General features: G+C 48.3%; 13 protein-coding genes, 2 long non-coding RNA genes and 2 other non-coding genes across 59 annotated transcripts; 11 read left to right on the forward strand and 6 right to left on the reverse strand.

Moving 5' to 3' along the window:
• The first annotated feature begins 1,406 nt into the window (after window positions 1-1,406).
• On the forward strand, window positions 1,407-6,104 carry MLF2 (myeloid leukemia factor 2). 2 transcript variants are annotated; one of them, XM_004766671.3, is made up of 9 exons: window positions 1,409-1,618; window positions 2,179-2,256; window positions 2,511-2,637; window positions 2,894-2,929; window positions 3,556-3,609; window positions 4,006-4,134; window positions 4,303-4,462; window positions 5,081-5,293; window positions 5,547-6,104. In XM_004766671.3, exons 2-8 carry the CDS (start codon window positions 2,207-2,209, stop codon window positions 5,266-5,268), a joined length of 744 nt encoding a protein of 247 aa, XP_004766728.1. In that variant the 5' UTR covers window positions 1,409-1,618; window positions 2,179-2,206; the 3' UTR covers window positions 5,269-5,293; window positions 5,547-6,104. The 2 variants fall into 2 exon arrangements, with proteins under 2 accessions (XP_044927763.1, XP_004766728.1); XM_045071828.1 differs by lacking the exon at window positions 3,556-3,609 and having other exon boundaries at window positions 1,407-1,618.
• COPS7A (COP9 signalosome subunit 7A) lies at window positions 5,698-32,565 on the reverse strand. 5 transcript variants are annotated; one of them, XM_045071826.1, is made up of 9 exons: window positions 32,415-32,565; window positions 31,731-31,935; window positions 29,943-30,018; window positions 29,623-29,711; window positions 27,308-27,510; window positions 26,534-26,639; window positions 26,211-26,362; window positions 17,517-17,598; window positions 5,698-9,981 (listed from the first exon to the last, which is right to left on the reverse strand). In XM_045071826.1, exons 2-9 carry the CDS (start codon window positions 31,890-31,892, stop codon window positions 9,946-9,948), a joined length of 906 nt encoding a protein of 301 aa, XP_044927761.1. In that variant the 5' UTR covers window positions 31,893-31,935; window positions 32,415-32,565; the 3' UTR covers window positions 5,698-9,945. The 5 variants fall into 5 exon arrangements, with proteins under 5 accessions (XP_044927761.1, XP_044927760.1, XP_044927759.1 ...); XM_045071825.1 differs by having other exon boundaries at window positions 32,302-32,560; XM_045071824.1 differs by having other exon boundaries at window positions 32,388-32,559.
• Window positions 32,566-54,944: 22,379 nt separating this feature from the next.
• LOC101688141 (PILR alpha associated neural protein) lies at window positions 54,945-61,499 on the forward strand. 2 transcript variants are annotated; one of them, XM_045071718.1, is made up of 6 exons: window positions 54,945-55,019; window positions 57,217-57,276; window positions 57,539-58,050; window positions 58,793-58,874; window positions 59,642-59,863; window positions 60,200-61,499. In XM_045071718.1, exons 2-6 carry the CDS (start codon window positions 57,260-57,262, stop codon window positions 60,219-60,221), a joined length of 855 nt encoding a protein of 284 aa, XP_044927653.1. In that variant the 5' UTR covers window positions 54,945-55,019; window positions 57,217-57,259; the 3' UTR covers window positions 60,222-61,499. The 2 variants fall into 2 exon arrangements, with proteins under 2 accessions (XP_044927653.1, XP_012919020.1); XM_013063566.2 differs by lacking the exon at window positions 54,945-55,019 and adding an exon at window positions 55,140-55,501.
• A 4,211-nt stretch (window positions 61,500-65,710) lies between these two features.
• On the forward strand, window positions 65,711-85,833 carry ZNF384 (zinc finger protein 384). Of its 10 annotated transcripts, XM_013063560.2 has the most exons (13): window positions 65,711-65,913; window positions 66,117-66,178; window positions 67,050-67,109; window positions 73,579-73,649; window positions 74,165-74,402; window positions 74,638-74,685; window positions 74,882-75,215; window positions 76,088-76,180; window positions 79,844-80,068; window positions 80,773-80,955; window positions 82,479-82,557; window positions 83,703-83,861; window positions 84,460-85,833. In XM_013063560.2, the coding sequence occupies exons 4-13, from the start codon at window positions 73,584-73,586 to the stop codon at window positions 84,859-84,861; spliced, it is 1,827 nt and encodes a 608-aa protein (XP_012919014.1). In that variant the 5' UTR covers window positions 65,711-65,913; window positions 66,117-66,178; window positions 67,050-67,109; window positions 73,579-73,583; the 3' UTR covers window positions 84,862-85,833. The 10 variants fall into 10 exon arrangements, with proteins under 10 accessions (XP_012919014.1, XP_012919013.1, XP_044927808.1 ...); XM_013063559.2 differs by lacking the exon at window positions 66,117-66,178; XM_045071869.1 differs by lacking the exons at window positions 65,711-65,913; window positions 66,117-66,178 and adding an exon at window positions 66,314-66,573.
• A 2,418-nt stretch (window positions 85,834-88,251) lies between these two features.
• On the forward strand, window positions 88,252-94,995 carry ING4 (inhibitor of growth family member 4). Of its 6 annotated transcripts, none has more exons than XM_004766683.3 (8): window positions 88,252-88,357; window positions 91,049-91,120; window positions 92,791-92,957; window positions 93,136-93,250; window positions 93,413-93,521; window positions 93,766-93,913; window positions 94,175-94,236; window positions 94,349-94,995. In XM_004766683.3, the coding sequence occupies exons 1-8, from the start codon at window positions 88,321-88,323 to the stop codon at window positions 94,386-94,388; spliced, it is 750 nt and encodes a 249-aa protein (XP_004766740.1). In that variant the 5' UTR covers window positions 88,252-88,320; the 3' UTR covers window positions 94,389-94,995. The 6 variants fall into 6 exon arrangements, with proteins under 6 accessions (XP_004766740.1, XP_004766741.1, XP_004766742.1 ...); XM_004766684.3 differs by having other exon boundaries at window positions 93,416-93,521; XM_004766685.3 differs by having other exon boundaries at window positions 93,136-93,241.
• On the reverse strand, window positions 88,789-95,843 carry LOC123389658. The gene is made up of 4 exons (XR_006604295.1): window positions 95,633-95,843; window positions 92,347-92,481; window positions 91,129-91,351; window positions 88,789-88,876 (listed from the first exon to the last, which is right to left on the reverse strand). It is a non-coding gene; the product is annotated as an uncharacterized LOC123389658 (long non-coding RNA).
• A 16-nt stretch (window positions 95,844-95,859) lies between these two features.
• Window positions 95,860-104,499, forward strand: LOC101689465 (acrosin binding protein). The gene is made up of 10 exons (XM_004766682.3): window positions 95,860-96,005; window positions 96,338-96,556; window positions 96,757-96,851; window positions 97,346-97,463; window positions 98,130-98,598; window positions 99,096-99,228; window positions 101,831-102,010; window positions 102,133-102,300; window positions 103,449-103,532; window positions 104,155-104,499. Exons 1-10 carry the CDS (start codon window positions 95,963-95,965, stop codon window positions 104,275-104,277), a joined length of 1,632 nt encoding a protein of 543 aa, XP_004766739.1. The 5' UTR covers window positions 95,860-95,962; the 3' UTR covers window positions 104,278-104,499.
• A 1,003-nt stretch (window positions 104,500-105,502) lies between these two features.
• On the forward strand, window positions 105,503-118,933 carry LPAR5 (lysophosphatidic acid receptor 5). 2 transcript variants are annotated; one of them, XM_013063616.2, is made up of 2 exons: window positions 105,503-105,744; window positions 115,392-118,933. In XM_013063616.2, exon 2 carries the CDS (start codon window positions 115,598-115,600, stop codon window positions 116,699-116,701), a length of 1,104 nt encoding a protein of 367 aa, XP_012919070.1. In that variant the 5' UTR covers window positions 105,503-105,744; window positions 115,392-115,597; the 3' UTR covers window positions 116,702-118,933. The 2 variants fall into 2 exon arrangements, with proteins under 2 accessions (XP_012919070.1, XP_004766746.1); XM_004766689.3 differs by lacking the exon at window positions 105,503-105,744 and adding an exon at window positions 105,793-106,093.
• Window positions 118,934-125,374: 6,441 nt separating this feature from the next.
• On the reverse strand, window positions 125,375-128,213 carry LOC123389626. Its single transcript, XR_006604248.1, has 2 exons — window positions 127,837-128,213; window positions 125,375-125,713 (listed from the first exon to the last, which is right to left on the reverse strand). It is a non-coding gene; the product is annotated as an uncharacterized LOC123389626 (long non-coding RNA).
• Window positions 128,214-128,256: 43 nt separating this feature from the next.
• Window positions 128,257-157,693, forward strand: CHD4 (chromodomain helicase DNA binding protein 4). Of its 8 annotated transcripts, none has more exons than XM_013063551.2 (39): window positions 128,257-128,390; window positions 131,950-132,071; window positions 132,271-132,486; window positions 132,705-132,823; window positions 132,946-133,187; window positions 133,656-133,783; window positions 134,034-134,169; window positions 134,323-134,501; window positions 134,690-134,929; window positions 136,203-136,406; window positions 136,527-136,732; window positions 137,093-137,224; window positions 137,305-137,401; window positions 138,465-138,656; window positions 139,147-139,347; window positions 139,538-139,675; window positions 140,158-140,279; window positions 140,373-140,546; window positions 141,085-141,226; window positions 141,316-141,447; window positions 141,557-141,674; window positions 143,381-143,505; window positions 143,839-144,076; window positions 144,239-144,414; window positions 148,295-148,475; window positions 148,560-148,646; window positions 148,733-148,821; window positions 148,926-149,059; window positions 149,584-149,728; window positions 149,841-150,006; window positions 150,257-150,354; window positions 150,463-150,592; window positions 151,199-151,270; window positions 151,586-151,723; window positions 152,211-152,319; window positions 152,431-152,563; window positions 155,883-156,081; window positions 156,802-156,965; window positions 157,138-157,693. In XM_013063551.2, the coding sequence occupies exons 1-39, from the start codon at window positions 128,291-128,293 to the stop codon at window positions 157,153-157,155; spliced, it is 5,742 nt and encodes a 1,913-aa protein (XP_012919005.1). In that variant the 5' UTR covers window positions 128,257-128,290; the 3' UTR covers window positions 157,156-157,693. The 8 variants fall into 8 exon arrangements, 7 of the variants coding, with proteins under 7 accessions (XP_012919005.1, XP_004766748.1, XP_012919006.1 ...); XM_004766691.3 differs by having other exon boundaries at window positions 155,883-156,078; XM_013063552.2 differs by having other exon boundaries at window positions 148,298-148,475.
• Window positions 150,032-150,171, forward strand: LOC123389681. Its single transcript, XR_006604311.1, has one exon.
• Window positions 157,694-158,597: 904 nt separating the features above from the next.
• Window positions 158,598-172,497, forward strand: NOP2 (NOP2 nucleolar protein). 2 transcript variants are annotated; one of them, XM_004766694.3, is made up of 16 exons: window positions 158,598-158,745; window positions 159,026-159,135; window positions 162,194-162,239; window positions 162,404-162,492; window positions 162,744-162,919; window positions 165,807-165,862; window positions 165,978-166,141; window positions 166,241-166,440; window positions 166,597-166,686; window positions 167,748-167,835; window positions 167,912-168,052; window positions 168,530-168,669; window positions 168,794-168,883; window positions 169,063-169,185; window positions 169,306-169,534; window positions 171,676-172,497. In XM_004766694.3, the coding sequence occupies exons 2-16, from the start codon at window positions 159,030-159,032 to the stop codon at window positions 172,341-172,343; spliced, it is 2,406 nt and encodes an 801-aa protein (XP_004766751.1). In that variant the 5' UTR covers window positions 158,598-158,745; window positions 159,026-159,029; the 3' UTR covers window positions 172,344-172,497. The 2 variants fall into 2 exon arrangements, with proteins under 2 accessions (XP_004766751.1, XP_004766750.1); XM_004766693.3 differs by having other exon boundaries at window positions 158,601-158,745; window positions 162,675-162,919.
• Window positions 172,498-172,985: 488 nt separating this feature from the next.
• On the forward strand, window positions 172,986-185,460 carry IFFO1 (intermediate filament family orphan 1). Of its 12 annotated transcripts, none has more exons than XM_045071562.1 (10): window positions 172,986-173,824; window positions 177,779-177,839; window positions 177,985-178,080; window positions 178,750-178,890; window positions 179,200-179,208; window positions 179,831-180,012; window positions 180,170-180,290; window positions 180,570-180,665; window positions 183,344-183,474; window positions 184,280-184,399. In XM_045071562.1, exons 1-10 carry the CDS (start codon window positions 173,052-173,054, stop codon window positions 184,308-184,310), a joined length of 1,641 nt encoding a protein of 546 aa, XP_044927497.1. In that variant the 5' UTR covers window positions 172,986-173,051; the 3' UTR covers window positions 184,311-184,399. The 12 variants fall into 12 exon arrangements, with proteins under 12 accessions (XP_044927497.1, XP_004766752.1, XP_012919011.1 ...); XM_004766695.3 differs by having other exon boundaries at window positions 172,988-173,824; window positions 184,391-185,460; XM_013063557.2 differs by having other exon boundaries at window positions 172,988-173,824; window positions 180,573-180,665; window positions 184,391-185,460.
• Window positions 185,461-186,337: 877 nt separating this feature from the next.
• On the reverse strand, window positions 186,338-190,812 carry GAPDH (glyceraldehyde-3-phosphate dehydrogenase). The gene is made up of 11 exons (XM_004766704.3): window positions 190,700-190,812; window positions 190,382-190,422; window positions 188,560-188,659; window positions 188,362-188,468; window positions 188,157-188,247; window positions 187,909-188,024; window positions 187,728-187,809; window positions 187,198-187,349; window positions 187,017-187,095; window positions 186,733-186,914; window positions 186,338-186,615 (listed from the first exon to the last, which is right to left on the reverse strand). Exons 2-11 carry the CDS (start codon window positions 190,402-190,404, stop codon window positions 186,546-186,548), a joined length of 1,002 nt encoding a protein of 333 aa, XP_004766761.1. The 5' UTR covers window positions 190,405-190,422; window positions 190,700-190,812; the 3' UTR covers window positions 186,338-186,545.
• Window positions 190,813-193,327: 2,515 nt separating this feature from the next.
• Window positions 193,328-223,025, reverse strand: NCAPD2 (non-SMC condensin I complex subunit D2). Of its 3 annotated transcripts, none has more exons than XM_004766707.3 (32): window positions 222,378-223,025; window positions 221,356-221,505; window positions 212,517-212,592; window positions 212,179-212,237; window positions 211,522-211,700; window positions 211,094-211,236; window positions 208,852-208,979; window positions 208,655-208,778; window positions 208,340-208,487; window positions 207,193-207,390; window positions 206,734-206,868; window positions 206,549-206,636; window positions 206,277-206,454; window positions 204,303-204,427; window positions 203,709-203,945; window positions 203,221-203,395; window positions 202,857-202,941; window positions 199,924-200,057; window positions 199,417-199,549; window positions 199,243-199,327; window positions 198,999-199,166; window positions 198,585-198,754; window positions 197,441-197,552; window positions 197,246-197,369; window positions 197,009-197,164; window positions 195,963-196,140; window positions 195,783-195,877; window positions 195,250-195,330; window positions 194,965-195,148; window positions 194,147-194,273; window positions 193,900-194,061; window positions 193,328-193,658 (listed from the first exon to the last, which is right to left on the reverse strand). In XM_004766707.3, the coding sequence occupies exons 2-32, from the start codon at window positions 221,480-221,482 to the stop codon at window positions 193,573-193,575; spliced, it is 4,200 nt and encodes a 1,399-aa protein (XP_004766764.1). In that variant the 5' UTR covers window positions 221,483-221,505; window positions 222,378-223,025; the 3' UTR covers window positions 193,328-193,572. The 3 variants fall into 3 exon arrangements, with proteins under 3 accessions (XP_004766764.1, XP_004766763.1, XP_012919009.1); XM_004766706.3 differs by having other exon boundaries at window positions 222,299-223,025; XM_013063555.2 differs by lacking the exons at window positions 211,094-211,236; window positions 211,522-211,700; window positions 212,179-212,237; ... (1 more) ...; window positions 221,356-221,505; window positions 222,378-223,025 and adding an exon at window positions 210,550-210,680.
• On the reverse strand, window positions 211,773-212,101 carry LOC123389683. Its single transcript, XR_006604313.1, has one exon. It is a non-coding gene; the product is annotated as a small nucleolar RNA U85 (small nucleolar RNA).
• Window positions 223,026-223,114: 89 nt separating the features above from the next.
• On the forward strand, window positions 223,115-224,532 carry MRPL51 (mitochondrial ribosomal protein L51). The gene is made up of 3 exons (XM_004766705.3): window positions 223,115-223,348; window positions 223,433-223,543; window positions 224,216-224,532. The coding sequence occupies exons 1-3, from the start codon at window positions 223,270-223,272 to the stop codon at window positions 224,410-224,412; spliced, it is 387 nt and encodes a 128-aa protein (XP_004766762.1). The 5' UTR covers window positions 223,115-223,269; the 3' UTR covers window positions 224,413-224,532.
• Window positions 224,533-238,861: the final 14,329 nt, after the last annotated feature.

Below are 238,861 nucleotides of genomic sequence, written 5' to 3' on the forward strand. Positions count from 1 at the left end.
CAGTTGCAGGGTGGGATGTCCAGAGATAGAGGATCTGGAGAATAAATTGAAAAGCTTTTACTAAGTCTGTTTTCCAGAAATATCAATGAAAAGCAAATTTGCTTTTATTCTGTCTTTATCTTTGTTTGGTTTTGCCAGTCTGACAGCTTCTAAATTATCTTTCCCCCTCTGTCTCCACTATTGTTTTTCCCTCTTTAATAATGATCAAGTCCAAAGAAACCTGAGAAGCCCTGCTCCCAGTATCTTTTCCTGAGTCACCAGGGACCCCCTCCTTCTTCACCCCTAGGGAAGTATTGGGAACAAGTCTTTGGCATTGTCAGCTTCCACATAGCACTAATATGGCTAGCAGCCAGAGTAAAGAACAGGGAGAGTTAGAGTTTGGATGAGTCTGGTTTAAAGTCCATCGTAGACAGTCCAAATTCCCTTGACACCCTGGGGGAGGGCCCTTCTCTCCAGTTGGGCCAGATTTTATGCAAGACATTTAGTATGTCAAAGTTTCAATCTTTGGCCTTGGAGACGGGTCTTCTGGGTCTGATTTCAGCTCCGCCCCGGGTGATCCTGGTTAATGGACCTTTCCACCCCTTTCTTTTCCCCAATTTTAGACCCTTGACCTACCTACCTGACTAGAGGCAAGAATGATCGGTGCGGGACTGGGAGCTCTTAATGACACAGCAAATAGAGAAAAGAAAGGGGAGAGACTGGCACTAAACTAAACAATTTCAGAACAACAACATTTGCCCAGACCGACCCTTCACACAGGCTAACTGAAGGGTCCAGGAACCTCGCCAACGCCGGTCCCAGCCTGGCCGAAGAGCGCCACCTGGCGGCCTGCCCTCCCAACCTGGATTCTCTTTGGCCCCGCCGGAGTTCTCGAAGGCAGAGCTAGACAGGGACAGAACTGTCACCTCCCCCTCTACGTCATTCCGAGGACCCCGCCCCTGCTTGGAACGCGCCTCCTCCCGAAGGGACTGGCCCTTAGCACCTCCCCCGCAGAACGGCCACCCAGCTTCCCTCACGGCCTGCAAGCCGCTCGGGTAGAAAATCTGCTTAATGTTCCCCCCAGGATCCGCCCCACCTCGTCGCCCACAGGGAGCCCGCCCCTCCCCTCATGGGAATCTGCCCCCCCCCCGTCCTCTTCCTTCCCCTAATGGAATGTGCCGCACCGCCCTCCCTCACCCCGTCCCTGCGGAGGAAGGGGCGCCCCTGCTCTTGCTCCGCACCCTCACAGGGAGCCCCTTCCTGTCCAGAGCCTAAATCCGGGTTGGTGATGAGGCCTCCCCTCCCCTGGTCCCTGGAGGACCCCGCAGAATCACACTCCACCGCCCCGGGACCGGGCCCCACCTCTCTCCCCTTGTCCGCCAGTGGGCGGAGCTCTGCGGGTCCAGCCCCGGGGCGGGCGGTCCCATCGTGACGTCACTTCCGTCCGGGCCTGGCCGCGGTTCGGGCTCCGTGGGCCGAGGGGGGGGTACGGAGGTGGCAGCCGTGGGAGGAGGCGGCGCGGGAGGCCGAGAAGAGCAAGCCCGGACCAATCCCGCGTCTCGGGCCGCAACCCCCGATCCTGCAGCGCACCGAGAGGCTAGACCGGCCGGATGGGCCGCTGAGCCCGAATCGGGGACCGGTGAGGCTCGAGCAGAGCGGGCGGCCGGGGCCGGGGCGGGAGCGGGCCCGCGGGACTGCGGGGTCTAGGAACCTGCGATGCGGGGAGGGGAGAAGGCCAGGCCCGTCGCTTCTGCTCGCCCCGCGGGGAGGCGGGGGCCGGGGGATCGGCGGACTGGGGCGATGGGGATAGTGAGGCCAGCCCCGGGGGAGGCCAGGCGGGTGGCCGGGGAAGAAGGGGGCGAGGGCCAGCCCTTGGGATTCGCATCCGGAACCGTGGCGTTGGGGGAGGTGGGGGGGGGGCATGCTTCTGGCCAGGGCTTTGGGGAGAGGATGGCTGTGAGCGAGGGGAGAGAGAAAACTGCGAGGCTTGGAAAAATTTTCCACGGCCCTCCTTGAGAGGTTTGAAGAGCTCTTCTCTCCCTTGAGGGTGGTGTCGAACACCACCTGGAGAGGGTCTCACTGGAGTTTGCGCGGCTCGCTTACAGCATTTGGAAGGGACAGTATTCTGAGAGTCTCTACACGGAGCCGGCTATGCAAAAGCCCGGCTCCGTCCGTAGCTGAGCCTCTGCATCTTTACAGTGTGGAGCCCCCTGGAGCTAAAGTCAGGATGTTCCGCTTCATGAGGGACGTGGAGCCCGAGGATCCCATGTTCCTGATGTGAGTATTCCCTCCCCCTCCTGTTCTAGAGCACTCATCCTACTCCACTTCAGGGCTCTAAGTAGTTCAGACAGACATCTGGGTTCCCATGGCTAGCATTGGCTGGAACCAGCTGGATACTCGGCTCCAGCACAGACTCAGAGAGGAAATAGGCATCTGTGCCACTGTTTCCTTAGGACTTTTCCATTTTGTGGGGGAGGAAGGTTTTGACTGCTTGGCCCCTCCACCATCCACACGGTATACTCACTCCACAGGGACCCCTTTGCTATTCACCGTCAGCATATGAACCGAATGTTGTCAGGTGGCTTTGGATATAGCCCCTTCCTCAGCATCACAGATGGCAACATGCCTGGAACCAGACCTGCCAGCCGTAGGATGCAGGTAATGGTGCTGTGACTTGCCTGAGACCCAAGGAAATGCTGGGGGTGATTAATAAGGTCCTTGATTTTTCTTGCACTTCAGCCAACTTAGCAAGTGCAGTGATCTTTTTTAGGAGTGGAGGAGGGGGTCTGGCAGAAGGGCTGTGAACCCATTTTGAGAGGAGGATGGAAAAAAAGCTGAGGCCATGGGCTCCGTTTGGGATTGTAGGGAGAGAGGAGGACGTGGTCTCTAATTTGTTCTTTATCTTTTCTTGTAGACTGGGGCTGTCTCCCCCTTTGGGATGCTGGGAATGGTGAGTCCTGATGTCCTCGTTTCCTTCCGTTCTCAGACATGCTGTATACACTTAGATGTTATTTCCAAATGTGGCTCCCTGGAATAGTAACCCTAGAATCTTTTTAGAGTGTTTGCAAAGCTCTGGGCCTGTTGTGTGCTGGGAGTCCTGTGGGTTAGAGATTCTAACTTATTGATACCTGCATTCTAGGAGCCATCCCTGTTAGGAGAATGTAATTGCCTTGCAAAGTTTGTCTTTCTGAGGATGGAGATGCAGTTGAAGGGCCAACAAAGATGGCTTTTGTTGTTGTTGTCTTTAGTTTTATGGCCAATCCTTTTATAGGTTGGAGTCCATTTACTTGGGTGTGCTTCCTAAAGATAGGAGGAAGTAGGACAGTCGGGAGAAAGAAAATTGGATCAGTGCAGCCATAGAGACTGAAGAGGAAGCCAGCAGTAATACAGGAAGGGAAACACAAAGAGAACGTTCTATATTCTGGTCATGCTAATGAAGAGACAGAGCAGTTGCTCCGTGTGGAGGAAGAAGAGACAGGGAAAGTGTAGCTGTGTGTCTGTCTAGCTGGTACCTAAAGAGACCATCTGAGCACTGACTATGCTTTCTTGACTCTGTTTTCCATCTCTTTGCTGCAGTCGGGTGGCTTCATGGACATGTTTGGGATGATGAACGACATGATTGGGAACATGGTGAGGCTCTGGCCCCATACGTTTTTGCAGTCTTGTTCTCAGTAATGACTGGCAGCACCCGTAAGTCTTCGGAGGCAGGGGCAGGGAAAAGTATGGTGACAGGCCCAAGCAGGCTGAAGACACTGAACCCGGAGGCCACTGGATTCCCTTACCTGCCCTCACGCCTGAGTAGGAAGCAGCAACAGCAGTCTTTTAAGTGTGCAATTAGGGCTCCATGTCTTCAGGTCCCTCTTGTTTATTGTTGGACTCCGAAGAATTTGGGAGGTGCTGATGAGCCCTGAGGTTTTCTCTGTTCCCAAGTATCATGAGAAAGTGGGGGACAAGAACAGGCAGCTGAAGTGTGGGATCCCTTCCTCAGAGGGGCCATTCAGTCCTGTAGTACCTTTTCCTCCTCAGGAACACATGACAGCTGGAGGCAATTGCCAGACCTTTTCATCCTCCACTGTCATCTCCTACTCCAATACGGGGGATGGGGCCCCGAAAGTCTACCAGGAGACATCAGAGATGCGCTCGGCTCCAGGCGGGGTGAGTTGGAGGGCCTCTCCTTTCCCAGAGCGGGCAGAATGGAATAACACACAGAAAGCCTGGCTTCCTTTTTCAGGATTGGGTTGTGGGTGGTTTGTCTGTCCTGGCTTGGTGTAGCCAGGGCTTTGGAAGGGGTGGCTCAGTGTGCCGTGTTCTGCCTCATCCCAGATCCGGGAGACTCGGAGGACTGTACGGGACTCAGACAGTGGGCTAGAGCAGATGTCCATTGGGCACCACATCCGAGACCGGGCTCACATCCTCCAGCGCTCCCGAAACCACCGCACGGGAGACCAGGAGGAGCGGCAGGATTATATCAACCTGGATGAGAGTGAGCCTTCCTCCCCGCTCCATCACCCTTCTTTTTTTTTTTTTTTTTTTTTTTTTTTTTGTTCCATCACCCTTCTGACTCCTGGCCCAGTAGCCCCTGTTCTGGTTCCTAGGAGCTAGAAGATAGAAACGTTCTCTCTCTACTTCTGTAGATCTTTCTTGGCAAAGTTAGGGGTGGGCCCCTGGTCTTACCTCACTTGAGCCTTGTCAGCTTCGGGGGCTAAGTCAGGTGCTGGCATTGTCCTCAGTAGGAGGGGCCATCTGTCAGGCTCTTCCCCCCCCACCACCTTTTTTTTTCAAGTCAACAGATATTTATTAAATACTTACTGTGTGCTTGGGATGATGCTCCTTAGCTTAATAACTGTGCCTTTCCTAATTTTTTTCTTCAGTAGTCACACTTCTGGTGGCTTACATATTGCAATCACTGTTGGCTGTTAGCTAGTGGAACCAGATACTAAGAAAAGAAATTGCTGCTCTTCCTCAACACATCCCCATCCATAATACTTTCCAGGCTTTGCCCTGTTTCTTCATCTTAGAAGGCTGTGGCTCACTCTTGCATCTGCTTCCAGAAGCCAGCCTATATACTTAAGTGGTCACCTCTGGTCTCTGTGCTCTTCAGGTGAGGCCGCAGCATTTGATGATGAATGGCGGAGGGAGACGTCCCGGTTCCGGCAGCAGCGCCCCCTGGAATTCCGGCGGCATGAGGCTTCAGGGGGTGGGGGACGAAGGGCTGAGGGGCCTCCCCGCCTGGCTATACAGGGACCTGATGACTCCCCCTCCCGACAGTCCCGCCGCTATGACTGGTGAAGGCCCTATGCCCTCAGCCTCTCTTGTAAGTCCTGAGGGGGAGGAGTAGGTGAGGTGTGGAGCACGGAGGGGGGGGTTGAGGAGTAGACCTGTGCCCAGGCCTCTGCCACGAGGAGGCAGTAGTCCATGTGCCCAGCAGATGCTGCCTTTTGGTGGTATAAGTTTTCTTTGGTTTGGAAAGAAAAGAATGCTGTCCCTGGAAGAGGGGATTAAACGCAACTCCCCACTTTTATATTTGTCTGTCTTTTGACCTGTGCTCTTTTCTCTTCCCCTTCCAGGTACAGGCTGAGAGGCTGAGAAATCCTCCCCTGGAATAACATTTTCCTCTCCAACTCCCACTCCCAATTTAATATTAAATTAACAGGCAAGCTGGCCCCCACCTCTCCCTGGAGGTCTCAGGGAGAACCTTTCACTGCCCCCCTTTACCTACTTTTTCCTTCTTTAATCCCCTACCATGATGACTCCACTTCTCCTCTATCTGCTAACTTGATTTTTCATTTTGCTGCTCCATCTTTGAATCTCTTCACCTTCCCCATTCTACCCTTGTCATGCATTGAAGGGGCTTTTGGGGTGAGCTCTGGGTTTAGGGGCTTCCTCCATCCCTCAGCTACCTTGGGTCTTTTGCCACCTCCTCCTCAGATCCCCCCTGCAGGGGCCATAACCTGCATTTGGGGCTGTGTGTGGAGGGAGAGGACTGGCTCCCAACCCTTCCCCTTTTCTCCCCCAGCACATCACAGAAATCTTCCCTACACCTTTCTCTACCTTTATTTTTTGATTTGTGCAACTTGGAACTAGGTGTTTATGGAATAAAGGAGAATGGAAAAAAAAAAAAAAAAGACCAAGTAGAATTCTGGCTGTACTTTTTGATCTTGTCCCGGTTCAGTTTCAACCCTCCTGTCTCCCAGTTCCCTCTTGCCTTCCCTCTGTCTCCACATGTGGCCTTCTTGAGTTCAAGCCCAGTACCTCAGTGGTAATGACCGTGGCCCTGGCAGAGCCTGGCAGATAGGAACCAGCTGTGGAAGTCAGCTGGCCTAGGGCGGGTGGGTGAAGACACTAGCAGTGGCCTTGCTGGCTGTCTCCCTTGCTTTTGCTGTCTCTTCACATGTCCAGGGGAGCATAGGGCCAGTCTCTTAGGTGCCTGAGGGTTTTGCTGCCTCTTGACTCTTCGGGCCGAGTTTGGCCCCTGGGCCGTGGGTGGGAACGCTTGTGGTAAGGAGCAGGAAGGCACAGGCCTTCAGTGGGGAGGCATCTAGGAGTCAGCAATGTTCTCCCACTCTCAGTTGTTGAGAATTTGAGCCCAGGGAGGGAGACCAGAGAAGAAAACTAATCTGGAACCTGAGCGGTGCTGAAAGGGCATGAGGTGCTCAAATTTCTCAAGATGTTCACTCTCGCTTGACCTGGCGTGGCCAAATGGGTCATTCTGTTCTTGGGAACTTACTTAAGGATGGTCAATGCTCATAAAGGGCTGATGATGGTTTCTTTTTTATAAAAATCTTCAGTTCTTTTCAGTCTATGGTAAAGTGGGAAAAAAAAGGGGGGGGGGACAATAGGGGTGCCTGGCTGGCTTAGTAGAGCACGCAACTCTCAATCTCTGGGTCATGAGTTCAGGCCCCACGCTGGCTGAAGAGCTTACATAGAAAACAAACACACACACACTCAACACACAACTCAAGACTCTGGCTCTTCTCAAGGAAGGGAGGATCTTTCCATGTCCTCTGTGAAGAAACAGACTCCAGAGACCTGTCTGGTTGCTGACTACAGAGGGATGAAGCTGAGTGTGACAACCAAGCACTGACTTGGTATCTCAGGGCAGGTACCAAAATCTCATTAAATGGGGCTGGTGAAGAGGCATGAGCAGGGTTAAGGGAACCAATCCTACAGCTAAGAGAACCCAGCAATCTCAGAAGTCAAACAGGTACAGGTACCCCACCCCCCACTATCCAAAAGCAGAATGTTCCTGTGAAACCTTTCGTAAGGTGAAATGGAACAAAGCGAACAGATTACCATTACCTGACATGGAAAAGCTCGAGCATTGCCAGACCCGAAATAACAACCTCTTGAATTTTGCTGAAACCATCTCGCTAAGGGACGCACAAAATAGAGCTCCCAGGCAGTTCAAAGCTAGGCCACAGGCGGGGAGCTGAGCAGAACTCCGGGGGCAGGAGCTCAGTGGGACCTAAATTGCTGCAGAAGAAACGCTGAGAGCTGTTTCCACTTTGTCTCATAAAAGCAAAAATCCATATTTCTTTGTGTTAGCCAAAACTAGTATTAATGCTGGTCTTTTTTAAAAGTGAAGTGGTGTGGTGTGAACTTTGGAAAAGTGTGTGTGTGTCGGGGGGTGGGTGCCTGTAGAGAGAATTCATCTTCACCTGGGTTGCTGAATTATAGATGTTGGCTGGGACTCAATGAGCACAGCCCTCAGTCTGAGGGGGTCCCCTGGGCTCTGTCTGAATAGACAGATTTACTTCTGGGAGTGGGAACACTCTCCTCAGTCTCCTGAGGGGCCCACCATTGAAAGAGTGTGAGCCCTGTAAAGGATGCCAAGAGACTGGGTCCTTACCTGCACCGCCAACCCAGCCGAGTGGTCTTGGGCAGGTCCTCCACTTCCCTGGGCCTCCGCTCGGAAGTTCCCTACTACCTAGAAAACCTCAGGCTATAGTTCATGCCCGGCCTGCCAACCTGGATTTCAGTCACAGTGCCCACACTCACGGGCATGGTTCTCAGTGGGGGCTGAAGCAGGGCAAGGGTTGCCCTGATCTCAATCTAGGTGAGTCAACCCAAGTGTTTCCCAAGCTCTGCCGAGTAGGTCCTGGCTTTTAGACACATGAACTCGTTTTCACCTCTACTCCCTGCTCTTGGGTGAGGACCACCCTTCAGCCCAGCACTCATTCCTAGGGCCTGTGACTAGTGAGTAGGGAGGGATAGGTTGTGGGGAATCAGTTAGCAGCAGCCACCAAGTGAGGGGCTCAAGAACCAGCCCCCTGGCACTTCCTGACCTGTCTGCCATTGTGGGGTGAGGCCCAGGGGACAGAGAGGGAAGGAACTCTCGGGAAGGAAGCTGACATTTTATTTCTGGTCAGCTCTCCAACTGGGCCCTGGCCTCATTCACAACAGCCATCCGTTCATCCAGGGGATATGGTCAGACTCATTATTTTCCTGTATGGCTTGGGGGAATGAATTATCTAGAGGAGTGAAATGATGAATACCCCCTGGCATGAGCAAGACCTGGCTCTACCACTTAGCTCTGACGGGAGAGATTCTTAATCTCTCAACATCAGTTTCCCACTTTGTAAAATGGGCCTTTCTAGGTGCTGATGGCGCTGGGGACATGGGTCCATACTGCAGAAGAGTGAGAAATCTGTGAATTAGTACAGAGAAAGCATTTGACACAGTATATGGGATATAAATGACTGATTTCTCCCAGATTATTCTGTCTTGATCCTTTTTTTTCTTTCTTTCAAGGTTTTATTTATTCATTTGACAGAAAGAGAGAGCACAGGAAGGGGGAGCGGCAAGCAGAGAGAGCAGGGAGCCTGATGAGGACTCCATCCCAGAACCCCGGGATCAAGACCTGAGCAGAAGGCAGATGCTTAATGACTGAGCCACCCACGGGTCCCATCGTGCCTCAACTTTACAGACTAACAAGTAGAAACAAAGGTTTGGCGACTCTGACCCAGCCCTGCTTGCAGTTTGGGTTGTTTTCTGTCCTTGACTAACAAAGAACCTTGGGTCCTCCTCCCCCTCTACCTCATGCCCCCTTCCTCTGTCCTGCAATCCAAAGCCCAAGTCACAAACCAGTTACCCAGAGAACCAGGAGCTGATCCACAAGAAAAACGCAGTATTTCAGTCTTCCAGCCCACGTAGTCCAATTCCACTTAAATACTCCATGCACCTGCCCCGCCCTGATGCTCCCCAACCTGGGCCTGAGTCCTCTCAAGGGCTGAGAGAGCCGCAAGGGCCAAGCTCTCCTTCTCCCAGGCCATTCCAGTTGGGATAGGGCTAAGAAAAAAGTAGCCTTTACTTCTCTCCCTCTTAGACGTCACTGGGGTCTTCAGATAGGAGAGGTGGGATCTAGGTGAGGCTGCTAGAAGCTGGGGAGGTGAAGAACTGGGGGCACAGGGAGGGAAGTTGGGTACCTGGTTCTCCTAAGCAGTGTCCCAACTAGCCTCTGTCCCTGGGGAGAGACTGTAGGACCACAGCTGGCATGGCGGGAGAGGAGTGCACTTGAGAGGCCCGGGATGCCAAAGGCCAGCAGAGCTGCTATGGAAGGTAGGCAGAGAGGGCTGACGCTCTGGGCCTTCCCATCCTCAATGTCCACCCTGAAATGGTAACTCTAGGGAGACCAGGACAGGCATGTAATACTTCTCCCTCTGGGCTCAGTACTACTCCTCCCCCTGCTTCCCCACCATCCCCACTCTGGACTATCCCTGGGATTGAGATGAAATAAGTTAGTACTCAGAGTTCCTTGCCCTTTCTCTGCCTTTTATGATTCTTTTCTTCTCTGAGATCCTTATCTTTTGCATAGGAATAAGATGCTACCCACCCCCGCCCCCGCTCCCCACAGCCCTTAACCTCAGCATCCATCCCATCCTCTTCATGTGCTGTCACCTGCCACCTGGGGATCTTGCAGGTTCTGGACAATTCTCTCCAAGAGGTCAGTGTTCTCCAGCCAAGAGGTCAACCCAGTGTCTGAGCCGTCTGAGACACATGAAGCTGGAGCATAGGAGAGGGGGCATGGGAAAGGGTCATGGAGGTGACATTGAGTCTCTAAAAGGGGGAGCAGAAATACCTTAGGCAAAGTCAAGGTCACACTGAGGTGAGAAATGGTTTGATGGAAAGGTTCTTAGAAATCTACGGGTGAATTTAGTCGAGATATCCCAGATTTGTGTGTGTTGGAGGGTGGGTGGAGTTCCCAATATACTGGGAACATGGCAGGGAAGGACAGAGGCTGATTCCCAATTCAAATCTTAATTAATTAATTATAAAAGATTATTTATTTATTTATTTGACAGAGAGGTCACAAGTAGGCAGAGAGGCAGGCGGGAGTGGGGGGAAGTGGGCTCCCCGTTAAGCAGAGAGCCCGATGTGGGGCTCTATCCCAGGACCCTGAGATCACGACCCGAGCCAAAGGCAGAGACTTAACCCCACTGAGCCACCCACGCGCTCCCAAATCTTAATTTAAACAAACCCAGTATATGATATAAATAAATAATACATTTAGAATTAGAGACCTTACAGGTGACCTTCTCACCCCAGACATACTAAAGCAGAATGTCCAGGTTGGAGAGGATTCCAATGCAGCTTAGCAACAGTTACAGAGATCCTCCAAACCCCCGCTCCTATGTCACTGCTTAAGAAACAGAGGTGACTTGCTTGCACGCCATGCAGCTAGCTACCTAGCAGCGCTCCAAAAGCCAGGACTCAAAATCCAGATTGACACAAACTATACCAACATGCTATAAAGAATGCTTCACCATGAGGGGGAGGGTTCCTTCAAACTGTTCCTTGGTGATTTGTAAAAACTTTTAATTTACATTAAAATTTACTCAAGTAACAACACCATATTTCAAATGATGAATGCCAGTAGCCCAGTATGTCGTTTTTTAAATCTTGCATTTTTTAAAAGCATTTAATAAAATTGCTATGTGTGTGGGGAGCCTGGGTGGCTCAGTTGTTAGGTGTCTGCGTTCGGCTCAGGTCATGATCCCAGGGTCCTGGAATCAAGCCCCGCATTGGGCTCCCTGCTCAGCGGGAAGCAAGCTTCTCCCTCTCTCACTCCCCCTGCTTGTGTTCACTCTCTTGCTTTCTTTGCCAAATAAAAAAAAAAATCTTAAAAAATTGTTCTATGTGTGTGTGTGTGTGTGTACTTTTGGGTGAGTTTTAACACATGCAGATTTGTGTAAGCACCCCCATAGTCAGGATCCAAACAGTTTCATCACCCTGAACACCTTCCTGCCGCTTCTCTGTAGTCACACCCTTCCGCAAATCTTAACCTTGACAACCACCGATATGTTCTCTGTTGCTATAATTCTGCCATTTCCAGAATGTCATAGAATGAAATCATAAATGAGAGTAGCTCCTTGACTCAGCATAATGCCTTTGAGATTCAGTCATGTTGTGGCTGAATCTCAAATAGTTTACTCCTTTTTATTGTTGAGTAGTATTCTGTGTGTTTATAATCTGTATCCATTCACCTGTTTGAGGATACTCTAGTTTCCAGTTTGGGGGCATAGGAACAGAGCTGCTATAAACACTTGTGCACATGTTTTTGAGTGTATGTATCTTAATTTTTTAAGGAATGCAATGGAGTGGGATTGCTAGGTCATATGGTAAGTGCGTATTTATAAGAAAATGCCAAGGGGTGCCTGGGTGGCTCAGTGGGTTAAAGCCTCTGCCTTCGGCTCAGGTCATGATCTCAGGGTCCTGGGATCGAACCCCACATGGGGCTCTCTGCTCAGCAGGGAGCCTGCTTCCCCCTCTCTCTCTCTGCCTGCCTCTCTGCCTACTTGTGATCTCTCCCTCTCTGTCAAATAAGTAAATAAAATCTTTTTAAAAAGAAAAGAAAGAAAGAAAGAAAGGAAAAGAAAAGAAAAAAACAAAAAAGAGAAGAAAAGAAAATGCCAAGCTTTTCCGGGGTGGCTGCACCATTTTGCATTCCCACTGACAAGGTAAGAGAGTCCTGGTTGCTTTGCATCCTTGCCAGCGGTTAGTATGTCAGTTTTTATTTTATTTACCCATTCCATTAAGTGCGTAGGTGTTCTTCTATTTATTCTAATAGGTATCTTGTCATGGCTTTAATTTGTATTTCCCTAGTGACTAATGATGTTGAGCGTTTCGTCATTGCTTATTTGCCATCATTACAACCTCTCTGATGAAGTGTCTGCTTAAGTCTTCCTGCCATTTTTTAAAATTGGATTGTTTATTTCCTTCCTGTTGAGTTTTGAGAGTTCTTTATATATTCTGGTAAGAAGTCCTTTGTTAAATGGCATTTGTAAACAATTCTTTCCCATTCTGTAGTCTTTTCCTCCTCTCCACATCATCTTTTTCTTTTCTCCTTCTTTCTTTCTTTTTTTAAAAAAAGATTTTATTTATTTATTTGACAGACAAAGATCACAAGCAGGCAGAGAGGCAGGCAGAGAGAGAGAAAGGGAAGCAGTCTCCCTGCTGAACAGAGAGCCCAATGCAGGGCTCCATCCCAGGACCCCGGGATCATGACCTGAGCCGAAGGCAGAGGCTTTAACCCACTGAGCCACCCAGGCGCCTCTCTCTCTCTCTCTCTCTCTTTTTTTTTTCCCTTGACATCTTTTTCAAAGCAAAAGTTGTAATTAAGATGAAGTCCAACGCTATTTTCTCCTATATCATATTTTGGGTGTCATATCTAAGAACACTTTGCCTAACTGGATAACTGAGATTTTCTCCTATGTTATCTCCTAAAACCTTTATAGTTGTGCATTTGATATTTAGATCTTTCTTTTTCCTTGGGTGAGTTTTGGTAGCATGTGGCTTTCATGAAGTTGGTCCATTTCATCTAAAATTATTGAATTTAGGGGTGCCTGGGTGGCTCAGTCGGTTAAGTGGCTGCCTTAGGCTCAGCTCATGATCCTGGGATTGAGTCCCATGTTGGGCTCCCTGCTCAGTGGAGAGCCTGCTTCTCCCTCTCCCTCTGTCTGCCACTCTGCCTACTTGTGCTCTCTTTCTGTCAAATAAATAAATAAAATCTTTAAAAAAAAATTGTTGAGGGGCGCCTGGGTGGCTCAGTGGGTTAAGCCTCTCTCTGCCTTTGGCTCAGGTCATGATCTCAAGGTCCTGGAATGGAGTCCCGCATTGGGCTCTCTGCTCTGCGGGGAGGCTGCTTCCCCCCCCTCTCTCTGCCTGCCTCTCTGCGTACTTGTGATCTCTCTCTCTCTCTCTCTGTCAAATAAATAAATAAAATATTTAAATAAATAAAAAATAAATAAATTGTTGAATTTGTGTGTGTATGACTATTTGTAGTATTTCCTTACTAACCTTTTAATGTCTGCAGGGGAGTATAGTGATATTCCTTGTTTTATTCCCAATATTGGTATTTCGTGTTGTCTCTCTTTTTAAAAATTTTTTTAAAGATTTTATTCTTAAGTAATCTCTATACCCAAAACTAGACTTGAACTCACAACCCAAGGTCAAGGGTTGCATGCTTTAAAAAAAAAAAAAAAAGAAAGAAAGAAAGGAAGGAAGGAAGGAAGGATGGATCTCATACTCTACCAAATGAACCAGTTAGGTACTCCTCTCTTTTTTTTTAATTAAAAAAAATTTTTTTTGGTCAGTAGAGCTAGAGGTTTGTCAATTGTTTTTTTAAGATTCTATTTATTTATTTATTTGACATAGAGAGATCACAAGTAGGCAGAAAGGCAGGCAGAGGAGGAAGGGAAAGCAGGCTCCCTGCTGAACAGAGAGCCCAATGTGGGGCTCGGATCCTAGGACCCTGAGATCATGACTGGCACTGAAGGCAGAGGCTTAACCTACTGAGCCACCCAGGCACCCTGAGGTTTGTCAATTTTATTGATCATTTCAATTAACTTTTGGTTTCATTGATTCTTTTTTCTATTTTTCTGTTTTTAATTTCATTAATTTCTTTTTTTAAAGCATATTTTTTAAAGATTTAATTATTTATTTGACAGAGAGAGAGCACAAGTAGGCAGAGAGGCAGGCAGAGAGAGGGGGGAAGCAGGCTTCCCGGTAAGCAGAGAGCCCGATGTAGGACGGTCCCAGGACCCTGAGATCATGACCTGAGCTGAAGGCAGAGGCTTAACCCACTGAGCCACCCAGGCACCCCTAAAATATTTTTTATTTTAAGTAATTTCTATACCTAACATGTGGCTCAATATCACCCTGAGATCAAGAGTTCCATGGCCTACAGACTGAGCCAGCAAGGCACCTCTAAGTTTCATTGTTCTGCTCTTATTATGTTTTCCTTCTTCTTGCTTTGTGTTTATTTTTGCTGTTCATGTACCTTCTTAAGGTAGAAGTATAGATTATTGACTGGAGACCTTTCTTCTTTCCTAATATAAGCATTTGATGCTATAATTTTTCCTTAAATCACTGCTTTATCTGCATCTCACATATTTTATTTTTTCCTTTTTTTAAAAAATGATTTTATTTACTTATTAGAGAGAGAGAGAGAGAAAGCACAAACAGGGGAAATGGCAGGGAGAGGGAGAAGCAGGCTCCCCACTGAGCAAGAGGCCCGATGTGGGCCTTGTATCCCAGGACCCTTGGATCATGACCTGAGCTGAAGGCAGAAGCCCAACCAACTGAGCCACCCAGGTGTCCCTCTTTTCTTTTCTTTTTTTAAAAAATATTTTATTTATTCATTTGAGAGAGAAGCAGAGGGAGCATGAGCAGAGGGGAGGGGCAGAGGGAGAGGGACAGCAGACTCCCCACTGAGTGCAGTGCTCAACACAGGGCTGGATCAGGACACCGGGATCATGACCTGAGCCAAAGTCAGACACTTAACCAACTGAGCTGCCCAGGTGCCTCTGTATTTTCCTTTTTGTTAAGTTTGCAATACTGTCTAATTTCTCTTGGCACTTCCTTTTTGATGATTTGGCTATTTAAAAGTATGTTGTTTAGTTTCCATGTGTTTGGAGATTTCCCTGTTATCTTTCTCTTATTGATTTCTGGTTCTAATTGCATTATGGCCAGAAAGCATACTTTGTATGACTTCAATCCTTTTAAATTTGTTGAGGTTTGTTTTATGACTCAGGACATGACCTATCTTGGTAAGTGTGTCGTGTGTATTTATTTATTTAAGGATTTTATTTATTCATTTGACACACACAGAGAGAAATCACAAGTAGGCAGAGAGGCAGGCAGGGGTGGGGGGAAGCAGGCTCCCCACTGAGCAAAGAACCCGATGCAGGACTCAATCCCAGGACCCTGAGACCATGACCCAAGCCAAAGGCAGAGACTCAACCCGCTAAGCCACCCAGGCACCCTGCCATGTGTATTTTTTTTTTTAAAGATTTTATTTATTTATTTGACAGAGATCACAAGTAGGCAGAGAGGCAGGCAGAGAGACAGGAAGGGAAGCAGGCTCCCTGCTGAGCAGAGAGCCCGATGTGGTACTCCATCCCAGGACCCTGAGATCATGACCTGAGCTGAAGGCAGAGGTTTTAACCCACTGAGCCATGCAGGCGCCCCTGCCATGCGTATTTAAAAAGAAATTGTGATTCTTTTGTGTTGAGGAAGTGTTCTATGAATTTCAGTTAGATCCTATTGGTTGATGACAATTTTCAGTTCTACATACTTCTATACATCTAATTTTGTTTAATTGTTCTATTGGTTACTGCTGAGTTTTGACATTTTCAACTACAATTGTGGATCTGTCCCTTTTTTTCTTTTTAATATCTGTGAGTTTTTCCTTTTTGTATTTTGAACCTCTGTAGTTAGATGCAGAGACATTTAGAATTGTGTCTTCTGGGAAAAACCGAACTTTTTTATTATTATGTACTGTTCTTCTTTACCCCTGGTAATTTTCTTTGCTCTGAAGTTAATTTGCCTTACTATAGCCAGTACAGCTTTCTTCTGATTAGTGTTTTCATGTATATGTCTTTCTATTCTTTTACTTTTAATCCACCTATTTTATACTTAAAATGGGTTTTTTGAAGACAGCATATAGTTGGATCTTTTGTGGTTTTTAAAGTGCATGTCGATAGTCTGCCTTTTAATTGGTGTATTTATGCTACTTACATTTAATATTAAGTGTTAATATGGTTCAATTTACTTCTATTATTTTATTATTCTGTTTGGTCCCATTTATAATTCAGCTACCTCCACTTTCAAGCCATTTTTTTTTATCGTTGTTCCTTATTTGGATTTTATTTATTTGTTTGTTTGTTTACTTAAGAGACAAAGCATGCTTGCACAAGCAGGGAGGAGGGGCCGAGGGAGAGGGAGAAGTAGACTCCCCACACAGGGCTTGATCCCAGAACCCTGAGATCACGACCTGAGCTGAAGGCAGACACTTAACCAAGAAGCTAGTCAGGTGCCCCTATTTGAGTATTATTAGATAGAAAGTGTTCTACCTTTTTTTTTCTCACTAAATTTTTTTTTTTTTTACTTTTTAAAAAAAGATTGTATTTATTTATTTGACAGAGAAAGACACAGCAAGAAAAGTAACAGAGGCAGTGGGACTGGGAGAGAAATCAGGCTTCCCACCAAGTATGCAGCCTATGTTGGGATGGATCCCAGAGTACTGGGATCATGACCTGAGCCACCCAGGCACCCCATCTCATCTTTTTTTTTTTTTTTTTCTTTTTAAGTGATAGCCCTGGGGCAGGAATGGCAAGCTTTTTCTATAAAGGGCCAGATAATATGTTAGGCTTTCCAAGTCATACAATGTCTGTTGCAATACTCAATTGGTGATGTAAACTGGTGCCGCCACTGTGGAAAACAGTATGCAGGTTCCTCAAACAGTTAAAAATAGAGCTACCCTATGACCCAGTAATCACACTACTGGGTATTTACCCAAGAAAACAAAAACACTAATTCAAAGGGATACATGCACCCATATATTGATAACAGCATTATTTATAGTAGCTGAACTATGGAATCCGTGCACATGTCCATCGATAGATGAATGGATAAGAAGATGTGGTACGGATACACAATGGAATATTATTCAGCCATAAAAAAGAATTAAATCTGGCCATTTGCAATGACAAGGATGGAGCTAGACAGTATTATACTAGATGTGCCAATAAAATTTTATTTACAAAAACAGGTAGTGCTGGTTCTGGCCTGTGGAGTGTGGCTTACTAACCTTCCTCCAGGGATTATAAAATCCACACTTAGGGCGCCTGGGTGGCTCAGTGGGTTAAAGCCTCTGCCTTCGGCTCAGGTCATGATCCCAGGGTCCTGAGATCGAGCCCCACATTGGGCTCTCTGCTCCGCGGGGAGCCTGCTTCCTCCTCTCTCTCACTCTCTGCCTGCCTCTCTGCCTACTTGTGATCTCTGTCTGTCAAATAAATAAATAAAATCTTAAAAAAAAAGATCCACACTTACCATAGTCCACTTAGAATCTGTACTTCACTATGTCAGGTTAAATGCAGATTTTACCACCACTTTAGGCCCCTTTATTGTCTCTCCTTTGTGTTGTAGTTGTCATAGGTATTAAGTCTGCAAACGCTGAAAACCCCATCAGAGTTTTATCACTTTTACTTTCAATTGTTAGAGACATTTTAAAGAACAAGAGAACAATCTATACTTACCAGATCTGTTTCTCTTCCTTCTTGATGTCCTGTTTCCTCAGTCACCATTTTTCTTCTGTCTGACGAACTTTCTTTAGCATTTCTTTTATTTAAAAAAAAAAAAAAGATTGATTTATTTGAGAGAGAGCGAGCAAGCAAAGAGAGGGACAGAGGGAGATGGACAGAGAATCCTGAAGCAGACTCCCTGCTGAGCCTGGAGCCCAACATACAGGCCCATCGCTTGACCCTGAGATCTTGACCTGAGCCAAAATCAAGAGTTGGGCACTTACAAATATTGTGAAAATGTCTATGCTACCTAAAGCAATCTACACATTTAATTCAATCCCTATCAAAATCCCATCCACTATTTTCAAAGAAATGAAACAAATAATCCTAAAATTTATATGGAACCAGAAAAGACCTCAAATAGCCAAAGGAATATTGAAAAAGAAAGCCAAAGTTGGTGGCATCACAATTCTGGACTTTAAGCTCTATTACAAAGCTGTCATCATCAAGACAGTATGGTACTGGCACAAAAACAGACACATAGATCAATGGGACAGAATAGAGAGCCCAGAAATAGACCTTCAACTCTGGTCAACTAATCTTTGCCAAAGCAGGAAAGAATGTCCAATGGAGAAAAGACAGCCTCTTCAACAAATGATGTTGGTAAAATTGGACAGCCACATGCAGAAAAATGAAATTGGACCATTTCCTTACACCATGCATGAAAATAGACTCAAAATGGATAAAGGACCTCAGTGCGAGAAAGGAACCCATCAAAATCCTTGAGGAGAACACAGGCAGCAACCTATTCGACCTCAGCCGCAGCAACTTTTTCCTAGGAACATCACCAAAGGCAAGGGAAACAAAGGCAAAAATGAACTATTGGGACTTCATCACGATCAAAAGCTTTTGCACAGCAAAGGAAACAGTTAACAAAACCAAACAACTGATAGAATGGGAGAAGGTATTTGCAAAAGACATATCAGATAAAGGGCTAGTATCCAAAATCTATAAAGAGCTTAGCAAACTCAACACCCAGAGAATAATCCAATCAAGAAATGGGCAGAGGACATGAACAGACATTTCTGCAAAGAAGACATCCAGATGGCTAACAGACACATGAAAAAGTGCTCCACATCACTCGACATCAGGGAAATACAAATCAAAACCACAATGAGATACCACCTCACACCAGTCAGAATGGCTAAAATTAACAAGTCAGGAAATGACAGATGCTGGCGAGGATGCGGAGAAAGGGGAACCCTCCTACACTCTTGGTGGGAATGCAAGGTGGTGCAACCACTCTGGAAAACAGCATGGATGTTCCTCAAAAAGTTGAAAATAGAGCTACCTTACGACCCAGCAATTGCACTACTGGGTATTTACCCTAAAGATACGAACATAGTGATCCGAAAGGGCACGTATACCCAAATGTTCATAACAGCAATGTCCACAATAGCCAAACTATGGAAAGAACCTAGATGTACATCAACAGATGAATGGATAAAGAAGAGGAGGTGTATATATACAATGGAATACTATGCAGCCATCAAAAGAAATGAAATCATGTCTTTTGCGACCATGCGGATGGAACTAGAGGGTATTATGCTTAGCGAAATAAGTCAATCGGAGAAAGACAACTATCATATGATCTCCCTGATATAAAGAAGTGGAGATGCAACGTGGGGGGTTTGGAGGGTAGGAAAAGAATAAATGAAACAAGATCAGATCGGGAGGGAGACAAACCATAAGAGATTCTTAATGTCACAAAACAAACTGAGGGTGGCCAGAGGAGGTGGGTGGGGAGAGGGTGGTAGGGTTATGGACATTGGGGAGGGTATGTGCTATGCTGAGTGCTGTGAAGTGTGTAAACCTAGCGATTCACAGACCTGTACCCCTGGGGCTAATAATACATTATATGTTCATAAACAAAGAAAAAAATTTTAAAAATAATAATAAATAAATATTCAATATTTTTTTAAAAAAGAGTTGGTCACTTATCCAACTGAGCCACCCAGGCATCCCTGTAACCTTTCATTTAGAGTGGTCCTGCTACTGACAAATTGTTATACTTTCCTTCACAGAAGAATGTCTTTATTTTACATTAACTTCTGAGTGACATTTTCACTGGACATAGAATTTTTTTTTTAAGATTTTATTTACTTGAGAGAAGATCTCACACAAGTAGGGGGAGGGGCAGCTCCCTGCTGGGCAGGGAGCTTGACGCGGGGCTCGATCCTAGGACTCCAAGATCATGACCTAAGTTGAAGGCAGATGCTCTACTGGCTGAACCATGCAGGCGTCCCCATTGGGTACAGAATTTTGAATTGACACCTTTCTTCCAACACTTTGTTATTATTTTTTAAGATTTTATTTATTCATTTAACAGAGAGGGAGAGTACAAGCAGGTAGAGCAGCAGGCAGTGTGGGAGGAAGAAGCAGACTCCCTGCTGAGCCAGGAGCCGGATATGGGGCTTGATCCCAGAACTCTGAGATCAGGACCTGAGCCAAAGGCAGCCATTTAAAAAACTGAGCCACCCAGGTGTCTCCCTCTCTCAGCACTTTAAGTGTGATTCTAGTTCCTGCAGTTTCCTAGTTTTGATGAGGAATCTGCAGTAATCTGAGTCATTGTTCTCTTATGTGAAATCGGTTGTTCTTCTCTAGATGTTCTGTGGATATTTTTCTATGTTCTTTATTTTCAGCAACTTGATTATGATGTCTAGTTACAGACTTGAGTATATTCTGTTTTCTCTTCACCAGGCTTCTTGAATCTGTGTATGTCTTTCGCCAAACTTGGGACCATTTTAATCATGATTACTTCCAGTAATTTTTCTATTTCATACTTTTTCTCCTCACCTTCTGGGACTCTGTTGACACAAATGTTAGATCTTTTGGTCTTGTTCCACAGGTTCCTGAGATCCTGTTTTCTTTTGTCTTTTTTATTTGTTTAGATTGCATAATTAATATTGACTATCTTCAAAGTCACTCCTCTGTCGTCTCCAGTCTGCTATCCAGTGAATATTTTATTTTACTCCTACTTTTCAGTTCTAAAATTTCCATTTGACTATTCCTTAGGTCTTCTATTTCTTTGCTTATACTTTCTACCTTACCATTTGTTTTGAAAGCATTCTCCCTTTCTTCTTCCAGTATGTTTATACTAACTGCTTTGAAGTCTTTGCTTTAAATTCCAACATTTGTCATGTTGGGGGTGCTTGTCTTTTCCCTAGAAAGTTTTTTTTGTATCAGCTGGGTAATTTTAGATTGTATCCTGGATATTTTGAATATCGGTGGAGACTCTGGATCTTATTAAAATGCTAACGGGAATGTTTGTTTTAGCAGGTGATTGATGAGGTTTTGTTCCTGCAGCAACCTGTCTTCTTTGCATTGTGGTTCCAAGGTCAGTTTAATTTTCAGTTTGTGGGGCTATCCACATCAGTCCCGGATGTGTGCCACCCAGTGGTCAGTGAGACCCGGACAGTGATCCACCCTGTAGCTTAATTCGTAAAGCTTTGGTAAAATGTTTAAGGTCGGGTCCGTGCTTGTGCAGATTTGAGGTGAGCCCAAGAATTTACACACAACTCTATGGGATTCTCGATTTCTCTCCTCTCTCTAATCTCCCTGATACTTTGATTCTCCGGGTCTTCCTTTCCTGATCCTCTGGCCAAAAAAGGGGGGGAGTGGCTTTAGTTTCTCTACTCTGCTGTGCATTTTCCACTTTGTGTCTGGGCTAAGCATCCAGAAAAGAAAGAAAAAAGCAGAGCGATTTACCTCAACGCTCTCGAGACCACAGCGCCTGTGCTAGAGGAATTCCCCTCCCTCAGCTTTCAGTGCCTGCCCAGCCACTGTGTCCCATTATGCAGCTATAGCTACACTACCATGGTGCTGCCCGGGGCTAGAAGTGGGAGAGAAGGAAAAAAAACTGGAGATTCCCCTACTCTCTGACCCTTAGGAGTCCCTTTCTGGCTTCTCAGACCTGCAATAAGTAGATGGCTCCAAGAGGAACTCTTTTAGTTCAGACCTGATGTACATTGCTGGGTTTGGGCCACCTCTGAATCCACTCTGGGCAGTAATGGGGTGGGCGGGGGCGGGGGGTGTTGGCAAACTCATCACTGGTTTCACAGAACTTCAAATTCCGGTTTCTTCCTCCCTGCTACCATCTACTTCTCTGCTATCTCAGAGAGTTGTCGCATGCAGTCCGTCTGGGAGCACTGGGAGTGATGGAGGAGGTGTGTGCCTACTCCAGTTGTGCCTACTCCATTTATCATCTGTGTGGTCCTGAGCAAGTTACATAACCTCCCTGTACCTCTTCTGTCATCTTTAGAGGAGGATAATAGTGGTATCAACTTCACAAGGCTGCTGCTTGGATTAAATGAGTTTATATATGCAAAGCACTTAGCATCATGTTTGGCTGCAGGAAGCACGTAATATTAGTCTTAAACAATCATAAAAAGATTGGAAAACAGAAACAGGCACAAAGACAAAAATCACCCAGAACTCCAATGCCAAGAGGTAGAACACACACTGGGGTTATATTGCGTTGCCAGGTGTTCCTCAACACTGTTCTTCCCACCCAGAATGCTCATCCTCCTTTCCTCAGTCAGGCCAACTGCCACTCGGGCTTCTACTTTCACTGGAAAGTAAAAGGCTCAAAGAAGGCATTCCTGACCCCAAGTAAGATGTAGATCCTAATGCTAAATGCTTTCATGTCACCCTATACTTCTCAGCACTTATCACACTTTTAATTACTTAACCATATATTTAAGAACCTCAAAGGACAAATTCTCTCTTGTCCTGTACTCAAAGTGTCACCTTTGCACATCCTTCTCTTCCAGATGGTGACCCTGCGTCTCCATACCTGTCCAAGGCCCCTACAATAGAAGCCTGATCTCAGCTGATCCAATTTGGCACTAATCTGGGCAAGTCTGCTTATATAAATGGGACTTCTCAGCTCAGAGCTGAGTCAATGAGGACAGTGAAAGCATATTTCTGATCCACATCCTGGAGATTCTAACTCAGTAGGAACTGGGGTGCAAGCAGGATCCAGGAATATACATTTTCAAAAGCTCCCCTGATGTTTCTGATGCTGGTGGCCCACAGAAATAGTGTCTGTAGTAGGCAACTTCCAATATGGCTTCCAATGATCCCTGCCTTCTGGCAGTCACTACGCTGGACCTGGTGCCTCGTTAAGAGTGATGAGATACCTCTTCCACAATTAGGTTACAAGACTGATTCTGCTTTCCGGATGTGGTGTCTCTGGTTCTCGCTCTGATAGAGAGGGCTACCTGGGCTGCCTCTGACCAACAGCCAGCCCAGAAACAAGTTCCTCAGTCCAGCCACCTATGAGTTAGTGAATCCTGCTGACACACTGGGTGTGGATGGAAGATCCTTCCCCTTGGAACCTTGAGATGACATGGCTCCAGCTAACTCTTTGATTGCAGCCTTGTGAGAGACCCTGAGGCAGAAAACAGTGTGCCCACATTCCTGAACCACAGAAAATGAGATAGTAAATGTGTGTTATTTTTTTATAAATTATTTTTAAAGACTTTATTTATTTATTTGACAGAAATTACAAGTAGGCAGAGAGTCAGGCAAAGACTGAGGAGGAAGCAGGCTCCCTGCTGGGCAGAGAACCCGATGCGGGGCTCGATCTCAGGACCCTGAGATCATGACCTGAGTGGAAGGCCTGAACAACCCAGGCACCCCAAATGTGTATTTTTAAGCCACTAAATTTTAGGGTAATTTGTTATACCATATTGGATAACTAATACATTGCCTGGACTGCCCAAAGCTCCCTTCTATTCATTCTTGTTGGAAAACGCATCTAAACAGAGAATTCCCAAAATCTCTTCAATGGGATTTCATGAATACTGACTGTAGACATTGTCTTTGCTCTTGTTGTGCATGAAGACTTACACCAGTCCAGTCATTGATTTTAGCTTCAAACACTTTGGCATAGTCTTTTAAGTGTCACCAGTTTCATGAGCATGAAATCTGAATTCTCATAAAGGAAAGTCTTCTTCCTCTTCCTCTTCCCACATTGATCCAGCCATAAGACCACTTAAGACTGCTGTACCCTAGGGGATCAGTGTGTGAGAGTGTGCCCATGGTGGTTAAGATTCTTGGTTGGAAATATTCTGGCGCCCTGAGCTTGGTTGTACATGGAATCTCTAAATCCTGAACCAAGTTTCATGGTCAAAAAAAATTGAGCCCCAAAATAATCTGCTCCCCCTTCTTCATGCCTTGGTAGCCAAGACCCCGTCCCTCTAAGTCAAAGACAGTCTGACTTTGCATGTCCTTGGGGCCATGTGAACGGTCCCCCTCCTGCTTTGGGTGTTAGGCCAGGCAGTCCCAGCTCAGCCCACACTTAGACTCTGGAGCCATCCACTGAAAGCAGGAACTAGAGAGCTGAGAGAAGTTACGGAGCCACTCGCTGGAACTAGCTTCCAAGAAAACAAGATACTAAATTCAAGTGAAAAGTTGGGGAAGGAAGTGGGGGGGACAGGTTCAAAGTGCCAGGAATTAGCAACTTCTACACATTAAAAGGTATAGGAGGAAGAAGGATTATTGCAGAGGTAGAGACTGAGAACCAAGACAAAGCAGGCTCAACAAGTTCGTCGAGGGCAAAGCCAAACCAAGAAGCCAGAAGTGTCAACTCCCAGTTGGCCCAGCAAGCCTGCACAGCCCCCTCCAAACAAGACACTCGCCCAGCCCACTTTTAATCAAAACCTCAGGATCCCACCCCACTTTCTAGATCTGTGACTGAAACCTTTAGCGCCCACAGAGTGGTCTGTGCTAGATGTCCACCTAGAGAAAAACACAATCTCTGGAGAGCAGCTCAGTCAACATTGGGACCCTCAGGAGGCAACTGCTTCATGTGCATGTGGGGGTCGGGGGGCGGCCAACTGTCCCTCACATTAGAGCTTCACAATTCTTTTTTTTCCCCTCACAAATTTTTGCTCTTTATTTATTTATTTGACACACAGAGAGAGATCACAAGTAGGCAGAGAGGCAGGCAGAGAGAGAGAGAGAGAGAGAGGGAAGCAGGCTCCCTGCTGAGCAGAGAGCCCGATGAGGGACTCGATCCCAGGACCCTGAGATCATGACCTGAGCCGAAGGCAGAGGCTTAACCCACTGAACCACCCAGGCGCCCCGAGCTTCACAATTCTAAAAAGAGTGCACAGCAGTGCACTAAACCAAGGAGACCAATAGTCCCAGGACAGGAAGCTCTGCCTTGGACGGTAGACGGGAGCCTGCTGCTGCTTCCTGCAGATCTGAGTCCTGTGTGGTTCTGATGCAAAACCTGAAGGTTATTATCAACTCTTCTCCCTTATAATTCTGCAGGAAGGAAGGTAACAGGCTGCAGCCCAGCTCCGAGAGGAGGGCCAGCGATGGCCATTTTGCACGTCTAGTGCCTTGCACGTGTTGGTGCCAGCAAGCATCCGCTGCTTCTGAGTGAGTGATGGAATACTGAGCAATCTGTCCCAAGTCACACGACTCAAGATTTAGGTCTCCTGGCTCCTAGGCCAGGACCCGGCACCTAGTACCTGGTTCTCTTCTCTTTCCAGCACTTTGCTTTAGAGTGGATGGACAATGAGCCTTCTTCCCATCTGCACATATCAAAGACAGAAGATACCCATTTCCGGGCATGTTTGTAGATAGATTTCTCATAGATTTATTTCTGTTCCATGTTATATATAGATATATGTATATATATACTTTTTTTTTTTTAAATACAATCTATATCCCCTTCCCTTTCCCACCAAACCACAAAAGGAAGTATAAATCTTCCAGGATTGCCATCAGGCTTTCCAAGATAGCCAGGGCTAAGAAAGAGCCATCTCTCAACATTTCAAGAGATGGGTGCCCTTCTTTGGCTCTGGGGTCATTGAAGCAGCAGCATTCCCAGGACCCAAGGGGAGAAGAGAGGAAAGGAAACAACTATAGTGTGACAGGATTCTAGGATGAAAGTGTCCAGTGACTCCGAGAATGGCAGACTGGCTCCCAGGATTCCCCGGGTGGGAATAAAGGCAGAAGCCCTATGGCTCTTCAGATGCTGCCCAGACAGGCGGGGGGGCGGTAAGGAGTACAAACCGGGGATTAGGCATGCGAGGATGGGGCGGTGCAAGAAGAAACACGTGTGGGTTATGCTGGAGAAGTAGCAGCCCCACCTACTCCATGACAGATAACAAACAGGGATAGATGCTGCCCCCCGACCCCTATTTTAAAGAAACAGGGAGAGAGCATGGCAGGGAGGGGGAGGGAGACAATGGGACACATAATAAAGTCACATAAAGCAAAAGTACCAATAAAAACACGACTTGTACTTGCCTCCTCCCTAGAGAAGGTGTGATCTATGCTTGGGGGTCAGGGAGAGAAGAGGGAGGTTAAGGGTCATGAACCTAGGATTATCAGCTGGCCAGGAGCACAGGGAGGCCGAGGACTCCTAAAGGACAGGCAGGCAGCTAGGACCCCGCATCCCCAGAGAAGAAACGACAGTTCCTTCAGTTCGACTTGGACCAAATCTTGGCGCTCCCTCGGAGTCTGGCAAGGGGAAGAGAGAGAGAGAGGCTGCAGGGAATTCCCCTCACCCCTGCGGCCTCCCCCCACGTCTACTCCCATGCAAATGACTAAAGGGGGTGAGGACACCCGGGTCTCTGATGTAAAAGCAGGACACCCCGGAAGCAAGCAGTTCCTGCCACATTGGCTCACCCCTTGCCCTTTGAGGCTTTCTTGCTGGGCTGGCGCTGGTTGGTGCCAGGGGCGGGTTCCCTCAGCTCAGTCAGGTGCTGCTCAGGGTCCTGAGATGTAGCTGCGGCAGCTGCTGCTGTTGTAACTTTAATGGTTTTTTTAAGGTTGGCCACCTACCCGGATGAAAGAAATGGGGGACAATAAGGGAAGTCCCAGAATCCGACAGGCCCTGTCGACCTTGTCTGTTTGCTACAGCCACGGTCCTGACCCCTCCACATGGGACAACTGGCCCCAGCTGCGTGAGCTTGGAAGCTCGGGTCCGTCCTGATGCCTCGCCCACTCACCTCACTCTCGATCTGCTGCTTCAGGCCCAGCTGCTGCTCCTTGTGCTGGTTGGCACGGCTCACCTGCTCCTCGATGCCTGACAGCACGACCTCACAGCCCACACACCTGCGAGGATCAGGAGCGGAGATGCGTCAGCAGAAGGCTGGGATCGCACACTCACGACAGACAGATTCAGAACACCCTGCATGCAAACACCTTGTCTGAGTTAGGGACCTTCACCAGGGCACCTGGAAACCATGTGCAACAATAGTCCCAAGAGCCACAAAGATACCTGGGGGGTGCGGGGGGGGGCACCCTAAGACAGGTATGGGAAGTGCCTGGAATAATGCACATGTGAGGGGAGGAACGGAAAACAACACTGGGTAGATGCTGGAGAGAAGGAAAAAAAAGGTGTATTGAAGTTAGACAAGAAGACAAAGAGAAACACGGAAGCGGAAGAGACCCAGGGCCTAAGACATGCTGCTTACAGACCGATGGGATGAATCTAGCTTAAGACAAGTGAGGATCCAACACCCCACTGAGGAGCCCCTCAAGAGTACTGCTCCCTGCTCCCCACAATGACTATGCCAAGGACACTGCTTCCAGCCTCTTGCCCCGCAGGCCCTCCTCTGCTCCCTTCTGCCCTCAGAAGCTTCTGTAGGAATGAGCACCTCTCCCTTCATCCTCTGGGACTCTACCTTTGCAGCCCAGCCCAGCCCTCCCCACCCCCGCAAAGCACCTCCCCCTTTCCCGGAGGGAGATGAGAAGGAACAGGGCCAGGACAGGGGTCTCACCACTCCTGTAGGGTTCGAGCAATGGCACTAAGATCCTGGCGCTGGATGTCCCGCCCAATGCTGTAGTCAACCTCCAGTCGCTGGTTGCGCTGGTCCAGGGAGCCGCGGAGCACGTCGGCATACACTGCCTCGATGACAAGGTCTTCCAGCTGCCGCACGTTACGCAGGGCGAGGGCCTCCAGCAACACTGCATATGGGATACACTGGGGCGCAGGGAGGTTGGGCTGGGATTTGTGAGGCTCTCCAGCAGAGAAGGGCTTCCAAGAGTCTTCCCTCCATCCCCCCCACCCCCACCCCAGCTCCCCTGCCTACGCTCCATTCCTATTCCTTTTTTTTTCTTTTAAACATTTTATTTAGGGGCGCCTGGGTGGCCCAGTGGGTTGGACCTCTGCCTTCAGGTCAGGTCATGATCTCAGGGTCCTGGGATCAAGCCCCACATCAGGCTGTCTGCTTGGTGGGGAGCCTGTTTCCCCTCTCTCTCTGCCTGCCACTCTGCCTACTTGTGATCTCTCTCTGTCAAATAAATAATAAAATCTTTTAAAAAATAAAATAAAGATTTTATTTATTTGACACAGAGAGAGAGAGAGACACAGCAAGAGAGAGTACATAAGCAGGGGAGTGGGAGAGGGAGAAGTAGGCTTCCCACCGTGCCCGGAACCCGATTGTGGGGCCTGATCCCAGGACCCTGGGATCATGACCTGAGCCAAAGGCAGGAGCTTAAGGACTGAACCACCCGGGCACCCTCCACTCCTACTCCTAAAGGATTTCCTCTAGGGGCACCTGCGTGACTCACTCATTAAGCTTCTGCCTTGGGCTCAGGTCATGATCCCAGAGTCCTGGGATCAGGCCTCACCATCCGGTTCCCAGCATGGTGGGAAGCCTGCTTCTCCCTCTCCCACTCCCCCTGCTTATGTTCCCTCTCTCACTGTATTTCTCTCTGTCAAATAAATCAATAAAATCTTAAAAAATAGTATTAATTTTTTAAAAAAATTCCTCTAAAAGGCTCGCCTAAGGCAAATTAAGTTAAAGTACCATCCCCTGAGAAATAACCTCCTGAGAAGCACGACGTTTAAGATTTACGTTCCCCTCGGGGCACCTGGGTGGCTCAGTGGGTTAACCCGCTGCCTTTAGCTCAGGTCATGATCTCAGGGTCTTGAGATCGAGTCCCGCACCAGGCTCTCTGCTCAGCAGGGAGCCTGCTTCCTCCTCTCTCTCTCTGCCTGCCTCTCTGCCTACTTGTGATCTCTCTCTGTCAAATAAATAAATAAAATCTTTAAAAAAAAAAAAAAGATTTACGTTCCCCTACCACCCTTCACCTCCCACCCTACAGAGGAAGAAAGTGACATCTGCCTGGGCATCAGTTCTCTGGCCACAGCTCAGGACAGCACAGACCCTGGTCCAGATAAGCCTGATGTAACAAGAGCACGGGGTGGGGGTGGGGTCTGAGTTACTTAACCGTTCATACCCCACTTCCTTCCACAGAGGCACCTCAGGCCAATGAGCCTGGTTTAGGTCAAATCATGGGGACCACAGGAAAGTCAAGGAACAGCTGAGAATATGTAGGTGGGTGGGAGAGGGATATTTAATAAGAAAGTGAACCCAACTGAAACTAGAGAGATATGTCTGGGTTATGCACTTCTGACTGGCAAACAGAAGCCTGGCACTTCACCAGAAGAGAGAGCCTTGTCCCCACATCTGAAAGCTGAGGCCGTTTGTGTGGAACTTTCTTTGTTTTTATTTTTGTTTTTTGGTTTTTGCCTTTTTGAGATTTCTATCTATTTAATTGAGAGAGAGAGAGAGCGCCTGCACACGCTACTGTGAGTGAGCACAGCTCAGGGGGCGGTGTGGAGAGGGAGAGGGAGAAGCAGACTCCACACTGAGCAGGGAGCCCCGATTGGGGCTTGATCCCAGGACCACGACCTAAGCCGAAGGCAGACGTTTAACTGACTGAGCCACTCGGGCACTCCTGTGTGGGACTTCCTATAGTGAGAAGGAAGGTGATCGCATTAACAAGCGAATGGCACTCTGGTTGCTATTTTGACCCAAAATGCAAAAAATGTTGAATGAAAAACAAAAACAAAACAGAAAGCAAAGAAAATACTATTCAGCCCAAAAGGCTGCTGCAGGAAGTGGAGCTCAGATACAGACCTTGGAGGGACGTGGGGTTTAGGGAAGGCAGAAGAGCGACAGTGTGGGCAAAGGCTGTCTGAGAGCAAATTCCCTTCAGACAGGCCCTTCGAAGGGACATTCCGCTTCGGTTCAGAACCCGGTTGGCTTGGGGTGGGGGTGGTATATGGAGAGAGACAGTCACTCACCTTGACTTTGGCAGCCAGGGTGACAACTGATAGGTGCCGAAGCTTATTCTTCTGAGCCTCTGTGAGCGGGGGAAGATTCCGGGCTTCAGCTAGGAAGAAAAGACAAGTATAGGAAATCCTGATTACACTTTTGTGGGAAGCCCTAGCCTCCTTCCCTTGCTTCTTCATCTTTTTTTTTCCCCCAGTTTTCCATGCCAATTCAAGTCTTAACTCTGACCCTGTGTACCGTAGAAAGGTTTCCCAGGAATTCCTTCTAGTCCTTCCAAAAATTGCCCTTCTCCCACCTCCACTACTCCAGAGCTCCAGCCCTCTTAGGTTACCTAAGTAATCAGCATATGTCCCGTAAGCAAACACTGTGAGCAGCCGGAATGTGGAAGCGAAGTCACTCTCAGCCAGCTGCAGGAACATGAAGGAAGAGGTGACAGGATGGGCCTCTCTCCAGTTTCCCAGCCTCACTTCTTTTGAATTCCACTTTCTGGCCCTATCTTTCCCCTCTCCCACGGGCTCTTCCAGCTCACCAAAAGGACTTCTCTGCCTCTCTGATCACTCTTGCCATTGGAAGGCCTCATTTCCACCTCTAGGCCCTTATTTGCACTACCCCACCCCCCTTCCCCCAGAAATCCACCATACCCTCTTCCTCCATATGTCTTCATTCTTACCCTAAATTCAGAATTGAACACATTCAGAGTGTTCAGTAGTGTGTGTGGGCACGTGCACACCCAGACATTGCAAATTGTATTTTGGTCCTTTGAGTGTGTTTAGGATTTCTGAATCTGCATATCATCAGGCAGTCTGCTGTTCTTGCCAAGTCACCAAAGACTCCTGTGTTAGCCTCATTCATCTCTGACAGCTGCGCGGCCTCAGCAGGCGCTGGAATTTGTGGCCTCTGTGTCAGACTTCTAGCACCCAAGCGGCTTCATCATCCAGGCCAGCTCACTCACTCACCTCCTATCACTGATCACTCATTCTGGCATTTAATCGATCAAACCCTGAGGTTATTACCCAAGAATATCTTTTTTTCCAATAAGATGACAGACCCAGGCCCTGGTATCCCACCCACCTATGTCTAGCAGAACTAGGCATATATTCAGCTCTCAATAAATACTTACTAAATAAGTAATTTAACATGTCCATATCCATTCATCTTATCTCTGCAACTGGAATATAAGTTTTAGAAGGGTAATAGGCACTGTGTCTTGTACTTTTTTGGAATTCCCAGGTGACTAGCAGAGAGATAAACAAGCACCCAATAAATGCTTCTTTTTGTTCACCTTAATGGACCCTCTTTAGTTCCACTGCAGAGGAAATCAGGGAAAGAAGGCAGCTAGAGTATTCTCCATATACCCCAGAGTGATCCCCAAAGGCAAAATCCATCAACTCAGTCAATCATTGGCCCTCAAAAACCTAATATAGTCTGCCTACATACCAATGCCCTAGCATCTCAGGACATGGGGTGAGGTCATACATCTTGGTGACCCACCCACTCTAAATGTTAAATTGTTTACTCTGCCACTTCTATGTGAACAGTTCTCTCTGCTGTGTTCCTAGCATCTTGCCACATGTCTTCCAGGGAAAAGACCTTCTAATACTTCTAGACCCATTTCTAACTTAAGGGAATTAACAAAGGGTACAAAGTGGGAAAGGAGAGTATGCCAATTTCATGTTTATTGCCTTTCATTTGTACTGGACTTTAAACTTCCCATAATCTGTCCTGATTTCTGTAACTGACAGTGAAGGGCAGTATCAGCTCCAATGTTAAAGGGAAAACAGAGAAACAGAGGTCCTAAAGGAAAAATGACCTGATCAAGGGGACATGGTCTTATTGAGAGCTACTAAGTGGGCGGAGACAGGCTGGAATCAGGTTTCCTTTTCTGAATCACGTGCTCTTTTGCTTAAAAATGAAAAATAGTGGGTTTTACAGATTCATCATCATCAAAGGAAAGTAAGAGGTTTACTTGCCTACTTATTTTTGCCAGCTGCTAATTAATCATCATCATATTCTTGTTCAACTGAATGGTTATGGAGTTGCAAATGAGCCCTGCCCACCCATTCTCAAGTTCAATCTTAGCCCCAAGCTTCCCTGTGGGCTTTCCAGGCCAGGAACCCACCTCTCTAACATTAGGCATATCCAGCAGTTCCCCAAACACGTAGACACCAGGAGCCTCCAGCACCTGGTGGATGAGTGTGGCCAGCGCTGCCCCCTTGGCCGACTTGGCCAGGAGCAGAAATTGTTCCTGGTTCTGCCCTGTCACCTTCACCTCGGCACTCATGGCTGCACTGAGCTGGGGGGACCTGGGCTCAGGATATCTGGAGCTGCAAGGAAAGAGAATGTGAAGTTGGAGGCCCCTGAACACTGGGAGGGCTGGAAGCACAGTAGCCGGGGCTGGACTGCAGAGACACTGAGTCACTTCTGCAAATGAGGGATGAGAGATGGAGCAGTCTAAAACTTGGATCTAAAAATCCTAAAATCGGCCACTTTGATGGAAGCCTGGCTGAGACAGGGTTGCCACGCCCCCTCCCCCAAACTCGGGCCTGATCCCAAGTCCCACCACGTGCACCCCATTGAACCCCAAGGCACAGGATGTGGTGGGGTAAGGGGTATCACATGGTGTCCACCCCGACAACGCTCCCTCAAATTTCCACGGTGCCCCGCAAGTGCCCTCAATCACGTGACCTCACCCGCAAGCTCCTTCCACGTGGCTCCGCCCCCTCCCTTAAAGAGGCCGCCCAGGGACCGTGGGCTCACGGCTACTGCCCCGTCGTACCCTGGGTCAGACTCTGCGGGCCGCTACCTAGAAGCTTCGTCTTCCAGCACACCGGGCGGGGCCGGAGCTCCGTCACCTCCGGCAGCAGTTCCGAGCCTTTCCTGCCACCTCCCTGCAGAGTCGCTCTGGCCACTAAACTCTATGGCTGGCTTCCGCGTCGTACTTCCGCTCTTACGAGGCCGGTTTCGGGCGGGCCATGTCCCTCCCCCCCGACCTCCGCACCGCAGAAGCTCCTGCAAGCGCCAGTCATTCTACTCTCTGATTGGTTGTTGAGGAAGAATGACGGGCGCCTCCCCCCCGCCCCCATTCTGTTTCAATAAAACTTTATTGTCAGATGAGCGCTGGACGGTAAATGCAGATGGGCGTCCCCGGTCTCCGCAGGTACCGGCTGGTTATGTGTCGGCTCATAGCTGCCAGGAATCTGGAGATCTGGGCTGCACAGGGAACATGGGGCGACAGGAAAATTGTAATGGGAAAGAGAGGGAGGAGGGGAAAAGGGAGGGAGGGAAATGAGAGGAAGGAGACAACTAGCAATAATAGAAGTTTAGCAACAGGGGTCCCCTGCCTAGTTTTTTTTTTTTTTTTTTTTGAGGAGCAAGAGGAAAGAAGTGGAAAAAGTAAAGGAAGTCATATAGGTAACATGTGTTGAGTGCTTCCTATTGTATCCTGTTGAATCCTCCTAACTATTCAGATCCCCACTGTGACTTCAGAACACGGTTTATGATGATGGCCTGTACTTGTAGAGTGAGGCTTTCCTGTGCATTGAGTCTTTTAATTCTTGGGAGACGAAAAAACCCTAGGTATAAGGAAGGCATCTGTTATTTTTACTTTACTGACGAGGAAATTGATGCTCATAAAAATTTAGAGATTTGCCTGGAGCTCAGGTCTCTTCAAGCCCAAAGCCATCTTTCAACGTTACCATGATACCTTTGGGAAAATAATAAACTAACATTTCTAGAATGTTGGGCTCTGAAGGAAGAGATTTATTTAATTCTTTCATGCTTATAACAGTCTATTGTTTCTGTTTTCCACATGGAAAAACTGAGGTCCAGGGAGGTTAAGTAATTCAAAAAACAATGGAAAGAGGAGAAAGAAAAAAAAAAGAACATAAATGAGGAGAATATTTTAGAGGACTGATACACTGCTGGAGTGGAAGGGACTTTAAACTCAAAGTTTGTGGTACACATGGCTTGGTTTACGGTAGCAAATGAGAAGCAGAAACAGAGAAAGGAGATGGGTGGGGGAGAAGAAGAAAAAGGAGTGGAAGAGGCAGAGGAAAAAGTAAAGAAGAATGGAAGAGATGACACAAACGTGAAGAGAAGGAATCAAAAGCATACACCTGAAGTTTGAAAGAACCAAAGAATCAATGAGTACAATATCAATTTAAAGAGGGAAGGGAAAAGAAAATAATGAGGAAAGAACAAGAGCCTTTGTATGTTCTATTATGTGATATGTCTTTATCTGTTCAACTTTAAGACTATTTTTTAAAGATAAGTTTTAGATTTATAGTATTGTTTACAATATTGGTCTATAATATTGGCAGCAAGGTACAAATATTTCTCATAATACTTCCTGCTCCTACACATATACAACCTCCCCATCAACATCATCACTTACCAGAATGGTACTTTTTTTTTTTTTTAACCAAAGTTGAACCTGTATTGACGATATCATAATCACCTGAAGTCCATAGTTTATCTAAGGGTTCAGTGTTGGTGGTGTACATTCAGTGGGCTTGGATAATGTATAATGACATATATCCATCAGTGTAATGTCATACAGAATATTTTCACTGCCCCCCAAATTCTCTGTGCCCTACCTGCTCATCTCTCCCCATCTGATCTTTTTTCCATTGTCTCCACAGTTTTGCCTTTTCCAGAATGTCATGGAGTGGAAATCATACTGTATGTGGCCTTTTTATATTGATTCTCTGCACTTTAAGACTCCTTCACGTCTTTTCGTGGCTTAATAGCTCATTTCTTTTTGGCACCATTAGTCTTCCATTGTCTGGATATACCTCAGTTTATTTATTTATTTACTTACTGAAGGACATCTTGGTTACTTCCAAATTTTGGCAATTATGGATAAAGGTGCTATAAACATTCACGTGCAGGGTTTTAGGTAGACAAAATTTTCTACTCCATTGGGTAAACATCAAGGAGTATGGTTGCTGGATCATATGGTAAGAATATGTTTCATTTTTAAAAAAATATTATCAGAGAGATTGAGGGAGAGAGCACAAGCAAGAGGGAGAAGCAGGGTCCCCACTTAGCAAGGAGCCAGATGCGGAGCTCGATCCCAAGACCCTGGGATCATAACCTGAGCCAAAGGCAGATGCTTGACCTACTGAGCCACCCAGACACCCCAGAGTATGTTTCATTTTGTAAGAACCCACCAAACTGTCTTCTAAAGTGGCTGTACTCATCCGCAATGTATGAATGTTTCTTTTTGTTTGTTCGCTTTTTTCTTTGTTAGAGAGGAAGAGAGCATGTGCAGGGAGGGCAGGGGGAGAGGGAGAGAGAGAATCCCAAGTAGGTTCCACGTTCAGTGTGGAGAAAGACTCTTCCAGATCCCACGACCCTCAGATCACCACCTGAGCAGAAATTAAGAGTTGAATACTTAACTGACTGAGCCTCCCCAAGTGCCCGTGAAAGTTTCTATTCCTCCACTTCCTGGCCAGCTTTTGTTCTTGTCGTGTTCCAGATTTTGACCATTCTACTAGGTGTGTTGTGGTATCTCACTGTTGTTCAATTTGCATTTCCCTGATGACATATAATGTGAAACATCTTTTATGCTTACTTGCCATCTGTGGGTCTTCGGTAGGGTATCTGTTAAGGTCTTTGGCCCATTTTTTAAGTGGGTTGTTTGTTTTCTTATTTGTTGAGTTTTAAGACTTCTTTGTGTATTTTGGATAATAGTCCTTTTTCAGATGTATCTTTTGCAAATATTATCTACCAGTCTGTGGATGGTCTTCTAATTCTCTTCTAATTGTTCTATTGTAGAGCAGAAGATTTTTTATATTCATTAAGTCCAGGTTATTAATTATTTTTCTCTCTCTCTTTTTAAAGATTTTATTTATTTGACACAGAGAGAGACAGCGAGAGCAGGAACTCAAGCAGGGGGTGTGGGAGAGGGAGAAGCAGGCTTCCTCCTGAGCAGGGAGCCTAATGTGGGGCTCAATCCCAGGACCCTGGGATCATCACCTGACTGAAGGCAGATGCTTAATGACTGAGCCACCCAGGTGCCCCTCAATTATTTCTTTAATAGATTGTGTCTTTGGTGTGATATCTAAGAAAGACATTACTATGCTCAGGGTCATCTAGGTTTTCTCTCTGCTATCTCCCAGGAGTTTTATAGTTTTCCATTTTACATTTAGGTCTGTGATCCATTTGTGTTAATTTTTGTGAAGGGTATAAACGCTGTGTCTACATTCATTCATTCATTCATTCTCTTTTTTCTTTCTTCCTGTGAATGTACAGTTGTTCTAGCATCGTTTGTTGAAGAGATTGTCTTTTGGGGAAGTGTGTGGAGGATCAAACCATTTTACTGAGGGGCTTCAGAGAAAGGTCGAAGAGCTAGGAGGGCAGTGAGATCCAACATCCTAGGCCAGGCCAGGATCTCCCCAGCTTCACAGTCACTGAAAGTGAAGAGACTATCCTTGATCAATCTTTTTGCTTTTGCTCTTTTGTCGAAAGTTCCTTGACTGTATATATGGGTGTCTGTTTCTGGGCTCTCTATTCTGGTTCACTGATCTGTTTGTCTGTTTTCACCAATACTCCACTGCCTTGATTACTTGATTAGCTTTATAGTAAGTCTTGAAATCAGATAGCATCAGGCTTTCAACTTTGTTTTCCCTCTCGGTACTGTCTGAGCTATTCTGGTCCTTTTGCCTTTCCATATACAATTTAGAATTAGTTTGTTAATATCCATAAACTAACTTGCTGGAATTGGGATTGCATTTATCTATAGGTAAGGTTGGGAAGAAGAAGGTTGGGAAGAACTGATATCTTGATAATATTGAGTCTTCCTAGCTATACATGTGGATTATTACTTCATTTATGTAATTCTCCTTTGATTTTGTTCATCAGATTTTATAGTTTTTCTCATATAGATCATATAGATCTGATGTGTATTTTGTTAGATTTATACCTAACTATTTCATGTTGAGGCATGCTAATGTAAATGTTATGTTTTAAATTTCAAATTCTACTTGTTCATTGTTGGTACATAGGAAAGCAACTGACTTTTTTTTTTTTTTTTCTGTTTTAAGATCTTATTTTTAAGCAATCACTATACCCAACTTGGGGCTCGAACTTACAAACCCCAAGATCAAGAACTTGCTTACTACACCCCATGAGCCACCCAGGAGGCCCAAACCTTGCTATGCTTATTAATTACAGGAGGTTTTTTAGTTTTGGGTTTTTGTCAGTTCTTTCAGATGCCCTACATAAATGATCATGTCAACTGGAAACAAAGACAGTTTGATGGCTTTGTTCCCAATCTGTACATGTTTTATTCCCTTTTTAAAAATTCTATTTTGGGCACCTGGGTGGCTCAGTGGGTTAGACCGCTGCCTTCGGCTCAGGTCATGATCCCGGGCTCCTGGGATTGAGTCCCGCATCGGGCTCTCTGCTCATCGGGGAGCCTGCTCCCCGCCCCCCGCCTGCTTGTGATCTCTCTCTCTGTCAAATAAATAAATAAAATCTTAAAAAAAAAAGAATTAAAAATTCTATTTTATTTGGGGTGCCTGGGTAGCTCAGTGGGTTAAAGTCTCTGCCTTCAGCTCAGGTCATGATCTCCGGGTCCTGAGATTGATCCCCACATCAGGCTCTCTGCTCAGTAGAGAGCCTGATTCCTCCTCTCTCTCTGCCTCCCTCTCTGCCTACTTGTGATCTCTCTCTCTGTCAAATAAATAAATGAAAATTTTTTTTAAAAAATTCTATTTTATTTAAATTTAATTAATTAACATATGTGTTATTAGTTTCAGAGATAGAGGTCATTGATTCATCAGTTGTGTATAACAGTTAGTGCTCATTATATTACTTGCCATTCTTACTGTCCATCACCCAGTTACCCCCTCCCCTCCAGCAACCTTCAGTTTCTTTCCTTCTTTTTTTTCAAGACTCTTTTTATTGAGAGGTAGAGAGAGTGTGCTAGCAGGGGGTGGGGCAGGCAGAGGGGGAAAGAGAAGGAGGCTCCCTGCTGAGCAGGGAGCTTGATGTGGGGCTCCATCCCAGCACCCCGGGATCTTAACCTGAGCTGAAGGCAGACACTTAACCAACTGAGCCACCAAGGCTCTCCCTTCAGTTTGTTTCCTCTGTTTAAGTGTGTCTCATGATTTGTCTTCCTCTCTGATTTCATCGTTTTGTTTTTCCATCCCTTCCCCTGTGGTCCTCTGTTTTGTTTCTGTGAAATAATATGCTAATTGTCTTTCTCTGGTGGACTTAATTCATGCAGCATAATACCCTCTAGTTCCATCCACGTTGTTGCAAATGGCAAGATTTCATTTGTTTTTGATGGCTGGGTAATATTCCATTGTATATATCCATACCACATCTTCTTTATACATTCATCTGCTGATGGACATCTGGGCTCTTTCCAGAGTTTGGCTATTGTGGACATTGCTGCAATAAACAGTGGGGTGCATGTGCCCCTTCGGATCAATACATTTGTATCTTTGAAGTAAATACCTAGTAGTGCAATTGCTGAGTTGTAGGGTAGTCCCTTTTTTTTAACCTTTTCTTTTTTCTTTTTTAATGGAGAAGCAGGCACCCCACTGAGCAGGGAGCCCAATGTGGGGCTCAATACCAGGACTCTAGCATCATGACCTGAGCTGAAGGCAGAAGCTTAACCCACTGAACCACCCAGGTGCCACCCCCTTTTTTTTAACCTTAATACATTAGCAGGGATTTCCAGTACAATGTTGAAGAGGGGTGAGAAGGGACATCCTTGCCTTGTACCTGATCTTAGCGAGAAAGCTTCTAGTTTCTCACCACTAAGTATGATTTTAGCTGTAGGGTGTTGTTGTTGTTGATATTCAATCTTTACAAAAACCCTTTGAGATGTTTATTAATATCTTTGCTAACCTGTGAGGACACCAAGTATCACAGAAGCTAAGTAATTTTTTTTTTAGATTTTATTTATTTGACGGAGAGAGATCATAGGTAGGTAGAGAGGCTGGCGGGGGGTGGGGGGCAGGCTCTACGCCGAGCAGAGAGCCCGATGTGGGACTCGATCCCAGGACCCTGAGATCATGACCTGAGCCGAAGGCAGAGGCTTAACCCACTGAGCCACCCAGGCGCCCCCAGAAGTTAATTTACTGCAGGTCGGTGTGGGTGGTGGAGCTGATAGATGCAAGTTTGTCTGATTTCGATACTGTGTTAAGAAAGAGAAGAAAAGGGGCATCTGGGTGGCTTAGTCGGTTAAACATCTGCCTTTGGCTCAGGTCATGATCTCAGGGTCCTGGGATTGAGCCCTACATTGGGTTCCCTGCTCAGTGGGAAGTCTGCTTCTCCTCTCTCTGCCTGCCTCTCTGCCTACCTATGATCTCTTGCTCTCTGTCAAATAAATAAATAAAATCTTAAAAAAGAGAAGAAAAAAGAGTGTCAGCTGTCTCAGCCATTGGCACATATGACTTGATCTCCGGGTTTGAGCCCCATGTTGGATATAGAGATTATTTTAAAAAATAAAATCTTGGGCGCCTGGGTGGCTCAGTGGGTTAAGCCGCTGCCTTTGGCTCAGGTCATGATCTCAGGGTCCTGGGATCGAGTCCCGCATCAGACTCTCTGCTTAGCAGGGAGCCTGCTTCCTCCTCCTCTCTCTCTGCCTGCCTCTCTGCCTACTTGTGATCTCTCTCTGTCAAATAAACAAATAAAAAATCTTTTAAAAAATAAAATCTTTAAACAAAAGAATGAGAGGAAAAAGCAGAAAGGAAAGAGATAAGAGGGAGAAAGAGATAACCTGAGATCGAGTTCTGATTCATCCTTAAACAAGTCATGACCTTAAAGTTTATTGTGTTGTCCTCTTCTGTATCTACAAAGTGAAAGAATAGATAATAGAATTTTTTTAGATTTTATTATTATTTTTTAAAAGATTTCATTTACTTATTTGACACACACGGAGAGATATCACAAAGTAGGCAGAGAGGCAGGCAGAGAGGGGGAAGCAGGCTCCCCACTGAGCAGAGATCCCGATGCAGGGCTCAATCCCAGGACCCTGAGATCATAACCTGAGCCGAAGGCAGAGGCTTAACCCACTGAGCCACCCAGGTGCCCCGAGATTTTATTATTTTTTAAGTAATCTCTACACCCAACATGGGACTTGAACCAACAATCCCAAGATCAAAAGTCACACCCTCCACAGACTGAGCCAGCCAGGTACCCCTAGACAACAGAATTTTTTTTTCTTTTTAAGAGAGAGAGGAGAGCATATGAGTGAGTGTATAGTGGGTGGGGAGGGACAGAGGGAGAGAGAGAATCCCAAGCAGGTTCTATATTCAGTGTGGAGTCTGACAAGGGGCTCCATCTCACAACCTGCAAGATCATCACCAGAGTCGTAATCAAGAGTTGGCAGTTTAGGGCACCTGGGTGGCTCAGTTGGTTAAGCAACTGCCTTCAGCTCAGGTCATGATCCTGGAGTCCCGGGATTGAGTCCTGCATCGGGCTCCCAGCTCCACTGGGAGTCTGCTTCTCCCTCTGACCTTCTCACCTCTCATGCTCTTTCACTGTCTCTCTCTCATATAAATAAATTTTAAAAATTAAAAAAAAAAAGTGTTGGTCACCTAACCAACTGAGCCACCCAGGTGCCCCTAGACAACAGATTTTCTAAAGCAAAGTCTGAGTTTTATGTTTTATGAAACAGAGAAAGAGGAGTAAGGAGAGAAGATGAGACAATAAATAAACAATAAATAAGTAGAACAAGAAAATTTGGAGATAGAAAGGAGAGGGGGATCGGCTAGAGAAGTGAGATTAGAAAAAGACAGAGCAGGTGGCTCTGTCGCTTGAGCATCCAGACTTGGTTTCAGCTCAGGTCATGATCTCAGGGTCCTCAGTGGGGAGTCTGCTTAAAGAGTCTCTCCCTCTGCCCCTCCCCCCACAAAATGAATGAATAAATCTTCTTGGAAAAAGTGCAGCGAAAGGGAGGAGGAGATGTGAAAAAAGAAAGGAATAGAGATGAGGGAAAGTGCAGAAAACTAAAGAAGCTCTCCAACAGGAGGATGGGAGCTCATTAAACTTCAGCAAAGACGAGGATGTGACATTCATTCATTCACTTATTACTAACTGACAGTTATGTACAAGGCCATGTGCCAGGTGCTCTGTTTTTTAATGCTAAGGTTAGAAAACAGAATGTACGGAAATAAAGCTAGAGAAACTGACTGACACCAAGGAGTCAGACACATAATAAAATATTCACTGTTGATTCAAAAGGTATTACTGAGCACCTCTTATTGCCAAGCATTGTTCTAGTTAGTAGGCACATAGATAAAATACCTGCCTTCTTGGTATTTACATTCTTGTGGTGAGACTCAGGTAATGCATACATACGTACATTAATGGGTGGCTCAGTCGGTTAAGCACCTGCCTTCGGCTCTGGTTATGATCCCAGAGTCCTGGGATCCAGACCCACCTCCGGCTCCCTGATAGCAGAGACTCTGCTTCTCCCTCTCCCTCTGCTCTTCCCTCCAGCTCATGCTTTCTCTCTCTCTCAAATAAATAAATAAAATCTTTTAAAAAGAAAAGGAGCAAGTCATACAGATTTCTGTGGGGACTGTATTCCAGGCAGAGCAAACAACAAATGCAAAGGCTCTGAGATGAGAACATACTTGAGGTGTTTCAGGAACATTAAGGGGGCCAGTATGGCTAGAGCAGTGGGAGCAAGAGGAGAGATGTAAGGGATGAGGTCAGAGAGAGAACAAGGTGCCAACTCCTATAAGGCCTCCTGGAACATTGTAAGGACTTTGCTTCTTACTCTGAGTGAGATGGGTGGCCAGTGGAGGGTTTGAGCAGACAAGTAACAGAATCTGACCTATATGTTTAAAATAGCATGGCTGCAGGGCACCTGGCTGGCTCAGTGGACCGGTGACTCTTGATTCCAGGGTTGTGAGCTTGAGGCCCATATTTGACGTAGAGATTACTTAAAAAAAAATTTTTTTTTTAAATATGATGACTGTGTGGACTGAAACAGATGAGTCCAATTAGGAGGCCACAGCAGTTCTCCAAGGGAGAGATGGTGGTAGCTTAGATGAGGGTGGTGGCAGTGGAGGTGAGAAGTAGTTGGAGTTGGAATTTAATTTTTTTTAATATTTTTTATTTGTTTATTTTGAGAGAGAGAGAGAGAGAGAAAGAGTGAGAGAAAGCATGAGAGGGGAGGTCAGAGGGAGAAGCAGACTCCCCATGGAGCTGGGAGCCCGATGTAGGACTCGATCCCAGGGCTCTGGGACCATGACCTGAGCTGAAGGCAGTTGCTTAACCAACTGACCCACCCAGGAGCCCTGGAATTTAATTTAAAGCTAGAATAAACAAAATTTGCAAATGGTTTAGATGTGAAGTATGAAAGAAAAAGAGTTAAGAACAACATTATACAGGCATGTTGCACCAAACTGCCTAAATGCAGGTCATTTTAATTTTGTATAAACTTTTCCAAAAATAGGAAGGGAAATGACTGTCCTCAGCTCATTATATGGGGCTAGAATTGCTCTCATAACCAAACCAAGAAAGGGCAATAACAGAAAGGAAAATGATAGACCAATCTCACTTATTAACAGAGATGCAAAAATCTTCAGTTAAACACTAGGAAATTGGGGCACCTGGGTGGCTCAGTGGGTTAAACCTCTGCCTTCGGCTCAGGTTATGACCCCAGGGTCTTGGGATCACCCCACATTGAGCTCTCTGCTCAGCGGGGAGCCTGCTTCCTCCTCTCTCTCTGCCTGCCTCTGTGCCTACTTGTGATCTCTGTCTGTCAAATAAATAAATAAAATATTTTTTTTAAAAAACCCACAAAACACTAGGAAATTGAATCCAGCAATGTGTAAAAAGATAATACACCAAGACTAACTTGAATTTATGTGAAGAGTTTAAGGTTAGGGGCGCCTGGGTGGCTCAGTCATTAAGCGTCTGCCTTTGGCTCAGGTCTTGACCTGAAGGTCCTGGGATCAAGCCCCACATTGGGCTCCCTGCTCCACGGGAAGCCTGATTCTCTGTCTCCCACTTCCCCTGCTTGTGTTCCCCCTCTCACTCTGTTTCTCTCTGATAAATAAAAATCTTAAAAAAAAAAAAAAAGAATTTAAGGGTAGCTTAATATTAGAAAATACATTAATTTTATTCATCATATTGCTAGATTAAAGGAATATATCACACAATCACCTCAATACAGAAGAAGTATGTGATGAAATCAAAATCCGTTTGTGATAAAAAAAAAAACAAATCTTTTAGAAAGGAGGGGAACTTGTTAATATGATAAAGAAATGCCTGGTATCAATAATTCTATTCAGTGTTGTAATGGGGATCCACAGCACTAAGACAAGGGAAATAAAAGGGTAAAAGGGTTAGATAAAAAGGAAAAGAAGCTGTTATCACCTATGGAAAATATTAAAATGTTATAGCATGTGTAGAAAATTTACAAGAATCCACAAATAAATTATTAGCATAAAAGCTTAACAAGTTTGCTTGACCAAAAATATACAAAATCAAATATATATCCATATATGAACAATAGTTAGATGATAAAAATAGTTTTTTAAGTTACCACCTGTAATAGTATGAGAAATACCAAATACCAACATATAAATATAACAAAATATGTGTAAGACCCGTATACAGCAAATTATAATTTATTGTGAGGTGTTGAAAAAAACTAACATAAATGAAGAGATGTCATCATGTTCGTGGATTAGAAATCCCAATATCATGAAGACGTCAGTTCTCCCTAAAGTGATTTAAAGATTCTAGTGCAATACTAATCAAAATCCCAGCAGGCTTTTTGTGAGTGTATAGAACTGGCAAACTGAATCTAAAATTTGCGTGGACAAACAAAAGCCCAAGAACCTCCTCTTGAAGATTAACAAGGTGGAGAAACTTGCCTTACCAGATACCAGGACATAATTATAAAACCATAATAATTAAGATAGTGTAGTACTGACACAAGATAGATAGATTGAGTGCAGGGACACAATACAAGCCAAAACACATTTACACATATATAGACATTTGATTTATGATATAGTTTGCACTTTTGAGCAGGAGGAAAAGGACACTTTTCAATGTTGCTGTGACAATTGTGTGCCTATATGAAAAAATAAAACCAAACCCCTACCTTAAGCCATACACAAAAATTATTCCCCACTGTACTATAAGCTAAATGTAAAAAGCAGATTAAAAACCTTGGAGAAGATAATATAGAATATATTCATGAATTCAGTGTAAAGAAGCATTTTCTTTTTTTAATTTTATTTTTAAAATATTTTTATTTATTTATTTGATAGAGAGATCACAAGTAGGCAGAAAGGCAGGCAGAGAGAGAGGGGGAAGCAGCCTCCCCGCTGAGCAGAGAGCCCGATGTGGGGCTCAGTCCCAGGACCCCAAGATCATGACCTGAGCCGAAGGCAGAGGCTTAACCCACTGAGCCACCCAGGCACCCCAAGAAGCATTTTCTAAGACTCAAATACACTATGAAGAAGAAAATTGATCCATTTGACTATATTAAAATCAAGAACATCTGTTCATCAAGATAGGCCACAGAATAGAAGGAGGTATTTATAACATATAACTGACAAAAGATATATCCAGGATGTGTAAAGATCTCCTACAAATTAATAGGAAAAAAACAACTCCTAACAATTACAAGCATGAACTAAAGATTTCAATTAGCACTTCACAAGAGGAAATTCACAAGGCCAACATGAAAAGATGCTCAGCTTTATTAGTAATCAAACCAATGCAAATTAAAGCCATAATCAAATATCATTTTATGCACCCGAATAGCTAAAAATAAAGTCTGAAAATAACAAGTGTTGGCAAGACTACGGAGTAAAAGCAACTCTCATATACAGTTAATGAGAATACAAGTGGTTAAACCACTTTGGAAATTTTAGAAAATTAGCATTATCTAATAAAGTGGAAGATGCCTTATGGTGCATTGATTCCACTTCTACATACATAGCAAATACATACAGCATTATTATACATATATCTTCAAAAAACCCAAAAAAGCTATACTGTTAAGGAATGCACACACATAGGAGGAAACTATTTTTTTTTTAAGATTTTATTTATTCATTTGACAGACAGAGATCACAAGTATGCAGAGAGGCAGGCAGAGAGAGATGGAGAAGCAGGCTCCCCGCCGAGCAGACAGCCCGATGCGGGGCTCTATCCCAGGATTCTGGGATCATGACCTGAGCTGAAGGCAGAGGCTTTAACCCACTGAGCCACCCAGGCGCCCCAGGAGGAAACTCTTAAGAAAAGTGAATAAGTGATTTCCATAGAAGTTAGAATACTGCTTACCTATGGTGAGGAGGGAATGATGTATGAGGAAATGGGGACACACAGTCCCTTTCAAATACTCATAAGGTTCTTTTTGTTAGCTTGGTTGGTAGTCACATGAGTATTTTTTCTGTAAGTATTCTGTTTATTAGTATTCAATATATTTTACATTTATGTTTTATTGCATTTGTCTTTATGTGTGTTGTATTTCACAATAAAAATGAGCTTTAAAGAGCATCTAATTCAACAACCCATACTTGATAACCTCTTAGCAAGGGGATTTTCCTTAACTTATTAAAAGTTATTTTACAAAAAACAACACAGCAAACATTATTCTTCCTGGCAAAACATTGGAAGCATTTCCTTTAAAATCAGGAACAAAAGAAACATGCCAGCTATCACTGCTTGTATTTGACATTGTACTAAAGGTCCAGGCCAGCACAAGAAAAGGAAATTATAGGCATAGTGTTGGAAAGGAAAAAGCAAAAGGCCATCAGTTGCAGATGACATGATTGTAGAAAATTCCAAAAGTCTATAGAAAAATTATACAGGAGAGCTTATCAAAGTAGTTGGCTCTAAAACCAATACTGAAAATCAATTGGGTTTCTACATACCAGCAAAAATCCAATTTGAAATGGCATCTTAAGGATACCATTTACCGTAAATAGAAAAGCAATAAAGTGCTTAGGAATAAATAAAACAGACGTGCATACTTTGTATGCAGAAAATGATACAAAGTCACTGAAAGGCATTAAAGACCTAAATAAATGAAGAGATATCCCAAGTCCATGATAGGAAATTTCAGTACCAAAGGATGTCAATTTGACTCAAATTGAACTTTGTTTCTCCCTCTCCCTCTCCTGCCACCCTGCCTGCTTGTGCGCTCTCTCTCTCTGTCAAATAAAAAATATATATATTTTTAAAGCTATAGGACAATGTGTTATTGGTGCAGGTTTTAAAAAAGTTGACTATTGGAACAGAATAGTGTCCAGAAACAGATCCATGTATATATAAAACTTTGATACATAACCAAGTTCGCAAAGCAGATCAGGCAGAAAGGAGGGACTATTTAATAAATGATGTTGGGATAACTCATTTTCCATATTACAAAATGTAAATAGACTGTTAAAAAACACCATACACGGGGCACCTGGGTGGCTCAGTAGGTTAAAGCCTTTGCCTTCAGCTCAGGTCATGATCTCAGGGTCCTGGGATCGAACCCCACATGGGGCTCTCTGCTCAGCAGGGAGCCTGCTTCCTCCATCTCTCTCTCTCTGCCTGCCTCTCTGCCTACTTGTGATCTCTGTCAAATAAATAAATAAAATATTTTTTAAAAAAGAAATTTATTTAAAAAACCCACCATACACAAAAAAATAAATTCTAGGTAGACTTAGGGCTTAAATATAAAGAACAGAAGTTTAAAATCTTTTGAAGAATATGTAAGAAAAGAATTTTCTGACAAAGAGGGTAGATAATGATTTTTAAAAATATTTAATTAATTTATTTATTTGACAGAGACACAGATAGAGAGAGGGAACACAAGCAGGGGGAGCAGGAGAGGGAGAAGCAGGCTTCCCGCTGAGCAGGGAGCCCGATGTGTGCCTTGATCCCAGGAAACTGGGATCATGACCTGAGCCAAAGGCAGCAGCTTAATGACTGAGCCACCCAGGTGCCCCGAGAGTGATTTTTTTTTAAAAAGATTTTATTTATTTATTTGACAGACAGAGATCACAAGTAGGCAGAGAAGCAGGCAGAGAGAGAAAGAGAGAGGAGGAAGCAGGCTCCCTGCTGAGCAGAGATCCCTGGGCTCCATCCCAGGAACCTGGGATCATGACCTGAGCCGAAGACAGAGGCTTTAACCCCCTGAGCCACCCAGGCGCCTCTCGAGAGTGATTTTTTATACAAGATTCAAAAAGCATGACCATAAATTATAAATATGCCTATGATAAAATAAAGAACTCCTGACAATCAAAAGACATCATGAAAAAAGTAAAGTATAGGTCAGAAATGTCTCACAAACGAGAATATATTTGCAACATACAAAGCAGACAAAAGATTAGTATCCAGAATATATAAAGAACTCCTACAAATCAATAAGAAAAATACAAACAACCCAAATGATTAGGCATTTCCCAGAAGAGGACATTCAAAGGGCTAATCAGAATATGAAAAGATTCTCAACTGCATTAATAATTATAGAAATGCCAAACAAAACCACAATGAAATACTATTATACACCTACTGGATGGGCAAAACTTAAGAAGTCTCAAAATGTAAGTGTTAGAATGTAAATCAATGGGAACTCAAATATCAAGGGTAGGAGCGTAAGTTGAAAAACAATTTGGCATTCTCTCTCAAAGATTAGTATTTTTATGCCTCACAACATAGCCCTTTCACTGCTACACACTTCAGAGAAACTCTTGCACATATGTTGGAGACAAATACAGGAATCCTCATAGCAACAATGTTTATAGACAATGTTCATTGTCTATTCTCCTATTGATGGAGAATAGACAATGATTTATTTGGCATATTCACACAGTGGCCCATTACATTCCAATGTAAGTGTGTGAACTCGAAGTGTTTCATGAACTCCAGCTACCTGCAACAGTATGGACAAATCTTGAAAACACCATATTGAATGAAAAAACAAACATGTACCCGAAGACAACATATCATACCATCCTTATCAAGCTTGAAAATTGATAAGACTAACAAGTATATTTAAGCTTACATCCGTGTATGAGAAAATTATATTTTAAAAAATAATGGAACAGGATGCCTGGGTGGCTTAGGTGGTGAAGCACCTGCCTTTGGTTTGGGTCCTTATTCCAAGGTCCTGGAATCGAGTCCCACATTGGGTTCCCTGCTCTGCAGGGAACTTTACTTCTCCCCTTCCCTCTGCCTGCTGCTCTCCCTGCTTGTGCCCATTCTCTCTCTCCCTCTGACAAAAAATAAAATCTTTAGAAAAAATAAATTAAAAACAATGGAATAATAAAACATAATAATAAAAACATTTAAAAAATAATAAAAAAATAAATAAAAAACAATGGAATAATAAAAAATGGAGAGTGATTATAGGGAGGAGACAGGGGAATGAGAGGATAGGGGAATCTCACAGATACAAGTTATTGGCAACTTTCTAGTCCTTGGGTTGGGTGGTGGGTTTACAGATATTAATTTTATTTTCCTATATCTACATACATAATTATCATATAATATCTTGTGTGTCGAACTTTATGTGCATGTCAAGTTATATTTATATATAATATAAATATGTATTTTTTTAATTTTTCATTTATTTATTTGAGAGAGAGAGAAGTCCACTCCCCATTGAGCCTGGAGCTTGACATGGGACTGGATGGATCCTAGGACCCTGGGATCATGACCTGAGCAGAAGACAGACACCTAACTGACTGAGCCACCCAGGTGCCACATACATATGTATTATATTTGTATACCTATATACTTAAAGATAATAAAGTTGAATAAAAGAAAATACTAGCCAGCTATACAAACATTAAAAAAAAAAAAAAAGGATGACTCCAAGGTTTTTTCCCTGACCAACTGGAAGAATAAAGATGCCATTTAAAAGAGAGGAAGAGGGGTGCCTGGGTGGCTCAGTGGGCTAAAGCCTCTGCCTTTGGCTCAGGTCGTGATCCCAGGGTCCTGGGATCAAGCCCCGCATCGGGCTCTCTGCTCAGCAGGGACCCTGATTCCCCCTCTCTCTCTCTGCTTGCCTCTCTGCCTATTTGTGATCTCTGTCTGTCAAATAAATAAATAAAATCTTTTTAAAATAAATAAATAAAATAAAATAGAGGAAGTGCTAAGGGAGAGGGAGATTTGCAATTGAAAAGTATGGAAGGAGGGAAGAGGCTGATTGGAGACAAAAATGTAGGAGTCATCAGGAAAAATAAGATTATCTATTTTAGAAAAAAAAAAAAGAGAGAGAGAGATTTAAAGCCCAGACACTGAATATCCCCTGGCGTGTGACCACAGGTATTCTGTCTCCCTCTCTCTCTAAAACAGGTAAATAAGGGACGCCTGGGTGGCTCAATTGGTTGAGCGTCTGCCTTCGTCTCAGACAGTGATCCCAGGATTGTGGAATCGAGTCCTGTGTCAGGCTCCCTGCTCAGTATGGAGTGTGTTTGTCTTCCCTCAGTCTCTGCCCCCCTTGCTTGTGCGCTCCTCTCTCTCTCTCACTCTCTCTAATAAATAAATAAAGTCTTTAATAAAATAAAACAGGTAAATAAATCTTTTTTAAAAAGTCAGCTAAGAAAGTTTCTAGAAGGGGACATGATCAACTGTAACAAAGGCTGCTGATCACCAAATAAAATGACACTGACAACTGAACTTTGGCTTTGGAAACATGAAGGTCACAGGTAGGCTTGACAAGAGGAATTTCAGCAGGGTAGCTGGGGCAAAAGCCTGAAGGGAGTAGGCTGAGAGATTGGGAGGACATTTATATGTCAGACTATGATGAGGCTATGGGGTGCCTGGGTGGCTCCATCAATTAAGTGTCTCCTTTCAGCTTGGGTCATGATCTCGGGGTCCTGGACTGGAGCCCCTCATTGGGCTCCCTGCTCAGCAGAGAGCGTGCTTCTCCCTCTCCCTCTGCCCCTCCCTCTGCTCATGCTTACTCTCTCTCTAAAATAAATAAAAATAAAATCTTTTTTTAAAAAAGGATATGATAAGGCTGCATAACAACAGGAGAAGAGGGCACCTGGGTAGCTCAGTTGGTTGAGCGACAGCCTTTGGCTCAGGTCATGATCCTGGAGTCCCAGGATCGAGTCCTGCGTTGGGCTCCTAGCTCCATGGGGAGTCTGCTTCTCCCTCTGCCCTTCTCCCCTCTCACGCTCGCTCTCACTCTCTGTCACCCTCAAATAAATAAATAAAATCTTTAAAAAAAAAAAACATGATAAAGATCCCTATTCATTGATAAACCAAAATAGTAAAGATACTTTGTTAAGTCAAAAAGGAAAGATGTAGGGGCGCCTGGGTGGCTCAGTCATTAATTGTCCGCCTTCGGCTCAGGTCATGATCCCAGGGTCCTGGGATCGAGCCCCGCATTGGACTCTCTGCTCAGTGGGACCCCTGCTTCTCCTTCTCTCACTCCCCCTCCTCCAAATCTGGCTTCTTGCTCAGCAGGGAGGCTGCTTCTCCCTCTGCCTGCAGCTCCCCCTGCTTGTACTCTCTCTCTCTGACAAATAAATTCTTAAAAAAAAAAAAAAAAACAACAACAACACACACGCATGGGGGAATAATGAATTTATATTACTATTTGCTTGTGCCTGCATAAACTGGAAGAATGCATAGAAATTAGTCACACTGATTAGATGGGATGGGAACTGGAAAGATGGTGGACAGGGGAAACACTGAGAATTTGGGGGTGCCTGGGTGGCTCAGGTCATGATCCCAGGGTCCTGGAATCGAGCCCCGCATTGCTCCCTGCTCAGTGGGGAGCCTGTTTCTCCCTCTCCCATTTCCCCTGCTTGTGTTCCCTCTCTAGCTGTGTCTCTCTCTGTCAAATAAGTAAAATCTTTCCAAAAAATGAGAATTTTTACTATATATCTTTTTATATATTGGAAACTTCTTTTTTTAAAGATTTTTTTAAAATTTATCTTAGAGAGAGAGAGCATGAACAGAGTGAGGGGCAGAGGGAGAAGCAGACCCCCACCGAGCAGGGAGCCCGATGCAGGGCGCAATCCCAGAACCCCAAGACCATGACCTGAGCCGAGGGCAGATGTCCAACCAACTGAGCCACCCAGGTGCCCTTATTGGAAATTTTCTTGCACTTGTGAATGTATTACCAATTCAAAATAATGAATTTCAGGGACACTGGGTGACTCAGTGAGTTAAGCATCTAACTCATGATTTTGGCTCAGGGTATGACCTCAGGGTCCTGAGATCAAGCAGCGTGTCAGGCTCCAATCTGGGCCTAGAGCCTGCTTAAGGTTCTCTCTCTCCCTCTCCCTCTTTTCCTTCCTAAAAAAAGAAAAGAAGAAGAAAACACTACTGAAATTGCAAAAATTAAATAGTTTTATTTCAATTAATAAAAGAGAAAGGAATGGGTGGAGAAGTGGAAGAGATGATGAATACAGACCATCACCATCTTTTGAGATACTTTGCTGTAAAGGGAAGCAGAGAATGACAGACACTGGAGGGGGAGGGGGAGCTAAGAAAGCTTGTTTTAGGCTGGAAGAAATTACAGCGTGCTCACATGCTGCTGGGATAATCAAGTAGAGAGGAGAGTGATGCTGCAGAAGAGGGAGGACAGCCCTTGGAGTGATGACTTCGGGTGGTTGAGAAGCCCAGGGATCCCTCAGAGAAGGAGAGGTGGGCTGCGATGTAGTGGCAGTGGGGGGTGGGAGAGAGTTCCCTCCCACCTCCTTCTCTCGGAGAAGCACCAAGCTGGGTTATCAGCTGAGAGTGAGAAGAGCTCGGAAAGACATTGGACATTTGAGGACAGGAAACAGACAGAAATTTACCCTGACAAATACTGGGAAAGCCCAATGAACACAGAGGTAACGATCAAGATACTGGCAAAGCCAGACACAGAGAGAGAGTTTATAGATTGTGGGGGAAGGTTCCCAAATTCATCTGAAGACCCATTTATCATTCTGTATTTCATTGTCTCCTTCACTAGATTCTAAGTTCCATGAGGACAGTGATGACTTTGTTCCTGCTCTATGTTATATCTTCAGCCAGTAGCACCGTGCCCAGCCTGTAGAGGGTGTTCCAGAAAGAGTCGTCGAAAGAATGAATGAATCAAGATTGCTAGAAATAGGGGCGCCTGGATGACTCTGTCGGCTAAGCATCTGCCTTCAGTTCAGGTCATGATCCTGGCTGGGGTCCTGGGATCGAGCCCTGCATTGGGCTCCCTGCTCCGTGGGGGAGCCTGGTTCTCCCTCTCCCTCTGCCCCTCCCCATGCTTGTGCCCTTTGTACATGTCCAATACATACATGTCCAATATGTAAGTAAAATCTTTATTAGAAAAAAGAATACTAGTGGGGTGCCTGGGTGGCTCAGTGGATTAAGTCTCTGCCTTCGGCTCAGGTCATGGTCTCAGGGTCCTGGGATCAAGCCCCACATAGGGCTCTCTGCTCAGCAGGAGCCTGTTTCCCTTTCTCTCTCTCTGCCTGCCTCTCTGCCTACTTGTGATTTCTGTCTGTCAAATAAATAAATAAAATCTTAAAAAAAAAAAAAAGAGTACTAGAAACAATGGGTAATGATCCAAAGTCCTCAGTGTAAAAGGCACTTCCATGGGGAGTGAATATTCACTTGGTAAGTCTGACCCACAAGCACCACATAATGAGTCCTCTTAGAGCACATCCTCAGGACATGGGGCTTACTGGGGACCAGGATATGGGGACCAGGATATGGCGTGATTTTTACACCCTGCTTCGCACAGCCTGCTTCGTGTTCAATGGGTACCATCTTTCCCTGGCCACTGGGAAACACTAGGAGGACAGCATCCTCACTGCTATTCTGACCTCTGAATGAAAGGCTGTCAGGGACGGACAAGCAGGAGGGCAACCGCCACAGATGCTGGTTAAAACAGCAGGCTTCCTTCCGGCAGGAGGGAGTGCTAGGCTAATGACAGTAATAACACAGAGCATGAAGGGCAAGAGTCTGGAGGGGCGTGGGTGTGAGCAGAGACTAAATCTACAGCATTCAGCACAGGGCAGAGATCAGGGAGGGCAGGCAGACAGAGAGGAAAGGCAGGTGGAGAGCAGAGCAGAGAATGGGCAGGGGTCCCGGGTGAAGTTTACCAAGCAATAAATAATGAGCATCTACTATGTGCCAGGCTCTGAGGTGAATAAGAGAGTAATAAGACAAATGAGATCTTTGTTCTCTAGTGTATGGTGGCTGGGGGATGGGGGTGGGACAAGGGCAGGGGGAGGCAATAAACAGTAAACAAATATAAGATCATTTCAGAGAGTGATGAGTTGGAAAAACAATGAGACATATTGAAGAAACAGGGTGGGTGACTGAATGGCAGAAGGGAACCAACCAGGTGAAGAAGCGGGCGAAGGGGGGCATTTCAGTTGGAGACAGTCAAAAGTGTCGGGTGCTAAGGGAGTCATTTCAGATGTTCTAGAACATCAAGAGATCTGATCTGGCAGGAGCATTGTTGGAACATCGAGGAGGAGTACAAATTGGAGGGCCTCACCTAACAATGAGCTCATATTTATTCCAAGTACAATGAAAAGCCACTCAAATATTTTAAGCAGGGAAGAGCATGACATGATGTGGTTATAAAAATATTACTGGATATTGTGAAAACTAGTTTGTGTAGGGCAAGGGCAGAAACAAACAACCAGCTAAGAATCTATTGTGCTATTTTCAGGTGAGAGATGATGGCTTGAACCAGGATGGAAGTAACAAAGGTGGAGAAAAGTGGGTAGATTCAGGATATATTTTGCATTCTGAGCTCACAGAACTAGCTGGTGAATTAGATATAGGGCAAGAATCCGTGAGAAAATGGAAAGGAAAAAGATGTTCTCTAGGTTTTCAGCCTGAACAAGTAGTTGTCATGTCCCAGGATGGGACACAAGGAGAGAAATGGATTGGCGGGGGAAGAATTCAAGCCATTTATTTTAGCCACATTAGCTTCACATGGCCATTAGACATCCAAGTGGAGATGTCAAGCAGGCTGTTGGATAAATGAGTCTGGAGCTTTGGATATAAATTTAGGACTCACTGACATTTACATAGTATTTAAGCCCTGGGACTGGATGACATCACTGGACAGAGAAAGTGGAAAGAGAAGAGAGCCAAGGACTGAGCCCTAGCAAGCGCTAACATTTAGAGGTCGAGCCGAAGACTGAGAAGGGAAAGCCAGTGAGGTTGAAGGGAAACTAAGAGAGGGTGGTGTTCTAGAAGTGCAATCAGAATAAAACATGATTGGGACACCTGGGTGGCTCAGTGGGTTAAGCGTCTGCCTTCAGCTGAGGTCATGATCCCAGGGCCTTGGGATCAAGTTCCCGCATCAGACTCTAGGGAGCCTGCTTCTCCCTCTGCCAGCCGCTCCACTTGATTGTGCTCTCTCTCTATCTCTCTCTCTCTGACAAATAAACAAAATATTTAAAAAATAAAAATAAAACATGATTGAGAAGGATGGAGTAGGACCGAGTGAGAGTGGGGATAGGGGAAGCTACTTTTGATAATGAGGTTAGGGAAGGCCTTTCAGAGGAGTTGACATTGGATCTCTGTGAAATTTTAACAACAACAACAACAAAAGTGTCATTGTGAAAAGCCAGGGGAAAACAGACAGAGAGAATAGTAAGTGCCAAGGCCCAGTGGCAGGTTAAGATCCTCTAGTTCTAGGAACATGGATCATGTCCAGTATGACTGGGCCATAGAGTGTGAGGAGAGGAAATCAGAAAGCAACCTAGTGGACCAGTCATATAGGGCCTTGTAAGTCACAATGAGGAGTTTGGATATTCTGAGTGCTAGAAAAGCTGAGTAATGCGACTCCATCTACTCATGTTAAAGATCATTTGAGTAGGAGAATGCACTGTAACAGGGCCAGACTGCCATGGGGGATCAAGCCTTTGGGACAATCCAAGGACGGTTGGAGATCTTTACCCCCACCTCCAGCCCCACCTAGATCTCCTGCTCTCTGCATCGTCCACCACTGGCGAAATGGAGTTGGGGATGCAGAACCTTAGGTGATTCAGAATCTCAGAAACGGTCTGGCATAACCATGGGTATCCATGGAGTTGGGTGAAAGGGATGCAGAAGCCCGCTCCCAGAACTCCGGGAATCAGACCGCCGGTCACCCTCCGCTGCCCTCTCCAACACTCCACCTGGTACCCAGTTGGGCGCAACTCCTGTGGCGCGGCAGCAGGAGGGTTAAACCGTGCGCGGCCCACCGCGGGAGGGGGAGAGGCGGAGACCTTGCGCTGGGAGCTGCCGCGCCGAGCCCAGCCGAGCCGAGCGCCTCCCGAGCTGAGCCGAGCCGAGCCGAGCATCTCCCGCCGCCGCCGCCGCCCCGCGCCCCGGGCGCCCACCCCCCCACCCTCTCCAGCGCCCCGGCTGCTGGCCAAACCCCCCGACCATGCCCCGTGCCCCACAGGCCCCCGCGACCCCCCAGCCCCGCGCAGCCGCGAGCGCCCGCAGCTGTCGCGCCGCCGCGCCAGGCATGCAGGTAAGTGAGAGGGACCCCCCCCCCGCCCCCGCCCGCGGGAGCCCGGCCCTGCCCTTCCCGACTCCTTGCCCTCGGCCCCCCGCCCCTGCCGGCGGGGTCCCTTGCCCCGGCTCGAGCCGTCGGCCCCTAGGCGCGCCTTGCCCGCGGTGTTCTCCATCCCTCCGCGGGTCCCGACTCCATCCTGCCCTCCTGGCGCAGCGGTCACCGTCCTCGCGACTGCCTCTATCCCGCCTTCGCTTCAGCCCTCGGCTCCGTGCATCCTCCTGCGTTGGGTTCCCTTTCTGCTCTCGGCGCTGCCTCCCTCGCAGTCCTTCGCTGCCCTCCTGGTCCTCGCTTTCCCCCCTACTCCCGCCGCTTTCCAGCCTGTCCGGGGAGCGCGGGCCCGTGGGAGGGGTGGGCCCGGGGCAGCGCTGGGGATGGGAGCCGGTTCCCCCACCCTAAAGCTCCCGCCCCACCCCCAGCTCATCTCCTGCGCACAACAGGTCGGTGAGAAGCGAGGAGAGGGTGGGGGTGGCGCGCCAGGCTGGGGACTGCGGGCTTCCTGGAGGGGATGGCTAAAGGGGATGCGGGGCTCCGGGACTGGAGTTGACATTGGTTTTGGGGCGGGGGGATGCACAAGGCAGAGGGGCGAGTGAGTCCTGGAGTCAGCTGGCCACAGATGTCCCCGTGAGCCCTTCTCCGCTTCACTGGTTCGCTCTAACCTCCTGCCTCCCCCCCTCGTTCCCTCCCTCCAGCTTCCTTCTCTTCGCGTCCCTCTCTCCCTTCAGCCCACCAGGCTCCCATCCCTGCATCTTTCCAGAGCTCCATATCCTTTTACATTTGAAGAAACACTTAGCAACTCCTCCATTTTTCCTGCTCCGTTTTCAGTCCCTCGTCCCTACCTCTTCTCATTTTGTCCTCAGTGTGATGTTCTCTCCTTTTCCATTTCCTTTCTCTGTGTCCCTCTTTTCCACCCCTTTTCTCTCTTCCCCTTACACTCTCTCCATTTCCCGTCCTGCCTAGACCTTTCCGTCCTGTCCTCCTGCCCTTTCCCCTTCTTCCCTTGATCCTGCCAACCCTTCGCCCTCCCTGTTTCCCTCTCTCACTTGCACTCTTAGCTTATTCTCCCTTCAGCATCCTCCAAGCTTCCAATCTTCGCACCCACGCCCTTCCCAGTCCTTCCGAGTCCATCCTTTCAGGCTGACTCCTCTCCCTCCTCCCATGCTCTGGGCCCACTTCTTCACCTTCCTCCTCTCCTCACTCCTAACTAACCCTCCCTCTCTCAGCTTATTACCTGTCACCCTTCACTGCCTACTTCTGCTTGCACTTCCCCAGACTTTCCCATCATATTCTTTTATTCTCTGAGAGCACTTAGTGTGCAGGTTTAGACCCAGAATCCAGAGGACCCAGGTGTCATATCCTCATTCACTCTGGGGAACCTGGCCCCCTTGGAGCCACCCGCCCCCAGCTCTGAGAACATGTCCTTCCTCTTTCAAAACCCAACTATCCAGCTTCTCCCAGGACTCTGCCCAGGAGAGCTACATTTGAGGGGTGGCCTCTCCCTAGCTCCACCTCCCTTCAGAGATCACCATGGATTTGGGTGATTTAACACTGAGCAAAAATTATATTCTGTAGTTTCTCTCCCACCTACCTCTGTCTTTCTCTGCTTTTCTTTCTTTCCACCCTTCCCTCCATTATTTCCCTCCTCCTGAAGATGTAGATTCCCCGGGGGCCCATCGGAAAAGAAACACTTGGGACTCCAAGCAGGCTAGGCAGGCTGGAGTGCTCCCCTTATGCGCTGACCACACACACACACACACACACACACTCACACACTCTCTCCGATTGACTTCCTCTTCCCTCCCCCACTGTCAGACTCCCTCCCTAGCAGTAGGTGCTCAAGGAATCACAAGGTTCTTGGCTCTAAATTAAGCTCCAACAAGAGCTTAGAGCTGTGGGTAGAGGAAGTGAGAAGGAAGCAAGCCAGAGAAGTAAGAGTAGACCCCGAGGTGGGGAAGTTGCAAGGATCTCTGGGGATTAGTAGCTAGGGGCTGGGGGCTAGACAGGAACCACTCTGGGAGATCCATGCCCCCCCCCCCAGGATGCTAAGTGGCAGCTGGCAGCCTAGAGGGATAGATCCAGGTAGAACTGGTGGCTGAAGGAGATGGGGAAGTGCTAAGGGCAGGGTTGGGATGTGACAACCCCTTCTCTCCCCTAGTAAAGGCTGAAAATCTGGGTCACAGCCGAGGAAGAGCTCGGACATGAAGTCCAAGATGTGGTAAGTTTGGTACAGCAGAGGGAGCCTGGAGGCCATTTCTCCTGGGGTCTGGGCCCCTTCCCTCCTAGGTCCGCCCTGGGCCTTCCTTCTTGAGGGCCAGACCTTAGGAAGGGAGGAAATGGGGCCAGTCTTCCCAAGGCCCACCTGCTTTTCCAGAGAAAGCTGGAGGAAGACAGCTGGGATCTCTGGTATAAGCCGGTGCTTCGCATACAGAAGCCCAAGATGGGTTTGTGTCTCACCTCCTTTCTCTCCCTTCTTGCAGGCCTGCACTGCTGCTGTCCCACCTCCTCCCTCTTTGGCCACTGCTGTTGCTGCCCCTCCCACCTCCTGTTCAAGGTTCCTCCTCTTCCCCTCGAACCCCACCAGCCCCAGCCCGGCCCCCCTGTGCCCGGGGAGGCCCCTCTGCCCCACGCCATGTATGCGTGTGGGAGCGGGCACCCCCACCAAGCCGATCCCCTCGGGTCCCAAGATCACGTCGGCAGGTCCTGCCAGGCACGGCACCCCCTGCCACTCCGTCTGGCTTCGAGGAGGGCCCACCCTCATCACAGTACCCCTGGGCCATTGTATGGGGCCCTACAGTGTCTCGAGAGGATGGGGGGGACCCCAACTCGGCCAATCCTGGATTTCTGCCCCTGGACTATGGTTTTGCAGCCCCCCATGGGCTGGCAACCCCACACCCCAACTCAGACTCCATGCGGGGTGATGGAGATGGGCTCATCCTTGGAGAAGCGCCTGCCACCCTGCGGCCATTCCTTTTCGGGACCCACGGGGAAGGTGAGTGCAAGTGGGAGAGAGGGTGATGGGAGGCTCGAAGGGCAGTAACAGAGATCTTGTCTGTTAGCTCCTCCCACAAATGTGTCAGGCACTGTGTGGGCACAGGGGCAGAGATGAAATGTGCTCCGAGCCCTGGAGGAACTCAGGTCCACCAGCGAAGACAGATGTGTAAACACTTGGGGACGAGTCAATGAAACAAATGCTCTAATAGAGCACACACAGAATGTCTTTAGGAAAAGAAGGGAGAGAAATTACCTTTGCCTGGGGATCAGGACACCTAAGAATTGACATTGGAGCTGGACCCTGAAAATGGAGTGGGAGTATTCCATGCAGAATACCAGGAATGAAAGGAACCTTCAGGGTGACATTTCTGCTCAAGGAATGCCAAGCTAGGGACAGTGGTTTGGGAGTGGGGCTGGTGCAGAGATGGACATTTCCACCCCCTAGTTCCCATGCAGAGGGAGGGGCTTGTTCTCTCTGACCTTGGAGCTTCCTCCTCACCACATGTATACAGAAGATTTGGGAATGTGGAGGAAAAGGACTAAAAACTTCTGGGAAAGCTGATGCTAAGAATGAAGGTGGGGGAAGGGAGCAGTTCAGGAAAGCAGAAAGAGTTGGGCACTGTGGATTCGAATGGCAACACTCTGCAAGATTATTGAACCTGCAGCCTAATCCCACTCCCACCCCCTCTTGGCTCCTACCACCTCTGGCCTCCCTAAAACTTTCTCCCCACCCCCATCAGGTGTGGACCCCCAGCTCTATGTCACAATTACCATCTCCATCATTATTGTTCTTGTGGCCACTGGCATCATCTTCAAGTTCTGGTAAGCTGAGGGGAGGAGGGTGCTGGCGGATGGGGCAGGAGGGCAGGAGCAAGGGCAGCATTTTTGCTGGAGATGGGCTAGGAAGTGGTAGATTTAAGCAAGAAAACCCTTGGGAAAAGTTGGTAAGGATTTGGGTGGGGGAGACTGAGAAATCAGACAAATTCCTTTCCCCAGGGAAATACAAGGATAATGGAAGAGGCAGGGGAATTATTCATGTGCACTGGGGGCCTGGACATTTCCTCCAAGATGGAGAAAACTGACCCATTCTGCAGAGGCCCTTCTTGGGTCAGTCTGGGGAGGAGGAATTAAGTCTGGAGCTTTCTTTGCATGCATTTAATAGTGGGTCACTCAGTCCTTCACACTTTACTGCAAGAATCATTAGACTCAGGTGTCCAGGTCATTAGCTGATTTTGAACTAGAACTAAATCTTCCAGGCGCCTGCTGAGGAGAGAAATGGCTCTTCTGGGTATGCATGGGGGAGGGTCAGTCTCAAGGGACTCCTTGTTGGTGGGGAGGAGGTACCGATTCCGCAGGTCTGGACCAGGTCCAGAGGATGGTTTACATCCCTGAGCCCCCTAGGGGGGTAGGGAAAGTAGCTTTATGGACTCTCAGTCTCAGATATTTGATATAGGGAACTGTTAAGAGGCCAATTTCTCTCCTGTAGGATGTTGGGGTGTCTGAGGGAGGCTGGGAGTGGCCAGCACTGCAGGCCCGGGATGGGAGCTTCTTAAATGTGTGAGAGAACCTCTTTCCTTCCTGTGTACCAGCTGGGACCGAAGCCAGAAGCGGCGCAGGCCCTCTGGGCAGCAAGGTGCCCTGAGGCAGGAAGAGAGCCAGCAGCCACTGACAGACCTGTCCCCAGCTGGGGTCACTGTGCTGGGGGCCTTCGGGGACTCGCCTACCCCCACCCCTGACCATGAGGAGCCCCGAGGGGGACCCCGGCCTGGGATGCCCCAGCCCAAGGGGGCTCCAGCCTTCCAGTTGAACCGGTGAGGGCAGGGGCAAAAGGCTGGGAGGGTTGGGAGGTAAGGCAACTTTGGTCCGGAGCCTTGGTTGGGGGTGTTCCCTCCAGGGTGGGTGGGGAGGAAGTAGACCTACCCCCACCCCCACCCCGCACAGCCCCTGGCCCTCCCTAGGACTGTACCAGGTCCTTTCTAGGGTACCCTTCCTTCTCCCGCTCTCTGTGGATCTCTGTCCTGTTCTCACACTGTCATTTAACTCAACTCTGCCCTCTTATCCTTGAGTCCCTTTCTTTGCCTTGGACTTCCCTTCGATTCTGGCCTACCCAGTGGTTCCTGACTATGCCCTTTCCCTCTTCCTCTCAGGATTCCCCTGGTGAATCTGTGATGCCCCCCAATGTTGGGGTGCCGCCAAGCAGGAGGCCAAGGGGCCGGCACAGCCCCCATCCCACTGAGGGTGGGGCAGCTTTGGGAGCAGGGGGCCATAGGGGCTCCTGGCTGCTGCCCTTGCACACCACCCCGGAACCCTCACTGGCCCCATAGGCGATCCTACCTGCTCACCCTCCTTTAGGTGGGGGGCCTCACATATTTGTGGCTTCTGGTCCCCCAGCCCTCCCTTGCACACTCACATGAAAGCCTTGCACACTCACCTCCACCCTCCCGGGCCATCGCACATACCTGCACTCTTGTACAGCCAGTCTTCTGCACCCTCTCTCCACTCACCCCACCCCTGCCAACCCCTCCCATTCTCCGTTTGTTTCACACTCCACTCTCTCTTCCTCCCACATTCTAGGCTCAGCTCAGTCACTCAGTGGTCAGTGGGCAACTCTCCAGTTACCTCTCACTCGCATTTCCTGGCCCCATGTTGTGGTGTTGTGTGTTGTGCTCACGCTGTCCCTCATGAACACCGATTGATCTCGTTTCTGTGGCCCCTGCATGCTGCCCCAGAGGTGGGTGGGAGGTGAGCTGGGAGCTTCTCATGCTCCCATCTGTCATGGCCTCATTTCATTCCATGTCATTTGTTTCATTGTCTCCCCCATCCCACTCCAAGGACGTGCTCATTACCCTGAGGGCTCCCCCATGGGAATGGGGGTAGTGAGGCTCCAAACTTCTCCCCGCTGAACTGCTAAATTCTGTTGTCTGGGAGATGGGTTTTGGGGAGTCACCTGCTGCACTACACGAGAAAGGGGCTCCCATTTGCCCTTCCCTTCCTCCTAAGTCCCTTTTGTCTTGTCTGTCCTGGCTGTCCGTGTGTGGGTCACTCTCTGGAATTCAGAGTCCCTGAGCCAGTCCTGCACTTCCCAGCCTCTCTGAGGGCCTCCCTAACCCCACCTGGGCTGCCAGGGACTGGAGCCAGCTGGTTCAAGGCCATGGGGAGCTCTGCCTCCCAATCTATCCCTCCCCTTCCTGGGCTCCCTCACACTTCTCCCTCCCTGCCCTCCTTGGTTTTTCCATTTCTCCTTCCTTTTGCCTGTCCCCACCACCCTTCCCCTCATATTTGTCCCTATCTCTCACCATTTTTCCACCTTCCTCCCTTCTTCCTCTCTTACCTGGCTCCTATGCTGTGATATATATTTTTGTATTATCTCTTTCTTCTTGTGGTGATAATCTTGAATTCTTGTGGGATGTAAGTTTCAAAATTTTCAAATAAAGCCTTTGCAAGATACCAAAGTCCCCTGGTTCTGCTTATGAACCCTGAAGAGAGGAGAGTGAGGAGGCAAGGGCACCCAAGAAAGGAGGAAAAGAAAGATGAGGGGTTGGAGGGAACTCCTTAAGACTTAGTGTGACCTGACCTGCTCTGACCTGGAGTTAGGGTTCCTGGGCTTTTTCTTGGGAGGGGGGCGGTGGTAGGAGCAGAGAGAGAGGGAGAAAGAGAATTTTAAGCAGGCTCCCAGCCTGCAGGGAGCCCAACATGGGGCTTGATCTCAGGACCCTGAGATCATGACCTGAGCCAAAATCAAGAGTCAGGTACTTAACTGACTGAGGCACAGGTGCACCTCAGGCTTTAACTTGGGAGAGAATAAAGGGAGAAACTGAATGGAGCAGCCAGAGCAAGAAAACCTAAAAGAGTGGCTTGCTTCTTACTTGCCAGTGAAGGTCCAGAAAGACCATGAGAAAGGAGACAGAGAAAAGGGATAGGCAATGAAGCAAGCAAGAAGAGGAGGAGAGAGCTGCCAAGACAGATGGAGAGTGAGGAGTAAAAGGAGAGAAAAACAAGAAAGAGTCTGCCCTGCTTGATTTATTTTCAGCCTTGCTCCCTAACTTGTCCCCATCTACAGCTGCCCCCCAAAAGCTGGGCATTAGAACCCCTGTAGTTAACTCTCACTAGCTTTCCCCACTCTGCCCTCTCTGAGAGAGAGGTGCTGCTAGGGTGCGGGGGTGGAATCAAGGGGTATGTTTGGAGGAGGGAACAGAGGCTGCCCAGCTGGGATCAGTCACCTCTGAGCCCCCCCATTCTGGGTTTGGCTCTAGCGACAGCCCTGCAAAAGCCCACACATCAGCCTCTCAGCTGTTGCTAGGCTCTGTTGCCATGGTAACTACCCAGGTCCCACTTCTCCCCCACCCCCATCTGTGCCCCACTTGCTCCCTGGAAATGGGGAGCTCCGGGGAGGAGAGGAGACTGTAGTGAGCAAGTCTGGGCTGCCCCGGACACTGAATGCCTCTATGTATTTATCTATGCAGCTAGCATCAGGAGGGTATAAGTTGGTTAGGCATGTTGGGGAGCTTTACTGTCCACTTAAGGAAGAGTGGCTGAATCCATAGAGCCCACAATGGAAAGTTGGGGAGAAGGGAGCCTATTTCTCAGGACCAAAGCAGTATGTACCTTTAGGGCCTCAGACTCCATAAGAAAAAGAGTGCTACAGAGTAAAAAGGCAGAGCAGGGGCAAGGAGTGATAAGCCAACTAAAAGCAGAGGTGCAGAGCCAACAATCTGCTGAGGAGGGCTCAGAGTCAACCCAGTGGGGCCTTCAGTGATCCCAGCAGCAGCTGGAGGAGGGAGAAGGGTGGATGGAACCTGAGGGTGCAGGAAGTGCTGAGGACATGGGTCAGCTGGCGGGGGGGGGGGGGGGGGGGGGGGGGGGGGGGGTGTGTGAGGTAGGGATCTGAGGTGGATGGGAGAAGAAGCCTCACTAACCTTTCTCTTCCCAACCCCCCCCACCCCAGGAATCTAGTCTTTGTAAGGTAGTCTTTGTGAGGGGAGGAGCACTGGCTTAGAAGGGGAAGGAGCTCAAGTGCCTGGAGAGCATGCCAGGGCTCTATCACTCTCTGCAATTGTAGTTCTTCTGAGGGACAGTGTGACCCCGAGGCTCATCCATATGCAAAAGGCACGCATGAAGGCCCCTAATGAAGAGGGAATTAATTATTGCCTGATTAGCCTGCTGTTTCTCTAAATTTAAATAAATTAAAATACACCAGCAAGACACTGCGAACTCCTCACCTGTTCCTTCTCCCTAAATGTCCTTCTTCCCCATGGAAAGTCAGATGGCAGGGAGAGACAGAGGAAAAAGGAGACATCCTCGTCTTCCCATTTTCCTAGAGGAAATGTCCCAAACTAGATCACATTGTCAGGATAACCATGAAGAGTTGGGAGGTCCTGGGGCACCTGGGTGGCTCAGTGGGTTAATGCCTCTGCCTTCAGCTCAGGTCATGATCCCAGGGTCCTGGGATCGAGCCCCACATCGGGCTCTCTGCTCAGCAGGGAGCCTGCTTCCCCCCTCTCCCTCTGCCTGCCACTCTGCCTACTTGTGATCTCTGTCTGTCAAATAAATAAATAAAATCTTAAAAAAAAAAAAAAAAAAGAGTTGGGAGGTCCTGGGGAACAGATCCTAACCTTTATCTCTCATGAAACTGAAACAGACTATGGGGCCTTAGGAGGTCCTTGAAGGTTGCAAGTGGTTGAGCAGAGAGTCTCTGGTTAGTGACAGACCAAGAACACAAACAAAGGCCATACTACCCTTTTGGTTCTTGGAGGCCACACATCACAAGCACCACTGGGACCAGCATCTCTCATCACTATGCTTTCTTTGCCTCCTAAGCTGCATCAAATGACTCAGCCAGTCTTCTCTTAAGCATTTTTCTGGAAGGCTTACCATTATGGCTCAGACCAAACCAGGAAATGGGGAAGCCCCCAGGAGGAGGGATCTCCCAGGCAGAGCTCAGGGTGTGGAAGTGATTCAAGATGGAAACAGTGTGCCAGCTGGAAAACCCCAGGCTAAAATTAACAGCCCTCCTCCCCCTACGCCCCACATTTATCTCTAAAGCTCTTCTGTAAGAAGTTCAAAGCACTTAAACTGGCTTCTTATAGCAAGGGCAGGAGCAGGGCTGACAGTTGGGGACACTGAGGCTCTGGGAGTACCAGTTAATGAAAATAGGAAAAGAACTAGGATGGAAGAGGAGAACTGGGAATTAGAGTGATTACTACGATTTGCTCCCACTTTTCTATCTCAGCCCCCAAAGTCAATGTTTCTGGAATTAGCAATTTCCAACCCATGCAGCAACTAGGTCTGGTCACATCCAAGCCCTGAAGATCTTATTCTGCCAACTGTTGCTACTCAGTTAATACAGACTGGGTGAATAGCCCCAAAAATGTGATCAGGACAGTAGACATTTTCAAAGGGACACAAACTATAATTACAAACCTAGGATACATATCTTCTATTTAAACCTTTAACTTAAATGTTTATTTTTAGGTGTCCTTTGTTACTTCCTTGTTGTGATTTTGAAAAAAAAAATTACTTAAATCTTCAGAATCTTATTTTCATTATCCCTAAAGAGAAAATTACAGTTATTTTTATTTGCATTATTTTGCTTTCTCAGCAAGGGGCTAATACTGTTAGTAAGAAGGACTTCGGTTCTGCTTCAGCCAAATTAGAGCTCAGTCCAAGGGGATTCTTGCCAGATCGGGGTGCAGGCAGCATTCATTACTCAAACAGCATATATTCAGCATCTACTATGTACTCAGAAAAGCAGCGGTTAGAATACCATGTACGAGACCGTTTCTTACAATGTTGCTGAAGAGTCAGATATATGAAATAGTTAAAAGAGCAACAAAAGGTACAGACTAAATGCTGTGGAAATTCAGAGAACAGAACCGTTATGCATTCGAGCAATCCTGTAAGGCTTCCTCAAAGAGTTCATGCCGTGTTCATTTCTGCGACAAACGTTTACTGACCACTCACTAAATGCCAGGCTCTGAGGATACGGCAGCGAACGAATCAAAGCCCTTGCCCTCATGAAGCCGGTATTCCAGCAGGAAGAGGTGGACAGCAAACAATACAGTGGGGGGGGGGGATGAGTGCTCTATTTAAAAGTAGAGCAGGGTGAGGAGATAAAGATGTGGATAGGGCAACAAGAACACAGAGACCCTAAGCCAAGAATACAGAGGTGTGGTCGGGAGAGGTTATCAGTTACTTTGGGGGCCTAAGCAGGGACCTCAGAAAACGACTGACACATCCTCATCCTTTCCCACAATTCAAAGCATTGAGACAGTCTTGGGAGTATAGCAAAAAATAATGGTAACCTCCTCTATCAGTCTTGCGCGTTGAAGGAAGGAAAACGAATCCATAGTCTTTTAGAAATCCCTACCTTCCCCCGCCCCCCACTCCCGCCCCGTACCTGATGTATAATTCATAAACCTGTCGGTTTTCACCCTCCCACTTCCCCAGAAGTCCCCTCCGGAAGCCCGGGACCGTAATTCTGAAGGTTCGGCTTCTGCCTTCAGCGGAACCCGCCTTCGCTTCCGTTGTGGCGTCACATCCACAAAGGGCTCTAGCGCGTCCCTGGGCGGAAGCCACTTCCGCCCCTACTTGTCGTAACTTCTGCCCGGAGTATTCCGGAGCGTTGGCAGCGCCGGAAATGCTCTGCCGCTCCCGGAAGTGACTCGACCTTTGCATTCCCCCCCTTTCCCCATTACCGCCCCCCCTGCATTGCCATTTCCCTCCCTCCCCCCCTTTTCGTTTCCGGCGCTCCCGCCTTCTCTTCGCCGCAGCTCTACTCCGAGTCTGTCGGGGGGAGGGAGGGAGGGAGGGGGCGTGGAGGAATCGGGGTTCTCGGGAGCACGAGCGGCAGCACCACTTCCGGGTGAGTGTTAGGGGAGGGAGGGAGACAGGGGGCCACCCACTGCCTCGCGCCCCCGCCCTGCGGGTGTCTCGCGCGCATTCCGTGCGTGTGTGTGGGTCTGTCTCGCGCCGAAAGTGCGTGCCCGCGCGCTCCGCCTCGCGCTCTCCCCCCTCCCCTCGCCCCCTGCTGGTCCTCCCGCCCCACTCGGCTCCCTCCTTTCCCAGCAAACGCCGCCCCTCCCGCGCTCTGGCTCAGGCTCTGGCACCGCCGCAGCCGTCGCCGCCGGGTGAGTCTCGCGCCGCTGCAGCCGGCGCGCGCCAAGCTCTCTGCTCCTCCCCCCTCCCCTTTTCCTTGGGGGGGCGTGGAAGGGGGGGTCCACGGTGTGACTGTATGTGTGTCCGTCCCGGAACCGGAAGTGGTTGTGGAGGAGCGGGCGATGGGGAGGAATGGGGGGGCTTAGGGGGCGGGTGTCTGTCTGGTGGGTGGCAGAGTTCAGCTCCCTGGAGGGGAAGGAGGGACGTCCCAAAGAAGGGTCTTTGAGGAAGGGGTGGGGGGCGACACCAGGAGAAGGCTCCCAGGGGCTGTCTCAGTGGAGCGAAGGTTTTTTGGGGACAGCTGAGGTGTCCAATAGATAGACCCCCGTGCAGGCTGAGGGAGGTACTTCTTGGCGCAAGGCCTTGGGTAGGCAGGGGCGAAGTCCTCGAAGAAGTGGGGGGGGAGGCCAGAGGAAGTGGCTGGGCCTGAACTGGCACTGTGCCTGACACAAGGGCTTGTGCATCCCCCTAGTCTTCAGTTTTGTCTTCTGAGCCAATCCTCTGGGAGCAGGGGCCCATCTCTGTCTCTAACTCCTCTGTTTTATGACCCCTGCTTACCTGTGGCCCTGGGGAACGAAGAAGAGCCAGTGTCCGAGCCCAGGAGTGGAACCCAAACACTGGTGATAGAGTTCATCTTAGTTCCTGGGAATTGAATTTATTTCTCTCCTATCTGCATAGTGGGTGGCACTACTCTCCTTATTATACCATTGCATCTTTGGATTTGGGGGGTCTGTCTTCCTTCCAGACTGACTGCTGAGTGTCAAAGTATTCCTGAGGTTCTCTGCAGGTCCTCTGGTGGCTGTACCCTTACTGGCCCCAGTAACCCAGACAATTTGTTTACAGAAAGTTCAGGAGCCCTGGAAAGGAGAAGGAATAAGACGACAGGAGGAAGAGAGAGAGAGGGTAAGACAATTTTGGGTTAATGGCTTTTCTGGTTTGGGGGGAAAAGGGGTCATAATTAAATGGGCTTTTGGGGACAGTGTGACAGAATTCTTCTAGTAATAGCAATTGTGATACTTGTGTTTGATGTGAGAGAAAAATTATCTCTTGAAGATGCCCAGGAAATTTTTGTGTAAAAAGTTAGCACTTTACCCCATCACTTTCTGTTCCCACCAGTATTCAGAAATGATCTGTGAAATGCCTGAGTGAAATCACCAAGTAGGGCTGCATTATGTCCAAAGGAGAAATTTATCTGCTTCAGGGACAAATGAGCCCCAGTCACCAGTATAGTCCTTGTGGTATAGCTTGTGAAATTGCTTTTCTGTATTTGGAACAAGCAGAGCTGAGTTTAGAGTGGGGTTCATATTAATGTCACAGAGGGGTGCTTCAAGTGGACTTGTTGAGTGATTAGAATCTGTGACACAGGTTTATTTGAGTTTGGTGTGTCAAGGTTAAGTTTTCAGGGAAAAAAAAAAAACCCTCATTCGTGGGTAAAGTTGTATGGAGTGAACCTCAGAAGTTGGTGGAAGAATTCAGAATACAAGGTTTGATAGTGGTAGAGGTTTAGTCTGAAATGACAGTGTGAGACCCAAAAGTATTTGAGTTCAGAGCTTATAATCCTAGCGATCTCTTCTGAGGACTAATTCCAGTCTGGTTTATAAAATTTATTCCCCATAGGTTTCTGGGCCATGTTGATAATTAAATATTAAGTGCATATTTCCTCTTCAACTGCCCCACCCCCCTTTTTCCCTACCCACTTTTCTTTCCCCCCTTATATTTCCCAGATCATCATTTGTAGTGAAATAGACAGGACAGGCTGTGCTCTTCTTCCCACAGAGTACTGAGTACCATGGTCCAGCGGTACCCAGGGTAGAAGTTGCTGGCGCGGATTGCCAACTTTGTGGTCATAGTGGTCTTCTTGGTGTGTTTGGGCATGGTGTGATGGTCTTTCCCAGGAGAATTGGGATAAACCTGTTCTGGGTTATTTTGTACTTGGAAGAATTCACAGATGGAGGAAGGCCCCAAATTCTATCAAGATGGCCCTTGCTGAGTGCCCTTAGAACCTGAGGAAAAAGATTTTGTTTCCTTACTGAGAAAAAAATAGCTCTCTGTGTTTCTTCATTTCAAGTTCTTTAGCTAATATTACAGCATTTCTGCAATTATGCATTTTGGAGCAGTTTTTCTCCATAGATCGTCTGAGGTCCCTGGGTTCAAGTTCTTTCTATAGGTGAGTTGAGTTGATTGTTCTTTGCATCTCTATTGTTAGTGCTTCTAGTTGATGATTACTGAGCTGGAGGCTATAGACCTGATACTCTTGGGTAGTGCCTTTGTAATTATGTGGTCTTTATGTAATTGTCAGTAATTGTCACTAGTAGTCCTTGGCACATGGAAGTATTTCCCTAACTCTCTTCCTTTTGGGAGCACTTGAAGCATTTTATTTCTTTTTCTTTTTTGAGCTGCCTCCCATCACCATATGCCTTATAAATTTGTTTTAAGGGGTTTATTCTCCTCCATCCTCTACCCAAATAGAAACTTAGTAGAATAGTAAATTATTCAGAGTCAACCACTGATGTGGGACCTAGAATTAGATTCCAGAAGTCTTGATTTCTAGGTTCATTTTCCAGCTACTACACTTGGTTGCCGCAGAGTCTTCTGTGATTTTCTCAAGACTTGTTGTGTTAAGGGAATATTGCTTTCCTGAAGAAAAATAGGGGCTTATTTGAAAAGCAAGCAGCAATTTTTTAAAAACATAGTAAGTGCGGGGGAAAAGACTATGGCCTTTTGCCATGTCTACCAAAACCACATGCTGCAGGTGGCGGCATCTTTGTTCCTGGATGGTTGGTCATGCTGGGGAAGGACGGACTGACGGACAAAGCCCTGGTGTAAGAGTTTAGGTCTTACTAAATGTTTTGTGGGTGTTACTTAATAATTGTCTTTTTTCTTCACCTCCTCAGTACTTCGAAGATTTTTTTTGAGATTGGAAAAGAAATGCATAGTTCCTTGACCCTCTTGAAAGAAAAATACTGTTCAACTTAACTATAGTAAACCTTCGTTTTTATTAACAGAATGCTTGGGGTATGCTGCAGTAGTAAAGTTGAAATTAGAACCCAGATTTTTAATCTGTCAACATTCTTTCTACTTACTGTTTTTCTTTCTTTCCTGCTCTTTGGGTCTGTAACAAAAGCCTTCTACTTCCTTCCCAATCTAGGATAAATCAGTTCTTTTTATTATCGTTGATATATTGGCATAACCATCAGAACTGGCACTCTGTGGAGATGGGGTTTCCCCATAATATCATTGGGCTTCTCCAGGTTTTAAGACTGTTGGTATATGCCTGCTTGAATGTTGGGATGGTTTGGGAAGGAGAATTGTTCCATGAAACATAGAAAGTTAAGAGGTTAATGGACAGTAAAAAGGTCTCGAGTGATCTGGCGCCAGGAGCACCCTGTTACACAACTGCAGGGGGGCACCATTTACATTATATTCTGGCAAGAGCCTTCCTTCTTCTTCTTCTTCTTCTTTTTTTTTTAAGATTTTATTTATTTGACAGATCACAAGTAGGCAGAGAGGCAGGCAGAGAGAGAGGGAGAAGCAGGCTTCCCGCTGAGCAGAGAGCCCGATGTGGGGCTTGATCCCAGGGCCATGGGATCATGACCAAGCCAAAGGCAGAGGCTTTAACCCACTGAACCACCCAGGCTCCCCAAGAGCCTTCTTCTTGCCTCTCCATTTGATCTCCTTTCAGGGATAGGGATAGAAGTCAGTCTTTTCAGAACAGTAGTGTAGCATAGAGGTGTCATTTTGCAAGCAAACATTGCTCCTAGTTGGGTGAGCAGAACCCTCCATGTACCCCCTTCTTTGGGGCAGACATATTCATCGGCAGCCCATGAGTCACATTTATCATTGTGTCCGGGGACCAGCTGTGGTTCTTGTCTCCCACTTTGTTCTGTTAAGATCCAAAGCAGAGTGATAGCCTAGGTATCCAGGGAAGTGGAGAGGGCTTTTATTCAGGTTCATCCCTTTGATGGTCTGGTGTTTTTACTCAGATTCTGTCATTCTAAAATCAATGACCTTGGTGGCCAAGTGAGGTCTCCCAGGTTGTGGACAGAGAACATCCTCTTTAACTGCATTTTTAGCTGTTACCAAAATTTCATATTTGGAAACATTTATGGAGAACTCTCTCAAAAATGTATAGTCCCTTCCTGGAAATGTAAATTTTAATTGGTGCATCAAGTCACAGTGTCAGAGAGTATGTACTTCAGTTGTAGGGTTTGGTCTCTTCTAGAACCCCCATTCTTAACTTGCCCTTTGGTATCTGCATTCAGATCCCCGCCCTAATATTTACTGTTTGACTCTGTGACTCCACTTTCCTCGTTTGAAACGTGGGGATCCCACTGCCTACTGCAACGAGTTGCTGTGGGGATTAAATGATGCAATCGTTGTGAAGTACTTGGAAGGACTTAGAACAGTTCCTGAACACAATGAGCACTTAGTAGATGTTCATTGTGATGGTAGTGGTGACATGGTCCTGTTTGCCACATCACTTTGGTTTTTTTGTTTTGTTTTGTTTTTTAAAGATTTTATTTGTTTACTTGACAGAGAGAGATCACAAGTAGGCAGAGAGGCAGGCAGAGAGAGGGCGAAGCAGGCTCCCTGCTCAGCAGAGAGCCCGATTCGGGGCTCCATCCCAGGACCCTGAGATCGTGACCTGAGCTGAAGGGAGAGGCCCAACCCACTGAGCCACCCAGCCACCCCCTGCCACATCACTTTGTGTGCCCCCTTGGTAAAGAACCCACAGGGGCTGTTTCTTTCATAAAGTGTTTTCACCTGAGCCACTAGTAGGACAGTATGAATGGATCTAATCTTTACTGTCAGGGAGGGGCCTTATGCCTCAGAACCCTATTTGAAGATAGTCTTATTTTCAGGCTTTCAGTTCCTCCCTCCTAAATTTTCACATCCCTAATGTGTTTACTTCCTTCGGGGGAGATTATAAATTAGACCCTCCTTTCTTTACTGGTCAGCCTAATTCTCTACTTCATTGCCATCATATGCCGCTACTCTTGTATGTGTCGTTTCTCTCAGCTAGAAGTTTAGACAGATGGGGTTGTGAGTTATGATTTAAGCCCCTAGTATTGTTTTCAAAATCTGTATGTATAGAGTCCACTGTCATTCAGTCCATTAAATGTGGACTTGCATACTGGGTGAGGAGTTCTGTGTTCGAGACCGTGGGAAGATCCAAGATGTGACCCCTGCTTCCCAAAGGGCTTGGCAGGATTGGATCGCTTTAAACTGATCTGATCATTTCTTGATTTCTGTTGCCTAAGAAGGATCCGAGGCCCCTTTGTAAAGTTAGTGCTGGAAGGAAAAGGTTGGCACCTGTGTTGGAGATTGTTCTGATGTATTTTTTTTAAAACCTTTTTTTTTTTTAATTTTATTTATTTATTTGACAGAGAGCAATCGCAAGTAGGCAGAGAGGCAGGCAGTGGGAGGGGAAGCAGGCTCCCTGCTGATCAGAGATCCCGATGTGGGGCTCGATCCCAGGACCCTGAGATCACGACCTGAGCCAGAGGCAGAGAATTTAACCCACTGGGCCATCCAGGAACCCCTGTTCCTGGATATATTTTATAAGTTGGGGGGCAGGACGTGCCTGTGGTTGATTCTGGGATCACTTAATACTGAGCCTTATTTGTGTAAAGTTGTATTCACAGATTTGGTGCAGTCCTCTCTTCTCCTCTGCTACTTTTTAGGAAAGAGTAGGCTGCAATTCAGTTCTGCTTCCCTTTATAGGTTTTGTGAAAATTGAGAATGCTGTTTAATAGAGCAGGAAAAGTGGTAAGATTTCTGGAGAAGGAGGGGTTACATCTAGAGTGATGTCCCTTCTGTTTCTCCTTCTTTGTTACAGATTTTCCTAGTTTCCTTAATCTACCTCAAACCTGGTTTCTATGCCCAACGTACCCTCTAGTACTTAGTGGTTCTGGTATCTGCCTCCAGCACATCCTCCAGCCACTCATGGCTGGAAGTCACAGGTCCTCTCCCCCCCACCCCCGACCCCGACCCCGACCTGAATCTTCGTTGCTTCTGGTTCAGACTAGCAGCATGATGTTAATGTTTTATTTCCAGCTGTTGGTCATTTCCCCATTCCAGCAGTGTCATACTCCCTCTTCACCTCCCTTCTGTTGGACTGGAACTTCCTGGGTCCAGGATTTGGGGAAGTTACTCTTGAATAATTGCCATTAACATACTACCTTGCTAGGAGAAGTGATTGGAATGGGGAAATGGTGGGATGCCTAGATTCCGTATCCATCTGTGACTTGCAACATGATTCTGAGGGATTGCTCTTTTTGCTTATTCCTTCCTCCCAAAGCTTTAAGCTCCTTTATCATCCACTTACAGAGAAGAACTTGAACTCTCAGAAGCATCGTGTTTGAGAATCACAAGGCAGGCGTCTAGTACTGTGTTATGTATTCTGGCCCACTGTGGTCCTTTTTCTGAATCCTGTAAGTAGAAATCTGGGGTGCTGCTGCTACTCCTAGTGCTCAAACCTTTTTTTTCTTTTTTTTTTTAAGATTTTATTTATTTATTTGACAGAGAAAGAGATCACAAGTAGGCAGAGAAGCAGGCAGAGAGAGAGGGAGGAGCAGTCTCCCTGTTGAGCTGAGAGCCAGATGCGGGGCTCGATCCCAGGACCCTGGGATCATGACCTGAGCCGAAGGCAGAGGCTTAACCTCTGTGCCATCCAGAAAGAGGGTTCACCTCTTTTAGAGTGGTAATTCCAGGTTTTCACTGCTCCATTCAGCATGTATGGTACCCAGTGCGGGGCTACAGAGACCTTGGTGGGATTGTTGGGGCATGGTCCCCAGGTATCATCTGGTACTGATTGGGATTCCTGCCAGTTTCACTCTTCAGTTCCCTCGGGCATTTTGTGTTCTGGCCTAGAACCTTTTCAAGCTGCACAGAACTACAAATATGTCAGTTGGAAGTCTTAAGATGTTTTATTTCAAGGAAGACGGATCTGTGGGATAAAGGAAAAGAGGAGCAGGAATAGGTACCCTGGCTGTTTCTAAGTTGGTCAGTGATTTACTTTATGTGACCATGGGTACATTCCTTCCCTGCTCATGACTTGAGTTTCTCTTTTTGTCACCAAAGGAAAGTATAGCCAGGTCTATTTCTTTGGCTTATGGGTGACATTCTGTGGGTAAGTGAGACGTGTATTAAGTTCTTTCACTGCCATCTGAGGTAGGATAGGCTCTGTTCGATTTCATGCTGAATGACTCTCCAGGATGAATATGGTAGATCCTGAGATCTTCACTGTAAATTTGCAGCCCTGTGGTCAGGTGCCAAAGAAGAGGCCAGGAATTCCTCAACTGCCTTTCTCCGTTACTACATTTCTTTGGGTTAGTCATGAGTGTGACGCGGTCTCTCTTTCTCTCTTCAGGTAGAATGGAAGAATCTCACTTCAATTCTAACCCGTACTTCTGGCCTTCTATCCCCACAGTCTCAGGACAGGTAGGTGGTGTTTGGTTCTTGCTCCTTCTCCTTTTTTTTTTTTTTAAGATTTTTATTTATTTATTTGACAGATAGAGAGAGATCGCAAGTAGGCAGAGAGGCAGGCAGAGAGAGAGGAGGAAGCAGGCTCCCTGCCGAGCACAGAGCCCAATGCAGGGCTCGATCCCAGAACCGTGGGATCATGACCCAAGCCGAAGGCAGAGGCTTTAACCCACTGAGCCACCCAGGCGCCCCTCTTGCTCCTTCTCTTTCACCTTCTTTGTTCAACTCTGAGCATAGGTTCTATCATTGTGGAGACTGAAGCAAGATAAATCACGTGCTGTTTCACCAGGTCCCTCGCCACTAAGAATCACAGCATTTCTGTCCTGGCTTCTCTCTGGAAGCACAAAGATACTGTACTTCTTGCTCTCCCAGGAGGACAGATCATGCAAAGTGCTTAGGGAGCAGACCAAATCAGGCCCTTTAAGAGGTGGCCGCTTGCCTCCCCGCTCGCCTCCCCTTTCCTTTTGTTTTAGATTGAGAACACGATGTTCATCAACAAGATGAAGGATCAGCTGCTGCCAGAGAAGGGCTGTGGGCTGGCTCCACCCCACTACCCCACCCTGCTGACAGTGCCTGCCTCAGTGTCCCTGCCCTCAGGCATCAATATGGACACAGAGTCCAAGTCAGACCAGCTGACCCCACATAGCCAGGCATCTGTTACCCAGAATATCACCGTGGTCCCTGTGCCGTCTACAGGACTGATGACTGCTGGTGAGCCACTCTGCTCTTCTCCAATCTGAGGTGTTGATCTTTCATGATCAGTACCCCAGGCTGGAGGGCTCCAAGGACATGGGGAGTGGGATATGTGTTTGATTACTCAATCACATTTTTATTAAGTGCCTACTGTGTGCCTAGCAATGCGCTAGGCATTGTGGGGGATACAAAGAAGTAGAAGATGCGGTCCCTGCCTTTGAGGAGGTGACATTCTTTCCTTCTCTGAATCAAGGAGTCTCCTGTTCTCAGAGGTGGAGAAGAGAAGGGAGTCAATCAAGGGGTAAATCTCACTGTTACCGGGGGTGGGGTGGGGACAGGGGTTAGGAGACCATTATTTTTCTACAGGGTTTGGGGTTTCCTATATACTCCGGGCTGGGGGGTGGTGGTGAGGGGTTGGTTAGACAATGATCTGGGGGAAAGTAAATAGGATCAGGACTGGACAACATGACACCATCTCCTTTTTCTCCCAATCCTAGGTCCTGGTTTGGTAATCACGTCCCCCTCAGGCTCCCTTGTGACCACAGCCTCATCAGCTCAGACCTTCCCCATTTCGGCTCCCATGATTGTCTCAGCTCTTCCCCCTGGCTCACAAGCCCTGCAGGTGGTCCCTGACCTCTCCAAGAAGGTAGCATCAACCCTAACAGAGGAAGGAGGAGGAGGTGGTGGTGGAGGTGGCAGCGTGGCTCCTAAGCCCCCTCGGGGCCGGAAGAAGAAGCGGATGCTGGAATCAGGGCTGCCTGAGATGAATGACCCTTATGTCCTCTCCCCCGAGGATGATGACGACCATCAGAAAGACGGCAAGACCTATAGGTAAGGATCAGAGCCAGGGCAGCAAGGGGTGAGGATCCCTGTCTCAGCTTACCTACCCCCTTCGTGTCTTGCCCTTAATTGGGCTCCACGCGGACAGCTTTCCACCTCAGATCCACTTGCATGTCAGGTGTTCTCTTGTGGGGCAGGAACGTAGAGCTTCCAACTAGCACTTCTCTAGTGACTCTTCCCCAGGACGCAGACCCACTATACGCCTTCTTTTTTGGGGTTGTCAGCATTGACTAATTTTTGAATGACCTAACGGAGTTTCTTCCTTATGATAAGGCTTTAGACTGGGTTTCAGACTCCGTCTCCAGCTCCTTTGTGCTTTCTACACTTTCCATTCCTGTTTTCTAAGAAACTGTTCTGATAAGCCCCTAACCTTAACCTGCGTGCCATCCGCTGGTTCTTGGGCCATATCTGAGCTCTGAGACTACCTGACCCTGCATGGTTGGGATGATGGGAGGGATCTGTATAAAAAGATGGGAGAAACAGGATATTGCCCTTCTCTCCCGCCACCCCCCATCCCAGACTATATGCTTATAAAATGCCTGTTTGCTCACTTTCTAATTCATGAAAGTCATTTGGATTCTCTACTTCCTTTAAGTTGTCCATTGCCAAATAGTCTTATATTTGCATGTGGCGATATACAAAAAGAATTTCAGAAGGAAACTCCCTGCCCCTTGAAAGTTGGATGTCTTTTAATCCCCTTGAAAACTGTCAGGGGCCCTAGTGGGTTTGGGAAGTCTGGTCCCAGGTTACAGAGTGGGATAACCACTGTCACAGCTTTGATGCAGACAGGGGCAGATGTGCATGGCTGGGAGACTGGGTCTGTCCTTAGTGTACCGAGATGGGCAATGTTGTTCCCATTTTAGGAGCGAAGGGAACTGCGGCACAGGAAATGGACAGAGCCTTGGGCTCATGGATTCAGTTCCCGGCTCCACCACGAACTTGCTGTGTGACCCTGGGCAAGTCCTTTTCCCCTCTCTGGGCCTCAGTTTCCTCATCTGTAAAATGGGGAGAGTTCTGTTTATGCCTCCCATTTGTTGGGAGTATATGTCATCTAAGATTTGAAATGTTGGGAACTTCAAAAGAAAGAAGCAATAGTTGTCATTTAGCATTTATTTGTGTTTGTGTTGTACGCTTCTACCGTGGAGAGTAGCCATGACTACAGAGTGTTTAAATTCCTCTTTTAAGTGAAAGTGAGGGGAGTGTTGCTATGCAGAAAGTACTGAGCACTGCAGAATTCCAGCTCCTAATCTGAAAGTTCACTGTAGCTTTATTATTACAGGTGTATCCCACTTTATATAATAAAAGTGTTCCTGGAAATGTTTACATCATATCATTTTATAAAGGTACCGACAAGTTTGATTCATTTAAAAGCATCTTTTATATATCATTTCATATAGTGGAAGTCCCTTTTATTTTGTAGAAATCTGGATTTTTATGTATTTGCTCAAAGTGAGGTCATTGTGACATGGAGATACACCTCTAGAAAATGTGTTGTTGTGAGAATAATGGGCTAGGTCTCTGACCCTTTGGAGCTTTGCACATGGATTAGGATCCCCTCATTCTGCCAGAGGTTTCTTTTTGTTTTTGTTTTTGCTTTTGCTTGTTTATTTTTTGGGCCCTCATTAAAGCTAACTCTGGACTTCCCAAACTATGGGAAAGAATGTGAATATACAATTGGAAGGAAGCCGTGGTAGCATTTTCTACACCCTCAGTGTTTTTGAAATTCTTGACTGGCCCCACACCCAGGTGACTAAGGAGAACTCTGAAATCAAGGGCGCCTAATTATATTCTAGGTAAATGGAATTTCTTCAGAAACTCAGAACTCTGGAGTTCCCAAGGAGTCTTTTTAATCTCACGCACACACACATACACAATCCCTGTCTCCGTGCATGTGTGGGTCAACCACATCCATTCCTGTGGTCAGTGTCATTTGACTGGGTATTGTTGGACTTTGGTTCTGTTAGTCTGGACAAGTCACCTTCTTTCTAGCTCTTGGTTCCCATCTTGTAAAATGGGAAGAGCAGTCATGGCCCCCATTTATCATGTGGAAATGTTTTGAGTATCTGAAATTGGTTTTAAATATCTTAGGGGGAAAATTGGGGTGATTTGAAGTTATTACTGTCATTGTCAGGGTCATTGTATTACGTGCCCCCAAAGGGGCCCAATTCTTGTGTTAGATGTGACTGGTGCCCCCTGGCCTAGTGAAATGGGGTGGTGGCTTTGCTGTTTCCTGCTGACTCCCCACTGCTACAGAGCTCCTAAATCAGATTGCTTTCCAACCTCCAACACCTTGCATTAAAGGACTTGTGCTCTTTTATCTGGCTTCATAGGATTTCAGAGTTAGAAATATGTTAATGGTCACCTACACCACCCTCGGCCCTGTAGTTTTAGTCTTCTGAGCATTCCTGACAGATGATATAGTCTGCCTGTCCTTGAGTACTTCTAGTGTGAGGCATCTCAGAATAGGTTAGAATCATAGCTTTGTGTAGTGAATAACTGTTTGCCCTTTGGCAAATTACTTAACCTGAGCCTTCTCCTTCTGTTCTGTAAAACAGGGATAATACTTGCCAGGTTGTTGTGAGGAGTGGAAACAATGTGTCTCAAGTGCCTGTAACTGGTACCAGGGCCCTGGTAATATCAGGCACAACAAATGGCAACTATTATTATCATTATTATGATTGTCATTTGAGACTCCTTATTTTGTTGCCAGTCCATTGTCCATGGATTTAAGTTTTGTAGATTCCTCTCTAGTTGAAAACTTGGATAAAAAGGGTTATTTTCTCTCTTGTAGTTAATTTCATACTAAGGGTTTAGCTGTGTGTTCAACACTCACACACAAACTATGAGCTTTTGTTTGAGTTAAAAATGAATGTGTGGTTCCACCTGTCCTAGAAATTGTAGCAACCAAGGAAAATTATGTTGTAACGTTAGTACCTCCCCCCACCCCCAAGTGACAGTTTCCAACCTCAGTGGAACGCATAGTGGTATGAGGTCATCCATCAGCACTGGTACTGTTAACATTAGCGCAGTTTTATTATTCAAGAACACTCTTGGCTTACCATTGACTGGCCCAGGGGTTTGCTGGCCCTACTAGGGGCAGCTGTTTATCTCTCCATTTTACAGACCAGAAAATTGAGGTCTAGATTGATAAGCAAGCCTGTAATTGAACCCTGATTAGAGCCCAAGTGTCCAGGCTTCCATTGGCTGTGTCCTTGGGCCTGTACTAGCTATAAACAGAACCTCTGCACCTCCCATATAATATTTGGCCATGCCAGACAGCAGCCAGGGATTGGCGAACTGGGAATCCGATTTCCTTCAGAGTTTTCAGGTGCCTGGAGAAACAGAAATTGACCTTAATGATTGTAATTTTAGTAGAAACATGAATCATAATTAGTAGAAACAATAATAATACCCCCAAATAATGTCACATTTTTTCCTTTGAGGAGCACAGAGTTCTTTTTAGTCTTGATCTTATTTATTCTCTAAAAATTCTCCTGGGATCAGAAGAAAGCAGAAGTCCTCTCCCCACACCATCCTGAGGCCAGATGATAGAAAGAAGTTGGGGAGGAACCAGAGCAGAGGGGACTTTTTCCCCACTTGCTTGGCTTCCAGGTGCTGCCCTCTCTACCAGCTCGTGCTGTGCACTGCAGGGTTTTGAGGAATGAGAGCATTCCAGCTCACAGATAACTCCTATTCGATAAAGTCTGAGCGGGTGTGGCTTATCTTGCTCAGAGGCTCCTTATTTGATACGGTTGGGCAACATCAGAACAGGAAGGATTACCCACTCAGGTGATGGGTGAAAGTGTATCAGCTATTCGCTCATGTCTGCCCAGAGTGCTGGCTCCGGCTCCATGTGCTAGGGAAGAGGAAAGGGTTAGCATGGAAGCTCAGTGTTTCACAGATCTTTTCCTCCTAAATATTTGAGGGGGAGACAGCTCACTCCTTGGCTCTTTGCAAAAGTGGTTCTCACTTGATTGCCCAGGGGCTCAGGGGTGGAGGTGGCTGGTAGAACACCGGATCCAAGGTGGGGGCTAGACGTAGATGGTTTGGAAAAGCCCCTCTAGATAATTCCGATCCCTTTCCACTCCCATCCTTCTAGGAGTCACTGGCTGAAAGGAAGTAGGAGAGAATCTGAGAGAAGGCAATTATGTGAGGAGACAGGAGAGAAGTCCTTCTGGGGAGTATAGTCAGTTTGTCCTCATCAGCCCCTACTTGAGAAGGGATGAACTTTGTGCACAAGAAGTTGGGGCAGGGAGCCCTTTCAAAGTCCAAAATCAAGTTATAGGCAGAAGGAAAACAAGTTAGTCGATACCCCTGGCCCAATGAAATCCACATTCGCCTAGAGCCAATAATAAGGTTTACCTGTCTTTTCTGGTTGAATTTTTGTTTCTCTATATACTTAGGGAGTCAGATCATTTGAATATTTACGGAATATTTGTATTGCGTGGGTCTGTATTAAAAGCATAGACTGCCAAAATAAGTAGAGCAGATCCTCCTCTCAAGGGCCTTTGAGCGCAGTTGCGGTAAAAGAGCAGATAGGCTGGCTTCTGTGGAAGTGGAGGGAGGGTGCAGCGCGCTGCCGGTGGGACAGTTCTAACCACTGCCCTCGCTTGGCCCAGGTGCCGGATGTGCTCACTGACATTCTACTCAAAGTCGGAGATGCAGATCCACTCCAAGTCACACACCGAGACCAAGCCCCACAAGTGCCCGCACTGCTCCAAGACCTTCGCCAACAGCTCCTACCTGGCCCAGCACATCCGTATACACTCAGGGGCCAAGCCCTACAGTTGTAACTTCTGTGAGAAATCCTTCCGCCAGCTCTCCCACCTCCAGCAGCACACCCGGTAAGGCTGCTCTTGGTTTTGCCCTGCCGCCTGGCTGTGAACCCCTGCCCCCGAGGCCGCATTGTCGAGCCTACTCTTCTGTCCTCACAGTTTCTTTTCCCTTTCAACATGGCCCTTCGGGAGCCTCCGTTTGCTCTCGTTACTGTCTCTGAAAAATAAACTCTGTATTTTAGCAGTTTGTGTGGGCCTGGGCAATGGTGGTCTCCAGTCCCCAAGTCTGGAACAGTCTTTGTGGTTTCTCTCTGTGTCTGTGTTTGGAAATCTTCTGCAGAGCAGGCCCTGCTTATGCTATATGCTTCAGTTCAGAGCCAAGGTGTGCATTCAACTTCAGGTCCATGGGGAGCAGGCGCTATTGGTCTTTATTCAAATTACTATTTGGAAGCAGGGTATCTGTGGTGAGTGTATAACCTTAGAACGAAGCAGAGGGTTGACAAGCCTGAAACCGTTAAGGTGACCAGGAGCCAGCCAGGGGTCGCAGCTCTTCATCATCTCACTGCCATTCTAGCCACCGACGTAAGATCAGCAGCAACCTAGCTCTGGGTGTCCTCGTCATTAGCCTCTCCAGGCCGGAGTGTGTTTGGGAGGAGGGAGGAGGGGGTGCTCTCATCCGTCAAGCAACATCATTTCACCCAGCAGAGAGCTGAGCCCATGGTGTCGAACTGCTTCCTCCTCCCCCCCTTCCCTCCTCTCCTCTCCTCCGGCAGGATCCACTCCAAGATGCACACGGAGACCATCAAGCCCCACAAGTGCCCGCACTGCTCCAAGACCTTCGCCAACACCTCCTACCTGGCCCAGCACCTCCGAATCCACTCGGGGGCCAAGCCCTACAACTGTTCCTACTGCCAGAAGGCCTTCCGCCAGCTCTCCCACCTCCAGCAGCACACACGGTAAGGGAGAGTGGCGGGCTACTGCCCCCGCCCCGCTGGCATGCCCTCCCCACCCCCCGCCCCGGACACACACAACAACCCGCATGCGGGGGGCGGGGGAGAGACCTGGCTGGAGGAGAATACGACCGGCGTCTGGGAGAAGAAGAAGCCACAACCCTGGAGGCACAAGCGGACGCTCAGAACCTTTCTGGGGCACAAGCAGCGTGGGGAAGATGCAGTGACTGTGACATTCCCTGACCCATGGGAGAAAGAGACTCATCCGGGGTAGAGACAGCTTCTGCCTTCATTTCTCTTGCTCCAAACACCAATACGCACATCTTGCAAGATTTTCTCGTTGGTGCCAAAGCAAGGGCATGTGATTGGAGAAGACCATACCACTAGCCCTTAGGGCACCAATTATGAACGGGAGACATAATCGGACTTTAGCTGGGTACAAGCCTCGTGAGCCCTACAGCAACCAGCAAGTTTCCAAGGATGCCAGGAATAGAGAACAAAACAAAACCTGTCTGAAACGGAGGCACAGAGAACTGGCAAACAAAATGAAAAAGCTCCTACTTCATAAGGATGCCCACTGTTTGTCCCATGAATCTGGAGTAATTTGGAGGAAGTGAACCTGCCAGCCAGGAGAGTTGATGATGTCCTTTAGGCGGATCTCAAGTTGAAATGGAGTCCAGAGTTCCTGGTCAGGAGCCCTCTCATCTGGCTGCTTCCGGATGCAGTGACACCCCCCCCCCGCCGCCAAGTGCTCGGACATCTGGCATTGCGAAGAGGAGGAGTCGGGCTTTCCTCACAAAGAAACCTGTCCTGCTACGTTTCCAAGATTTTATTCAGAGGTCCAGAAAAGCACGTGGTTACAAAGCTGGCTCTGCAGTCCCTGATGAGGAGCAGGTGTCCACAGACCCTCAAGTCCTTGGCTCATCTCAGTGGAGGGGCCAGTAATGTTTGGGAAAGAGGTCACATTGGTACTAAACTAGGCATTTCCTGCCCTTAGGGGGCCAGACTGGGAAAAGCCCCAAGGAGTTGCCATGTGTATTAATATCACTGCTACTCTCCATAATTAGCATAACTCTCTGCTTTTCTTTGATACCAAAGCTTTTTCTGGGAGCGGTGTTCAAGGCTGAGGGAATAGGTTTTGGTTGTATGGTGGGGGCCGAGGAAGAAGTGTTCTATGTCTTTTTCCGTACCAGTGTGTTTACCTTATGTTTCTGAACATTCATCAGGGACAGCTACTATAGGAGCTGACCTATATGCCAAATTATGGACTGCCTGTCTCTTGGCTGCCAAGCCACTGGTCCCTCCTCCCCCAGCAGAGGAGCTTGAGCTGAGTGATGGAGGCAGTGAGCAGAGATCAGGCACTGTGGCAGGATCAGTGTGAGAGAGGAGCTGAGGCTGGGACCTCCTGGAAACCCAGCCTGTACTCCCAGAGGAGGACAGGAGTGGCCTTGAGGAGGTCGGTTAAGGAACCAATCCCTGAGTGGCCTTGCTGACATGCTTTTCCTGTCTCCTTTTCTCATCCCATGCAGAATCCACACTGGTGACAGACCATACAAATGTGCACATCCGGGCTGTGAGAAAGCCTTCACACAGCTGTCCAATCTGCAGGTAAATGTTCCACCCTCCACACAGGGTCTTGCGTCTAAGACTTGGGTCACAGCACCATTTGAGTAGTGCAGTGGTTCTCAAACGTTTTCAGGACCCCTTTACGCTCTTAATAATTGTTGGGAAACCCGAAGAGCTTTTGTCGATGTCTACACAGAGAATGTGAAACTGAAAAACTTGAAAAAATATTTAGTAATTCATTTAAAAATAACAAACCCGGGGCGCCTGGGTGGCTCAGTGGGTTGAGCCGCTGCCCTCAGCTCAGGTCGTGATCTCAGAGTCCTGGGATCGAGCCCCGCATCGGGCTCTCTGCTCAGCAGGGAGCCTGCTTCCTCCTCTCTCTCTGCCTGCCTCTCTGCCTGCTTGTCATCTCTCTCTGTCAAATAAATAAATAAAATATTTAAAAAAAAAATAAAATAAAATAAAAAAATAAAAATAACAAACCCATTGCAGGTTAACATATATAACATCTTTTCAGACATGTACACCCCAAAAAATATTTTTGAGAGTGTGTGTGTGTGCATAAGCGGAGTCGGGGAGGGGCAGAGAGAGAATCCTAATCCACATTGAGCGTTGAGCCCAAAGTGGGGTCAGCCTCACGACCCTAAGATCATGACCTGAGCCCAAATTAAGAATCGGATGCTTGACTGACTGCACCACTCTGGCGCCCTGGCTGCACGTTTTGAATGTTTAGCCTACTAGAAGCTGGCTAGATGCTCCTGCCTGCCATGCTCAGTCTTTGCTCCGTTAAACATCACAAAATCTCTGTACAGTCATGAGAGAAGGAGAATGAAAAGGCAAACATGGTCTTACCATTATTTTGAAAAGTGTTTTGACTTTGGAGGCTCTGTAGAGAAGTCTTGGTATTCCCTGGCATCACCCCCATGCTTTGGCTTGGGAACCAATGGGCCAGTGGGGCCAGCATAGTGTCCTTCCCACTTTTCAGGATCCTGGAATATGCCGCAGGAGCTACAGCTCTTCCCTTAGCCTATAACTCCTCAAGTTTTATTGAAAGCAGTTCCTACTACCTTCAGATGGAGAGAGAAGCTGGCAGGCTGACACCCAGCTCAGTGCTCTGGCATTAAGGGTCAAAGAGGCAGGAAGGATGAGTCTGATGCCCTTATCCTGATTTTTCCTCATTTTCCCAGTCCCACAGACGGCAGCACAACAAAGATAAACCCTTCAAGTGCCACAATTGTCATCGGGCGTACACGGACGCAGCCTCCCTCGAGGTGCACCTGTCTACGCACACGGTGAAACACGCCAAGGTGTACACCTGCACTATCTGTAGTCGGGCATACACGTCGGTGAGTGCTCATGCTCGTGCTCGCCCTTCGTTTCCCCACAGGCCAGGAGGACCCCAGTCTGCCCTACCCCATTTTCCCGGAGGGAGAGGTGCTGCCTTGACTATACGGAATCTCCCTAGCACCAGATAACCAAAATCAATAAAGAGAGGAGAAATTAAATAGATCTGTAGCTAAGGAATTTGGGGGGTGTCTGATTCCTTAAGCCTGTAGAGGAAGATTGCTAAGCAATGATTCTTAATTTTACTTAAACGTAAGGCAAAATAACTTGCAATTTGGGGAGAAAGATTTCAATTAGATGTTTTCCATTAGACTCCAGGAAAAGGTGGCAAAGTCCTTCCATTCAAAGATCTTTGGGGAAATGACCACTTTTCCCAAGGCAGGTTGAATGCCTACTGTGACAGTGAAGGTTTCCCCTCTCCTTCCTGCCCAAGAGTGAGCACTGGCAGAGGCTCCTGGGGAGAACTTGCCCACAGCTCCAGAATGTCTCTGTTGAATTATGGCTCTATTTATAAAGTAAAATAAGAGCCCAGGATGCTGGTTATAAGTAACCTCTTTCCTTCTCTTTCATCCGTCAACTCTTTTTCACCATCTCCTTCAGGAAACGTACCTTATGAAACATATGCGGAAACACAACCCTCCTGATCTCCAGCAACAAGTGCAGGCGGCGGCGGCGGCAGCAGCAGTGGCCCAGGCTCAGGCCCAGGCCCAGGCCCAGGCCCAGGCTCAGGCCCAAGCCCAAGCCCAAGCCCAGGCCCAGGCTCAAGCCCAGGCCCAGGCCTCCCAGGCATCACAGCAGCAGCAGCAGCAGCAGCCACAGCCACCACACTTCCAATCCCCTGGGGCAGCCCCCCAGGGTGGGGGCGGCGGGGACAGCAACCCCAACCCTCCACCCCAGTGTTCCTTTGACCTGACCCCTTATAAGACGGCGGAGCATCATAAGGACATCTGCCTCACTGTCACCACCAGCACCATCCAGGTGGAGCACCTGGCCAGCTCGTAGAGACCTGTGCTGCCACCCACTGGGAAGAGGGGAAAGAAGTTCTGGTCCCTTCTTTCTCCAACTTCTCTTAGTGGGAAAAGTCTTCTTCCTTGACAGGCCTTGGCTCCATCTCCTTGGGCCTCGGGCACGGCCTTCCTACACAGGATACCATGCTTATTCTCAACTCCTCTTCAAAAGGAACATCAGCCCTCCTGATTGGCAAAGGAATAATTCGCTGGTAGTATAATCCAGCAACCTCCCCTTCTAAGCATAGCTTTTCAAAATTGGGGGTTGGTGCTCAAGGGAGGGATTTGCTATGACCTCATAGAAACTTTTCCAGTGTGGGCACTTACCCTCTCGTTACCCTCATAATCCTCAAAGTTGGGGTTGGTGGAAGACTAGAGGCTGGTCCTCCCAGATCTCTGAGAGAAGGGAGCCCTAAAGGCAACCAGTCTCCCATTCTATTCTTGCCTGCAAAAGAACAGAGGTTTCTCACATGCCCCGATCCCCAGGAGCCGTCTTCCCCTCGTGGTCTCACTTCACTTCCTACCTAATGCTGGAAGAGGGAGATCTGGGTGGGGGTCAGACCCCCTTTATTTCTAAAGGGGCAAGGGCTGAGATGTGGTCCCCAAGGGGCCAGAGATCCCCAAAATGGTCAAGGGTGGCTTAGAAGTGTGGGTTATGGTTTTCCTTGGAGCCTCTCCCCTTCTCTGCCAGCCAAGACCCTATACTCAGTCTCCCAGTCCCAAAGCCAGAGGAGCTGTGGGAGCTTTGTGTTCTTTATAAAAGCCCAAAACAAGGGGTGTTGCAGAGAAGGGAGAGTTCAGGGCAAACACAAGGACTGGACTTAGCTCCCTAGGTGCCACGGTCAGTTGCCGGACACGGATTTATATATAAATATATATATAAATATATATATATATACCCACTCATCACGGCCATCTTTGTTGTAACCATTTCTGTGTTTATAAATGCATTATCTCTGAGAATTTTCATATTTGATGTTTATTTTTGTCCTTTTTGTTTTTCTCCACCCACCCTGTCTTCTGGCCAACGGCATTTTTATTTCCTTTTGTCCTTTTTATTTGTTTGTTTTTAAATCATGGCAGATTTCAGAGAAAAGAGAAAATGAAAAAAATCAGGAAACCAGTTGTTATAAAGCAATTTAAAATGAAGAAAAAAAAAACCTTATGTACAAACCAAGGGGTGTTTTTAGAACCTTGTATAGAAATAAATTCGTGTAAAAGGATCAGAGGCAAGTGGAGCTGCTGATATGAGCGAGCATGGGAAGAAGATATCTGGGGAGAAGTTCAAGGACAGTACTAAGAATTTACACTAGCATGTGTATGTGTGAAGAGTGAGTGCTGTGTGATGAGAATCTTGTGTGTGTATCCCCAAGCATAGAAGACCACAGCTTCAATACTTAAAGTGAGATTCTGGTGTATGAGGGTTTCTACATACAAATCCTGTCATGGGCCCTGCAATGCCTAAGTATATGAGAGCCAGGTTTCAGTCATGTGTTCGTAAAACCAGTAAGCTCCCCATGAAAGAAATGGGAGCATGGCCTCTTGAAATGGCCTGCACTCCTGCTTGAGCATCACCAGGCTCAGGGCTAATTCCTTGGCAGAGTGTGTACGTACATCTATCTGTTACCCATATCCATAGGTTGGCAGCAGCGGGTGCCATAACCAGAAACAAGTAACAATGCAGGACAGTTGTGCTTGAAAAGTAGAACGTGGTCAGGAAACCTGGACTTCAGCTCTGGCTCTACCGCCAACCAATGTTTACCGGGAGGCTTCTTCAGCTGTTAATTAGAAGGGATGAGACTAGATCGCCTATGAGATTCCTTTTTTGAGAATTAAAAACCTTTAAGCACTGAAAATGTGACAAATCTCCAACATTGAATAACATGGCTATCTGCGTACTGCTGGACAACCATGCTCATGACCTGGAAGAATGTGGCTAGGCCATGAAGTAATGCCCACTTAAGTTTTGGGCTCAGCCAGTCTCTTGGGTGGGCATCCAAGACCTCTCAGTCTGAGCTGTGACACAAATGTGTTATCTATGTTGAAATCCGTCAATGTCTGCTAGCTTCCTGAGTACTTTTTCCCTCACCAATTGCTGAAAATGCCCTGACCGCACTATCTTCACCACAGGTATTAGAACCAGAATCTACTCTTTTTAAGGATTCACTCACACTCAATCATAGGAAGAACTCTATGAGGTAGGTACTACTAGTCTCATATGATAGAGAAGGACATAAACTCGGAAATTAAATTGCTTATCCAGGGGCACTTCGAGTGAAGTTATCTAGATCCAGCTGCAGTATCTTACCACTTAGTAGTAAACCTGAGGTTTCATCTTACCCTTCTTCACATATTTGGTCTAAAGTAAGTGACTGAAAATCTTTCTTTAAAACCCTGCCCTCTGGCATTGATAAATACCACAAATGTGTGAGTTGGGGGGCAGGCAGACAACAGTCTCTAAAACGCTCTTAACTAACACCACTATTAAGGTATGGGCTTTGCGTTGTTTCCCTGGTGTGGGGGCAGCCTGTCATGCACTTGATTGAAAAAAGTCCTTACCGTGCTGTAGCTGAGTAGGATGACAGCTGGCCCAGTTGTGACAGAGCTCCATGCTCGTCCTCTCAGAATCATAGTGCTAGTTAACAACATACGAATCTCCATATAAAACTGGAAAACAAAAAGGGGGGGTGGGTACCAAAACAAGGGGCAAGACCATAAGTACTATGTCATTTTATATGTGAGAATGTATTCGAGTGTGGAAGGACAGAAACCCTGACAAGTGTGAAGAATTACAGCTTTATTGTGTAAGTCTTTGTATTTGTAAGAGTTTATAAATAATGAATTTCTTCCATGTTAAAAAAAAAATAATGCCGGGGAGCTGATGTTCTTGCGACTGAAAAGAAATGCGGAGGGTTTAAATCTCGCAACACCAGCTACACCTCCCCAACTTCGTTAAGAAAGTAGCTACCTTGAAGAAAGTCTGGATTCAGCCAGGACCTGCTGTGGTTACTAGATTAATATCCTGCAAAAAGGAGAAAAGGCCGCCAGTCGCTAAAAAGGTATATTTATGGAATACTATCCTAAAGAGACAAGGGAGGTTTTTTGCCCCTCATAACTCACATCCTGGTTTTGGAGGGAAAAAAAAAGTTTGATAGGGAATGCAAAATGGCGACCCGCAGTGACGTCATGCCTGCTTCGGTCGCGTACCGGGCTTTCAGTAAGGGCGGAAGCGGGCTAAAGCCACCTCAGGCACCGCGGCACCGGCCGCCCCGGCTACCTACGCAAAAGGGAGAGTTTTAACGTCGGGCGGATGTGTCCCCGCTAATAATTTACTGAGGGCGGAAGCTCTCCTTTTAAGGGCGGAAAGGCTTCAACCCAAGGATAACAGCTTCAGTGCCTGTTGCGTTTCAGTCACTTCCGGGGCGGATCGGAAGTTGCTTTGTTTTGCTTCAAGATGGCTGCGGGGATGTATTTGGAACATTATCTGGACAGTAAGAGCAGGCTGGAGGAGGGGGTCAGGGGTCATAGAGTGGCGGGGGGGATCGGGGCTGAGGAACTGTACGGCCCCGAAGTCCCGGTGGTCAGAAAGTCACAATTACGAAGGGGCTCCGTGAGAGAAAATATTGGAGGGTGTGAAGAAAGAGGGGGCGGGGCAGCAGGGTCAAGGCCTGGCTTTTGGGTGTAGAGGAGGGAGGGGCTGCGCGGTAGGGCTGAGGGGATGTCTCTTGAAGGGCTAATGGGCAGAGCTGGGAAGATATTTGCCGAGCCCATCTCCAGGGTCTCCAGCCTCAGGCTATTCACCGCCAACCCCCCCCCCCCCGCCCGATCGTTCAGGATCGGTCGTTTTAGTATATCACCCCCTGCCATTTGGAGCAACGACAAAGACCAGCTCGCAGCTCCTCCGCTCAGTTCTTTCTCAGAAGCGGTTTCTCATGGGGATCGGGGGTTGTGAATGACCACTGCAGATGGTAAACTGGAACGCTTCTCTTCTTGGAGTAAAGATCCATTTCCTATCATATGGAAATCTGGTGTTATGTTTATGCCATTTGTGTAAACCACCCCTTCACAAAGCCTGTCACTCTTATGCGCTTACATTGTCTTAGTGTTGGGAGTCATCCATTCATCCATTCATTTATTGAGGCCCTGCTCTGTGTCAGACATAATGGCAGGTACTGCGGATACCAAAATGAGTAAGACACAGACCCTGCTCTCAAGTGCTCATAGTCTAGGAGGAAACCGATTCTGCTAATAAATAATCATAAAACTGACAAGTGAAATAATAGAAATACGTCAGAAGGACACTTGGTAGCACTGGAGAAAGAGGGGCTAATTCCCTGGGGATGTAGGTAAGGCTATCACAGATTTGAAGATTGAGTGTGTATTTGCGAGGGTGGAGAAATAAAGGAAATTTCTGATTGGGGAAAGCACCAGCAAAGGTATTAAGGTGGGTTTGTGGCAGGTCAAGGAAAAGTGAAGTCAGAGTGCTTGATATATAGGACTCTAAGGTGAGAGATTGGGAAGTGAGGCTGGAAAGAGGTTGGGGCTAGATTGTGCAAGGTCTTTTAAGTCAAGCTAAGAGGCTTGCACTTTAGAGAGCATAAAGAACCAACAGATTTTAAAAACAGGTTTTAATAAAGGAAAACAACTGATGTATGATAAGTTCAGGTCTCAGAGAGTGACAGAAGTCTTTAAGAGCTAAAAGGACAACACTGCTTGATTGACTGGTTGAGAGAAGGAAGAATCTAAGGTGACCCCTTGATTTCCTGCTAGGGAAGTGAGGTGGATATGATACCATCAGCAAGATAGAGAATCAGGAGTAACAACAATATACCTAATTCAGTTTAAACTTAAGCATAGGCATGGTAATTGTGAGAGTGAGTGAGATGGAGATCTTTCAGAGAATGTTAAAGAAGGTGGGAAAATGAGAGGATTAAAGTATAATCTCAAGAAAACATTAACATTAAAGGGACAGGCTAAAGAAACATCACTGTTGTAATTATCAGAAAGTATATAAGGAGATTTGGAATCCTAAGAGGAAGAAAGTTGCTGAAGGGAAGAAAATGGTGCCAACTGCTGCAGACATATTTGATAAGATAGGACTAATAACAGATCATTTGTAAGATCAGTAAGTCACTGGTGACTTAAAGTAATCTCAGTAAACTGGTGGTGGCAGACCTGATGTTATAGGTTAAAGCAGTGGAGGTATTTTAGAAGTTTGAAATGGAGTCATGGGAAAAGATTTTTCTTTCATGGAGAGACTTGAGTTATATATGCATGCATTCAAGTATTTATGGAACACCCTCTATACACAAGTCATAGCAAAATAAGCGAGACAGATGTGTCCAGTCCTTTTGGAGGGCTAGGGAGATAGATACCAAATAACTGGTTGCACAATTCATGATTTAATTGCAGTTGGATAAGTGCCCAAAAGGGTAGAGCCAGAAAAACTTGATGGCATCATCAAGGGCACTTGGATTCTGAGAACTCGGAGTTGAACTGAAACTTGAGGAATGAACAGGAGTTTAGTAGGCCAAGAGGTATGGTGGAGGTGGGACAAAGAATAAGCAGTCCTTCAGGACAGAAAGCAGCACGTGGAAAGCTGGGCAGCAGGACAAGCCCTGGCAAGTTGGGGGCACTCAGAGAAGGCCAGTCTGATGAGAGCAGACAGAGCACAAACGGGGAATGACCTGAGTCAAGGCTGGAGTAAGGCGAACATGGGCCAAAAAGTATAAAGTAGGAATAGGAGTTGTGTGAGAGGAAGTTACCAGATGGTTATAAAGCAGGAGGATGACTTAATGAGATTTGCATTTTTTAAGATGCTCTTCTGACTGTGATACAGAGAGCAGATTGGAAGTGTGTGTGTGAAGAATGGAGGATACCAGGTGGGTATTTGGGTTGAGGGCAAGGAGTTTGGAGGGAATCAAGGAAAAGGAGGGGCTGATTGATTGAGGAAGGTCACTGAAGGGGCAAATGGTGGGAAAGCTGTGAAGAGATGACACAGTGAATCATGGAGAGATAGAGACACAGCTTCCACTGAGAAGGGAATGATGAGTACTGTTCTGGATAAATCCAGCCATGCCAAGGAGGGACTCTTTTCCTGAGTCTCCTTTTGGATCTGTGCTTTAAAAGCAGCTATAAACCTATAAAGGGCTGTGGTTCTCAGTTTTTCTTCTCCTCCCTAGGTATCGAAAACCTCCCCTTCGAACTGCAGAGAAACTTTCAGCTCATGAGGGACCTGGATCAAAGAACAGAGGGTACGTACAGAGTAAGGAGTTTGTGTGTATAATGAATGTGTATGATTTTTTCTTTCTTCTGCTTGGTGTTATCATATCATCTGGTCTGATCTGGAAAACTGTGGCTTCTCTCTGACTCTCTTGCAATTCTTAAAAGGAGAGCAGTGAAGTTCTGCATTTCTAGATCAGCGTTTCCATAATAGAGTACTGCAGTAAGGCCTCAAGAATTCAAAGGTGCTCTGTTCTTGATATCTGCGAGAAGAATTGAAAAAGAAGTCAACTTGAGAATCGTTGCTATTCTCTGTATTCAGTAAATCTATAGAAAGACTAGGATGTTTCTACTCTGCTAGATTGTTAGTCATGGTGGTAGAGAAGTTCTTAAAAAGAGAGAGAGGAAAAAAAAAAAAAGGAAAAGCTGCAATTAACAACAGGATCGCTACACTGTATTCTTCAACCTTAACAGAAGCTCTAGATACTATCTGTGGCCTTCCTTGGATGTTCAGCAAATCTGGCTGTATTGAGGCATTCACTTGGAGCCTGAGGCTACACTGCAGTGGTCAGATTGGTCTCTTCAAGGGCAAAGATGTCATCTGTTGGAGCCATGCCCCGTACCTGCTGAAGGATATATAAGTCTTACCTTCCATTCTTATGTAGCCATGCTCAAGGATGTAACAAGCTGGTGTTAGAAAACCTAAAGCTGTGATATCAGTTACTCTGGGTAAGTTTACTCATGAAAAGGTGAACATCATGTAAAATCCTGGAGGTAGGCTCCCCTCTCCCCAACCCTGAGAACTGCCTGCCAAATCCTGAGAACCAGCTTGCTTCCTTTGTATCATAGTCCCTACTCTTAAGTTTACGCACAGGAAGACCAGTTGGGAGATTATCAAACTACATGCATTTTCAGCTTCCTCCAAAGGCCTCCCACGAAATGGGGCACAAACATAGTTGTACACAGATCCTTCCGGTTGTCTGTCATTGCACCACGTTACAGTCACTCTTGTCTCTTTTCATCGACATTTTTTATGAGTCCTACCAGAGAGCCGACAGTAAGCATCTACAGTCTCAGTGTCTGGGGACATCGCCAGCCTTCCAGTATGAAAACATTCAGAGCAATGTCTTAAGATGAACACAGAAAAAGAGACGAGAAATACGAGCAGGTTGCAGACGATGAGCAAAGTAGGGTAGAAGAACTGTTACATAAATGAACTAGGGCCTAGTTTTAAATGATGAGTCACAGATGTACAGACCTGGAAGGCGGCCGCAGCAGATGACCCAGCCGGCTTCGCAGCACTCAGAGCTGGAATGTTTTTGAGACAAGAAATCCAGAAGCCTGTGAGACAAGATTCATGGTTCAAGAAGCACCAACCCTTTCAAAGCAGCATCTGCAGACAGGAACAAAAATATACTTCATATTAGTACGGTGTGCAAAGACTCCCCCCTCATTTTTCACTAATAAGTTCAGTTCCAACTATGGTAGCAATGTTTCTGCACCTGAAGGCACCTTTAAAACAAATTCTGTCACTATGTTGCATTACTTGAGTAAACGGTGCAGTACCTATGAACTTTCAGGGCATTTTAGTTCAAAGGTTATGATGATGGTCAATGGAAAAGGCCCAAGAAACAAGAGGAAGAAGTGTGTTTCACTTAGCCACTCAGGGGCCTTTGTGACCAGGCCTCTGTCTCTGTTGTAGACCTGAAGGCTGAAATTGACAAGTTGGCCACTGAGTATATGAATAGCGCCCGCAGCCTGAGCTCCGAGGAAAAATTGGCCCTCCTCAAACAGATCCAGGAAGCTTATGGCAAGTGCAAGGAATTTGGTGACGACAAGGTGCAGCTTGCCATGCAGACCTATGAGATGGTATGGCCCTGTTCACGGCTCCCTACCTACCTCCCATCTAATCCTTGGGGTCCTAGACCCCTCCTTCAGCTGTGTCGGGATCTGTTTTGGGTCTCGGGAGATACATAGAATGTGCCTTAGCCTTATTTTCTTTGGCCTGAACCAGCCTTGTAGCTCTCTTTCCCTTCCTCACACCTAGGTGGACAAACACATTCGGCGACTGGACACAGACCTGGCCCGTTTTGAGGCTGATTTGAAGGAGAAGCAGATTGAGTCCAGTGACTATGACAGCTCTTCTAGCAAAGGCAAAAAGAGTGAGGAGGGGGGCGGGGCCTGAGGAGGGGTGAGGATTCCGAGGGAGAAGCCGCCACCCTTGAGCTACCAGGGATGGGCACCAGCTTGGAAGGAGGGGGAAGCAAGAAGACTTAACCCATCTTTCTGTCTCTCTGCCTTCTGGCTTTCCCCCTCTTTCCTAGAAGGCCGGACTCAAAAGGAGAAGAAAGCTGCCCGTGCTCGTTCCAAAGGAAAAAACTCAGATGAAGAAGCTCCCAAAGCTGCCCAGAAGAAGTTGAAACTTGTGCGCACGTGAGTGTACAGGGGGGGCACTTTGCCATGCGGCGTATTTTTTTCTCCTGTCCCGCACTCCCACCCCACACTGCCCCCTTGCCACTCTCTCCATCTTCTGTGCCAGTAACTTCTCCTCATCATTGTGGTATTTGCTGGATAGAGAAGAGACGCCACAAGTCACTTGCCCCTCCAGGATGTCTTTCTACCACCTCTGTAGCTTCCCTTTCTGCAGATGACACGTTCTCTTCCTCTCGGCATGCAGAAGTCCTGAGTATGGGATGCCCTCAGTGACCTTTGGCAGTGTCCATCCCTCTGATGTGTTGGATATGCCTGTGGATCCCAACGAACCCACCTATTGCCTTTGTCACCAGGTCTCCTATGGAGAGATGATTGGCTGTGACAACCCTGATGTGAGAACCAACCGTTTTGCCTCCAGATGGGGTTCTGGGGGCCACGAGGGAGCGGGTACAAGAGGGGAAAAAACGGTTGAATAGTGGGACTGCAGAATAAGAGGAAGGTGGAGTTGGTTGGCCTTGGGACCTCCAAGATTTCTCCAAAGGGACGGAATACGGGAACACTTCTGAGGAATCTGTGGAGGAAACTTCTTTTCTTTCCTCAGCCCCCTGCCCCGGGCCCCTGACTTCTGCTTCTTCCATCTTCCTCCTTTTCAGTGTTCCATCGAGTGGTTCCACTTTGCCTGTGTGGGGCTGACGACCAAGCCTCGGGGGAAGTGGTGAGTGAAAGAGTTGCGGCAGGCGCCGGGCTGCCCCTGAGCTGCATGGAGGAGGGCACCCCCTCTCACTCACTTTCTCCCTCCGCCTCTCTGTCACATTGTTCCTCTCTAGGTTCTGCCCACGCTGCTCCCAGGAACGCAAGAAGAAATAGATAGGGGCGATGGATTCCCACGGTTTCTTCCACATCCCTGGACCCAGGCTAGTGGGGAGAGGAAAGCCTGTGCTGGGGCTCGGGGGCTCAGGGAGAGTGGATGGCACAGTGTAGTCATCCCTTCTCCTCCCCTCTCCCCACTCCTGGTGCTGAGGCTGCATCCACACCCTGGTAGGGAGGGGTGCCACAGCCGCTAAACATCTGTGCTCTCATTGTCTGCCCCCCTCAGAGGGAAGTGGTCTTGCCCACTGTCCTTTTGCCTCTGTGCTGAGGTTGGTGCTGTATTTCCAAGGGATGGTCCTCTTCACTCCCCTTGCTTTGTATTTAAGGACTGGGGCAGTAGCATGGGGGCACTCCCTAGCCCTCCTGACTCCCTCCCCCTGTAGGGGGGGCTCTGGTGTGATAAACTCTCTTTGTTCTCTTCCTGCTTTTTACATGGTGGGGGCTCCCCAGAGCATCTGGGCTGTGGCCTTAGTTGAAGGGGCACCCCTTCCTCTGTGCCAAGAGGATTCATCCTGGCCTTGTGAATGAGAGAGGGGGCAAGGCGGAGTGCACGTAACTCACGTGTAAAGGAACTTGAGTAGGTGAATAAAAGCTATCCATGTTGGCCTGCTGTGTTTATTGTAGAGACTGTATTTTAGAACATGTGCTATCCATTTTGTTTGCATCGTCTGGGTTGGATTAGACGTGGGAGGAAGTAGAACAAGACATGGAACCAGAAGCGGTACCTCTGCACAAGAATCCACATCTCACCTTGGGAAAGACAGAGTTTGAGTTGGGGGGGGTTGCCTCAGACCCGGGCTTTCCCAGACTTCTAAAATTATGCATCTTTTTTCCATAAAGCATCATTCACTTAATTTCCAATAAATGTGTATTTGTGTTTTATGCATGTACTATTATATTAGCTTGGTTTCTTATTTTAAACACAACACAGAAAAGCATTTTTCCCTTGTGCCAATGCCTTGTCTTGCTTGTGTCCCCCTGGGAAACCACTTCCTCAGACTGAACCACCAGGTGGAATCCTGAGCACCTCCTCACCTGAACCTGCTTGTTTCCTCTTTTGGCTCATTTCTTACGTGGAGGCTCCCTCTAGTTCCTACCCAGGTGGACGCTGGCTTTCCCGTACACTCCATCCCTGCCTGCCCCAGAATCCTGCCTACATTCCTGTCCAGGCCTCACCAACCGTGGGGCAGATTGGTTCTCCAGACCCAGGTTTTGTCCTGTGTAAGAGAGGGATAACGTACCCACTTGCTGGGACTACCTCGGGAATGAAACAGGGTAATACAAAGAACAACACGGGGCCTACTCCGTCGAAGGTCCTGGGTCAGTGATAGTTTTTGCCGTCACTTCCCCCCGGGGGAGGGATATGACTCGCGTGAGGACCCTTACACCCCATGCCAGCGCAGTGAACCCCGAGCGCGCGGCAGTTCCCGCGGCCCCGCCCCCGGCCCTTTGTGACGTCAGCGCCGCACCTTCTACTCCCCCGTCGGCGAGCCCGCGCCCGCCGGCTCTCTCTGGCTTGGCCCGTTAGAGGCCGCTTTGGTCCGGGAAACGCGGGCGGATCGACTGGGGCCATGAGGAAGCTAGCCGCTGGCTTCCTTCTCTTACTCCTCGAGGGTGAGAGCTTCCCGTCTGCCCGAGCAGTGTCTTCCTTCCGGGGTTCAGTCCTCCACCTTCCAAGAGCCCATGCTTTAAGGTTTCGAAACGCCTTCTCAGGGTGGTCGTCTTGGCTTTGCTCCTTGGCTTCTGGGGTCAGACCTTAGCCTCTGCCCCAGGAATCTCGTCACCCTGATCCGCTGGGATCTCCGGCGAGACGCCTCCCCAGCCCCGCACACACACATACCCCCCACCCCCCCCGCTTGCTGATTTCCACGGGGCCCGCTTGCCAGTCGGTCTGTCCAGGAACCCCAAGCCGGTATTGGAGTTCGGTCTGTTTCCCTGCCCCGCAGTGCTGCTCCTGCTTCTGCCACCTGCCCCAGCCCAGGATTCAATTTCGGCCTCCACTCCAGGCAGCCCTCTCTCTCCCACCGAATATGAACGCTTCTTCGCACTGCTGACCCCGACCTGGAAAGCAGAGACCACCTGCCGACTCCGCGCAACGCACGGCTGCCGGAATCCCACCCTCGTCCAGCTGGACCAATATGAAAATCATGGCTTGGTGCCTGACGGTGAGGGCCAGACTAGTGGGGCAGCCCTGTGCTTGCTGGGGTCTGTGCTCGCTTGAGTCAGGAAGGGTATGGCCTGCTCCTTACCCTGAGGCCATATTCTCCACTCTGTAGACCCAAGGAGCCCACTCACCCTCCCCCTCAGGAAGGGAGTTCCCCTCCACTTCTGTGTGTTCACCTTCTCCACCCTTGCCCATTCTCAGGCGCTGTCTGCTCTGACCTCCCTTATGCCTCCTGGTTTGAGTCCTTCTGCCAATTTACTCAATATCGGTGCTCCAACCACGTCTACTACTCTAAGGTGAGGCCCCGGACATTGTCTTTGGCGTCAAGGACCACAGAGAGGTGGAAAGGGTGAAGCGTTGAGGAAGGGCTCCAGCAGAGCCATCCTGAGATCCTTCCTCCCTGCCACTTTGCCAATCCTTTACTCACATTCCATAGGAGTACAGCCTCACCCTGGGCGTTCAGACGGTCGGAACCATCTCGTTCCAGCAAGAGAAGTAGGGAAGAGGGAAGGGAAGAGGCAAAGGGACAAGCCCCCCTTGCTTCTAACACTTGAATGATCTCATTCAAGTCAAACACAAGAGTGAAGGCAGAGGTGTGGCCCAGACATGGAGTCGTATCTCACAGGGGAACCCTTTCTCGGGTCTAGAGGGTTCTACCAGGGAACATATCCCTTCATCCCTGCCCAGCAACTGTGAGAGAGGAGACATGCCGGAAAAGGACTGAGCCGGAAGCTGGAGTAGAAGTCTGTCCTATGGGAAAGGCATGCCCACTGTCTCTCTCTCCTTACAGAGGGTCCGCTGCTCCCAGCCAGTCTCGATCCTCTCTCCCAACACTATCAAGGAGATTGACGCTTCCTCTGATGTCCCTCCCACCACAGTGACCTCCCCCCTTTCATCTCACATCACAGGTGAGACCCTTCCAGTACCGGTGAGGCTGCCTCCAAGCCCTTCCAGAAATCCCAGAGCCCAGGACTTTAGGTGTTGGGGGTCAGAAGGGAATGGGGAAGAATGTTGAACAGGGCTGGGGGGGTGGGGGGCACTGGCAGCACACAGCCAGTTACAAAAGGCGGGAGACTGCTTTTTTATGAGTACGAGGTGGGGCTTTCCCCAGCCCAGAGTATTTTCTGACAGTGCTTACAATTCTAGGAAAATTTGCTTTTCTCAGCTCCCCAGAATATTCCTGCATCTGGACGTCCTCTGGGACTTTCAAAAGCCGCCATCTTCACCCTAGAAAGCGTTCCTTGCTAGCTATTCAGCATCTTTGGAGTTTCCTAAGTGAGAGGGACAAAAGGTGGGATTTGAGGTGGGAGTTAGGGAAGAGGAGCCCTTGTCAGGGAGATGGAAAGGAGAACCACGATTGCCATAATCACCATGGCAATTATTTTTAAATTTTGATATTCGTATTCTTCCCCGTGTCTTTTAGACTCGACTGTGTGAATAAATGTCATTTAGGCTGCTTTCTTGTGCCTTTGTGTTTCTGTGTGTGTCCCTCTGTAACAAAGACCCTCGGGGGCCAGAAGCATGACTGTTCCTTTCCATTTTTCTTTCTCGGTCCTTCCCAAACCCTTCTGCAGCCACAGAACGACAGGCCTTCCAGCCCTGGCCGGAGAGGCTTAACAACAACGTGGAGGAGCTGCTACAGTCCTCCCTCTCCTTGGGGGGCCAGGAGCAAGGGCAGGAGCGCAAGCAGGAGCAAGGGCAGGAGCGCAAGCAGGAGCAAGGGCAAGAACACAAGCAGGAGGAAGGACAGGAGCAAGAAGAGCAAGAGGAGGAGCTGGAGGAGGAGGGAAAGCAAGAGGAAGGCCAAGGGGCGGAGGAGGGACTGGAGTCAGTGGCTGGGCTGCAGACAGACCCAGAGCTCAAGTTCCAGTCTGAATTCGTGTCTTCCAACCCTTTCTCCTTCACTCCCCGGGTGCGGGAAGTGGAGTCCACTCCCATGATGATGGAGAACATCCAGGAGCTCATTCGATCAGCCCAGGAAATGGATGAAATGAATGATCTGTATGATGAAGAACCCGTCTGGAAAAAACCAACCCGTGACAGGTACAGGCAGTTCTGACCACCCCTCCCCCCACCCCACCTGCCGACCCCAGCCACCAGCCCTATCCCCACTGCTGCCTTTTTTGGGGGGGAGGAGAAACTGCCTTTCCCAGCTTCCAAGACCCACTCAGACATGCTTAGACTTCAGGCATGCCTAGCAACTGTCTGCCTCACCTGCTCTGTCACCATCATTTAGCACTGCCTTAGACACCCGTTCTCCACGTGATGGAGTGCCACCGACCCTGGACCTGGGCCTGGGTTCTGGTCTTGTCTCTGCCCCTGATTAGCATTGCAGCTTTCGGGAAGATTACTTCCCCTTCCTGGACCTCAGTTCCTCCTTTGTAAAAGGAGGCAGTTGGTCTGAAGGCCTCTAGGGCCTCATGGCCATGCTGAATGTGTGTGACTGAGACCAGACACCAAGGGGAGGGGCAAAGAATGGATGTGGCTTTCAACCTCAGCCCTCCGGCCCATCCCCACCAGCCTGCACCGTCTTTTTGCAGCCTCCTGCAGATGCCCCACGTGGAGGCCTTGCTGGTACTGTGCTACTCGATTGTGGAGAACACCTGTACCATAACCCCCACAGCCAGGGCCTGGCAGTACATAGAGGAGGAGATCCTTGGTTTTGGGAAGCCGGTATGTTTGCAATGCTTCTTAATGGATACATGCTCATTGGCCATCCTCTGAGCCCGGCACTATGCTGGGCTTTGAGAGTGTGGGAGAGAGGCAGGGATGCAGAAAGCATAAGGCATCATTGGAGAGAGTCTCTGCATGAGAATCCCTTCTTTGGGAGGACATCTCCAGCTCATCTTCAAAGATGAAGGCCCAAGACCTAGTCTGGAATCCAATACCTGTCCAGAGTTCATTCTTCATCTCTCTGAGCTGTTAGGCTTGAATTCCCTCCTGAGCTAGGTCATCCATCTTCAATACTTGGCTTCGCTTTGGATGCAGCTCTCCTTTCCAAAGGGGTCATAGATCCCATTCCAAGATCGGTAGAGGGATCCCAGGTTCGGTGTGCCCTCAGCACCCAGCAAGTCCTATTCCCAGGAAGAAATTCTGTAGGTTTTCAAATAAGACAAGTTAGCAAACTTGTATTTGCTAACTTCAACCATTTGTTCAGTATTGCATAGTGTCAAGCCCAGAGGATGGCCAATGAGCAAGTTAGATAATTGATTTTTTAGTACAGCGTACCAAATCCATACTAGGTACTTGAGGTGTCGGTGATGAGTAAAATAGAGCTAGTCATCTTTAGTGGGAGAGGCAGATGAGGAAACAGGCAGAATAGTGTGATGGATAAAGGCAGCCATGGATTAGTGCATAGTCCAGAGGCAGCAGATGGGGTCCCCACAGTCCATGTTTGGAGGAGTAGAGAATTCTTAGAGGAACTGAGGTTTAAAACAGAGACCTGAAAATGAAAGATGTTTTATAGGCAAAGGAAGGGGCTTTGGTAGAGGTTCCTGCCAGAGGGAGTAGTAGGGCACCAAGAACGTCATACTGCTCCCACCCTTAAGATGTCCAAGAATCATGAGGGATTCCGTAGCATTATAAAAGTAGTATGCAGTAGTGTTGGAAAGAGACTTTTTAAAAATTATGTTTTAATTTTTTATTTTTTAAGATTTTATTTTGAGAGAGAGAGAACACAAGCAGGAGGAGTGGGAGAGGGAGAAGCAGGCTCCCTGCTACTGAGCTACCCAGGTGGCCCCGAGACTTGTTTTGTTTTGTTTTGTTTTGAGTGTAGGAAGTTCAAGAGTCACAGAGAGTTCCCTAGATATCAGGGTTTCGTTACAGGACCAGTCAGGAGCCCATTTTTACCTGGAGCAGAGTGGCAGGAGATGAGAGTCCAAGGTTAGGAAGAGTCCTAAGGGGAAAAATCTCAAACAGCAGTTTGGGACATTTGTATCGAACTTGGTATGAAAAGCTAACTTGGTAATGATCTTGAATCAGGGACATTGATGCTGCTCCCTTATGTGCTGGTATGAGTAAGCAAGGTGACATGAGAAATTCTGTGCACTGTGACGTGGGTACCCATGCGTGACTAGGGGCGGATAGCACTGACGGGAGGTGATGGTTAGCAAGCCCCGCCCAAGAATGGGGAGGAAGCCCAGTAGGGGCGCAGACCCCAGTTAGGAGATGGGTAACTCCGCTCTGAAGAATGTCTTCCAAGAACTGGGAGGTTTGGGACCTATGTTCTTGGATAGAGGGTAGGGACAACTGGGAGTTGGCTGGGACAGAGTTCTGCCATCTATTAGACGTGTGGTTCTGAGCAGGTACTCGGCGTCAACTGAGCCCGTTCCCTCATCAGGCAGTGGGAGATGTTTCTCATACCCAGGCTAGTATAGAGCTCTGGTGAAGGCTAACAGAGGCAAGAGCATTTATGGCCGTGGTGCCTAGCACTGTGTGGACTTTAGATATTAGCATTATCATTAGCAGAGAGAAGGAGAGAAAGAGAAGGTCATGAGTCCTTTTCAGAACCTAAGTTAGGAGTAATTGTAAATCTTTTTTTAAAAAATTGGGGGCACCTGGGTGGCACAGTTGGTTAAGTGTCTGTCTTTGGCTCAGGCCATGATCTCAGGGTCCTGGGATCGAGCCCCCTTTTCAGCGGGAAGTCTGCTTCTCCCTCTGCCTCTGCCCCTCCCCACTTCCGCACTCATCCACTCTCTCTCTCAAATAAATTTTTTAAAGATTTTATTTATTTATTTGACAGAGAGAGACACAGTGAGAAAGGGAACACAGGCAGCAGGAATGGGAGAGAGAGGAGCAGGCTTCCCGCTGAGCAGGGAGCCTGACATGGGGCTTGATCCCAGGACCCTGAGATCACGACCGGAGCCGAAGGCAGGCACATAACAACTGAGCCACCCAGGTGCCCCTCAAATAAATAAAATCTTTAAAAAAAAAAAAAAAAGAAAAAGGAGTAATTATAGGTCACCTGGTGGTAGACACCTGTCGGGTACTTGGCAATGAGGATTTGGAGCTCGGGCAAGAAATGGGAACAGGTGATAAAGATTTGGGTGTTGCCTGCAGAAAGGTGAAGGTTCTTTGGGAGTAAACACATCATCCAGGAAGAGGGTGAAGAGTTAGAGCGCTGAGGAGAGGTCCTAGAGGAGCCTTTGGGGAGGGAGCAGGGAGGAAAGCCAGAGAAGCCTTCTGAAGAGCCTTCATGCAAAGACATTCTGCGGGGACAGCTCCGCAGGGCTGCAAGTGTCTCAGCCTCAGTCTGTCAACCACATTCCTGCCCCAGGTCTGTGACAGCCTTGGGCGGCGACACACAGCCACCTGTGCCCTCTGTGACTTCTGCTCCCTGAAGCTGGAACAGTGCCACTCGGAGGCGGTCCTGCAGCGACAGCTGTGTGACAGCTCACACAAAACACCCTTCATCAGCCCTTTGCTCATAGCCCAGAGCATGTCCATCGGTACCCAGGTACCTAGACGGGCAGCCCGCAGTGGGGGAGGCCTCGGGCTCTAGGCAGGACTGGGCAGCAGGAGGGGAGGTCTGCAGGGGAGCTGGGGGCATGCACCTCTCCCCTGTCCCTTGTGCTACAGGTAGGGACCCCAACATCAGGCCGCTTCTATGGGCTGGATATGTATGGTGGGCTCCGCATGGACTTCTGGTGTGCCCGGCTGGCCACCAAGGGCTGTGAAGATATCCGAGTGTCCGGCTGGCTCCAGACTGAGTTCCTTAGCTTCCAGGACGGGGATTTCCCCACCAAGGTCAGCGCCTTTCCCCGAGGCTCAACCCTACCCAACTGTCCCCATTCCTTCCAGTGATTTGCTCCAAGTAGCCCTAAGATGTGCAAGGGGAGGCTAGGCCTCTGGCTTCTGGGAAACCAGTCCTCACTGAGCCTCCTGCCTCTTTCCAGGAGGAGGCTTCCATCCCCCCTTCCTCCTCTCAAAAAGAAAAGGAAAAAAAATGTTTGTGTTTGTTAAAGGAGTAGGAATCAGAGGAGTGGGAGAGCATGGGACGGGGAGGCAGGAGACAGAGCTTCTGATCCCAGCTCTGCAGGGTCCCTGCTGAGGGCCTTGGGTCAAGCCACTTCCCACACTGGCCCAAAGTGAGACTCACCTCTACAACCAGAGATGAGGGGATGCCTGAGGTGTCAAGGACCTGTGACCCCATGCTCCAGTATGACAGGCTCCTTGACCTAGGTTCCAGCACTTTCCCTGCTCAGTAGAATCAACTTTGCTCCCCCTCTCCCCAGAGTGTCCTCCCCTGTAGCTCCAGGGGACTATTGACTGATAGCCAGGTCCCTCTCTCCTATGGTTTAGGAGGAAAAATCAAGGCCAGGAAAAGCCGGGCAGCTTAAGAAAGGGTTGGTAGCTGAGATGAGGGGCCCCTGCACAGCCCTTATCCCTGGGGCTGAGGAGAGGTCCTGGAGGAGCCTCTGGATCTAGAAAGGGTCTCAGAGATCATCCCTCCTCCTCCCCTGGATTTACAGATGGGGAGGCGAGGTCCACAGAGGGAAGTGATTCACCCAAGTTCACTCATGAGAGATTCTTCCCCCCTCTCCCTCACTTGGCCATCACTAGAAGGATCCCTGAGACTGGACCCCTGGTGGAGCCCTGTTCCCATGCCCTGGTCCTCAGCTGCTTCCCCAGCAAACTGACGAGCAGGGCAGCCACTTAATTCTCCAGCTCCTGGCTTCTTTTCAGCACCGAACTGTGGCTTGAGGGTGGGGCAGGAAAGACAAAGGGGCCAGAGACCTAGTCCTCAGAGAGGAACACCGCAGGTGTGGAAGGTCTGGTTCTCAAAGGCTCTACCCCTGGCCCTGGTTCAGCCATTATGGGCTCTGTCTGGAGGACTGGTGTGTTAGCAGGCTTCTGATGTCTCCCCACCTCTCCATTCCTGGCTCCTGGCTTAGATTTGTGACACAGACTATGTACAATATCCAAACTACTGTGCCTTCAAAAGCCAACAGTGCCTCATGAGAAGCCGTGACCGGAAGGTGAGTCCCTCACCCCGCCCCCTCCTCCTCTCATCCCCTTCAACGGCCACCACAGGGGGGTCTATTCTGAGCATGCAAGTGCATGAACACACACACACACACACACACACACCCCACTCTGCTCTGAGCAGCAGGAGAATAGTTCCTTGCTTGCATCCCTGGGCTGAGGCCTCCACCAAAGCCCCCTCTCCATCTCCCTCCTGTCTTGGAGTAAGTGAAGCCCTTCCAGGCAGAGATGGCAGCCAGGTAAAGGGGGGGGGGGCGGTCCAGGAGGGATGCTGCAAACAAAAGGAGAGGGCACCGCAGCGCAGCGAGAATCCCTAGCTGGGCTGGGCATTGTATATTGAGGTCTCGGGCTTGCCTCTGGCTCTTACTCACCAAGAGTCTGGAATAAGTTACTTCCTCTTCCATCCTAGCCTCCTCGCTTCTTAAAGGAGAGGCTGGGCTACTTGGTGTCTCTTGCAGCCTTAAAAACCCACATCTGTTTCCTCTCTGCTTCCACTGCCCTGTGCCCATCCCCACTTGTCTCTGGTGCTTGTGGGACCAATGCCACTTCCCCACCTCGGCGCCTCTGCCTCCTGGGCTCTGTGACACAGACTATGTGTCCCTGATCCCCGGGCAGGTGTCCCGCATGAGATGTCTGCAGAACGAGACTTACAGTGTGTTGAGCCAGGCCAAAAGTGAGGACCTTGTGCTGCGATGGAGCCAGGAATTTAGCACCTTGACTCTAGGCCAAGCCGGATGAGCTGGGGTCCGTCCTATCTCCACCCCAGCCTGACCTTTCCACATTCCATTGCTTTTAGACCCCATCTGTCAGTTTGCTTCCTGGCTGCCCCTTACAGGTCTCTTACCCTTATGGGTCTCTTACTCACATTTTCTTTGGGTTGGGGCAGCAGTCCCAGAGAGACCCATGATGGGAACTCCACCCGCCTTAAAGGATGTCTTTACATAAAGTGTTTATTTTCAACCTGTGTGGCCTACTTTGGTTCCGATCCCATCCTCAGCACTGTGGTCCTGCCCCATGGGAACCAACACCAACCCCTGAGATTTACGGATCCTTCTGCAGATGAAAGGGCCTCAGGGATGGTGCTCAGGGAAGGAGCCAGGAGAAGACCTAAGGAATCAGGAAGTTAGACTGAAGAAGGCCATGGCCGGGGTCTTAGGGATTGTGTGGGCCATGAGGGCACATGTCTTTATTTGTGAAGCCCGTGACCTCAGAGGAATATAAGATGGTCCTTCTGGAGGGTAAAGGCCGGAGCCTGACTGAGGTCCTGTTCCAGAGGTGCGGGGAATAAGCCCAGGGAAGTAAGGTGGAACTTGCCCTTCATCAGGAGGGAGGAGAGAGCTGGGACCTGGAGCTCAGAAAACCCTTGATTTGACCTCCATTGATGGGCCAGATGATCTGAACATTGAGGTGACAATACATTGAGGTGTGACTCCAGCATTGACCTTTAAGAACTTGGGACCTCCCAAAATGTGTTCAAGGATGCACGTGTTTGGGAAACTCTACAGTCTCTCCTCCTACAGGTGCATGGTGTTTAACAGCATTAAAAAAAACAAACAGGGGCGCCTGGGTGGCTCAGTGGTTTAAGCCGCTGCCTTCGGCTCAGGTCATGATCTCAGGGTCCTGGGATCGGGTCCCGCATCGGGCTCTCTGCTCGGCAGAGAGCCTGCTTCCCTCTCTCTCTCTCTCCTGCCTCTCCATCTACTTGTGATTTCTCTCTGTCAAATAAATAAATAAAATCTTTAAAAAAACAAACTTTTTTTATGGAAAAGTTCAAATATGCACAAAAATAGAATAACATACCCCATGAACCCTTCACCCAGCTTCAGTTATGAACACCTCATCAGTCTTCTCATGGCATGGTAAAGACCATGAGAAGCCCTGTCATAGAGAAACCTGTTCAGCTTAGAGTTTCTCAGACTGACTCGACCACAATATCCTTTTTCACATACAGTCAAAACCTTTTAAGTTGTTTTTGTGTACTGGGCATGGCCAACATGCCTAGCCTTGTTGATACAGGAGGTCAGGGGCTCAGCCAGAGGGCGCAGAAAAAGTCGCTACCATCCAAGTCTCCCATTCCCCAGAAGAAGGAACTCCTTAGGGGAGCCTGACAGAAGCAGGGAGGAATGGCCCTGGGTGACCATGAATGGCAAGAGCGAAACCACCTGCTGGAACCCAAAAAAGAAAGAGGCACCAGGGGGAACTGGTGTAAGTACAGCTCAGAGTGGGTGGTTAGTCATCCATCCCCGTGGGTGGGTGTGCCAGTTGGGCTTCCCGGAAGCTAGGGAGTGTGTGAGCAATGGGTGGGGGGAGCCATTAGTAGGCAAGAGTTGGGGCTGGACTAAGTGCCACTCTCTGCCGGGGTTTCTTCGCTGACGGGCTGCAAAGGCCATGGAGGGCACTGCTTCCTCTCTCTCTCCCTGCCTGTGTGGGGTTGACTGAGTACAGGGAGCTGGGAAACCTGGAGATCTGCCGGGAGAATGTGTCCCCACCCATCTCAGGAGCAGGTCCTGCCAGCCCAGCCCAGAGCAGGCAGCGGAAGCCACAGGGAACACAGGTATGGGGGTGTCACCGGTGGGGCTGAACTTTGCAGGGGGCACAAGTCCCTCCTTTAGAGTGGGGTTCATGCATGGGGCTAGAGATGAGGAGGACCATGGGACCTGGCAAATTTTTCTGAATAGAGTGAAAAGGTAAATGGGGCTGCCTCCTGCAGTCTTTTCCAGAGCGAGCCCGGGGAGTCGGCCACCACACTAGGCACATCGAGGAGTGCCCCTCTGAAGCCCGAGGCCCCCACACTGGAGAATCTTGGGCAGATATGTCTTCCCCTCCCCCCCCAAGGCCCCCACTGTTATGCTGAACCCTGGGCTTCCCACAGCCCACTGAGGAGGGCTCTCTGGGGGTGGTGTCTAGCCCTGTCCCACTCTCCCAGACCCTTTCCCCCTCCCCCCAGGTCAAACCCTCTGCTAGATGACAATGAACTCATCTGATTAAACTCCACTAATGGTATTACTGGCACAGATGTGTTCTAGTAGCTATCCTTCCCAGCTAACCAAGGTTTATCTTAAACTCTTTTTTTAAAAAGATTATTTATTTGACAAACAGAGATCACAAGTAGAGAGGCAGGCAGAGAGAGAGGAAGGGAAGCAGGTTCCCTGCTGAGCAGAGAGCCCAATGCAGGGCTTGATCCCAGGACCCCAGGATCATGACCTGAGCCGAAGGCAGAGGTCACTGAGCCACCCAGGCGCCCCAACCAAGGTGTATCTTAATGGGATTTTTGAGAAACACCACTTCAACCCAGTGCGTCCATCTTCTGTACGAGATTAGACAAGATGCTCTCTAATGTCCCTATGACTCTGATAGAATATGGCTCATGAGTGGCACGAAGGGGAATTTCAGATACTGAGCACAGGTGAGGGTCAACAAGGCCTTATAATAACTGGATCCCACTACTGAGGGCAGCTGCTTACCTGTTACCTCTATTTAGGGGAGCCCCCATGACAAGAAGGATCACTCCCACCAGGTTGTATCTTCGGCTCCTTTTAGGGTGAGAAAGTTGTAGCCCCAGGGGGAGATGGAGGCAAGGATTGAGGGAAAAATAGGAACTTGCCTGCACTTGTGAGACTTCCCTCCTGGCCACTCAGAGACTCTAGAGCCCAGCTCCTCATGTCTCTGCCTGATGATGTTGGCCCTCCCCAGCTTGCTCCCTGCAGAGTACACCCCAGCAAAATAGACACCTTGTGTGTGTGTTTGTGGCCGGGGGCGGGGCGGGGGGGTGTGCCATGGGAAGGAGGCAGCGGAAAAGTGGAGGGCAAAGCCAGAAGCTCCAGAAAAGTGCCGCCCAAGTTCAGGACAAGGTCAAAGAGGTCAAAAGGCTCAGGCTTTCTGTTGGGGGGGCCAGGACCCAACCAGGCCCCAGAGCCAAGGGTAAGATGCACAGGGACAACTCAGGGCACAGGGCCGTGGCAGCGGGCTGATCTGGTCCCAGCGACTTCTCTGGATGGTGACTTTATTTCCTGTTTTTCCAGGTCTTGAAAGCAGGGTGGAGGGAGATGTGCGGGTGGTGCGGTGACATCCACAGACATGGGATGTAGGCCACCTTTGCTTTCTGCTTTGGCCCAGAAAAAAATGAGAGAGGTGAGGTCAGAATATCCAGAGGGAGAAGACGTGGCTGAGGAGGATACTGGATGGTGCAGGAAGTGACAGGCTGAGGTGGGGCCAGGTGGGGAAAGGCCAGAGCAGGAATTTTGGCTGGAGACAGCAGAGCAGGCCTGGAACAGGAAGAGGGGCCATGGAGAGAGAACACAACAGCCCTGGGGAGCCTGTGCCAGAGGCTTCTCTCCTTGGGAAGACTGTGGCCACACACCCCCATCCCCGGGGGAAGGAAGAGGCCATCCACTCACCTTGGTGTCATTGTACTATCTCCACGCCATAGGCCCCTCAAACGAGCGGGGTTCATCTGTGTCCTCAGAACAGCTCTAGGACAGAGCTGTTCACAAAGCCTTCAAACTTTGGTAAGCTTCTGCTGGAGGCTTCAGCCTGGCTGGGATCTGTTTGGGGAGTCTGAACATACACATATAACAGACGTATAAATTAGGGGCGCCTGGGTGACTCAGTCAAGTGTCTGCCTTTGGCTCAAGTCATGATCTCAGGGTCCTGGAACCAAGCCCCACATGGGGCTCCCTGCTCAGTGGGGAGCCTGCTTCTCCCTCTCCTTCAGCCATTGTGCCTGCTCATGCATGTGCGCTCACGCTCTTGCTCTCACAAATAAATCTTTTTTTTAAAAAAAAGTATAATTTAGAATTAAGCCTGTCTGTGGGTAAAGGGGACATCCTGCCAGTATTGCCAGCTCACAGCTGTGGAGGTGGGCTTAGCTAAAGGGGGGTGGGTAGAGCGCACAGGGACTCTCAGCTGTGGCCTCTGGAATCTAAAATGAGGTTTGGGAGGCATCTGGGTGGCTCAGTGGGTTGAGCCTCTGCCTTCTGCTCAGGTCATGATCTCAGGGTCCTGGGATCCAGTCCTGCATTGGGCTCTCTGCTTAGTAGGGAGCCTGCTTCCTCCTCTCTCTCTGTCTGCCTATTGCCTACTTGTGATCTCTCTCTCTCAAATAAAAATCTTTACTAAAAAAAAATAAAATGAGGTTTGGGGCTATTCTAGAATGCATCTTCCTGGGCAAGGAGGATGAGATCTGAGGTTCCTTTTCAAACTCCTAGAGGACATGAATGACTAAAGAGAGGAGACAGAGCAAGGCATTTGGCTGGTGTGCAGGAGGGGCGGGGGGCGGCGGGTGCACATGGAGAGTGTGGTGAACAGGAGGGAGCTGGACAGAGAAGAGTTATTTCTTTCCCCACCCTGCCTCCACCGTTGTCCGGAATCACCTATTCCCTTCTCTTCAGCCCCATGGCTGGTCAGCCGCCAGAAGGGTGGATAGCACAGGCAGGTTGTGTGGAGGAGAGGGAGGGATGACCATGACCTAGCCTCCTGCACATTTTTACTCAATTCTCACTTCCTGCCTGGCAGAAAATAGCTCTGCCCCTCTGGCTTATCTCAGCAAAGAGCAGCGCCCAGCCCAGCTCAGAGGGCAGTGGGACAGGTTCAAGAGGCCTGAGGTCATCAGGAACCTGGCCCTCTGATGTGCACCCAGGAAGCTGAAAGAGACCTGAAAGAGACCAGGGGAGGAGGAAGGTGGCTGTCCTGGCTCTGGTGTGTGAGTGGTGTGGAGGGTGGGTGGTGTGCCCTGGGCAGTCCCCAGGGTGTTTCCTCAGCCCTTCAGTGTCTTGGCGCGGGGATCTGTTATGGGGATGGCTCCTGAGGCTGCCTGATGTGCTCTGTCTCTCTGGGTAAGAATACTGTCCCTAAGGCAAGGGCTGTGTCCACTCTTCCTCCTCTGGCCTAGTTGTCCGTGCCTCTGTGCATGCACCTACTTGTGTGTTAGCGGGTGAGTGCACATACCGGGGATCTTGTGTGCATGTCTATGTGACTTCGCACGCACATCTGCATGTGGTGCTGTGCTCGTAACCACATCTGTGCGCCTGGAGGTTATTAAGATGATGTGGGCCTCCAGGTCCCCCCTCCTCGCTGGGGACACAAAGCCCCAGTGTTTGATCCTTTCTGGGACAGTTGCTGTTTCTTTGGTTCCTCCATCTCTTCTACAACCTGACCTCTTTCTCAAGGCAGGATTGGGGTGAGATCCTGGGCTGCCCCCCCCCCCCCCCCCAGCTAGAGCCCTCCTTCCACTTCCTGTTTGCCGCCTCCTTTTGGGCAGTTTTCCCCATCTTTGCCATCTGGCCTGGCACCGTGCCCACGCAGCTCCACTGACAGGAGCCCCAGGGAAGCAGGCAGATGGGGTGGGGACCAGGGCAGGGCCCTGGCAGTCCTCGATGCCCAGTTCAGGCCCTTGTGTATCTATCAGAAAACAATGACTTTTCCACAAAAAGGACTTCTCCACTTTGGAGTCCAGTAACAAAAGCATCACCATCTGCTTTACAAAAGGCCTTTCCCTTTAACTAGAAGCTCATCTAATACTTTTTCGGTCTCTGAACATTGTAACTTTGTTGTCAGAAATACTTGGGATTCTTGGTAAACAATTATTCATTCACTCATTCATTGTCTAGTGTGTGTAAGAAGCCATTGATTCTCCAGGTAATGGTTAAGAATGATCAAGTGTGACTGTAGTGACAGTGTAAATTGTTTTTGAAAATATAATGCAGGCTGTTTCCAAACAGGCCTTTTAGGAGGCGGAGTCTTCTACTAGATGAGTTATATACTTGGGCAATATAGGAGTGAGATAAGAAGCGGCTGGCGGACCAACACAAGAGAGATTAAATAGCAAGATTACAGGGTGTGTGAACATGGCAGGGAGGGGACAGATTTCCTTCCAGGTAGTCAGTGAATGTCACATGGGCCTGCTAAGTACAGAGACTGAAGTGTGAGTCCCAAGTGTGAGCTTGGGAGGAAAGCCATGGATGAGGGGGGTCCCAACCCATGAGCTTACCATCTAGCGGGGGATGATGGAAGCAAATAAACACCCAGGAAACAATCTGAGAAGTTCAAAGCTGTGAACCAATAATGTGCTTAAGTAGGTAAGCAGACATGGTAAGGAGGGGCACTCCTGTGTGTGTGTGTGTGTGTGTGAGAGAGAGAGAGTGAGACAGCAAGAGGAGTCTGTGTTACCAATGAGAAATGGTAAAAAGTGTCTATTTTGGGGCGCTTGGGTGGCTCGGTGGGTTAGGGCCTCTGCCTTCGGTCGAGGTCTCAGGGTCCTGGGATCTAGCTCCGCGTAGGGCTCTCTGCTCAGCGGGGAGCCTGCTTCCTCCTCTATCTCTCTGCCTGACTCTCTGCCTACTTGTGATCTCTGTCTGTCAAATGAATGGATAAATCTTAAAAAAAAAAAAAAAAGTGTCTATTTCAACTGGGCAAATAAAGATGTAACTTTATCTGTGGGCTGAGATTTCTTACAGGCAGCTGTAAGGGACCAGGTGCTCTGGGCCGCATGCACCCTCATATCCCACCATCCACTCTTGATGCAAACAGCCCTGGGGCAGCTGGGAGCTGGGTGTGAATTCAGAGTGTGAATGCTGATGGAACTCTAGAGCTGCTGTTTCCTGCAAAAACGAGGCTGAACACCTATCTCAAAGGCCTTCTGGAAGGTTAAAGACCACGCATGTAAAAATAGCCTGGGACAGGATGAGTGGCCAGTAAATCATCACTAATATTTTTCCCTCAACATTTATGGACATAGTGGCTGGGGAGACCAAGATGACTCAGTCACGGTCCACAGACCCTCCCTCGAGGAGCTCACAGTCTAAGGGGAGGGGCAGGCTAAGCACAGCTAATTACAAGACAGGTGGGACACTCCTGGTGAACAGTGTACAAAGGGGAATGACATCTGCCTTGCCGGGAGGGAAGGAGGGAGGCAGGTGAGGCTTCACAGAGTCCTAAGAAATGATTGACTTTGTCTGTTGGTGAGGGGGAGGCAGGGCATTCTAAGCAGAAGAGCCCACACTGGGGCATCTGGGTGGCTCAGTCAGTTAAGCGGCTGCCTTCAGCTCAGGTCATGATCCCAGGGTCCTGGGATCGAGTCCCTCACAGGACACTCTGCTCAGTGGGAAAGCCTGTTCCCTCCTCTCCCTCTGCATGCCACTGTGCCTACTTGTGCTCTCTGTATCTCTGTCAAATAAATCAATAAAATCTTAAGGAAAAAAAAAAAGCCTGCACTGCACGTGCAAGAGCAGAGTCCTGAAAACATTAAGACCTGTGCAAAACTGTTTTTAGTGTGGCGTGGCTGGAGCAAAGAAGCTTGGGAGGTGGGGCATGTGTCAGGGAAAGAGTCTGGTTTTATTTGCTTTTCAGTGGGTTTCAGCCTCATTTAAAATGATTTTTGTTGGTAAAATTGGTATTTTGCAAAAGAAGTGTTTATTTCCTCTAACTGTTCTCCTAAACCTCTTACAAGGCTTCAACTGCTGGTAGTCATGGTTTGAGGGAGAACAAATGAACAACAACAAAAAAACCCACAGGAAGACTTTAGAGTCAGGTTTACAGCTTGGTAAGATTTTAAGCAGTTCCTGGGCACCTGGTGGGCTGTCGGTGAGGCGTGCAACTCTGGATCTCGGAGTTATATGAGTTCAAGCTCCACGTTCAGTGTAGCGACTACTTAAAAATAAAATCTTAAGGGGTCCCTGGGTGGCTCAGTTGGTTAAGCATCTGGTTCTGGCTCATGATTTTGGCTCAGTTGGTTAAGCATCTGGTTCTGGCTCATGATTTTGGCTCAGGTCATGATATTGCAGGTCCTGGAATCAAGCCCTGCGATGAGCCCCACTTCTGGCTCTGTGCTCAGTGGGAGTCTGCTGGGGATCCTCTCCCTCGCCCCACTCCCCACTCATGCTCACACACGCATGCTCTCTCTCTCACGTAAATAAAGCAATCTTAAAAAACAATCTTTTTAAAAAATTCCTTTCAGGGCGCCTGGGTGGCTCAGTGGGTTAAAGCCTCTGCCTTCGGCTCAGGTCATGATTCCAGGGTCCTGGGATCGAGCCCTGCATCGGGCTCTCTGCTCTGCGGGGAGCCTGCTTCCTCCTCTCTCTTTCTCTCTCTCTCTCTCTCTGACTACTTTGATCTCTGTCAAATAAATAAATAAAGTCTTAAAAAAAAATTCCTTTCAAGAGGAATAAATCCAGTATCGGGATAATTGCTCAGGGTCTCTGAACAACTTTGTTCCCTCAGATGGCATTTGGACGTCACATTTATAGCATTATTCACAATAGGCAAAAGGTGGAAAAACCCAAGTAACCATTGACAGTTGGATAAAAATATATATATATATATATATATATATATATATACACACACATACATACATTATTCAGGGGCACCTGGGTCCTGGGATCGAGCCCCACGTCAGGCTTCCCGTTCACCTGCTTCTCCCTCTCCCACTCCCTCTGCTTGTATATTCTCTCTCGTCTATCTTTCTGTCAAAATATTTAAAAAATATATATATGTGTGTGTGTGTATATATATATATAATTCAGCTATTAAAAAAGATTACAATTCTGATACATACTAAAACATGGATGGACCTTGACAATTTTATGTTAAGTGAAAGAAGCCAGACACAAAAGGACAGATATTATATGGTTCCACTCAGATGAGGTGTCTGGGATAGGCAAATTCAACTTGCACAGCTCAACACCAAAAAAATACAAGTAATCTGGGGCGCCTGGGTGGCTCAGGGGGTTAAGTCTCTGCCTTCGGCTCGGGTCATGATCTCAGAGTCCTGGGATCGAGTCCCACATCAGGCTCTCTGCTTGGTGGGGAGCCTACTTCCCCCTCTCTCTCTGCCTGCCTCTTTGCTAGCTTGTGATCTCTCTCTCTCTCTGTCAAATAAAATCTTAAAAAAAAAAAATACAAGTAAAAAAAAAAAAACAAGTAATCTAATTTAAAAAATGGGCAGAGGACCTGAATAGACATTTCTCCAAAGAAGACATACAGATAGCCTAGCAGACAAAGATGCTCAACGTCACTCATCATCAGGGAAATGCAAATCAAAACCAGGATGATAGGGGCACCTGGGTGCCTCAGTCTGTTGAGCCTCTGACTCTTGATTTCGGCTCAAGTCATGATCTCTGGGTTGTGGTATGGAGCCCCGTGTTGGGATCCACGCTGGGTGTGGAGTTTGCTTAAGGTTCTCTCTCTCCCTCTCACTTTGCCCCTCTCCTCCTCTAAAAGAAAAGACAAATAACAAAGACTGGTGAGAACATGGAGAACAGGGAAGGCTTGTGGACCATTGGTGGGAATGTAAATTGGTGCTGCCACTATGGGAAACAGTATGGAGTTTCCTCAAGTAATTAAAAATAAAATTACCATATGATCCAGTAATTGCTCTACTGGGTATTTACCCAAAGAAAATAAAAACACTAATTCAAATAGAATAGGCAAATTCCTGGAGACAAAAAGTAGAATAGAGTTTTCCAGGAGCTGGAGGGAGTGCAGGGAGGGAATGGGCAGTTAGTGTTTGGCACGTATAGAGTTGTTTGGGATGATGAAAAAGTTCTGGAAATAGTAGTGATGGTCACAACATTGGGAGTGTACTTAATGTGACTGAATTATATACTTAAAGATGGTTAAAACCGTAAATTTTAAGTTGTGTATATTTTACCCATTCCCCCCCACCACCACACACAAAAGATGGAATTTGGGGGTTAAGATGGAAGAGTAGCTTCTGTGGCATTAGGGCATTAAGGAGGGTGGGATTCTGAGACCGTGTCCTATCCTCTGGCTCATCTACCTCCTGGCCATATCTTTTGTCCGCCAGGGTTTGCCTGAGCACTGTGGCTGCCGTGGGCTGCTCTCTCCAGTGGCCTTGGCAGTGCCCTTGGTAACTCCTTGCCTCATTGCCACACTTTCTGGACTTAGGGTCCCCTCTGAGCCCTCACTTAAAAAACCCCTTCTCCCTCCATCAGAGAATCCCAGCCAGGAAGCTCCCTAGTCAGATCCTCCAGGGAAGCACCTGGAAAAGTTCAGCCCACTGAAGTTCACTCCACACCAAGAGTGTGCTGGTGTGTGATCAGCCCATAAGAGCCCATTATGTTATTGTCCCCACTTTACAGACAAAGAAACTGAGAGAGCGGTCAAACAATCCAGTCGAACCCGGGTTGTTCTGACCACAAATCCAGCCCACACAAGAGCAATCATGGATGTGATGAATGAGGCCTGGATTTTGTACTGTCCTGGGGAATTTGAACTTTATTCTTTAGATAACGGGGAGCCAGCAGACCTGGGGAGTTCCAGGGGCAGTACTCCATCATATTTCTTACTATCTGACATAGGACCTCTTTACTTGCACTTTATTATCTGTCCCCCTTCGGTGGAAGTAAAGGAGCTGGGGTCAAGGCCTTTGTTTTGTTCAGGGCTGTGAACATGCCTGGAACCTTCTAAAGCTCAGTAAACATCTGCAAGAGAAAAGAAGAAAGGGAGAGAGATTATTAGTAGAACCTGTGTACTTAACACATATCTCGTTTAATCTAATAACTTCATGAAGTGGGAGATGCCCACCACCACCACCTTTTTCTCCAGGTAAGGAAAATGAGGCTCAGAGAGATTAAGTCAATTTTCGGAGGGCCTAGATAGGCAAGTTGGCTGAACCAGGATTTAAACCCAGGCAGTCTGACCCCAGAGCCTGGGCTTTTAACACTGTGCTATATAGCCTTACTGTGGAAAGCTATTGTGGCCTGACAGAAAGTTGGGGAAAGATCCGAGGCTGAGAAAAGACTCAAGAGGCCAGCCAGGTTAGCTAGATAAACATTTGGGACTCCTACGCTGTCCTTGCATAATCTTGATTTTGGCTTGCCTTCCTATTCCAGGTCTCCACTGCTGATGAAGCAGTGACCCAAAGTGTCCAACCCCCCGACAGCCATCTGCCTCGCAGCCATAGTCCACATTCCCATGTCCTGCCTGCCCCAGGACGGTCCCTGCGCAGCCTCCAGGCCCCACTCTGGGGACGAACACGAGGCCAGGACCCTAGCGTGCCCAATGATGTCCCCAGCCTAGCTCCTCTCACACTGGTACCATGCAGCACAACTCCGCCAACAACTCCAGCCTTGCTTCCCAGTGCCCTGACTACCGGAACACCCACTACCTGCACATGGTGGTCTACAGCCTGGTGCTGGCCGCAGGGCTTCCCCTCAACGCGCTGGCCCTCTGGGTCTTTCTGCGCGTGCTGCGCATGCACTCCGTGGTGAGCGTATACATGTGCAACCTGGCAGCCAGCGACCTGCTCTTCACCCTCTCGCTGCCCCTGCGCATCTCCTACTACGCCCTGCACTACTGGCCCTTCTCTAACCTCCTGTGCCAGACTGCGGGCGCCATCTTCCAGACGAACATGTACGGCAGCTGCATCTTCTTGACTCTCATCAACGTGGACCGCTACGTGGCCATCGTGCACCCGCTGCGGCTGCGGCACCTGCGGCGGCCCCGCGTGGCGCGGCTGCTGTGCCTGGGCGTGTGGGCGCTCATCGCCGTGTTCGCCGTGCCCGCCGGCCTGGTGCACCGGCCCTCGCCCTGCAGCTACAATGGCGGCCAGGTGCACCTGTGCTTCGAGAGCTTCGGCGACATGTGGCAGAACAGGCTACTGTGGCTCCTGCTGCTGGCCGAGGCGCTGGGCTTCCTGCTGCCCCTGGCGGCCATGCTCTACTCGTCGGGACGGGTCTTCTGGACCCTGGCGCGGCCGGACAGCACGCGGAGCCGGCGGGGGCAGAAGACCGTGCGCCTCCTGCTGGCCAACCTCGTCATCTTCCTGCTGTGCTTCGTGCCCTACAACGCCACGCTGGCGGTCTACGGGCTGCTGCGGGGCAACGTGGTGGCGGCCGGCAGCGAGGTGCGCGACCGGGTGCGCCAGGCGCTCATGGTCATGGTGCTGTTGGCCGGCTCCAACTGCGTACTGGACCCGCTCGTGTACTACTTCAGCGCCGAGGGTTTCCGCAACACCCTGCGCGGCCTGGGCACTCCGCTCCGCGCCAGGACCTTGGCCACCAACGGGGCTCAGGGAGGGCACGCCGAACGGTCCACCGAGGGCACCCTCATCACCGGTCCGGCTACCGCCAACCAAAAGCTGCTCCAGCCTTCCAGCTTCGGGACGCCCTTGACCCAGCGCCGCGAGGACTCGATCCTGTGAATGCACTGCGTATGATTGCGCAGTCACCCCCACCTCCCAGGCCCCCCCGCTCCGCTCACACGCGCACGCTCGCAGGGTATTGTACATGAGGGAAGTGGATCGGGCACTTGGACTTCTGGGCAGCAACTCCTGCCCGTAAATGCACAAGAGAACAAATTGTGGCCAGCCTGGGGCACAGGGAAGGAAGAAGAGTGCTGGTGGAAATGCCTTCTTTGCTTTGGTGGTGATGGTGAGCGTGGGGTGAATCCCTGGCCCAGTGAGGAGGGAGTGACGCTGTGAGCTCCCTCATTGCATAGGCAGACGACTGGATGACATGCCCTTAGTGTGTGGGCATGAAACATTATGGAAGGCTGGTAGATGGAGCAAAAAATGAGTGTCCTGGATTTAGACCAACCACAGCAGTCTCAGTGCCTCCAATGCTACCCACTCTCATTTCCACTTGGCCTTGCGCTGCCCAGCGTGAAGCCATGAGACACTGACAGAATCTGTTTCATTCTTGGTTAGTAACTTGTAACAATTTAGACCTGACACCCAGCATGGGGTGGTTGGGGGCAGGACAAAACTGTGAGTTAGAGGATGTTTTCCCCCCAGATGCTGGTCTCTGTAGGCCTTTCTAGGTGTCCTTTCTCCTTCCACTCCGCCCCACTTTCCAGACCTCCTCGATTCTAGGTTCTAAATTCTCTCTCTCTGCCTCTGGCCCTTCATCTAGAATAAGGGAGAAAATTTTTTGTACGAAATTAACAGTTCTCCCCAACTTTGCTCTCAGACCCTTTTACAACTCTTAACAATCGAGGACTCCAAAAAGCCTTTGCTTATACCTTACCTTTTGATATTTAACCGTATTAGAAATTAAAACTCGTTAAGTCCTAACAATGTATCACACAAGTACACATTCCATTAGCTTTGAGAGCAATAATGTCATCACACTTCACGAAGCCTCTGGAAAACTCCTGTGAACAAGGAGATTGCAAAGGACAAACAACATTGGTGGGAGTAATATTCCAAAAATAACTTTGACCTTGTGGACATCTAAGAATCAGTATTAGAGTTCATGTGTAACGTCTTCCCAGGGCATATGTATACATTGTTTTTTATTACTGCAGGAACAGAGAAATGCTCCACAAATCAATTGCTAATTCTAGTCCCAAAGGCTTGAGGGTTTGCAGGGGTAGATTGGAGCTGCACACCCAGTGCAACATTACTTTGGCTTCCTGGTGCGGGTGGGGCAGCTCTGAGGTGGGGGTGAACTAGTCTCACAAACACTCGGAGGAGGGGTGGGGCTTCTCTTTCCCCGGGGAAGGGAAAAGGGAACTGTTGCCACAGCCAGGAAAGAAGTTTCCAGGGACAGAAGAGTGCAACGGAGGACAGGAATAAGGTGTCTGTTCTTAGCAAGCTGGGGGCAAGGAAATGGAAGACTGATGAATGGACCACCTACTGTTTCCTTCTTCCCTCTTTACTTGGAGTAGGGCTGGGAGGGGTTGCGGAGTTGAGACTGCATAAGTGAGGAAGTTGCAGCCATGCGTGTGTCCTGTATGCATTTCTGTCGCTAGGTCTCTCAATGGCGTGTGTGTGTGTGTGTGTGTGTGTGTGTGTGTGTGTGTGTGTGTGTGTGTGTGAGGGTTTTCCTGTGTGTGTCTCTGCGTGTTTTAGTTTGGAGTAAGCCTTTTGTGTGTCTTCAAGGGATTGCTCCTGATGGTGATTTACAGAGGTAAAATGACCCCTGGTGGCCAAATCGGAGAACTGACCCAGATTCCTCCTTGATCACTTTCAAGTAGAACCTTTCACCATCTCTTGGGAAGATGGAGCCCTGGGCTAGGCCCTCCTGTAGCTCTTGAAGAGGCCCAATGGTTAGCACCTGCTCCATCTTCCCTCGTCCTTAAGGTTCAAGACCCATGTCGTGAGAGCATAAAATGTGGTGGTAGTCCAAAGTCTCAGAACTGAGACTGAATTGAAGATAGTTTTTTTTTAAATTGCTTGAGTATTTTTATATTCTGATATGTGAATGAGTTTCAAAACTCACAGAGAAAGTATCTTCTCACATACTACATAATTATTTATTTTTATAATTTTTATAGTTTTCTGTCTGTTTCCCGCCCCCCCCCCCCCCCAGGTAGAACCTAAGGTCCCTGGGGGCAGGGATTTTTGTTTGCTTGATTCTCTGATGTATCTTCAGCATCTAGAACAGCTCCTGGCACAAAAGAAGTGCTTAATAAATATTTGTTGAATGATGAACTGTTGAATTTTGGTGTGGAGTAGTGTACTGTCTCATGGGGGACCACAGAACAAGTTAACAATTACCATTCCAGACAGAAGATGCAAGAATGCAGAGTGAGGTGTTGGCAGTCAATTCCGTGGGCAGTGGGAAGCCCCTAAAGGTTCCTGAGGGAGGTTTTGCTCACTCTGACAGACGGTGTGGGGTAAACTGTAGGGAAGTGGGGAGAGGAGTCTAAGGGGGAAAGGAAGACTGGTCAGGCTGCTGTTAAAATTGTCAAGGAGAGGTGTGACCATGGTGTGTGGAGGTGGATGGAAATGGGTCACCTCCAGTGTGAAATCTCTGGGGTTTAAGCTCTGGTGGACTGTTTCCCCGCAATCAGTGCATCCAAAGAGTTTCTATCACAAGAACAAAGAGGCAGGAATAGATTCAGGAGATGGGGCAGGCGGAGTGGAAATGAACAGAAGAACCTGACAAGCCACAGGCTAGGAAAGCTTAAGAGCATCTGGAGCCAGCCACTGCCGTTTTCATAGCATTCTCCAACACCGAGTGCACAGTAGGACAGATGCAAGATGTGGGGGTGATCCAGAGCCCTCACCCCGTGTCCTGCGGTGACCCCACTTATAGTTTAGGGAAATCCAAATGAGGAAAATGAGAACATCCTAGATGGAGGGAGAAGAGCGTGAACAAGTTTTGGAAATAACTCCCTATGCCAGGATCTCCATGTGGTGCTTATCACTATTGATTATATATTATTTAGTTATTGATTATCATAAGCCTCTGAGTTAAGGGCAATTATTATCCCTATTTTACAAATGAAGCACCCTAGGGAAGCTGCAATCTGAAGGTCACACAACCGGGAAGAGGCATGGTAGCTATTTGGCTCCCTAACTCCTACTCTTTGCAGTACTTTCCACCGTCTCTCCCCTTTCTGGGGCTTCCCACCTTCTCATCCTGGCTCTGTCCCATCCATCCTCCCTGGCTTCCTGTCTCCTCCTCACCCGGGCTGCCTCTCCCAACTACTTCTCTCACCCTCTCTGCTCCACTACTTCCTCCATACTCCTAACCCTCTCACGCTCCAACACACCTGCCCCTTCCCCCTCCACCGGCCCCAGGTTCCTGTGCAGAGCACCTCGCAGCTCACTCACGGTTCCAGTTGTGTTGAGCCCCGAAACACACCCCATCAAAGCCTTAGAATGGAGTAGCTAGGTTGTGGCTCACCCAGGTGGGATGGCTCAGCCTTGGTGCAGTTGGCCATGACTCTCCTCCCTTAGCCGGGAAGTACCCAGCATCTCCAAGGCAGCACTCCTGCTTGTCCACCAACTAAGTTGAAGAGAAGACCTCCCCTGGTTCTCCTCAAAGTCTGCCTCTTCTGTAGGAAGAGTTCCCTCCTCTGGAGGTCCCTCCACACAGTGAGTAGCCCGGAGAAGAGTAACAATCATTGGTCTTGAAATAAAACAAATTCAGGAGAACCAGGGCCAAGGTACGGGGGTCCCAAAGGGTCAGGATGCTTCTCTCTTAGCCCTGAACCAGCTTGAGGGAAATCCCTACTGGGTTGCCACCTGGGGGTCCTGTGGAGGAAATGGGAAAGGGGAGGTTAAATTTCACACCACGGGCCTGCCTTCTTCATTCTTTCAGGAGAACTTGGAGACAGAGGGAGGCCAGGGTAGCCTCACCATGCCATATCCTCTCCAGAAGAGATAGCACCAAAAAGGGAAGTTTCTCACACGGGAAACCCAAAGGCTCTCAGAATCAACCTGGGCGGGTACTAATTTCAGCTCTGTCACTTCTTGGCAATGTGACTTAGCAAGTTACTTTAACTCTCTGAACCTCTGTTTTCTCCTCTGTGAAATGGGGAATCACAGTATCTACTTGTTGGGTTGCTGTTAGGTCAATGAGATCACCTTGGAAAGGCACCTGGGAGAAACCCCAAAAGGGGGAGCTCTCTTTTTGACAAGAATGTAGGGAGTAGATGCTATTGGTAAAATCTGTCTGTGATGTTTCTGGAAGACAGCAAGGGTTCCAAGGTGAATCCTCACCCTGACAGGGCTCTGCCAGCAATCAGAACCAGGGCCAGGGGATGGGTGAGCGAGGCAGGCTGGGCAAGTTTCCACAGTGCTAGGTCAAGTAGACAGTTTTCAGGGGCAGAGACTGGCCTGTTGCCCTCTGGGGGCACTCTCTCCCCACTAGGCCTAATGTCTATCCCAGAGACAGAGGAGTGGGTAGAAAAGTGCCTGAAAGGGAGAGGAGAGGGGGCATGGGATGAAGAACCCAGCAAAGGAGAAAGGGCAAGAGAGCAGGCTGGAGGGGAAGTAAGGGCCCAGGCAGGCACAGGGTGGGGCCGGGAGAGGGGCCTAGGGCAGGAGGGCGGGAGGGAGCCTGGGAGGGAAAGCGCCGAGGAGGGAGGAGGGAGGGACAGGGAGGGAGACCAGCGGCGCTGACACAGCCTCGATGTGTGGAACGGGCTGGGGTTTGGCCCACAGGTCAGGCATCTGGCAGTATTATGGGATGGAGAGGCCTTAGGAGACAGGGAGAGTATTATGGGCTGGAACAGCCTTAGGAGACTGGGGAATATTATGGGCTGGTGAGGCCCGGATCCAACTGGAGGCGGGAGGAAGGGGTGCGGGGCGGGAAGGGGGGGTGGTGGTGGAAGGGAATATTATGGGCTGGAGGCCTCCTGCGACCAGAGGCAAGAGTATTATGGGCTGGCAAGGCCTTCGGTGGCCAGAGGGGGGAGCAGCGGGGGATGGCACCGGCTGCATGTGACTGAGGGGGGGGCCAAGTTGGGGGGGTGGTGAGTGGGGGTGGGGGAGCATATTATGGGATAGCTCTTTGTACCTACTGCGGGGACTGCTTCTCCAGAAGATATTATGGGATGTCGTGTGTGGGAGGGGGAGTGGGGTTGGGGGGATTATTATGGGATGGTGGTGCAGAATGGGGAGGGCCTGAGGAGCTCTTCTCCAACCCCCCCACCCCTTACTCTCTTGCCATCCTTTCTCTAAGGTCTGCCTTCTCTCTCAAACGGCCCAAGGGGAACACCTGAAATCCATCCCCCGCTACGCACACACTTTGAGCACCTCAACCCATCCTAGGCATCTCCCTTAACTAGCAGACACCTCCAAGGTGCTCAGGGGGAAAGGCAGCCCCTGGGGAATGGGAAGAAAGCCCTAAAGCAGGGTTGTAGCGGCCAGCAGATCACACCTCCCACCTGCACGATGTACTCTTGGCTCCCAGTCCCCTTGGGCCACTCTCCTCCCCCTTCTCCCTCCACAAAGTGGGGGCCCTTGATCCTCTTCCCCTCCCCCCTCCTCTCCATTTCCTCTCCAGCTCCCTCCACAGCCGTAACCAGTAAAACAGGCGGCCAGCTATTATGGGATGGCTGCTCCCGGCAGCTCTGCAGGGAGGGGGCGGTCACCGCGGAATGTCTCTTGTGGGTGGCTATTATGGGATGGCCGCCTCTCTTTTTTGGTGGGGGTGGGGGCTCGCAAGGAGAAGGATTATTATGGGATGTGCCCTGCACAACTGGGTGGGGCTGTCCTGGGTAGGTAAAGCTCTGGGGAGGTTGGGGGGGGGTGGTTGGTGGTGAGGAAGGAAAGGAAGGAAGAGGGAGGGAAAGGAGCTGGGGAGGGTGGGGTGAGCCCTGGAGCCAGACCTGAGGCCTGGCAAGAGTAACTGGCTAGAGAGGTTCTTCTGTGACAGCTGTTTGAAGGGGCTCCTGGGGCAGGCTAGAGCTGGTCAAATCTGAACCCTGGACACCTGGGTCTTTTTGCAGCTTGTGAGCTGCAGGGTTGCTGAATCCAGGCCCTGCAGAGCTGGGCTGGCAGTGGTAATGTCTGGGTTCTGTCTGTGTGGCACACCAAAGGGAGTAGTGCTCCTGGGTGACCACAGAACCCAAGTACTCTCCTCCCACTTTGCCTTCCTGGATTTGAGCCTTGGGACCACAGCTCAGGTAGGTGGGTTGGGCCACAGGGGCTTTGCAACCTTGCAGTCACACAACAGAGACCCAGTTGGCTCCTGAAGGGCAAATGCCTGTCCTGTCACCCACCCCCTCCCCAAAGCCCTGCAGGACCTGCATCCTGTCTAGCCATCACAATGCACTGTCACTGTGGCTTTTCCTCCCTATGTTGTCTTTCCAAAGCCCTTTTTCTGACAAAGCAGGAGAACACTGGTCCCTTAGACCTCTTACAGGCAGTTTCTGGGGCTCACAGAAAATAGAGATGTAGAGAGAGCATGTACTGAAAACTCCATGGAAAACCCACTCTGAGTGTTATTCTAGGTTCTTCTGTACCATGGGATGGAAACAGAACTCTAAGGTAACCGGTTACAGAGGTTGTCCCCCTGGGTGCATTAATCATGAGATTATCCCACCCTTAGTCTCTGTGGGCCAATCATGCTAGTGGTTTATTTGTAATTTATCTGGAAGGGTAGTGTGGGGCCAGGGAGTGGGGGAGCAAAGAAGCATAAAGACCACAAAAGCAATACATAAACACACTCATCCTAGCCCTCTCTGGAACTCAAGAGGCAGCAAAGGGATTCTAACATTCTCCTCGTAGTGGGAGCAGGGAGAGGTGGGCAGAGAGCTATGGGGGACAAATTCAATCCGTGTTTATGATCATGGGCACAAAGCTGTGACTACCCAGTTACAAAACTCTTCCTGGTTTATATTACGAATCACTGTAGTAATGGGGTTTTTATATATGAGAAGAAAAGGCTATGGGGCAGATGGAGATATTACAGAAGGGAATTTGAGGCCCAGAGGCAGGCTGGATTCCCTGGAGAAAAGGGGAGAGAGGAGGGCATAATAGGTATCTAGCAGCTCTACCTGCCAAGGAGAATGTTGTTGAAAGAAGGTATACCCACGTTATGATATCTTAACAGAGCTGCCTCCTCTCCCCTAAGTGAGGCTAACAAGGTCCATCCTAAGTACTCAGAATGGTCATGGGGAGAGTTTGCTCGAATGAATGCGGCCCAATTTTTTTTTTTTAAGATTTTATTTATTTATTTGACAGACAGAGATCACAAGTAGGCAGAGAGGCAGTCAGAGAGAGGAGGAAGCAGGCTCCCCGTTGAGCAGAGAGCCCGATTCGGGGCTCCATCCCAGGACCCTGGGATCACGACCCGAGCCGAAGGCAGAGGCTTTAACCCACTGAGCCCAATTTTGATGTCATGAGAATTGAATGAGGAAGACCATGGCAACCTTGTAGAATGGGGGAAATGGCCTTCACACCTCAGGGATGTGGCAAAAGGGTGCTCCAGGGAGTTAAGTCAGGTAGGAGTTGGTGAAAAGATGTATTAACACCACAGGTGCTCTGCTGAGGAGCAAAGGGACGGTAACTTCTTGAAGCAAGCTCTCACCTCTCCTGAATTTATTTCTCCTTGCCACAACTCCAGCCTTGGGTTCCCAGGGGAGGGCAGAGTCCTCTGGCTAGGCCCTTTCTCTAGGAAAGTGAGGTTTAGAAGAGCAATGCAGAGACAGTGTGAGGTTCATCCTAGAAGATGTTCCAGGTTCTCTCCAACCTGTCCCACTGCCATAGTTCTTGGATTTGTATGGAAAAGGCACATGAGAGCAAAGAAAGACATTACCTCTGCCTTGGGGGTTGGGGGCAGCAAGGCAATGGTGCTATGACATTGGTTTTCACTTGGGTCCTGATTCTCTAGGGACCAGGAAAAGGGGAAAATGACAGGTTTATGGGATCAGGCTCTCTGAGGACTAACAGTTCTTAAGACTGGGCTCTTGGACTTTCTAAGACTGGGTCCCCAAGGTAACTGCAAGATAGGCCCAGTCTGGGAAGGGGAGGGTATACGTTGGAAGGCTGCCTTGTAGCATAACTAAATGAAAGAAGCATCCTGGAATGTTGACTTGTACATGGGAGGAGGAAAGATGGTGAATATTATACATCAAAGGGTTTTTTTGGATGGAGAATGGACCCCAACAAGATGAGAATGGGGACAGTTGGAAGTATGAGACTTCAAGATATAAACAAGAAAGTGGTTAAAAAATACAGGACATAGGGGCGCCTGGGTGGCTCAGTTGGTTGGGCAGCTGCCTTCGGCTCAGGTCATGATCCCAGCGTCCTGGGATCGAGTCCCGCATTGGCCTGCTTCTCCCTCTGACTCTGCCTTCCACTCTGTCTGCCTGTGCTCGCTCTCGCTCACTCTCTCTCTGACAAATAAATAAATAAAATCTTAAAAAAAAAAATACAGAACATTGAAGGTAAGCGGAATTTGGTGTTCAAGAATGAGGATAACAACTCTGGTATGTTAAGAGTCTCTCAAAAAGGAGGCCCATAACGATATTACAGGATTTCAGTTTTAGAAACACTGGATAGATGGACATTGTTTTCCAATCAAAATCCCTTTGTGTGGCAGGGAACAGATAGGAGATATTTTGACCACCCATCTATACTGTAAACCCTTTTGGAATACCTTCTAGCTTCTCAAGGACTATCAAGAACCTCTACTGGGATCTGATCTCTCCTAAGACCAGTTAGGATCTCTTTTATTTTCTTTAACAGGAAATTGGGAAATAGCACTCAGCTGTGTTCCCTTGACACCAGACATTCTATCTTGTCCCATAGTTGTTTATGCTTTTTAAAGGGAGGCACCTGTGGTCCTTGCACTCCCTGTGGCGCCCAGCTTGCTGCCTTACTAGGTGCTCTGGCAACATCTGTTGAGTGAACAGGAGTAGCAGTGAGGAGGAGAGGAGTCTTGGTTCTTGATATATATAGCAGAATTCTCACTTCATATTATGGTGGGATGTCCATCCATGGGACTGGCCCAGGCATGCTGGACCACCTGACCTGGAGAGGCAGGGTGACATGGGAGAAGGACTGCTGAAATGCTGAGAAATAAAGACACCTTTGTAAAGATAAGAGCTTATAATTATTATGGGATGCTATGGCTGAATTAAACTTTATGTAAATGGCTCATCTGATCAGCATGGTATTTGGTTGGCTCTACCCAAAACTTAAGAGCTGAAGGTAAGCATCTGGAGAATAACTGAATTTGGTGGGATTGGATGGCGCCCTAGGTTGACTCTCAGTTTCTGAGTGTCTGGAAATGATGGGATGAGGGAAGGCAGGGTTTGTCCTAGACATCAAGAGGCTTTATGCTAGGATACTACTTTGGCCCAGGAAGGGATAAAGGTGTGTACAAGTTGGGGCGGGCACAGGGCAGTGTGGGTAGCCTGCTTCACCCTTATGGCTCTGGGTGTTAGAATAGACTGACAGCCTGTGGAGGTGGGGGAGGTTTGAATATGAATATTATGGGATGCCTGGCTGGAAAGGCATAGGGGTGGTGGCTGGAGGTGAAGCATTATGGGATGTGACTCTAGGTTGTGCTGGGAGTATTATAGTATGTCTGGTGGACCACGGGCTGCTTGACATTATTATGGGATATCAGGGGGTGGGGTGGAGGAGTAGAACTATGGGATATCTTTCCAGGGTTAGAGGAAAGGAGATTAGATGTCCATCTGTAGGGTGACAGTAGGACTGCCGATCATTATGGGATATCTCTCTGACAGAGGAGAAGGTTATTATGGGTTGTGGAGTTAGAATGGATGTATGAAGGCTGAGGGTGGTGTTCTGAGGATCTAGACCCTAGCCTGCTGGCGCTGAGGGCAGCTCAGGCTAGGGGGTTGCTTATTATGGGATGTGAGTATAGAAAGTGGGAAACTGATTATTACGGGATGTGTGTGGGAGGAGGCCGAAGTGTCCGTTGTTGTAATGTGGGGGGGAGGGGGGAGTTTCTGACTATTATGGGATATCTAACTGGGGGTGGATGAAGAGTGGTTATTATGGGATGTCTGTGGGGGATGGGGATGAGTATTATGGGCTGTGAGGCTGAAGTGCTGGGAGGGGTGCTTATTATGGGATGGCCATGAGGAAGGAGAGGTGACGAATTATTATGGGATGTTAGCATTAGGGCCAAAGTGAAGAAGTTGGCAAAGGATGACTATTATGGGATGTCTGAGGTGGGGAAAGGGTTAGTTGCAAAAGGTCTGCAATATTATGAGATGTCAACAGCCTTGGCATATAGGTGTATGGAGTGTGTGTGTGGGGGGGGGGTGGTAGGGTGTCCGTGTGTATTATGGGATGGCCAGGAGGTGGGTGGTTGCCCGGGTGACACGCGCGCGCGCGCTCGAAGGGGGCGTGGCCAATGGTTGCCTGAGCGACGAGGGGGCGGGGGTTGCCCGGGAGACCTAAGGAGGAGGGTGGCGGTAGTGGAGGGGGGGTTGGAGTTGGTTGAGGTTATTATGGGCTGTCCGTGGGGGGGCGGGGCCTGTGCGGTGGGATTTCCCGGCCGGTGTTTCGGGCCCTTTAAGAGGCGACGCCGGAGCCGGAGCCATTTTCCCCCCTTCGGCCGCGGCGAGGAGGAGCCGGAGCGGGAGTGACACCGGGCCGGACCCAGCGCGACCTGCGGCGGCTCCGGGGTGAGGAGAGCGCGGGGTTCCCAGAGAGACGCCCCTCTCAGCCCGACCAGCCCCCAAGCTCATCCCTCCACCCACCCCTTCCTCAGACGTCCCGGACTCGCGGACCGCCCCCTGCCCAGAGGAGCCGACCCTTCCTTTCCTTTGCCTGCAGGGCGCCCTGCCCCCCCACCCCCGCCCTAAGCCGGCCGAGTCTTGCCCCCCGCGACTCCCACCTCGGGCTTGGTCTCCCACAATGCCCGGCGCCCGCCCCCTCGCCCTTTGCTCACTTGCCCCCCGGGACACGTGGCCCGGCCCCCTGCCCGGTGGGCGCTCCCTCGCCCCCCGGGTCCCAACCTCCAGCCCCCTGGAGCGCCCAAGCCTCCACGCCCCCTCGGCCCCGCAGCTCCTCCGGAGAACCTGAGTTGTCCCAGAGGACAGCCTTTGGAGAGCTGCCCTGTCTGGGGACTGGCCCCTCCCCAGGCGCAGGGAGGCGCCCCCCCACCCCCAAGTGACCTTGTGTCCCCGAGCTCCTCGCCGCCTGCCGCCTCCCCCGGCCCCCCCGCGCCGCGGCCACTCGGACCCCCTTCCCCCCCGCGTCACACCCTGCTCGGTCCAGTCTGGTTTCTCCCCCTCCCCACGCCTGCACCAGCCTGCCCTCGGGGGCGTCGCTCCCGCTCATCTTGGGGGCTCCGTTTGGGGAGCCGGCTTCCGGGCTGCCCTCGAGGAGTGTGGAACTAAGTTCAGCCTGAGTGGTTCGGGTGCCCTGCTAGGGTGGCTGGGGTGGGGGGGCCGCTGGTGGTGGTGGGCGGAAAGAGCGGGTGGGTGTGGGGGAGGGGGACAGTGCGCGTCACTGACTGTTCTCTCTTTCTTTCCCCCCTCCCCCGCACAGTGACTCGGGCCAGTGTAGAGGGCCCCAGGCCGCAGGCAGGAGCAGCTGGGCCGATTCCCTGGCCGGGAGCGGAAGGGGATGGCGTCGGGCCTGGGCTCCCCGTCCCCCTGCTCGGCGGGCAGCGAGGAGGAAGATATGGATGCACTTTTGAACAACAGCCTGCCCCCACCCCACCCAGGTAACATCTTCCCCAAGGGCCCAGGGCAGGAAGGAGGCATTTGGGCCCTCCCTAGCGACTCTGGTGAGGCAGGGTTGAGTTTCTCTCTCTGTGTGTGCAGAGTCTGAGGTGGAGGGCATCCGAAGGGAGTGGTTCTCTTCTACGGAGCTCCTGTGGGAGGGGGTGGAAGCCATGTGCCTCCTGGGCTTTGGGACCTCCATGCAAGCTTGCTGCACTGTCTTCAGGAATGCTATGCAGTTCCCGGTTGAGGGAGCTCTCTGGGCTGGCGGACCTTACCTTGTGCGGGTCCATGGAGGAATGCAGGTGGCTGGGACCCCTGGAGTGGGGGGTAGGAGGAGTTAGGTGTTTTGGAGGATTGCATTTTGGAGACCAGTCGGTCATCTGTGTTAGTAGGATCCTGTGGTTGCTGCTGTGGAAAGGAGAGAGGGAGTGCTGGTTACTCTCTATCTGATTATTTTTAGCTTCTGATCAGTTACTGGTTTTCTGTGCTGTCTCAACTGTGTGAAGTTTGAATTGCGCTCCTTAGCTGGGTTGTAGAGCGCTTTTAGCCAGGCAGATTGTTGGAATGTTTGAAGTGGGGAAATGATGGGGGTTAGGGGTAGGATGTCATAGCCTGAAAGATATACTAGGGAGAGGCAAAAGAACAGAGGTGACACCCTGCAGACTCTCCCCCCCCCCCACCACTTTCCTATAGCAAGTGGACATAATACTGTCTTTTTTCCTAGAGGCTTCTGCCTCCATGCAAGGAGCCTAGGGTTTGGGCTGGTGGCATGAAGTGTTTGTGTAGGTGTGTTGGGGGTTGTTCTGTCTGCGTTTGGGGGTGGCTCCTTGGACTGGCCAAACCCGTATGGTTATAATCACCCTGCCTGATTGGAGTAGCTCTTGTCTCTTCTCAAATGGTGATTGATGTCATGCATCTAAGTGGCTGTCTTTCCTTTTAAAGAGCCCTTAGCTAAGTCACCTGCTTGTTTCCTTGACCTTTTTTTGAGCTTTTTTTTTTAATGCCATTTTAAAATTCTCTGCTTATATTTATTTTTCTTTTAATTCCAGAGCTTGCTCGTCCTGTTTTCGTTTCCCATCAAACTTCTTTCACTTTTGCCTTCTCTCTCCTTAGCTCTAGCAGCAAGTTGAAGTGGTCTGGGAAAGATGTTTCTACATTTGGCGTCTTCTAAGTTGGAAGTCTTCATTTGAAACTGAGGGCACTTACGAGAGGGGTCTTGTTACTGAATCTTAAGCTGTTGGGATAAGAAACTTAGACTTAGTCTCATCACCATGTAGGCCAAGGTGGCAAATTTCGGTGCTGTTGCCCAAGGTGGGGGTTGGGTGGTGGTATAGGTAATATGATCTGATCCTTTCTGTGAGGGGCCAGAGAAGTAGTAGTGCTATCCAGCCAATGCTGGTTCCTCATCTTGGCTTCCCATTGGCTTTTTGGTCTGGGGCTGCACCCCCCCCCCCAGTTGATTGGGAGCTGTGCAGGCTCCCAGGGTGAACTCTGCCCCAAGCTGTAGCGTGACCCAGTTTTTCCACTTGCCACGCCCCATTCCTGCCCCTTTCCCAAATCTTTTATGTCTCAGCCACTTTGCCGCATGTTGTCTCAGCACATTATCTGTCTGAGAAGTTTGGGGGTCTTATGAGGTTGGGTGTCCCCTTCACCTGCATGAGTTTGTCCTTGTATCCAGTTTTTATGGAAGTGAGGAAGACGAGGAACGGAGAGATGGAACTGATTAGTGAGGGGGATGACATGGGGATTGCTGGGGAGAAGCCTTAAGAAAATGGTTCTTTCTGGTGAGATCCAGGCTGGTGTTCCATTCCCAAGGGAATGGGAGGGGCTTTCTTATGCCTGGCCTGATCCTGGGCTGAGTGGGGGGAGGCTGATGGTGCTTTGTCAAGCTTAATGTCTCATGTTCCCTAGTATCTGCTTTGCTCAGGAAGGGCGGAGCCAGAAGCATTTTAGGGCCAGTTCTGGGGGTCAGGGCCAAAGAGCATGTGTGTAAGATTGAAGGAAGCATATTGTTGTCCAGCACTGTCCAGGTGCTGCTCCTTTTTTCTTGGTGAAGACATCACCTTGGATAGGTGGCTATTTGTAATCCGTGAGAGGTGGTTTAGGATTTATGGCTTGGACTCTTGGGGAGATAGGTGGTGAGGAGGAACCTGAGTTATAGAGACTTCTTGTGGGCTCCCATTCCTCAAGGTAAATCTTTTGGATATCAGAAATTTGAGAAGGTTGTATGCTCTGACCATAGCTCCACTGAGCCTTTGTTAAATCTTAGCTCTGATGATTGGAAAAATAACTATGATTGAGGGGAGTAGCCTAGTCCCTCTTGTATTACCCTTCACGTTTGTCTTGGGTTTCCTTGCCTAGGACATTAGAGTGGCCTCTCCAGAACTGTGTTATCCCATAATAGGTGTTAGGAGAAGTGGCATGTGGACCTGGGGCCAGGTAGTAATTTGGGAAGTCTTTGTCAGGGTAGTCTTTCCTCGGCTACCTTTCCGAACCCTACCCCCTCCCCTGCTACTTCCTGTCCTATGTTGGCAGCTGGGTGCCCTGGGCTGGCTTCTGCGGTCAGGAGCCATTTTCCCTCTCCTCAGTGGGTGAGGCACTCCCTCCTTCTCTCCACTCCCTTCTCCACTCCCCCCCTCCCTGGGCGGGGGTGGCTTAGGAAGAAGGAGAGAGAGGAGGGAGGAGGGAGGTGGTGTGAATGTGTGTTAGTTACAAAGGAAGCTGCATCCTGGTCTTCTCCTCCCCCTCTGTGCCCCTTCCCACCTATCCCTGCCCAGGAGCTCTCAGTATTACCCCAGGCTTTGTGTGTGCTCCCAGCCAGGGGAGGAGGTGGAGCCAGATGGGAGGAGGATTGGGGGGTGTGTGTGGAGGAGATGGTGACAGCTGGGCTGATTTGGGCCCCTGGGGAGAAGAGGCTACTGACCCAGGAGAAGCTGGGGAGGAACTGTGGAGCTGGAGATGGGGAAAGGAAATTATGTTTGGGAGTGGGTATGATACTGAGCTGACAACTGAACCTCTGGCTTGAGGATTCTGGTGGTTTTAAGCAGTGATGACCCAAAGTGGGTAGTGAAGGGTGTGGTTTCTGGGACCCCTGGAGTGATACTCTTCTGGGAATGTGGTTAAGATGTATTCTGTCATTTTTGCCTTATGGGGAGGACCTTTCATTTTCATCCCCTGGTTTGTAGGATATTTGGTGGAAAGTTAGAAGAGGGCTAGACCTATTTCTCTTATTTGGTTTATTCTAAGCACCTTGCTTCAGCTGCACTGGTGAACATATAGAGGACTCCAGTGAGGGATGAGGGAAAGGAGGCAGGGGTCTGGACAGCTGCCCGAGGTGGGCCTGGTTTGGCCTGACAGGCCTATTTCGAGTATATACAGCTCTCTCTTTGTCTGTTTTTGTCCTGAGTATCAGCTTCCTTCTGTGGTGAGTATAGCAGTTCTCTTCAGTGGAATCTGGGACAAGAGGTGGGGAAATAAAGTCTAAAGCCTTTGGATTAGGCTCTAACCTTTTGCTATTGATCTTTTCTCTACCTGCCTCTCTCTGCCAAATATATGTAGAAAACGAAGAGGACCCAGAAGAGGATTTGTCAGAAGCAGAGACTCCAAAGCTCAAGAAGAAGAAAAAGCCTAAGAAACCTCGGGACCCTAAAATCCCTAAGAGCAAGCGCCAAAAAAAGGAGGTGAGTGGGTGACTGGATGTTGGGGGAATAAGAAGAAGGGAGAAGCTCTGATGAGAATGGTTGAAGGGCGTGGGGGGACATTTGTTTCTTCTTCTCCAGTGGTGGGCCAGGTCCTGGGGATGAGCCTCAGGGCTGTCCTGAGGTCAGCATGTGTGTAGCATGTGTGTGTCTGTCTCCCTCTCCCCCTTCCCTGCTCCAGCGTATGCTCTTATGCCGGCAGCTGGGGGACAGCTCTGGGGAGGGGCCGGAGTTTGTGGAGGAGGAGGAAGAGGTGGCTCTGCGCTCAGACAGTGAGGGCAGCGACTATACCCCTGGCAAGAAGAAAAAGAAGAAGCTTGGACCTAAGAAAGAAAAGAAGAGCAAATCCAAGCGGAAGGAAGAGGAGGAGGAGGATGACGATGATGATGATTCAAAGGTGCCTGGACCTCTGTCCTCTCCTGTGTGCTTGCAGTTGGCTTCCTGTCCTCTGTCTCCCAGATACTGCACTGCCCCTTAGAGTGTTCTCTCTCTCCGGTTGTAATGATTTTCTCTCCACTCTCCTCCCCTGGTCTTGCAGGCCTTCATCTCAGCTCAGATTCCCTTTAGCAAGTATGGACACTAGGTATCAGGTCCTTGACCTTGCTCTCTCTGCAGGAGCCTAAATCATCTGCTCAGCTCCTGGAAGACTGGGGCATGGAAGACATTGACCATGTGTTCTCAGAGGAGGATTATCGCACCCTCACCAACTACAAGGCCTTCAGCCAGTTTGTCCGGTAAATAGGGGGGGTCTTGGGCGCTGGGGAGGAGAGTGCCTGAATAATCTCTATTCGCTTCTCTCTCTGTCTCATTTATTCTCAAAGATTTTCCTCTTTGTTCTTGTCCATTTCTCCACCAGACCCCTCATTGCTGCCAAAAACCCCAAGATTGCTGTCTCCAAGATGATGATGGTTTTGGGTGCAAAGTGGCGTGAGTTCAGCACCAACAATCCCTTCAAAGGCAGTTCCGGGGCTTCTGTGGCGGCAGCAGCAGCGGCAGCAGTGGCTGTGGTGGAGAGCATGGTGACGGCCACTGAAGTTGCACCACCTCCTCCGCCTGTGGAGGTGCCAATCCGCAAGGCCAAGACCAAGGAGGGCAAAGGTGAAATGAGACCCACTGTGAGGGGGATGGTGTGGGCATGGGATACTGAAGACTGAAGCAGCATGTGGACGCTGTTCTGTCAGCCTAAAGATAGAGGAGTGTGAGGTAGAAATGAATCTTGGATTTAGGAGGGAAATTTGGGGAAGTTGGACATGGGGAAATGTGCTAAGGAAGAGAATTTTTTTTTTTTTTTAAGATTTTATTTATTTATTTGACAGATAGAGATCACAAGCAGGCAGAGAGGCAGGTAGAGAGAGAGGAGTGGGGAAGCAGGCTCCCTGCTGAGCAGAGAGCCCGAGGCGGGGCTCGATCTCAGGACCCTGAGATCATGACCTGAGCCGAAGGCAGAGGCTTTAACCGACGGAGCCACCCAGGTGCCCAGGAAGAGAATATTTTATTAATCTTTTCCATCGGCTATCTTGTCACGTGTTTGGATTACCTGATCTTAAGTGTGTTCTCTGACTTTAGGTCCCAATGCTCGGAGGAAGCCCAAGGGCAGCCCTCGTATACCTGATGCCAAGAAGCCTAAACCTAAGAAAGTAGCTCCTCTGAAAATCAAGCTGGGAGGTTTTGGTTCTAAGCGTAAGAGATCCTCGGTGAGAGCCCAGCCCATCCTGTTTTGGTGAGGGTGCCCTATCTGGTTCAGTGTTACTCTATGTCTGGGTCTGGCCTTCACAGTAGGCAAGTAAGAGTGGGGACTCTTTGCCCCAGAACACAATGACTAGGCTTCTTACTTGACCGTCCTTGCTGGGATTCTAGTACCCCCAGTAAGAGTGATCTCTTCTCTAGTAAATTCTCCTTCCCCTTGGCTTTAACCTCTAACCTTCTTTCATTTCATTCTGCCAGAGTGAGGATGATGACTTAGATGTGGAGTCTGACTTCGATGATGCCAGCATCAATAGCTATTCCGTTTCTGATGGTTCTACCAGCCGCAGTAGCCGCAGCCGCAAGAAACTCCGAACCACTAAAAAGAAAAAGAAAGGTGTGTTTCTTTTTTGGGTCTGTGTGTGATGGGGTGGGGTGGGGATGACTGGGGAAGAATCTCCCTAAGGAGATCGGGGTTGGGTTTATTTTAGAGGGGGTGGGGGGAGGTAGTTTTTTTCCAATAACTGGGCTTTCCCTCTTCCTTGCCCAGGCGAGGAGGAGGTGACTGCTGTGGATGGTTATGAGACAGACCACCAGGACTATTGCGAGGTGTGCCAGCAAGGCGGTGAGATCATCCTGTGTGATACCTGTCCCCGAGCCTACCACATGGTCTGCCTGGATCCAGATATGGAGAAGGCTCCCGAGGGCAAGTGGAGCTGTCCACATTGCGTGAGTACCTGGCCATTGTGGCCCTCTGGAACCCTCAAGAGGAAGGGTGGGGTGACAGAGATCCTTTGGGCCTGGGTGGTGCTATTGGTGTGGACTTCGGAAAGCATTCAAAGAAATGATGGGTGTGGTTCCAATTTGGGTGGGTGGGGGGGGAGGTAATAATCTGACTCTGTGGTCCTTTACTGCAGGAGAAGGAAGGCATCCAGTGGGAGGCTAAAGAAGACAATTCAGAGGGTGAGGAGATCCTGGAAGAGGTTGGAGGAGACCCTGAAGAGGAGGATGACCACCATATGGAATTCTGTCGTGTCTGTAAAGATGGTGGGGAGCTGCTCTGCTGTGACACCTGTCCTTCATCCTACCACATCCACTGCCTGAACCCCCCACTTCCAGAGATTCCTAATGGTGAATGGCTCTGTCCCCGTTGTACGGTGAGTGACGATGCTAGCCAAGGTGGGAGGTATGGGTAGTGTAGTCTAGCAGAAGGGTATACTTTTTTAATGTGTAGGCTTCGGGGGGCTGAGGTGTAGGAGAGGTCACTGGAGAACTCTATCTTTTAGCCCTGAGACAGATTGTTTTCCTTTCTCATGTAGTCTGGGGATAGCTTTGTCTGCGAAAATGCAGGATTAGCTTTGAACAGAGGAGTTGATGCTTTGTCCTCTCTATTTTTCTTTCTTTTTTTTTTTAAGATTTTATTTATTTATTTGAGAGAGAGAACATGAGAGGAGAGAGGTCAGCAGGAGAAGCAGACTCCCTGCTGAGCAGAGAGTCCGATGTAGGACTCAATCCCGGGACTCCAGGATCATGACCTGAGCTGAAGGCAGTTGCTTAACCCAACTGAGCCACCCATGCGCCCTTTGCCAGCTCTTTTAAGGGGTCTTCTTAAAGCCGTGTTTCTCCAGCCTAGACCATCCATTCTGTCTTGGCACCCAGCTTTGGGGTCTTGGTATTTTAGAATGGTTAATAGGATTACTTAATTGCTTTTCAGTTGCTTATGAGAGGAATTCTGGTGCCCTACATCTGGGGGTTTTCTCTGCTTATCTTGTTCTGGGTTATTGTTGAAGTCTCGCTATTGGCTCTGTTAAACACAGGAATGATAGGGGCGCCTGGGTGGCTCAGTGGGTTAAAGCCTCTGCCTTCGACTCAGGTCGTGATCCCGGGGTCCTGGGATCAAGCCTCACATCTCCGGCTCTCTGCTGGGTGGGGACCCTACTTCCTCCTCTCTCTGCCTACTTGTGATCTCTATCTGTCAAATGAATAAATAAAATCTTTAAAAACAAAACAAACCCCCCCCCCCCAAAAAAAAACCCATAGGAGTCATAGTATCACTCAAATTCTGGATGAAGTCCAGAAGCAGAGATGGAATTCTATTATTCTTTACATAAAATGGTTCTTCTTAAAAAGAGGATTCAAGAATTATTTATTTATTTTAGAGAGAGGGAGAGGAAGAGAGCATAAGCAGTGTGGGTGGATGCGGAGAGGGAGAGGATCTCAAGCAGACTCCACGCTGAGCCCCAGCGGGGGCTTGATCCCATGACCCCAAGTTTATGATCTGAGCTGCACCCAAGAGTAGGACTCCCAGCTGACTAAGCTACCCAGGAACCTCTTGAAATAAGATTTTAATAATCCTTTGATAAGGCTGAGGCTATGGGCTGTTTATTCTCCTTGGTAATGATTTGATGTTGCATTCTCTTTTTCTCTCAGTGTCCAGCGCTTAAGGGCAAAGTTCAGAAGATTCTAATCTGGAAATGGGGGCAGCCACCATCTCCCACACCAGTGCCTCGGCCTCCAGATGCTGATCCCAATACTCCCTCTCCCAAGCCCCTGGAGGGGAGGCCAGAGCGGCAGTTCTTTGTGAAATGGCAAGGCATGTCTTACTGGCACTGCTCCTGGGTGTCTGAACTGCAGGTAAACCTGGGATAGGCTGGAAATCTGGGGACTGCAGTGAAGAGGGTCATGAGAAACAGCCTTGTGGCTGGAAGGAGCGGATGCCACTCCATGGTGGCTGATGTCTCTTTCTGTTTGCAGTTGGAGCTGCATTGTCAAGTGATGTTCCGAAACTATCAGCGGAAGAATGATATGGACGAACCACCTTCCGGGGACTTTGGTGGTGATGAAGAGAAGAGCCGGAAGCGTAAGAACAAAGACCCTAAATTTGCAGAGATGGAGGAACGTTTCTATCGCTATGGCATAAAACCTGAGTGGATGATGATCCACCGAATTCTCAACCACAGGTACCAGTGGAACAGGGTCAGACTGATGGTGGTCTTGGGTGAACTGGAGGTAGGCAGCATAGCCATTGGGAGACTGTTGCCGAAGGGAGTAAGCAAATGGATGTCACTGGTGATTTAAACTTGGAAGAGACATGTCAATGTATTATTATTAACTGACTGAATCCTGCTATTTGAGCCACAGGAGAAGGCTATAGATGAGATGTAGTTTTAGGTCCAAAGACTACTGTGGTAGAGAGACTCTGAATACATGTGGCATCTGGCCTTCCTAGAAGTCTAGTTTGGAACATCTGTTATTGGCACTTTTTGAGAGTGAGGTGTCGTCTTCTGGCTCTGAGAGTTTTTTTCTCCTTGACCTTGCAGTGTGGACAAGAAGGGCCATGTCCACTACTTGATCAAGTGGCGGGACTTGCCCTACGATCAGGCATCCTGGGAGAGTGAGGATGTGGAGATACAGGACTATGATCTGTTCAAGCAGAGCTACTGGAACCACAGGTGGGCGGCTTTGCTGAGGTGGGGAGTTGATTCTTACTGAGAAGGACCTGGGCATCTGTGTGATGTCTGTCTTCTTTCAGGGAGTTAATGAGGGGTGAGGAAGGACGACCAGGCAAGAAGCTCAAGAAGGTGAAGCTGAGGAAGTTGGAGAGGCCTCCTGAAACTCCTACAGTGGATGTGAGTTGGAGAAGAGGGAGGGGATGGTTTGTTGGGTGGGACAATACGTCTTGTGTATTCCAGTCTACGGCTGGTACTCCTGGCGATGCCCTGCCAGCGGTAACTTCAGAGCTAGAAGCTTCCCTTCTTCTCTACATCATCAGAAAAATGAAAACATAGGCAGTGGTATTTTCTATGATTGAGAAAGTGTTACCTAGGGATGCATTATGTAACTAAGCTTTTATGAAACTTGTATTGGAACCTGGGTCTTACACATTTTTTTTTTAAGATTTATTTATTTGACAGGCAGTGAGAGAGAGGGGACACAAGCAGGGGGAGAGGGAGAGGGAGAAGCAGGTTCCTCACTGATCATGGAGCCTGATGCAGGGCTTGATCCCAGGACCCTAGGACCGAGACTCGAGCAGAAGGCAGATGCTCAATGATTAAGGCCACCCAGGTGGCCCATCTTTTGACTCTTAATTCATGGCTCATTTCTTCTGGGGTTTATTTGTGCTATATAACACAAAGACTTTTAAGGTTAAAAAATAACTCCAGGGGTGTGGGGGTACCTCAGTCAGTTAAGTGTCTGTCTTTGGCTCAGGGTCATGATCCCAGGGACCTGGGATCCAGTTCCGCATCAGGTTCCCTGCTCAGCAGGGGAGTCTGCTTCTCCTCCTCCCTCTGCATTTCCCCCCACTTGTGGTTTCTGGCTCTTTCTGTCTCTCTGTTAAATAAATAAATGAAATCTTTAAAAAACAAAAAGCTGACTCTTTAGAGGGAGCATAGGATTACTGACCTGGTGCATCTTGATCAACAGAATTATTATCTTGTCAGGGAGGCTATGACGTGGTCTTTTAGCAGAGATCTGTAGGCCCAAAATCTCAGTCTTTCTGATGGGTTAGTTGCCCTGCTTCCTAGAGGATCCTAAATCAGAGTTACCAGTAGCCGTTGAAGATCTGTTTCCCCACAATTCCTTATGGCTCTTGAGGATCTGATGAGGATGTGTGAGGAGCAAGCATCCGCTATCTTAAGAAAGGAAGAGAGCGCCTTGGCAGCTCTTGACTTACTTCGTTTCATCCTTCAGCCGACAGTGAAGTATGAGCGGCAGCCAGAGTATCTGGACGCTACTGGTGGAACCCTGCACCCCTATCAGATGGAGGGCTTGAACTGGTTGCGCTTCTCCTGGGCTCAAGGCACCGATACTATCTTGGCTGATGAGATGGGCCTTGGGAAGACTGTCCAGACAGCAGTCTTCCTTTATTCTCTCTATAAGGAGGTAGGAAAGCTGGAGTGGTTCATTGTTTTGTGGGTGGGTATTTCATGTTTGTGGGTTTTTCACACTCCTTAAGAGAGAGAAAAAGGAAAGAAAAATTGATCTGAGAACTTGAACACATTGAGTGACAGTAAGATAGACACATGTACACAGAGATAGATTGAGGGGATAGAGCCCTGGGTAGAATCAGTGGTGGATGCATAGAGCTTCAGGCTTGGGGGAACAAATACCGGTTGAGATAAGCAGAGTTGTGAGTGGAATTAGCACAGAAGGACATGCAGAGGAAGGGGTCGGGGTTTTAGACTCTGTGTAAAGGTGGGTGTGTCGTGGGAAGGAGCAGGCAAAGTGTTTTCATACATGAACAGAAGTGAGGGTAGGAGCAGCAGCACACATGCCAGTCCTCAGCTGGCCTTAGTGGCAGTGGTAGAGATGGGTGCCAGGCTGGTAGTGTGTTGGGGCCCTCAGTACTTACCCTGCTACTTCTTTCTCCAAGGGCCATTCCAAAGGCCCCTTCCTAGTGAGTGCCCCTCTTTCTACAATCATCAACTGGGAGCGGGAGTTTGAAATGTGGGCTCCAGATATGTATGTGGTGACCTACGTGGGTGACAAAGACAGCCGTGCCATCATCCGAGAGAATGAGTTCTCCTTTGAAGACAACGCCATTCGTGGTGGCAAGAAAGCCTCTCGCATGAAGGTATCTCAGTGGGTGGGAGACCACTCTAGAGGGAGTTGTTGCTGCGGACTTAGTCTGCTTCCTTTGGACTCCCATCGCTGGGGCGAGCCAGGAGGAGAACAGCTGGGAGGAGGGAAAACCCCATAAGTCCCTTGGGTTAGCCTGCACTAGAGGGGGCAAACATTAGTGACCAAGTCGTCTTCTTGTGCAGAAAGAGGCGTCTGTGAAGTTCCATGTGCTGCTGACGTCCTATGAGCTGATAACCATCGACATGGCCATCTTGGGCTCCATTGACTGGGCCTGCCTGATTGTGGATGAGGCACACCGGCTCAAGAACAACCAGTCCAAGGTGAGTGGGGAAGTTGAGGCCTCCGGCTTGAGCTTTCTACACCACTTGCTCTGGAAGGGGAGGGCCTGGGAGAGGCAGAAGGATCAGATGCCTTTTTCCCTTCTCAATTGGTGATTCTCCTTGGTGGCCAGCCTTTAGAAGGGAGATGGAGGGGTGCCTGGGGGGCTCAGTAGTTAGGCGTCTGCCTTTGGCTCAGGTCATGATCCCAGGGTCCTGGGATCCAGCCCTGCCTCAGGCTCCCTGCTCTGCGGGAAGCCTGCTTCTCCCTCTCCCACTGCTTGTGTTCCCTCTGTCTCGGTCTCTCTGTCAAATAAACAAATGAATAGATAAATAAATACATAAATCTTAAAAAAAAATAGAGGGAGATAAAGATGAAAGCTGTGTGGGGGCTTAACCACTGGGCAGCGAAACAGCTCAGGTTTGCAGAGATCTCCCAGAGCCCGCTTTTCATTGGAATTCACCTTCTCCATCTGCTTCTCCAGTTCTTCCGGGTGTTAAATGGTTACTCACTCCAACACAAGCTGTTGCTGACCGGGACTCCGTTACAAAACAATCTGGAAGAATTGTTTCATCTGCTCAACTTTCTAACCCCCGAGAGGTTCCAGTAAGTGCGTTTCTCTGTAATCAGCTGATAATTCTGCTTCTAATTCTTCTTGTTGCCCATTTCCTATTACCACTTTCCTTTCTCTTTCTGAAGCAATTTGGAAGGCTTCTTGGAGGAGTTTGCCGACATTGCCAAGGAGGACCAGATTAAAAAACTGCATGACATGCTGGGCCCTCATATGTTGCGGCGGCTCAAAGCTGATGTGTTCAAGAATATGCCATCTAAGACAGAATTGATTGTGCGTGTGGAGCTGAGCCCTATGCAGAAGTGAGTCAGAAGGGACAGAAGCATTGACTCCGTTTTGTTAAAGTAGCTAGACACCTACTAGTCTGCAGAATGTTTTTTTTTTTTCTTTTTTAAGATTTTATTTATTTATTTGACAGCAGGAGAGGGAACACAAGCATGGGGAATGGGAGAGGGAGAAGCAGACTTCCTGCTGAGCCGAGAGTCCAATGCGGGGCTCGATCCCAGGACTCTGAAGGCAGACAGGCTTAACAACTGAGCCAGTCAGGCACCCCTGCAGTGTTTGTGATTCCTCCTTGTACTCTGCCTCCGGGCATCTGGTGTTGGGGGAGCAAGCAAGATCTTACCTGATGCCATAGTGCTTAACTTAGTTAAATGCCTTATTTAACGTGATGGTGCCAGTAGTGGTGCCTGTTAGGTTGCCAGCCATTAGGTCCCAATGTGGGATGTGTTGGAAGGAAGATATCAGACCTGGGGACTGTGTTAGGAGTCATATAAAGGTTAGGTTTGAGTCCTGTCAAGGCTCTCGAGTCTGACTTCTCTCTCCACCTTGTCCATGTAGGAAATACTATAAGTACATCCTTACTCGAAATTTTGAAGCACTCAATGCTCGGGGTGGTGGCAACCAGGTGTCTTTGCTCAACGTGGTGATGGATCTGAAGAAGTGCTGTAACCACCCATACCTCTTCCCTGTGGCCGCGATGGTACGCTCTGCCTCCTCTCTAGCCCCTCACTGTGCTGATAGCGCTCCCGTGGGCTTAATGCTTTTTTCTTGTCTTGCTTCTTCCCTCAGGAAGCCCCTAAAATGCCCAATGGCATGTATGATGGCAGTGCCCTAATCCGAGCATCTGGTAAATTATTGCTGCTACAGAAGATGCTCAAGAACCTCAAGGAGGGTGGGCACCGCGTTCTCATCTTCTCTCAGGTATTGTGCAGGCTGGGCCGAGAGCTTGAGGAGAAAGTGGTTGACCGCCCACTGCAACATGAGGAGAGCAGTTGTCCCCTGACTCGCTCTTCATGTACTCCCTTAACAGATGACCAAGATGCTGGACCTGTTGGAGGATTTTTTGGAACATGAAGGTTATAAGTATGAACGAATTGATGGTGGGATCACCGGGAACATGCGGCAAGAGGCCATTGACCGCTTCAATGGTAAACACGGGGGAGTAGTTTCAGTTCACATGTTCTCATTCACTCATGTCTTTGCATGGATCACTTGTTCTCGTCAGTCTGCTTTTCTGTATGGTTCTTTAGGGTTTTTGTTAATTGTGATATGGAAGAGTAAAGCTTTTGAATGCCTTGATTGAAAGAATGTTTTGGACTATTCCTAGCAGATTTTTTTTTTCCCCCCTTTGGAGTCTTCATTCTTTTTGCCACATGAAGAGCATTTTATTTAAGCCTCTTTGTTGTTTTTGAGTTCCAGAAAGGGACCAGGACTCACCAAGCTCAGTTAGCAAATTCGTAGCAGACCTGTCTCCGTAGCTGCCACTCCTCCCCCACTTCCCCTTCCTTCTTATTTTTAATTTAATTAATTTTTTTAAAGAAAGTATATTTTTCTGTTAATCTCTACTCCCACTGTGGGGCTCGAACTCAGGACCCCGAGATCAAGAGTTGCACGCTCTTTGAACTGAGCCAGCCAGGTGCCCCTTCGTTTTTCATTTTAAAATAATTTTGGAGAGGCACCTGGGTGGCTCAGTGGGTGAAAGCCTCTGCCTTCGACTCAGGTCATGGTCTCAGGGTCCTGGGATCAAGCCTGACATCAGGCTCTCTGCTCCTCAGGGAGCCTGTTTCCTCCTCTCTCTCTGCCTGCCTCTCTGCCTACTTGTGATCTGTCTGTCAAATAAATAAATAAAATCTTTAAAAAGGATAAAATAATTTTGGACTTAAAAGTAACAAAAATCAATACAGAGTTCATATATATTCTTCACTCTGCTTCACTTGACAATAACAGCTTACGTAACCACAGTACAACTGTCAAAAGCAGGAAGTGATGACTGATGTCATACTAGTAACTAAATTGTAGACCTTAACTGAATAACACCAGTTTTCCTCCTAATGTCCTTTTCCTATTTCAGAATCCAATACCAGATCCCCCATTGCATTTGGTTGTTGTGTCTCTTCCTATCTGTGACAGTTCTTCATTCTTTCCTTTGCTCTCATGCAGTTGATACTTGTGAGGATCACTGGTTAGTTACTTTATAGAATGTCTCTTGAGTTTGGGTTTGTCTGATGTTTTCTCCTAGGAGGTTGAGCTTATTAGACATTTTGGGCAAGAATGCCATAAAAGCAATGCTGTGTTCTTTTCATTGCATCCTATCAGGGGGAGGACATGATGTTGATAATGTCCCATTACTGGTGATGTTAACCTTGATCACTCACTTCAGGTGGTACCTGCTTAGTTTCTCCATGGTAAACTTACTTTTCTTCCCATTGGAATTGATACTGATAAATGTCTTTTTTTTTTTCCAGTTAGAACTATAGTTGATACAAGAGTGTTACATTAGTATCAGCTGTGCAAGGTAGTGATTGGACATCTGTGAGTTAGGCTCCCCACGAGTGTAGCTGCCATCTGTCATCACAGTGCTATTACAGTATCACTCTGTATTCCCTGTGCTGTGCCTTTTGCCCCCATGACTTACCCATTCCGTAACTGGATGAGGGAGGTATTTGAGACTATGGTCATGCACTATTTCTCCTTAAACTCGCACATTGACTTCGGAATCCATTCCTGGACCTCGCTTACAGTGATTACTATTGTGTGGTGTTTGCCTGATGTTTTGTATTTCTGACATGCTTTCTACGTTAATTATTAATTAGAATTCAAGAGACTTCTAATGGCGTTTTGGTTCCTTTCTTAGCACCTGGTGCTCAACAGTTCTGCTTCTTGCTTTCCACTCGAGCTGGGGGCCTTGGAATCAATCTGGCCACTGCCGACACAGTTATTATCTATGACTCTGACTGGAACCCTCATAATGACATCCAGGTGAGCAGAGATAGCAGCTTTCGTATACAGTAACTGACTGGTAACCTAAGTGTTCTCTACGAGGGCTTCACCATCTGGAATTAGTTGTTTCAGGGGAAACAATAGATTCTTTTTGTCTTTTACCTTATTGTGAGCCAGAGAGTTTGGGTTAGCTATGGTCTTATTTGGGGTAACATGATAGAGGGTGTGATTAGGGGGGCAGGGTTTTAGAGTTAATCTGAAAGGAAGCTGCCTTGTGCTGAATTTAGCTTATTACGTGGACATCGGGGCAAGAGCAGAAGCCGGAAAATACAGTTTCTTCCATTTCTGAGTTTGTTTTGTGCCCAACTTCAGGCTTTTAGCAGAGCTCACCGTATTGGGCAGAATAAGAAGGTGATGATATATCGGTTTGTGACCCGTGCGTCTGTGGAGGAACGCATCACGCAGGTGGCAAAGAAGAAGATGATGCTGACGCATCTAGTGGTTCGGCCTGGGCTGGGCTCCAAGACTGGATCCATGTCCAAACAGGAGCTTGATGACATCCTCAAGTTTGGCACTGAGGAGCTATTTAAGGATGAAGCCACAGATGGAGGTGAGCTAGTCAGAAACTTGTTTTGGTCTGGGGCTTGGCTTCTTGAAAGGAAATATTTTATACTTGGGGTCCAGAGACATGGACCTAGGGTCCTGTGGGATTTGTTTTTACCACTGCAGCTGCTGAAGGTGACTGAGGGTGTGGACCTCTGATTCTTTATAGGAGGAGACAACAAAGAGGGAGAAGATAGTAGTGTTATCCACTATGATGACAAGGCCATTGAACGACTTCTGGACCGTAATCAGGATGAGACAGAAGACACAGAACTGCAGGGCATGAATGAATATTTAAGCTCGTTCAAAGTGGCCCAGTACGTGGTGCGGGAAGAAGAGATGGGGGTGAGTATGAGTCCAAGGCAATGCTGTGCTTGGTGATTGGTCTGCAAGTTGTTACTGAGACCAGGATGGTATTTGAGACAAGAAGAAAACATGTGTGCGTAAGTCAGTACATTGTCGAATTACTATACCTCTTCCTTTGAAAATAAATACTATCACATATGGGCAGTCACATATTCATTTTTACCATGGCTGTCAGGAAACTCACAGCCAAATTTCACACTCAAAACTTTTATCTGTATTAGTTCTTCCACAGAATCTTATTTTAGCTTATGTATTCTATTAACCCTACACATAAACTTCTGATTGCTGTCTCAGATCTCTTTGGAGAAAAGGCTAGAGATGAGATACATATCTAAGCAGCTGCTTCCCTGTACTTTTTAAAACATTAGAATTGTTTCCCCTTCTTCTCTTCCTTTTCTGGATCTCTTTTATCAAAAACAAAAAACCTGGGGCGTATGGGTGGCTCAGTCGTTAAGCATCTGCCCTTGGCTCAGGTCATGATTCCAGGGTCCTGGGATCGAGCCCCACATCGGGCTCCTGGCTTGGCAGGGAACCTGCTTCTCCCTCTCCCCTCCCCCTGCTTGTGTTTCCTCTTTTGCTGTTTCTCTGTCAAATAAATAAATACAATCTTTAAAACAAACAAACGAATCCTAAGTCTGCTAAAGGTGTGGCTTCTTTAGTAATTACTCCCCCACAAAATAGAGTATAAAATTTAAAAAAAAGGTTACTTTTTCTTCTGGTCCCCTTTAGACCACTCAACTCAGGGTTCTTTGAAATGGCATAGATTTCTGGTAGTCTTCTCCATTTTTTCTCATCCTTTCCACTCAAAACCATCTCCCTTGCTACATTTTTCTCGTATACACCTGTTACCTTTGTTCTTCTCTGGAGGTGATGCTGCCAGCCTTGGTTGTGTATAACTGTGGCTGAAAATTCTGACCTAGGTCTGTGGACAAGGGATATTCAGTCCCAGCAGCCCTCCTGTGAGGTGCTCCGTGTTTCTGTCAGAGTGGTGGCTGGCTGCGCGGGGGTGATTGGCTGGGGCAGCACATGCTGAATGTTTGGGAAGGAGGGGTCCTCCCATTGATAACCTCTGCTCTCAGCTACTCAGGTATACAAATGGCCCTCTCTCTTAAGTGGCTCCAGCTGCTGTTTACCTTCTTTAAATCATATTTTTTGAATAAATAGTAATTCACTTTCAAGATTCAAGAGATACAAGATAATCTCTTTTCTGTCTAGGTCGCTCCCTGGAGATCACTGATGTTTTGTTCCTTGTATATTTTTCTAACGGTAGTTTATGCATACAAATTACATGTATGTCTGTCCATATATATGTGCACATGCATGTGCTCACGTGTGCACAAAAACACCTTTTTCCCTTTCCCTTTTTTTTTTTGAGAGAGAGAGTGCATGAGCACAAGTGGGATAGATGGAGAGGGAGAGAGAGAAAATCCAAAGCAGGCCCAGCATGGAGGCCGACATGGGGCTCAATCTCACAACCCTAAGATCTTGACCTGAGCCAGAATCAAGAGTTGGTTGCTTAGGTGCTTAACTGACTGAGCCACCCAGGCTCCCCTCCCTTTTCCTTTTAAACATAAAGTAGTTTGTTATACATAATATTTTGTACCTTGCTTTTGTCCACTTACTGACTCTTAGAGATTTAGGGGTGTCTTTGTGGCTCAGTCAGTTAAGCATCTGACTCTTGATGATGTTGCCTCAGGTCATGATCTTGGGGTCATGGGATCCTGCTCCCCTTCCCCCAAGATTCTGCATTCAGTGAGGAGTCTATTTGGTTTCTCCCTCCTTCTCTTTCTGCCCTCCCCACCCCGCCCCCGCACACTCTCTTTCAATAAATAGATAAAATCTTTTAAAAATAAATAAGGGGGGGTGCCTGGGTGACTCAGTGGGTTAAAGCCTCTGCCTTCGGCTCGGGTCATGATCCCAGGGTCCTGCGATCGAGCCCCGCATCGGGCTCTCTGCTCGGCAGGGAGCCTGCTTCCTCCTCTCTCTCTGCTTGCCTCTCTGCCTACTTGTGATCTTTGTCCAATAAATAATAAATAAAATCTTTTAAAAAATAAATAAATAAAAATAAAGAAAGAAAGAAGGGGTCCCTGGGTGGGTCATTGTGGTTAGGCATCTGCCTTTGGCTCAGGTCATGATCCCAGGGTTCTGGGATCGAGCCTCATGTCAGTGCTACCTGCTGAGTGGGGAGTTTGCTTCTCTCTATCTCTCCCCTCTCTCCCTCTGCCACTTCCCTCCAATCCTGCACTCTCTCTCAAATAAATAAAATCTTTAAATAAATAAATCTTGGAGATGTAGTCGAAATTGGTAAAGACCTCCCCTGTTAAAAATTTTTTAGATTTTATTTATTTGATAGAGACACAGTGAGAGAGGGAACACAAGTAGGGGGAGTGGGAGAGGGAGAATCCGGCTTCCCACTGAGCAGGGACCTGGTTGCGGGGCTCGATCCCAGAACCCTGGGATGATGACCTGAGCCAAAGGCAGATGCTTAACGACTGAGCCACCCAGGTAATCTAGATTTCATTTTTTAAAAAGCTTATCTATTTATTTGAGGGAGAGAGAGTGTGAGAGAGAGAATGAGAGGAAGAGCACAAGCAGAGGGGGACCTGCAGAGGGAGAGGGAAAAGCAGACTCCCTTTTGAACAAGGAGCCCAATGCAGGGCCCAGACCAATCCCAGGACCCTGAGATTGGGCCCCAAGCCGAAGGCAGACACCTAACTGAGATACCCAGGTGCCCCTAAATATTTTTTTACGTGATCTCTGCATCCACTGTGGGGCTCAAACTTGCCAATTTAGAGATTTAAGAGTTGTATGCTATATTGACTGAGCCAGCCAGGCTCCTCTCCCTTTTTTCTTGCTGCATAATATATCCTTGTTTGGAAGTACCCTAACTTACTTACTTTTTAAAATTGAGGTGTAATTGACAGAAAACATTACTGTTTTAAGTATACAATGGATTGATTCAATATTTGTATATATTGTGAAATCACCATGATAAGTCTGGTCAATATCTGTCGCCATGCATACTTAACACATTTTTTTTCTTGTCATGAGAACTTTCAGGATCTACTTTGAGCAACTTTCCAATGTGCAATACAGTGTTACTAATTGTAGTCACCATGTTGTGTGTTGCATTCCCAGGACTTGTTTATAACTGGAAGTTTGTACCTTTGACCCTCTTCACCCATTTTGGCCACTCATACCACCAGAAATTTATTCATTTTGTTCCATAATGATGAACATTTAGGTTGTTTCTGCTTTTATGTTGTTAGTAGTGGTTTAGTTCTAATGTAAGGGATTTGGAATCAGTTACTGGTCCTGAAGTGTTTAAAAAAAATATAAGACTTCCAGAGGAACATAAACATTACTGGGATATGAGAGGATATATGTGTATAATTTGGATTTTTTTGCTCACAGTTGGCAAACTTTTATGAAGTTGTGAAGAACAGAAGAGCTTATGGCCCTTCTACTTTATGTCTTATGAAATATTTTGCAGCATTTCAGAAGCTCTTCTGTACTGCCTTGCTATCTAACCTCTCTTTTCTACATTTTTCTATTTCCCAACTGCATAGGTGTCAAAGGGGTTAGAAGAAAGCAGACTGTCTCTTTATTCTTCTCTTGTGATAACAGCGTCATCCCATGTTTTTCTTTAGTTACATTGACTGCTAATCCGTACGTAATTATGAGGAGCCATGTCCTGTCAACTAAATTTATTTTTAAGTTCTTAGGTCCAAGCAGGCACGCTAAGTATTTCAGGGTTCAGTCCTGAAAAGGAGCTAGCAGAATGGGAACTGTGAGGACCAAGGGTAGCTGGTGGTGCTGACTTCAGCAGCCCTGAGTCCTGGCCCTCCCTCTGTCCCAGGAGGAAGAGGAGGTAGAACGAGAAATCATAAAACAGGAAGAAAGTGTGGATCCTGACTACTGGGAGAAATTGCTGCGGCACCATTATGAGCAGCAGCAAGAAGATCTAGCCCGAAATCTGGGCAAAGGAAAAAGAATCCGTAAACAGGTCAACTACAATGATGGCTCCCAGGAGGACCGAGGTGTGTGTGGCCGGCCCCGCCCCCCACCCATGGGCCGTTCCACTAGAGCAGTGGGCCCCGCTCATCTGCCCTCTCTCCCTCCAGATTGGCAGGACGACCAGTCCGACAACCAGTCCGATTATTCAGTGGCCTCAGAGGAAGGTGATGAAGACTTTGATGAACGTTCAGAAGGTGAGAGCTGTGCCTTTCTGCTGGCTTTTTAAATATCGCTTTAACACTCTTTCCAATGTCACTCATGCATTCTTCTCTTCTTGCAGCTCCCCGCAGGCCCAGTCGTAAGGGCCTGCGGAATGATAAAGATAAGCCATTGCCTCCTCTGTTGGCCCGTGTTGGTGGAAATATTGAAGTAAGTGTCCTTTGAGTCTAAGGAGGGGTTGGGTGAGTGCTAGATATTTGGTCTTTGATGGAATAAGGCCTGCTCCCTCTCACCTACGCTCCTTCTTTCTCCAGGTACTTGGTTTTAATGCTCGTCAGCGAAAAGCCTTTCTTAATGCAATTATGCGATATGGGATGCCTCCTCAGGATGCTTTTACCACCCAGTGGCTTGTGAGAGATCTGCGAGGCAAATCAGAGAAAGAGTTCAAGTAAGTTGAGAGATGGAATGAATAATGTAGAGCAAGAGCTTTTATTCTTTCTTAATCTTTTTTTTTAAAGATTTTATTTATTTGAGAGAGAGAGAGGGACAGATAACAACAGAGAGAGAGTGAGAGAGAGCAAGGAGCCTGACGCAGGACTCGATCCCAGGACCCTGGGATCATGACCTGAGCTGAAGGCAGATGCTTAGCTGACTGAGCCACCCAGGCGCCCCAAGCAAGAGCTTTTGATCTCTGGTCAATCCATGGTATGAGTCCAGGCTCTGCAGGGGAATTGGCAGCTTCCTCTGTTGAGGTTGGCAGAAGTAGCTGTTAGTAATAGGATTCTTTGTGCTGGTAGCTTCCCTGGAGGGGAACCTAGGGCATGCTGTGGGATCTGGAGAGCCGGTCTTCAGTGCAATGACAGGCTTTATGTCAAGATGGAGCCAGAGTTGTTGTCTAGGATAAGTGGGAAAGATCTCATCTAGGAGTTGGCCTGATTGCTGTTTAACTCATTCCTCACTTCTTTTCTACAGGGCTTATGTATCTCTTTTCATGAGACATTTATGTGAGCCAGGAGCAGATGGGGCTGAGACCTTTGCTGATGGTGTCCCCCGAGAAGGCCTGTCTCGCCAGCATGTCCTTACTAGGATTGGTGTCATGTCCTTGATTCGAAAGAAGGTGAGCCCTGAGCCTCTCTGCCTTGTTCAGTTCCTAGGGGAAACTGGAGGGCCAACAGGAAAGGAGCCCAGAGCTGGAATCGGGTCTTCACCTTCTTGTCCCATTGCTACAGGTTCAGGAGTTTGAACATGTCAATGGGCGCTGGAGCATGCCTGAACTTGCTGAAGTAGAAGAAAACAAGAAAATGTCCCAGCCAGGGTCTCCTTCTCCAAAGACTCCTACACCCTCCACTCCAGGAGATACACAACCCAATACCCCTGCACCTGCCCCACCTGCTGGTAAGTCTGCCTGTATTGTCCTTTTCTGTCCTTGCCAGTGCTTTTTCTGCTCTCCTGTTCTCAGCTCTGACAGGGGAGTCTGGCAGGACACACAGCAGTCTCCCTCTCAGTTTAGGAGAGCCGTCCTAAGAGTAGGGCTGGCTCTTAAAGGCACGAGAGGACAATTTAAGATGAGACCAACTGAGAAGGCATGACCTTCTCTCTGATTTAGAACCTTCTTCCTAATTAATTGTCTTCTCCTGGTCTGCAGAGGATGGGATAAAAATAGAGGAGAATAGCCTCAAAGAAGAAGAGAGTGCAGAAGGAGAAAAGGAGGTTAAGTCTGCAGCCCCAGAGGCCACTGTTGAGGTAAGAGCTGGGGTGACTAGATGCCATACCGAGGATGAATGGGTAAGCCCATTCATCCTTTCGGTTGCTGGCCTATCTGCCTCAACTTCTGTATTTTTTCCTTTGAAGTGTACACAACCCCCTGCCCCTGCCTCAGAAGATGAAAAAGTCCTTGTTGAACCTCCTGAGGGAGAGGAGAAAGTAGAAAAGGCAGAGGTGAAGGAGAGAACAGAGGAACCGATGGAAACAGAGCCCAAAGGTATCCACATTTTCAAGTTCTTGCATCCAGATCCCTGTGAAACTCCTAGACTTCTAGCTGGGCTAAGGACTTGTCAGGAGGAAGTAATACACTGGAGAATCCTGCACCCCGGATTTTTTTTTTTTAAAGATTTATTTATTTGACAGACAGAGGTCACAAGTAGGTAGAGAGGCAGGCAGAGACAGAGAGAGAGGGAAGCAGGCTCCCTGCTGAGCAGAGAGCCCGATGCGGGGCTCGATCCCAAGACCCTGGGATCATGACTTGAGCCGAAGGCAGAGGCTTTAACACTGAGCCACACAGGCGCCCCGCACCCCTGATTTTAAATTGAGGGTTTTAATCCCTTAAGACATCTTTCATGACATTTTTCATTGAGATTTAGGGTTAAGATTGTTCCAGTTGCCTATGATGTGGGATGGAGGAGAACATTCTTCTTTTTTCCTTTCTTTTTTTTTTTTCCCAAGATTTTATTTTTAAGTAACCTCTACACCCATCTTGGGGCTCAGACTTATAACCCTGAGATAGGAGAGTCTTGCGCTCTACCTACTGAGACAGCCAGGCACCCCAGACCCTTCTTTATACACTCTCAATGCCATCTCTTCCCTCCAGGTGTTGCTGACGTGGAGAAGGTAGAGGAGAAGTCAGCAGTAGATCTGACCCCCATTGTGGTAGAGGACAAAGGTGGGTTTTTGGAGAAGCTGATTGTGATTAAAAAGGATTCTAAAACTAGATGCAAGGACTTTATCTCTGGGACACCACCCCCCTGACTTCTCCCCATCCACACCCCAAGAGCTATTTTATCCCAAGTTAAAAGACTCCCATCTGTCCCTTCGTATGATTATTATGGGCCAGTGGCGCCTTTTTCTGGGTTAGAGAAATACCTGTGTGGAGAGAGGGTGGAGGTGGCTGGATACTGAAAGTGTAGAATGCTGTGGGTAAGGGCCATAGTGCTATGCTTCTGCCTGGAGCTGACTTTTTTCCCCCGCATATCTGTAGAAGAGAAGAAAGAAGAAGAAGAGAAAAAAGAGGTGATGCTTCAGAATGGAGAGACCCCCAAGGACCTGAATGATGAGAAGCAGAAGAAAAATATTAAACAGCGTTTCATGTTCAACATCGCAGATGGTGGTTTTACTGGTATGACAGCGAGGGGCCAAGTGGGGTTAGAGGGTTCTGAAGTGAAATTAGGGTTCTAGTCTGCAGCCAAGGTACAAAGCCTCATCTCCCAGATGAAGGGGCTGCCAAGTTGGTTGCACGTTCTCCTGTCTCTGTGTTAGAAAGCCAGAGGTGTGCTCCTAAGATGGCATCTGTGAGGGACGCCTGGGTGGCTCAGTGGGTTAATAAACCTCTGCCTTCAGCTCAGGTCATGATCTCAGGGTCCTGGGAGCTTGAGCCCTACATTGGGCTCTTTGCTTGGCAGGGAGCTTGCTCCGCCCTCCCCCACTGCCTCTCTCTGCCTACTTGTGATCTCTGTCTGTCAAAAATTTAAGTAAAATCTTAAAAAAAAAAAAAAAAAAGGGGAAAGAAAAGATGGCATCTGTGGGGACAGGAATACATAGCTTTTGGAATTCTTACAGATATTGCCTTTCTTTTTCTCCCCAACCTTCCCCACATTCCTCTTCAGAGTTACACTCCCTTTGGCAGAATGAGGAGCGGGCAGCCACTGTCACCAAGAAGACTTATGAGATCTGGCATCGGCGGCATGACTACTGGCTGCTGGCTGGCATCATAAAGTATCCTTTGCCTGAGTCTGGGCTGAGGTTCTTGGTGAAGGGCTCTGACAGTACTACTGTGTGAGGTTCCTCCCTGGCTTGTTTTGTTTTTCCTGAACAACTTTCCAATAGCCATGGCTATGCCCGGTGGCAGGACATCCAGAATGACCCACGCTATGCTATCCTCAATGAGCCTTTCAAGGGTGAAATGAATCGTGGCAATTTCTTAGAGATCAAGAATAAGTTTCTAGCCCGAAGGTTCAAGGTGAGCAGGATGGGGAGGAATACGGTGTTAAAGTGACAGCCTTTGAAGTGCAGAAGGGACTATAGAGGAGGGAGGGAGTCTGTTCATGCAGAGGTGCTGTTTAGTGTCTGCTCCTGCGTATTTGACTTAACTCTTGGTGTTCTGTGAGAGGCTTTGCTCCCAAGTATCTTAAATTTTCGAAATCAAGACATGAAGGGGTGCCTGGTTGACTTAGTCTGGAGAGCATGACACCCTTGATCTCAGGGTATGAGTTTGAGCCCCGTGTTGGGGGTAGACATTACATAAAATAAATACATAAATATAAAAAAGAAAAGAAATCAAGACATACAGAGTTGAAAATTAACCAGCTCTTTAAGGGTGGAAGATGAACATGCCTAATGAATGAGACAGGTGAAGGGGTGTCTGGCTGGCTCAGTAGTGCATGCAACTGTGGATCTCAGGGTTGTGAGTGTGAACCCTACACTGGGCATGGAGCCTACTTAAATAAATGAAACCTAATAAGTGACGCAGCCGTGCAGTGGGTGTGTGAGGGGAATCCCTGTAGGTTAGTGTGTTCAGGAAAGATACAGAGGTGGGATCGAATTAGATCTCTGAAGAGGGAGGGCTGTTGTGGGCTAGTGGTACTTTTTTCTGGGTTTGAGAGCCCCTGGGTGGATGCAAAGAGGCGATGCAAAGGTAGAGCTTCTGTCTCAGAATCACCAGGGTTAGTAAACCCAGGACTGAGGGGAGTCTCAGTCTGGAATTCAGCAAATGCATGTTGAGGGCAGCTTGTGTGCAGACCATCAGAGTCGGATACCATGAAGACAAGACATGTGAGATTTAAGCTGAGTGTCACTGGGGGAATAAGAAATGTACATCATGTGCCAAGCAGTGAGTAACATAAGGATACAAAGACAAAGAAAGCATGGTGCCTGTTGTCAGGGAGCTTTTGGTTTAAGGTAGAGGCAAATGTGTGAGCAAATGCATGCCACTCTGTGTATTAGGAGAGATCCATAGGTGAGTTCTCCAAGGGGAATTTGGGGAGCCTGGAGAGAGCTCCCAAATGGCTTCATGGAAGATGGCATTGGAATGAAGTTTTGATTAATGTCCTAGAGATCGCTGGATAGAAGCAGAAGGTAGTTTGAACCAACAAGATTAAGCAGGGCAAAGGACCAAGGGCAACAGAACTTAGGGTGTTTGGAAGCAGCTGGTAGCCCAGTTGGGCTGTAGAAAACACTAGTGTTAGGTGATGGTGGCAGGTAGATTAGAGAGTGAGGTAAGGGCTAGAGATTAGTAGGTAGGTTTTTGACACCAGATAAGTGTTTGGACTTTACACTACGACCAAGGGAAATGGAAACAGAACACTCATGAGATTGTAGAACTATGCTATGGTCAAGAGAGGTAGTAAGGGCTGGCCTGTGATGCTGGTTTTAGAAAATGAAAAGGATAAGGTAAAGGAGACAAAATACCAACTAATTGATAAGATTTACTGCTGTGTTGTAGAGTCAGCAAACCTTTTCTATTAAAAGGCCAGATAACTCTTTCAAGCTTTGTGGGACACACATGTTGGAAATACTCTGTCGTAGTGTACAAGCAGACGCAGGTTCTAAAAGAAGAAGTATGAATGTGTTCCAATAAAACTTATTTGTTGACAAGAAAATTTGAACTTCATATATTTTTTGTAAAGTGTCACAAACTATTTTTATTTTTTCCATCCATTTAAAAATGTAAACAACAACAACAAAAAACCCCAAAACATTCTTAGCTCTTGGGCTATATAAAAACAGATGGTGGGCCAAATTTGGCCCACAGGCCATAGTTTATGGACTAATGATTTGACTACTAATGGATTTGAGATACAAAACTAAACTTTTGAGCCCAAGTCACTGAAAAAAATTATCATTGGCAGATCAGGGAAGTGAGGAGAGGGAGCAGAATAGTCTTAACTAATATCCTCCCACTGCCTTCCCCCCCACACCATAAACAAGTAGGATCAAAGAGTGATCAACTACATGAGTGGGATCAGAACACTCAGTGCTTGAAATACAGGTTCAGAAAGTATCAGATCCTTTGCACAGAGGGGCTGGCTGAACTGGGAGAGGAGAAATCACTTAAGGGAGTGCTTTAAAAGAACAGCAGCAAGCCAAGGGCTTGATGGTCCTGGAGAAGGCTCATAGTTTGGGACAGGAGGAGGCAGTTGGTGAAGGAGACAGGGTATGTAGATCGAAAGTAGATGCTTGGTCAGTCCGGGGAGAAATTACTCTGCTCAGTGGAGCACATCTTGTGCAGAAACAACAGCCCATTATTCTCATACTGTCCTATTTCCTGACCCCTAATGGCTTTATTGTCTTTAAGAAGCAGTGGATGGATACTTGAGCAAATTAAGTCTTATAACTTCTGAATCAACATTCTGTCTCTTGGAATATATTGCAAAGAACCTTTTACATAGCTCCGTCAGGTGACATGTGTAAGTGTTCATTGCAGTATGATTTTGGGGGGTGGGGCCCAGAGGTACCCTAGATGTTTGCCTGGGACATCAACTGGGAGTGTGGCTGGGTAGAATGTGGATTCGCATCATGGAGCATTTTAAGCAACAGAAGGAACAAAATAGATGTGTTACAACAACATAAATTGAACGTTCTGAAAAGATCTGAAGTGGGAAAAGGAGTAAGAGGCTTTTTATGTATACAGAACAACATTCTGAAAGTTAGAAATGTGCACACGAAACAAAACTCAGTCTTCAAGAACATTTGCACAAGGCCACACAGTAGGTATAGTAGAAGCATTGTCTGTTGGAGAAAGGAAGGACCGGGAATGAGATAATCAAAAGAAAAGAAGCAACAGAAGTACTTTTAAAAAGTGAAACAACTCAAATGATACGATGTGGTAGGTAAATCCATAAGATGGACTACCACGCAACCATAAAAATCATCTTTTATGAAGGGCAGTTATAACAAAGGAAGTTTTTAATACGGAACTTAGAGTGAAAACACAACAGGTATGTAGAGTGATCTCAGCTACATAAAAAATCTAGATGCAAGAGAAAACCTCAACATGTTAACAGTATCTGAGAGGTACAATTACTTAAGATAATACTTTTTTTATATACGATCTGTATTCTAGACTGAAATTTTAATCATTTTTGTATAAGCGAGTCCATAAGGGCAAAGAGTTTTAAAAACATAAACTTGCAAATGGGAGTAAACAAAGTAACGTGATGTTGAAGGGCTCGGGTGTTGGGGAGCCTTCGGTAGGGTTCTTCATAGATTGGGAGAGACCTATCAGAAATAAGCAAAGCAAGTGTCCGTGCAACTCCCCTCTCCTCTTCATCCTTCTCCAGCTTTTAGAACAAGCCCTGGTGATCGAGGAACAGCTGCGTCGGGCAGCTTACCTGAACATGTCAGAGGACCCCTCTCACCCCTCCATGGCCCTAAACACACGCTTTGCTGAGGTGGAGTGTTTGGCGGAGAGTCACCAGCACCTGTCCAAGGAGTCAATGGCAGGAAACAAGCCAGCCAATGCGGTCCTGCACAAAGGTAGCCAGTGGCTCCCCTGCCTCCTGCTGACTCAGCCTTCCTCTGCTACCTGTCCCCAACAGAGAGTTACTTCTGATTTCCAAACCTTCTTCAGAGCCCCTGTCTGGGCACTTAGGATGTGCTGGGGATCTTTGCCTTCTTCCTCGGAAAGCTAATGTCTTAGAGGCAATCGAAGACAGTAGTTCTTTGCCTCTTTTGACTCAATGTATTCAAGTTCTTGGAGATGGAAAGCAAAGCAGAATAATACAGTGCTATCTGGGATACTGTAGAGGTAACTTCTGGTAATTTCAGATCCCAAATTCTAGACCCCTTTCAACATTTCTAATTAAATGCTGAGGGTGGGTGGAGGGTGAAATGAGAAAAAGAAGGCTGGTTCAAAGGAAGGAGAAGACGGCTCTGAAAGCAAAAATGGTGAGAAAAGGGAACAACGGAAATCTTTCAAGGAGGGGAGAAAATAGTGACTGTAGGGGGCAAGGTACAGTGAGGATTAGGGGGTGTAACACTGTATAGCATCATGGACAGCTGGAACTGTAACAGGAGGAGGAGGAATGTGAGTGTGGCCGAGGCAGGTCAGGTGACTCAGTGGCCAAAAAATACCGCAGCACTCCAGCATATCACTTGCTGGGTCACTGAGAAGTAATGAGGGGCTGGGTTCTCTCCGTAAGAAGAATCTTAGCCTTGACCACCACAGCTCACCACCTGTTTTTTTTTCCCCCTCTGCAGTTCTGAAACAGCTAGAAGAACTGCTGAGTGACATGAAAGCCGATGTGACTCGACTCCCAGCTACTATTGCCCGGATTCCCCCAGTTGCCGTGAGGCTACAGATGTCAGAGCGTAACATCCTCAGCCGTCTGGCAAACCGAGCACCTGAACCTACTCCACAGCAGGTAGACCTTTTTCTTCTGGCTGGCTTTCAGCAGAGCCATTCTGGGACTTGTAACTTCGCTCTCTGCCCCGAGTTGTTTCTTACACTGGTGGGGTCTTACCAGGGAGTTCTCCTGGGATTGGGCGGTTTCCTGTGGTTTGGGATTCTGACTTCCTTGGCTCTTTTTCCTACAGGTGGCCCAACAGCAGTGAAGATTGGGATCGATGATACCACCTCCACCGCTGAGCAGTGACCTTCCTCATTTTCCCTTGCCCAGCTTCTCCCCTGGGGCCTGAGAGACCCTCTCCTTCCTTCTGCCCCATCTTCCATGTTGTAAAGGAACAGCCCCCAGCGCACTGGGGAAGGGGAGGGATCGAGGGGCACCGGTGCCCTTCCTGCTGGAGAGACAAGCAGCAGTAGCGCCGGCGCCATCTGCAGGGAGCTGGCGGGCTGGCCGCCTTCTGGGCCCTGGCTTCTCCCCACTGTAACACACAAACTGTTACACACAAACTGTTGTGGGTTCCCGCCAGGCTTGAAGAAAATGATCTGAATTTCTTCTTCCTTTTGGTTTTATTTTGTTGGTTTACTTTGTGTTTTCTTTTCTCCTTTTTGGGGGTATTCAGAGTGGGCCGGGCCCCTGGGCGAGACACAGCTACCTCTGTTGGCATCTTTTTAATACCAGGAACCCAGCGGCTCCAGCCACTGAGCAGCTAGAATGAAATAAAGTTGGAAAAAAAAAAAAAAAAAAAAGGAAAAGAACCAAAAGCATAAAAAACCACAGCAAATTTCTTGATGAAAATTGAAAATAAAAGTTTCCTTGTATTTTAGTGCTCTGGTTCAGTGTGGGTGTAGGTGCAGGTGGGTGAGTGTGTATGACAGCAGCGCTGGGGAATGTGTATCTGAAAACGAAGGGGGGTTCCCTTCTGTTCCAGTGCCCTACAGAGGAGCCATGTTGTGTGTGCACATGTCTTGCATGCTCTGGACCAAGGGTCCCACCACCTGGAAAGTGAGGGGCTCCAAAACTACGCCTGGGTGCATACCTGTACCACTGTTTAATGGCTTTGTGATCTAGGAAGTTAGCTTATCTGGGCTGTAGATTTCTCATAAAATAGCCCTTCCTCATAGAGTTGTGAAGATAGAACTAGTAACGCGGTTGGAAAAGTTTTTAACAGCTACTGAGCACCGCCTTAGTGCTGATTTGGAGGGCTGGAGTTGTTCGTTAGCTTGTGTGAAATTAAGACACAGGAGGTCTTCCTCCAGCCTCCAGGGATGGGAAGCCAGGCAGAGAACTTACTTGATGGGCTGAGCAGGGGTCTGTAGGGCCGAAGAATCGGGTTCCCTAATGAAAGGGTTGGGAGAAGGAGAATGTCCTGGGATTCCATGATCTTGAGACGATGTAGGGTGGAGCATGTCAGGAGGAAGGCCGCGATCTTAGGTACCAGTTTATCCCACTGAAGTCTGCAGTGAGGCAAGAACCCAAACGCTTTCCGGGACAGGCGGGGAAGTTGGAAACGGTTTTGTCGTCGTTGCTTTCTCCGCCCTGGGGGAGTGAGTGAAGCGGTCCGCCCCCCAATCTCCAGCGTCCCAGCCGCCAGCCCAGCGCGCGTCTCAAGCGAGCGTTCGTTCCGGGTTTGCGGCCACTTAAAAGCGACCGGAAGAGGCGGGGCGCGAGACGAGCGCGCCTCTGTGCGCCTGCGTGAAACGTTTCCTCGGCCTGTGGTGTCCGGACCCTAACCTCGGCGTGCACGTGGAGTGTTTCGCCGCTTACTGAGCGGGCGTCTTGTGTCTGGACCCTATTTCAGGTGAGCCGAGGCTTTGGGTGGGCGTGGAAGAAGTCGGGGACGGGTGTCTGCACCGATCCAGGCTGGGGCGTTGGGAGGCGGACGCAATGCAAATGGCGTGGGACCCAAAGGCCGGCTGGAGCGTGGAGTGGAGCTTTGGTCATACCATGGTGGGCATCGGGGGGTGCTGAGTCGAGGTTCGAAGCGCTTCTCTTTCCCATTCTAATACGCTGAGTCTGCGGTGTCCGTTCCCCTTTCCCACACGCGTGACTCTATCCTCTCCCGTTTTTCTCTTGTCCAGTACTATGGGGCGCAAGTTGGACCCTACGAAGAAGGAGAAGCGCGGGCCGGGCCGTAAGGCCCGGAAACAAAAGGGTGCTGAGACTGAACTGGCAAGGTTCTTACCTGCAGGTAAGGGTTAGGCGTGCCCTCCCAGCCCCCACCCAGTTCTCCAGGTTTTGCATCATTGTTTCATCTGTATCACGTGCTCCTCCGTTTTTAGTTTCTTTGTACACTTTACTGTGTTGGAGTGGAATTTTCTTTGAATGAGTTATAAGGTTATACATTTGAAGAGAAACCAGAGTATATTGTATGAGTTACTAGAAAGTTAGTATGAATGGAGGCACCGGGATGGTTCCGTGGGTTAAGCATCTCACTTTTGATTTCACCTCAGGTCATGACCTCAGGGTCCTGAGATTGAGTCCCTCTCTCACTCCCACTCCATGGGGAGTCGGCTTAAGATTCTCCCTCTAGGGCGCCTGGGTGCCTCAGTGGGTTAAAGCCTCTGCCTTCCGCTCAGGTCATGATCCCAGGGGTCCTGGGATTGAGTCCCCCATCGCGCTCTCTGCCTGGCGGGGGAGCCTACTTCCTTCTCTCTCTCTGCCTGCCTCTCTGCCTACTTGTGATCTCTGTCAAATAAATAAATAAATAAATAAATATTTAAAAAAAAAATATTCTCCCTCTACTTACCCAACACCTGCTTACTCTGTCTCAAAAAAACAAAAAAAAAATTTTTTTTTTTAAAGATTTTATTTATTTATTTGTCAGAGAGAGAGGAGCGAGAGTGAGCGCAGGCAGACAGAGTGGCAGGTAGAGGCAGAGGGAGAAGCAGGCTCCCTGCCAAGCAAGGAGCCCGATGTGGGACTCGATCCCAGGACGCTGGGATCATGACCTGGGCCGAAGGCAGCTGCTTAACCAACTGAGCCACCCAGGCGTCCCAAAAAAAAAAATTTTTTTTTTTTAATTAAAAAGATATTTAAGTATTGGGGCACCTGAGTAGCTCAGTGGGTTAAGCTTCTGCCTTCAGCTCAGGTCATGATCCCAGGGTTCTGGGATCGAGCTCTCTGCTCAGCTGGGAGCCTACTCACCCCCCCCCCCACTGTCTGTCTACTTGTGATATCTGTCTGTCAAATAAATAAATAAAAATCTTTTTAAAAAATACTTAAGTATGAATGAAACACTCACTGTCATCAGCACTTAGAAATTAGGGATAATGTAGCAGAGACCCAAATACCCATGCAAGGAAAGGTGCAGTTTAACACTGAAGGAGGTTAGTGGAGAATCTACACAGAGTTTGAAAAGTTGTTTTTTTTTTTAATTTTTTTTTTTTTATTTTTAAAGATTTTATTTATTTATTTGACAGAGAGAGATCACAAGTAGGCAGAGAGGCAGGCAGAGAGAGAGGAGGAAGCAGGCTCCCTGCTGAGCAGAGAGCCCAAAGCGGGGCTCGATCCCAGGACCCTGAGATCATGACCCGAGATGAAGGCAGCAGCTTAACCCACTGAGCCACCCAGGCGCCCCGAAAAGTTTTTTTTTATTCAAGAGAGCACAAGCCAGGGGGCGGGGCAGAGGGAGAGAAAGAAGCAGGCTTCTTGCTGATCAGGGAGCCGGATGTGGGGCTCCATCCCAGGACCCCAGGATCATGACCTGAGTCACCCAGGTGCTGGAGTTTAAAAATATTTTAATCTGGTTTTAGAAAATGGCTGACATTTTAGTAAGTGGAATTTGGGAAGGGAACAGACCAGTCACCATCACCAGCATTGTGGAGGAGGAGGGCAGGGGAAGACACAGATCTGGCTCCCATATGCTGAATAGTCTAGTGCATGGAAGGCTGGGTGGGAGAGAAGAGTGGACAGGTAGTTTGTCTTGGGCATTAATTAGATAGAAGATGCAGGTTTTTGAGATATTACAAAGTGCTGGGCACTGGGCACCTGGGTGGCTCATGGGTTAAGTGTTGGACTCTTTATATGGACTTAGGTCATGATCTCAGGGTTGTGGGATCAAGCTCTGTATTAGGCTCTGCACTCTGTGGGAAGTCTGCTTGAGGATTCTCTGCCTCTAACCCTTCCCCTGCTTTGCACACTCTCTTACTCTAAAATATAAATCTTTTATACTGAATCCTTTGGACCCATTGTGTCACCTCATTCTCTTGGTGCTCTGTGAGAGAGACATTGTTAAGGAAATGAATGCTCAGAGGTTAAGCAAGTTGGCCATGTAAGAGACAGGGCTGAGATTTGATAAGCTTTTTATTTCTTGGAGAATGTATGGAAAACAGCAGTTATAAAGGTAAAAATCTGTGGTCGATTACTGATTAAGTTGAGAGCAGAGGAAAGCAGAAGAAAAAACAATTTTGTTTGTTAACGGAAATCCATTTATCATAGACTTAGCAATGTTTGAAATGGTGGAAGTTCTGCTGGTCTTTGAATTCCTTCAGTCTTCTGATCGCAGAGTCGACTGCTGCAGCAAAAGTGGTGGGGTAGGTCCAGGCACCGCTGGCTCCCATCTTTTTGCAGGATCCACAGTGCAAAATACCCATAGCTCAGTATGTGGTGGCGTCCTTTTCTTTTGAGGATTTTATTTATTTATTTTAGAATGCAAGAGGGGGGCACAGAAAGAGAGGGACAGAGAGAATCTATGACCCTGAGATCACTACCTGATCCAAAATCAAGAGTCGGATGCCTAACCAACTGAGTGACCCAGGTGCCCACCATAGCTCAGTCGTTGCATTTTGGTTTTGCTGCAGAAGGAGCAAGTGTATCTGGCATGGTGGGTTATTTCAGTTTGTCTTCACCATTTTCCTGAGGGAGGAATCCTAACGGATCCCATATTTACCAACCCATCACCGATTCAGACCTTCTTGGTGGGTTTAGCCATGTTGCTGCCAACCAGGTCACTAGGTCCAAGGCCAGAGAGAAAAGATGAATTTTGAGTCTCTGTTGTTACCAGGATTATAGTATTGCTGTTTATTGAAATGAAAAGTCTGGAGGGAGGCCCAGTTCAGATTTGGTTGATGAACAACCACATAGTGAGCATCTCTTTTACACTTGTCATTCAGCTCCTTGTAAAGATCTGTGGAGCAAGTTATAATCTCCTTTTAATTAGTATATTAATTCTTTCCCCACTTTTCTTTTCTAATGTTCTTTTTCATTTTCCTTGTGATGTACTATTTGCTTTTTTTTTTTAAACACAGCTGGGGATGAAAATTCTAAGAGGCTGTCTAGTCGTGCTCGAAAAAGGTGAGTGTTATGTCCAGACTTCCATAGATTAAATTGGGATTGCTCATCTTTAGTCATGTAGTCACATGTGCTCATACTGATGGGAGGGGCTTTTTGGGGTCTCTCTCATTTCTGTGGCAGCCCTAGAGGTATGTTCCATTTCCTAACTCCTTACACTTTTTTAGGGCAGCCAAGAGGAGGTTGGGCTCTGCTGAAGCCGTTGAGACACATAAATTCCCTGGAGCCAAACCACTGCCTGGAAAACTACCCAAAGGTCAGTGAATATAGGAGATGTGTGCTACATGAGGAATCTTCTTGGCCGTGGGTACGGAAGGGCTTGCTGAGCATTTCTGGAGTGAAAGAAGCAGCCAGAGGACATTTCTAAGGGTAGAAAGTACAGGCTGCATCAGTGTGTGTGTGTGGCTGCCATCAGTCCAGAATTCTTCAAACCCTTAGGAGTCTCTGGAGGAGCTGTCCAGACACCTGGTAAGAAGGGAGCCCAGTTCTTACTTCATGCTACTCAAGGCAGGAAGCGTCCAGCACCAACCCTCAGCAGTGAGGAGGAAGAGGAGGAGGAAGAACCTGAAGAGGATGGTGTGCTGAACCAAGGGGACCTCTGGGGCTCCGAGGACAGTGATGCCGATAAGATAGATGACTATGGTGCTGGTTCCAACTCGGAGAACGAGGATGAAGATGAAGAGGTGAGGTTTAGCTCTAAGGGTATTCAGGAAAGTCCTTGCCGTTTAGTGTTTCCAGGTCCTTGAGATTATCCCTTAGTGTCAAGGATAAGCTGAGCAGAGAAAAGGGGTTTTTGTCTTCTGCCACTGTTTTCTTGTCACCTGTGTTGGCTTAGTATACTCGCAAGAGTAGAAAAACTGGGCGAGAGCATTTTGAAATCAAGGACACTCAGTGTTGGTGAGGACCTAGTCAGGTGGATACTTGAGTGCCCTGCTGTGGGGAATAGAAATGTGCACATGTTTTTTAATGAAGTGTCTGCTGTCTGAGAACCTTAGAGAGTTTCTTCCTTTTGACCTAGTAGTTCTGTTTCAGAAGACAATCCAGAATGTGGACAGAGATTTATTTACTGAGGTATAAGAAGTTAGGGGCACCGGGTTGGCACACGATAGAGCACACAACTCTTGATCTTGGGGTTGTAAGTTTGAGCCCCATGTTGCATGTAGAGATTACTTTTTTTAAAAAAAAGTTATTTGGGATGCCTGGGTGGCTCAGTTGGTTAAGCAGCTGCCTTCGGCTCAGGTCATGATCCCAGTGTCCTGGGATTGAGTCCCACATCGGGATCCTTGCTCCGCAGGGAGCCTGCTTCTCCCTCTGACTCTGCCTTCCACTCTGTCTGCCTGTGCTCACTCTCGCTCGCTCTCTCTCTGACAAATAAATAAATAAAATCTTAAAAAAAAGTTATTTTAGGGGTGCCTGGGTGACTCAGTGGGTTCAAACCTCTGCCTTCGGCTCAGGTTGTCGGCCCGGGGTCGTCGGCCCAGGGTCGTGGGATTGAGCCCCGCATCTGGTTCTCTGCTCAGCGGGGAGCCTGCTTCCTCCTCTCTCTCTGCCTGCCTCTCTCCCTACTTGTGATCTCTTTCAAATAAATAAATAAAAGCTTTTTTTTAAAAAAAGCTATTTTAAGTATTAATATACAATTAGCATATGAGTATGTTAGAAAAACTCAGGCAAGGGACACCTGGGTGGCTCAGTTGGTTACGCATCTGCCTTTGGCCTGGGTGAAGATTCCAGGGTCCTGTCCCACATCCAGGTCCTTGATCAGTAGGGAGTCTGCTTCTCCCTCTGCCTGCCCCTCCCCTGGCTTGTGCGTGTGCATGCTTGCACGCAGTCTCTTTCTCTGACAGATAAAGCAGTAAATAAGATCTTTAAAAAAAAAAAAAGACAGAAAACCTCAGGTGATACAAGGTTGTAATGTATAAAAAGGAAGTTCCCATTTGCACCCTTTCTCCCAGTCTGCCTTTTCTCCACAGAATTGCTCTTATAAGATTTTCAGGCACCCTGTGGACGATAATGCCCAAAACTCTGGAAACAGCCAAAGTCACAAATGCGCCCAAGTAAATTATAATTCCTTTACACACTAAGTCAATATTTGGCCGTCGTGTCTATGAAAATGCTGGTAATCTTTGAATGAGAAAAGGCAGGAAACAAACTTGAAAACACATCACAATTTTATTTTATTTTTTCAAAAGATTATTTATTTATTTGACAGACATAGATCACAAGTAGGCAGAGAGGCAGGCAGAGAGAGAGGAAGGGAAGCAGGCTCCCTGTCAAGCAGAGAGTCTGATGCGGGGCTCATCCCAGGACTGGGATCATGACCCAAGCCGAAGGCAGAGGCTTTAACCCACTGAGCCACCCAGGCGCCCAAGAGTAGAAGAGTTTTTGTTGGAGGCTATGGCATGGTTGGAGTCATGAATCAAATCAGGCCCAGACTTGTGTCTCCTTTAAAGTCCGGACACCTGAGGTGCCTGGGTGGCTCAGTGGGTTAAAGCCTCTGCCTTCAGCTCAGGTCATGATCCCAGGGTCTTGGGATCGAGCCCCATATTGGGCTCTCTGCTTGTCAGGGAGCCTGCTTCCTCCCCCCTCTCTCTCTGCCTGCCTCTCTGCCTACTTGTGATCTCTGTCTGTCAAATAAATAAATAAAATCTTTAAAAAATAAAAAAAAATTAAAAAAATAAAGTCCGCACAGCTTGACAAGGGATTAAGGACGGGAAAGTTGAGTAACACTGAGGAAGGGTCTGTGCTATGTGTTGTGCGCTCGCCTACGTGACTTCCCACATGCTCTTCCTACAGAAGGGAACAGCTTGGTCAGGGTCATGAGTTCTTAGTTGGTCCTTGTTGTTCCTATACCTCCCATAACCCTGGTTGATTGTCTTGCTAATGGCATTAGCCAAGACTACCTGGCATCACGTGGTTTGCTTGTAGTTAATGTAAACTTGTTATAGAAACTTGTGGCCATCTGACTAGATACTGATGTATTATTCCTCCTATTGTGGTCTGCCTTATAAATGCTTGTAAGATGTGGAATAAAATCGGCACTGTTGGACATCATCCTCGTTGTTCCTTCTGCCCCCATCTCTTTGTCTCTTAATTTCTTCTCACCATCCTCTTACCCTCACGTTTCCTGGTTGATTTGTTGCGCCAGCCGGGACAAGTTTTTATGAAAGCCTTGAATCTGTTACTTAGTTTCAACAACGGTCAGTATTTTGCCAGTCTTTTTTTTTTTTTTAAAGATTTTATTTATTTTATTTGACAGATAGAGATTACAAGTAGGCAGAGAGGCAGGCGGAGAGAGAGAGGAGGAAGCAGGCTCCCCGTTGAGCAGAGAGCCCGATGTGGGACTCGATCCCAGGACCCTGAGATCATGACCTGAGCCGAAGGCAGCGGCTTAACCCACTGAGCCACCCAGGCGCCCAGTATTTTGCCAGTCTTAAATTTGCTTCTTTAGGTTCCATACTTTTTTCTAAGGGTGTTACTTTTGCCTTCAGGAAACAATAAAACACAGAGAATTCTACCTGGGAGGGTGGAAGGGCAGGCTTTCCATTACTAGCCCCTTGTCTCTTTTTTCAGCTGCTGCCCATTGAGAGGGCTGCTCGGAAGCAAAAGGCCCAGGAAGCTGTGGCTGGGTAAGTTTTGGAAACTCTTAGGGTGGAGACCAGGCAGCAGCTAGGATGAAGAAATTGAGGGGGGAGCCAGTGTCTGTTTTCATCTATGAATCACTGTTTCTAAACCTGTTTTTAGGGGCCAGTGGAGTGAAGAGGAGACTGAGGAGGAGGAGGAGGAAGAGGAGAAAGGATCTCCTGAGTCAGGCCCCCAAAAGGATGACGAGACAGATGGGGGCTTACAGATCAATGTGGATGAGGAGGAGACCTTTGTGCTGCCCCCTGCTGGGGAGATGGAGCAGGATATCCTTCCAGTGCAGGGTGAGGGGTAGGGAGCAGATGCTTGGGAGAGCGTATTTCCAGGCCCTGGGACATCTTGAAACAGTTCCTTAACACATCCACATGCCCAGGCTCCAGACTTGCAACGAATTCACAAGCGCATCCAGGATATTGTAGGAGTGCTGCGTGATTTTGGGACTCAGCGGGAGGAGGGTCGGTCTCGTTCTGAGTATCTGCACCGGCTTCAGAAGGATCTAGCTACTTATTACTCCTATGGAGACTTTCTGCTTGGCAAGCTCATGGACCTCTTCCCTCTATCTGAGGTACTGAATTGCTAATCTAATGCCCTTTCTGTTTTTCTTTTCTTACTTTCTTTATTTGACACTGTGTGAGGAAGACAGTCAGCCTCCTTACTCTTTTGTCATCCGGCTGAGCTCCTTGATCAGCCTGACTTGCTTGCTGCCATTTTGCTTTCCCAGCTGGTGGAGTTCTTAGAAGCTAATGAGGTACCTCGGCCCATCACCCTCAGGACCAATACCTTGAAAACCCGGCGCCGAGACCTTGCTCAGGTGAGGGGTGGATTTTGAGATTTGTTTATCTCAGGGAGGTGTTGACTTCTAACCCTGGAGACACCCCTCTCTCACTTTGACGGCGATGGAGGGGGCATGAGGGGTGGAGTTGGGTCTTAGTAAACGTGTTCTTGGTACAGGCATGATTCAGAGGCAGACCAAGGAAGGCCTAGGGTCATGTTGGATTTATCTGGCTTGGGGCCCAGGATGACCTCTGTGAAGTGGGAAACTTGTCTCTTCAGCCTGTGCTCTCTGTAATAGGGTTGAGACACTGTTTCAGGATAAAATTTCTGCTGTCTCAGAACAAAATGGGAGTTGTCTGCCTTTTAGATCATTGAGGAGCTGGTGAAACTATGATTTCTGCACCCAGAAAAAGACATGATGCACGGGCACAAACAGTATTTTCAACTCATCGTTTCCAAGGGTTCAGGGACTCCATGTTAAAGACTGCCTACTGTTCTTTTTTTTTTTTTTTTAAGATTTTATTTATTTATTTGACACAGAGAGAGATCATAAGTAGGCAGAGAGAGAGGAAGGGAAGCAGGTTCCCTGCCGAGCAGAGAGCCCAGTGGGGGGCTCGATCCCAGGACTCTGAGATCATGACGTGAGCTGAAGGCAGAGGCTTTAACCCACTGAGCCACCCAGGTGACCCTGCCTGCTGTTCTGTGGCCATTGGTGTGGCCCGTGTATAGTCTTTTCTCTGGGTGCGACGTTGACCTACCTGGTTCTGATTTTTCATGTGCTACGTTATAGGATGGTAAGGGAGCTGAGCCTATTGGAAAATCAGAGTTCTGTTACAAGAAACAGAAGGATGGGAGCTGGTAGTCTGCTCCATTGGGATTGAGTTCAGACCTTAGGTTAGAGCCTGAGGCAAAGAGAGAGGACATCAGAGGATGGTATGGGTGAGGCTGTGGTCCAAGAGTCTGTGATGATTGTGTTGTACCTATAAGCTCTGGGAGTTGGATGCCACGGGCCTCAGTAGAACCACATTTTCATATTCCCACCCATTCTGGGTATAGGAGCCTGTGAGGTTTTAAAATCTTAATCTTTCTTATGTTCAGGCACTGATTAACCGTGGAGTTAACCTGGACCCCCTGGGCAAGTGGTCAAAGACTGGACTAGTGGTATATGATTCTTCTGTGCCCATTGGTAAGTGTTTTCTGCCCAGTGGCCTTTCTGCCCCTGCCCTTGTCCCAGCATGTCACAGATGGGTCGTCCTCCACAGGTGCTACCCCCGAGTACCTCGCTGGGCACTATATGCTTCAGGGAGCCTCCAGTATGCTGCCAGTCATGGCCTTAGCGCCCCAGGAGCACGAGCGGATCCTGGACATGTGTTGTGCCCCTGGAGGAAAGACCAGCTACATAGGTATGAGGTGGGCAGGCAGGGGTAGGAGCCATCTGGCTCTCTGCTTCTGGAAGTAAATGGTGTCGCTTACTCTCAAGTGCTCAGGAAAACAGTGCAGAGCAGCTCAGAGTGGTGAGGAGTGCAGGCTGTGGAGTCGGCCTGGGTTTCAGCCCCATGTGCCACCAACTGTCCATACAGCCTTGGACAAGCCCCTGATCTTACCATCTGTAAAATGGGGTAGCAGCTGTGCTTCAAAGAAGTAAGTTAATCTGTGGGACCCAAAAGATGCTCAGTAACAAATAACAAACCCACCAGCAGGCATGCTCATCAGTGGGTGCAGGTCGACAGATCTGTACAGTAGACAGGAGGCAGCTTACTGGGAGTGAAATGGCCTCGAAGAGGTGTGAGAATTCAGCTGTGGGTTCTTGGGCTAGAAAGTGGCTGGCAGACATGAGGCAGAGGAGCTGGCTGGTGAGCTCTGTGCCTCTCTGCCTTCAGCCCAGCTGATGAAGAACACAGGTGTGATTCTTGCCAATGATGCCAATGCCGAGCGGCTCAAGAGTGTCGTGGGTAATCTGCACCGGTTAGGAGTCACCAACACCATTATCAGCCACTACGACGGGCGCCAGTTCCCCAAGGTGTGGCCCCCCCTCTGTGTGTCTTCCTGCTTCCTGACCTCGCAGTGTTTAGACTTGCCCCTAGGAAGTAATGGTGCAGTGCAGATTGCCAAAAACACCTAATCAGCCTACCCTTTTCCCCCAGGTGGTGGGGGGCTTTGACCGAGTCCTTTTGGATGCTCCCTGTAGTGGCACTGGGGTCATCTCCAAAGACCCAGCTGTGAAGACTAACAAGGTGAGGAGTTGGGAGGTGAGGCCCAGAGTGGGGGTGGGGACAGCTGAGAGGTCTGCTGGGCCTTCCGGAGCTGGAAGGGGAGGTGGAGGAGCACACTAAGCAGTTAATAGTTCACCTCTTCTCCTGAGGCTGTCTTTTTGAAATCTTGACATCCTTGCATCGGTCTTTCCTTGGGACAGGATGAGAAGGACATCTTGCGCTGTGCTCACCTTCAGAAGGAGTTGCTCTTGAGTGCCATTGACTCTGTCAATGCGATGTCCAAGACGGGAGGCTACCTGGTCTACTGCACCTGCTCCATTATGGTGAGGCCTCTGTTGTGGTGGAGCTGAGGGGACAAGGGCTAGGAGGGTGTTTGCCCCTTAGAGCTCCCTTCAGCTCCAGCTCCGCTTTTCCTTCTCTTTCTGCCTCCCCTACGTATTCAGGTGGAAGAGAACGAGTGGGTAGTAGACTATGCCCTGAAAAAGAGGAACGTTCGGTTGGTGCCCACAGGTCTAGACTTTGGCCAGGAGGGTTTTACTCGCTTTCGAGAAAGGCGCTTCCACCCCACCTTGCGTTCTACCCGCCGGTTTTACCCTCACACCCACAATATGGATGGTTTCTTCATTGCTAAGTTCAAGAAATTCTCTAATTCTGTCCCCCAATCCCAAACAGGTAAGCGATCTGCTCTTTCTGCCCTTCATCACCACCTTTGCCCTTTCCACCTTTCAGGAGGCATATGACTGCAGGGAAGGGAGGGACTTTCGCTTTGCTTATCCCACCTTTGCATGCTTGGATGAGAGGCTTCTTTCATCCCAATTAGAATCGTTCCTGATCCTGGACCCCATCTGAGTATATGTGAAAGTACTTGTGCAGATGGGGACCTTTTGCTTGATTCTGCCAAGTGGCTGCAGTCTTTCAGCACTAAATGCATTCCCAATGCAGTTGTGGTTTGTTTTTCCTGTTTGGCCAAGGGCTGCCTTCCTGGTAACAGACCTCTGCTGGTCCAGCATTGTCAAGGTTGGCACAAGACTCTTCAGAACCATCAGCAGTTCTCTGAGCCCATCACACTAATTGCAAATCTTTTTCTCAGCCATCTTGAGTCTGGCCTGGATCTCAGAAGGGTGGGGTTTTCTGGAACAGGCTTGGTGGTTCTGCATGCTGGGATAGAACCCTAGGTTTAGTTGGAAGAGGGAGAGGCAAGTTTCTCTGAATACATACTGTGACTTACTGAGTTGATTTCTTTTTTTAAAGTTTATTCAAGTCATCTCTCCCAATGTGGGGCTTGAATTCATGACCTTGAGATCAAGAGTCACATGCTCTCCAGACTGAACCAGTCTGACACCCTCATATTCTTTTCTTTATTAATAATGTTCCTCACTAGAGTCACATCTGAACGTTAAGAGAAACCTTAAGAAGTGACAAAATTGGCTATAACTTCTTTTTGCCACTGTAACTTTAAAAGTATGTATTTAATGTCCTTTCTCATTTTTGCCTTCTTAGCCTATTTCTAGTTGGTGTGTGTGACTTCTTAATTTTCTTGCATCTCATCAAAATCCACATGAAAAAAAAAAATCCTGTCTTTTTTTTTTTTTTTTAAGATTTTATTTATTTATTTGACAGAGATCACAAGTAGGCAGAGAGGCAAGTGGAGAGAGGGGGAAGCAGGCTCTCTGCTCAGCAGAAAGCCCGATGTGGGGCTCTATCCCAGGACCCTGAGATCATGACCTGAGCCAAAGGCAGAGGCTCTTACCCACTGAACCACCCAGGCCCCCCAAAAATCCTGTCTTTAAAAAAGACAAAGCCAGGGCACCTGGGTGGCTCAGTGGGTTGAGCTGCTGCCTTCAGCTCAGGTCATGATCTCAGAGTCCTGGGATCGAGTCCCGCATCGGGCTCTCTGCTCGGCGGAGAGTCTGCTTCCCTCTCTCTCTATCTGCCTGCCTCTCCATCTACTTGTGATTTCTCTCTGTCAAATAAATAAATAAAATCTTTAAAAAAAAAAAAAAAAAAAGACAAAGCCAGGCACCTGGGTGGCTCAGTGGGTTAAGCCTCTGCCTTCGGCTCAGGTCATGATCTCAGGGTCCTGGGATCGAGCCCCACATCGGGCTCTCTGCTCAGCAGGGAGCCTGCTTCCTCCTCTCCCTGCCTGCCTCTCTGCCTACTTGTGATCTCTGTCAAATAAATAAATAAAATCTTCAAAAATAAATAAATAAATAAATAAAAATGAATAAAAAAGACAAAGCCTAGCACTTCACGTTTATTCAGGATTTACCTCCTGAGTCTCCTGTGACTTGCCCTCCTTAAGGGGACACAGCTTCCTCTGGAAACCTTGCCCAAGGATGAATAATGATCTCTTCTTCTTTCTCTCTTTTTTTTTTTAAGATTTTATTTATTTATTTATTTGACAGAGAGAGATCACAAGTAGGCAGAGAGGCAGGCAGAGAGAGAGGAGGAAGCAGGCTCCCTGCTGAGCAGAGAGCCCGATGCTGGGCTCGATCCCAGGACCCTGAGATCATGACCTGAGCCGAAGGCAGTGGCTTAACCCGCTGAGCCACCCAGGCGCCCCTCTCTCTTTTTTTTTAATCCCTTTCTCTTTATTATGAGGTTCAAATGTGACTTGGGTAAAGGCCAGGTGATACCAAGTAATTGGAATCTAGGTGGTCTGCTTTGAGGTGCTACCTGCCTACAAGGGCGCCGTTGGCTGACAGTAGTCAGGCACTTTCCTTACCTTAGACCTCAGCTTACTTCTTCCACTAATGATCAAATCTCAGTGATGACGCCCAGTTTCTTAAACCACATGTTTAATTTTAACCCAGGGAATTCTGGAGATTCTACCCCTGCAAACCTAGACTTGACTGAGGTGAAAGGTCAAGTGACCCCCAAGCCTGAGGGCAGCAGCCAGCCTGCCAAGAAGGCAAGAGTGGCTGTGAACGCAAAGCAGCAGTTGCAGAAACAGAAACATCCCAAGAAGGCCTCTTTCCAGAAGCAGAATGGCATCTCCAAAGGTACAGACTCAGGATTGTCCACTGTATCTTGTGACACAAAGTTCCAAGCTCCTTCCAAGGTCCAGGACAGTAGTCAGCCAGCTCCAGAAGCTGAAGTGATGAAGGGACCAAAGGTGACTAAGAAGCTAAAGCAAAAGTCAGCTACCCTGCTGTCCTCCAAGAAAGTTGCCTTCCGGAAGCAGAATGGTCCTCTTAAGGGCACCAGCAACAAATTGCCTGTGCTATCCCTTTCCACGACCCAGGCCACTGTCAAGCCTGAGGACTGTGATCCGCCCCTTCGAAACACCAAAGGGGCTGAGAACGTAAAGCAGCAGTTGCCTTCCAAGAGAGCTGCCTTCCAGAAACAGAATGGCACCCCCAAGGGACCTGAGACTTCCACCATGTCCCTCCTTGGTTCCAGCCGGCCCCCACCAGCAAAGAGGAGGAAATCTCAGTCCAGAGGCAGCAGTTGTCCAGTGTTGTCTAAGATGAATGGTTGAAACTAGACTGGGATGGCTCACTGCTGTTGGCACTGGGTTGGAACTTTTTAACCAACTGAGCCACCCAGGCACTCCATTGGGTTGGAACTTTTTACCTCTGTGAGGTTGGCATCCCCATTGTGCATGTGAAATCTAATACACGTTTTATAATCTCTGTTCACTGTGTGTTTTTTGAGGGGACTGGATTCTCGCTTTGCTGCTTTAAAAGTAGTGGTGGGAGGGTGGGATAGGGCCCCCTCTGAAGAGAGGAAGCAGTGTGGTATCCTGAGAAATCCATTTCAGGCTCTTGGGCTCCCTTGGTCTCCTCAGGGTCCAGGGCGGGAGAGTCTTGGAGAGTCCTGGAGTCAGAGCTTAGGGTGTTCGGACTCTGGGGACCACAGGAGGGCAGTAGCGGTGTAGAGAGGATGGGCATCCTGCCACCAGAACCCATGGAATACTGAAGGACCTGGACTTTATTTCTGTCACCCTGGTTTGGGAGCATGGACTGGGTCCGCTCAGCCTCAGACCCGGAAAGGTCCAGGTGCCGGCCTCCAACTGAACCTTTAATTGGCTTCCTCTCTGCCCCGCCCCGCCTCCTGACCTCTGCCCCTTCCGCCGGGCCATCTGATTGGTTCCCCTCGCGTCCTCCTGGCGCTTTATTGGCTCTTCTCCCTCGCCCTCCATCCCTGCTTCTGTAGCGGTCCCTGTCTCCCGGCAGAAGACGCAGCCATGAATCCGTTATTCGGCCCCAACCTCTTTCTCCTACAGCAGGAGCAGCAGGGCCTGGCCGGGCCGCTGGGGGACCCTCTGGGAGGCGACCACTTCGCCGGGGGAGGGGACGTGTCCCCAGCGCCACTCGCCCCGCCCGGCCCGGCTGCCTACTCGCCGCCTGGCCCGGGCCCGGCGCCCCCGGCCGCCATGGCTCTCCGCAACGACCTGGGCTCCAACATCAACGTGCTCAAGACCCTGAACCTCCGGTTCCGCTGCTTCCTGGCCAAAGTGCACGAGCTGGAGCGCCGCAACCGGCTGCTGGAGAAGCAGCTGCAGCAGGCGCTGGAGGAGGGTAAGCAGGGCCGGCGGGGCCTGGCTCGCCGCGACCAGGCCGTGCAGACCGGCTTCGTCAGCCCCATCCGGCCCCTGGGGCTGCCCCTGAGCGCCCGGCCCGCCGCCGTCTGCACCCCTTCGGCGCGGGTGCTGGGGTCGCCCGCGCGCTCGCCAGCCAGCCCCCTCGTGCCCTCCGCGGCCTGCCACTCGTCGCCCTCCACCTCTACCTCCACCTCCTACTCCTCGTCTGCCCGCTTCATGCCCGGCACCATCTGGTCCTTCTCTCACGCCCGCCGGCTGGGGCCGGGACTGGAGCCCACGCTGGTGCAAGGGCCTGGCCTGTCGTGGGTGCATCCCGACGGGGTGGGCGTCCAGATCGACACCATCACCCCTGAGATCCGCGCGCTCTACAACGTCCTGGCTAAAGTGAAGCGCGAGCGGGACGAGTACAAGCGGAGGTAGGGGACCGGGAAGGTGGGGACGGGGCTCAGTGTCATGGCACACACATGGGGCCGGGACCAGGTGTGGGGCCGGGAGAGGAGATAGGAAGGAGTAAGATGAGAGTAAAGTTCCTGCTGTGTTAGGAGGAGCTTGGAAGTAGACAGACGGCATTGGGTACTGGAAGTCCGGAATCCACAGGGAATGCAGAAGTCGCACTGGTGACCGGAAGAAGGATCCTCAGAGCTGCGTACTGTGGGGCATACATATTTTTCTTGTGGCTTTTCTGTCTCATCTAGGCTGCAGTGTTTGGATGACTGGGTTCACCGTGGGGTTGTGTGCTGTGTGAAAGGGACTCACATCTACCTCTGGGTAGACATCTGGGGTACTACTTAGCCTCTCCCAGCTCAGCCCTCAGAGCAGTTTTGTGATAGATGCCGCACACAGATCAAAAGTAAGAGATCAGGATATAGCTTTCACTTGGGAGTCTAAGTGAAATTAGAAGGGTGGGGGTGTGCTGCATCTCCCAGTGGGCGATCCTGCTGTTGCTCTGGGTTTCCCAAGGTGATGCTGATGGAAACTGGGTGCCTACTCCAGTTCCACAGGAAGGGCTCTGGGACCTCGGAACATTGCTTAGAGTAAGTCAGAAAAAGAAAAGTAAAGAGATAAGGGGAAAGGAATTCCCTAGGGAAAGGGGAAGGGATTGCTGGTCCTCATAGGGCTTGTGGAAGCTGCAGGGGGGGTGGTGCGGCAGATCTGTGAAAGTGGAAGGAGCCAAAGGATGACGAAATGTGAGTGAAGCCAGCAGAGGAACCGAGTGCGCGGAAAAGTTGAGAATCTGGACACACCCTGTGAGTATAAGGCAGCTGGGGGCAGGCCCGGTGCTGACCCAGGATGAGGATTTCGCTTTCTTCGGGGGACTGGCAGGGCAGCCAGGTCCCAGGAGAAGGGACGTGATGCTGGTGCTGGCTGTATATCCTTAGAGGCCTGAGAACCCAGGCCATTAGGAAGAAGCACGAGCACAGCTAGCCCTCTGCCTGGATGCCGTGGTTGAGGAGGAAGATGACAGGTCTGGAGGAGGCTTTATTTTGGGAGCCATCAGGTTTAACCTCTTCATTGGCTCCTCTGACCCCTTGTGGGCAGGCTTGGGAACTACCCAGGCAGCCCTGTGTGGCAGATACTGGTGTGTCAGCTGGGGCTTGGCTGAATGTTCCGGGAGCTTAGCCCTGGGTCTGGGGGCAGCCTTCAGGAAGCTGTAACCAGCCAGAGTCTAGCAGATTGCAGATAAGCATACTTTCTGACGCTGAGTCTTTCTTCATGCTGGCTTCCTTCGTCATATGTAGCCCACGTTATAAGTGCTTTGGGAGTCTCAGTTCTAAAGCCATCATTCACCTGCCCCCAGAACCAGCCTGCCCCAGTCCCTGCCCCAGCCCCTGTCCCTGCAGGAGTTAATTAACAATGGTCAGTGGCTGAACACAGACAGTTCTGGAATGCCTAACCATAGAAACAGCTGCTGTTCTCGGGTATTTGTTTTTCTTTAACTGAAAGAGTGTTTGTCCTTGGTCCAGCCGTCCAGGGCAGCAGAGAGTTATTCCTTGGGGACTGGTGAGCTCATCACTCTGCAGCACGCTGCTGTGCAGAGGGCCCCGCAGCTAGAGGTGTGTGGTACGTGACACTGGCGGTTCCTCATTCTTCCACCCCAGATCCTGTGCCCTCGTTCTGTTCCCTTGAAAATACCGTAGCTCCTGTCTGTGGCCCGGAAGGCATGGGTATAGCCTGAGCACTGAACTGGGAAGGAGCTGAGGCTTCCTGGGTTCTGTTCTCAGCTCCCCTGCTGTGTGCCACCTTGGGACACGCTTCATCCTTCATCCTGGCCTCTGGCTTCCAGTGTGGGAATGGCCCCTGCTTCCTCACTTTGCTCGAGGGTACCATTTATTTAGGAGGGAGGTCTTTAGTGAAGGTAGAACACATGGAAATTGCTCAAATTCTACCCCGTCAAGGGAACCTTGAAAGTGAGACCAGATTGGAATGGAGGTCAGAAGGAACCTGTTTGTGGGAAAGTCTGGCTGCAAAACAATAGAGTTCTAGTAAGCTTCCAGGGGTGCCAGGCTGCCTCAGTCAGGAGAGTATGTGACTTTTGATCTCAGGGTTGTGATTTCGAGTCCCACGTTGGATGTAGAGATTACTAAAAATAAATAAATAAATCTTAAAGAATTCTAGTAAGCTTCCAGGCAATTTATTTTCAGATTTTTTTAAAACACTGTAATATTTTTGTTCATCTCAATCCGCCCCTAACTTCCTTACTTAAATTTCTACTGGAATTTGCTGCTTTCTGCCCTTCCCAATGCATCTTGCCCAGGGTCGCTGTCCCCTTGCCAGGCTTGCTTCCTCCAGGGGCTTACGGACTCAGGGTATGACGGCACTGCGTCCCATGGCTTCAGGTTGTCAATGAAGAAACCACAGGCCCAGGAAAGATAAATATGTCCGAACTGTGAAACTGTTTTACTTGATGCTTCTGGGACCTCTCACCGGCCCTGACCATCAGAGGGAGAATACCAGAGCAAAAGGAGGAAGGACGTGGGGGCAGCAGGGATGGGGGTGGGGAGCAGAGAGCAAAGAGTCCGGGAAGCTGGGCTGCATGGCAGGCTGGCCGGGTAGTGGCTGAACCGGCTGTCTCTCCCTTGCCCAGGCGGGAGGGGCAGTGGGTGACGTTGGGGAGTTATTATTAGGAGCACTGCAGTGCAGAGCCCAGTGAGGAGCAGGAGGGCTTGGAGGGAAGAGGCTGTGGGCAGAGCCCAGTGGGGAGAAGAGGGCGAGGCAGGGGAGAGATGGAGGTGGGGCAGGGAGGATAGAGTCCCACGTCTGCAGAATCTGCTCCGTCAGGCTTTCATTTTCTTGCCGTTCTCTCTGTGGCTTCTGGCCACCTTTCTGATCCTGCAGTGTGTCTCATGGTACCGTGCCCTCCTTTCTGAGCCTGGAAGAAGTGGCAGGAGGTGATAGGCTGTCTGAGTGGGGTCTGAGAAGTTCTGCCAGCCCAGGCCCTGAGTCTTGAGTCCTCCTGCAGCGTTCCACTCCAGCACGGCCCTTCTGCCTCTGCTGCACCATGACCTGTGCACTGGCTTGCTGTGGACTCCTGTCTAGTGGAAGCCCTGGCCTTGCATAGCAAGGGGGTAGTCAGGGGGTCCTCTTAGCTGCTTGTGCTCCTAGTTTCAGAATCCTGGAGCATAGGGGATGCCGCTGCTAGTTCCCACCCAGCGGATGAATGAGGCTCTTTTTCCTACTCTGATTGCCCTCGCCCTCGGTGTTTAGGTGCCTGGGACCCCACAGGCTCCTGCTTTCCACTGCTTTCATGGTTCAGGGCCAGGCCCGTCTCCTCTCCAGGGCTCCTGTACAGGGGCTCCGGGTTGGGGGGGAGCAGTTTCTGGACCTTCGACAGGGGACAGACTTCGAGTGTCCCCTATCAGGCTCTTGACCAGCCTTGTTGCTGTGGCGTGTGTCCTGCAGCTGCTTCTCCCCAGTGAAATGGCACCACAAGCAGCAGGGCAGCGGGCTAGAGGAGCCCTGGGCTGGAGCGGGCAGGAGGCGGGAGACCGGATCTGGGCCCCCAAAGGTGGGGGGCTGGGCCAGCGGGCCTGGGGGTCTGGCGCAGGCACGAGAGGGGAGGAGGCCAACTGGGCAGCTGGCTGAGCCAGAGCCCAAGTGGGACAGGTGCTGTGGTTGCTCTTAAGTACGACTCCTGGGGCGTGGCCCGGAGGTTCCAGGAAGACAGCTGGCGTGCCAGGAAGTGTGGAGCCACCCGACAGCTGCAGCCGGCCGGCTAGTCCTGCCCACGGCTCCTGTACACCGAGGGCAGCAGAGCTAGAGAGAGAGAGCCCTAAGTGGGAGTGGCGGTGGGGGGTGCGCAGGGAGCCGCAGGGGTGGGGCAGTGCAGGACTCCACACCTAGGCTCCCTCTCTGTCCCCCATGTCTGCCAGGTGGGAAGAGGAGTACACTGTGCGGGTACAGCTGCAGGAGCGAGTGAACGAGCTCCAGGAGGTGAGGGCTTCCCCCGCCGTCCCTGCCGTGTCCCCGCACCCTGTCACTGGCCCCCGGCCCAGTCCTCTCCTGGCCCTTCTGTGTCCTTACCTGCCCCCCGCATGGGCGGCATGGCTCACTCATGGGGCTTTCTCCCTGACTGCAGGAAGCCCAGGAGGCTGATGCCTGTCAGGAGGAGCTGGCCATGAAGGTGGAGCAGCTGAAGGCTGAGCTCGTGGTCTTCAAGGGGCTCATGAGCAACGTGAGTGCGGCCCCCTCATGCCTGGCACCGGCAGAGCAGGCCTTTCTGGTCTGGGCCTGTGGCTCTCCTGGCCACAGCCCTCACCCACCACGCCGCGCTGCTCCCCCACCCCCATACCTGTTCAAGAGGAAAGGCAGGAACCGAAGCTTTGGTGTCGGTGTCCTGTGCAGGGGGCAGTATGGCCTTCGTCGTTCCTGGAGGCCCTAAGCTGCAGTTAAGGACCCAGATCCCCACTCTGCCACCGGCCTGCAGGGGGGGCTTTCTGCATTCCGTCACTGCTCTGCTCTGTCCCCCTTCTCTGTGGAATGGGGTCATAAGGGCGTGTACCTTGCAGGGCAAGTCCAGAGATGAGAATGCACTTAGGGGCGTGCTGGCCCTGACTTCGTGCTGCATAAGTGGTAGCCATTCTTCTTCGTGCACTACTTCCTCCACTCTTGGAGCTCCCAATGGGCTCTCTCTCTGGAAGCATAAGTTCTGGGTGGAGCCCCTGCAGGTTCTGGGCCGTGCACTCCAGGGCTCCCCCTCCGACCAGGGGGCCCGTGGCCTGCGCAGCATGGGAATGCTGCGGGGAGGGCATCCAGGAAGAGTGACACACAGCAGCAGTGTGTGACATGAAGGCTGAGGCTCTCACTGGGCCTTGTCTTACCGCGCCCTGCGTTCCCTGGGCAGAACCTGTCTGAGCTGGACACGAAGATCCAAGAAAAGGCCATGAAGGTGGATATGGACATCTGTCGCCGCATCGACATCACCGCCAAACTGTGTGACGTGGCTCAGCAACGCAACTGCGAGGATATGATCAAGATGTTCCAGGTGAGGGGGCGGGGCTGCTCCCAGGCCCCCGGCCCCTGCGGCACCTGCCCAGTGCCTCAGCTCCTCACGGGAGGGGCGCCGGCCCAGAGCCCCCTTGCCCCTGCCCCCCGGGTCAGCGCCGGCCCCTCCTTCTTGGGGGCCTCACCCTGGCACCGGGGCCCCTCAGTGGGACTAGGCTGGGGGGCAAGAAACAGCCTCTGAAGAGAAGGTTCGGAAACCGTCTCTAACGCCATCTCTCCCCTCCCCCTCTCTCTCCTCTGTCCGCCTCCTCTCCTCTCTTCCTTTCATCTTCTCTTGCTTTCTCCACAGAAGAAGCTGGTTAGTTTTGCTCTCATGCAGGCTTTTTAATGTCCCAGTCCCAGTTTCTAAGTCACCTAGGCCTTTGGCCTTCAGTTTTGGCCCACTGGGCTTTTGGGCCCAGATTTTTACTCCTGTCTCTGTTCTCCTTGCTCTTTCCCCTTTGCTTCATTTCTTTCTGCCCCTTCTCCGACTTTGCAGATCTGGGTGTGTGATTCAGACTTTCCTTTGTATACACCTCCTCCTTGCAGCCCAAAACCTTCCTTTCAGTTTGGTCATTTCATTAAAAAGGACTTTTTTTTTTCTTTTTTCTTTTTTTTTTAAGAAAATAAATCCTCTGTAGCCATTTTGCACATCTGATGTGGTTGCCCCGGGCCATTTCTTTCCTGATCTTACTGCCCTATTTTCTCTGTTTCTCCTTTTTCTTCCTTCTCAGTCTGCAGCCCTGCCCCCATCCGTGTGTGTCTGCCTGTCTCTTGGTAACTCCGGTGTCTGTTCCCGTCGTTGTAACTGTGTCTTCTCTCTCTGTCCACTCTGCCCTCCCGCTGATTCACGCTTCTCCCTCCCCCCCCACTCCCCCCCACCGCCGGCGCCCACCTGCCCACCTGCCCTTCTCCTCACGCACCCGGCCTCGTCTCTGTAGTCTCTGCACTTGTCTCCCATTAAGGTCCCATCCATGGGGGGGCGGAAGCGGGAGCGCAAGGCTGCCATCGAGGAGGACACCTCCCTGTCGGAGAGTGACGGGCCCCGCCAGCCCGATGGGGATGAGGAGGAGAGCACAGCCCTCAGCATCAACGAGGAGATGCAGCGCATGCTCAGCCAGCTGTGAGTCCCGAGTCCCGCAGGCCCGCCCCTCAGCGGCACCCCTGCCCCGAGGCCGGAGGCACCCCCACCCCGTGCCCTGCCCAACGCCCCGACAGCGGCCTGCTGCTGCCCGAAGAAAAGCCCCTGCCCTCCTTGACGGCGGGCTCCCTGTCTCTAGGAGGGAGTATGATTTTGAGGACGACTGTGACAGCCTGACTTGGGAGGAGACTGAGGAGACCCTGCTGCTTTGGGAGGATTTCTCAGGTTATGCCATGGCAGCCGCAGAGGCACAGGGAGAGGTAACAGCCCCTCCCAGCCTCAGGGCCCCTGCCAGCCCTGCCCAGACCCCCAGCTGGCCGCCTGTGCCCTCCCTCCCCTCTGCTCCCTGCACTCCTTGCTGCTTCCCCTCTGTGGCCTTCATCCTCTGCCTGCGTCTCCCCTCGTCCTTTCTCCTTTCTCTGGGCTGTCTCCAGCTTCCTTTAACAGGACTCTCTCTCTTCCCCACCTTGGCCCTGTGCGATGCCCCCATCCCACCCTCCCCACTGGCCTCCCCGTCCTTGCTTTCCTTTTTGCTCCAGCAGCAGGAAGACAGTTTGGAGAAGGTGATTAAAGATACGGAGTCCCTGTTCAAAACCCGGGAGAAGGAATATCAGGAAACCATTGACCAGATAGAGGTAAGGCTGGGATGTCTGAAGCTGCGACCGGGGATTGGGGGGACCCCAGACACTTTCTCTTGTGGGGGAGGGGCCTTAAGACCTCACTCTGCGCGGGGGGCCGGCAGGCAGATTTGGGTTCCAGTCTCAGCCCTGTCACTTGCAACTGCTCATGGGCTGCTTGCACCCTCTGAGCCTGTTTCTTCATTTGTCGATCCTGCCTGCTCACAGGCTTGTCTGAAGATCAGAGGAAATGAGGCCCGCAAGGAGCTGAGGGCAGGGGCTGTCAGCCTGGGAGGCTTTCTGCCTGGCGCTATAGTGCTTATTAGTTTTCCTACTGTGAGGGCCATAGCAGAGGCCACTGAGTGGACTCGAACTCTGCTGTTTCTTCAGCTCAGCCCTTCACCTGACGGAGCAACCTCTGTGGTCCTTCCCTAGCCTGGAGGAATCTTCCCGAGTGGGGAAGGGAAACTAGGGCTCTAAGCTGGAGCTAGATGTGCGGGCCCAAGGGCGGCTTTGTGGCAGCTGCAGGGTGGTGGGGCAGGATGTTGTTTTCAGCAGCCTCCCACTCCTGGAGAGAGCCCTTCCTGGAGCCCTGAGCACCCTGGCGTGGGGAAGAGGCCCCTGGGCTTCTGAAACCCTTGGCCTCTCTTTAAGCCCCCGTGGCCTATTTATGCCCTTGCTGCTCTCACACTGCTGGCATTTTGAGAAGGGACCGACAGGTGATTTTCCTACTTGCGCGTTCTCCCAACACATATCACTTGGTCCTGCTCCTTGAAGCTGAACTTGCTTTTGTTTCTTGCACAGGCAGACGGGCTGAGTTTTATTTATTTATTTTATTATTATTATTATTTTTTAAATATTTTATTTATTTATTTGACAGAGAGAAATCACAAGTAGGCAGAGAGGCAGGCAGAGAGAGAGAGAGGGAAGCAGGCTCCCCGCTGAGCAGAGAGCCCGATGCGGGACTCGATCCCGGGACTCTGAGATCATGACCTGAGCTGAAGGCAGCAGCCCAACCCACTGAGCCACCCAGGCGCCCGAGGGCTGAGTTTTAAAGGCAGCAGCCAGGTGTCTGCTCCCCACGGAGGAGGGGAAGGGGAGAGCCACTTTCTGTCCACTCAGGACACCCATCTGGCAGGCTCCCTCTTGTCCTGCAGGAGGATGGCTTTGGGAGAGGTGTTGAGAGCTAACAGGGGGCTTTGGGTATGCTGCTGGCCCTGGTGACTCATGGAAGGTGGGAGGGAATTCCTGCCATCCTGCCTCCTTCCAGTCTCTTGAGCTGAAGCCCTGCCCTGCCCTCCAGTCTCACAGCGAGGCTGGGGGTTTCGGTGGAGGCTCTTGGGTGCCTCCTGGCTTGTGGTGGCTCCCTTCCCTCACGTGTGAAGGGGACCCATACACATGTGTAGAGGCAACTGGTGGCGGTCCTAGCCTTGTCTTTGGGTAGAATATACTTGCTTCATTTCTGTCTTTTTTGTCCTTGCCGGTGACGGGCTCTGGCAGCTGGCCCCTTCCCCTCCTGCTCTCCTTAGCTGGAGAAGCTGGGGTGGTGGCAGTGGCCAGCCCTCACAAGAGCGGGTGAGTGACCTCTATTGTCTTCCTGACGGAGCAGTCGCATGACCCGCCCTCATGGCCTGGCTCTGGAACCCTGGCTGTTGTGTGAGCTGTGCCCACTAGGGCTCCTGCCCCACCGGCGCCACCATCTCTTCTGGTGGGCCTTGTGACCCCTTTACTTCTTTCTCTGAGTTCCCATCCTCTCCCTGTCCAGTTGGGATTAGTTCTGGGTGGTTTCCTCTTTCCAGTTCGGATTATTCACGGGGAGTTTCCTACCCTTTATCTTTGCTTTGGGGCAGTCAAGCAGATCACCGCCCAGAAGTTTTATTCAGCCTCTCTGTCTGGCCCCCTGTCCTTTGTACCCCAAACAAAGAGAGACCAAGATTGTCTCTGGCCCAGATCTTTCCCGCCTTCGCCCTGCCTCTCAGCCCTACCTTTGCCAGGGAGGCCGTTTCTTCCTTGATCTCTGAGCCCACACTTTCACCATGGAACCTTTCTTGAATCGGGGTACATCTAACCATTGGGGCACTGGGTGTGGCCACAGCCTTTCAGTGAAATGCTGCGAATGGCTCACAGGAGAGATGAGAGCCCAGAGAGCCCTCTGAGGAGGATCGACCCTCTTTGAGCCACTCAGGCAGGTCTCCTCCTTTGTGACACGAGGCTTGTCAAGAAGTTCTCTAAGTCACCCAGCGTGGTGCTGGGCCTGTGCAGGCAGAGATGAATAAGCCATGGCCGGCCTTCCAGAAGCACCCGAATGAGTGAGGGAGGCAGACGGGGTGCAGTGGTGCACAGGGCCACGCAGGAAGCCCAGGGAGGGAGCCAGGCTGCATGGACAGCTGCCCCGGGCTCTCTGTCCTGCCCGCACTTTGGTTCCTGTCATCAGGGAGGATCAGTTGCAAGAAGGCAGGCCCGTGACAGAGACCCGTGCCTTCCTCTGCAGGCAAAGATGCCCAGGAAAGCTAGATGTAATGACAGTACAGGCGGTCCCCTCCTGCTGGGAAGACTGATTTTTAAATCTGAGGCCTTGCCCATGGGCGCCCGGGACCCCCTCCCCTCCCCCCGCAGTGTTCTTGGCATGTTCGCCTCCTAGGGGTACAGGCCGGGGCCCTGCTGACTTGCAGGGCCCTTCCCCCTCCCCGCCACAGCTGGAGCTGGCCACGGCCAAGAATGACATGAACCGGCACTTGCATGAGTACATGGAGATGTGCAGCATGAAGCGGGGACTGGACGTGCAGATGGAGACCTGCCGCCGGCTCATCACGCAGTCGGGAGACCGGTGAGGACCGGCCCTGGAGGTCTTCCACCATGTCTTCCACCAGGGGCCCATGCAGGGAGGGAATGTGGTGGGTTGGTCCTGAACAGCCTGAGGGTCAGTCCCATCTGGACGTGGGGCTCTTGGGAGGGGCACCCTGCATGTCCGGCCTGGCCCCCTGGCCTTCTGTCCCTCAGCAGTGGGGTGATGGGTGTGTGTCTGTTCATGGCTGGATGGCCCAAATCTCCTAGTACCACCAGCCTCGGGGGTTCCCTGGTCAGAAGCAGCTCAGAACTGCCGAGGAACAGAAAAGGTGTGGTGGCGGATTTGTATCTAAAGTCAGGGCCATAGTTTGTGCATTTGGCCCTGTGTACGTTCTGCCTCTACAAAGAAGTAAATTTTTAAAAGTCCCCAAAATACTACAGATGGACATAAAGCTGGGGCAAGCTTTATGCAGTTGGCCTGTACAGTTGGGACTCAGGCAACATCTCTCATACTGTGGTATGAGATCTTTTTTTTTTTAGATGTTGTTTATTTGAGAGAGAGAGAGAAAGCATGAGTGGGGGGAGGACCAGCGGGAGGGGGAGAAGCAGACTCCCAGGACCCAGGGATCCTGACCTGATCAAGGTCAGATGCTTAAGTGACTGAGCCACCTAGGTGTGCCCCTGTGATCTGAGATATTTTTGAACTCTGAGCCTCCCAGAGTCCCCAGGATAAAGACAGGGACCATATCCCCCATCATGGTGGGGTGCAAGAGCTTTCCCTCCCCTTCCCTGCTTCCCTCACCCTGCCTCCATCCTCACCTCTGTGACCCACCTGTCCTCATCAGAGATGGTGTTCACCAGCCTGCCCAAGAATGAGGCCAAGGGAGAGAGGAATGCTAGCCAGCCTCGTCAGGATTCCTGCCTGCCCCAAGGTGACAGCTGGTGTTTTTTTCTAGAAAGTCTCCTGCTTTCACTGCGGTCCCGCTTAGCGACCCGCCGCCGCCGCCAAGCGAGGCTGAGGACTCCGATCGTGATGTCTCATCTGATAGCTCCATGAGATAGGGACCTACCTCCAGCTTGGAGCCCTAGGGCCCCACCCTGCTGGGAACTCACCGAGGGGAGGGGTGGGGGTTTCACAGAGGGGAATATTATCCGTCCCACTGCACCAAGCCTTGCCCCTGGGGACTGGGGCACTCCTCCCTTGGGCTTCCTGCCTTTAGCCTTGGCCTCCAGGTTTCTAAGGTGTCTGGAGCAAGGTTTAGCTGGACCGTCCCAGGCAACTTCCCCCACAGCAGGGGCTCTCCTGCCTTCATGTGTGGGTGTCTGCTACTTTCTCATCTCTAAAATGCTGCCAGTGATCGTGGCCCCTTACTTTCTCCTCTGAGTAAGGAATGTGATTGTCAGATCTTCCTTCCAGTTCTGTGGCCTCAAGCCCGTTTACGGTCTGATTCTGTACTGGTGCTAACTGGCCCAGGCACTGGTATGAGGTGGATGAGGCTGGACATTGCATGGCTTGTGGAACCCAGGCTGTGTGTGGGAGAGGGCCTCGCTCCGCCCTGCAGGTGGAAGGACAGAATGGGCAGGGCGCGCTCCCTCCTCCCTCCAAGTGCTCAGGGCCATTTGCCTGTGGATGGCAGTGCCCTGGCTGCGACCCTTTCCCCAGGACAGTGCTGCCTTCAGGGGTCTCAGTGCCCCCACCCTGAGCTGGGTGGCTTCTGGAGCTGACTGGTGCAGCATCATGGAGGGAGACAGAAGCCCATGCTCGTTTCCCAGTCAGCACTGAGTGGCAGAGAAAAAAGTGAAGCTACATGTGCGTGTGCACTCAGGGTCTCAGTCTCTTCCAGTATCAGCTGAAGATGTGCTGTCTCCCTCTTGGTCACACACTGAGAACAACAGGCTGAGATGTCCCAGACTTGGAAAAGCTTGTTAGAAACTAGGGACACGCAAATGAGGTGTCAGCCTGACTGCCGAGCGGACATTGGAATGTAATCTTTAATAATAATCAAACTGGAGAGTATTTATTGAACACTTTTGTGTCCCTGTTTTAAGCACTTTCTGGCGGTAGGTACACAATCCGTTCTGGGAGCTGCGCCCTGCTTTTCTTCCCCTCACACAAGCAGGTGAAAGGCCAGGCCTAGGAGGTTGTATGTAAATTGAGTCTTATATATGGGGTAGCCTGTGCTTCTGCCCTAAGCTTCCCCTGCAGGACAGCACTAATCCCCTTCACACCCCCTCTTAAGTCCTAGAGGTGGAGGTTCACCTCATTTTCCTGATCATTGAGTACACAGTGCTTACACAGCTGACCAAACAGAATCCTCCTAGAGGACCTGGAGGGGCTGGGCACTAGCCTATCATTTTACAGATGGGAATAACTAGGGCACATAAAGCAAGAAACTTAGGCCAGACCTCACAGCTGGGAGGCAGAGTGGAGTTTGCCCCCTGGCACTCAGCTGTCCTCCACATTACTAGGGCTCTGCCCCAGAGTGGCCTGGTAACCAATCAAGGCCACAAGACTTGCTAGGCCAATTCCAAAGCCCTGACTTCCTGTGCCAAGGTTACCCTTCAGTTGGCTACAAACAGAACAGCTTTCAGACAGAGACACCAGGTCATCTGGCGACAAGACCACCTGCCCTCTAAAGGGATCACATCTCAAGTCATGCAGCACCTATGGGCCTTGGAGGGATACTGAGCCAAAGCCAAGACCAATGGCCCTTGGAAGTGAATGCAGTGCTTATACCTTTGGGAGGGATGCTCCTGTTAGGCCTAAGACCTCTGGCAGAGTTCACACCTGGTTGGAGTGTGCTAGGCCGTCCCTGGGTACTGTCAGCAAGATTGATTTCTTTTGGCACTCAGCATAGCTCCCTTTATCCCAGACACTGGAAAAAGCTAAAACGCCCAAAGAGTTGGCTGGGTACAGTATACTTTATTGATGGTACATGACAAGGTAGGGCTCCCCAAGCCCCTCCCCTTCTTCAGGGGGTCTGGGATGGAAACAGTGGAGGTTGGGAGATTCTCAGTGTTTTAGGGGATACGTTGGGGCAGGGATTCCCCAGCAGCTGAGGGCCTCTCTCTTCCTCTTGCTCTGGCTGGGGCTGGTGGTTCAGTTGGCTCTTATTCCTTGGAGGCCATGTGGACCATAAGGTCCACCACCCGGTTGCTGTAGCCAAATTCATTGTCATACCTGGAAGATCAAGGAGTGAAAGGCTATTTCCCCACACTGGGCACCAGAGGGCGCCAGACTCTAGTCATTTTTCTAGGTGTTGCTCCAACCGTCACCCCCCCACGGCACCCCACAAACCAGGAAATGAGCTTGACAAAGTGGTCATTGAGAGCAATGCCAGCCCCAGCATCGAAGGTAGAGGAGTGGGTGTCACTGTTGAAGTCGCAGGAGACAACCTGGTCCTCAGTATACCCCAGGATGCCCTTAAGGGGGCCCTCTGATGCCTGCTTCACCACCTTCTTGATGTCATCATATTTGGCCTAACAAGGTAAAAATGAGAGGTTTATCCAAGTTCCAATCTTGCTATTCTCCCCCCACCACCCCCAATCCCTAGCCTGCCACCTCTTCCAACCCACACTTACAGCTTTCTCCAGGCGGCAGGTCAGATCCACAACAGACACGTTGGGGGTGGGGACACGGAAGGCCATGCCAGTGAGCTTCCTACAGACAAGGGGAAATGGGCTCAGCACCATTCCTCTGCCTCTGCACTGCACCACCCCCCTCACCAAGTCCCTAGGGTAGAAAAGCAGCAAGGCACCTTACCCATTCAGCTCAGGGATGACCTTGCCTACAGCCTTGGCCGCACCAGTGGAAGCAGGGATGATGTTCTGGGCAGCCCCTCGGCCGTCACGCCACAGCTTCCCAGAGGGGCCGTCCACAGTCTTCTGGGTGGCAGTGATGGCATGGACGGTGGTCTGGAAACAGGGTGGGGGAGGTGGCAGGAGTGAGGGCCTACACAGTACTCATGTCACCCACCCTTGGGAAGAATTAAGGGACAGAGTCACCTGACCTTGAAACCCCTGTGGCTACCCCCAGCCCAGGATCATGGTCTTTTTTTTTTTTTTTTTTAAAGATTATTTATTTATTTGACAGAGAGAAATCACAAGTAGATGGAGAGGCAGGCAGGCAGGCAGAGAGAGAGAGAGGGAACTCTGAGATCATGACCTGAGCCGAAAGCAGTGGCTTAACCCACTGAGCCACCCAGGCGCCCCCCAGGACCATGTTCTAAGCAGAAATATGCAGTCCAGGATGAGAAGTCAATGGGCATGGGGCACTTTCCCCATCATTCATACCATGAGTCCCTCCACAATGCCAAAGTTGTCATGGATGACCTTGGCCAGAGGAGCCAAGCAGTTGGTGGTACAGGAGGCATTGCTGAAAAGAGGGAGGTAGGTCAAGGCCAAGCAGATCCATCCTGTGATCCACAGTATTACTAGACCACTTCTCCACTCCTCTGCCCTCTGCCATGCTCACCTGACAATCTTGAGGGAGTTGTCATACTTCTCATGGTTCACACCCATCACGAACATGGGGGCATCAGCAGAAGGAGCAGAGATGATGACTCTCTTGGCCCCACCCTTCAAGTGAGCCTGCAGTGGAGAAGTTCTTGTAAGCCAGGCCCTCCTTTCCTGGTCTAAGCCCCCAGTCCCCATTCTTCCCACTACACCTACACCAGAGCCCAGGGTCAACACCCTCCCACCTTTACTCTCCTTGGCACTCACCCCAGCCTTCTCCATGGTGGTGAAGACCCCAGTGGACTCCACAACATACTCAGCACCAGCATCGCCCCATTTGATGTTGGCGGGATCTCGCCTATAAGGTAAGACGACACCAAATTTAGGGATGTGACATACCATGTACCCAAGGTGGTCACCCCATCCTAGTACCTCCCTCAGAGCCAGTTTCCTGTTTCTCCTCCACACTTACTCCTGGAAGATGGAGATGGACTTCCCATTGATGACAAGCTTCCCGTTCTCCGCCTTGACTGTGCCGTTGAATTTACCGTGGGTAGAATCATACTGGAACATGTAGACCTGGAGGGATGGGGAAAGGGGGAGGGGGCAGTGAGGGGCTCTGCTTCAGCGGGGCTCTGCTCCCTAGCACGGCTGCAGGGGCAGCACTCACCATGTAGTTGAGATCAATGAAAGGGTCATTGATGGCGACAATATCCACTTTACCAGAGTTAAAAGCAGCCCTGGTGACCAGGCGCCCAATACGGCCAAATCTGAGAAAGACAAGGGGCGGGAAGGAATGAGTGGGGCAGAAGAGAAAAGCCTCCTGGGCATGAAAACAGTCTGAGGCCAACTCATCCCCTTCCAGGGGTGAGAAAATGGCACTTCCCTGCCACTATTAGTCCCAAGAAATCTAATTTTATCCTGTGCAACCCTGCCAGGACAGCATGGCCAATAAGTGAAGCCTTCCCAAGAGGTGATTAGGTTCAAACGCTTGCCCAACTCCCAGTGTCTACCAGTCCCACCAGGAGAAACAGCAGCTCAGGGCATGGTCTGGCCACTCCCACAGTCTGGGCATGTGGCACTTATCACCCCCACTATCTGTGCCCTGACAATGCTTGCACTGGTCTGGCCCAGCTTCAGGAAACACCCTCTGGGCAGCAAAGACTTGCACACTTAGCATCACCAAGCTCAAAGGGCAAGAGTAAAGGTCAGAAATTAACTGGACAAGGAAAGCACATCCCTTCCTCCAAAAAGGAAAGAGGAGGGGGAAAAAGGGTACTTCCCAACCCCCTAATCTCAGGAGTCCAGTTTGCTAACATGTCTGTCCTTGCAAGCCCTCTTCTAGAAATTAGGAGCAGAAGCAACAGGTGTGTGTATGCGGTGGTGGTGGGCAGTGAGAAGTAAGAGAGTAGAAGACCAGGCGGGAACTGCAGAAAGGTCAGGCAGCTATATTTAACCCTAGATTAGAGTGGAGTGGGGATCTGATTTCTGGAAGATGGAATAGGGAGAAGGGCAGGATTCCCAAGGCTCACCGACACCTAATCCTCCCAGTGACCTTTATAGCCTTGCCTTTTAGGGCTGGGTCAGCTCTAGGCATCGAAGGAAGGAAAGAGCTTCGAAGAGAGCCAGTGAGATGTAAGGGGCTGCTGCCACAGGAGCCATTTTGTGGTGGAAAATTTCTATCTACCCATGACTCAGCTCCCCCAACATGGCACTAAGCTGCAGCTACCACACCTCTCCTGAGAAAGAAAAAAAAAAATAACAAGACAGAACTCCCCTGAACCCACGTTTCTGATTCATCAGAGGATCATCTAGGAAGAGCATCCCCGAGGGAAATTTGGTTGGCAGCTTAAGGGATGTGATCAGGTTCTCAAGTCAGGCTCTTTCGAGAGCGAGGCTGCGGGAAGCTTTGCCTCACCTGGCCGACGGGATAGAGGCGACTCCACCCCAGCGAGGCAGGCCTCGGAGGTTTAGTCATAGGCGAGGAAGGAGGTACAGTGAGGAGCTACGGGAGATTTCCTAACGGTGGTTCCTTCACTTCCTTCCCCGTTGCAACATGGCGGCAAGGTTACCGCAAACGAGCCCTCCCGACGGGCTGCGCACCCAGCTAAGCGAGCCCCGGGAGCCCCCGGCCGCGCGCGCGAAGTGGGGGGTGGGGAGGGAAGAGGCTGGTGGGGGAGGGGCGCCTTCCCGGCACGTGACCCTGCAGGGCGCGAAAGCAAAGAAAGAAGCCGGGACTGGGGGATTAGGGAATGGCTCTTAAGCCGGGACAGCGGCGGACCGCTCGAACCCGCAGGGGTGGCATTGCAGGAGGCGCCACGGCCGGGAATGGGGTGGGGGCCACGAGGCCCTCTGGGGCCGGAACCTCCGCCAGGTCAGAGCGCCGACCTTGAGTTCTCCTTGCGGGTGTGGTGGTGGGGGGGTAGGACCACCGCACCCACGTCCTCTACCCGCTCGCCCGGGGCCGCACCCTGCCCCATCTCCTAACTCACCCGTTCACTCCGACCTTCACCATCGTGTCTCGGGCACGCGGCTGCGGGGAGAGGAAGGCGAGCATTAGAGAGTCGGGGCGGACGGGGGCTGCAGTCCGGCCACTGCCCTGCCCTCCCCTCCCCCCACCCCCCGGCCTCCATTCCCAGCCCGCGCCTGGGCACGTCCGTCCTCCCGCCCCTGCAATGCGGAGGTCCGGCCGGACACGCCCGACCAGCGGCCGCGCAGCCCCGCCCGGGTCCGCGAGCGCCCCTGGTCCCCTTCGGAGCCGTGCCCCGGCCTCTCGAGGTCCCTCTCTGTCTGGCTTTGCCGAGCTTTACCTGGCACTGCACCTGAAGATGCGGCTGTCTGTCGAACGGGGAAGAGCAGAGAGCATCAGAGGAGGCTGCAGTCCAAATTTATAGTGCCTGGGCGGAGCGTGGGGGCGCGGGCCCCGCCTCTCGCCGGCTCGCCCAGTCGGGGCCCAAGGGCGCGGAGGCCTGAGCTACGTGCACCCGTAAAGCCGGGAGTAGCCGGGCCCGAATTTTTGGACCCGCCTGCTTCTTCCAGTGTGCACGCACCTAGCGTATGGGCTAGGGACGGAGTGGGGGAGGGGACAGAGACCAGCTCAGTGGAGGAGGTGATTGCAAATGGCACTCGTGGGCATGCAGGAGACTGTGGACCCAAGGATCAGGCTCCTGGTGACAACGGAAGCCCTTCGGGAGCCAGAGCCGTTAAAGTTGCTTCACAGATGAAACGGGAGGGCTTCGGGAGCTGGTGGGATGGGGAATTGGAGCCGGAGCCGGGACCCCTCGCGGTTGTGCGCGGCCACCCCCCTCCCCTTTCTTTCAGAGGCTGAGGCGGGAAGGCTGAGGAACTTCTCCAGGCTCTTCGGTAGTGGCGGGGGAACCGCAGAGGAAAAGGCCCGGGAGGGGTCAGCCCGCCTCCCGCCGGGCTCTGCCCAGCCCCCACCGCCCCCTCCCCGGGCCCTGGCTCCCGGCCTCCTTGGGCCGGGGGCCTGGACTGGCACTGGGCAGTGGGGTCCTGGAGAAGAACTAGGGCTCGGGAGATGGCTGAGGAGTGGGGGCGGTTTCTGCGCTGAAGGTCACGCTGTCCCGCAAGCTCGGGCAGCCGGGAGGGCTGGTAATTGGGGCGGACAAACCAGGCCCTGTGTGCACCAGTTCCTCTCCCCGAGGCGGGGCTGGGCCGGAGGGGGAGGACGCGAGGCCGAAGGCCTCCCACAAAATCGCTCCTGGGAGACCTGAGTGCTGTGCAGCCAGAGCCAGGAGAGAGTGCCCCTTTCACTGCTTCCAGCCCCGGCCGGAGAGTGGGACGTGAGGGCGGAAGTCCCTCCCCATCCTGGGACGTGCGGGCCAGCCCCAGAGCTAGGGACGCCCCTACCCAGCCCCGCGCCCCGGGATGTTGGGGGAAGGGTGAGGAGTCCAGAAGAGGGATAAATTTGGGACGTCTTGGGCACGTGGTGGGAACCGGCCCTCAGCCCCACGCGAGGTCGAGGGAGGGATCTCTTCTCCTTCCCCATCTGGGGCCCGCTGCGCCGGGGTTTGCCAGCTTTGGACGGAAGAAAGGCTGCGTTCAGAAGGCTTGAGGGTTTAGAGGGGATTGGGGTGGAAGGGGCAAGTCCCTTCAGCAGGTGCTGGGGGCTGGGGATCCAGGGGCCTCTTTGCTGGCCCAGCGTAACCTGAGACCAGCCCCCTTTTCTAGCTGAAGAGCCTGTGGCTAAGTTTAGCCCGGCCTGGTGATAACCTTTGCTTAAAAGGCAGAGAGTAGGCTCTCCTGCACCCCGACTGCAACCCCCCCCCCCGCGCAGTCCCTACCCTTCCAGGATTGCCCTCCCTCCTTGGGGCCCCAGAGCCAAGTCTGTGTCTGTCTGGCAGCCATGTGCATGGTTGGTTCCCAGGCTTTTCACGAACCCCAAGAGCAGGGCCAGAAAGCACCTAATGGTGATAGGAGGGGGGAAGCACCACAGGTGGTCTGGTGGGGCCTGGGGTAGGGACTCAGCTGCTAACCCTTCTATTCTGCCCTAGCTCAGCCAGCACCATTAACCCTTTCCCTGGACTCGATGCTCCCACACTACCTAGAATGTGTCTGAGGTCCCATCTTCCCTTTTGCTGCACACACGTTCTTTATCATTACTGTCTTCTGCCAAAAAGGGAGCTCGGTGCCCATGGAGCATTACCCATGCAGCCTGCTGTTGTCATGGCAGCAAAGACACCAGTGTTGTCATGAGAGCAGGCTCACTGCCTAATGGTCCAGGTGACTCAGCAGAGCAGACCTGGGGAGCTGAGGGTGTGGGCAAGCTAAAGCAGTGTCCGCATGTGGCTGACTTCCCACAGACCCTAGAACAGTAAAGTGATGCCTTGGTAGGCAGTCTGCACAGATGGTGGGGGGGAGCTGACCTTCCATCAACCCTGAGACCAGGTCAGTCCCCTGTCCCAGAGACAGGCTCGGGGAGCACAAATGGGGGAGGGGAGCACGCAGACCAGCCCGGGGTCTAGAGAAGGGTTCTCTACCTTGGAACCACTGACTGACGCTTTGGGCTGAATCATTCTGTTGTGGGGTCTGTCTTCTACTGTGCGGTATTTAGCAAAAGCCTTGGTCTCTCCCCACTAGATGCCGATAGGGAGCATCCCTCCCATCTAGGTTGTGATGACAAAAAAATCTCTAGGCATTGCCAAATGGCCCCGGGAGGGCAAAACCGTCCCCAAGTGGAGCCTGTCTACCTGGAGACTAAACTCTCCGTGCTTCGCCACCGTGCAGCAATCCTGTCACTTGTGCAGTGTGGGGAGGTCAAGAACGGGAAGATGAGGCACCAGGGTAAGCATGGAGTTTATCAGATCTTGAGATAGGCCCCAGGACTTTTGGGCTCCTCTTTTTGAATTGATAATCCTCTCCCTGCCTCTTGCATCTGGACTAACATGAAAGATGAAACAGACAAGCCTAGGAAAGTCTAAAAGTATATAAAAATATTTATTCACTAGGAAATGAGGAGACTGGGAGACATACAATCCGGTGAAAGCAGCTCAATTCAGTTCAGTTGGGCTAGTTTAAGAAAAATGCTTTACATTATAAAGACCATTAAATGTTAAAAAAGACAAGATGACAGGCAAACAAGTATTTTACAAGAGCAACGGACTTCTAGGTCACCCAGCAAGACAAGCTTCCCAGCAGGGATAAGAACAGGCAAGATGACCTCTTAGGTCCTGTGCCTTCGAGGAGGTGCTCGGCGGATGGGTGTAGTCTTCTTGGGTGTCTCATCTTCTGTCATCTCTGCTGAAAGCTCTACTCAGAGGATTGGAGGAATAAGAAAAAGCTGAGTCACAAAGATGGTGAAAAGTAGATCTCAGGGAACAAGTGGGATGGCTCCAGACCACGCAGAAGAAACAAAACCCAAACGGCACAAGGGGAAGACACCTCGGGGCGAGGCGGTGGAGACAAATCTATACAGCAGGACCCCATCAGAACCAGCCTCACCCCCCAAGTTACGCTCCCTCTGGGCCAAGGCCAGGAGGGAGCATCGTACCTTCCTCACTGGACTCATCACTCGAGAAGACGATTCTGGGTTTCTTTTTTGAAACTCGCTGTCGGGTGTCTGGATGCCGTTGGGTGGTACGGCGGGGCTCGGGGGTGACAAAGTCACCGTCTGATGAGGCTGCAGAAGCCAGATGCTGGTGCCGCTTAGAGACTAGAAAAGGCAGAGACAGAGTCCGCAAAAAGGAATCTTTCAGAGGAGGGCCGGATCTCTCCACCCATGGGGCAGCTTCACATACCAGTGGATGGTTTCTTGGCTGATGGGGCCCTCTGGCTACCCCCTTGGCCAAGCTCAAGGTCTTCCACTGCATCCAACCCTCTGGTGTGGCAGACCCGAAGCTTCTGTTCAAATTCATCTATTATAGCCTGGAAGGGAAGAAGACATGAAGAGCAGGCCTGGAAACACAGTTACTTCTATGATGAAAAAAAAGTCATGAAAACACACGGTGAAAGCTGAAATGCAGATCAAGGAGAGAACCTAAGCTGACGGGTTCACAGTGCGTGACTGCAAGTATAGGATGTTCTGGAAAAGGCACAACTGTGGAAAAGTAAAACAAATCAGTGGTTGCTGGGGGTTGGGGGGACAGAGTGAGTAGGAGAGCCCTGAGGACTTCTTAGACAGCGAAACTGCACTGTAGGATACTAGAATGATGGACACAGGACATTGCTCTTGTCCAAACCCACAGAATGCACACTGAGAGTGACCCTTAAGATAAACTATGGACTTTGGGTGATAATGATGTGTCAACAGAGGTTCATCGATTGCCGCAGATGTGCCACTTTGGTGGGGGATATTGATCTTGGAGGAGGTGGTGCGCGTGGGTGGGGGTAGGGGGCATATGGAGGAGTTCTATACCTCCCACTCAATTTTGCTTTGAACCTAAAACTGCTGTAAAAAATGAAGTCCATTTCAAAAAAGAGAGAAAGACAAAGAAACAGGAGGCAGAAACAAAAGAGCTGGGCTCAGGTGGTGCTGCAGAATTGGCTGCAGGGCAGCCCGGGGCAGGTGAGGCGGGCCAGGCAGTATGCAGAGGACAAGCCCGGCAGCCAGGCTCACCTTGCCCTCGGGCTTGGCCCCACGACGCAGCTTTCCCACAACCGACAAGAAAGCACTGAAGATGGACTCATCCGACAGTTTATCCCCAAAGCAGTCAAAGTTGTCCAGCATCTTGCGGAGGCCTCGCTCTGTGAGGGGCAGCTGTGACACACAGTAGGCCAGGTCCCGGTACTGCCGCTCGGTCCTGCAGACGGCAGGGGGGAGTCGCAGGATAGAGAGGTAAAGGCCCATCCTTCCTCAGTAGGCTCCCACAGCCTTGGGGCTACCCCAGGGGCAGCAGCCTACCTGGCCGTGCGAAAGCGCTGACACAGCTTCTCCACCAGGCTCTCAGTCTGCTTGTCCTTGGTGATGTAGGAGAGCAGCTGCCTAAGGAACGGGAGATGTGGACGTGTGACCTCCCAGGGACAGCCATCCCTCCCCGTGCACCAGCCTTCTGTTGCCCTCCTGGCCGGGGAGAGAATCCCTTCGGCCGTGGCCCATGCCTGCCTCACAGTTCCTCCTGCCCTCTTCCTGCGCCCTCAGAGAAAGGTCCACCCACCCCTGGAGAAATGTTCACCAAGAATGGAAATTCGTAACAAAAGCAGCTTGTCGTGCGGTGAGGACGCCTATGTGCCTACCACGTTAGAAACTCGATCAAGAACTAAGGGGCCAGCATCCCAGGCCTCATTTGCTAGAGGAGGAGCAGATGCAGAGAGGTTAAGTTACTGCTGAAGGCCACGCAGCTAAAAAGTGGCAGAGCCAAAATGCAAACACAGGTCTGTCTGATTCCTAAGGATGAGCTTCAGGAAAAATGTGCTCCCGGGCCCAGGCAAACGTACTTCATGATGGTGTGGAAAGGCTCTTCCTCCACCCCTCCCTCAGGGCCTGATAGGCGGCTGATGATATCTGGAAGGAGGTTATAGATCGCATTGCCCTGGGAGAGAGAGAGTCACGTTATAGGGACAGTGTTGTGCCCGCTCCTTCAGCAGTGAGCTCTCTGCTGCCTGGCTGCCTCTCACCTTGTGAGAAAGCTCATTGAAGAAGTTCTTGGCCAGGGCAGCGATCTGAGGTGCGGGGTCGATGAGCAGCACGGCCATCTCGCTCACCTGCCCCTTCACCTTCACCATGTCCTTTAGAATCAGGTGGGTCATCACCAGCCCTGCTGTTCTCCGCACCTGCTGAGCTGGGTCCCGGAGCCTAGGAAGGAAATCCTAACTCACTGGGACCAACACTGGCAGGAAGGGCCCTCAGCAACAATTGCCCCTACTTCTTTTTTTTAAACGTAAATTCTCCCCTTATATGGGGCTCACACTCATGACCCCAAGATCAAGAGTCTTATGCTCTACTGACTGAGCCAGCCAGGTATCACTGTATTATTACCCCCCCCCTTTTTAAGAAAGATTTTATTTATTTGACAGACAGAGAGCGTAAGTAGGCAGGGAGGGAGACAGAGAGGGGAAGCAGACTCCCCGCTGAGCAGGGAGCTCGATGTGGGACTCGATCCCAGGACCCTGAGATCATGACCGGAGCCGAAGGCAGAGACCCAGACCACTGAGCCACCCAGGCGCCCCTCTATTACCCCTTCTTAATGTGACATTCTAGAAGAAGTTAGAAAACTGGGATTGGGGAAAGAGGCCAAGCTTGTAGCCAAGGCTTTGAACAGAGGCACCAATCCCTTTTGGGCCATATTTAGCTACGGCCTGTACAGGTCAGGTATCAAGCAGATGTTCAGGGTAATGCTGAAGACCAGACAAATACAGTTTTAAAGATTCTAATACTGGTCACACTGCAGCCTCTGGGAGCTGGCAAGGCCTGCTAAAGTCTCATGAGGGGAGAGCCTGGGTGGCTCAGTCAGTTAAGCGTCCGCCTTGGCTAGATCATGATCTGGGGGTCCTGGCTGGGATCAAGCCCTGCATCAGACTCCCTGCTCAGTGGGAAGCCTATTTATTCTCCCTCTGCCTGTGACACCCCATGCTTTGTTCTCTCCCTCTGTCAAATAAATAAATAAAATCTTAAAAAAAAGAGAGAGAGAGAGAAAAAGAAAGTGTCATGAGGGCTCTCTTACCGAGCATACAGATGAGGTGTCCAGGGGTCCACCAGATTGGGGAAGCGGATGGCCAGATCCCCAGTAGCAATCATGAGGTTAGAGCGGACAATGGGGAGTGAGGACTTTTCCAGCATGGTGAATAGCAGACGAAGCTGGGAGTCACAGAAAGTGGCACTAGGGGGCCAGGAGAGGACCATCAGGGAGCCTGTCGATCCCCATTCTCTCAGAGCAGGCACTTCCTTCCCCAGGGCCTACCTGATCATGCAGAACTTGCCCAGGGCAAGTGAAGCCGCAGCGGAGAGCTCTGGGCTGCTATAGACGCCAGGGTTGTTGCAGACTTTGAGCAGAAGTGGAATGAAGGCAGCCAGTACCTGTGTGCCTGTCAGAAGACAGCTCTCGGTTTGGGACAGGCTATCTCAGCTGGGGAGCAGACCCCTCGGCCAGTCTTACCATCTAGCAGCTCCTTCTCGCAGATGCCACGAATGAGCTCTGCCTCCGTGTCGTCAGCAGCAGCACCCGCCAGTCCCATCTCCTCCTCCAGGGCGGTCTCAGAGCCGGTGTGCTGAGGGAAGAAATCAGGCATCACGGCCCATGCGGGGCAGCATCTATCTTCATCCCAGGCTATCTTTCTTTCTTTTCTTTTTTTTAAGATTTTATTTATTTGACAGAGATCACAAGTAGGAAGAGAGGCAGGCAGAGGGAGAGGAGGAAGCAGGCTCCCCGCTGAGCAGAGAGCCCAACGCAGGCTCGATCCCAGGACCCTGAGATCATGACCTGAGCTGAAGGCAGAGGCTTAACCCACTGAGCCACCCGGGCACCCCCATCCCCTCACCCAGCCTATCTTTTATTTTGCAGGAACACATCTGGGGAAAGGCAAGCTCTGCACAACCACTCACTCCTACACCTTTCAAATGCGTCTGTGCAGAGGGAGGACTCCTGAATTCAATAGGAAAAGAACTAGGTCTTTGTATTTTGTTTTCATGTTGCCAAATCTGAATTGGCAAATTCAAAACTGAACAAATGGCATTTATATTCAAGTTGCCAAAGCATATTCCTCCACCTCTGAACACATCCCTCAGAGAATCATGTCATTTCCTGTGAACAGTCAACAAATGGGTCATGTGGACAGTGGTTCAAGGTCACAGAGGTCAGACCTTATTCTGCGGCTACAAGACTCTGTGTCTCATTGGTTTGCAAGACATCACTGCCTCTAGTGGAGAACACAAAGTTCCCGTCAGGTGGCAGGCCCAGTGACCAAGGCTGATGGGAAAGGGGAGGGCGGGGGTGTGCTTGTCCTGACAAGGAGAGCCTCTGTGGGGGCAGCCTGTGCTGCCGGCTAAGGTCCCTAACTCAGTGCCGTGTTTCCTTAAAGCCTCCCTTCCTGGGTGACCGTGAACGGACTGCTCTGTCTTTGTTCTCACTAATGTCTCCCAGAGTAACAGCAGTAAGGAGCAGAGCATCTTTCTCATTTTATTTAGGGGTAGAAAAGCAGGGATCCCCAGGAGGCAAAGTGACTATGCGAATGACGCAGGCCGTGAAACAAATCTGGGCAACGCACGGGACACAAACCCATACGCCCAGGCTCTTCATTCACCTTCTCCTTGGGATCCTTCGTCTTCTGCTCCTGCTCCTCTCGGAGAAGCCGGCGCCGACAGAGCTCTCCACTCACTGCCTGCTCCAAATGCACCAGCTGCTGCAGGGCCACGTCGCCCGCCAAGGACAGCAGGTTCATCAGCAGGGAAGTGGGGAGCATGGGGGTGTTCTCTGGAGGAGGGGAGAAGGAAAGCAGTGAGAAAAAGACAAAATCACGTCTCATAGGGCCCTTAAACCCTGCTCTGAAAGCTCTTCCCCTTGCTCACAGGGCGGATCTGGGTGACAAAAGTGACAGAGGACAGTATGAGAGAGGTCAGGGGCTGTGGCAGGAAGCTATGTTGGCAAAGGCTTCTGGCCCGACAAGAAAAGCAGCAGAATCTGGCTGCTGCCCATTGGGGACCCTCTGCCCACTCACTGGGGCCCTCCTGGGTGCCGCTCTTCTCTTGCAGCTTCTCCAGGGCCTGTTTCGCACAGCCCTGCAATATCTGGGCACAGATCACCTCGGGGCCCTCTGCCAGCTGGTAAATGAGGGTCACTGCTTCCTCCTTGAATGGGATCCAGAGTGGGTCTGGGTGGACAAAGCCTGAAGTGGAGAAGGGAGAAGTTACCCAGTGTAGACAAGGGACTTGATTCTGCCCCAGGCCCTTGTGACAGCTCACCCTTTGTGATCACCTCCCGCAGTCGCTCGAAGAGCCTGTGTTCCTGAGGCAGCCGGAAGGGGGGGTGACGTTTGCTCAGAGAAGGCTGTGGAGAACAGCAAAGGCAAAACATGGGTATGTATTGCAAGTGGATAAGAGGATCCCTATTCTCCTGGGTTTGGAGACCCCACATACCTTTCTCCTGTCAGAGAGGTTGGCAATGGCATGGCACACCTGCTGGGCCAGTCTGTAGTCCTGTGGAACCTTCTCGTCTAGCCCTATGCTCACCAGTGTGTCTAAGTTGCTTCCCACAATTTCTGGTTTTCCTCTAGGGGAATGAAGCCACTGAGTTAAAGCTAGTCAGAAACAGCACTCTGTAGGGGACAGTGCCAGGTGGGGTAGGTAACAGATTTGGCGCAAGGCTTTCTGAGAGCCCTGGAGCACTACAGAAGAGGCTCTGACACGGCTAGCCCTCAGAGGCCCTCTTGCTATAACGAATCTCATCAATTCTGTTGGGCAGGCCGGGGGGAAGGGTTTGGGGGCTGGTACTTGCACTCTTTTATTTTTACCCTTCATTGAGGTAACCAGCTCACACATACAGCTACTGGGCCTGACTGCCGGTATTGAAGGGAAGGGAACTTTCTCAGAGCCCTCCCTCCCTTGCCCTCTTATCCCTACCTCCTGTGGGGACCCAAGCCTCACCGTGCCATCATCCCAAGAAGCATGACAGAGCAGCAGCGCTCCAGAGGAGAGCAGGGGGCCTTCTCGGTTGCCCGCTCCCACAGCACCTGGGTCACTGCTGGCTTCAGTTCATCCTTCTGCACAAACTCACAGAGCTGAAGAGAAAAGAAAAAGGGCTCAGGCCAGAAAATAATGATTTGCCTGGTCCTCAGCCCACTTCTCTGATGAGAACACGGAGAATCTGAGGTGGGTAAAAGCAGCACTTAGGCATGGTGAAGGAGGAGGAAGGCTCGAACATGATCTCAGGGTTTGGGGAGGTACTTACAGCTCTGTCACTTTTTCACCCTCATGCCCTCAAAACTACATTTGTTAAGACAATGTATTGAAAGTGACTTTGTTTGGATCTGTGCGGATCCGTGGTTCTGACCACATTTGAGAGATTTCTCATAGGTCTTATTTCTGTTACCACAACTCAATAAGCAAAACAGAAGGCTTCATCCTTCCTTGCCTTCTCATTTTGCCCAGAGCACTCTTAGTCACATATATTTAGAACTTCATGGTCAACTAATTTTTTTCCATGTAGTCTTACCTATTCTTCCATTTTTTCAATTTTAATTTTTTATTTTTTAAAGATTCCATTTATTTATTTGACAGACAGAGATCACAAGTAGGCAGAGAGGCAGGCAGAGAGAGAGAGAGAGAGAGAGAGAGAGAAAGCAGTCTCCCCGCTGAGGCGAGAGCCCGACTCGGGGCTTGATCCCAGGACCCTGGGATCATGACCCGAGCCAAAGGCAGAGGCTTTAACCCACTGAGCCACCCAGGCACCCCTAATTTTTATTTTTTTTAAAAAGATTTACTTATGTGGTGGTGGGGGGGGAACATGCACATGTGCACACACAAGCAGGGGGTGTGGCAGAGGGAGAGGGAGAAGCAGGCTTAGCCCTGATCAGGAAGCCCAATGAGGACTCAATTCTGGGGTCCTGGGATCATGACCCAAGCTGAATGAAGGCAGATGCCCAACGAACTGAGCCACCCAGGTGCCTCCCCCCACCATTCTTCCTTTAAACTCTGTCTTAGACTCAGTTTTGGGGGTCTTGGATGGGTCAGTTGGTTGGGCATCTGCATTCAGCTCGGGTCATGGTCTCGGGGTCCTGGGATCCGGCCCCACGTTGGGCTCCCCGCTCAAGTCTGTTTCTCTCTCTCCCTCTCTTGCTCCACGCTCATGTGTGCTCTCTCTCCTCTCTCTCTCAAATAAATAAAATCTTTTTTTCCCCTTAATTTTTATTTATTTATTTGACACAGAGAGAGAGAGATCACAAGCAGGCAGAGCGGCAGGCAGAGAGAGGGGAAGCAGGCTCCCTGCTGAGCAGAGAGCCCAATGCGGGGCTTGATCCCAGGACCCTGAGATCATGACCTGAGCTGAAGGCAGAGGCTTAACCCACTGAGCCACCCAGGTGCCTCTCAAATAAATAAAGTCTTAAAAATAAATAAAGTAAAATAAATCAATAAAAAATAAAATCTTAAAAATAAAAAAAGGTACAGTTCCATAGCTTTGCCTCCCACCCTGAGTCCAGTGTTCCAACGCTGCACACTGACAGCAGCCTCCTCTCCACCAATCTGTTCCCAAACGCCTACTCCATTGCGCCATGACTCTGCTCACCCTGTAGAAGTAGCTCTGCTTTGCCCACCGGAGGGGGTCCAGGCCAGGAGCTAGCCTATAAGCCTTCAGGCCAGGGTCTGCCAGCAGGGCCACCCCCGTCCCCCAAACCCAGCCCCATCTCCCCCAAGGAGGGAAAGGTGGCCAGTATCATGCTCCATCTAGTGGAGGCCAGTGGTCAGTACCACCTCCACCTTCAGGCTGCGCAGTCCAAATGCTAATCTGCCAAACAGCAGATCTGGCAGCAAACAAGGAAAAAGTCCAGGACGCGTGAAAGGCCTTCAGGGACCTTTACAGTTCGGTTCCAACCTACTCTCCCACTTTATTATCTTTTCTAGGTAACAATTTCCATCCAGAACACGATATTCATTCTGGAACTTTCTGTACTCTGTTGACTTTCCATCTCTGTCTTCTCTCCTTTCTCTAATTCTCTATATCATACTTCTCAAGACCCTCCTTAAGTCCTACCACCTACCCCACACTGTTCTCTTTGCCTCTTGGGACTTGTCAGAGTAACACACAAGTTAAGAGTATGTTTTCCTGGGGCACCTGTGTGGCTCAGTTGGCTAAGCAACTACCTTTGGCTCAGGTCATGATCCTAGAGTCCTAGGATCGAGTCCCCACATCACACTCCTTGCTCACAGTGGGGAGCCTTCTTCTCCCTCTGACCCTTCCCCATCTGGTGCTATCTCTCTCATTCTCTTTCAAATGCATAAATAAAATCTTTGAAAAAAAAAAAGGGGTTTCCAGACCTCTTATTGCCTGAGTCTCTCCCACAAACCAGCTGTAATTAGCTGAGTCCCTTAACCTCTCAGTGCCACAGACTTCTCACTGTAAAATGCGCACAAACAGCATCACCCCATAGGATTGTGTGAGGATCACACAAGTTCGTACGAGCAAACTGCTGAGTAGCGCCTGGCATATACGACGTGTTATTATATTATCATTGCTGCTATAAACACTACTTGTGCACTAACTACCTATGTGCTACATCGTTCTATAAATGTTTTGCATCCTTTGGCTACTCGAAACACTGTTGGTTCCTTTTAAGTTGGGAACTTGAACACAATCTTATACTTTGTGGGGCTGAGTATATTGCTGAACAGACAGTAACCACTGATACTTATTAAATGAATAAAGAAAGCAGAAGTAAGGGGGTGCCTGGCTGGCTGTGGAATGTGCAATACTTGGTCTTGGGGTTGTGAGTTTGAGCCCCACGCTAGGTGTAGAGATCACTTAAATAGATAAATTGCTTAAAAAGAAAGAAAGGAAGAAAAAAAGAAGTAAGGAAACTTACAATTTCCTCAAGACACTGGATGGTCCCAACTGAGGCATTCACTAGCAGCAAAGAGAGATTCTGAATCAAAGCCTGGGCCTTGGCTCTGTGGGAAGAACAGAGAATAGAGGTCATTAAAAACTAAGTCTGAACCTGGCAAACAGGTTATTAGGGCTATCCAAACACAGCGTTGTGTAACCACAGAGAATGGACTTAACTAGAAGTCCACTCCCACCCTGAGCTCCATTCCAGATCTATAGGCCTATGGATTCAGAACTCTTCTAGAACTGTGCCCCTGTTCCCTGCCATTTCTTTAGGGGAGTGCAGATGTCCTATGAGAGGTTGGCCTCAGAAACATCCACAAAGGTGAAGGTACCACACTGACCTGGCAGAGTCCCCCTTGGGGCTTAGGTAGAGCTGGCGGTAGGCATTAAGCACAGCTTCCCGGACACCAGGCTCCTTAGACCAGACAAGAGGCAGCATGCGGCGCACCCCGAGCAGGGCCTGAGGTACCCCAAATTGGAACACCATCACAAAGAATTCAATCACCTCCTGTACCACTGAGAGGACAGACACATGTCATCCAACCGCTTGGCAAAATTCCCTTAGTACTTAGCGCTAGAAGCTTTCTTAGTGTGCAACGCTCAAGTGGCAGCTTTCCTCATTCTCCCTGAAAACGTCAACTCCCAGACGGCCCTCCCGGGAAATACTGTATGTGCTAACATGTGTATGCTCCAAGGGGCTGCATGCAGCCAAAAAAAATAAAGAAATCCCTTTATTTTTGAAGGAGGAGACAGTCGTCAATAAAATATGGATGAGACTGGTTTTTCCAGCCCCAAGACCCAGTCCTTTCAGAGAGGGAGGCTGGCCTACCCGTTGTCGTATTCTCATACATCATCTTGCTGATGATGCTGATGGCCTCGGTAATCTTCAGAGAGAAGCTATAGGCATCCTGCAGATACTGCACCAGCATCTCCTGCTTCACCAGCTCATCATGTTCCCTGGCTTTCCCAGGCTCTGACGCACTGGGCTTGTCTTCACAGACAGTCCGTTCTGGGCCCGTGTTCCTTGTGGGGCCCTGGGAATTCTCCTGTGTGGAAGCTGCTGGGCCTAAGAGAGAATTATGGGATGGTTGTTGCTCAAGGGCATATGGGACAATCCAACAGCAATTGGATGTGTTTCCTCAGTGGGAAGGTATACATTTAGAACCTACTCTAAATTATCTTGGTATTTCTCGATAAAGATTCTAAAGTCCTCTGTGGTTTGGAAACACTCTTTCACACTGTATGACTATTAATCTGAGGCCCTCAGGCTGCTTCCATTCCAGAGCAGAGCCACGGCCAGCCGTTCCTGGATTCCTTTAGCACTGGGTTCTGCTGGCCCAGTCAGCGTCTGGGATAAAGTCAATGGCCCACAAATTCTAGCTGAAATGTTTTATTTGCTAACTGAAAAGGGAGAAGGAATTACCTTTGAAAATAGTCTCCAGGAGATTCAGGAACCTGGCCTCCTCTGAGTCCTCTGGGTCCATGTGACTGAAAGGTTCAGACTCCTGGAAGTGGCCCAGGGCTTCTCGAGTGAGAAGAATGGCCTGCCTAGAAGAACATCCACCTGTTACCAACTTGGAACCCACAAGAGTGTCACTGCAACCTTCTGTCACGGAGCCTACCTCATGGTTCCATCAAGAAGCTAGACCTACTGCCCCAAAGAAAAGAAACACTTCTCATGCTTACAAAGTAGAGAAGTACCTACTCAGAGTGAGATCAAAACACTTTTCCCATTTCTGAAGTGACAAGACTTCACAGTCTTCAAAAAACCTCAAATGATGCTTTTCAAATTTTAAAGGTCACAAACTTACTCCTAACATCTGGTTAAAAACTTTGCTGAGTCAAAGTTTGGAAAAAATAAATGTTCAACAACTGATTAATTTATGGTACATCCATACGATGGGATTCCGTGCGGCCATTAAGAAATAATGAGGCAAGGGGCACCTGGGTGGCTCAGTGGGTTAAAGCCTCTGCCTTCAGCTCAGGTCATGATCCCAGGGTCCTGGGACCAAGCCCCGCATCAGGCTCTCTGCTCAGCAGGGAGCCTGCTTCCCCCCTCACCTGCCTTTCTGCCCACTTGTGATCTCTCTCTCTCTGTTGAATAAATAAATTAAAAAAAAAAAAAGAGGTTAAAAAAAAAAGAAATAACGAGACAGCTATTTATGCATAAATATTAAAAACACTACTCTACATGGATCCATTAAAAAAAAGCCAGTTGGTAGATCAGTGGGTAGAAATTCGATCATCTGTGTTAGAAGGGGAGGAAAAGAACGTATGTTTGATTACACGTCTATGTTATCTCTAGAATAATGAGCCATCAACTCAGAAGGTTGCTTTTCTTGAAAAGGAGAATTAAGTGGCTGGGAAATAGGTTTAGAAGGGACTTTACAATACATGCCCTTTTTGTAATTTTAAATTTTGTACTATGTGAATGTACTAAATTATCTTTTAAAGATTTTATTTTTAAGGGGCGCCTGGGTGGCTCAGTCGTTAAGCATCTGCCTTCTCAGGTCATGATCCCAGGATCCTGGGATCGAGCCCCACATCAGGCTCCCTGCTCAGTGGGAAGGCTGCTTCTCCCTCTTCCCCCGCTGTGTTCCCTCTCTCCCTATGTCTCTGTCAAATAAATAAATAAAATCTTAAAAAGATTTTAAGTAAGCTCTACGCCTACGTCTAATGTGGAGCTCAAACTCATGACCGTGATCAAGAGTTGAGCCAGCCAGGTGTCCCTCATCAATCTCTTATTTTACAAGTAAGGAAACTGAGGCCCAGGAAGTTTAAAAAACTAACTTGAAATTATAGAGCTAGAATTACAGGCTTTCTTCTTCAAATGGAGAGCTTTTGCATATTTAATTATAATATCATTTACATTTAGTTGTTTGTAAAGTTTCTTTTAACACTCCTAAAAGTACAAAAGCATGCTTAACAAAAGAAGTCAATCAGAGATAGAAAATTATCACATGATTTCTCTGATATGAGGAATTTGAGAGGCAGGGCAGGAGGCAGTAATAGGAAGGGGAAAAAATGAAACAAGATGAGATAGGGAGGGAGACAAACCATTAAGAGACTCTTATTAATCTCAAGAAACAAACTGAGGGTTACTAGGGAGAGGGTGGACAGGTGATGGACATTGGGGAGGGTATGTGCTAAGGTGAGCACTGTGAAATATGTAAACCCGATGATTCACAGACCTGTATTCCTAATAATACATTATAAGTTAATAAAAAAATTGCAGACTATGCCTTTTGCATCAATCTGGTGTTCAGGACATTACTACAATGAAAACATCTACCATCACCTGGTGGCAGCATACCCTAAGTACAGTTCATTTTAAAGAAACCTTATTCCTCAAGTTATTTCTAAACATAAAAAGGACATTAAAGAATCTTTCGCATACTTGTAACTAGCCTTGGCAAGCAACTGGTGGATGCGTGTTTTCACATCTTCACTGGTTTCTGTTTTAGCAATAGCCTCAAGAATCTCTTCTTCCTGGGGAAGCTTTAGCAGTTGCTGTAGAGTAGCCTTCAACTCTGGCAGCATGGCTTCCCACTCCTCCTCTGGGTCCAGCACTGCAGCTGAAGGAGAAAGTCTCACTTAGACTCTTTCCTTGGACCTTCTGATGGCAGGGAGCAGCATGTCTAGGGTGGGGACTATGCAGGAACTACTTACAAGCAGCTGCAGCTTGTCTCTGGGCCCTCATCTCTTGTAATTTCTGGGTTTCTTTCTGTAGTGGTCCAGCAAGGTCATTGTCACTAAGCTACAAAGGTCAAATGAGTTTCAGGGCCACTAGTTACAGAATTTGATACCTGTTTCCACTTAATTCCTTCTCTTTTGGGTAGGTCAAGCTTACTTACCTTGCAAGAAAAGGGATTATTGGCAAGAAAACTGGCCAGCAGCTGAATGGCATTTTTACATACTAACACCGACTTGTCTGCCAGACGTCCCACTGCTAGGGCCACCACTGCTTGGAAACGTGTCAAGGGGAGGGCCTGTGTGGGGCAGGGAGAGAAGGGTGAGCTCACATCCCACATCAGCCATTCTGCTCAAGTTGACCTTGAAGTACCCTCTAACTAAGCTCCCCACCCATTCTAAAGAAACTTTTTTATGGGATATAAAACAGTTTCTCTTTGTAGGGTTAAGATACAATGTAATCCTTAAATGGAGCCAGGCATTCTTGTCCTTGGTAGAGGAAGACCTTTATCACTGCCAGTAACAATCCGAATCCCAGACTCTACTGTGGGACACTGGATTCCTTTGTTCTTTGGCCTGTACACAGAGTACTGTACATTTTTACCATGCAGAAGGTTAGTCACCTTCTGCTGGACAATTCGGGTAAAGAGCTGTAAGACACGGCTCCGCACAAAGGAGTTGACGTCATGGCCATGGGCTTGCAAGGTGTCCAAGAACTGGTCTCTGGTGTCTCGGGCTGTTTCTTCCAGCTGATCACCATTCAGAACCTGCAGGACCATCTCTGCCATGGCTGCCAGCACAGCATTGCGCATCATGTAATTCTAAGAGAGGGAAAAAGAATTGGTCTGAGGCACTGCACTCCAGTCCTAACTCTCCTTCCCCAAACTCTTGAGCCTGTCCAGGCACAAAGAAGTGGCAAGGCCTTAAGTTAAGGATAAGTTTGCTTCACTATGAATTTTTCTGGTCAGCTGCTTATGTATTCATCCCTGAGGCCCCTGGAAGGGGCTGTGTCTGCTCAGAGGAGAAAGCAGGGACAAAATAAACAAGAGCCCCCAATATTTTTTTCCCCATAAGCCTCATCACATCTACACACATTTGAAAAACATTCATTCCTACCCTTCATCGGAGGACTCAAAGCCTTTGGTACTTACTAATAAAACACTGCCCACCCCCCACATGTTACTGACAAAGAATGAGACATGGCGAAGTACAAATCAGCCCTAGGGTGCCAAGCAAGTCCACTGCAGAAGGTGGTGAACAGGGACTGGGGTTTTGCCAGGCCAGGGGCCAGAGAATGGGGTCTCGCACAAGAAGTTAAATTAGATTAGATTAGATGACTGAGTAGACTGTTTTTGTCCTTGATGTTCACCTAGAAGTGCCCTGCATCAGTCTGAGAGGCAATCAGGCAGAATGAATGGAGAGGTGGCACTGTATGGAGTGTGTGTAAGCTAGATGGTAGGAAGAATGGAAGGGGCTTTGTCCTGAGGATGGGACCCCAAATCACAGCCAAGTGACTCTCACTAGATCTAAGGTGTGGAACTGCCATCCCCTCCATTAGACCTGGATAAACCCAAATGATACTAAAACGGGGATTAATCAGTGGCTCTTTAGTCAAATAACTTTATCTGCTTCTCTGTGGGAAGAAACTGCCACCGAGTTATGCTTACATAACCCGACTTCAAGGGAAAGCCGTCTTCTTGTTCTAAGAAACAGCCTTTCAGCAATGGACTTAAAATCCCCAGAAGAATTGATCCCTGGGGGACCACGTACCTCTCCATCCAGATGATCCAGCAAAACACACACGCTGGACATCAGGATGGCTGGGATGCGTTCTGCTAGTTCTGTCAGGAAGGCTGCAAAGCCCTTTGCCCCTGCAGGGTCCCGACTCAGCTCCTGGGGACACTTCTGCCCGATCTCTCTATGCAGGGAAGCAAACACAGCCAAAACAAGATAATTCAGTTCCTAGTAAGGGGAGGTAAGACTGCTATCTCATGTCTAAGAAAGCTATCGTGCACAGAGAACTTCCGATCTTTCGGTATCTTCCCCCTGAGAAAGAGGAGAATTAGAAACTTAGAGAAGAGTCACCTTACAATCTCCCCCACTATGCTCTTCATTCCATAATCAGTTGCCCACAGGCTCACAGCTGCCACCAGTACAGGGGCCAGGTGTTCAAAGTGCTGCAGCATCTGGATGATCTTCACCGTGGCACCTGTGGATGTACTAAATTTGAGAAATTATAGGCAAAATGGGAAACGTGGGGCAAAGCAGAGGGCTAACTTAACTGAGCATATGGTTATAACGTGTCAAGGCGACACCGAGCAGGCGCGTGATGGCATCCCGGGTGGGGCGGTTCTTCTGGTGACTAATGGTGGGGTTCTCCAGGAGGCGGTAGCAGCAGCCAGTAACCAAACTGGGGAAAGGAAGGGAGGGAGATGATGAAGTCAGGTGTGTGGATTCCATTCCACTGGAGGCCCATCTTCATTCATTCTCCCTTTCCTGCCCCCAAAGTTAGCCGCTTTTAGCTTTCTTCATTGTATTTTTTTTTTTAAAGACTTTATTTATTTGACAGACAGAGATCACAAGTAGGCAGAGAGGCAGGCAGAGAGGGGAGGTGGGGGAAGCAGGCTCCCTGCTGAGCAGAGGGCCCGATTCGGGGCTCGATCCCAGGACCCCGAGATCATGACCTGAGCTGAAGGCAGAGGCTTAACCCACTGAGCCACCTAGGCACCCCTTCATTCTATTTTTTAAATATATTTTATTTATTTGAGAAAGAGTGAGAGAGCAAGCATGAGTAGAGGGAAGGGTCAGAGGTAGAGGGAGAAGCCCACTCTTGAACAGGGAGCCTGATGTGGAGCTGGTTCCCAGGACCCTGAGATCATGAACCCAGCTGAAGGCAGATGCTTAACTGACTGAGCCACCCAGGAGCCCCTTTCTTCATTCTATGGATTACCTTCTACACCATGTTGCTCTGCTGACTCTAGATAGGTGCTCTGTCTTTCAACTAGTTATGATGCCTACAGAGAACCCAAATATATTATAAAAGGTAGGAGAAAGTAATCAAAGACTTGTCATGGTTAATCCAGTCCTCATCTGGATCAACCTTTTAGCTGCACTGGTTGCAGCTGACCATGCCATTCTCCTGGAAACACACTTCTCATCTGGCCAGATGCCAGACTCCCTTCCCCAGGGTACAATAAAGATTTCTGCTCTCCTCTAGCTATGCTTACTGATTTAGTAATCTCATTCAGTCTTGGGGCCGTAAATACCATTTATGTAGATACACTGTATTCCCAAATGGCTATCCTAGCTCAGACTTCTCTCCCATGCTCCAGATTTGTGAATTCAACATCAGAGTTGGACAACATTGATTGGATGTCTGAGAAGCACCTCAAACTTTATATGCAAACCAGAACTTCTAATTGTCACCCCTGAAAACACGCTGCACAGCCTTCCCCATTATTTCAATGACTGCCAACTCTGTTCTTCCAAAAGCTTAGGCCCAAACCCTGGGGGCTTCATCCTTGACTCTCCCTCAGACCTCACACACATCCATCAGCTCAACCTGTAAGCTCTACCTTCAGGAAACAGGTACAGAATCCATGCACTTCTCCCCATCTCCATTGCCATTCCTGGCTTTAAACTCCCACCATCTCTTGCCCAAGTCACTGCAATAGACCCCTAACTGGTCTCCTGCTTTCTTTCCTTCCCTTCATAGTAATGACAGTAACCGGAGCGCGATGATGCTGTTAAAGCCCAAGTCGGATCCCTTGCCGCTCTGCTCGGAATCCTTGAGCAGGGCCCCACATCACGTTGAGAAGATGCCAAAGTCACAAAGGGCGGCCAAGGAGCTGCACAGTTGCCCCTGCACTGTCTGTGGGACTTCACAGCCTGTCCCTCTCACCGGCCCCACTGTCCTATCTCCAGCCTTGCTGCTGTCACCTGTACACACCAGATACACGCCCTCCATGGGGTCTTGGTACCTGCTGTTCCATTGCTCCTTTCCTTGCCCTTGTTATTCCTCCAGATCCTCTCATGGCTCACATGGGCTTCTCTGGGTCTTTGCTCAAATGTCACCACCTCAAAGAGGTCTTGCCTGAATAGCTGATTTAAGATCACAGCTCTGTTCCATCAAACTCCCCATCCCCTCTTTTCTTGTTTCCACAGTAATAACCTATAAAACACACCATATATTTTACTTATTTTAAAAATCATCTTCTGCTCTATAAATAAACTCTAAGAGGGCAGAAACTTTTGTTTCCAGTGCCTGTCATAATACAGCCATGCACCCAGAAGATGGTCAGTAAATACTGTCATCAATGAATAAATGGGCATTAAAGATGAGAAATTCATGGCAGTTCCTAACATTTGTCATCCACGTCCTAACAACTCAGCGTGACGAGTATACTTCTATGTGTTATACAGACTCGAGGCATGAAATGACATATTCAGAAAGAAGACATATCTAGCAGCAAGGTCTTCCCTCCTCACAGCTCACTATTACCTGGAGCCATCTCAACCACCCACCTGACAAACTCCTCTTCAATTACTGAATGGTTCCACAGGTGACGAATGTCCAGCTGGAGCAGCTGTGTTAGAAGCTGAAGAACTGGCTGCCTCTCTTCTTCCCAGTCAAAGCCATGGGCGGTCTTGGCCCGGGCTTTCTTCCCCTAAAAAAGAACCATATGTACATTTAGGGGAAAATAAGAAAACAAAGTGGGTCACGATCTGCTAGTCTGAGTGCCCAAAACTACCCAGTACTGAGACAAGGTAGAAACGAACACAGAAGACATAAACAAATTCCAAAATATAGAAGAGCTTCTTGTCAGAGAAGGATATGCTATGATACTTTTGAGTACTTCCTCATATACTCTAAATAAGGACAGAAAGGACTCTCAGAAATGTTCCCCTATCTCTCCCCATCCTATCTCTCCAGGTCAGAAACTCCAAATTACCTTCCCAAGGTCCAAGTCCATAAGGCTTGTCTGGCTGCTCATGGTCTCAAAGGATTCCAAGAGGCGTATCAGAGCATAACAGTTCATTTTGAGAGCATTTAGGTGGGCGCTCCTGACTGACACACTCAAAGCTTCATCATCCAGGACAGTGGGAAGTTCCTGGGAATGACGGGACACCACTGCAAGGGACAGAAGAGTCAGCTTCATTCACTTTCCTCATACATCCTGACTTCAAAACACCCAGGAATTGCAGCCATCAGATTACCAAAGATCTGTGTTTCATCTCTCAGTGGTCACAACACAAGCCAAGTCCTTTGGGACCCCTGACCTCGACGCCCTGAATGTGCCCTGTCCCCACTCTCTCACTCCAACCATCCCAGTTTCTCTCTGGTGACTAGAAGAACCGCCTCTATTAAAGAGGGGTAGTTCAAGAGTAGGAAATAGTTCTTGTTGGTCTGCCCTTACAGCGAACACACACAACTCTGTATTGCCCACCAAGATTACAGACCTTAATAGGTCAAAGGTCCCTGGGCTTAGCCAAACCAACTGAATCACCACAGCCTTGATATCATCACATGGCTGATCAAATGTAGGAAATAGTAAGCGAACAAACAGTGACAAACACCTTCCATCCCCTACCCCCTGACCCATAAACACCTTTTATCAGGAATTCCAGAGTGTCTTCCTTGAGGCCAGGATCTATACTTCGAAAGTGACTATGAGGGAAAGAAAGTGTGGGGGGTGAGACAGGAAACTGCAGAGCCCATTCTAGAGCAGATCAAACCTGAAGAATCTAATACTTAAAAATATCTGTGAAATTGGTAAACTGAATAAATGCAGTGTTAAGTTGGGGTCAATGCTCATTAGTAGAGATTTCAGGACCCAGAGCCTTTACCAGTGAACCAGTAATTTGGAATTTCAGGACTAACATGCAAATTTAGGGTCAATAGCCAACAGTTCTTAAACTACCAGCTAGCCATGTGCGTTATACTCACTGTAGAATGCTGTAGACGGTATCAAAGTGCTCCAGCATAGCCAGCGGCCCCTGAGCACGGAAGGCAGCCTGAAATGCTATAAAGATGAAAGAAACCAATTAATACAGACAGGAGAGGTCTTTCTGGTAAATTCCACCCATAGTAGAAAATTGAGTTAATTACTTTTATTGGCTGAATCACGAAAATAGTTCATTTCGAAGTAACCTATTATAATAATAGTAAATCTTACATTTGTCCTGTTTTATAACGAAAGCCTTACTTGAGTTTCATTACATCTCTAAGTTCAATAAAACATTTGGTATTATGTCTATTTTAGGGGAAAAGGAATTAAGTCTCCGAGCAGTTGTGTGACTCGTTCAGTGTAGTTAGTAGTGAACACAAACTCAGGATCTCTCTCTCTTTTTTTTATTTTGAAATTACAAAAGTGGCAAAAAAAAACATACAAAGTTCGTACACTTTTCACTCTAATAGTGTTAACATCTTATATAACCACAGCACAAGAATCTATCCTAAACTAAGAAATTAACCTTAACTCGATGTTATTAATGAATCTACAGACCTTATGTGAATTCCGTCAGTTGTTCTATTTATGTCCTTTTCCTGGTCCAGAATCCCACCCAGGATCCCACAGAGCATTTATTTGTCATGTTTCCTCAGTCTCCTCCCATGTTTTTCACAATCTTGACACTTTCGAAGTATGCTAGTCAGTTATTCTACAGAATGTCCCTCCGTCTGGGATTGTTTACTATTTTCTCATGATTAGACTGAGGTTATGCATTTTTGGCAAGATGAATGCAGAAGGGAGGTTGGGTCCTTTCAATGCATTCTACCAAGAAATACATGATATCAAAGCCTTATTACTATGTTAACTTTGACCCCTTGGCATTGTTTGCCAGGTTATCTCCTCTGTAAAGTTACTATTTTCCCCCTTTGCAGTAATTAAGTATCTTGTGGAGAGATACTTTGAAACTGCAAATGTCTTGTCTCTCATCACATTTTGCCCACTATTTTAGGCATCTGTCCATGATTTTTGCCAGCCATAATTATTACTGAGGTATTTACTATATGGTGATTTGTCTTTTTTCTTTCTCTTTAAAAGATTTTATTTTTATGTAAGCTCTACACCTAATATGGGGTTTGAACTCACAACCCCAAGATCAAGAGTTGTATACTCTCCCAACTGGGCCAGCCTGGTGGCCCTGTATGCTGATTTTTCTTTCTCCATCATTCCTTCTACACTTACTAATTGGAATGCCACTCAAAGGATGAGCTGTCCCTTCCCCCTCAATTATTTATTCAAATCAGAGTAGACTCATGGATATTTCTTTTATTCTGTTTTAATCCATTCCTCCTACTATCTATTTTGTTTGCTCAGATTATCCCATATTTGACCACTGGGAGTTCCTTCAATTTGACTTGTGTCCTTTCAACATGCTCCCTTCACTTTCACTCTCCCAGTTTCTTGTACTATAAGATGTTTCAGGCTCATCTGGTACTTTCCCTGGCCCAGTCTTGGAATCAACCATTCTCAGTAGAGTCCTGGTTTCTTTTATGGAAGTCCGACATCTAGGAACCAAGTTTGAGGCACTAGTTAGGCCTACTGCTATTGGGAGTATCATAGTTTTTATTTAGGTCCTCTCAGCAGAGAATAGGAGGCATGTGTGTGTATATACATATCCCCCATATCTATTTTTATTTGTGTATATATTAAGAACATAAGTTCATTTACATATTTCCTTAATCCTGGTATAAATATAAAAGAATTTCAAAATTGCTAACCAAACACTTATTAAAAAAAATTTACTAACTTAGATTATAATAATTGTGTTAAGTTCTTCTTTCCAGAGTATATAGTCAAACTACTACTGGTCTTCAGTTATGTAGGTTAGTTCTTTTCTTCCCTACTTTGTAATGTGATTATGTCAGACACTTGTAACATACTTGTTTGTAATTGTCCCTCAGAATAATATACTGCTTAAAATATAACTAACTAATGAAGAGTTGTACTGGTCATGCAAGCATGCTTAAAGATGACCCTGAGAAAAACCTGTACTAGCAGCAGGCCTCTGGTGGAGAGGATGATACATGTCAGTGGAAGCCAAGCAGCTGGGAATCCCTGCCCCATTCACGGCAGAGGGCTGTCCGGCTTCCATTTTTAGTAGTCTCCCGTAGGTCAGAGAAAGCCTCCTGTTAAGGTAATCCCTGTAAGTGCATCTGCTCAACTACAAATCCAGGCTGCTGGACCAGACACACCTTACTCCTCTTCTTGTTTACCTCTAAGACTTGTAACCAATATAGGACTCACATTCCTTCTTGTTTCCCTACTAGGCCTATGGCTATTGTATAACCTTCTTTTCTTCTCCTTGTCGTTACCTTGTGTCTAGTAAATGCCAGACTGAGGAGTTGCTCCAGCTACAGGCCTTCCAGCTGTCTTCCCCTGCTCCCTCTCTCTTACAGCTGACTTGTTTGTGCCTCATTCTTCTCCCTGGCCCCTTAGGAAAGTGGCACTTGTTACCACTTTTTATTACATTTTGAAAACACAGGGTCTTTTGATTCTCAGGTCCAGTGCTCTTTTCACCCTGATCGTATTGTTTCTAGATAAATACTTCAGTATCAAGGGGAGTAGAGTCGAATTATGTCTTACAACATGTAGGAGTGGCAAGGCAGTATGGGGATTAGGGTTTTTTTTTTTTTTAATTAAAGATTTTATTTATTTGCCAGAGATAGAGAGAGAGAGTACACACAGGCAGGCAGAGAGGCAGGTAGAGGCAGCAAGAGAAGCAGGCTCCCTGCCGAGCAAGGAGCCCGATGCAGGACTCGATCCCAGGACCTTGGGATCATGACCCGAGCCGAAGGCAGCGGCTTAACCAACTGAGCCACCCAGGCATCCCTGGAATTAGGTTTTGAAGCAAGTTGTACACCAAGCTCTTTCTGAGGAAGGGGAAGAAAGAATTCACCTTTTCTCCAATACTAAATTGGTTTGCCTTGAAAGTAAAACCAGAATCTTGTACTCTAAGTATCTCTGCTGTCACTGACCCAATTCACTGTAGTGTTAGGACGTCCAACTACATATAAATACGCTGTGATTTTTTTTTTTTAAAGATTTTATTTATTTGACAGGGATAGAGAGCGCACAAGCAGGGAGAGGGAGAAGGAGAAGCAGACTCCACACTGAGCAGGAAGCCTGATGTGGGGCTTGATCCCAGGAACCTGGAATCATGACCTGAGCTGAAGGTGATGTTTAACCATCTGAGCCACCCACAAGCCTCTTTTCTGTAATTTTTATTTTATTTTTATTTTTTTTCTTTTTCTGTAATTTTTAAATAAGCTGTCTTATTCCTCCAGTTCTTACAGCCTCCTTAGCTCTATAATAATAACACATTCTCCTCTTCCTTTATACTTCTTACCCTACGCCTCTCTGACTTTAGTAGATGAGGGTTTTCCACTTCATCAAAAAGAACAAAACCCAAAGCACAGGTTCTCACTTATCCTGCTCCCCTGTCAACAAGCCCCTCTATCAACATCTTCCCATTCTTTTTTTTTTTTTTTTAAAGATTTTATTTATTTAGTTGAGAGAGAGACAGTGAGAGAGAACATGAGCGAGGAGAAGGTCAGAGAGAGAAGCAGAGTCCCCATGGAGCTGGGAGCCTGATGCGGGACTCGATCCCGGGACTCCGGGATCATGACCTGAGCCGAGGGCAGTCGTCCAACCAACTGAGCCACCCAGGCGTCCCAACATCTTCCCATTCTTTGCTTGAGTCTCAGGCAAAAAAGTTTCTCTCATCTAAAACTAATGTGTCTCACTGCCCCAAAGATTTATCTCCTCTTTTTCACCTTTGCTCTTACCCTGTCGAGGATGTGCTCTTATCCTGACAACAGGCTCAGGCCTCACTTTAAAATAAATAAAACGAATATGCTCAATACCTTTCATTTGACCTTACTATCATATCCCTTTTAAATTGTGTCTCCTCTTTCAATTTCCTGAAATCTGTTTCTGAGATTTACCAATATAACAACTATTCTTCTCAAAGATTACCAACTACCCATTTTTCTTTTTCTTTCTTTCTTTCTTTTTTTTTAAGATTTTATTTATTTATTTGACAGACAGAGATCACAAGTAGGCAGAGAGGCAGGCAGAGAGAGAGGAAGGGAAGCAGGCTCCCTGCTGAGCAGAGAGCCTGATGCGGGGCTTGATCCCAGGACCCTGGGATCATGACCAGAGCTGAAGGCAGAGGCTTTAACCCACTGAGCCACCCAGGTGCCCCCCAAACTACCATTTTTCATTACAATCAGCGATTTTCTTGGTCCATATATCTCTTTAATTCTTTGAAGCATTACCCACTGATCTAGTCTACAGTCAGACTAGTCAAGGTTTACATTTGGCTTGAACATTTACCAGGCCAAGCTACTTGGCTTACTAAGTCTGTTTCCTCTTCTCTAAATTGCGTGTAATAAAAGATCACACTTCTAGGGCTTTTCAGGATGGTAAAGGTTGAGATAATCCCCGTGAAGAAATCAGAACAATATTAAGCACACATATCTATCTATATTGTATGCACAGTATTTCTGCTTGAGGTCATATCACATATTTAATTCTCTGTTCTGCTTTTTAAAATTTAATATTACAATAAGCATATCATAAAACCTTTGTAAATAATTTTTAATGGTCACATAATATTCCACTGAATGCATGTATCTTAATTAATTTCCTATTCTTCTATTGTTAGGCATTGTGGTTTCTTTCTTTCTTTTTTTTAGGTAGGTTTCATGCCCAACATGGGGTCTGAACTCATGACCCTGAGATCAAGAGTCATATGCTCTACTGACTCAGCCAGGTGCCCCTATTATTAGACATTATGGTCTAATTTTCTCCATTAAAATTCACAACACCGGGCACCTGGGTGAGCTATCAGTTGGTTAAGCATCTGCCTTTGGCTCAGGTCATGATCCCAAAGTCCTGGGATCCAGTCCTGTGTCAGGCTCCCTGCCCCGGGCCCCCAAAATTCACATGTTTATTCCCTTGGCAAATCTGGATTAAATACAACTGACTGCTTACTCCATTCGTGTAACCACACAAATAAAAATGGCTTGACAAAAATACACAATCATGCCGCCTCTTCTCACTTTAAACTTATGACCATCAATCTCAAGTGGACCCTTAGGACTTCTTGCTAAGCCTATTACAAATTCCCAGGCCTACTCACTTTCCTCTAGGCAATTATTTCCTATCTTTCCTTTGCTCAGAAGATCAAGAACTTCTTTCCCAGCTCCCTTCCAGTTAAAGGGTTCACTCCTATTTCAGGGAGAAAATAGAATCACACAGAAGAGAATTTCCAGTTGCCCCGAGATCTGTATCTTCCTGCACTATCTGCATCTGTGCCCGTGTACCCTGCCTTTTCTTCTGCTGCTACGGATAAACTGTCCCATGCTCTAATAAAAACATCTCCTCCCACTGTGCACTGGATCCCACACTCTCTTACCTACTACAGATACTGCCCCAATGCTCATCCTCTTCCCCTCCTGCACCATCAACCTTTCTTTCTCTGAGTGCTTTCATTCAGCACACACACATGTAATGCCACCCATCTTACCAAAAAATCCTCCCTCAATTCTATCTCCCCATCTACTACTACTCCATTTCTCTGTTCCACATTAAAGCAAAGCAACCAGAGTTATCTAAACTGTCCTCCCATTTTCACATAAAACTCTTTCATTTAGGCTTTTGCCCCATCACTTCTCCGAAACCGCCTTCCCCAACACTGCAATAGCCACATTGCAAAATCCAGTCATTAATTTGCAGGTAAACTCTCCCTTTCTTTCTTTCTTTCTTTCTTTTTTTTTTAAAGATTTTATTTATTTGACAGAGATCACATCAGGCAGAGAGGCAGGCAGAGAGAGAGTGGAGGAAGCAGGCTCCCTGCTAAGCAAAGAGCCCAATGTGAGGCTCGATCCAGGACCCTGGGATCATGACCTAAGCCAAAGGCAGAGGCTTTAACCCACTGAGCCACCCAGGAGTCCCAAGCTCTCCCTTTCTTTTTGAAATAGTCTCATCATTTAGCCTCCAGGTAGCACCTCTGTTCACTTTCTCCCTCAATGACTGGCTGTTAGTGTCTCCTACTGCTTTCTTCTCATCTTCCCAGCTTCTACATATTGGACTGTCTCAGATCTTATGTTTTTAAGTTGCTTTTCATCTCTGTCTACATTCAAGTTTCTTGCTTTAAATGTCCTCTACATGCTCAGTATCAGACCCCAAATATATACCTGCAGATGGCATGTCTCCCCCCAACTCCAGAACTCTACAACCAACAGACTAAACCTGCTCCTCTCAGGCGCCTGGGTGCCTCAGTCAGTTAAGCATCTGCCTTCAGCTCAGGTCATGACCCCAGGGTCCTAGGATCCAGTCCCACATCAGGCTTCCTGCTCTGCAGGGAGTCTGCTTCTCCCTATGCTCCTCCTCCCACTTGTTCCCTCTGTCTCTCAAATAAATAAGAATCTTTTAAAAAAGTAAATAAACCTGTTCCTCTTATATTCTTCTCCATTTCAGTAAATAGCATCGCCATTCTTCCAAAAGCCCTGTCATGCTAGATTCTTCTTTTTCTAACCCTATAAATTCAAGCCAATCCATTAATAGTCTTGTTTGCTCGACTTTCAACATCTGTTCAGTACCTAATTTTTTATAATTACCTCCACTGCTATCACCCAGGCAAGCAACCTGGTACTATTGTATTAGTCTTGCAATCAGTCATTCTTCCTTCTTCCCTTGCCATTCACACTCTCTATTCAAAACAACAGTGATATTCTTTAAAAAAATATTTATTTACTTAATTCACTTGGCAGAGATCCAAAGTAGGCAGAGAGGCAGGCAGGGGGTGGGGGAAGCAGGTTCCCTGCTGAGCAGGGAGCCCAATGCAGGGGCTCGATCCCAGGACCTTGAGATCATGACCTGAGTCAAAGGCAGAGGCTTTAACCCACTGAGCCACCCAGGCACTCCAACAGTGATATTTTTAAAATGTCAGACCATGTCACTCTTCTGCTCAAAACCCAATGGCTTTCAAACTCATTCACACTGAAGCTAAATCCTTAACACAACCTTTAACACTCTAGATTAGTACTTCTCCAATTTAAATGTGCATCTGAATTACCTAGGTATCTTAAAAAATTGATTTTCTGATTCAGCAGTTCTGAGTTAGAGCTTGGATTTCTGATAAGTTCCTAAATCATGATTCTAATGTTGCTAGTCTGAAGACCACACTTGGAGGAGCATGACTATAGAGGAATCTGGATCACTTCTCACCTGACCTCTTTTGCCCTAGCTTATTCCACTCCAACCAGATTGGCATTTTACCACCTCAGATCCTCAGCACTGGCTTTTGTCTCTGCTTAGAATGCCTATGAGAATTGGCATAGTTCACTTCTTCACTTTTTTTTTTTTTTAAGATTTATTTATTTATTTGACAGACAAAGATCACAAATAGGCAGAGAGGCAGGCGGGGGTGGGGGAGCAGGCTCCCCTCTGAGCAGAGAGCCCGATGGGGGCCCAATCCCAGGACCCTGAGATCATGACCTGAGCCAAAGGCAGAGGCTTTAACCCACTGAGCCACCCAGGCACCCCTACTTCTTCACTTTTAAGGCCTCTGCTCAAATGTCACCTATCAGAAATCCTTCTCTAATCATCCAACATAAAATGCAGTTCCTACTCTGCCACACCCTATCTTTATTTTTTTTAAAAAGATTTTATTTATTTATTTGACAGAGAGAGAGTGAGAGAGCGTACAAACAGGGGAAGCAGCAGAGGGAGAGGGAGACGCAGGCTCCCCATCAAGCAAGGAGCCTGATGCAGGACTTGATCCCAGGACCCTGGGATCATGACCTTAGCCGAAAGCAGATGCTTAACAACTGAGCTACCCATGCGCCTTGTGTCACATCATGTCTTGTTTATCTTGCTTATATTTCTCCCTAGCACTTCTAACCATCTGACAAATCCCATATTTATTTATTCCTTGTTGAGAACATTGAGAGAAAGAACTTTTCAACTTGTATGTTTTGTTCACTGTTGTATCTCCAGTACCCAGAAAAGTGCCTGCCTGACACACAGTGCATCATCAGTAAATACCTGTTCAACAAATTAAACAATTTGTTCTTGTAGAACTTATAGTTAGGGTTCTAGACACCAAAAGCAATGGAACTGTTATAAAAACAACAACAACAAAACTCTAATAGTGATTATCTATTTAAAAAATGATGCACTGGGACACCTGGGTGGCTCAGTTGGCTTTTGGCTCAGGTCAGATCCCAGGGTCCTGATAACTCGCTAATAGGCTCACTGATAACATATAAATCGCTTTGTTCAGCTCTAGGCTTCAATGGATAACTGCATTGTACATATACTGTTCAGTGTTGCAGCTATATGTGTTTGTTTGTTTGTTTGTTTTCCCCTATTACTACACTCTTGGAAACAAGAGATCTAGACTTTAAAAATTTTTTACCTAAAACAGGTCAGATCAAGTCCCACTCATTCTGAGAAAGCTACCTTCTCCTATAACCTTTAAATCCACCCAAACTTAATTTTGGCGTATGATAAGAGATAAAGATTAAAAATAAGTTTTTGTCCAAAGAGTAGCCACATACACCCAGACTGTTTATTGAATAATTGAGGAAAGGAGGTCAATGTGTACATTCTTCAGGTAATAATACATCCCAAACAATGCTAGGAAAAAACAGTGACTAGGAAAGATATGTTCTTTGTCCACATGGAGCTTAGTGGAGCAGACAGACAATATAATTACATGTGGGATGGTTGTTTTGAAGTGCTAGGCACAGTAGCAGCATGGGGTCTTACCTCTAAGCTGCGATGGAAGATTTCTGATGGACAATATCTCTTGCACAACATACTGATTCACCCCTCCACTTTTCAACAACTCCTCAGGGGATAGAGGCAGACGGAACTCATACAGTTGGGGAGACATCTTTCTCCCACTGGCTCACAGGGCTGTAACCCAAACAGCAAATAGGTTAGGGTTTATATCTAAGGCCTGTCTTTTCATCTGGTTCTGTTATTCCTGCCCCTTCAATATATGATGCTTATATCAAACTTCTATCAAGCTGGTAACATTACCTCAGAAGACGTGAGATCAACCCTGGACTAGAATCTAATTCTAGTTGTGACTGCCACTTGGTCATGTCACATAATCCGGTGAACCGCATCTGCAGTTCTGGAGTTACTTATCTGGAGTTACTTATCTCTGATTATTTTACAAAGTTGCTCTGAGGATCAAATGAGTCAAGGGCTATGAAAATGTTTACAGAGCTGTAAATTGGTGTATCAATGCATCAAGTTAGCATTATTATTTCCGTTGTTATGGACAAAGTTTAACACAGAGACCGTCTCACCCGAGGCCAGGACAGTGGGCCAGCATGGGTTAGTGGGTGCCCTCGCCCCAGAATAGGAGTATTAACATTTAATACATATTTGTTTACAATGTGTCACCTACTTGGTGGGCTATTTGAATACATCATACCTGATCTAGTTCTCCAAATACTAATATCAAGGAATGCATAGTAATATAACCCAATTTACAGATGAGGAAATTGAAGCTTAGAAAGTTAGGCGATTTGCCCATATTCCATAGCGGATCTGTAAAACGTACTGTTTCTACTACATCTTACCCCAAGGATATACGCACGGAACTTCCCGCCTCTCCTACCCGGTCTAATACCGCGTCATACTGCCTCGAGCCCAACATGCCCAGTCTCTCATTCCCCGCCGCCCATTAATACCACACCTCAGAACTCAGCCGTCGCTCCTCCGACTCAGGTCGCGAGGCGAAATGAAGGGAAAAAGACGGAGTGCACAATACGCACCAATCAGTACCGCAGCTCTCGAGCGGGCAGAGAAACCGGCCAATCCCCTGTAGCAGGAGGCAAAAACCCGCCTCAGAGCCAGGCGCCGCGCGGGCAAAGCCACAAACGTGGAGTTCAAATCTCAACGGCCGTTAGGAGGCCAATCGCGACACTCACTGCAGAAACCGGCCAATCACTCCGCAGGAGGCGGGAAGCCGGGCCGCGTTGCGGACGGAGGGGCGGGGTCTGGATCCAGCGTCCGTTCCCCTCGTCTGGCGGCTGCTGGGTTCTCCTCCGCTTCTAACCGGGAATTGGTAGCGTCCCTGGGCTAGGGCTCACTCAGTCATCCCCCCAGGACAGGAGGCAAGTCCAAGCCGGGAGTTTAGAAGGCTTAGGCAATAGTCCACGTTCCGCCATCGCCTCTGCTGTGTGACGTCCAGCAGGTCACTTCACTCTGAGCCTTACATTTCCTCTCCAGTAGAAAAGGGGTAATAAAAACAGCTATAGCGCAAAACCGCTGTGAGGCACAGAAAAAGGAAGCTCGGAGTTCCAGGGTCTGCACCTTCATCTCCCTCACAGTTGAGGGACAACCCAGGACAGGGAGAATTTTCTTGAAATTTAGTTCGGGGGCCTCCCAGGCAACCACGAGAGTAGCGGCTCCGTCGTTCCGACGCTCCCAGACTTCTGCGGGCGAACCGGAAGCACCGGGGAGGGGCGGGGCGGGAGTTTGTCCGGGTTCGTACTTTGGAACCAGGAGGGCGGGGCCTATGGCTGGGGAAGGAGGGGCCGAGGCGGGGTGAGCCCAAGATGGCTCCCTCCGTCTAGTGCCTTCTGACGCTAGTGCGGAAGGTCCCTGTCATCTCTTTGAAGGCCACGTGCGACGCTGCGCTGTTGTGGGGGAGAGACGAGAGCAATGGCAGGGAGCCTCTCTTTGGGGGCAGGAAGGGTCCTATGGGGCCGGGTGCCCTTGGCCTGCATAAGCTTCTCTCTGGGTAAGTGACTCATACAGAAAAATGCCCGAGAACTGCTTGTTTTGTAAGCAGCTCATATTCATTCCATTTCTTCCCCATCCCTAGGTATTCCTCGAATGTTCCATGTAAGGCTCACCCTTCCTCCTCCCAAAGTGGTTGATCGTTGGAACGAGAAAAGGGCCATGTTCGGGGTGTATGACAACATCGGGATTCTGGGTAAGACGTGACTCTGCGGCATAGAATCTCAAAATGGCAGTTGTACCTTAAAGACTTTTTTTGGACCAGCGTAGGAACGGTACCATGCTCAATAGTAAGAGTAGACACGTGCGTGTCTATTTACGTTGTGTACGGTGCTGTTACTTCTTAGAATAACTTTTTCACTTTACAGCCAAGGAACCTGAGGCACAGAGACATTGTGTGATTTTCCCAAAGCTAGTAAATGGCAAAATTTGAACCCCCCAGCAACCTGAACAGATTGGCTTCAGAGACTGTTTTTTTTTTTTTTTTTTTTTTTTTTTTTTTTTTTTTTTTTTTTTAAAGATTTCACTTATTTATTTGACAGAGAGATCACAAGCAGATAGAGGCAGGCAAAGAGAGAGTGGCGGGGTGGGAGTGGTGTGGGGAGCAGGCTCCCTGCTGAGCAGAGAGTGCTATGCGATGGGGGGGCTGGATGCCAGGACCCTGAGACCATGACCTGAACGGAAGGCAGAGGCTTATTAACCCACTGAGCCACCCAGGCGCCCCGAGGCTGTGCTCTTGATCATGTGGTATAATGTGTCTTTTCTATAGGTGTAGGTCAGGAAATGGCAACTTTGTGCTGAAGGCTTAGCAGGTGGAGGCTGGCTTCCCTCTTGTCTTGGAACTAATACCCTCTCTCATATTACACAGGAGACTTTGAAAGGCACCCCAAAGAACTGATCAAGGGCCCCAGATGGCTTCGAGGCTGGAAGGGGAACGAATTACAACGTTGTATCCGAAAGAAGAGAATGGTTGGAAACAGGATGTTCCTTGATGATCTGCACAACCTTAATAAACGGATCAGTTACCTCTACAAACACTTTAATCGGCACGGAAAGTATCGGTAGAAGAGAAACCTGGGAACTGTGGAAGAAGCACATCTGTAACACAGAGAAGGGGAACAGTACTTTTCCTTATAAGGAAAGGAATTTGTATGCTCTCTGTAATAAAATGGGGCTTCTTTGGAATCTGTTATCCTCATACTTTATTTTACTCTAGTTGAACTTTTACTTATTCATGTAGACTATGAAGTCTGACTCATCCATAAGTCTTATAGTCTTAGGTTTGGACTTAACCACCTGCCCTTTGCAGACTAGCCATACCTATAGCTTTTAAAAAATAAAAATTATTATTATTATTTTTAAAGATTTTATTTATTTATTTGACAGAGAGAGATCACAAGTAGGCAGAGAGGCAAGCAGGGAGAGAGAGGAGAGAGGAGGAAGCAGGCTCCCCACCGAGCAGAGAACCCGATGTGGGACTCGATTCCAGGACCCTGAGATCATGACCTGAGCCGAAGGCAGAGGCTTAACCCACTGAGCCACCCAGGCACCCCCCAAAATAAAAATTATTATTTGCACTTTTTGACATTTAGCCCTTCATGTACTGAAAATGGTAACTTTTGATTACCTCATAATTCTGTTAAGTTAAATGTGTTTTTAAAAACACTTTCACACTGGTGGAAATGTAACAGATGGGATTATGCTTCTGCATTCTCATCAAAAATATTGGGTACCTCTTCTATAGGAAGAACAAAATGTAATAGATAATATTAAACAGAAAATAAATAGTAAATAGAATATAGCTTTTGTAAAATATTTTGTAAATAGAAAATAGCTTTTCTAGTTAGGGAATAAAGATTTATTCTCACATGTACACTTCATTCTGAGGCATTAAGGACCATATAAATGGTTTACATCCTAATCCTGACTGATCGTCAGAATCATCTTGGTAGTTTCACAATTTCAAAAGCCTGGTCCCTGCCTCCAAAGATTTGTGATCTTTAGAGCTGAGCTGAGTCTTGCACATCTATTGTGTGTTTTTTTTTTTAAGATTTTATTTATTTATTTGTCAGAGAGGAGCGAGAGTGAACACAGGCAGACAGAGTGGCAGACAGAGGCAGAGGGAGAAGCAGGCTCCCTGCCAAGCAAGGAGCCCGAGGTGGGACTCAATCCCAGGACGCCGGGATCATGACCCAAGCTGAAGGCAGCTGCTCAATGAACTGAGCCACCCAGGCGTCCCTAAGTTTGTTTTTTTAAGACACATTTTAAAAATGTATCCTATATATGATGTAAAATTTAAAATTACTGAAGTGTAATAAATTGAAAAGTTTCTAACAGACTTTTTTTGTGCTCCTTCACAGAGGTGACCACTCTTTTTTCCCCAGAGGCAACCATTCTTTTTTTTTTTTTTTTAAAGATTTTATTCATTTATTTGACAGAGAGAAATCACAAGTAGATGGAGAGGCAGACAGAGAGAGACAGAGGGAAGCAGGCTCCCCGCTGAGCAGAGAGCCCGATGCGGGACTCGATCCCAGCACCCCGAGATCATGACCTGAGCCGAAGGCAGCGGCTCAAACCACTGAGCCACCCAGGCGCAGAGGCAACCATTCTTTTTTTTTTTTTTTTTTAAAGATTTTATTTATTTATTTGAGAGAGAGAGACAGTGAGAGAGAGCATGAGTGAGGAGAAGGTCAGAGGGAGAAGCAGACTCCCCATGGAGCTGGGAGCCCGATGCGGGACTCGATCCCGGGACTCCGGGATCATGACCTGAGCCGAAGGCAGTCGTCCAACCAACTGAGCCACCCAGGCGTCCCGAGAGGCAACCATTCTTAAAAGATTCTTTTTAGTCCTTTGGACATACAGCGTGCATGTTCAAGCTTATATTAACTATATAAGTCCTTTGAGAAGAGTAGCATTACATTACTATTCAGTACCTTTCTTATTTACTTAGTATAACTTGGGTATTGTTTTATATCCTCACATCTATACCATAATGTTTTACTAGTTCCATTTTGATAGCTAGTTAGATTGTTTCCAGGTATTTACTTATTCAAAGTATTACTCCTCTAGCTCAGGTCATGATCTCAAGATCCTGGGGTGGAGCCCTATGTTGGGTTCCACACTCATCGGGGAGTCTGCTTCTTTCTCTCCCTATGCCTCTCACTCTGCTTGTCTCTCTCTCTCTCAGATAAATAAAATCTTTTTAAAAATGTATATCCACACAATGGAGTATCATTCAGCCATAAAAAAGAATGAGTTATTGATACATACAACAACACAGATGAACCCTGAAAACACTATGGGAGATAAAGAAGGCAGTCATAAAAGACTTATATTTATATGAAATGTCCAGAATAGGCAAATCCACAGAGACAGAAAGTAGATTAGTTGTTGCCAGGGGACAGGGCAAGGGATGATGAATGAGAGATGACTGCTGACAGGTATAAGGTCTTTTTTGGAATGATAAAAATGTTCTGGAGTTAGCAGTAATGGTTGCGCAACCTTGTGAATACACTTAAAATCACTGTATACCAAATGAGTGGATTAGATGGGATACAAATTATATCTCAATTTTTAAGATGGGGTAGGAGACTTGATTTATTCCTAAATTAAGCTTTATTTTTAAAATAAAGGTAATACATGCATATAGTTAATCAAAAAGAAGGGAAAATGGGGCATGTGGATGGCTCAGTTGGTTATGTGTCTGACACTTGATCTCAACTCTTGTCTGAATCTCAAGGTAGTGAGTTCAAGCCCTGCATGGAGCCTACTTTAAAAAGGAGGGGGTTGGGCGCCTGGGTGGCTCAGTGGGTTAAGCCGCTGCCTTCAGCTCAGGTCATGATCTCAGGGTCCTGAGATCGAGTCCCGTATCGGGCTCTCTGCTCAGCAGGGAGCCTGCTTCCCTCTCTCTCTCTCTCTCTCTCTCTCTCTGCCTGCCTCTCCATCTACTTGTGATTTCTCTCTGTCAAATAAATAAATAAAATCTTTAAAAAAAAAAAAAAAAGGAGGGGGTGGAAATGGACAAAAACATCAGTCCCCTACTTCACCCATCTACCCTCCAAACTACCTTTCTCTAATGAAATGCTTTCACTTCTTTAAAAATTTAAATTCAATCAATTAATGTATAGTATATTATTAGTTTCAGAGGTAGAATTCAGTGATTCATCAGTGTTAAATAATACCCAGTGCTCATTACATCATGTGCCCTCGCTAATGTTCATCATCCAGTTAACCCAAGGGCTTTCACTTCTTTGAATTATTCTGGTATTTATTATCATAACTTGAAATAATACGCCCTCCTGCTCTTTATGATTTACCAGCTTTAGACTTTATTAGCTTCCTGTTATGAAAGATGAAGCTTTAGCCCTCCATGATTATCTTAGTTGATACAGAAAAGGGAGTTTAAAGATTCAACTCATATTTTAAAAAGCCTGTTAAACTAGAAACAGAACTTAACTTGGCAAAGATTATTTACAGAGATCAGCAACAAATATTTAATGAACAAGTATTCACTTTAAGATCAGCAACAAGGGGCACCTGGGTGGCTTAGCGGTTAAGTGTCTGACTCTTGATTTTGGCTCAGGTCATGATCTCAGGGTTGTGAGATAGAGGCTCATCTCAGCCTCCATGCTGGACACAGAGGCTGCTTAAGATTCTCTCCCTCTGGGCGCCTGGGTGGCTCAGTGGGTTAAATCTTCTGCCTTTAGCTCAGGTCATGATCTCAGGGTCCTGGGATAGAGCCCCACATCAGGCTCTCTGCTCAGCACAGAGCTTGCTTCCTCCTCTCTCTCTGCCTGCCTCTCTGCATACTTGTGATCTGTCTGTCAAATAAATAAATAAAATCTTAAAAAAAAAAAAAAAAGATTCTCTCCCTCTCCCTCTGCCCTCTCATCCCACACCGCCCCCCCCTCCAAAAAATCAGCAACAAGACAAGGATGCCTGCTGTTACTGCTGCACTTTAAGTTAGTACTGAAGGTCCTAGTCAGTGTCATGGAAGGAAGAGAGGGAGGGAATGATGAGGAAGGATGTGAGGGAGGAAGGAAGGAAGGAATCGAGGGAGGATGGAAAAGAGAGAATGGATATGAGGACTGAAAGAAAAGAGATCAAATTGTGGTCATTTACAAATTATATGATTTTCGTTGTCTAAAACAGGAATCTTTAAAACTTAAATCTAAGTGAGAAAAAGAAACAGAATAAGATTTAAAACATCATGTATGTAATTAAAAGTACATGAACAGAAAATAACATATTTTGCAAAAACACAGAATTATATGAAACAATTTATTTGATTTTTTAAAAGACTTTTATTTATTTATTTGACAGAGACAGAGAGATAACAAGCTGGCAGAGAGTCAGGCAGAGAGAGGGGCAAGCAGGCTCCCTGCTGAGCAGAGAGCCTGAGGCAGGGCTCAATCCCAGCATCCAGATAAGGAGATGGAGACCTGAACCCAAGACAGAGGCCCAACCCACTGAGCCACACAGGCCCCCTATCAAACAATTTATAATGTCTATGGCTATGGAGGGGAGATAGAGGAAAAATAAATTAAAAAAAATGAAACATCTTTTGATGGATAAGTAAAGATCATGTGGTCTCTCAGAAAAATAATGTTCTATTTTTGTCTTTAGGGTGATTTATATTCTAAGAAACATTTATTTCATCCTGTTGGTTTCTTAAACTTATCAGTGTTTATTTTAACAGGTCAAACTTTACACACCCTCAAGTACCTTTTGATATTCTCACCACCTATTACACAATCATGTGTAACATACATGTACAATATATGTATGTTTGTTGCGGATTTGGGGTATATAACCTAAGGTACTTCAATATAGCTGTACATACTAGTTTTCTGGGGCAGCCATAACAAAATACAAGTTTGGTGGCTTAAACAACAGTAATTTACTGTTTCATACTTCTAGAGGCTTAGCAGTCTGAGATCAAGATGTCAGCAGGATTGGTTCTTCTCAGGGCTATGAGGGAAAAATCTATTTCATGATTCTCTCCTAGCTTCTGCTAGTTTGCGGGCAATCTTTGGTGTTCCTTGTTTTGTAAATGTATGAGCTTGATCTCTGCCTTCATGTTAAAATGACATTCTCCCTGTGTGTGTGTCTCCAGATTTCCCCATTTTATAAAGATACTAGTCATACCAGAGTAGGGCCCACTCTACTTCAATATGACCTCATCTCTAATAATTACATCCGCAACAATCCTAGTTCCAAATAAGATCACATTCTGAGGTACTGAGGGTTAGGACTTCAACAACAACAAAAAATTGTTTAAAAGATTTTATTTTTAAGTAATCTCTACATTGAATGTGGGGCTCAAACTCATAACTCCAAGAGTGAGAGTCACATGCTCCAAAAAAACAGAGCCAGCCAGGTGCCCTGGGATTTTAATTTAAAAAATTTTGAAGGACACGATTCAACTCCTAACAAGAGTCTTCAGTCTCCTAGATATATATATATATATATATAGATATCTATTTATCTATATATATATATATATATATATGTATCCCACTGGTATATATATATCTACTAATATACATACCACATTCTTTTGCTTTTGTTGTTAGTTCTTGAAATTCATGATTCCTTATAGCTTCAGCAGATTTTCCAGATTGGATTTTGGAAGAGGAAGCCAGTGGCCTCTATAAGTTATCTTGTCAGGAATCTAGATTTACACTTCTCAATCCCCTCCTTCCTTATGGTCTCCCCACCCCCACTCCTCTTCATCAAAATTATCTCAGGATTTTGGCTTAAATCAGTAGGTCTACATTACCAGGACCACATCAATATTGCTTGCTACTTATTGTACAGTGGAATAACTTGTGTTTCTTATTTAAAAACTCTGTATCTTTATTGAGATATAATTTTCCCAATTCAATTTCTTTTAGTATATTTGCTGGGTTATACATCCATCATCGCACTTAATCTTTGAACATTTTCATCATTGCACCAAAATGAAACCCTATATTCCTCAGTTGCTATCCTCAATTCCCCTCCCAGCTCTAGACAGCCATTAACCCACTTTCTGTCCCTATAGATTCTTGCCTATTTGGGATATTTCATCTAAATGGAATCACACCCTATTTAATCTTTTGTGACTGTTTTTTTAAACTTAGCATAGTACTTTCAAGGTTCATTCATGTTGTAGAATATATCAGGACTTCATTCCTTTTTATTGCTGAGTAACATTCCATTGTATGGATATACCATACCATATTTATCCATTTATTAGTGGGTGGACATTTGGATTTTTTTTTTGTTATTGTTGTTTAACTTTTTGGCTATTCTGAATAATGTGACCTATGAACATTCATGACAAGGTTGGTTTTGTGTGGAGATTTTTAAAAAAAGATTTTATTTATTTATTTGGCAGAGAGAGATCAAGAGATCACAAGTAGGCAGAGAGGAAGGCAGAGAGAGAGAGATGGGGGGAAGCAGGCTCCCTACTGAGCAGAGAGCCCGAGGTGGGGCTCGATCCCAGGACCCTGAGATCATGACATGAGCCAAAGGCAGAGGCTCAACCCACTGAGCCACCCAGGCACCCCTGTGTGGGCATTTTCATTTCTCTTATGTATATACCTAGAAGCAGAATTTCTGGGTCACATGGCAACTCTGTTTAACTGTTTGAGGAATTGCCAACTATTTCCCAGATTGGCTGCATTATTTTGCCTCTCTACCTGCAGTGTACAAGGGTTTAATTTCTCCACATTCTTGGCAACAGTTGGTATTATCTGTTTTTGTTTGTTTGTTTGTTTGATTTTTCCACTATAGTTATCCTGGTGGGCATAAAGCAGTATCTCACTTTGGCTTTGATTTGCATTTCCCTGATGGGTGATGATGTAAAGCATTTTTCTTGTGCTTACTGAACATTTTCTTATCTTCTTTTGAGACATATAACTACATTTTCTTTTAAGACTTTTATAGTTTTAGCTCTTACATTTAAGTGCGGAGGCCAAGAAAAACAAAACTGTACCCACCTCGAGTCTAGCCCTGACATAAGTACAGCCATCTTGACAAAGCAAAAGCTGGCACCTTGCACCCCCTCTCCACACTCCCCTCCCCTCAGTAGTATGTGTGAACAAATAGTTAACTTGCAGAGATCACAATTCTGTAAGACAGGAGTCTCCCTCAGTTTACAAATGTCCTAGAGATTTACAACAAAGAAAATTAAATTTCTTCTAAACCTAAATCTCACTAACAAGGATGCTTGATAGAAGGAATGTGACATTCCACCAGGAAACTCCCAACTGTCTTCATGTTAGTGCCTCATTAGAGGGAAAAATGGCCTTGGCTTGATAATAACCAGGCCTCAATATCCTGACAGTCTTCTTTACCCTGACAGCCCTTCTGAACACCCCCTTTGTCCTCACCCACCGCTGAGTCCACCCCTACTCTGCCTTTAAAAACTTTGGCTGTAATCTGGTTCGGGGTCCAAGTCCCTACTCCACTGTGTTGGGTATACTTGGGCCCAAGCTTAAGCTTGTCAAATAAACCCTCGTGTGATTACATCGGTGTTGGCTCCTCGGTGGTCTCTCAGATGTGAAAACTCAGGCATAACATAAGTTTTTGATATATTTTGATTTAATGTTTGTGTATGGTGAGAGGTAGGCATACAAATTCATTCTTTTGCATGCTGACATCCAGTTGTATCAGCAACATTTGTTGAAAAGATTATTCCTTCTCCGTTAAATAGTCTTGGCACCCTTGTTGAAAATCAATTGACATAAATGTGAAGTAACTTCTATTTCTTATTTAACTTTTTATTTTTCCTTGAATAATTGCCTTTTTTCCTTTTATATAGTTTTCTATGTATCTAGCTCTAATTTTTTCCCATATGTATCATCAGACCTATAAAAATACTTGTTCATATTATTTTTCAAATATTTAATATGTCAGATACTTTACCAGTTTTTTCTCTGGGGACTTTCTTGCAGTTTTTTCTATACTCTTATTTAGGACACGTTGTTTCTGGGTCTGTGGCACAGCTACCATTCCAAGGATTTTCTTTCATCTGTTTTGTGTGTGGATCCAGCATTCCATTCCCTAAATCTATGGCCTTTCTCTTTCTTGTTTGCCAAAGCACATCGTCTAGTAACCTACTTGAAAAGAGAGGTAAGAGTTTGATGCTGAAAGAAATCTGTATTCTACTTTTTGAATATTTATTTATCTTATTTTCATATTATCCTACATTGATAGTTTGGTTGGTATGGAATTCTAGATTAATGATAATTTTTCTTCAGAATTTTAAAGGCACTGCCACATTGTCTTCTGTCTTCTAATACTTTATTGAGATGCCATTCTGATTCCTATTCCTTTTTCCACCCTTTTTTGAATTCTTTTAGGATCTTCTCTTTTCCCTAACATTCTGATTTCATAAAAATGTGTCTTGATGTGCTTCTATTACTTTGTGTTGGGCACACAGCACATTATTTAATCCAGAAGGATTTGTTCAATTCAGGAAAATTTTCTTGTATTTCTCTTATAATCCTGTTTTCTCATTTTATCTCATATCCTGTTTTCTCTTTTTTTGAACTCCTATTAGTCAGACATGGGACAATTTGGCTTGATTTTCCAACTCTTTCTTATTTCCTATTTCTATCTCTGCTGGCTCTTGCTCTTAGAACCTTGTTCCTTATTTGTTTGCAATTTTTGATCACCATTTACATTTCTTGGAACTGTATCTGTGGAAATTCCCCAGGGCCTGGATTGATGATGAGCTCATCTGGAGAGAATTGCATTGCTTCCCGCCTGGTGCTTGGTGGCACTATTAACCTAAAACCAATTTAAATTCTTACCATTTTGTTTTTAGGATCAACAAAACATTTGGCAGAAAAGCGATGCTTGGCTTTATAAATTCTTTGCTAGTACTTAAAAGAAAAAAAGGTAAAAGATCTCCACTAGGCACCTAGGTTCCAGACAAGCAATTTTCTATAGCATCCCCTAAGGCAGTGTGGGTGTGAGTATACTTTAAATCCACTCTTCCATGACAATATAGGGGTTCTGACTTTATGGTGGGGAACTTCTATTAGATTTCTAACCCTAGAAAAGCCTTGAGCTCTGTCTCCTCTGCCACAGTGGCATCCAGTGAGGCCATCAACATACCTAAATTCAACTTTTGAGCAAAGTCCATAAGGCAAAACTAGCTTACAGTGTTTAGCTTATCTCTCTGAGTACCAGCTTTAACTTACTTTTTGGTCACACAATCTATATTTTCTTGTCAGCTCATAAAAGTATTTAAAAAATAACCTTTTGAGGCAAAAAATCTAGAATAACTAAAACTATCTGAAAAAGAACAGTAAAGTGGTAGAAATAATTCTATATGATGTTAAGGCTTACTATGTACCTATAGTAATTAAGACAGTGTGTTATTGGCAGAAGGAAAAAGACACACAGTTCAGTGGATCTGATCCACTGATCCCAAAAAACCCAGAATTAGACTTTCACAAATATGCCAAACTGATTTTTTTTAAAGATTTTATTTATTTAAAAAAAAAAAAAGATTTTATTTATTTATTTGACAGACAAGAGATCACAAGTAGGCAGAGAGGCAGGCAGAGAGAGAGGAGGAAGCAGGCTCCCCGCAGAGCAGAGAGCCCGATGCGGGGCTCGATCCCACGACCCTGGGACCATGACCTGAGCTGAAGGCAGAGGCTTAACCCACTGAGCCACCCAGGCGCCCCCCAAACTGATTTTTTAAAAAGGAAATAATAATAATACCTTTTTATGTTTTTCTTCCAAGTCTTTATTTATTTTAAAAAATTTTAAAGATTTTATTTATATGACAGAGAGAGAGAGAGATCACAAGTAGAGAGGCAGACAGAGAGAAGGGGGAAGCAGGCTCCCTGCTGAGCAGAGAGCCCTATGTGGCTGGATCCTAGGACACCGAGATCATGACCTAAGCCGAAGGCAGAGGCTTAGCCCACACAGGCGCCCTATTTATTTTAAAAAATTGAAAAACGTTGGGCGCCTGGGTGGCTCAGTGGGTTAAGCCGCTGCCTTCGGCTCAGATCATGATCTCAGGGTCCTGGGATCGAGTCCCGCATCGGGCTCTCTGCTCAGCAGGGAGCCTGCTTCCTCCTCTCTCTCTGCCTGCCTCTGCCTACTTGTGATCTCTCTCTGTCAAATAAATAAATAAAATCTTAAAAAAAAATTGAAAAAAGTTTATTTATTTATTTTCAAGCATGAGTTGGGGGGTAAGGACTGAGGGAGAGGAAGACAGAGAAACAGACTCCCAGCTGAGCATGGAGCCTGATGCAGGGCTCTACTGCAGACCCCCAGAGATCATGACCTGAGCTGAAGGCAGACACTTAACCCGTTGAGCCACCCAGGCTCCCCTCAAGTTTTTATTTAAATTTAAGTTGGTTAACATATAATGCAGTATTGGTTTCAGGAGTAAAATTCAGTGATTCATTACTTACATATAATACTCAGTGCTCATCCTAAATGCCCTCCTCTTATTTAAAAAAAAAATATTTTATTTATTTATTAGAGTAAGGAGAGGAGAGAGATCATGAACCAGGGGTGGGGGCAGAGGGAAAGGGAGAAGCAGACTTCCCGTTCAGCAGGGACCCTGATGTGGGGCTCAATCCCTGGACCCTGATATCGTGACCTGAGCTGAAAGAAGCAGCTGATGCCCAACAAGTGCATTCCTTAATGCTCATCACCCATTTAGCCCATTCCCCCTCACCTTCCTTCCAGCAACCCTCAATTTGTTCTCTATAGTTCAGAGTCTCTTACAGTTTTCCTCCCTTTGTTTTTGTCTTATTTTATTTTTCCTTCTCTTCCCCTATGTTCTTCTGTTTTGTTTCTTAGATTCTACAGATGAGTGAAATCAAATGGTATTTTTCTTTCTCTGACTTATTTCACATAAAATAATATACTCTAGTTCCATCCACATTGTTGCAAACAGCAGGATTTCATTCTTTTTGCTGGCCGAGTAATATTCCTCTGTGTGTGTGTGCGTGTGTGTGTGTGTGTGTGTGTATCACCACTTATTTATCCATTCATCAGTTGATGGACATCATCATTTGGGCTCTTTCCATAATTTGGTTCTTATTGATAGCAGTGCTGTAAACATTGTGGTGCACATGCCCCTTTGAATCAGTATTTTTGTATCCTTTGGATACTTAGTAGTACAATTGCTGGGTCATAGGATAGTTCTATTTTAACTGCTTGAGGAACCTCTATACTGTTTTCCAGAAGGGCTACACCAGTTTGCATTCCCAACAGTGGTTTCAGAGGTTTCCCCTTTCTCTGCATCTTCCCCAACGTCTGTGTTTTTTTCCGAAGTGGTTAATTTTAGCTATTCTGATCATTGTGAGGTGGTATCTCATTGTGGTTTTGATTTGTATTTCCTTGATAATGAATGATGTTGAGCATTTTTTTCATGCATCTGTTAGCCATTTATTCGTCTTCTTTGGAGAGATGTCTGTTCATGTCTTTGGCCTATTTATTAACTGGATTATTTATTTTGGGGGTGTTGAGTTTGATAAGTTCTTTTTTGTTCCTTTTCCAGCTCCTTTAGGTGTGCTGTTAGGTTTTGTTGCCAAACTGGTTTTTGACAAAGGTGCAAAAGCAATTCAATGGAGAAAGGTTTGCTTTCTCAATAAATCGTCCTGGACCAGATGGACATCCATAGACAATAAAATGAACCTTGACCTAAACTTTACACCTTATACAACAATGAACTCAAAATAGATCACAGACTTACATGTGAAACATAGAAATATACAACTTATAGAAAATAAAATAAGAAAAAAATCATCAGGGTCTAGAGCTAGGCAAAGCTTCTTAGACTTTACATCAAAAGTATAATCCATAGAAGGAGAAGTTAATAAATTGGATCCTAACAGAACCAAAAACCTTTGCTCTATGAAAAGATCCCTTTAAGAGGATAAAAAGACAAATGACAGACCTGGAGAAAGCACTTATTAGACAAAGTACTTTATCTAGAATACATAAAGAAGTTCTAAAAACTCAATAGTTATAAAAAAAAAAAAAGGGAGGGGGCAACCCAATTAGAAAATGGGCAAAAGGTATGAACAGACCCTTCACCAAAGAGGATAAATGGATGGCAAAAAACACATTAAAACATGTGCAACATCATCATCCACTAGAGGAATGAGAATTAAAACTACAATGATATATCACTACAGACCTATCAAAATGGCAAGAATAAAGAAACTACTGACAATACCAAATGTTGGTGAAAATGTGGGGAAACATTGCTGGTAATTGGTAAAGCGACTGTGGAAAGCAGTTTGGCAGATTCTTCTAAAACTAAACATGATTACTTTCCTACCCAATAATTGCACTTGTCCTTTAGTGAGGTAGATAGTTAAATTATGGCATACTCATTCCACAGAATACTACTCAGCAAGAAAACTATTGATAAGTTGGATGGACTTCCAGGGCAGCATGGAGGAAGGGGTGCTTTGTCAACAAGTGGTCCTGGAGCAATTGGACATCCATAGGCAAAAATAGGAAAAAAGCCAATCTTAAAAGGTCTCATACTGTATGATCCCATTTATGTAACATTCTTGAAATAAAGTTATAAAGATGGAGAACAAATTAGTGGCTGATAAGGGTTAGATATGGCTATAAAAGGATAGCACAAAGGAGCCTGATAGTAATGTCATAGTTCTATATGGTGACTGTGGTGGTGGTTACGGGAATCTACACACATATTACATAAAAACACACACGAATGCGTGTAAGTAAGACTGGTGAAATATGAATAAACTCTGTGGATTGTACCAACGTTAATTTCCTGGTTTGAATACTGTACTGTTACCACTGTGGGGAACTAGGTGAAGGGAGATGGGAGGCCACCTTATGTGAATCTACAATTATTTTTCAACAAGTTTAAAAAAATCTTAATTTCGGGGCACCTGGGTGGCTCAATTGGTTAAGGGTCTGCCTTCGGCTCGGGTCATGATCCCAGAGTCCTGAGATCAAGCCCCACATTGGGCTCCCTGCTCTGCGGAGAGTCTGCTTCTTCCTCTCCCTCTGCCTGCCTCTCTGCGTACTTGTGCTCTCTATCACCCTGCCAAATAAATAAACAAATAAATATATATATTTTTAAAGATTTATTTATTTATTTGACAGACAGAGATCACAAGTAGGCGGAGAGACGGGCAGAGAGAGGGAGAGAGGAATGGAAGCAGGCTCCCTGCATAGAAGAGAGCCTGATGTGAGGCTCGATCCCAGGACCCTGGGATCATGACCTGAGCTGAAGGCAGAGGCTTTAACCTACTGAGCCACCCACGTGCCCTGATAAATAAATAAATAAAAATCTTTAAATAAAATCTTAATTTTTAAAAAATTCACTGATTTTTTTCTATTGGTTTTTTTCCAAGGGAGATTTTTTTTAAGATTTTATTTTTTTATTTGACAGAGAGAGAGAAAGAGAGATCACAAGTAGGCAAAGAGGCAGGCAGAGAGAGAGGAGGAAGCGGAAGCAGGCTCCCTGCTGTGCAGAGGATGTGGGGCTCCATCCCAGGACCCTGAGCTGACCACCTGAGCCAAAGGCAGAAGCTTAACCCACTGAGCCACCCAGGAGCTCCTTCAAGGGAGACTGGGGGGGGGGGGTTTGGATAGATCTTCCTGGTGGTTTCTTAGAAGATGTATATGAGGGAGGGCAAGACTAGAATCAGAAAGATACATTTCCTTGATTCTAGGAGGCATTTTGTTTATACTTTAACATCTAAATTGGGATGTTTCATTACAACTATCAGCCAGACAGTAGTCATACTGTATTTGTCAAACCTACTCAGAAGAATCAAAACGTGCAAAACGGGTGTCTGAGGCTTGGAAGAAAATTCTAGAGACAGAAGAGGAACACTCTTAAGAAATGCTACATCACCAAAGCCCTTGATGGCATGCACAGAGGACTACATTGTGTGTAAGGCTGAGTATTAAAAAAAAAAAAAAAAAAAAAAATCATAGGCATACGGCTTTGAATGTGAAGTTTTGGGGATACTGTTACCACGTTACTCTTTTTAAATTTCCTTTTTATGTACGCACTAGAGTGAGCTATTACAAAAACCTGTATCTATAGAAGTCTACACTTTCAATAAATGTAAAATAAAAAATCAAAGTTATAAGAAAGCGTGGCATCAGTTCATTTGCCACCTTTTTTATCCTTAGCGGGAGCTACAATAACGGTTCAGTTTTACAACTCAGTGGGTCCAGGCAAGGGGAATAGTCTAAAGTGAGAGCAGGGGGACGCCCGGGTGGCTCAGTCGGTTAAGCGGCTGCCTTCAGCTCAGGTCGTGATCCCAGAATTCTAGGATCGAGTCCCGCATCAGGCTCCTTGCTCGGCAGGGAGCCTGCTTCTCCCTCCGCCTCTGCCTGCTGCTCCCCCTGCACGTGCGCACTCACTCGCGCGCTCTCTCAGACAAACAAAATTTTTGTAAGAAAAAAAATAAATAAAGTGAGAGCAGGACGGTGATACGAAGGGAGCGAATCCTAAGAATGAAAAATCGACTCACCTCGGTGAACGGGT

Source organism: Mustela putorius, unplaced genomic scaffold (genome assembly GCF_011764305.1).
Source record: "Mustela putorius furo isolate JIRA1106 unplaced genomic scaffold, ASM1176430v1.1 tig00003988_pilon_pilon_pilon, whole genome shotgun sequence".
NCBI lineage: Eukaryota > Metazoa > Chordata > Mammalia > Carnivora > Mustelidae > Mustela > Mustela putorius.

What these genes read in the sequence shown, in the direction of transcription:
- ZNF384 (XM_013063560.2), top strand. Translation starts at nt 73,584, where the DNA reads ATGGAAGAATCTCACTTCAATTCTAACCCGTACTTCTGGCCTTCTATC. An exon ending in TACAGGACTGATGACTGCTG is followed by an intron (nt 74,403 to 74,637) that starts GTGAGCCACTCT and finishes CTCTGAATCAAG; the next exon opens with GAGTCTCCTGTTCTCAGAGG. An exon ending in AAAGACGGCAAGACCTATAG is followed by an intron (nt 75,216 to 76,087) that starts GTAAGGATCAGA and finishes TTCCCATTTTAG; the next exon opens with GAGCGAAGGGAACTGCGGCA.
- MLF2 (XM_004766671.3), top strand. Translation starts at nt 2,207, where the DNA reads ATGTTCCGCTTCATGAGGGACGTGGAGCCCGAGGATCCCATGTTCCTG. An exon ending in GAGGATCCCATGTTCCTGAT is followed by an intron (nt 2,257 to 2,510) that starts GTGAGTATTCCC and finishes CTCACTCCACAG; the next exon opens with GGACCCCTTTGCTATTCACC. An exon ending in TTATATCAACCTGGATGAGA is followed by an intron (nt 4,463 to 5,080) that starts GTGAGCCTTCCT and finishes TGTGCTCTTCAG; the next exon opens with GTGAGGCCGCAGCATTTGAT.
- NCAPD2 (XM_004766707.3), bottom strand. Translation starts at nt 221,482, where the DNA reads ATGTCTCCCCAACTGTATGAGTTCCGTCTGCCTCTATCCCCTGAGGAG. An exon ending in CCTGGAGACTATTTTCAAAG is followed by an intron (nt 203,946 to 204,302) that starts GTAATTCCTTCT and finishes ATTCTCTCTTAG; the next exon opens with GCCCAGCAGCTTCCACACAG. An exon ending in TGATGAGTCCAGTGAGGAAG is followed by an intron (nt 193,659 to 193,899) that starts GTACGATGCTCC and finishes TCCTCTGAGTAG; the next exon opens with AGCTTTCAGCAGAGATGACA.
- LOC101688141 (XM_045071718.1), top strand. An exon ending in TTTCGGGACCCACGGGGAAG is followed by an intron (nt 58,051 to 58,792) that starts GTGAGTGCAAGT and finishes CACCCCCATCAG; the next exon opens with GTGTGGACCCCCAGCTCTAT. An exon ending in GGCATCATCTTCAAGTTCTG is followed by an intron (nt 58,875 to 59,641) that starts GTAAGCTGAGGG and finishes CCTGTGTACCAG; the next exon opens with CTGGGACCGAAGCCAGAAGC.
- IFFO1 (XM_004766695.3), top strand. Translation starts at nt 173,052, where the DNA reads ATGAATCCGTTATTCGGCCCCAACCTCTTTCTCCTACAGCAGGAGCAG. An exon ending in TCAAGGGGCTCATGAGCAAC is followed by an intron (nt 178,081 to 178,749) that starts GTGAGTGCGGCC and finishes TTCCCTGGGCAG; the next exon opens with AACCTGTCTGAGCTGGACAC. An exon ending in ATCACGCAGTCGGGAGACCG is followed by an intron (nt 183,475 to 184,390) that starts GTGAGGACCGGC and finishes GTTTTTTTCTAG; the next exon opens with AAAGTCTCCTGCTTTCACTG.
- LOC101689465 (XM_004766682.3), top strand. Translation starts at nt 95,963, where the DNA reads ATGAGGAAGCTAGCCGCTGGCTTCCTTCTCTTACTCCTCGAGG. An exon ending in TCATGGCTTGGTGCCTGACG is followed by an intron (nt 96,557 to 96,756) that starts GTGAGGGCCAGA and finishes GCCCATTCTCAG; the next exon opens with GCGCTGTCTGCTCTGACCTC. An exon ending in CCTTTCATCTCACATCACAG is followed by an intron (nt 97,464 to 98,129) that starts GTGAGACCCTTC and finishes ACCCTTCTGCAG; the next exon opens with CCACAGAACGACAGGCCTTC.
- GAPDH (XM_004766704.3), bottom strand. Translation starts at nt 190,404, where the DNA reads ATGGTGAAGGTCGGAGTGAACGG. An exon ending in CCACCATGGAGAAGGCTGGG is followed by an intron (nt 188,025 to 188,156) that starts GTGAGTGCCAAG and finishes TCTCCACTGCAG; the next exon opens with GCTCACTTGAAGGGTGGGGC. An exon ending in TTTGTCAAGCTCATTTCCTG is followed by an intron (nt 186,616 to 186,732) that starts GTTTGTGGGGTG and finishes TTGATCTTCCAG; the next exon opens with GTATGACAATGAATTTGGCT.
- ING4 (XM_004766683.3), top strand. Translation starts at nt 88,321, where the DNA reads ATGGCTGCGGGGATGTATTTGGAACATTATCTGGACA. An exon ending in CCTGGATCAAAGAACAGAGG is followed by an intron (nt 91,121 to 92,790) that starts GTACGTACAGAG and finishes TCTCTGTTGTAG; the next exon opens with ACCTGAAGGCTGAAATTGAC. An exon ending in TTGGCTGTGACAACCCTGAT is followed by an intron (nt 93,914 to 94,174) that starts GTGAGAACCAAC and finishes CCTCCTTTTCAG; the next exon opens with TGTTCCATCGAGTGGTTCCA.
- MRPL51 (XM_004766705.3), top strand. Translation starts at nt 223,270, where the DNA reads ATGGCAGGGAGCCTCTCTTTGGGGGCAGGAAGGGTCCTATGGGGCCGG. An exon ending in CTGCATAAGCTTCTCTCTGG is followed by an intron (nt 223,349 to 223,432) that starts GTAAGTGACTCA and finishes CCCCATCCCTAG; the next exon opens with GTATTCCTCGAATGTTCCAT. An exon ending in TGACAACATCGGGATTCTGG is followed by an intron (nt 223,544 to 224,215) that starts GTAAGACGTGAC and finishes CATATTACACAG; the next exon opens with GAGACTTTGAAAGGCACCCC.
- COPS7A (XM_045071826.1), bottom strand. Translation starts at nt 31,892, where the DNA reads ATGAGTGCCGAGGTGAAGGTGACAGGGCAGAACCAGGAACAATTTCTG. An exon ending in ATATGCCTAATGTTAGAGAG is followed by an intron (nt 30,019 to 31,730) that starts GTGGGTTCCTGG and finishes ATGTTCCTGCAG; the next exon opens with CTGGCTGAGAGTGACTTCGC. An exon ending in AAGGAAGAGAAACAGATCTG is followed by an intron (nt 9,982 to 17,516) that starts GTAAGTATAGAT and finishes CCTATGCTCCAG; the next exon opens with CTTCATGTGTCTCAGACGGC.
- NOP2 (XM_004766693.3), top strand. Translation starts at nt 159,030, where the DNA reads ATGGGGCGCAAGTTGGACCCTACGAAGAAGGAGAAGCGCGGGCCGGGC. An exon ending in ACCTCTTCCCTCTATCTGAG is followed by an intron (nt 166,441 to 166,596) that starts GTACTGAATTGC and finishes TTGCTTTCCCAG; the next exon opens with CTGGTGGAGTTCTTAGAAGC. An exon ending in ACGGGCGCCAGTTCCCCAAG is followed by an intron (nt 168,670 to 168,793) that starts GTGTGGCCCCCC and finishes CTTTTCCCCCAG; the next exon opens with GTGGTGGGGGGCTTTGACCG.
- CHD4 (XM_013063550.2), top strand. Translation starts at nt 128,291, where the DNA reads ATGGCGTCGGGCCTGGGCTCCCCGTCCCCCTGCTCGGCGGGCAGCGAG. An exon ending in TCAAGAACAACCAGTCCAAG is followed by an intron (nt 139,676 to 140,157) that starts GTGAGTGGGGAA and finishes CTGCTTCTCCAG; the next exon opens with TTCTTCCGGGTGTTAAATGG. An exon ending in CATTGTGGTAGAGGACAAAG is followed by an intron (nt 151,271 to 151,585) that starts GTGGGTTTTTGG and finishes GCATATCTGTAG; the next exon opens with AAGAGAAGAAAGAAGAAGAA.
- LPAR5 (XM_013063616.2), top strand. Translation starts at nt 115,598, where the DNA reads ATGCAGCACAACTCCGCCAACAACTCCAGCCTTGCTTCCCAGTGCCCT.